Raw genomic sequence first — 262,966 nt, forward strand, 5'->3', positions numbered from 1 at the left:
AACAAAGGAAAACCATATGTGAAACTGTGCTCAAGACAGCTATGTTGGTAGTGTGCTAATAATGACCACTGGCACTTTGGCATTACCCTGTACTGTTTTCCTCTGGCTCATGCTTCTGTAGTTGCATATAACGTCTTGTGCAACATTGTCAAAAGCTTTTCTAGACAAACCCAATACATGTGGTTAGTGCTTTCCTTTGCTTAGGAGGCTATTAACCTGTATTAGGAAGAAAAGAGATTGTTTTGACATGATTTGGTTTTTGATGGTGTTTGCAATTTGGCTTGTTCTCATCTTGTTTTATTCAAAGAACCGATATTAATTTGTTTACTTACTCTTTCCCCTTGGCCCCATGGATGTTAAACCCGGGGAGGTATATGTGCCTTACAGAATCACAGAATGGTTGATGTTGGAAGGCACTTCTAGTGCTCATCTGGTCCAACTCCCTGCTCCAGCAAGGCCACCCACAGTCAGTTGCCAAGGACCGTGTCTAGACAGTTTTTGAATATCTCTAGGGAGGAAAACTCCACAACATCCCTGGGCACTATTCCAGTGCTCAGGCAACTTATTCCAGTGGTCCTTCCCCTATTCCTGTTCTTTTATAGATGACCATCACTCTTGCTTTCTTCCAGTTCTTATCTGTCATTGCCACTAAACAGGTGAATGTCCCTGATCTTTTCAACTTGAAATCTGAGGCACTGAAGTTGAATTACCTTGAAGTTGACTGTAGGCTAACCTGGTTGCACAGAAATGGACTAACAGTGCTCTGTAGTAGCTGTTATGTTAGCAAAAGGTAGTAACAAATAGCTGTTGGGAAGGCAATGCATTAATTTCTTCTTGCCCCAGATAGATCACGTGGTTGTGTTCAGTTGCAAACCTTGTATTTACCTACTTCAGAGCCTTGACATTTACCTTCTCCTTTGCAATGATTAAGCCTGTTGTAGGAAATATTCACTTGGTAATAATAAATTGAATGAGAATGATCTATTCTTCACCTTGCAAACAAGGACTGTAAGAGATATCACATCTACCTGTTCTCCTTCTCAGTCTTTTTTTTTCTTTTCTGATTTAGTTTGCAATTGGAATTTGACAGATGTGAAAAGCTGAGTTAAATTCATGAAGCCAAGTTAAAGTCAGTACATAATTCTAGCTGGAAGAAAGCATGTTGGGACCAGAACTAGAATCCCCAAATTGGTGCTACTGCTGCTGCCCACATCCCCACTGTTTTATCTAATGGTTGACTGAGTGTATGGAGGACAACATTCATAGCTTTCCCTCTCTTTTATGTAGAAAATAGGCCTTACCATATGTCCTCAGGAAAAATGTTCTGATCATCAGGCTATAGGATGTTTTGAAATAGTATGTTTTCTGTCTAATTCAATGTTCATTAGATCAATTTTAGATAACCCGTCATGAATGAATGCCCTAAACTACTTCCATTCTGAACTCTTTACTCAGCTATTATTTATATTAAACATCTGATAAAATATTCAGTATCATAAAACTAACTGAAAGAGTGTCATAATACCCTATAGCCCACAAGTTAAGTTCCCTGGGAGGAAAGGCATCCCAAGCTGCTCTTTCCCCTCTCTGTCTCTGCTGGAGAGCACAGATTTGTGCTCAGGGCTCCCTGACCCCAGGGAAGATGATCACTTAAAGATCAGGTGTTTTGTGCCATGAGAGGAAAGCACTGGACTTAGTAAAGGTCACAAGATACTAGTTTAAAATAAAAGTAACTTGCCCTCTGAAGTTTTGTGGTGTGGCATTTAAGGCTTACTCCTTTAAGTATAACATTATGAAAAGTAAGTTTAGAACCAAGAGAGTGCTATGAAAACATATTTCTTTGAAAAAAGATATGAATTGTCCCAACATTTTTGCTCACTGAAGTCTACTTAGGCAGTTTAAGTGTATGAAATATGCAACATACATATTAGGAGCATATAATTTAGGATGCTGTCATCTGTGTCTAAATGTCTAGACCAGGTATCCTGTTTAGTTCAGCAGTAGGCCAGCTGTTAGAGTTTACCAACTACTGTATAAACACTTGGAGCTTGGATAGATTTCAAAAATACTAATGCCATTTGCTTTTCTAGTCTGGAAAATGACCCATTAGCTCTTCACCTACTGTATGTAAACTACAAATTAGACTATTTCAGCTATAAACTTGAAGACATTTAGTTATTTCTGTAAATTGATTTATTTCAGTATAAAAGCATAACTTTTGGACTTCTTATAAATAGTAATGCACTTTTTTTCCATTAGAAAGCAGCATTACCTTGGTAGACTACAGAATTAACAATCAGGATTGTTAACTTCTACCCCTGGTTCTTTCAATGGTTTGTCGTATTATTCCATGTAAATCACTTTCTCATCTTTTCAAATGCATTCCACATCTTTAACTACTTTTCAGGTTGTAATACTGACATTTGTAAAACCACCTGATATCTTTGAATAAGCAGTATTGTAAGTAACAAAAGGTCTTTCTAGATACAAGAAAGTTCAGATGCAAATCTGAATATAACTGTATTGCATCCACCTGTCCTGTATTAATAATATTGTATTCTTCCATTTTCCTACATCTGGCACAACATTAAAAAAAATCATTAATTACTTTACTTTAAGTAGACAGTCTCGATGACTACTTCTCTTTGTCTTCAGTTTGGAACTTTTATTGGTGTCAGTGGGAATTCCATATGTAAATCCAAGATTAAGGAGCAAAAGTTGCCTTTTAAAGTACATTACCTGGCAAAGGTGTATATTATTTGGAGTGTTGGGTATCCCTCCCTGCTCCTCTCACTAGTTCTGGACTTGCTGATATTTGCCTTCCATTTATAGGAGTTCAAAATCATGCCAGTTGGAAAAACTAAGAAACACTTAGCATTGTTTAAGTATCAGTTCTGTCAGGAAGTGTCAGGTGACACTTTGCTTATATGCTTTGCAATATAGGAATATAGGAATATAGCACAATATCTTGCTTTTTCTATGATATTAGGTCTTACATATAGTGTTACAGAAGGACAGATTCTACTCAGCTTCTATTAAAGAATAGCATGTGCAAATATTAAGAAAAAAGCATAATAAATAAATTGGAAATAGTATCAATAAGTAACTTCATAGTGGATAAGACAGACATAATGTCAATGTCAAATTTTTAATATCTGCTTTCAGATAAATATAGTCTGATTTACTTGAACTCTGAGAATAATTGCCCCTATAAAGTTCCTTTATATGCTTGCAGAAATAAGTTTTTCCAAAGATAATAAGGTTAACAGCTCTTGTCTTTGAATTACTTCGAAGGGAATTTAGTGCTATCAGTCTTCAAAGTGCTGAGACAAAAACATTCAGTCTCCGATGCAGCCCTGGAGGCCACACAGCTCTGCACTGCCTGAAGAGATAATTTTCCTGAAATATAGCAGTTTAAATGAGGGAAAGAAGTTTGTGACATAATTTTTAAGACTCATCAGAGTGATCACTGTGCTGAAGTAACAGGCCCATTTGATAACACGTGTTGCAAAGCTGCAGGGCTTAAATATATTGTCTTTCGAGCTATGAGGCTGGGCCTCATAGATTCTAGATGAAGGTGACACAATTTATACAAGCAGTAATTTGGTTTATTTTACCTAACCCAGAGTAGGAATCTTACTATAGAGGTGATGGACTTCTAATCTCAAACTCTCTATAAAGTCCCAGCATCCTTCAACCTTCTTCTTATCAGATGAGATCAACACCTCAGATGTTCCTGTGGCTCTGTGTCTTCTCCTCAGAGGCGTGTGGAAAGCACAGCTGGTCAAATTTGACATGTTGATGAAAAACAGAAACTAACATTCTGAACTGTTTTCATTTTTGTTTTTCATCATAAATTTCACTTTTAGCCAGGAAGAAGGCCTGGCAGAACTGGAAAACAGAAGTAGATGATTAATCTGAATGGTCCCACCAGGAAATCTTGGCAAAACGCAATTAGGTTACAAGGAATGATCAACTCCTTATGTGATTAATTTTAAAACTTCAAAATTGGCCTATGCAGGAGATGCTATCACAGTCTTTGGAGCTGGTAGGAGCTGAAGTTGTTTATGTAAGGAAAGCTAAATAAATGCTAGGAAAACTGGAAGAAATGATCCACAGAAATAATTTTTAATATTTTCATTATAGGAGATAGTAAGCATAACACTAAAGCTGTCATAAGGAGTTCTATGTTCTATGAAAAGACACTGTGTGTTTAGCAAAGATCTAGTCTCCAATCTAGGCAGCAGGACTCTTTTTCTGCCTTACCTGCAAATTTCAGCAGAGACTTAAAAGATGGAGCTGTTAGTAAAAGAATCATTACCATGTAATTATCTCAGAACATTAACTGAAATGCAGGACAAATGAATTACTGATATTTGAAAGGTGAAAATATTATAATGTCATTTTTTGTATTAACAGATTACTTTATTTGTTAATTAAAAGGTCAAAAATGTTTAATTTTTTTTGCACTAACTGATTACTTCCATGTGACACCTAAATATATTTTAATGATAAAAATAATAACATAATATTTAATTTGTTAATTAATCATAAATGAATTATTGAATTTGTGTTGCTGTAATTAAATATGGATATGTAAGAGGTGTTCTAACAGTGACATCCTATACTAAAGCAAAATTCATTCTAGCTATAGTGTCATTTCAGGCTGACCATAATAATACTTGCTTGCTATAGTGTCAAAGTAGTTATTTACCTCGAATGAAATTAAATCTCAGTGCAAAAGGGACCAACTTCAGTGATTTCAAGGGAATTATTCCTGCATATCTTGGGTCAACTTCTACTACCCTTTACTCATTATGCAATATCTGTAATCCCTGTAACACCCTGTAATACCTGTAATTAAATCCATGTAACACCCCTCTTGCTTCCTTCCCTGTTTTTTGCTGAAAGCACTTTGGCCTGGTATATTGAATTATGAGACTAAAAGTATTTTGGTATTTAAAATGCTTTATTGAATTGGTTTGACAGATGTGAAAGCTCACTTCACCAATCTGTTGGATAGATATAAGAAATATTATTACCCTGTATTCTTCATTGGTATCTATCCTCCGTGATGTTCCCACCTCCTATCAAAATATCTGAATGTTGTATACTGAAACTGAGTCTTGCAATGCCTTGACAATAGATACCCATAGATAATTGCATATTAAATATAGGAGAATTTAGATAAACGGATAGTGATACCTCTGAAACTGTAGTCTCTCTGGCTGTGTAGTACTTCCATTTTATTTTCTGCATTTGATTCTTTATTTGTTATCTGTAGGTATTATAAAAGAATTAAGACAGAAGATAGCCTTCTGGGCTTCTAGAGTTAAGGTTCTTTGACTATAAAAATATGGGAGAACTACCTTCATTGATTACTTTGTGCCATAAAAACATCAAAACAAACTACAATACTACATAAAAGCCTTTATTTTGGAAAATAATCAAAGAAGTCTTTTCCAAATACTTGTCTCAGCCTAAGGAAGTAAATATAAGGCAAAAAAAAAAAGGATTTGGCCCAAGATTTACACCTGCCAGACAGCTTTCTGAGAATGTGAACCACTCATGGTATCACATAAAGACTTATGTTAGAGAGAGGTTTCAGGAGGCTCAGTCCTGCATGTGAATTTGCTCTGTTGGACCCGTGCAGGATCCCACTGATACCATCAGGACTCAGGGAGGCATAAAGCCAAGCAGCTCCGCGTAGATTTATTTGCAAGGATCAGAGTCTTAGGTGGTGAACATGTGAATTTTGTCAAATCGTTCATTAATTTTTAACAGCTTTGGGGGAAACACAATGAATGACAACACTATTAGTTTCACAGATCATAGATCATAACTCACAGAGAAGGAGAGAGCGAGCAGACCGGGGTACTGTAATTCCCCACTAAGGTCTCCCATCATCAGGAGCACAAACTTCCTCTTATATGGTGGGGAGGCATCCGGCTCCCTTTGGCAGCTGACATCAATTATTTCAGAAGTATAGTTTGCTACAGTGCAAGGGTGTATGTTTTTAAAGAATAATTCATAGGAATGCTAATGGTTTCTTTTGCCAGTATTTCATCAATGTTGGCATATATCCTTAGACTATTGAAAACATATCCATAGATTTAAGCGGATTTGAGCCTTTAACAGGGAATGACGTTGAGAGCAGGTGATCTTTTCCTCTAACTACATCGGTTTTGAATTGGAAAGTGCAGTATTGATCCATGTATTTTTCAATTATTGGGCTCATTTAAAATGCTTCAAGTTTCAATTTTTTCTCCTAACAGTGCCAAAATAAAGGCAGAGGTAACCAAGACTATGAAAGTAGAATACTCTTTCCTTCTACGCCCAGGAAAATTGTCATTGCCAACTGATGGGCTTCCTCAATAGCTGGAGGAAAAAACAGCAAATCCCAATTTTTCCCTAGGAGAGATTTCCAGCAGTAGCACACCTAGAAATGTCTGACCTACACTGCAACCCTGCTAGGCAGGGCAAGACTTCCACAACCGTGGCAGAGAGGGCAATGGATAAAATGGTTGTTCAGAAAGGAGATCCAATAAATGGGATTATCTTTAATGGGATCACTCAGTAGGGGACCAAACTGTGAATGAATACTCTTATAAGAAAGAAAAAGACAACTCCAAATTAACAACAGGTTGATGTGACAGGGCTAAGGGGAGTGGGAATTAAGTTCATAATTGGTCTGAGATATTTGCCTTTCTAGACGTAAAAGTTCAATGGAAACAACTGACCAAAGTTTGCGTTTAACTCTTTATATATTATACATAATGAAGAAGTATGTTTCTTTAAGCTTAAAGAATAATTTTTACTAAATATGCTTAATATGCAAGACTGGGTAAAATGCATATTCTTACTGGCTTGCCCAAACCTAGAACTGGCATAAAACTTGGAATTTTTGTTTCACTTGGAATTTCCGAAGTACCAAGGTTTGTTCTCATGCTGAGCAAATTTGAAAAATTGAACTTTCAGAATGCTAATTCTGGAAAAAATGTCAGAAGCTTTCAGTTCATTAAAGGATTATACATTTCCTGATGGACTTCCTATCTAAATAAAAATGTGTAACATCTCCAAATGTTTTTGTCTGGCTTGCTGAACTGCCTTTCCTCTTTTATAAAGATTTAATGGAGAAACCTTTCTTGACTCTGCAGGTACCAGGCAGATGATACCTCCTAGATGAGGCCCATGATAAGGCTTGGTAGGAGGGAAGGATGCACTGCACTGCACTGCAGGAAAGGAAATCTTCCATGGATCTGGGCTCAGAAAAAAGAATGGTACCTTGAATTACATGTTTTATGGGGCAGGGAGCTGCTAAGAAAATGTTGAACTGATTAAGTTCAACAAACAAAACAATTCTGATAGATGAAATATTTTATATCAGGTCCATTGATAAAGAAGAATTTTTAAGCCTAAACAATGTATCTTTCCAAATAAGACTGTGATCAGGTGGAAAATGTTAACCAGTTACATTTTAATTTTTTAATAAATCTTCATATTAAACTATCTGTTGCTGGATACTGATGTTACATTTGACGTCATTTCCTTCGACAAGCAGTAGAAACTCTTGAGTGGGAATTAGGCTCATTGACAGAATGTGTTTAGAAACTGCTGTCCCTAAAACACTAATTTTAACACATCCAACATCTGCATTACATTAGCTTTAATTCATACAGAATAATTCCAGTCATTTACAGTAAGTATTGAAAGCAATTTAAAACATATGTCTCATAAACTGTCTGCCATAATCTATGTAGATTCATTGCTACAGCACAGATGCTTATGCCCAGGATGCGAAAGAACGGGTTTAAGCGTATTTTTGCAATCTTTAAAATTTTCTTTCAGTTCTTGATTTCTGTGTATCATATACAGCTAACAGCCAGAGCCTTTCTTTTTACAGTCCCTAAATAGCTTTTGTGTCATTCTGAGAGTAGGCATGAACCGATTTTTCTTGGATAAGCTACCACGATGACACACCACTGGTGGATCCGGACACATGCACTCAGCTAAATTTAGGAGAACTGGTAACATTTGTTTATGGGTGAACCCATCCTTTCATGGGTGTGTCATGCATTCCAACAGCCATGACAGATACTTTATAGTTCTGTATACATACGTCTATTCCTATGACATTTATCCATGATAATTCTACAGAATGTGTCGTATAAAATATAATGACTGTCTCTGATTGCATCTTAGAATATTGACCTTGTGTCTTTGCTAGCACATAGGACACGCTATCTGCCCTCACCTGGTATAATTTTTAATCTAATAAAACTCATTAAAAACTCTGTTTTAATTGTGAGAAACAGGGTGTTTCCCATGTTTGTAGTAAAAGCTACTGTCACAAAGTATTCACTGTGACTGTGACTCTCCCTTTTTTTTTTTTTTAATAGGAAAAAGAAATCTGAGGAAAGACACTGGATATAAACTAATTTAAAAAGTAGAAGTAGAGGGATGATGCATGGGATACAATGACCTTTATTCACATTCTGAGTACTAAGTTGTTGTAATCCTCTACTTAAATGGGCAAAGGAAAACCTGATCTCAGTACTCGAGTCTGTAAAAGAGCACAACACAATTATGTTCTTGAAGACTTTGACCTAGAAATGCAAGAAAAAGAGCTGAATTATTGAAAAGAGCAATTTAATTTCTAAGGACTTCAGGGAGCACACACACCCACACATAGAGGTACATACATACATGTATATACATACACATACACATATATTTTTATACATATTTTATACAGACTTGAAGAGTGGGCCAGCTCCCACTGAGGTGTTTTGACTTCCAGTTGCATCAAATAGGCATTTCCAACTACATCTGGGTAACCATCATGGGACTTAATTTTATTTCCACAAAGGGGTGATAAGGTTCATGTGCAGCAGTTTTAGAGGTACAAGGGAACTTACGATGTGACAAACCTCACACTGTTTTAATCAGTAAGTCTACTTCTTTTCCAAAGCTATTACAGGACATCTACTCTGAGATCTCCAGACCTTCTCTTTCATGTTTATACTTGCTTACTTCTCATGAGGTGGTTTTAAATGTATGAGGTAAACAAAATAACTGCGTGGAAATAATATTTTTTTATACTTGTATTTACATTCAACATAGATTAGTGTTCCAATGTATTAGCCAACCTTAAGTAAAGTAAAAGTAAACTTTGTCCAATAGCATTTTCTTATGAAATGTTACAAGGAGTCTATATATCCAGCAATCCCTGTCCCTCTGATTGAACTTCTTGGGTAAAATTCTGGCACCACTGCAATCAGCTGAGGTTTTGCCATTCTATCCACTGGGACAGGATACCTCTTCCTGTTTCTCACCACCTAGTAATATTAAAATAGAGGAAACCTTAGCTCTATGACTTTCGTAATGTTAATGTCAGAAACATGTTTTGTTTTCTATCACTTTCAGTTGCAAATAAGATGTTATTTCTTAGATGCCACTGACAGACCATTAATAATAAGTTAATTGATAGCTAATTTGCTAATTAGTTGTATTCCTGAAAAAAAAAATTGTTTCCTTTCATTACAGTGAAAAGAGGATAGGAGTCACAGACCTTTCATGCCCACATCTCTGAAAAAGCCACATGCAAATTAATGACCATCCTCCTGACCTTTCAGAAAATCTATCCAAAATCTACAAGAAACCTACCAGGAAACAGGAATCTTAGAGAGTAGTCCCTAAGGTAGTTAAGCATTGGTTGCTAAAGAGCTCTTTGTCGCCCAAACACTTCCTTTGATTTAACTTGGAAAGCTTGCTGGAAAATTGTTTGAGTTGGCCTTTTCCCATCCAGTGATTTCTGTATAGTCCACATCTAAGTAAATACGTAATCACAACAACATAGAATTATGTTAAAATCTGACTCTACAATAGTGAAGGAATTAGTGGCTTTGTCAAAGTGACCAGAAATATTTTTTGTCGTAATGTTAACTAGCACTTTAATTTTGAAATGTGTGTTATTATGTAGTTTAGCTTGTTAAAGCTGGATGAAGGTAAAAGAGAAAACAAAAGGAAAATTGGCTTTCTTCTTCCTTTCCTAGTCAGAAAAATATAAAGAATTTCAATTGATTAATCATTGACTTCGTGGCTTATGTGGCCATCACACATATTTGGAGGTTAGTATCATAAACCAGACTTTTTTTCTTCTATGAAAGGTCTTTATTATTCAGCATTGTTTGATCTGGAAAAAAATAATTTCATTTTTCTCTGCCTTACTATCACAATATTCTACAGTAGAACTATTGAACTCAGAATGAGGAAAAATTTTCTGTAGGCAATAACTTCTCTGTGAGCTTGGAGATCAGATCGGACAACCTGAGCTAGAAATATCACTGTCAAGAATTGCCTTCAGTAACGCTAAACACAAGAATTTCTGAGGATTCCTGCTCAATAGCCTTGCCTTTTCACGGTTGAGAGATATTTGAGGGGGGCAAAGAAGAGAAGAGAAGCCATTTATGGTCCATTAGAAGGAGTGCTGGTTCATTCAGGTTCTCAGAACCCTAAAAAATATTGCCTAGACAGAATCTGATTCTCGCGAAAAAAAAAAAACAAATCAGAGAACACTGTGTTGAATGATTTGTGGGACAAACGACTATGAAGTATACAGTAAAACAAAACTTCAAAGGAAATTGGAATTGGTGTAATTTGTGGTGTACTGCTGTACTGGTGAATACAGAAAATCTAATTCTTCATGAAACTCTGACATTCACCATTCAATCTAATCAGTATATTATGAAGTAACCTACAAAATCACTTTCCATTAAGTAAGTTGAAACAAATGAGTTTATTTCAACCTTGGTGATGATTCATTACATTCTACTTAGAATAAGAGCTCCTCTTCCCAACTGTTTTCTCTCACTGCCAGCCAGATTATATATTAAATTCTATAGAAATCCGACTTTTTTTATTAGCTTGCTTTTGGCCACACTTGCAGTGGGAGTGATATGCAGTATGTTACCTGATTGAATTCCTGTTACACATCATAAAAGATACTTAGATGGCAGTTCGTTGTGTCTCCTCTCCTCTCATCTCCGCTCTTCTCCTCTCCCCCTTCATTTTTCTGCCTCTCTTTCTTTTCTCTCTTTTGCTTTCTATCAAATCTTGCAATGATTTTCTGAAGTACTAGAAAGCTGATAATGAATGCACAGAGATTTGAATTGTCAGTCAGTTCCAAGAAAAATACTGGAACAAGTAATCATTGTACTGTGACAGCGCGTTATCTAAATTCTCCTTTCCAATTTCTAAGAACAGATTTTGTCTTTTAAAATAAACATGTTTAAATACTCTAATGGACTATAGAGACCATGTAAGTCTATATAAATTTGTCTTTTGCACATATATTTTCACAAATATACAGTGTTATATCACAAATACATAGATGCAGTTGTTCAGCTGAGCAGGGAATACATGAAGGTCAGGATATCTCGTATTTCTCTTTAATCCTTTTCACTGAAAATTATTTCCAGTCTTCAGTTTCCATCTTTATTTTCCAGTGTAAAAGACCTTATGGCTTGGAGAAATAACCAAGGTGACCTATTTATGGAAGAATAATATGCAAATATAAAAAGTCAGAATAACAGGGAGTGTGAGCAGAATTTGATGCAGAATACTTGAATTCTGAGACTTCACATAATAACATTTCTATCTTTACTTGGGAATGAAAATGAAATTTCTTATCTACATATTTTAATTCTCAAATGCAAAAATATTTCTGAATCCACTCCCATTTACTGCCGTGAGAGGTTTCCTTTGCCATTGATTTCCATGATCTTGAGTTGAGAACAAGATGAATAGTACTTCGAAGCATTTGTCAATTGAAAAAAAAAAGTATCTGATGATTTTTTGTTTGCTCATCTCCTTAAGAGGTTAATAAGGGCCTTACTGTAGACAATATATAGGGGTTTGAGTGTCTCTGATTTTTGCAACTTTCGCCTTGCAATGTTCAGGTAAGCTTTTCTGCAGTCTTTGTGTCAAGAAACATGTGACTGACACTGATACAGCAGCCCACTCGTATCTACAGCTAACTGAGAAGGTGACAGCCTGTTGAGCAGAAGATTTCTTACAAAGAAGCTGTGTAAACGTCTTAATCCTGCTTCCTACAGAGGTCAGTGAGAGTTTTGCATTGGACTTTGAGGAAGCCAAACTGGTCCCCGGTTGAACAGAAAACAATCACTCACTGTATAGAGAGAATTTATATCCTGCAAAAAAGAGTGTCTATTATTAAAAGGGACTGACATAGGGGTCACTGGGCAATTTAGTAGCCTACAGATCATTACATTTAGTACTCAATTTTTTTTCCTTTTATGCAAGAAAAACTCACAGTGACTTCAGTAAGAGTTTTTCTTACTTAAGGAGTACAGGATTGGGTACTTAGTTGAGAACTAAAGCGGTATTAATGACTTCCATATGTCATTGCATAAACCTCATTCATGTGTTTTTGATTTAATGGATTATAAAACAGAAAACAAAAATATTCTGTGTAACTTTTTGCGAGAAGCAGAAATGCTTTAAAGATCACGGATGAGAACAATGGGATTTTAGTTGGATGTGCAGTAATTGTTTGAACCCTGGAAATCACTTCTACAAAACAGTCTCTTGTTCTTTTTGTTCAGTCTATCTGTCTTACATACTGTTTCCATTCTCTTGTCTTCACCTTTTTTATTTCCAAAAGCCCTGTGGGGATATTATGTCAGCACTTCTTGACCTCATGTGGTGAAGTTGTCAATGTTGAATTAAGTATTTTTTTAATATAACCATATCAATCCCATGCACAGATCTTCCATGCAATGTCGTTGATGGTATAGTGAGGTGAAAAGGCATAGGGTAACGCTATAACTGAATAAAAGTGAGAATGTGGAAGCCAGAAAAAGAATACGAACTTGCTATATAGTAATTGACTCAAGTGTTCACCTCTTATTTTTATGCAGAAATCCTTAAGCACAGACACAATCCCCTGCCCTAGGATATGGGAGAGCAAGACTGAAAAAGAAAATAGAAATAAAACCCTTTGCCACTGAATCTGTAAATAATATTAGCAGCATCCTTAGGTACTGAAAATAATTAACCTTTTTTTTTTTTGTTCTAAAGATCATACCAAAATATCATATAAACCCGTCCTGTAAGGACAGCTGTCCAACATGGACTTCTACTTTGAGGTCAGGATCTGGGATTTGCAATTATTTGTATTCTCTAACTCAGGTTTCCCCCCATGGCCGTTATTTGGGTTCCTCTGCCAGATAGCTGTAGGCAGAGAGCATGAAAACAGCTGTTATTTTCGCATTTACTGTATTCAGAATTTAGCTTGTAATTTACCTGGATGTGAACCATGGAAAATAGTGTAAGTCTTAGATAGTGATACAAGGAGTTGATATTTTTCTTCATATTTATTTAATGAACTGTGCTGTGTTATTCTCTTACAGATGAAGTGTGGAAGAAAACATGAATATGGTAGTCTTTTAATGAGCTGTGGTCATACCAGACTAGCAGTTTTCAGGCAAACTTGCTGTGGCTGGAGATTTAGATCAGTAGGTCAGGAATTACTCATTTAGAGAAAAACGGCTGACACTGACCAACAAGGCTGTAAAATTTAGCAGCACATGTTGAAACAGGCATATGTAAATACAGTAAATAACACAAGCTGAAATGAAATAAAAGGATCAAGGCACTGGAAACATCTCCAGGTCTCTTCCTGTGGATTACTACATTTTTAAGGGCTTTACCGAGGCCATTGTCAACTCTTGAGGAAGGAAGAAGAGTCAGTAGAAAGAAATGAATAAGCAGTCATCATTTCATACATGCAAAATATTATTTTCCCGCTGTCTACAACCTAAGTATTTTCCCCAGCAGTTCGTATACCTCTTTCCCTGCAAAGTAAAGTTAGAGCTTCCTCCATGGTACACTTCCAGGCCTCTAACCCCCTCCATTGTTCGAAGCGGTTTCTGTTTCGTCTCTGCCTGGTGTCTCCCTCAGTGTGGTCGTTCTCTGCAGTATCGCCTGCATGGGGCACTCTGGAGCACTGTCTTTTGAAGCCAGCAGAAAGAAATGGGAGAATTCATGGAAAACAGGTTGTGGAGAAGGAATGAGTAGGTGGTTATTCTCTCAGAGCATTTCCCATCTCTCATCATTCCTCTGAAATCCTGATGGAGCTTTCCAGCTGAATGATATGACCACTGAAGTATTACTCATCTAATCCTAAACTGTTTATGTGCCATTGGTGAGAAATGCTGCTTCTCCACTTTGATTTTAAATAAATTATTTGATCAATGTAAGCAAACAACTCAACAATCCCCCACTTCTTTTACTCTCAGAGGTTGCGAAAAAGTTCTATCTCCTCTGTTTTGGATTGCTGACACAGGAGCCGATTGCTAATACAGGTAAGAGATTGTTTATCAGGACATAGGCGATGCCTCCTGGGTGGTAGCCACGTTAATGGTTATGTTTTAGCTATGTAAGCAGTAGTTTGAATTGTATTTAGCTTGATTTTAGGCAGATAGGACCTCACAGAATAAATTAGAAACAGCAAACTGTTATATAAACTTGATAGAAGAAAGAATCTTTTTACAGTGAGAACAATCAATCACTGGAACAACCTCTCCAGGGACGTGGTGGAGTTCCCACCACTGGAGACTTTCAAGATGTGATTGGACAAAATGCTAGATAATCTCATCTAGGCTCCTTTTCCCACGAAAGGTTGGACCAGATGACCTTTTGAGGTCCCTTCCAACCTGAGCTGTTCTACAATTCTAGCATTCTATGATTAAATTGAAAATAGCAAAAAAGCCACACAAAAGATGTAACTCAGTAAAAAGAATCTCTGTCCTTAAAAAGGTTTTGTCTTAATGTTGACAGTAAGTTTTCAAGGCATTCAAAATTAGAAGTGGGGGGTCATCTTGGACATCTCTTTTCATTGCCCTGCACACTTGATCCGTCTAAAGTTGTCAGCAAAACCGACCAGGAGCTTGTGTCCCAGCCAGCAGCAGGAAGTCCTTGCAGTCTCTAGAGGTACACTATTCTTGGTGGCTTTCTAGACCAGTTTTTGATATCTAGGTAAGCATCCAAATTCAATGCAAACCCTCTGATTCTTCTTATTGGAATTTTGTACTGTTTTCTCCACCTAAAAGTAGTAGTAGTTGCCCACTATACAAATAGTTGAAAAAATGTGTATACCCGTCCTTCTACAATGACGTAATTAGAAAATTAAAGGGAAACATTGTATACAATTCATTTCCTGGGGTACACTGCAGGACAGTTTTTAGATATATAGTGTGTTACTGTATTATTAGTCACAAATTACTGTGAGGTTTTTTGAGTATGTAGGTAAAATGATAACACAAGATCAAAAACGGATAACTTGGATCAACATTAAAAAAAAAATTACTCTCCAGCCACCATCCCCCAAACCCTCAGCATTTGTTTTTCATTTATAAACTTTAGTGGCAGAACATTGATCACATTGTGTTAAAGACTTAAAGAAATATCACTTTGAGAAGAAGGATTTAGTTAAAGAATGTACTTTGTTAACAGAGATGGTAGTAATAACGTACGAAGTGTAACATATACACATGGCATGGCTTCCAGCTGTTTGGCTTCAAGGTTATTATGTGCACTGTGAAAGAATAAACGAATCTTTCGATAATGCAGCAAAACATTTTTGAGTCTGCCAGTTACTCTTTCTGAAGATGTAAGGAAAGTTTCCTTTCACTATTAATTCTGAGTTACATCATAACCTCTGCTGGGTAGATCCTAAAAAATTAGAACGACTAGTGAATTTTGAGAATTAACTTAAAAGTTAGTTCAAGAAAATCCATTACCTTTTCCTAGATACAAACATATTCTCTTAAAATCGTTAGCTTTCCAGAAAGAAATACAATTTCAAGTCAGTAGTACAGTTAGTATTATTTCAGAACCTTCTATTCTGATACTGATTTCAATCTAGGCAAGTATAAGTGAAATTTTTGGCAAATTCAGCTTTTAGGGGAAATATATATTTGGGAGAATTGTCTCAGGTCAGTGTGTACTAAAAAGATGGCTGTATTTTTCCAGTTTCTGCCTTTTTGATTTTTTTTCCTTTTTTATGCCAGATATTCTCCAAACCGCATTTGAGGGAAGTTCTTAAAGGCAACTTTATCGTTTTCACAATACTTTTGAGGAATCACATTTTCAATGGGAAAGTATTTCTGCTTCTTGAGCTATTTCTTGTATATATGTATAAACTCTTGACAATATAACCTGAATCCATATTTATGCTTAGGAAGAAACGTACATGTGCAGAAAAAGAACAGAAATTGAAAATGGGAGTAAATGCAACATGACATTTGACTTCTAAGTCTTGGGTTGAAGGAGACCTTGTGCTGGTGTCGCCACATCCACTGGCTACAATAATCTCCTTAATGAGAAACCAGAAAGTTTAGTTTTAAATTAAATATAGGGACCTTCTGAATTCGGTAATTCCTTAAGATACAACATTTAATGAACAACACTGAGATTTAAATATGAAATGTACAAATCGTGCAACGTGTTGAAAGGGCTTGGAATTGACTGAATGAGGCCTGATGTGCTCAGGCAGATGGGAATCCTGTTTGTGAACCTGCATTTAAAGGTTTTATTTTGGCCATAAACACAAGTACAATTTACAAACAAGAACTTCTCTTGTTAACCTCCTGATACTTTTGCCAAGAAATTTCAGAATTGTAAGATAACGGAAAATAAGAGACATGATTTAAGAGGTTAAGTATCTCTTCAGTCTGCTCTGTGGGCTCCAGCCTGAGATATGAAGGTGGCTGCCAACCCACCAAAATATAACAAAAGTTAAGCAATGAAATGAATTACAGTCTTTCTCCTAGGTGTTTCATTTCAGCAAATGGCCTGTATGTTGGAACAAGATACAATTGTTGTAATTATGTCTGTATATAATGCAGGGCTGTATGTGTGTGTGTGTATATATCCCTTATTATACAGTAAAGTGAACTTTTTGTTAAGCCATTATTTTTTCCATCTTTGCATCCAGATTTCACTTAGAGGAAAAATGACAGGATTTAGCTCTCTTACTGTCATTTCAGGAAAACATTCATGTTGGGAGAATGGCCACTGGGGAATTTGGGCTTACCCAGTGAGCCAGAGCATAGACAATAACCGTTTTCTTTGTGTTATTCCGTCCAGCTCACTGGTATTTCTGCATTCATCTTACAGCACTACACTTGACCCCATCCTCCTATCTGAGGTGAAGCTATTCACCACTACTATCTTCTTTTCATCACTAGCACCATTTTTTTGTCCTGTCTTGCTGTTAATAGCGTCCTTGGCTGGCCTTCTGCATTAGTCTTCACTGTTACACTATCAAAAGTTATTTTCTCAGTTCATGTAATTTAGTCCATGATTTAGCTGCTTATTTGCATTGCTATTGTAAGAAAAAACAGTGCGTTGATTATCCTGATTCTGAGTCTGGAACAGCATGAGCGGAGCCCCAAGCTTCTAGGTAGCTGCTTTAAAGACAAATAACAAAAAAAGAGAAGACAATAGAACTCCATAAAGGCTCACAGGTTTGTTCACATGGGTCTAGTTATGGGATTGGTGTCCAAAAATTATGTCACTTTTGCATGTCCTTACAGATCGTCTGTAAATAACTTCTCTTTGGCCAAGTGCTCCTTTTTTATTTTGGTTACTTGTGTAAGTCACATCACTACCACAACACATGTGGGGGCTCCAAAAGCATAATTATATTTCAGAACTGGACACACTTGTACAAAGTGCTAAAGTGACCTCTCAAGGATCACAGAAGATGTTTGGGGCAGAAAAAGAATGGAATTTGCATTTCCCACAACCTTGCCCAAACCTTGAACCACTGGTACATCCTTCTGTTTCACTGTTACTGTTAACACTGTGACTCATAAGTTATCCAATCTGCAGTCAAGCTTGAAAGCTTTAGTTAGTAGAGCTGGGTAATTTGTAAAGGAAGAGAAACTTGGAATATTCAAATAAAATTGCAAAAAAAGTGGCTTTGGTCAACCGTGAACACCATTTGTATTCACTGTGCATTGCTAATTATGCAACTGAACCTCCTTAGAATGAATTTCGTCCGAGAAAGAAAGGTAAGTGGTGGATATTTTTCATGCATAACTTTTCCATACATACAATATCCTGCTATGTGTGCTCAGTTACAGACAACTGGGCTCAGAAAAATAGAAAAATTCCACATCTAGGATAAAACATAAAATCAGTGGGGAAAAAACATCTCTGATATTAGGAAGGGTATGATTTCACTTTCAAATTTTTAACTCTGAGTGGACCATTTCATCCATTTTTCATGGGCAAAAATAGATAAACAGTTTTAGATATTAAGAAGTTGAAATGATTGTATTCCTCTGTAAGGAATGCTGAGAAAAAACCAAAACGACAGTGTTTAATAAATAATCACTTAAAGACTGATTTGCCCCTCTCAAGGAATTAACTTCTTTCTTGTCCTTTTAGCTAGATCAATACAAATTAAAGCATTAAATTTAGTTTATGCGGAAGAAACTCTCCTGATCTTCATGAGTTAAGAGCTTCTGCTGTGAACAGAAGGAAGTTTGTCATATATTTCAAAGGTATTTAACATTGTGTTCTTAAAAGAATAATTTTCTTTAAAAGTATTTTGTATGTCTTAAAGTCACTGTATTTTAATTGATTTTTTTGCTCATCACTAAAGCTTACCTCACTTGTTGGCACTTTTCTTCTCCCTGGAAAACTTTGACATACAATTTATTTATTGTAGTTTCACAGTTGTTTCTCCTTCATCTGTCACTAAGTTCTCCTTACACAAGTGCAGAAGTATGCAACAATGAGAAATAATGGCAGGAAAACACTTAAACAAACATTTCCAAGGCTGCAAGAGAGTTTGGTCTGGCATGAGTGATAAGAATGAAGGTTCAGGTCATGGGGGTAAAATGGGTTCCTTATTTTTTCTAAACTGTTTTCCCCTCCTCTCAGTGATACCATAGAAAAAAAGGTACTAGTAACATAAAATATTAAGCCACTATTTCAGTGAATTTATGTAGACCTGTATTCCAGGAACTGCTGCAACTAACTAAGAGAGAAGCCACTCTTACTTTGCGAGACCAAACTTCATCAAATTTTTAAGGAATGATGCAACTAAGGTAACTAGTAATAAAAATCATTTTGCAATTTTCAGTTTACTAAAATGCACTTTGGGCCTCTGGCCAAGACAGATCTGTTAGATTTTGCTTTTAAAGTGTCTAGAAACGATAGTAATTTATCACATCCCCACTGAAAGCTCTCAGGTCTAAGAAGAAAAAAGTTGCCACTCACTTCACTCAGTGTGAAGACAGATGAGACTGCCTTAGCAGTCCTCATTTGGGTGCTTTGGGGGAAAAATCAAGGTCACTCACTTTAATCGGCTGTAGCAAGTAGAGTTTGGGCATCGATTTCGGCTGCAGGTTGCCTGCTTGCATCTAGTGCAAGGATTACCTGGCATGCAGGTGAAATGAGTTTTTGTCTGCACTTATCTCCTCTTCCACTTCTTTCTAGTACAAAGCCAAACAAAGTATCTTACAAGTGTTTAACCTCATCTGCTTGACTGGAAAGAAACAGAAGTATTAAAAGGTAGAAAGATTTGAAAAACTGTTTTAGAAGCCACCTTCTCATGCTTATCCTTTACTGTCTTTCATTTCAGCCCAGAAACTAACTGTACTTCTGTGAATGGCCTTAGGTACATGTTACCAAGTCAAAAATGGATGAACAATTTATGAACAAATCTGGACTGAAAATTTGCAGGCACACCTCTGTTGCAGTATCTCCTGAGAAAGCACTTCAGCAGTGCATGGATCCTCTTAATCCTGAGAGGCGGTTCTGCACAGTGCTCTGCTGCCTTCCACGCTCTCCTGACTCACCAGAAACCTCCCTGTTATTGCTTTCCTCTCTTTCCTCTTCAAGAGGAAGATAATGAACTTCCCATGGTAAGATATGCAAATGTGGAGGACCAGGCAAAATGGTATGTGGATGAGTGAGGAGCTGCAAACCAAGGTGAAATAGCCTTTTAATATTTTAAACAATATATATATAAAGATTCATGTGGCATTAGCCAAAAGCAAACTATATTGATTTTTTGTGACTTTACGGCTATATTATACATGCTTCCTCTTTTGTGCAAAAGCCTGTTTTAAAAAGAAATTTAGGTCCAAGCATCGACACAAATATCTAGGCAGCTAGATACCCAGAGAGGTACAGCACTGACTCCAGTGGGACTTGCGTGCATGAATGCTGTTGTAAAGCTGAGCTGTAGTACTTAGTAGTGGAATGGTTAAGGCCATATTGGGGATGTCTTGCAGTGGAAGCTGCCTAAATATGTTTGAATTATTAGTGAGTTAGCACAGAAAGCAGGAGAGGCTACTTAAGCATTTCTTACCCTGTTCAAGTTTATCAAGTTCAGCCAAAGTTAAATGTTATGTTCAATGCACTTCAAGTTTTATAGGTGGTATGGGGATAGATACATGAAGGGCTGTGCTACTTCTGCTTGTGGTCAGCAATTGCTAACCTTCTTTTGCTTATTATCTAAAGCTGGTCTCCATGGTCTCAACTATTTGGGACACATACATTTAGCAACACCCCTATGTTAATATGGCTCTCCTGAGATCACAGCTGGGACACAGAGTTTCTGTAGCTGCTTATGATTAGACTAAGACTTTTCTCTGTCCAGCTTTTACTTCTTATGTCACTGTAGAATCACACAGCCTGGTTTTACAACTTTTGCCCACTTAAATTGTAGAGACATCTCAGGGAGATGGTGGTTTCTTGATTTTATTTATTTAATTTTAATTAGTCCTGCTGGCATTGAAAGGGTTTTTACTGTGAAGACACTTAAATCACTGTTATTCCTAAGGAATAACAAAGCAATATGTTCACATCCACCTTCTCTTGTTCCCTTATTGTGAAAAAGAGAAGTATGTTCATCACTGCATTCAGACCAGAAGGTACCATTTGCAAAGCTGCCATCCAAGTTGCTCATACAACAGCTGCTTAACTTGCTTCAGTTGAAATCTGCTGTGCTACTGTAAACTAAGTGCTGGATGTGCCCTGAATCCACTTATTTTAACTGAAAAAAAGGATAAGGCATACCAGATGAGTATCTCTACCACAAGATCCAAAGGGATGTGCTGCCCGAGGGAGTCTGAAATGGGAGACTGTAATTTCCTGCATTGACATGGCTGGATTTCAAAAAGGACACCCAATGCCTGAAAGTGGGCTCCTAGGCCAGTACAGATACAATTGGGAGTCCTGAAAACCTCAGATGCTTTTCACAGGAGAGAGTCTTCCAGCAGTTTTGGTTCTTGACTTGCTATGTGTAGGTTTGACCTTCCTGCGTCCAAAATGCATAGCTGTACATATATGCACGGTCTTTCAAACCGATCTGCTGCTGTAAGTGGTGCACTGTTTTCTCTCTTCCATATGACGGGAAACTGTTTTACTGTTCTTTGATTCCTTTTGCAGTATTTGTCTTGGCTGCTCCAAAAAGGCAAAGCCCTTATCTTGTGACTGCTTTAGTGCAGCCAGTTTTCTGTCTCCCTGTTAGACAGGGAATACACCTATACATTTGAAAAGGTGTACAGATGTTGTGTACCGAGTGAAGAGACATACTGAGTATTTTCACATGGGGGTCATCTGTACGTCCTGGCAGAGGACAAATCAGGAGGGGTCTAAGGCTATCAGGAAGTTGCCTGGTACTAAGTGTATTGATGATGTTTCCCATTTAGTAAAGAAAAAAATCTGCAATAAGATTGTTTAAACGCATTTATTGCTTGCCAGAATTTTTCTTAGGTGAAGCTTTTAGTTTCTTTCTGTTTAGTGCTGTCCTTGCTAAGATCCTGCAAAAAGTAGTTGATCCACATTCTTCCTGTTTTGCTTTTCTGGAAAAATCTCGAGATATGCAGTGAAGTTTTGCGATCTGTCATATCGTGAAAGACTATCAGAACATCACATGTGAAATATGAAGGAAATTAACTACACGTCCATAACATCTGTTTCATTACCTTTTCAAATTTACATGTGTATTGGAAGAACAAACAATTCAGATACTGCCTATTTCTGTAGTGTCCCTGACTTCCAAGGCCGTGAGTGGGGGGATAGCACTGATGTTATCAACCTCCAACAATATTATGAAATAATATTTACCAAAATACATAAATAATGAGGCAGTGGTTTTTTGTCTCCACTCTCCTTTCACTATAAACTTTAGAACTAGTTAGACCATCTGTGGTTTGACAACCAGACATTTATTTATTAATTATCTCACAAAAGTGCTGTGGTCATATCTTCTGTCCCTGAAATTCAGCTCAGTGGGAGGGAGAAAGACACTGAAATGGCGTCAATGAAGCACACGACTGTGAGAGTAAAACCAGCTGTTCGGGGTGCAGCGCTCTTTGCATGAAGAGCAGCCTGACATACTGCAGCCATACGGTACATACCAGATCGATTGCCCCAGTTGTTGCATTAGATGCATAAACAACTGAAGAAAGGCTGAGGTCCTCTCCAGCTTCTCTCCTCCTTCCCTTTTTATCACCCAGCTGTGAGAATTCATGCAGACAGTTTTATTGATGGAGGGTTAGTCCTGTTTTGCAGTTGAAGTTCTTAGCATGTCACAGTCTCTTAAGAGGTGATACTTGGCAGTTAGGGAACATGGTCAAATTCCTTTCTGTCTCCCGCCCTCCTTCTTTCCTTCACCCCTTGTCTGTCTTTAACTTTATAATAGACATATTTGAAAAAAACTATGAAATAATTGCTGAAAACTTGCTTACTCTTAAGGTTTAGTATAGTCATTGCAAGAACGTGTGTGTAATGTAGATATGGATTTAGTTTTTAACATATTGCATATATTTTATAACTTTTGCATGATGTTGATATTTCCTATACGGCCACATGTGGTGCATATGCACTATGATGGCACTATGCTGAGGGCTTGTCGACACTCAGATATATAGCCGGTAGCTGATACTTCAAGAAATAAACAAAGATACTCTTCATCCTATTTACTGGCACAGCAAATGTGCAAATTGTTATAAGTATTAAATCACTAAATTGGTGTAGTATGTATTTCTCTGCAGAAGTACATGATTTTCAAAATTCACTGCAAAAATTATTGTTAAAAAGGAATGGCAATTTAATCTGATGTAAGACAGGACTAGTCTCACAGCTGAACTTTGTAGGTGTTGAATTTATTAATGATTTTTATTGATTTTGCATTGGGCTGCTTTTTTTTTTTTAATTTTAGTTTTATTTTTATTTCCTTCTGTCTTCAGTACCGGTGAGCACTTTTTCAGCTGGCTTATTGCTGAGCAGGGCTCTAAGGAGGGCCCTTGGCACAGCGACAGCAGCCAGAGCTGAGAGTTGCTCCTGCCACTTCATATGGCAGTCACAGCCTGCGATGTAGGATTCAAGGAGATGCAGTGAAAGCTCTCTATCTGTAACAGATTAAAAGACAAATCTTGAACACATAGCAGTGCTACCAGTTCGTATGATTCTTATTGTTAATGTTGCAGCATTTGTTTGTTTGTTTGTTTTTCCTAAAATCCTAACTACTGAATACTGGTGATTGAATGAAAATGTTAACTCAGAACATAAATTTCTAACCCTCATTTTATCACTACCTCTCCATATCTTCTCCCCAATCTCCTAAAATTCACTCCTAGATTTGAAACTCTATAGGGTGTAAAAAAGAAATAATTTAAACACAATTTTTCAAATCCATGTATTAGCTGATAGTAAAATATTAACTATATTGAAGGTCATATCTTTAGACCTTTCTCATGAATATTTTTTGTTACAGAGGTCTTAGATTTTAAATATGTTATAGCACTCAAAAATTATTCACATGTGTGGGTAATCTAGTTGATGGTTAGACCATGAAAGAATGAAGGACACAAATCAGTGAAGGGTGTAAATGATATTTGTATGTCAGTACTGTTAGTTCAGCTTTTTAAAACTGGTAGAAGAGTAGGTGAACAATCTATCATGATGACATTTTCTATCATTAACTGAGAGAGCTGAGAATTTCAACAGGTGCAAGTTTACTCAATTTAATTTATTAAGTTTAATAGATTCCTTTAAAATTGTCATAAGCATTGATTTGATACAGATTGAGAAAACAATTGAAGTTCCTCCAGTCTCAGAGTTTGCATAATTGTTGTACTCCATACAGAGTTTCATTAAAATCACAGGCTTTAGAGGAATTTTTTCCTACCAATCTCTTAATTTCTTCACTGTTGAAGCTGCAGATGCAGAACTTCAGAACTCCAAAGGGTATAATGCCTGTGAACTTGCAAAAAAAGGTAGGGGCTTCAGTACAACCTAAAGCATCAAGTCAATCTTTGATAACTGAAATACATTGACTTGAGTTTTGTTTTAGAGTGTGCAAATTTCAAAGGAATCTATTTCTATTAGACATGAATTCTTTTTGTTTACTTTCTGTTCAATCTCTTTTTTAATTTGTGCATAGTTCCTTTGTGGTTCTGTATCAGTTCAGAAAAGCTCTCTAACCTCTAGGATTTACAGATTGTGCACCTGGTCTTTGCAGAGCAAGTCTTGAAAGTGGTAAAAAACTGCAAAACATAAGGCTTGGTTTTGTTTCTGTAACTTTTTTTTTTGGGGGGGGGGGGGGAGGAACAAAGGTCTTCTGCCAAGTTCAGAACAATTGGTTAAATTTGACTGTTGAATGCTAAATTACTGTAGGACTTGACTTAATTGCCACATCCTGGAATAACTCTTGAGTATACAGTGGAATAAAGATTTTCAATCTTATGGTTTGTTAGTTGAGGGTTTTTTTGGTTGCTTTTTTTCCTTCTTTTTTAAATTTCTCTTTGGCAGAGTTCACCTTGATAAATTCTCTTCCCTCCTTACAACTAAGAACAAAAATATTTTAGAAGTGAACACTGAACTCCTTTGCCTAGCCAAAGTCTTGCAAAGGAGCTAACAAAGAAGTCCACTATTTCCTTCCCGTCCTTCAGCTGGTGTCTGGCAAGTCTGTAATCCTGTAATAACTTAAAAATCCCAGTGAAATGAGAGGTCAGTACCTACAAAAGTATAGAACTCGGCTACCACTCCAGAACATCTGGGAAATGCCAAAATAAAGGGTTCTGCCATCCCCCAAAATACTCATTAAGTGTGGGGCTGGGAAGATTAAAAGAGTAAAAAGCCATGGAACATAGAAAGAATACACCTGATTTCTTTTCTTTTTCTTCCTTTCTTTGTTTGCATGTCTTCCTTTCTGTCTGTCTGTCTGTCCTTTTTTCTAAAGTAGAGAAATGTAGTAATGTGATCAAAAAACTTAAGTAAATAGTACTTCAAAAAGATTTTGGTTGTAGGGTTGAGTGAAGATTTAGTAAAGAGGCTATGATATTTTGTGTTATGAGTTCACTCCATTAGCATCATGTAACGCTGTGGAATCTGCTATAAACCAGCATTGTAATCCATAAGATAAATATTTTTTAGTTCTGTAAGCAATATTGTGAATGAGAACATGTGGCTGAAACAAATGGTGATAAAACTCTTTTTTCACCAGGTCATATCAGCATGAAATATTTGTTCTGTCATTTATAACAATGAAAGGATTTATTATTAGAGAGTTGTTTATTCACACACATTACAATTTTATATAAAAATCACAAAAATTTGGCTTAAAAGAACTAATAACATTTGCAAACACTATGCAGCTGTTAATGTCAGTTTATCATTTTGTTTTGTTCGTTACATGGCAGCTGGATATTTGCTCTCCATGGGCTTTGCAGAGGTCAACAAAAGTCTTTCTTGTGATTTCAAAGGCTCTATTCTTGTCCTTAAAAAGAGCCTGACATCTTTCAGGACATAGTCCAATTTGCTAATACCAAACTATTTTGTACAGATATATATTTCAGATACGTTTTCAGATGAGGTATTATATGAATGTCTATATGTAATGCTAAAGATGCAGATTCTTATCCATTTGCGGTGCTGACTTTCTTGTGGACTCTTAAAAATCTGTCTCCCATATTAAACACCATTTTAGAGTTTGAGCTTTATTTTAATGATTTATTAGAATGGTATAGTAAAGCAGTGGGCTCAATTGATTATATTCATAATTGCTAAGCAACTTCATTTGTATTTCATACTTCATTCTTCCTTACAGGTTTGAATTGTAACTGACTGAAACTCATAAAAAATTTAAACATTTCTATTTCTTTCAGAAAAGATCTAGTATTGTGGAATGACTATGTGTGATCTCGTTATGGAGAAATAATAATGTGGTGAAGGATTTATCTAGCTATAATAGGAAATGACAATGAAACAACTGATTTTATTTTCCAGATTTCTTTGTCAAGAGTCTGTGAATGTGCTTGTGTGTATATGCAAAGTAAACACTATTTTTTTTAGAGGTTACTTGCAAATAAGAAAGACTTTGGGGTTTTGTTTAGGAAGCAGATAGAACTCCTATAATTTTTTTTTTTTTTTTCTCCTTGCATTTAGGAATGTCAGGTTAAATTAAAATTTTTCTTTCTTATTTTGCCTTGAGGGCAGGAAGAACCGGAGTGAGATGTTTCACAGTTTTGTTTATAATAATGATTATAATATCAAAACCAGTTAGTTTTCCAAGATGTATTTCTTTCTAATTATCATTGTTACTGGAAATCTAGGGAATAAAATAACAGATATGATATTTTATATGAGAGTGAAAATAGACCTAAAATATTAATGTCCTTCAACTTTCAAGAGTACAGAGTAAAAGCTTGATTTCTTAGATTTAATTCATTTTTTTAAAAAACATAATTAAACAGTTCAATTTTAATTTGTCTTCCAGCTTTAACAGTGTGAGAAAACTAGCTTATCTTTTTCTCTGATTGTTATTCTTCTTTTTTAAGAAATAATCTACTTTTCTACTTGAGACATAAAGTTTGTATGAGGACAAACATAACATTTGTTCCAGATCAACTTTTATTCCAAGTATGTGACTACAATGATGTAAAGCACATAGGAATACATAACTTGGATTAACATTTACAGATCCTTTTTAACAATACACATATCTTATATTTCCATACTCCACATTTTTTAGATTTTTACATGCATTATTCAGTATTCCTTCAATAAGGCAATGGAGGGAACAATCAGTTTCTTCACTGAACACCATTTCATCTGGAATTCCTAGCATACATTTTTTTAACATTGTGTTAGAGTGTGTTGTAACAGAAGGCTTTAAAAATACTTGAAGAACATATATTTAGACTAAAACTATACTTCAAAGAATACACAAATACTATATTTTGCTGGGCAAAGCAAATTAATTTACTATTTTAAAAATATGTACATACTAACATTTATGACAATGATTAATCAAGTTTACATAAGAGTTTTAGTGTAACTGTAGAAGATCAGTCATGTTTATCAATCTCGTGCTAATAGCATTCCTTAGTATTCCAGTTCTTTTATGTCCCTGTCTTGAACTCTTTATTCTCGTAAACTTCTCACTCATGCTGTTTTGTACTCATGAGCGAAAGATTAGCAATGAGCCAGAATAAATACACTCAACTTCTGTCCCCCTTTTGCTGATTTTTTTTTTTAAATTGCTGTTCAGTTTTAGTTATTCTTGAGACTCTGATGAACTGCAAAAGTTTTGAGATTATTTTTCTGGTTTCTTTTTGAAAGAGAAGGGACTTAATGTCTTATCCTACTGTTTATGAAATACCACTATATTCTGAAATGAGGTATCTCACATTACGTATGTGTTTACATATTATATTTTGGCTTTATGGTCAAGAGGTCTCCTACTATCTTGTCAGATGTCTGTGTGCTCTGCAAAGTCCAAGTGTTGTACGCGTTTGACTCTGCATCCATAATGATGTTCTTAGTGACATAATAGTGTATGTGCACATATTAAAAGTTTGTAACACTGAAATATAACGCTGAAAAAATGATCTTACTTTATTATTCTACTTGCTTGTTGATAGGTTCACAGAAACTGGACAGATGAAAAAGCCAATAAGCTGTTTTCACTGTTTCTTTCATGATGTATCTAATCAATCTCGAACTATTCATCAGTGTAAACAGTAATTTTAAAATCAGTCTTTTAACAGATCTGTGAAAAACTTCATCAGATGTATACAGCCTTCCTTGAATTTAATAGGATGACGTTAAAAGAAATTATGATGCTGTCAAAGACACTGTACCCATAATAATAGAGGATTTCAAAGGAACACTGCTGCTTCTATCTGTAATTCAGTGGAGTACATTATATAGTATTTCAGATTTATACCTAACAGTTCTTTGATCTTTTAACTAGGTTCATTGTAACTTGAGTAATTTCCAGTATTGCTGAAATACAGCAAACAGTATTCAGTAAGTGCTCAGTACCAATCTTACAAAATGATCTCAGAAAATGACCTTAGAAAGTGACTATTAATAATATTTTTGATGTTACAACCCTGAGATATTAGTATGTGGTATCAAATAATTTCCTATGAATTGAAAGTTTTAAATGTAAATGCACTTGCCTGTTACCTGGCTCCTACTGTTAGTATCTTGCAATTTACATTAGAAAAATTCCCCTTTTGTTGTGAAAAGAACTGTAAATTGTGGTATCATTAACACATATACAAATTATGTCAAATTCACTGTCTTCAGACATATTTCTTTATCAAGGAAAAATGACTTTGTAAGTAACTAGGTAAACCCTTCACTGGTAGTCACAACAAATAGATGGAAATAAAAATATATTTCTAATAACCATGTCTTCACAGTGCAATTGAAGCAAGACACAAAACATTGTAAACAACTTTTTTATCTGCCAAAACATGAGTTTGGAGTGATGCTTTTCTTTTATAACAGATGACCCCACAAACATCCAAAGCAGCAATACAAATTTGCTCCTCATATTTTCTTTGCATATTAGAGATGCCATCAACTACAACAGGAAAGAAAAAAAAAACAACACAACAACCAACAAAATAGAGAGAGAACAGAGAACCACAAATAGCTTTCATTACCCCAGATTTTGGTATTTAAATGAAGAAAGCATTAATTTTAAACAGGTTGGTTTTAAAATGTATTTTAAAAGCATTTATTAGCGATTCTAAATTTACCTAAAACTTGAAGATCCTTTGCAATTTAGGACAAAAATATTTTAGTTTACCTTGAAATTAAATTTAATGGTATTTTTTGCCTGAAGATCCAAAACCACTTTAAAAGCATAGGAATATAAACCATCATGCACCTTTCCAGACAGATAAGGCAGCAGATGTCCCTGGCAATACTAGCGCAGGGTGGGGAACTCAAGCAGATGTGCCCTGCCTTCAACCAGATCCAGTCCCCTGTTGTACATCCCCTACACCAGGAGCTCAGTATGGAAACAACCCCAGGCACTTGGGCCAGAGGCAATGGGCCCAGTTCAATTTATTAGTGCACTCTCTGCACCAGCTGCACTGTATCACTGATGAGGATGAGAAAGAGATGATGGCCACAGCAAGAAGAAGGGAAGAGAACAAACAAGAAGTGGCAGACGCCCATGAGCAGCTATAGAACATCGCTTATTTCCTCAGGTTACAAAAATGGATGGAAAGCAGTGCTGTGAGGCTGCTTGCATTTACCCTTGTTTTGCATATAAGGGAGGTCTGAATACCATCACTTGGGAAGTACTGAGTGTGCAAGCTATTTGATTCGATAGATAAGCAGACTGCTGTTTCAAAGGATCGGTAATCACAAGCGTATTCTCTGAAGGTGTAATTACTGAGTACATTAAGAAATTTGCATATTTCTTTTTAATTTCAGTTATTCAGAGTGTAATAACAAATAAACAGGCTATATGGACGTTGGACATTGAATATTAGCATATAGTTTAAAGATATTTAAAAGTTATGAATTTAAACATTGATTGTGGTCTATTTATGCTGCCAAATGCAATAAAAACTTTCAGCAGTGCTTTATACAAGACAAAAATCACAGTAGGAAGTTCATAGTTACTTCTGTCTGAAAATTATTTATTATTTCTTATTCTTCATTTTTACTCCTGGTTTTCAAAATCTGCAGTTACAAATATAAATCAGTTGCTCACGGTAGGAAAGTGTTGCTTGCCAATGTTTTCTGAGTTCCTTTTAATAGCATATTTCTGCACATATGTATTTTCAAATGATTGGGATTTCAGCTGTGTGAAAATCGGCACACTTGTGGAAAAAAATTAAAAAAAAAAATTTCAGTGTTTTGTTTTGGCATATAGAATGAATGTAAAAGAACTGCTGAAATGGTGCGTTAAGAATCTAGTCTCCCAGTAATCTAGAGGCAATATGTATGTTAAAATCACATGGGAAATGGACTATGGAGATCCAATATAAAGTAACAGGTAAAAAATACACAGGAGAGAGCTTAAATGTACCTCATTTGTACCCACAAAAGGCACAGTGGAGCCTCAGAGAAATCCATGGTCTATATCTTAGCAGACCAGCTAACTAAATAATTTGAGGTATTTTCACCTCTTTGCTTATGCATTCTCCTGCATATGCATGAGAATTCGTGTCAAAGAACATACATCAAAGTAAATGCATTTCAAAGTAAAATGAAATGACTCATGAAAGTGAATCTTCTCATCAAATGTAAATACTGTAACATAATAAAGGAAAGCAAAATGTCCATGAATTTCTTTACAGGCTACCTGGGATGGGACACAATTTCCAAAGAGTTCTACCACCTTTCCTTGTAATACAATACAATACAGTGTTCACTGCAAATTTGAGTGAACTCTTGTCTGCTTTGCTCAAGCAGAGTTGTGAAATAGCCAAAGGCACAGCTACTAGCTCCAAAATAAGGTGACCAGTTTTTACCCTGCGGGCTGAATCTACTTGTTGTTGTGATCTATCCATGGAGCCTGTGGACCAGGGCAGGACATTTACCGGGGCCAGGGGAACTGCTGGGTTGTTCTGCAAGCTCTTATCCACTCCTGCAAATTCTTCTGAGCTATGTGATTATATTTCTATGTGTCCTTATTTCCTTTATATTTGAAATTATCTCTTTTTGAAGGAAAAGTGCTTTTTGCTATGCCAGCTTGTCCGCAGCAGGCTTGAGTACTACCATGCGCTATTAAGTGCCCAAGTGTAGACACCGAGGCTTTGTCTGTATTGCTGAAGAAAATAAACCAGGGCCCATGTTCTGGCTCCAAAGCCAAGTAGCAAAGCCTGGGTTGAGTCCACACATCTCGACTTTCCTTTTCCTGTCCGCAGCTAGATCTCCTAAAATAGGACAGTCACACTGGAGTCTTCCTAATTGGAATAGTTCCTGCAGTTTGCTATCCCCCAAATTATGCTTGGGAAAGCACAAGCTGGCCGCAACCAAAAGAGCACCAGGGAGCATCCTAACAACAAAGCAGAGCAGGCAGGCACAGGAGAGAATTCATGCTATCTCTATGTTAGCACACAGATCCATTTTTTGCCTTTGGGGTCCTTACAAGCTTGCAAGATCCTGGTACAGGAGTCACTCAAAGCTGGCCTCTGCTGACATCGAAGCCTTGTGGAAAAGGCACAATTGACTCCTCCCTTGCAGTGAGTGCTGTAGGGCTGTTTAGACCTTATTCTGAATGATCATCTTCTTAGAAGCAAAAGTAATTTGTGCCTACTGAAATGCAAATATATAATGGAAGAGAACAAATTCTTTTCCAGTGGTAATGCAGATATTGACTAATTTCTACTTCAATTCTAGAAGGAGTTACTAGTTCATGGTAGGAATGGTTTCCCAGGTAAGGCTGATCAAACAGGCCTCCATTCTATTCCTTTATCAAGTCAGTAACTTTAAATTTGTAAATTATTTCATTAACGTCAATGGGACTCTTCACATTTTCAGAGTTATGGAGATATAAGGCAGTATCTTCAGTATATACTTAACGTCTACCCCCTCCCCATCTTTTGACAGTTTTCAGTCATACTTTGGTAACAGCTGCATATTTGCATCAATGCTTCTTGAGACAGTATGTCTAGACAGTCACTCATTCAAAAAAGGATATTCTTCCCTCCATGCTTGCTAATTTTTATTTCATATTCAAGATACATTAGCCTTCTCTTCAATTAAAAACATAGCATGTGATCTGGAAGTCATGAACAAAACCCACAAAATATCAAACAGACTATAGAGCGAGTACTGTACAGATACTCTTGTAGAAACGGGAGGCATCTGTAACTATTTCTGGAAGAGAACGAAAACACAACATGTGACAGAGAATTTATATGGGACGACATTCTGAGCGGGTCTAATAAGAATAACCTCTCTTCAACAAGAGACATGCTATTGCCATGAGCCGGTTTATAAGCATTTATAATTAATAGCCGTTTATAATTGTTGTAGTTATTGGGGCTGATTTCATTCAAGTGTAAGTTGTGGAAACACTGGCATTCCTTTTCAATCCAAAATGATTGGTTTAGATAGCACTGAATGGATTTTTACTTTTCTTCTCATTTCACACATTGAAATCTTCCTCCAAACAATATGTAGTATAGGTATTTCTTTTCCTCATCTTGAGGACTGCTTAACAGCTTGGGACATTAAAAATATCTCTAGGCACATTTTTAGCCTGGTTTCCTGAGGAAACAAGGCTTAGGCAGTCATGCTGTCTGTGTGTCTGTGTCTCTCTCACTACTACCCTGAAGTCCCTTGGTCAGTTTCAACAAAATTTGACAAAGACGTCGAGTTTTCAAAGATATTAAGCTCTTTTAACCGGCCTGCACAAAATATTGCCCAGGGGCCTCATTCAGGCTCCAGAGCTGTTTGTTTGATCCATCAAAGTTGAGTTGTTCTGTTCAGGCTCACCCAGCAGCCAAGAAACAGCAACCAGCTGGGCAGCCAGCTCACGGAGAGCTGCCGGTCAGCCGGCACGGCAGTGATTTTCACCAAGCCACAGTGCGTGCTGTTTCTTGCCGGGCTGTCAGGCCACGAAAAGATAGATAGGGACCTGATGGATTGTGGGCAGGCTCATGCAGGAGTAAGGATGTGGCTGTGTAGGACTGCAGGGCACTGCAATTCAACCATTCTATAAAATAGATATTAAAGAAAAAAATCAAGAACAAAACCTCTATAGCTTTATTTGTCTCCTGTCACAGAACTGCTTAAACAAAAACACAGGGTTCAACACTCACTTGCTAGCATCCAAATAACAGTTCTCAAAACTATGTGCACAATACATTTGTTAGAAAGCAAACAATATCTAAAAGCTACAGGAACAGGCACTCATATCCAAAACACGTGTGAGCGTGCGTGTAGATATATATGCATACTTGCATATGAATGCACTAATCCTGGAACCTTCATAATCTGATGTACATAGTCCATATACAGCGGACTTTATGCTCTTGTTATTTCTAGTGGATTTGGCAACAGGACACTTATTTGTTAATTCACTCCTAGATGGGGGAGCAGAGTATTTGACCACTAAGATTAGGGTCAAGCCCACCAATTTTACTGTAAAGCTTACTGATTTGGTTTATATAAATAAGACTTTTGGATAAACTATATTGTTTGTCACCAGCAGGGCTCATATTACATAATTAGAATGTGAGCTGCAAATAAGCTTCACGAGGGCAATGGTGTCACAGAAACATTCTAGTAGTTCTAGTGAGCAGCTTTGTTTCAGAAAAAAAGTCAGAAACTATTTCACAAATTTCTTTCTTTGCCAAAAACCTATCTTAAAATGTGTTAACCATTTGCCTTTACTCTTTACCGTGAACTGCTGTCTGTCTTTGGTTAAGAACTAAGTGATTGGAGCCAAATGTTGAAGGCAACAATTTAATATTTTTGTTTCATTTCATGAAAAGTCGATATTAAAAATTAAGAAAAAATTGAAGGGAAGGAAAAAAAAAAAGCATTCGGAGGGCACAGCAGAGTGGACAGCAAATGTCTCTGCCAGCAGACAGGAAATAACATATATTACATTCAAAGCAGCCATTCGTGTCTTCAGTCTCTCCAAGAATGCTAGTACAAATCCAGCTGGCACCTCAGGTAGGTTCTCCAGCCACATCTGCCTGACGCATTTGGCTGTGTCTGATACTTTTTTTTTTTTCTTAAGGAAAGGTCTAAATGCTAAGAAAAGTATAATTCATTTATTTCAGGATTTCAAGGAACAGATAATCCACCACGTGGCAACATTTCTCCTCATCAGCTTTTTCCTGCTGTTGTAATGCTGAGCAGGAACAACTGAACAGCTATGACTGTCATGCTTCATATTATTTAGAGAGGCATGGCTATATTTCCATCATGTGTTTGCACTGTGGTTTTCCTTATCCAGCAAGATGCCCCGTTATTAGCTTGAAGAAATGCTAACTTCTTGCTGTTGCACCTAGAAAGCCCTGAAGCAAAGTTCATAGTACGTCAGCAAGCAAATAGGTGTTCGTTCTGACCATATAAAGCACTAGCTGGTTAGCACCGAGTTGGTCCAAAGTGGTTTTATAAGATCTTAGAAATCATTTCACATCACAAATTATTTGGCCAGATCCCTCCTTCATTTAATTCTGTTGACTTTTGGCTTAAAATCAGGAAGGATTTGGATAACTCTGGCTAGAAATGGGCTGTAGCCTCAAAATGTGAATCTAAATTTTCAGATGCCTCTAACTTGGAAGTGCGATTTTGTTACAAGCTGTCTGTCTTTTTAACAGCATGACAACATGGGATTATGGAATTTAAATGCTTTGTATTTTGGTTATATGTTTTTCACCTCGTGAAAGTACAAGCTAGTTGTCTACTTGAAATAAATGTCTTTTGTGTATCTGCCTGCAGGCAGTCACCCTGGAAAATTGTATATAAATTCCCAGTTCAGTTTGAGTTACAAGTGCCTATGTGAAACCTCACAATGACAATACTCTATTGCACAAAAAAGGAACATTAGAAATAAAGAAGTGCATTATTCAATCTATTTCTTTATGCCTGCACAGCATCAGGCAAACAACCAGCTCTCAATAAACCATAATAAATAACAAATAAGCACAAGAGAGTACAACTGAAATAATCCCAGAGAATTAAGGCCAAGTAATTACAGCTTTTTAGATATATTGACTATAAAGAAGTGTTTTTCTTGAGGGAACTTGAAGTTAACCATATGGCACACTGACCTAATCTTTAAAAGTAAAAAGAATGAGAGGCGTTTGATGAAGCATGGCATTTCTATCTACATCTGTGACACAGGAGAACAAATGATGTAGCTCTGTAGATAATTTGGTAGTCTTTATTAATAATTGTAGTTATGCAAGTTAATATTACAGCAAACATTCAAGTGTAATGTTTTAGGATATAAACTGAGCAGTGATGGAGCCAGGAAATCAAGTCCCCTATGTAGAACAGTGACTCATTGCAGTATGAATCATTTATGTCTAAAAGCAGAACCGGTCCTATTGTGTTTTGCATTGTGTCACTATTTCCATGGTAAATCATTGTTTTCAGGGCTTCTATCCATGGAAAATGTATTTTTTATTAAAACCGGTACACAAAACAGCAGGCCAACAGCATAAATGTTAATTACTGTAAGTAATAGGTGTTTTCCCACGCAAATGCAATTTGGATCATTTGTAGAGACATTAAAGACAAATTTGATTTTCAAATTAATATTTGAACCATATTTAGATTTTGTTAACTTGAGAGGAAAAAATGTGTGTATTTGAATGTATCTCATTATTTAGCTTTTATATTTTTGTTCATTCTTTCCACTATCTTTTCTCCCAATCCTTTCTACTTTGTACCACAGACATGTTTGCTTGAGGATTTGTTTAGCTACAAGTGTAAACCCAGGGGACTTCTGAGGGCCTGATTCTTTAGTCAAAACCAGCAGAATTTTAGCTTCCTGTGTGTTCCTTGTAATTGGTTGATTTCCTAAACGTTTCATAACAGGTATAACGAAAATCTGGGCTACAAGTATAAATGTTTTCAGTCCACAGATTTTAATCAAATCGTCATGATGAGAGCAAATTCTTTCTCAGTAATGACAGTACATGAATAGTCCTAGATTTGCCAGACAGACAGTTGGAACCCTGGTTTCACTGGTTTCAGGTTGGCATGTGACTGGGATAACTAAAAATTCAGGTTTGACAAACACCCACTCCTTAGCAAAATTATAGAGATGAAGGTGGAGGAGATTTTTCTGTTTCCGGGTTCAGAGATGGATAAACTGGACATTTCTATGTAAGCCAGTTACCCTTGTATTAAACATCAGTAATACATCTGTATAATTTGAAGATTTTCCACCATGAAAATGATTTTTTTTCTTAATTCTTTTTCTCCAGACTTCAGTGTTTTGGGCTCTTGTATGCATGCATTTCACTACCAGGCACCTACCCTGAAATAAGTAGGGGCTGCCTGACACAGTTTTGTGAAGGTAGGGGGAATTTAATAAATGTTGGAAAAGATTAATAGTAGTAGGGCACCATTATGCATTCTGAGTCCTGTGAAACTTCTTTATTATAGTACAGTTTATCCTGTGTATATTTGAAATGTTCTGGTCTAATTCAATGGGGTTTTGTCTCTGGGGTTCTATTTTGATTCTTTTTCTTTTTGGCACAACGCAAAACAACTAGGTCAATTTTATGCAAAAAAAAAAAAATCTACCTTATACAAATTTTTGCTAAGATGAACTTTTACCTCTGAAGATACTACGGGATTCAGGCACTTTTTGCTTTCTCAGATATGCTGTTTTATTCTTACACAGTCTGCTTGTTGTAGCCTTCACCTGTCCCAAAACTTTAGAAGCAGTATTGTTTTGCCAAAATGAAGAATTATCTTTTCATTCTATGACTATATCTATTGCTAAGGTAAATAAAATTACCACCTCACAAGTATGACAATAACTATTGAAATAAATAACACCACTCAAATTATCATTAAAATATATTTGGGACAGCGAATCTAAACTCTAGTAAGTATTAAATAAAGCATCAAATAAGAAACGTGATGCTGCTTAATAAATACTGAGTTCAAAAATTAATAATAATAATAATTAATAATAATAATAACAATAACAACAACAACAACAACAAAAAAACCCTAGTATTCTACCACTTCCTGTACAGTATGAGAAAGTCAGCTCCAGAGTTAGAATGAAAGTACAGAAATCGAAGAGCATTTAGCAGGGTTTAATTTTGCAGTCCTCAGATAACACCCACGCAGAAAAGAGAAAATGAACTTGCTTGGGACTAAAGGTTTCACTGTTTCCAAGTAATTAAAATAACACTGAAAAGAATCCAAGAAGTATGATCTGTAACCTGACATTTTTGCTCTGACTCTAATGTCACCTTGGAGCTCTGAGAATGGGGACAATTATTCTTTTCCTATGATTATCTGATTTCTCAGCATGAAATGATGCGACTTTTTTTTCTTTTTTTTTTAACATGGTCATTTGTAGTTGAGGTTTGCCTAGATCCTCTTCTTTGTGCCATCTGGCATACCTTGACTTTCTTTTCAAGCTCTTCTTATCCCTTCTTTCAAGAATTCTTACACATTTCTTCCATTAAGGTCAATATTAAAACACTCACTGTCTTCAATATTAAGAGCTTTTAAAAAAACATTTTAAGTTTTGGTAAATTAAAAGAATAACTCAGAATGACTACATAACAGTGGTGACTTCACCTTTGTCATCATCTGTTACCCCTGCAGTCATCTTCTATCACTTGTCTCATGACAGTTCCTTCTTTTGCAAACGGATGTGCAAAATCCCATGGAAAATAATGAGGTTTAAAGATCTGTGATACAGCTTTTTTACGGCTGTTCCTGGTTTGTAATCTTCAGTGCAGATTGGGAAATGATGACAATTACGGCTCCTTTCAGCTAAGAATCGGATCCAATGTGGATGACCAGATATTTTCCTTGTACATCCATACTTGTGTAAAGAACAGGATAAGAATTCCATAATGGCAAATTAGGAATTATATATATGTACTGTACTTAATACTTAAAAATAATCTGATTATTTATTTGCTAAACGAATACATTACTGAGTGGCTCTTTGAATGAGGGATGGGAAAGATTACTAACGTCAGTTTGACACTAACCTAAAGTTTGACAATTTCATAGGACACATGTCACTTACAGGTATTCACAGGGAGGTTGGATGGCCCTCAATTCAGAACCAGAAATTTACTAGTAAAACTTCCTTCTAGAAATTGCTGGTGCAATTTTGGTCACTCGGGTAATTAAGACCAAGAATTGTAAAGGACTTCGATTCAGATATTCAGAATCACCTGCATCCCACATGAATTGGCAGACAATTATTAAAACTTTTATGCATCCAGCTACAATTGGGAGCAATTAGCAGTTAAGGTGCAAACAGTTTGTGGGCAAATACATACTCAGTTAGTTTTCCACACAAAATTGAATGCACATTTTTAAAAACTATTTCTGTTCCTTAAAAGAGAATTGCATTACCTCTGGAACCAACACGTATGATAGTAGGATAGTCTAAAATTTACCATACTTTATTAATTTGAAGTTGTAGATTTTTCCAAACTTTCCTTTTCCCCTGTACTTTTCCAAAAGTTATTATGAAATAAACAAGCTTCAGAAACAAAAAAAAAGGAAAATATAGAAAGAAAACAAATACCAACTAATGACCACTGAATAATTGTTTTTAAAGTGTCAAGAAAAATATTATTTTTACTACTATGAGGTATTCAGGTCTAAAATTAAGAAAGAAGATGAAGGATTTTTTCTAAAATTGCCTTTTTCTGCAAAAAGCTAACATGCTGAAGTCCTACTGCTACTTCTTATTTTTGTAGAAGAAATCTTGTCTTTCTGGATTTTTGTTTTTCTTTTTCTATTCTGGCCTAAATATAATAGTATGAGTTCATGTTTTAACCTGAAAGTACTCAGGGGAGAAGATGGGAGAAATCATCATCCTTACACTTCTTGGAGTGGAAGATTACCAACAACAGTGCACCAGCCTACATAAAACATGCGGGAGAAACAGATGGGAGCAAAGATCATAATCTTGGTTTCTTCTCCATATGAGTCAGAAGGCCAATTCCTTGCGTGGGTGATATGTACTTCATTCGAAAGGATGTGACATTTCCATTTTGCAGCCCAGGAGACGAGAGAGGTACATATGTCACAAATCTTCTGACTCCAAGCAAGGAGGAGGTGGTCAGGATGATGGGGAACAGTTAAAGGTCTTCTTGGGTTTCCTGTGATATACTCACTGTGGATATTATGAGAAAATATTTCACACCTGCTATAGTCTTTCCTTTTCCAAAAGGAGAAAATTTTCTCTGAAGTATTAGTCAGTGTCCCATGGATACGTTATCTCTGGCAAAGATTATCTGAGTGGATCTGCAGGAGGATGTTGCTCTGTAACCTTTTAGCAGAGGTCTCACAAGAGACACTGGGAGCTCCCTCCAACACTTTACTGTCTCATTCGATTATTTCATCCTTGAAGCTGCTCAGTGGAACTTTAGCTAATGCCTACAGATTATTTAGCTATAATACTTTGCCCATTGCACTCCATGGCAAGGCAAGCCTGCATAAGCTCTCAGTATGCTTGCAACGTAGTAGGATTTCTTTGGAATAATTGTTTCTTTTGGAAGCTTGTTGCCATTAATAGGAAACACTTTCCTACCCTCAAAGGTATGCATGATTCTTGCCATCCCTAGGTGTTGCATTCAGAACTCTGTCTGGAGTTTGCAAGTGACTCCTTAGTCAAAATTAGAAGTGTTTTATACTGTATTCATAAAGACCTGAGTTTTTGTAAGTGAAGATTAACCAAGCTATTATGGATGCCAAAGAGCGGCAGTTGTCTGCTCAGGTGGAAACCAGGTATTCCGTAACAGGAGTCCCTATGATGCAGCTTGCTGTGCATAAAAGGATGTAGGTGAAAAAGGATTTATAATGTCAGCCTAACAGGTTCTTGAATCAGGTGAGAGAAATGAAAGAGTAAGTACTTACTGCTTATATGCCTCAATATAAATGTATAAATGTGCATGTATTAAAGTATTTAATAATATCTCCAACCTTGGAGATATCCAAAGCCTGACTGGCCACAGCCCTGAGCAAGCTGCTCCAGCTGCCTCTATTTGGACGACCAGGGTTGGACTAGTTGATCTCCACAGGTCCCTTCCAGCCTCAACCACTCTGTGATTCTGTGTAATAATATCTATGTGATAATCTGCAAAGCCCAGTGGACTATTAGTTTACTTGGATGCCTTTTCTTCCTCACCCATATTCCAACCGTTAATTAGTCTCATGTGGCATGCTTGCAAAAGAAAACAAATAAAACTTTGTTTAATTCTAGAATTTACCATTTTTTGAAGTTCTAACTCCAGATGAAAACAAGTTGGAAACTGTTGTTCTCCCAAATAAGTTAAAATGTTTTCTTTTTTTTTTCTTTTTACCTTTTTGTGTAATTTTCTTTCCTTTCAATAAAATGATAATTTTATTAGTTATAATTCGCATATCTCCTCTGTATGCCATGTCTTTACATATAGAATTCGGTAGCAGAATTAGCTGATTTGTGGTTCATAGTAAGCAATATTTGCCCTTGAGCAAATACTTATATCCTTGTCAATCTAGAAATAGGGATGAAAAATGACAACTCTTTTTCATCTTTGAAGCGTCAGTAGTAAAAGCCCGACACTAAAAGTTCCTGAGACATGAGATTTTATAGTTGTGGTTTTTCTGGATGAAAAACATAGTGAAAGTCATTCTGGCTTTTTAATAACTATCTAATTTTAAGCCCAGTGGAGCTGGTTTCATAGTAATTAAAGTACTGGGGGTGACAAATTCAATACAGAAACTGTACACCAAATTAAATTGAACTTCACACTCAATTGCAGCAGGTAGTTGGTATATTGTTCTTCCAGAAATTTGTTTTTTCGTGTTTGTTCTGATCCAAATAGCATGCAGGCTCCTCTTTTAAAGATTATTGTTTTAAATTATGGGTTTGGGAGTTTGCATGTTTGTATTTAGCTTATTAAGAGCATTGCACTGTGGAAAGATACTGATATAAATATTGTAGGCAGTGGGGCTGGGTAAGCTGTCCTAAAAAAGGAGCCAAATGGCCCGTTTCATATGTGTATCTGGGGTATTTTTTACAGTTTAGTTGTTGTTTTGGTGGTTTTTTTAGAATTACTTTATTTTATTTTATTTAGTTTGTGCAGATCTTTTGCCTTTCAAGGGTTAAATCAGATACCACACAGACTTTTATTGACTAAGGATCTCCCCCACTCTGCTTCCATTAGAAGCCTTTGAACTCAATTCATGTCTGCAATCCTCCTTCCATTACGAAGTAATGTCAAGATCTCTGCAAAGACTGTGGCCTGTTCAATGTCTTATTTGTCACCTAGTTAAATCCTACTGTTTGACATTTAGAATTATCTCTAATAGCTTTACCACTTTGCTAGGATCTTCGTCCGCATTCAGCATAGGCTTTGTATAATCTTTGCTAAAATACTATACCTAAAAACAAATAACGTGTATGTTACATAGATTTTAAAATTGTAAAAGGCTATATAAACATCAAGTCCATGGAGACTCAATTATGTAATTTCAACTGTAAAGAAAAGAAAACAGACGCTATACATTAAACTTAAACTACCATAATCATAAACATAAAAGATTAAAAAAAGGGAGAAACTAGTTGTTGCTGTTACTATTACTACAATCAACTTCAAGATCACTTTCCCCAGTTGTCCTCTTTTTAAAATGGAGTTTTAAAAAGAGCTGGGCAGATTACTTCTAAGAAAGAATTTATGCAGTTACTTTTCTTAAGATATGCATTCTTTAGTAAAAATACTTTACCCTAATATTTCGTTATCAATATGAATTAAATGAGTATTTCCCACTACACCGCAGACTTGATTGTGGAGTAGTTGCATTAATCTGATATTCAGACTAAACTTCTATCTTTGAGATTAGTCATTTAAATTACATGCTGTTTTACTCTGCAATCTAGATCATTATATTTCTTAGGCTTAGACTTCACTATTTAGATGGAAAGTCAACTTTTTTGTCAGAGTTTATTTTTCACAATTTTTCAGAAGCATTTAGCACACAAATCCATGACTGCTTTCTTCAGGGAGAAAAGCTGAATGAAGATGTACCCTTCCCCTCCCCTAACCTCCAAATGGTGCTTCTGTTTCTGTGCACCAGCATACCAAGTCCTTGGTTGTTCCTCTGCAATTCTTTGTGGGATAATGTTGAAAATAAAGTCAATGAAATTATATGTGTTTAAAGGGCAAAGATATAAACTTGAAAGACTCATCCTTTAGCAAGTATAACTATAGTGATGGTGAGGGACTCGGCACCAGGGATGTTCTGGCTTCTTGGTGTTGTTTTGACTAGGAAAAGCTCTCTACCTAGGTGTTGCATCTAGGGACAATGCAACGTACAGAGATGGTGGTAAAGCATTCAGTGTGATACAATGAGGCAGTCTAAAATGGAGAAGTACTTTTTCCTGTGTTTACAGAAAAAGGAGTGGCCAGAGAAGAGAACAAAAGTATACATCATATACATCCAATCAATTGTTCTGATATCGGTAAGGAAACCCATGTCAGTAAAGCTTGTTGTGACCTTCTGTGGGTGCACCATCTGCAGTTAGCATGACAAAAATGCCTTCTGAATGACACATATTACCCCCTGAATCATAGTGAGATGCTGACTTACACCAAAATAACTAGAACCTGCACAATACAAGTCTGTGGCTGGCTGCTTTCAAATAATCTTGGCATTCCTTTGCCTAGCAGAAATCTCCTCTTGGCTAGCTTCCTTACCAAGGTAGAGTGTAAACACTGAATGTCCATGGAAACAAGTTTCCTCAACTTGACATTTTCCTCAAACTCCAAGATTTGTGGCACAGTCCTCTGTCACCCATCCTGGTACAGAGGTTTGTGATTTTATTCAAGCTTTTACTGACAGCAGTGTCTGACCTTAAAAACAAACTCATTCCTAGAATAGCCATGAGGAACTAAGCCCAATCATCAAGTCATGAGAGTAACCACACTGATGGTGATAGACTCAGCAACACAGACATGTATGGGGTAAGAAAGACCCCACCACCACTATTCAAGAAGAGAACAAACACAACCAATCAGGGCCATAGGTCACGATCTTGTAGCAAATACTACATATACACCTAGTTATATGCTCCAGCTAATTAATTCATCCAGTTTATATTACCCAGTGATAAAGCAGTGCAAATATCTGATATCAGAGATCATCAGACCTTGCCATGGGTGGGAGGGAGGAGGCTATAAGGAGCAACTTTGCTTGCACAGGGGGGATGAATTGTGCTTAAGTAATGCATTTTCCAAATCTTAGCCTCAATGTTTAAACCAATTTTCAGCAAACTTTTGAAAATTTATGAAGAATATAAATGAAGAAAATTACCTTAAATGGCCAGCTAAACTGTGGCTGGCTTCAGCATTGTAGAAGTCTGAGTATGACTGCAAATACTCTGGAGAATCTATTTTTGGTGGTTCTGTGGTGTGGAAGCTGGACATATTTCTTTGCTTTGAATCAAACACTATATATGGAGCTTAAGAGCAGTAAAAGAATAGAAACGGAAATCTTCAAAGTGCCTGAGAACTGATGAAAAAGCTAAAGGAGAAAAGAGCATTCTAAACTGAGAAACAAAAGATGAATTAACACATTCTCTTCATTAGAGCTAAGAATGCTGCAATTGTGTTGGGGTTCAATCCAGGACATGTGGTGTTAGTTACAGAGAAGTATCTATAGTATGTAGCAAAGAAGCAAATGTAGCTGCTGCTGCTGCTCAGCATTTATCAAAATGTGCTTTGTATTCCTGGTCACTATGCAACACAGTATGAAAAGTACCATGAAAATTTTAGAGAAGTTGTTCCTAGGGAACTGCCTTTGGGCTAGGTGACACAACTGATTGTACAAGCACATAAATTTATTACTGGAAAGGTGTTGAAGGAGACATTTACTACTCAGAACTCATGTTAACTCTGACAAACACATACCCAGTGCAGTCAAATTAACATTATATTTTATATAAAATACCAGAAACTGCATGGAAATACGTTATTTCCTATATAGACAATTGCAAAACACAACTTGTAAAACATCAAAGCCATGCAACATAATCTACTCAATTGCCTTCACTGCCTCTGTCTTAAAAGATGAGTTTGAGAGACTTAACAAACTCTGCATTACATTGTGTTTGGCTCAGAAAAGGGAAGTGCATTTTAAAGTTGAGATTTTTTTTTTTTAAAAGAAAAACTCCCTGCTGAAGTTCCGCTGTGAAAGAAATGAAATTCCAACCTGAGACCACTACATGATTGCAGCTGTGGCAGTACGAGCTAGGTGGCAAGGCAGCCTGAGGCAAACTTGGGCTCTGTGTGACCCATACCTTCAGCTCCATCCAAATGGACAGCAGAGCCAGGCCATGTCCTGGGAACTGCAGTCCCTAAAGCTTCCAATGGGAAATGCAACCTACCAGCGAGTCCTGAAAGCCTTTGCGTTCTGGTGTGTTGGAGTAAAACTACAGTAACCTTCTAGTGACTCATATGTGGCTACCTCACTGTCACAGAACTAGGAAATCTGCCTAAAATTTCCCAGTGTTGGGAATTCTTTGATGGAAGGTACACCCACCATATATCAAATGCAGAGTAGTCAAACCCAAGCAATGCTTTATGTAGCCTTTATCTTAAACAGGTGATAAACTGCCGTTTCTGAAGTGGTGCTGACCACTTTGGTCCAGCAGTTTAGCATTACAGTTAGCATGAGTCCAAACCAAACTGAGCAAAAGCGGACTAACAGCAGCTCTCCTCAACGTGGTGGGAACATGTGACTTCATCAGATTCACTCACTCTTGAGTTAATCCAAGCCCTGCTCTGTTATCAAGGGTGTTCAGCCACCCTCTTGACTTCATCTCTAGTTGCCTTCTTCCCATTAGCTCAGCAACTGCAGTAATGAGATACCTTTGATTTACAGCGTATGGGTAGGTATTAGGACTCCCCTCTGGGGCCTTCTGTTGATTCCTGTTGTCTTGCTGGAAGCAACTTGGTTCATCATTTGCTGTGACAGCCTGCCAGAAGACGGCAGCAGACTTATGCTTCTAATTACTCTTCCAGCCCTCGGGAGGGCTGGCATTTTGGTTGCAAGAGGAATTTTTTGAATCGCAAAAGGAATCTGCCATCTGTAATACCAGCTAAGCACAACTGCTTTGTTCAGTAGTGGGCAATGTTAGGTATAATGTAAGAGCAAGCAATTACGTGTAGATAGAAATGGAGACCTTATTGCAGAGCTCTGGCCCTGCATGTTAGATTTGCTCATTTAGAAAGCGTATGTCAAATCATCACAAGTATTTTCCTTTCCCCTGTTCAGACCATCTGCATGTAGTGTATGTATATAAAAATTCAGTTTTCTGAAAACTTATGAATCAACTATATGTATAAAATATCAGTAAAATTATGATAGTTTTTAAAAATCATTTTTAAAGCACATGCTCTTGTCCATTTCTGGCATATATTTTACCCAACTCTAACCTTTAATCTCTTTAATATCTCAGTCTTTCCTACTAAAAATGCCCTACAAGTCTCATACAATTCAGTCTTTCCCTACTTTTAAGTCCTTCTTCTACTCCCCCCTGTTCCAAGGCAATGTGAGATCTCAGATTTTCTTCCCTTTCTACATCACCCTCTTTTAAACGGACACTATTGCTAAATAGCAACCCTCAGTCTGCTTTCAAAATCCATTTCTGCTTTCCTGTTAAAGACAGTTTTGTTGACTGTAGAGACAAGCCAAGCCATGAACAAGCTTCCCCTGAAGCACTGTACTTATGTCTAATACTTTTAAGGCTATTATGCATGTCCAACACAAGGCCACTCTGCTATCTATAACTTCAGAAGGAGTGACTTGGAGCATAGGTCCCAGGCTTATTTCTGCTTGAAAAAAGCTCTAAAATATTTGTGTGTTATCATAAACATAAACTGCCCAGTATAATTATTTGCAAAACTACGAATATGTCAATTCTGCGCAATTATCTGGCTCACCAACTTTGCATACCTTCAGACGAATTATTCACTTTCCACTGAAATCTTCCCCTTCTTCAGCTGTCACTGTAAAGTGCTTAGAAAATCATTTCAATAAAGGTTGTCTGATGTTCCACATGAGTCAATTCTTAGTTCTTTTCATACAAAGTATTTCAGTCAAACAAATATTAGAAAAAGCTGCACTAATTTTAAACTTTTGCAGATGGAGAAGGGAATGGCTGATTGTTTTTTGTTCCTTTAAAAGTGCCTTAATTAATTTCCATAGAAGCAGGACACAGAATCATGTTTTCATTCAAATTCATGACCTGAACAAGCAGTATTCTTGTAAGATTTTTTTTTCAACATCTACTGTCTGACAATATTAATTACAATCAATGAAATCATTAAGTGATAAGACTTCTTTTGCAAATAATTTTTAAAAGTTCTGTGATGAAGAGAGAAATTTGCTCTGAACAGCCTGGTCTGTTTCTTTTTCCCCAGTCTTGGTGAGACTGTGAGATGCACATGTGACCGTGATGATTCTTGAAACACTTTTAGTTCAGATAGAATTGACATGGCATGACCATATCATATATCACTGACAGAACGGATTGGGGGGGGGGGGTTGGAAAGGCTTTCATATGAAAAAAAACATAATTCAAATTTTCTCTAGCTCTGTGCTCCCAGGATTTAGAAAATAGGAAGGGCAATGCATTCTGAGATTTTCTGTAGACCTGGGATTTTTCTCTAGAGACTTGTTGGAAGCCATTCATTCAGCCAACCACTGACTGAAACAAAAAAAAAACCAACATTATATTTTTAAGTTGATATAGGATAAAACTCTGGTTTTGCAAAAAGAGAAAAGTAAGATTCTAATGTATTCGTAGTCTCAGAGTACAAATTAAGTATTGTAATTAAATGAAAACAGTAAAGGAGCTATGGGAGGTATTCTGGATGTGTACAGAAAAGAGAGCAGAATCCAGAAAACACACATATTTGTAGACAAGAGGTTAATGAAGAAGTAACTCAATGAAGACAAATCTGCTCCAAATCACAGAATCTAGCGATAACTAGATAAATAAAATAACCAGAAATGACAACTCATTGAAAATCTTTGAAAAACTTGCCCTTTTGAATTTCTTAAATTAAAAGGATTAATCAGAATGATCTACTCAGTGATTCCGCAGAGGAATCTCACCTTTTTTTGTCTGTGCTTGCAAACTGATGTTGATTCTAATTAGGTAAGGTTCATAAAGCTGAAACTAAAGTAGTTTGCAGAGCTTCAGTATCTGCAATAGCTGGCCTTTAAACATCTTTCTAAAGTTTAACATCGTTCTAAAGATGTTTCTAAAACATCTTTCACACATCCAATGTGACTTAAAAAACCCAGCTATTGACCTCTATCAATATATCAGGAAGACTGATGAGGGGAAGTGAATCATGCAGGAAAACCAAATGAGTGCAAATTTGTTATGAGTAAACACAGACTAGAAATTCGATTTCTAAGAATTCAAGCAATAACATTTTGGAGGAACTTTCCTAGAGGGATAAAAATGGACAAGTTAATTTTAAGCGGAATTTTACATGTTTATGGAAGGAGGACATAAGAAGATTATTTGTAGTAAAAAGGGACTAGACTTAATAGAGGATCTTTCCAGTTTTATGTTCTTACAACACATTAGAGAAAACTGCAAGTGAATGGGGTGCATGATTTTTATTATGCTGTTGCTGAAGCTCCACACATGAAAAAGTGTTAAGTATTTAACCCAAGAGAGTCTGAGTTTGTTTTTGAAAAGGATAGTACTCAGCACATTACACAGTTGGAACTACTGTCTGAAATATTGAAAAGTGTCAAAATGAAATGCCCATTTTCAAAAAATCATGACTTAGGAACTTATATCCCACTCTCCTAGATAAACAAGTCGTTACTAGAAATAGGATTTATTTTCTAAATCATCTGGTTGCTTTTGAAATCTGTACTCATTAGTTCCTGTAAGTGCATGATCAGAGAAACACTCTTTTTAAAAAAATTGCTTTATGAAAAGCTCAACAGAAAATGATAGATCTGTTCTTGAAGTATTTCTAGGATTTACTTTCTGGGTTTTATGATTCAGCATACGACTTGATGTGATGTATCAGCTTCCTTTTATGCATGTAAGAAATTGGGTAATTCTGAAATCTCATAGTTATCTATCTTGCCACAGTATAAAGTCGGTACCTTCGAATGAGAAGCACTACAGATCTGTAAAATATTAAGCAATTTTACTATTTCTATATTTATTCAATTCATCAAAATAACTTACGAAAGTTTGTTACTGCTTTAATGTTGCCAGTAACTATCTGTTATTTTTTAGGCTATTTTTGAATTGACAGTTTAAGCAAATTATTGTTTTTGCTGACAATACTGTGTAAGTTGCAGCTCAGCAGACATTCACCACATTTATATGCTTAAATAGCACAGCTTGTGATTCTTAATTGAATTTAGGTGAGGCAAGGTATGCTTTCTAGAAGGAAGCTGTCGAAAAACACGGGCAATTAAGCCAGATTGCAACTTTGCATAAACCCTTAATTGAGAATAGCCACGATGAGGGAGCAAATAAACAGTGTACCAACATTGGGCTCTTTTTTCCTGTGAAAAGATCTATTTCGGCTTGTGAGTTTCACTGTGCTCCTTCCTGCCCCAGTACATCTGAAGGCGAGTAGTGGAGGCCCCAGGGAACACTTTCTCCTGGTTTCACAGCATAGTTCTATCTCCTACGGACAACAGCTGGCAATTAATCACAAAAATCCTGGTCCTATCCAGACACATTTATATTCCAGGTGTCCTTCTGCAAATTTAGGCTGTGAATGAGATTATGTCTGCCTTTTTTATGTTGCTTGCTCTGTTGGCTTTACAGCACAGTACCCCCAAGTGGCCTGTTTAAGTCAGAATTCAAACACAATAGTTCACTGATGGTTTTTTAATGAACAAAGCTGAAACTGAACTAAGATTAAAAAAAAAAAGAGAGTAGCAGGGAGCACTTCAAAGAATCCTATGTAAACAAAACTACAGCTCAGCGACCACGTCAAAGGAAATGAATGTTTTACTTAAAATCATGCAGAAGACAATCACACAAATTTTCACTTTGCAATGCCTTTCAGTGGCCTGTGGGTCCTGGCTCGTGGTTTTGCTTAGAGGGTCTGTAAAGTGGTAACGCTAATCTTTGGAAGTCATTTTTCCCCTCTTCATGGAGGTTTTCTATGATCATGAGCCAAGAAGGACTGGGTAGAGCTCGAACTTGTTATCACGGTTATCACATGGCATATAAAACAGCAGGGCAAACGGTAGACTGATGGCAGTGACACTGAGAGGATGGCAGAAAGGAGAGGAAAGGGGAGAGGGAGGTTCACCAGGCCTTTTTTTTTAATTGGCAGTTCTCCCTAATATTTATTCATGAACTAAAACGTAGTACGTTTTGTACTGGCAACTTCTGCTTCAGGTAGTCAGTCAGCCTGCTGAAATAAAAATTCTTTGGACCGTTGTCATCAAGTGTTTTGATTGAAATCATGTTGTTTTAAACAGCTGGAGGGCCATATTCTGCAAGGAGCTGAGTGCTTAATAGCTTCACTGAATTTACTAGGAAGTGAAGTCATGCTGGTATCACTCAGCGTGCAGTACCTTCTTCAACATGTAGCGAAAGTCAGAGGTACTGGCTCCATAATCGGCAGGGGACCGCCAAGGATGCTGAAAACACCTCTTGCTGTAGCCTTTACTCACGGCCCAGTGAGAGTTATTCTGGAGCTGAATGCTGAGGCAGACAGCAAGGAAACTTTTGTTATGAGGTCTGCCTGGCTTACATATGACAATAAGGATGTTTGCATCTGGTTTGTTCGTACCATTGTCATAATCATTACATAAAAGCTACTAGATACTGCAGTCACTCTGTCTTTCACTGCAGCATGGTAGGATACCATGCCTTGAACTGAGGTTTCTGGGTTGTAACCCTCTCTGAACAGTGTCTGTCAATTCAGCTGACAGAAGGGCAAGATGACAATGTGACAATAAGCAAAGGGTTTCATGTAATATGACACCTTCAGGATTTTTCCTCTTGTTTTAAAATATGAAATATATAGTACTGTGTGTGATTAGGATTTAGTGTCAAAGGCAAATTTTATCTCATTGAACACAATGGTTGAATAATACTGCCAATTAAAATAACCAAGTTAAAGTAAACCACACAGAATCATAGAATCATAAAGGTTGGAAAAGACCTCTAAGATCATTCAGTCCAACCATCAACCCAACACCACCATGCCCACTAAACCACATCCTTAAGTGCCACATCCACATGTCTTTTAAATACCTCCAGGAATGGTGACTCAACCACTTCCCTGGGCAACCTGGTCCAATATTTAACCACTCTTTCAGTAAAGAAGTTTTTCCTAATGTCCAGCCTAAACCTCCCTTGGCACAACTTGAAGCCATTTCCTCTCGTCCTATCGCTAGTTATTTGGCAGAAAAGACCAACACCCACCTCACTACAACGTCCCTTCAGGTAGCTGTAGAGCGCTACAGCTCCTCTTCTCCAGATTAAACAGTCCCAGTTTCCTCAGCTGCTTACTTGGGAGAAGAGATCAACACCCACCTCATTGTCAGAGTCCACGTGGTGGTTTATACAAGAACAGATATGCTGGGTTAATATTGCTGTTTCAAAGGTGATGCCAAAAATGGCTAGATGAAATTATAGTAGCAGTAGTTACGAGTTACCAGCAACTTACATTTTAGATTTTGTTTCTGTTTCACCATGTAATTATTTCATTAAATAAACAGAAAAGAAATAGTGGGCTGAAAATAAAATGGAAGACTTAGGATTTGATACACTACCACACACAACCCTGAGTGCTCAAAGGTCTTCCATTAAAGGCCGCATTCAGGAAACTCTGTCCAGCTTCCCTGCCATGGCAGCTCACCCACAGTCAAGGCAGCGTGGTTTGCATGGGCTCCCACTGGCAGAACTGGTCAATCTGCGTCTTCATTTTTAGGAAGGTGCAGTAGTCCAGAAATCTCATTACTCTCTAACAATGATCATGATAATGATAATGAAATGTCATATGGTAGATTAAAGAGCAAATTATTGAAAACTGCATGGGAAAGCTATAATCTACTCTCTCCATTTCTTTTATTATTAATGGCGTTATGGGTTAGATGCTGCCAACATGCACAGGAAAAGACCCAAAGGACTTACAGTCCAAGGACCTGATCTTGCATACTGTTGTATGTGACTGCACACAGGCATATATGTGGTAGCATATATTTACTATTTGCGTGTTGACTAAGATGCTTAAAATTGAAGTTTATTCAAGAAAAGCTCCCACCTATACCAAAGGTAATTCTGATAGACTAATTGAGGTATGCATTTTTTGAGTACTAGCTAGTACTAATATGTATTTAAAAAATCCATATAAACTGACTGGCAAGTGTATTGACGTACATCAGATTATAGGTTTGTACATCTGTCTAATAAAACAAACATTTCCAAGTACTCCTACGACTACTTATTGCAACTATTTAGGTAATGTGGTTTTTCTTTTCTAAATCACTTGGTTTTGGTGGTTGGTTAACGTCCTGAATTTAGATTTCATTATATGATTTCTACATTTTCCTAATATTACCTCCCTGCCACTGGATACTTTTCCCTCTAGAGTCCTATCATTTTATCAAAAAAAGGGATTAACCTTATAGCCAGTCAATTGTTGGCTATTCATCTTTACCTTGTTATTCCAAACTGTGAAGATTACACAACTTTGATTATGTTATTCATTTGGGGTTATTTTCTTATTGCTGTATGGCTTATCTGAGCCTGTGTCGTGGTTTAATCTGGCAGGCAGCCAAATATATTTATTCATCGGAACTGAAAAAGTATAGCATTTCAGTATTTTTAAATCATTCCTGTCATTTTTGTACAATTTAAGAGAAGGCCAGTGTAGTTCTCTAAGTGGAATTTGGCCTAAATAATGTTATTTCTTCTTCAATACTCTGTTACACAGGTATGTATGAGGCTGGCAGAATATTTTCTTGCATTTTGTAAAGAAAATCTAAACCTAAACGTTATTTAGTTGATACAGTAGTCAAACATTATATTTCTGAATAAGGGTTTTGAGGTTGAAGATTCAGAGTTTCTGCCAACCATAACACCTTACCTATCACAATTTGAGAGTGAATGCTGCATATTCTGTCCTTTAAACAAAAACTCATTAAGAGAATTGTAGTTGTGTAGAAGCAATTATTTTCCTACTTTGTAGTCTGTGTTCATTGACAATCAGACATGGTGGTGTTCTTTAAGGAAAACTTAATAAGCATTTCATATGAGGTAAGAGTGTAAAACCAGAGAAAAGTAGCTCTGTCATACAAGAAACTGAGTATTCCATAATGATTTTCTTTCAAGCTGTTCTGCTTAAACACATAGTCCTAAAAATACATAACTGTTTTCATTCTTCTTAGTTTTCATATTTAGATCAAAAAAAGCCCTGTGAATAATCTTGGTCTTTCAAGAAACTTTTTTATCTTTTTTTTTCCTGTAAATTTTCCACCTATGGAACATTGTCTGCATTTGGTCTTACAATGACCTTTCATTTGCTGAAATCCTCAGTCACGCATTAATCACTTCTTATCTGGCTATTGCTATTCCCTTTTCATAGTCTTTATAAATCCTTATTATCTCAACTTCAGGGGGACTGAAGTATCATAGCCAGACAGTTCTGTCTATCCAGTAAATATTACTATATCAGCTTCATCTTCCAGACCATTCCCTAGCTTTCTACTTAGACTGACCTTCTAACCCACCTCAGAATGGTGTTTTTCAAAATGTTTCATAAATTATTCTAATTCACTATACTAACGTGTCGTCCAACTGTACCTAACTTTGCCTCTTCCACCTTGGTATCCTCTCTGTCTCTGCTCCATAATTTGAGCTGACTACTAAGGTGTCATTTGAGCCAAATGAGATTCCCCATATTTGCAGTGTCTCTGTGACCAAGTAATTTTAAATCTCACATTAATTTTTTTAGCATAGGTTGGTTGATTTTGTGCAAATCCTTGTATGATACAAAATTGTACAAAGTTTATACAACATTGCATTACAGAATTTGCCAGTATGAGGCTGCAGAATAAAATAAGAAGATAATCGTGTGTAATTGAGTAGTTTCTTTCATTTCATACTAGATGACTTAAGCTGACATAAGTGGTTTCAGTATAGCTTTTGTTTACATGAGTCTCCCCAAAATGGTCCATAATATTTATTCTTTTTAATTCCCAAAATTGAAAAGGGAATGTGCATTAAAAATAGATATATAAAAATATAAAATCTAAAGTTGCACGATGAATTTAAAGGTTTTCAATTTTATAAACCAATGCATTTCACATGTATTTACTGCATTTATTTTCTGAGCCTTAGGCACAAAAATAAAAGAAGATTTGAGCAAGCAATATTTTTTTTAAAAAAAATCTTCAGCGCAAGATATGAAACAAATTTGATGAAAATCCTCTGGAATGAAGCATGGTATAAATTGTGAGAAATGCTTTCTAGAAGGAGAAACAAATTCACAGAAAGAAATTAAATAATAATTCTTAATCTGCATTAGCTTGTTCTAATACAGAGGGTTTTGTGACTAATACCCTTTCAAGCTGAATAAATGACCACTTCTCTGTTCATAAAAGCAATAAAACTTTGTAAGGCTATGAGAATGTGACATTTTAGCACAGCCTGAAAGAACAGACTTACAATTGTCAAAACCACCTCATACTGATGACAAGCCTTAAATTTATCCCAGCACCCACTTTTAGGCAAACTTACACTGGGAAGGTCCCTTTCTAATAAATGGAAAGGGATATCCGTGTTTTGAATCATCCCTTGGAGGATTTTGTTTCATTCTTTCTACTGGCCACATTTTGAATACTATATAAAAAAATACAAAAAATTCAAGTATAGATATTTTGTTTGATGAATTCTTATCTGTGTCACAAAGAGGCTAATTTATAACGTGTGAACTCTGTTTTCTTTCATTTTGTAAAATGTTGACTTGCAAACTGAAGCCGGAAGTAATTGCACTACTGCAGGCACTTTCCACAGTTTTACTGCCCTGGTTATACATAGTTTTACAGGAGAATCCTTCCTTTTACCAGACTAATTGAAGGGATTTTTTTTTTTAAACTTGGGTTATGAATTACTGTATGATTTAACTTGAAGAGCTGCTCTATAAGGTCTAATCTAAAGTAATAAGGATGCTACAATCCAGGAAACTGTACTTATGAAACACCCTGACTTTTCAATGAGGTACAAAACGTCACGTGGTAATGAAAGCTGCCAGTAGAAAAGTAATAGAGAGAAACAGAAACAGAAAACAGGGACAAGGTCAAGTCTGGAATATTTCAGAGACTTAGCAAATGACAGGTAAGTGTGATAGAGGCATGAAGGAATACATTCCTGGAAACTTATTTTATAATTAGAATATAAGTCCTGAGTATCTGGTGGACACTCTTCAACTACAGCTGGGTTGACAGCTTAAATAACTTTGTGTGTTCTTTTCATATAATGGCAAGGTCACCACAACTTCTCATGTTCAAATCACAATAAGGCACACCGAGAGTAGCTGGCTGTTCACCATTTCTTTTGTAATTTGAACTCTCCTGACTAGAAGGCAGAAAATCGGACACAAAGTATCTCAACAAAAGGAAAAAAATATTAGAAATCAGAATTGTGTAATTTCCCTGGAGGTTGCACTGTATACATTTAAATTAAATGCCAGTGCAGAGGCTTGGGTGATTTTGCATCATTTAAGCACATCTTCTTTCAGATTTAGAAAGGATTTAAATAAGGTTCTGTGAATGCAGGTGAATTTAATCTGTAATTACCACTTCATAGTTTTAGAACCACGTGGAAACATGCCAGTCTTTTCCATAAAACAACCTGATTTAGAAACTTACTATTTTTTCCCTCTCTTTCGGTATAAAACTACCATGATTTCCAGATAAAGCCATGTGATGTGAAGAAACATACTCAAACATGGAAAAAAAGAGAATTTTTTAATAATGAAGACAGAGAAAAAAGATAAATTGGAAAATTAATGAACAGAAAGGATAGGATTTTCTGATATAGCTAAAAAACCGCTTGAAAGAGACTTGTGAATGTGATGACAGTACAACTCAGGGGAAGGATCAAGAACCATTAGCTTAATGAAGTTTATTGACTATTGCTTAAGCAGTTGCTGAACTACGTCTGTAGGTTTTCCACCTACCATGAAATAATCAATTCAATGAGTGCTCCTTCAGTGCAGAGTTAAACAGATTGGTTTCCTTGGATGATTTCAGCTTGGACCCCCAAGGAAACCAATCTGAGAGGCAGCAACGGTGAGGAGCTCCAGGGCAACAACTGCAATTGCAAAGCTACGCACAGCAGTTAGAGTGAGGATTTTGGAACAGAAAAGAATTATTGTGCAGACACCAACAAAAGACATGAATATTAGTTTAAACATGAACAAAAGTCAGGATCTGCAATTATCTTAAAAAATTATTGAAAGTCCAGGTTACTCAGAATTCAGGCTAAAGAACAGGCAAAATACTCTGCTACCTGTCATTCCACTCTGTTTTTCATCTCAAAACTAAAATTAAAAAAAGACCACCCATGCAGTCAGTTACATTAATTAATACGTTTACTACATGAAGTATTACTAAATGGTATGCTACAACAGACATGAGCAAGCTCTTCCCAGAGCCTGAGCCAACAAGAGCCATTTAACTGCTATTAGAATATCACAGAGCCCAAGCTAAGAAGCCCTGCTGTGAAGCACTGTATGTTGTTTTAGGAATGATGCCATGCTAATGTCGCATGGCTTGTATTGGTTGAGAGTGCAAAAGAACAAGATTATTTGCTAGCTAAAACCCATGTAAACACAGTCATAATTACAGCAAAGAGTTTAGGTTGCTCAGACAGCTTAGATATTTATCTCTAACATGAATATTTGCTACAAGTATGGCCAGAGGCCCATCTAAGAACAAGATCAGTTACTGGCTTGTTTCCATACAGAAGTCACAATATCTGCTACCTAAGTGAGTTAGAATTAACCTAATTAAATCCTTTTTTTTTTCCAATGGTAGGCAACAAAATTCCATTGCTTTTTAACTATCATTAGACATGATGTTGGAAATTTGGGGCAAGTGAGATTACAAAAAAGTTTATCTGCTATTTCTCTCTCTTCTGAAATAATTGAGATCCCCCTGAAAATTACCATAAACACTACTTTGCTAAAATTACATGTTTTAAATTAAGACTGATTTGCAAATAATGAATATCTATTCTTAGAAAATATACTCTATGCTCAGAGACATTGCTACGATCTTTTAAAAACTTTTTACTTTGGAGGATAGTGTTACTTGCTGTGGAGGCTTCTCATATGTAGATGCAAGGCCACTGGAACCGAGATACTGGAGGATGCAGATCTGCAAAATCAGATTGCTGAGGAGTACCTCATTCTGTACTTCCAAATAAATGGGTACCAGTACAAACTAAGATCTTCAGCCAGTGGCTTTGTTTTTTTAAACTGTCTCATACTAAAACATTTATTGTGTTCAGTAGTTCTCCGGTGCAACAGGAAGATGTAGGTAGGTATTTACATTATGTGCTAACACTGACTTCTATAGGAAAAGAAGATGTGTGTATAAATACAAAAGACAAATAATATTATGGAAGAATCTGATTCTTCACCTGCAATTCAGTTACAGACTGTAATTTTGGCCTGGCCCAGGCCTTTGTAAGGCAAAGATAGACTGGTCAAAAACAGGAACAGAGAGAGATTTCTAGAACATCCATAAATAATATTCGGCAAAATATTTGGAAGAAACTATCATCGTTTCCTGCATATGCCATAAATGAAGGGAAAATCAAACAAAATAATCTGGTTTTGCAGTCTGAGCAAAAACTGACAAGCCCCAATGCTAAGCAGACAAAAACTGGTACATTGACTGGAGGTAGGTGGGAACCATACCCAAAGCAAATCTACAGTCCACACCCACAGTAAACCTACAGTCCCTAGAGCTTCCCAAAAGCCCATAAAATCTTATTTTCCAAAGGTAAGTTTGATAAAAAAAAGAGATGATTTTGCACTCTATTTTTCAAGACATGGTATATCTAACATAGCAGTAATGTGTAATGCACAGACCAATGAGAGTGACTTCAAGTACTGAAGTTTGGGGTTAGGTATAAAATCACTCATCCCAATCCAACAGGAGAACTATCTCAGAGTAGCAAAGTACCTTTAGAAAAATCATGTGGAGTTATTCATACTTTGCACTATCAAATTATATTTGATATAATTGGCACCAACCAAGTACAGCTGTCATATTTAGTAGAAAACTGGATGCAGTGAGCCTGTAATATTTAAAAATGATGCCAGAGGAAATGAGGAATTGCAGAAGCACAAAGAAACAAAAAAGACCAAACAGAATAGTCAATATGGTGCAGTATCTGAAGGTCTTTCCCATACAGAAAAAGATACTATATATCTTACAGGGGAAAACAACAGTAAGAGCTTGTAGCGGGGTCCCCAAAATTTGGCAGACAGAAACTAAGGAGAGGTAGGTCCTATCATCCCAGCATCCTGCAAAAGCAAAGACAAGGGGCAATGGGAACCTGCCAATTTGTACAAGAACGTCTTAAATAACAGTGACAGCAGATTAGGACTACTGCCTCTACCAAAGCAAAGAGATCCCTTAAAGATCTGCAGCAAAAGTAGTGTCTGTGCCTGAGGGGGAATCCACAGATCCAAGCCACCGAGACACATCACAGATACATCAAAAGTATCTGATATGCTTTATTCAGTCCTCTGCATTCAAACCCCTTGCCTTAACTACACATAATATGCCATATTATTTGTGTTTAGCAGAGTCTGAAAGTCTATTACATTAGTACAATACCACCAACAGAGCTGTGTCCATAATACTACTCATAAACTATTGGTAAATGCTGCTCCTCAGAGTAGCTTTCCTGCAACTATCAGCAATGTTGTGCCTCATAAAAATTTGACTTAAAAAATTCAATTGTGCTACTACTGCATTTTGGTATTGCCCTGTCTTGGATTGTCTGGACTGAATTGGTTTGTTCTGCTTCTGCACTCATCTTCCCTGACAGCTGGGGAACCACAATATGTGTTCATGTCTTCTCCTCATGAGATGTGACTATTCCCAGAATGTAAGCTTCTTTATTAAGAAATTTTGTCTTGCTTCCCAGTTACAGTTGCCTTCTCAGTTGTTTCTACTCTGTGTGGCTCTTTTATGAAATGTAACCAGCTTATAAATACGGCAGTAACGACATTTCACTTGTTGCATTCATAATAAGCACCTATGCTGTATGTTCCCCTTGACAATAGTGTGGAAGCTTTTACTTAAAAAAAAAAAAAAAAAAACTTCACCAAATGCTTAGCGGACAAATAGATCACTATTAAAGACCAAGTAAACTTTTTCAGGCATAACATAGCAAATGAATGTATTTTTATATAAGGTGTTTATTAGATCTATAAACACAAAGATTTCTTTAATATACTGATCACACTGTCACTTTTCCAGATTATGTTTAAGTTTGTGAAACAGGTTTACTTCATTTCCTCAGGAGTAACTGAATAGGTGAGAACATGAGCTTTAACTTTTGAGTGTTCTTGCTTTTCATATGTCACTTGACCTTGTTGCTGCTCTGCAGCTGGGTGAACATCAATCCTGCAAAAGTGGGAAAAAAAATCTGAAGACCTATCACAGAGGTTGAATTTCTTAGGAAAATAAAATTCAGGAATTTTAAAAAGAGGGAACAGATAATCATGATCAGATTGTTTTTTGTTCAGGATTGTGCAGGCTTTATGTAAAGCACCACATCTAAAAATAAAATACAGCTACTGTCACATTTAATTCAATTTGAAGATAATTTCTCTAGCCAGACTTGCACAAAAGGGAAACGTGTATATACTGTCCAGCTCAAAAACAGTATGGCCACCTCTTTGTCTGGTTTATTTAACTGCTTTCCTGCCAGGGATTGTGGGAAATCTCTCTCTTTCCTGAATGAGCGTCCCATGCCGTTTAAAATATACCAAATGTTTTGAATTTACTGATCTGTAAATTTCTGTCCAACCCACAGCTATTGACACTAAAGAGTTACATGTGCCGTCTCCTCCATGGCAGGCTCGCGCTGCAGTCTGTTTAAAGTTTGTGTTCCGTGAGCGTCCGCTGAGGGCTGTTTGTAATAGCCTCCTCAGGCATGTTCATGCTGCTAGACACCAGGCTATTCTTCACATCGAACTGAAGTAAAGGACCGTTAAGTGCAGTTAGCGCTAATTTGTTTTTAAGCCTATACATTTCACAGAAAGTCCCAGATCTGGTTTTGTCCCTAAAGCATGGAGAGGGTAAGCGTTCTTCTTAACAGCTGAGATGGGGTATAATCCAGGTCAGGATTTTTAGATGACTCTGAAAAGCTGACAAAGGACCAGATAATAGGAGCATGATACAGCATTGTGAAGCAGGCTGATGCACAGAAAGACAACAGAAGATGATGAGAGAGACACAAAGATGGAGGATGGCAGGTGAAGGACCATGTGCCAGGTTCCTCACCTACCCCAGCACAGGGATGGGGCTCAGCATTCTCCAGTTCCTTCTTGTGGTGGCACTCTACAACAGTTAGCTGGCAAATACGTAAGGCTTGCCATCCTGCTGGGAAGGTCACTGAAGTCACCTTTCTCAAGGATTTTTAGTAGCTTGAACTTGGCTTGGGTTCATCCTGCTTGCAAGGGAAATGAGACTGCAAGGTGGCTGGGCTGGGAGCTTTGGGATCTTCAGGGGCACTCTGGGACCTGAAGACCCAAATGCAATGTAAGTGTAAACAGCTTCAATCTGGTGCTTCTGAAAGAAAGATGTCCATGGAGGAATGCACCTCCTGCAGATAAGGTGAAGCTTAATCAGTCAGTATTTGTACAATTGAAAATGTACAAAGCAATAAAATTATCATGAAGACAGAGCACAAGTAAACTAAAAGATTCCTGTTACCTTCACTGGACATGGGACTAGTCCAACAAATAAACCCATTTGCTGTTGTTGCAAGCTAGCCCTTTTTGAATTTTAGGCTGACAGATACCTACTGGCTTACATGGGCTTGAAAGTCTTGAGGCTTATTACAGAGCTGCGTACTCTTTACATTTCCCTATCATGCTCTGTGCTCTGTTGCAGCTCAAAACAATTAAAGAGTTTACAGTTTCTTTACCCCAAGCATATGCCAAATCCCATTCTTATGTATGACATGGTGAGATTCAGCACGATGAAATCAGCTGATAGACCAGGATGTATCCTATGAATTTTCTAGGAGAAGCATCAGCAAAAAGTGAAGATTTATTAAGAAGGGAAATTGTTTGTGGTTTAGCATGGTGTCTAGAATTGTAAATGATAATTCTATTTCATTTTGAGTAGAGCAGAAATAAAATGTTTAGCATATAGTAAATGCTCAAACGGACACATTATGCTATGCTGGTGTTTATTTCGTTCATGTCAGAAAAAAATAGATTAGCTTGTCTGGTAAATCTTACTTAACAATAAAGCTACACAATGACTGTCATTAATCATTTCCATGTTACACACACATCTTGTAAAAAGTTTATATATGCTTGAAATTAACCTTGCATGTATTGTTTTGGTTTCATAGCAGCATGTTTTACGTGTTTTTTTCATTTCCAAATGGAGAAAAAACCAAAAAGTTGTTTTGCAGCAGGGCTTTTCTTTCTTTTTTTTTTTTTTTTAACATTTCTTCATACTCTTAGGGTTTGCTTGGCTGCTAAGAATGACAAACCTCTGGTTTTTGGCAGGTATGAAAGAGAGCACAACCCTGTTGAACAACTTCATACAAGTACCTATACTGTACATATAAGGATCTTTTCAATACAGATATCAAGAGGGTTTACTATTCATGCTATCTCTTCACCACAGCCTCACTTTTCCTCACTGTGCCATACATACAACAATTTTCCTTCCTATTCCAACCCCCTTACAGCTGAGTATGAATAATAAGGACAAGAATGCTGAGGAAGACATAGGGGTAAGAACAGGACAGGGACAGGACTTGAAATGGGTGGGGAAAATGACTGTGAGGGAATGATTTCTTGGTTAAAAGAAGCTTTGGGAGATAAACAAGTCCTGCAGGGCAATGATGTGGAGGAGGGGAAGGGCTGCTCTTATGGCAAGAGCCAGAAGGAAGCTGGAAGAACTCAGGAGCTGACAAGAGCGGTGACATCTGTTTAGGCAGTGCTTAAAAGGTTAAAATTTCAGTAATTGGCTGCATGTTAACCATTCTGCGAGACGCTTGTGTTTTCTGAGACAGTGGTCAGAAGAACCCGAAGATGAAGAAGAAAAGATGACAACGTTACAACAGGGACAGTACTTGTGGTAGCATCTTCAAAGATCAGTAAATATTTCACCAAAGTAACTATGCGGCAAATGATCCTCCTAGGAAGCGTGACATTGCTACAACTGGAGAATCAATTCAGGAGGTAAAGTCTGCAACAGGGAGGCAGCCCTACTTTTAGAGTTACATCCCAGTGCAGTCTGAAGGCAGAATAGTGACCTTTCTTAGTTTCAGGACAGAAAAATGCACTTCTGTCTATATCTTGGTACAAGAAAAACGGAAGGCAAGTCAGTAGAAGAACCATAACTAACTGCTACTATCAGAGCTGCAAGCTTTGAACAGATAAGATCCAAAGCAAACGTTCAAATCATTAAGGCTTTAGGATGGGCTTCACTGTTGCCGGTGTGTTTCTGTGTCAGTAAGAATACCCAGTGCGCCAATGTGTACTTAAGAGGAAGATGAGGTATGGGGTGAAGCAGTGCTCGTGAGGTTGAGTTCTGCAGCACGCAGGTGCTGAGGCCAGCTTAGCAAACGTTGAAAGTAAAGGCTGTCCCCTGCACAGCCATGCTTGCCATGAGCTCAGCCTCCCCCGCAGCGTGCTCCCTGGGGTGAAAAAAGGGGTGGCATCAGCGTGGCTCTGGCTAGGGTGAAAGAAGTAGATGTTGGGCTGCTCAGCCTTGCGGAGAGCGGCTGTGTTTTGGGTTACGACTATTTGCTGACCAGGGTAGAGGAAGTCAGCAGCCTTGCAATGTGTGAAGGAACAGTTTGTCTAACATGTAGCTTGTTTTTCATGGATGTGATGTAGTGGGAGCATTTTCCTTATTCCCTATGGAAGTGAAGGAGGCCATCAGTGGACTAGCAGCTGCAGAGCATAATTATTATTAGACTCAATCTCAAATGAGGTCATAATAATAAATATCATAAACATTGTAAAGTACATTTGATAGTCTCCTTCAACATCTGTAGTTTGCTTAGTATTTGTGGCAGCCATCACTTTATGGAACAGAAAAAGATAAATATTTTTGCTAATAAAAATTGGTCCAGATTTTCTCTGTTTCCATCTTTCCCCTTCTCTATTCCTACACTAACTCTCTTAATCTTTTTTGAAGTAATCTGCTATTCAGATCCTTTTTGCTAAGGCCTAGTTTCCTGCTAAGAAAATCTTATAGAGGGAGAGGGAGTAAGAGACCACGATACAAGGCAGATACTGTTTTGCAGTAGAATTTCTTAGATTCTGGCATAACTATTTCTCTGCAGTAAATGTATGTTTTCCATCAGACTTTGCTCTACCATGTGGCCTAATCTTCTTGATATTTTGCCCAACATATTATGAGCTCAAGCTACTATTTCTTTCCTTTGTACAAGCCAGTAATATAAATGCTAGAGCAAATGGTATAAATCCCAATGGAAAACACATATCTATTTCATTGGGGTTATTAGTTGCCAATGGGAATAAACAGATTTTTGTCTTTGAAGAGCTCATTAGCTTCTAAGAAAAAAAAGCAATACAAAAAACCTTTCTAACCTTGTAAATCTATTGGGACCCAAAAACAAAATTTCATTTAGTATTTTTGGGAGCGTCTGCTGACCTTGGCTTCGACAAACCTTCTGAGCTGTACTTTAGCCCACACAGCTTTAGATGCTCACAGTTAACTTAGAAGATATCCATTACTGCTTGTGTCCAAACTGAAAAAGGGTGTTGGTTTAGAAAACAACGGCCTGAGCTTCCACAATGAAGTCCTCTTTTAGATCATCCCTACTGCTAGCTTTTACCTACTATTTGAACACTTACCTTTTCTTCAAGGTTGGCCAAGGGAGTATCTTTCTTGGATGGTGTAAGGCACCCATCAATATTCCCTGAAAATCCTGTCCCCATACAGAAGCGCAGTGTATGCAGGAGGTGCAAATCCCCACCTACCTGTCTCACTCTGTTTCCATTAAAAAAAAAAAAAAAAAAAAAAGGAAACTAGCAAGATATATTGGGTCAAATATCGTGATTCTTACTTGATCTAAATCGCTACCAATGTTGGAAGTAGGATTGTTCAAGAAAATACTGGGAAGTCTACTGGTTTTGTTTTCCCAGAAGGCAGTGACATCCTGCTGGTGGTCTTGTCTCCAGACTGAATCTCTAGAGGGAATTCTAAAGAACCACTTTTAATCATATGTACTTCAAAATACAAATCACTTTACAAACTGGAAAAAGAGCCTGTAGATAAACAGCACATATCAGAAAAAGGCGGGAAAATTATTTTTTATTGGGGATCAATTTTATTGGTTAAAGTAATGCTTGTATGATGAAGAATAGTACATAGAAAGAATCAAGTACTTAAACTTAAATGGAATAATTTTCATCCAAAATGTATGCATGTGTGCTTGGAAATGCTGGCAAACTAACTAAAATTTCCAGACTTGTAAATAAAAATTCCTGAATAAATTTTGTAAAATTTAATAAATAAATTTAATTGTACTACTAAATCTAATAAATCACATTTTCAAATTGATTTTAAAAGCCATTAAGGGTGATTGACAATGTACTTGAATCTAAATTCAACTTTCATAGTCTAGCTAAGTAGTAATTACATTACCTGAGTTGTTCACAGTTATATATACGAATGCCTTATTTGGTCTAAGGGAATAGTACCAAAATATTCATAACGAGTTGTAAGCTCTTAAAGAATATTTTTTTCTGTATCGGTAGAACTGATCAGTGAGTATTCAGGTTTTATTGAGATATGAAACGGCCATAGGTAGCATGACTATTAGTGCTCCAGGAACAAAGCCATGGTAACCTCAGGATTCAGATTTCTATCACTACCGTCTCTACATCGTCTGTCTTGTGGCTCCCACACACTTGACTCTCTGCTTAAAAATAACTAAAATTAAAATTTCTATTACTGAAGATCATGAACAGGGTCTTTCTTTCACTTCACCTACTATTCATGAGTTTGTCTGAATTTCATGCCCAGCCCTTCTCCTAGCACAAGCATTGGATGTTTTTTATATATGTAGTCTCATCCTCACTGTGAAAATGACCTGTAGCTGTCAACATGTTAGCAGCTGTTTCTTTTTTAAAGTAATGACATTGTCTGTTACTAAGAGACCTCAGTAGTGAGCACTAAAGCAATAAGATCACTTTCATCAATTGTAGAGAAAAAAAAAGAGGGAGAATTTGCCTACCGTGTTTAAACTGCATTTTTTTCAGCAGTGCTGATATTTTTTCCTGTACCTTTCAGGATAGTGACAGGATTGTGTTCGGATTTAGTGACCCAGCTCACTGTCACCATGAAGCAGAACCTTTGGCTCTTTTTTGTGTTTGCACAATGAATAGTAATAGACCAAGATATTGTTTGTAGCAACTTTATCTCTCAATTTCTGCCTACGTTAAAGAAAGCAGAAGAATATTCAGCATTTTGCAGCATGCCTCTCTATGTAAATAAAGTAACTACAACATTCTAAACATCTTAATAAAATACAACAAATATAATCATAAATGAGTATTCACACACAACCCCTGATCAAGGCTATTTGCTTCTGAACAAGTACAGTTTGTGTATTTGTTTCATGTGTACTATAGTCCCTGAATTTACATCCTTGTATGGAGCCAAAAACAGAATCGGAAGGTCTTGCACAGAAATTTGAATCCAACGATAAAGTTTCTTTAGTCATGTAAACAAAAAGAGCATCAAGGAGGTGGCGCTATGCAGTGAAGATGGAAATGAAAGGTAAGCCAAAATTAAATTAGTATTTTACCTTTACAGAACGATGCTAAAGTTGAATTCAAGGGCCAAGGCAGGATGGCTAGATGGCATGAGAGTATGGAACTAGAAATTATTATGTTAAAGATGGAAACAGAATTTCACTAATTTACTGCCCCCCAAGTCGGGGGAACTTTATAATCTTCACTGCAGAATCCTGCAAAGCCCTCCCCTATGGTATACTAAGGTTCAGGAAGGTCTTTAATATAGAGTGAAAATGTAACCTGATTTTTTGTGTGCATGTGATTCATGTGCTACATGTTTGTGAATTATAAAACAAATTTTCCTTTCTAAACTGGAGGCTAACCTTTCGGAAGTAGGAAAAAGGAAAGATGTAAAGGTCATTGGATTATTAATCATAGGAATGCGATGGGATACTGTTGTGATTGCAGCAGATGCTATCCCAAGGTTTACAAAGTAAAGGTGTTTCCAGCAGAGATCGAGAAATATTGTTGCTTTTCTATTATGCAGAGCAAGATCCCACCTGTAAGAAAGATGGATGCAAAGTGAAATAGGTGATGAAAAGGGATTTTTTGACAAATTAAATAGAAAGTGTTTCACAAGAGAATAATGAATGGGTTTTATTGTTTTGTCAGAATTCTTCCAAATGAGAAGACCTTATAGTCTGGTAATGACACAAAAGTAAATACATATAAATCATCAGTATTTATAAGCTAAATAATTCTATAGCATCAGTGGTGCTATAGAACAACTTTCCAACAGGAACAGTGATGCGAAAATAGACTACTGAAATAAGTGATGGTTCTTAATCCATTTGTGGATGCTGAGCAGACAGCAAGATTCAATGCTGCATTAGGACCCTTCTAGTCCTGTGCTTTTTAGGGTGTAGAGACTTGTTCTTGTCTGGTATAAACAGTGTAGTCAGTGAATTTGTATTTCCTCCTTGCAAATAATCTTGTAATATTTCTTCCTCAAAGTAAGAGATACTTTAAAAAAACGAGAAATAATTTCTAGTCTAAAAGTCTCAGTGTAAAAATACCGAATCTAAAAGAGAAAAATCAGTAAGATTGAGTGAGGAATTTTCACCAGGATCTTGCTGAGTCGATGTTATCTTAGTGTCTGAAGGAAGACCCACAGGTAGACTTCCAGGGACGTGGGATGACACCTGTAATCAGCTGAGTTTTTTGAAAGTGGGCGTTAAAGGACAAAATGTGAAAGGTAACAGTTTTGGAGGTATAGCAAACTCAATCAGGGGACTTGTATAGCATATGCCTAAAAACTCTGTATTTAAGGATACCTTAAAGTGCTTGCATCTTTTCTGGGCCTGTGTCACGGTTTAACCCCCGTGGGCAGTATGGGACATCCCTTTGGTCAGTTGGGGTCAGTCATCCCAGCTGTGTCCCCCGCAAAATTCTTGTGCACCCCCAGCCTACTTGCTGACAGGGCAGTGTGAGGAGCAGAAAAGGCCTTGACACTGCAAAAGCATTGTTCAGCAATAAAGCATTGGTGTGTTATCAACACTGTTTTCATCACAAATCCAAAACATAGCGCCATATAAGGTACTATGAAGAAAATTAACTCTATCCCAGCCAAAACCAGTACAGTCTGTCCACAATTTCTGTCACACTTGCAGTGTTTATTAAAAATGTTTTCCTTTTAAGACATAGCTGTCAAAGAGCATAGCAAACAAAGGCAGGTGCTGCTGTTTTGGGCATAGAAACTCAGTGTGGGATGGTTTCCATCTTTAAAAAAAAAAAAATAGAAGCAGCAGATGCTTCAGCATTTCTCTGTCACATTCTGAAGCTCCAATCCTGCAGGTAGACCCCACGGGCAATTCCTGTTGAAGTCTGAAGTACTTTTATAATCCATGTGTGAATTGCTTGTATGTAAGCCTAATCAACTTCTATAGTATGGTAAGAAATTCTCACTTTCTTTGTGGAATGAAGAGTTCATTTCTTGAGTCATGTGCATTTTCATTGAGTTTATGTAAGATTGAAAACATGATCCAACAGAAGGTTGTAGATTCTGGAGGTATTCTGTAGGATCTGTGATTATTGCACTGTGACATCTCTTTTGCACATGCTAGAAGTAACACTCCTTGGTTGTACTCTTACAACAACAAAATTAAAATTTGAACACATTAATGTCCAATTGGATCACTTTCTCCTGCTTATTTTGTTAATCAGTGGTACATTGTAAGTACACTAACTTCACTACCCCAGTTGCATACTTTACCCACATTATTAACCATGAGATATCCTCTTTCTGAATTGCCATCAAATATTCATAGCACTTTGCTGTTAATTTATGGTGCCATTTTTAGAACTACTTACAACTCTGGTTGCATGGCATATATAATGGGTGAAATCCTGGCCAAATTAAATGACTGATGAACTTCCCTTGCTCCAGTAGGTTACTGAAGGTATTTATTTTAGAGATTTTCAATTTCCTATTTAAATAAATAGCAAGATTTTATTTTTAAGTAAATATCTGAATGAACTCATTTAGCTGAGCAAAATACTTCTACTTGAGCTGATCATCCATGAAGAAACTTACTCCCCTGGGCAACTGTAGTACCCATGTGAACACGAAATCCTCAAAACAACTTCAAAAATTCACAGTTTCTGTAAGCACCAATAAAAGGAATAATTACGGTCATTACGGACCTTTCATTTTAGTGTGTCTTTCTCTGGATCTTGCTTTTGATACAGGACTGGAGATAGCAACCGTGCGGTATTCAGAGTCCATATTCTATATAAACTCCAGTTAGAAATCACCCTAATACATGACGATCAAGGATTTGCTCGTTATAATCTGGACCATTTGCTGATCCAGACTGGCTATAAATAGCTCTGAAGAAGATCTATTTTGCTGCCTATTAAGTCATTGTTAAACTGATGTGCTCACAGCTATAGGTGCAATGCTGCCTCATAATCATTTTCAAGACTTAACATAGCAATGTCCTAAAGTATAACAGGAGATAACTAAAGCGTCAGTGACAAAGATGCTGGTAAAGACTGTGTTTTATATCATGACTATTCAAGGGAAAAAAATGAGCTTTCTTTTCCATGACATCTGTAACATCTCAGTCAGTGACTAGTTCCAAGTAATTGTCTACTCTGGGGGTTGGTTGAGTGTTTCATGATGAGAAATTTTTGTTATACTTGGATAAACTCACTAAAACTCAGACTTGACTTTTGGCTTGCAAAGAAAAAGGCTGGCTTCAGAAAGGACAAATGTTTTTTTGGCTTGAGTTTTGGTCAACAGTATCTCTTGGTGAGACTCTAGAAGCACTGGGGGAGTTTCAAACTGATAAATAAGCCAAACACACAAGTTGTTTTTGATCAATGAAATTACTGGGAGAAAGCAAGATACCCCTTCATTTGTAGTTAAAATTGGTGAAAACTTGCTTTAGTTCTCATTTCTTTGTGCACTAACAAATTCTCTAATTACTAGCTTGCTATCAAACATTCCTTCTATGAGAGCACATGTAGTCAGAGCAAAAAACTCTAAATCCTTGTTTTTCCCATGTTTGATGTTTCACGGCACAATACTGTGCTAATCTTTAATGCTTGTTTACCACCTAACAATAAATGAGAATAAGGAGTGTAAACTCTAGATGCTGATGTTAATTGAACAAACGGGGTTACAACCATAGTCCAACATGAGAGAGATAAATCCAACTTGGAGTAATTTTTTATTTATTTAATTAATTATTTAATTTATTTATAGGCTAAGAACAATCTTCTGGGTCCTCTACTCCTGTTTTCAAGACAGTTCGTGATGGTGACAAAATAGTGGTGTTTGTATCTATTACTCAGCTTTACACTGTAATTTACTAGGTACAATACCAGTAGTCATCTTGTCTCTTTTGTTCAAGGCATGTGTGCAGGTAAGTTCCCAGGGAATGAAAATAAGCAGAATTACCCTTGTAAAAACTCATCAAAAGAGCTAGTGGCATTGTCCTACCTTCTAGCGGGGAGGGGTGTAACTGGGGACTTTGTCCCACAGCTTTCAGCTGAGAGGAACACAGGGACTGTTATCAAGAGTTTCTCAGAAAGCAAACTCCTGCAATCTTGGGTTTGTGTTTTGGTTTTGTTTTTAAACTTCTATCCCCTCAATTTCATTGGTTCCTATGTGACTCAAAGACAGCTACTCTCAGAAGTGGGCTACCACAGTAGATGAGAATGTCTTCAGTAGTCAAGCTAAGATTGACTGTTTATTCATGAAAATGGGAAGCAGTGTCCTTTTGAATGAAGAGTTTTTCATAGTTAAAAATCCCAGATGGGGTTATTGTAGTCTTTTGTGAAGATGCTAATCAGTGTATGTAAAATCCTTAAAAAATTTTTCACAAAAGGAACTCCAATTCAACTATGCTAAATTGTAATCATTACTAGTATAAGCCTGGCAGAACTGACAAAGATAACTGATATGTTTCTTGCCCTCTGATCCCTGATGTGCCTTTTGTTTGGGTTACAAATGATCAATGTCCTGTCTTTGCTGTGCCTATAGTGCGACCAAAGCTCCTAGTCCTTTGACATAAATTTTCAAGCATAGTACTCAGGGACTCTCCAGTCCTTTCCATATGGGATTAGACAGGGCTGCCTGCATGCAGTCCTATTGCTGCATGAACAGGTTTGCCACTAAGCATACTTTCCAGTGTCTGCCTTTGTTGTTGTATGTATGCCCTTTTGGAGCAAACCCTGTTGTTCCAGTGCGCTTTGCTTGACTTTCATTTATTTGACATCTTCTAGTATTAGGTCTGCTTGCCTCAGTTGTTATTACAATTTTTCTCTTTTTTACTATAATGACTGTTTCTTTGTTTTTCTTCCTGCTCCCTTATTTGCTCCTCAAATTGTCCAGGGAGACCTCTTCTCTTTGCCAAAGAAGATAAATCTCCATCTGACTCTTCTTCCTTACTGTTCCTTCTGTTTCAATTTCTTGCATATATTCCTCTGATTTTTCCTTCCTGGGAATCTCAAGTCATTCTCATTAATTTTAATTATCCAACACATTCATCAGTTGAGGAAGGGGAACCCAGACACTGTTTGTGTACAGGTTTATCCACACGCAGTATGGACACTCCTTTTACTGCCAGGCTTTGTCCATATGTTTGAGCAGTGTTCCCCAATTCCTGGGTGAACCAGAGGAACACAGAGCAGGACCCTTTGCTCTTCATAATCTCCCAGGAGCTGCATCTCAAGTCTATGACCTAGGTTGTCTTTGGTGTCAGTCCATTAATGCATGGATCCTCTCAATCTATTAAAAATTCCCCTACACACCCAAAGGTAAAGATCCCATTCCTTCCTCTCGACTGAATAGTAGGATGCTACTTTTCTTTGTGTGTGTGTGTATCTGTCTGGTCCAGATGCCTTTCACAATCACTTACTAAAACCCACTGAATGTATTGTATTTGGGGGTGTGCCTAGGGGAAAATATTCATGATCTCAGTGGATTTTAAATTGTTCCTAGTATCCTTGTTTTTGTTGAACACAATCTAAGGCAAGCTTCAAATATATGTCCAGAACAAAACTGGACATTGAATTCCCTCTAATTTTCATGGCACAAATTCAAAAACTTGTTATGATCGAAGGGGAAAGATGGCAATTCACACAAATATCTTTCTGTGCAATTAAGCCATACTTCTAAATTGTTGCTGGCACCCCACAGCTGGAATCCTCAGTTCGGCCTCAGAAAAATACAAACTTCTTGGTATGCCTCTCCTCAGACTGTGAACAAACACATTATGTTCACTGCTGATTCTATACTGTTGTTGATTAAATGAAAACTGGGTCTTTCTAACCAGTTCACACCACCTAAAGTTGAAAAATGTCAGGATTTATTGTCACCAAACAAAAAGCAAAACCACTGCATAAAGCAAAACAACTTTGGTATGGGAAATTGAGATAATAAATCTCCAAGGTAAAATAACTTCATTTCTGATTTAAGAACTAATTTGAAACAAATAATGTGTTTAAAAAAAAAAAAAAAGCAAAAGCCCAAACCCATGTTTCTCCCACATAAATGGGTTTTGAAAGACACCAGCAAGTGCCAGAATTCACATATATGTTGACATATGAAAGTGGCTGATCTGGGAGCGTATTACAACCCATCCTAGTCACTTGATGTTGTAAGACTGAGAGCTAAGATTTTAACTTAAGACAACTGTGGTGAAATATAATGCAATATTAGTTCCCAGCTGGTAACTAGATGTCCAAGTACGTAGAACTATGGAACTGCGATCTCAGCTTTTTTTTTTTGTTCGTTTCGTTTAGTAAAACAATTTTGTCTCTTTCCTTCAGTATTATTTTCATAATTTTTGTCCCGTGGATTGCCTAGGCTTTTGGATAGTGAAGATTAGTGCTTGGTCCCACAGCTGTTGAAGCTAATGAAAAATTCTACCATCTGCATGGCTATATAGGAGCAGAACAATCTTTACTGCTACAGGGCTAGCAACCGTTTTCCATAGTATTCGTTCTACCTGCCATTTTATTTCTAGCTATTACTACCAATCGAATTTTCTATTTTAGTTCTCTGGCTTCCTGACTCTTACATTAGTTTTTTTTTTTGCTTTAAGTAATCTTTTAAAATTGTCTTAGACTTGATAGCTTCCATAAATTCAGTCTTGTATTGTCCCTGACAGAACATATATTCTGTTGCTTTTTCTTGATAGGGTTGAATTTCCATGGTTTTTTAAGATACCCTTTGGCTATTTTTTTTTTATGCTTAAGGTTATGCATTCCCCCTCTGATATTTTTAAGAAGCTCCCATGCTGAGCTAAGTCACTCTAATTAATGATTTTTTGGTGTCACATTGTAGGGTTTTTAGCTATCTTTTAAATACCCTATCTTTAGCACAAAGATTTTTTGTTTCATTTTGTGTTATTTCTTTCCTCCAGACTGTTGTACTTGTCTGTATTGTGGAGAGTAAGAGATAGTAATTGTGATCTTACTGTGTTGTCATTCAGTGCCATGATCCGATTCAACTAATTCAGACATATCTCTACCGCAAAAAAAAGTGAATCCTCTCTGACTGCCATGTGCTCCAGCATTTTAGTTTCACATACAGTGGTAAGTTTGTATCTGCTCCTACATTTCCACAGGTTCTACACAATTTCTGTTTGCTATTGAATACATGCTCACATTGTATCCATGTGTGTGGTAGTCAGAGATGAATCTTTACCTCATGGTAAAGGCTACTAAACAGGTTAAAGGATAGCATTATCAGATGCCATATTAAATGCTTATTTTAATTACTCTTGTGCTGGATACTGCAATGGAGAGCAAGAAGGTTGTTCTGACTAGTTTCTAGGGAGTGCAAAGGAGAAAAGTCTCAGCAGCCTTACTCAGCCACGGCTGAGGCTCCCCCTTTTAGCAGGAGGGGAACAGGGACAGAAGGTTAGAAGGACACAGAGGGAAACGTAAATGCACAAGAAAACAAAAGGATGATGAGGAGGAAAAAGTTTATAACTACCCTTACAGAGCTTGAGAACCTGACCTCCCCAGCAAATGTCTCACTTGCCTCCAAAGGATGGCTCATGAAAATATGCTTGCACTGTGTTAGCACATTTATTTTCTGTTCTTGATTGCATAACCTTGAGATTGGGAAGACCAGAATAATAGTTGCCAATGAAATTCAGTTTGGGTTCCTTTCACATAAGCATCATGTAGTATTTCCAAAAAAGGTAATGCTAATAGTAACCATGGTGTTTTTGGAGGCAGACATTTGGTGAGATCATTATATTTGCTTTCAGTTAGATTAGATTAGGTGAGATCATTATAGAAACAGGTGAATATTTTTTTTGGTAGTATATTTTGTGCTGTCTGTGGAACTACTACACTGATTATTTAAAAATTGTAGTCTACAGTCTCATATTTTTAGAAGTTTTCTGTTTGTTTGTTGGCTATTAAGTTGAGAGAGAGGTTTACTAAGAAGATTGCACCTACCATTTCTATGAGCAATTAAAATTGAAGGCCATTTGGAAGAACCAGGTCTTACAGCTGTCACAGGTTAATAAAATGCCCATGTGGATAGGCATAACTCTTTGGCTTATGACTACAGAATCTGCTAAGGAGAATAACAAATCACCATAATGTTTCCTAATGCTGAATCTGAAAGATATGAAAAATCATGGGGAGGCAGGGAACATCCTATCAAATACACCTTGAGGAAGTTTATATACAGTTTATTCCGGCTAATACCTGGAATATACCTTGCTCAGAGATACTAAGAATCCCTCATTATCATTCTTAATTTCACTCTGACAGCAAAATAGGGGAGATCAAAGAGTGCTCCATGTGCTAAATTTCTCCTCCCCACCTCCCTTTGTTTTCACTGGTCTTTTGAATATAGCAAAATCTATCATATTTTTATGTGCCTTTTCTTTTGCATAACATTTATTCTAGAAGAAGAAATGGTATATTGTCCTGGAATACAATGTACCGATACTGACTTACATCACTTAGTCATTTTGGAATGCATTTCCTATGAAATAACACAAGATAAGTATGTTACACAGTTAGCTCTTATGCTTACAAAAGATTTGAAGTCATGAGCGTTTTCTTGTCTGGGATCAGGACCAAACTCTATGTCAACAAATTTCCATAAGGGTTGCTGGATGCCTTCTTGTAAGTCCTAAATAGTTGTGCTTTTTTAAAGCCAAGGAAACAAAATATTTTTAAGCACTTTTTCTTCAAATGCTGTTGATGAAGAAAACCATGAGGAAACACTGAAAAGAAACTAAACTGTGGTGAAAGAGCCTCCTGTTGAACAGAATCATTCATCAAGTCCACAGTAGCAGAAAGTAAATGAAAACGTGACCTGAATCAGCAGCTGAAAAAAAGAGTAAAAGTTAAGCCTGTTAGAAATACTTCTGTCAGATTTTTGGCATAGTTTTGCCCTTATATTATATGTCTAAAATACTGTAGGTATGTTCTCAAAATAATAATAATAATAAAACTGTAGTAGACATTAAAGCAATTCTTCTTGAAGAAGCAATGGAAGTTTAATAGAAACCATCTGTTAAGATGCTTGGACTTGAGGCCATTGTTTTAGCTGGTTATTTTGATCCTTTTCTGTGATATTTTTAACAAAAATTTCTTCACAAAAATACCCTATTTAAGTAATTTCTAAATTAGAATGTCTGTATTTTCCCATTTTAAGGGGGAAAAAATTCAATCACGCTGTACTTTTATTTACGTTATAACTGCTTATATGCTCTCTTATTCAAGGCAATAAGCTCCTCCTGGAATCATTTGCTGCCTTGTATTTAATGAAGTCTTACGCTAAAGCTTTCTTGTAAGCATAGCACAGGAAGCTGAAGCATGTCACTAATACCTTGTAATAGTCAGCTTTTCTTCCCTGTTTTTTAACACTGAGCTCTGTCTTCTGCTCAGTAAGATGTATACGGGAGGGAGATACAACCAGAAGTCAGTAATGAGATAAAGTCTGTCTCTGCAATGCTTAGTAAATAAAATGTTTTTATTAAAGCAAAAGCACTAATAAAGAAACTCGTTTGTTCTCTCACCACACATTTCTTAACTTTGTACTTTCCTTCATTCAGAGGCCATCTCTCTGCATAGCACTGCAGTGTAGTGTACAGACCTCTGAAATAGGCCTTAACTAGCAGGTTTCAGTTCTGCTAGCAACACAGCTCTAGTGGCTAGCACATTTAGGTAAAATGTCAGAATATTTTCTTGCTCCACACAGGTTTTGCACTGGGGCCGTTTCACACAAGGGAGTTTCGTGCTGCCTTGACTACTAGCAATGCCAGGACACGCTAACGCAAAGCAGACACTGAGAGGTCGTGGCAGCACAGCTGTATGGGGGTAACAAATTGAGTAGTGGGTAAGAAGGTAGACTTACCTACTGAGGAATGAGCAGATGAAGTGAACCGAGATAATGCGACTGTAATTTATGGGCCTAATTGAGGAAAGGAGTTGAATTCTTGATCAGCTTAAAGAACATGAGTAGAAATTGTAACTTTTTCAGAGCTCATATGTTTTGTCTGGTTGTACCCTAAAACCAATGGATGTTTTGCCTAACACAAGATCAGGCTTTTCACTGCATTTCTTGTACAATAGCATTGTTCTCTGTCTACCTTTAGGTTTGAAAATAAGAAAGAAAATTTATTCCTTATCATATAACATTATTCATGTTCTTGCATCCATAACAGAACTACCATTTGAAGATACTTTTGTTAAAAGCAGACTCTAATTTGATAACAAAAATAATGTTCAAAGAAAAAACTAATGTTTTACAGATCATCAGTAACCTAGATGTTGTGCTTGGAATGACATACAATATAAGTATGTCATTTCAAGTTCACATTAATTTATCATAATTCTGTGTAGTGTTATGGAAATTACGCATGCCAGCCACCATAACAGGGTTCAACTCTAGGTTTCCGCTGAATCAATAAGCTGAAAAGAGATTAAAGTCCTTTTTATTAATAGCGCTAACAGCTTGAGCTGGGTGTCTCCGAAGAGGGACCCCAAACAAAGAAATCCCTGGGCAATTATACCCTTACAATCTAAGTTCCCAACCCCTCACGCGATAGTTCGGAACAATAGTAATATTAAGGTCTGGGGTGTTCTTGCTTTTTTATTGGTTTGATTTGTTTGCTGTTTCATTACTAAGCGGTTGCTAAGTGGACATCTTCTTATACAATATCACATCCTCTTAGGTTGGTTCCGGACAATTCTGTAGTTAGCTATTTGGCATGTTGTAATATAGTTGTTACAGTTCATATGCCATGATCTATAGGCTTTGCCTACTCTAGCTATTAATGTTTAAGCTGCTAGCTTTGTCTACTCTAGCTATTATTAATGTTTAAGCTGCTAGCTCCAAGTTTCGGCTAGCTTTGTCTACAACAGTAGGTAGATTGCAAATTCTTGTGAAATTCACTTGTTTGAGTAAATATGTAGCTGCAGAGCTCCCTCTAGCAGAGTTTAGTTATTCCCAATCATTTTATCCAGCATGTCCTCTGAAGTGGTTCTACAATTGCTTTTCTCTGTTTTCTTAAAGTAAATTGCTTCATATAGATGCTTTTTCAGAAGCTAAGGCTAGATATTCTGGAAATCAAACTTATGTTGAAAGAGATCTATACCATGCAGGAATATTATTTTCATCACAGACCTAAAAGAGGGGGAAAAAACACTTTTATCTTGAAAAAATGTGAAAAGATACCTGAAAAGAGCTTTGAAATTTGCAGTCACCTGTACCCTCTTGTGAACATGTAAAATGTGCTTTAAAAAGATTATGACAACTACATTACCACCAAAAAAGACAGATCTTTCTTTTTTCACTGTGTCTAAAATTGGGAGTGGTTCTTAAGAAGTTTGTAATTGGTAAATTGGGAAGGTACATTAACTAAAGAAAAGCGAGTTCAAGCTTTCTGTAAAAGTTGTTTTTATAGAAAGTAGATTTAAATGAACTTTCATTTCTTACTAAGTTGAAAATGCATTAATCTCACCATGAAACTTGACTGCAATGCTCTTTAGTTGATAGCGTTTGCTTTCTTAATAAGTTTTTTTTTCCTTATCATCATTATACATATCCCCTTTATGATTTGTATTGATTAAAATACATTTGATATAATACAGCAGATTTTCTTACAATTACCATTTGCTTGCTGCTTTACTTTGTGTACTACAGAAATATATTTATTTTTCTTAACTAAATAAATTAAATTTCATTTTCATAAATTACATTTCTAACAAAATCTTCTATTGAAGGTGTAGGAAGAAATCAAGCAAAAAAAAAAAGGGTAATAAAAGGTATCATGCCCACTTTCGACCAATGTCACCCTGGAGATTTGAGGAAGAGAAACTGAGCAGTCTCATTAATATATGACTGTCTCCACTGAACTATTAAAACACATAACTTAAATTTGAATACTCAGTAAAACAGAAAGGAGTTTTCTTTCAATGTCAAGCCCCAAGAACTTTAATATCTACTGCTAATCTACTATGACCAGCATATTCATTTGTCTAAAAACAATGACAGCGTTTGTTTTTCTTAAATGACATAAACTATTGATGGATATTAGGAAAACAAACAATGTAACCTACTGATAGATGCCAGGGATTTTAAATTAATAATTTGGAAGATGGAAGTGGGATTCATTTTGTTTGGATGGGTGTTTCTCTTTTAACAGAAACTCTGCTTTAGAAGAGAGAGTGCAGAATTTTGACATAATGCCTTAAATGCCTTAAAATATTATGCCTTTTGTAAAGCTCTGTAAGTTACTAAAGCAGGAGCAAAACTTCAGCAGGCTTCAAGCTGAGAGCTGGTATGTCAGAGAGCCACCACAGGAACCTTGCAGTATTCATGACCATTAAAGGGAAAAGGACGATCTCTTTCTTTTTTTCTTTTTTTTCACCTTTTTTAGTTGTCTCCTCGTTCATTCATCAGTTTTGCTGGTATTTATGAATCACACTTCTTAACAGAACAGACACTTGATTTTGTGTACTGCCAAGTATTTAAGAAAGGAAGAAAAGTAAGCAGTGTTAATATGGGCAAGATGACACTCCACTGCCAGCCAGATCTGAGCTGCACATTCGCGCTGGTTCAACAAATGCAGATGATCTCCTGTGTACTAGGACTGAACAGTTTACCACAGTATGTTTTGCAGTGCCTAAAAGGGGCACAAACTTGCCTTCTAAGTACCTTTTTTTGAATGAGGCAGTGGTCCTTCTCACTAGCTTTTTCTTAGTCCAAAAGGGAGAAGAGGAGGAACAACTTGCTCATTTGGTGCATTTCCACTACTGAGATGGACATTTCATAGGTCAGGAGGGACAGTTAGAGGAAAAGCTTGCTTATTTGGCCAATTTCCACATAATTTCCTGCAATCAAACCATATCCCTGTTTGCTTTTGCTGTGCCTTCATCTCTTTTTTCTCTATAAGTCATACTAAAGGAGAATATAAACGATATCATCCTCCTAGCGTGTAAAAACACGTATGTTTCTTAAAGGACTCTAACCTTCATGACTTAGGTCAAAAAGGAATCAAAATACATCTACCTTTATATAAATATCAAGTGGAAAACAAATAATATCAATTATGCTTTTACATAGACTGTGAAAAATCAGTGATAGCTACCATGGTGCACATATACTATAAACAACCATATTCACCTTCCTTGCCTGCACTAAGGTAAGCCTGAATGCAGGTTTCTGGACTCACATTTCTTCTGAGCAACCAGTGGTTTAAAGCTGAATTTAAGATTGTGATTAAATGGTAAGAGTCCTACCTGTGTAAGTTTTTGCCTTCACAACCCCCATGGCTGTAGCTGAAGTCATAAGAGGCTATTTGTGCTGGAACACCTGGCTACAAAGAAGGAAGCTATTTAACCAGGCAAGGTACCCCACTCTTCCCTTTAATCCGTAATAACTTGAATTTGATAACTTGCAGGTTGTATTATAAAGCCTCCATCTCCCCACCCCCACCCAGGTGTTTCTTCATTGCTTTGCAAAAATTATTTCTTTGTCTCCTTTTAACATTTGAGAAACTTTTCCAGAAGAGATGTCTCTATTTCCAGAGATCAAAGGAAGTCTTTCTCCCAATATCTGCAGACTGATGAATGAGGGGATAAGTAAAGTACAAAGAAATCTTGCTACGTTATGAAGGAAACTGGAGGTGCTGCTTTGGCACCAACGTGCAGATACCTAACACAGGTTTCCTGAGGCAAAAAACCCCCAACATTCTCTGATCTGTATTCTGCAAATACTTACCTTTCCTAGGTAACTGCAAGGTGAAAAAGTATATTCCATTTTTTAAAAAAGAGCACAGGCCAGACAGGCATAATACTTACATTTAAAATACAATATTCTCCTCTTAAAGCCATCTTCTGAGTATATTTATGAACAAATTAATTTGTACAACAGGTTAAGCCAGTTTCAAGTCACATTTAATTCACACTTACACAAAGGTCCTGCATTCTCTGCTCAGCAGCTATAATTCTGTCTGATTTTATTACTAAATATCTCTGCTTTACAGCAGAGGTGTCCTATTGCACCATTATTTTGGTGTGAGAAGCTTGAAAAGTCTAACTGGGATGTTTAAGAAACACTGTTTTATCTGTAATCCCAAGACCTGACTAGTTCTTACTCTATAAACAGAAAACCCTTAATCTGATTTCAAACACAAAGGAAAGTCCAAAACATCCTTAGAGGCATTACAGATGGGACTAAGGCTTTCAGAACCCAGAGAGTTAATTTTTGCTCTTACTTACTGAGAAATGGCTTCAGCAAGAACCTGTTTCAAGTAACTGCATTTCCAGAAAGGTGTGGGCCAGTTTGAGAGTCCAGGGGAGAGCAACAGGGCCCATCAGAGGTCTAGAAAACATGAATCTGAAAACATGACCAGTGGGAAAATACTGAAAAAATGTGTTGGGTCTAGAGCACAAAGACCCCAAAGATAGATGTTTGGTAGGCTGCTGTTAGAAAGACAAAGTGAAACAAATTTTCTTCCTATCTACAGCCAGCAAAGTAACAGGTTGAAAGTAGAACAAAAAAAATTAGATCAGACCTAAGGAAAAACAGGCTTTCTAACAGTTATGACAGTATAACACTGGAATTGATATCAACTGCAGAACAGCGATTTTATATCACTGAGGTTTTAAATCTCCTGATTGATTTGATGAACAACTGTCAGACCGGACACTGGCATTATGACTGTTTCTTGGGCAGGAAGGTGTATAAATGGCCAGTCCAACCATATTTTTCAGAATTATATGATGTGGAGAGGTGAGGGAGAGGGAAGCTCTCTAGTGTGCTTACCCTATCTCTCCCTACCATCATGATGAATAGCTATGTAACTGGGTTTACTTAAGGTCAGCTTCCTTAGGAAAGAAAAAGGGAAACAAATCTAAGCCTTTCTTTGAGCATCTTCCCACATTTTTCCACTTCCTTGAATGTGTGAGCTACTAGAAAATAAGCTAAAAGTCAGAATTGACTGTATTGGTTGCAAGGCTTCATTCTTCTTGCAGGTGTGTTCAAAAGCTCTGGCTGGTAGGAAGACTTATGGAAAGAAAACAGAGTGAGGAAATGCTGTATAGAAATCAGGTCTCTGGAGTCAGAATTATGATCGCTATATGGGTGACCTTATTTCCACTTCATGGGTGCAACCCTCAGAAAAATTCTTCCATGGATGAAGAGCTGGACATCTTCATGGAGAAACACCCCTCATGAAGGGAAAGTGGGACTCTAAATTTTGGGATAATAGTATTTCACTGAAAAAATGTGCAGCTGGATAGCTTAAAAAGTTGTTGGTGATATGCAACTGGGAATCCAAATCAAGGCCTAAATCAGTACTGATCAAAGTGAGCAGCAGTGAAATGAACACCAGAAACATATGGGAGTACCTTCTGTCATTAGATGTTATCTCTGAAAAACTGTCACAGTGACACCGGCCTTGTCAAGTCAGCCATACTGATATGCTTCTAGAACCTGGTCCTTTCCTTTTGTTCACATCAAAATTAAGGTAAAAGATGGGAGGGGAAAAGTGCAGGTAATCTTACTTATTTAGGAAATGACTGAATGTATAACAACTTGGATTAACATTATCTTCTTTACAGTAACATTATCTTCTTAAATACCAAAATAACTGGGTCTGGTATCTAGGACACCAGCTTGGGAAGTGAGAGATCACAGAATCATAGAATCAGACGTGACACTAAATTCAGCTTTTACTACTTTCTCCTCGTGTAGCTTTCAACAGATCACTGGATAGTGTCTAGGTTCTTTGTTTCACCAAAAATGAAGATAAAAATATGCTTTCCTATCTTCCAGGCATGTGAGTAGATTAAAAGTACTGAAAACTGTAAAAGGCTATGATAGTAGAACTTTTAAAAGTTAGGGTTAGGTACCACATAACTGGATTTGTAATGAGCCATTACTTTGATGTCCTACGGGAAATAATTCTATTGATAGGAAAATTCCTCCAAGTATTTCTTATTATCAGAACAACTGCTAGCCTTTTCTTGGTAGGATAGCCATTCCTTCTGGTTTTTTAGTGATATTTTTATACTACCTGTCCCAGGTGTCATACAGCATAGTACTTACTTTGAATACATAGAACTCTGTTTCCTTCATATTGGCCATGAAACAGGCCGATACTACTATCTAGGCATGGAGGTAAAATCCTTGGTCTACAAGCCCTTACACTGGCAGTAAAAGCAGGCGCAATCATGGACACCAGATTCACATCAGCTGGTTTAGAAAAATTATTTATAAATAATCCAAAGGTTTTCTGACAATACATCATAGTTTGCGTTTTACTGGACAACAGAGCTTTTTGGATAGTAATGATATACAGCACTTTTAATCTTCAGGGTGCTCTGCAAACAGGAACTAATGTCTCCTCTACAATGGAGATCTTTGAGCACTCTGTTGATTGACACTTCCTGGCTTTGATCGCCATTGTGCGGCTTGTCAATTGGTTTATTTCTACTGCCTGACCTCACTTAAGTACACCAACTTTTGTGCTTTTATTCTTATCTGTCTCAGCACAATGGGAGGGAGAGGGAAGTGGAGATTAAGAATTGAGGAGCAAAACTGAGAACATCTCGTATGATGCCAGTATTTTTTTTTCCACCTCAATTCAAGCAAAAGACTACTAGAGAGTAGCTTGGAAACCCTTTAGCCATGTGTCCTTGGCTTTTTGCCTGTTTAACAGAGGTCTTGCACAACGTGTGTTTTATGTGCTGTCACCCTGATTTCTCTATATTTTAGCTGGTCTCCTGGTGCCACTGTTTGCCATTGGCCTGCCTTCAAAGCGAGTGCCTGTGGACAGTACTCATACGGTATGTAACATACCGTATGCTTTGACAACTCATGTGGTCTTAATGGGTTTCCCAGTTACAGAGGCTAAAAGAGCAAGGCAGACTGTTCTGCAGGCTACCACACAGCAGTTCTTATGAATAAATCCTTCAGATAGGAAAAAATAAATCATTTCTACAATGTTTGTTTTTTATCTGGTAGATATAATAAAGTCTTTCTCTCCTGTGGCAGGGGAAAGTGCAAATAGGATATCCGCAATGTCATTTAAATGAATAATGACTTGGAGACTAGTTAACTTCATTTCTATAAGGCTTCATGATACCTTCAGTGCTTGCAGCTAAGTGACATGTTGAAGAAGTATATCTAGAGATCAGTGATTATCTTTGTTCAGCTATCCTATTGCATTCTTTCTTTAAATCTATACGGAAAGGAAGATGTGTTTCAGAAAGCAAGGTTATTTACATGCCTCACCTTACAAAACAGCAAGGAAATGAACCTTGCTGCATGGACCACTTTCTTTGATTTACTTAAAGCTTTTGAAGTGGTATCTCATTATCTTCTTTTTATCCCCTCTTGTTTTCCTTGCCTTTGTTATCTTGATCAGCTTTCAATCACCTCTACACCGGCTTTTCCTGATCCTGGATCCATTCTTCTGCCTCTTGTCTTCTTTTTCTCTCCGTGAGTTAACAGTGTGATATACATATTGTTATATAACGAAAATAGTAATGCATCTGTACTGATAAACTGAAGACCATACACCAATTTAACTGCCAGAATCTCTAAAACTCATTCAGTTTTTTAAACCTCTCTTGGAGCCATATTTCATGTTATACAAGATTTGCCTGCATTGCCTTTCATATTTCTCACTCATGTATTATCATTCCCATTCCTGTATTCTTCATTTTTATCTTCAAGTTTGTATGCTTTCAAGTTATGCTGATTCCTTTGCAAAAAAAAAAAAAAAAGGTTTTTTTGGCTTTTTTTATGAAGGTAAAATGTTGTAAATACATTACGATGGTAATACCACTCAGCCATTTAAACTGTGGTTTTAAGTAACAGAAAGGTATTTTTAACTCACTGTATAATTCTTAATATGATTGCTCCATTTCTCTGCATAAAATCAGAATTCTGAAACAGACTGGTTGCCTAGTAGGGTTGGGATAACTATGGCTTATAGAATCTTTTAAACTTACCAGCTTAAACATAGCAGACATCTACCTAGTGTTCATTAATAATCTAATGTAGTTGTCAATTATTCTGGTTTGATCATAAATGCCATAGCAATTTGTACCCAGCCCCAGATGTTTGTAGTCCCTACCAAATGCTTCCCTTTGTTGTACAGCTTGTATTCCTGCCTCCTGTCCCCACCGCCTTTTAAGCGGGGACCTGCGGGTAGGGAGAGGATGAAGCAGCCTAGTCAGGTTCCCTGAATTTGTTTCTGAGATACATTGGAAGAGGTTAGAATTTTTTAAAATACAAATGGGATAATTTTCCAACAGGAAGCAGAACTCTACTTTTCCACCATTTTGATGATGCAAAATTTCTTTGATCTTCTAACTTGCTCTTACAGTTTGACAGAGGAGGCAGTTTCATTACCCTTATTTCAGAGAGAGAGACAGACTTCCCTCCACTATGAGAATTCATGTCCATCAAGCTATTTTAAGGATATTTTCCATTATTGCTTTTTTCCCAGTAATTAGTGTTTCCATGTTCTCATACACATTTACAAATCGCAATACAGTTGTAAAGAGTATTTTTATTTTGAAGACATGACTATTTTAAGACACACTTACTGTATAATTTTAAAATGTAATTGTCAAGAAGAACCATGCAGTGTTAATTAATAATGTGAACGTATTCTCCATAAGTAGTCCGTGCTAGAGCATCTCTTCTACACCCTATGATAGCAATAGTGATATACTGGTTTCAATGGTAAATTGTACATGCTGTTGAGTACAGGCAGACTTTTATAAAGATTGGAACAAGATTTCAATAGCACCTATAAAACAAAAACTGTAAGCTTACACACATTGACCTCAAAAAGATTACTCTTCTAAATTCAGGCATGCATGTAAACCATGGAAGCGTTAGAACCTTAATTCTTACTGATTATGTGATTCAAAAGACAAACTCAAAAATTCTTAGAAACTAGTGCTTTATATGCTTTAACTTTTGAATAATAAAGTTTTGAAATTACAAAGGACAAAAGTCTAAAGGATAGACTAATTAAGCTGTTACTATTTCCAAATATTTTTTATTATGCACATGTAATTTTTCCTATCATTCTTCCGCCTAATTCTTTAAACCAAGTAACTTCTTTCAGAATCAAAGCAAGTATGTTTTTACTGTCAATGGAAATAACTGTTATTGAGATTCCCAATGCCACACAAGGTCCTGAATTGTTATTTTTGCCTTTTCTCTGGTTAGAGATAGAAGTTTTTGGTTAGAACTCTGCATTTGTTTGAATGTTTACGTGTTGGCAAATCTCAGCTACCTCCTGAAATGCAAATTAAGCTGTCCTTTGCCATCTTCTTAATTAGGAAGAGGCTCAGAAGGGTGTTCTTTTCATGCCCTTGAAAATTCAGCAAATACACTTTCTTCTTAAGTTGTTTGAATTTGAAGAGAAGCTCAGAATTTTGATGGTTGCTTTTGTACTGGAAGAAATCAAGCAGAGCTTTGAAATCTTTAATGTACAAAAGAAACCTTGCTAACTGGGTCACTACCCACAGGCACAGTTTAAAGTTGGGGGAGAGAACCTGTGTTCAAGGTTTTTTTCAAGACCTATTATGTTGTTTCTTGTGCTGGTTTAGCTTTCTTTTTATGTTCAAAAGCGACGGATCCGATTTCTGCCTCAGAGAAGCTTTCTCGCAAATTAGCAATTTTTTTTCTCCAACAAGTGACTTGCAGGTTTCAAATTTGAGGTCTTGTTCTTTGAACAAAATGGGAACTATTTGTTGATCATTCTGGATTCGCCTTTTCCCCATAACTGATCAAGTGATATATTTGCTTGATAAACCATTTCCAGTTTAGAAATTTGAGGAAGCTCCTCTTTGTGGGAAACTTTAACTTGACAAGTTGTGTGGGACTCAGCTTCACAGAGAGGGCCTGGCTGTCTTTTAAGTGGCTTCAACTTGAGTAGAGCACTCTGGTACCATCCATTGTAGAGTGAGCTTTCTGTCAAATTTTCAACAATTGCCAAGCATCAATTTTTCTGAGGAAAAAAGTCACCAAATGAAAAAGATATAACGAAAGAGTTGTGAAAGTCTATTCTGGTTAAATGGTGACTCTGCCAAACATTCTACATAAATAGGGTGTTGAAAGTGTATTTTTACCTATATGTACCATCCACAAAGATCTCGAACAATTTCACAATATGACTTTGTGAAGTAACTCACAGGGTAACTGTGACTTGGGAGTAAATTTCACTAAATTACCTAAACACAATAGGATCGTAAGAATTGGTGGCGTAGCATAATAGCATTGAGCTGCTATGAGCTTAGCTTTGCACTTTTAAAGTTTTTGGACTTTAAACCAGTAGAGGTATCAAGCTCACAATAGTTTGACACACATCTTACTCCACAGGTCATCTGATTGTACTACTGAATTTAGATGTAACTGTGAGATTTGCTCTGAAGCAAGATCTGCTAAAGAGAAGTTGTTTGAAGTGGTCTTAAAAACATACATTTTAAATAAACCCTTCATTTTGAGCATGTAAATAACAGTATAGAATTACAGACTAAACATTCAGAGTCCGCGAGCTAACAGGCAGTGGAAATTCACTCTTCAGTTCAAGGGACGGGGAACACAACGTTTTCTAAAATGGAAAAAACCTCATTTCATTCATGCTTAAGTGGAGAAAATTTGCATCGGTTCACATGTATCTTGCAGGTAAAAAAAATAATTTAGTTCAATCTGTTTTTAAACAAGTTTATTTATACTGAGATAACATTTGCAAAGCACCCTAGAAACAGGAAGATGTGAGTTTCTGTTTCTAATCTCAACGGTCATACGATAAGGTATGTGGCCTTAAGGTAGTAGGCACCGTTCAAAACAGAATAGTTTTTTTCCATTCATCTAGCATATTTTGTTAAGTTGTAAAAATTTGAAACAAATGTACTCAAAGATTTTAAAAAAAATCAATTATATCATCAATCAGATATATATAAAGCATATGCACAAATAATTAACAACTATTTCCCTGTGAAGAAGATTAAAGGTTTGGGTTTTTTTGGTAACAATTATTTGAGGCAATCTTGTATATATTGTAAAGCTGAGATAATTTTAAATCACTTTTGTATGTATCAACTTGATAGCTTTTACAGTTAGATGATTAAGTAAAGAGAAAAAATAAACCAAGGGAAGTCCCTGACTGATGGTGGTATCTGTATTGCTGGAAGCTGACATTTTGAATTCAACAGTATGATTTGCCCGTACTTATCTTAATCCCCAGAATTGATCAGTGAAACAGATTCACTATGAGATGGGGGGAAAATTCTGCCCTTGCTCACATAAGGTAAGACAGTAACTGCAGCACAGATTTAAATAAAACCATAGTGATGAAGGGTGTGGAGGTTGAACAATATCCATGTCTTCAAAATATGGCTTGAGATGTCTATGGTATGTCACCAGTGATTGGGGCACTATCATGAACGATCTTGGCACACTGAAGAAATGAGAAGTCAGCCTGTGGTAGAGCCTGAGAGAGCCCTTGCCCCGCCAGCCCCTAAGGGACTGATGGCACAATTCCGTAAATTTAACATCAGGGAGGACTAAAAGAGAGGAAATTGCCAAATCTCTATTGATTTCAACAAAATTAGGCTGATTTATCTCAATCAGGAAGGACTGATGAGGACACATTCTTTACCTCATTTTCTGTAATTTTTTTCTCATGTCAGTGAGATGGTCTGGATCATTGTTACACTTTACAAATCAACACATTCTTTACTTAATACATCTGTGATTCCGCACGAGTCCCTTAGAATGCCAAAAGACTTAGACCTTTCAGATAGAAAGCACGGTTTTAAGAATCTACTGCAGCAAACTAAATGTTTCTTTTCATTTTGCTCTATATTGAGTTTGAAGATACTATTTCTTCCAATTTTACAAAGGCATAGTTAATACTAGCCACCGTGCAATATGTTATGTAAAATAAAAACTATTTTGCAAAGAGTTTTGGTGGCTTTGTGATTAAGAAAATAAAGTCTTTTGTACAGTACATGTGGATACAATATTATTCTCTCTGCAAAATAATTGCAGCATGAAAGCATTGTTTTGTTCTTTTAATTCTTATTCTTTTAGACATAGACTTCTCTGCACTGGTTTCACAGTGACGACAGTTAGCATGTGGTGGGCTACAATACCGTCTACCAGTATTAACCTATGACCAGACTCTTTGTTAAAACTAATGAACACCAGTAGGGGCTCTATTTTATAGTGCACTTTCCCCAAAGTTAAACATAGAGAACTTCCCCCTATATTTTTACTTTAACTATTGAAACAATAAAAAGAAAACATAAAATGAGCTAAAGAAATTTGTTGCAGCTCCACGTTGACTTTAGCGTGCCTTGTATTCATATGTGGAGACTTATTTGAAATGTTCCTCTTTTTTTGGCTGGTGATAAAGTCAAACATATTAAAGTCTTTCTCAATTGGCTTCTTACAGTCTCTTTACCCCCTGCAGCTTGCGTTGAAAAGGCCAAATTCTGCTTACCTTACTGACGAAAGCAGTTCTTTTGTCTTTTTAGAAAGACTATACATGTGAATAAGAGAAGCAGCATTTGGTCCAAAGGGACTAACTTAACTTCAGCAGATTGAAAACAGTTACAGCAATTCACAGTTTTAAAATGAGCAAATGCACATGCCATGTCTTTTTTATTTATTCCTGCTGGTTGTCCATTTATATCTTTTGGGATGTAACCGTATGCAGTGTAACTAAAGATTTTCTCTGTGTATTTTTGCATCTTGTCTATATATTCTGATTTGTTTTTAAAAAATACAATCAGAAATTGTATCTAGTATTTGCACAGGAGCTTATAAACCACATCTTACAGCATTTCCTAATCAGTTGTAAGGAGAGTTTTGGCTGTGGAAAAGCAGCAGTATTGGGCCTATTAACTAATTCTACTGTAAATTAGTACGTATGTTGTTACTTACTTGGGAAACAAAGCTTCACTTTCAATGGATTTTTAAGGTAACCTAATTATCAGGCAAATAGTAGTTTGCAGCCTCTGGAAAACTCCCCTCTTCCTAAACTGTTAGATGTAAATCTGTCATCTTGTTTTTACTAAGTCCCTCTGATTTTGCTTAGTGTAAGTTAGCTCAGACGCCAAAAAAAAAAGGACCACTGTATGGCAACTTTTTTCCTATAAAACCAAACGACTAATCAAAAATACTGTTTGGAGGTAGTTGAGAATACATACCCATTCAGCTTAGGTTTCAAGCAGCTATTGAACACAGCAGAGAGCACACCCCAGCTGCATTTGGCTTCTGTGGAGTCTAAACGTGTTTTTTATGTGGATCCCTAACGTGACTTTTGTTTGTTTGTTTTGCTTCTCATTTTATACAACTAACTTTTAGAAAGACTCCTTGGAACTTCGTAGCTTACCCTTAACGGCACAGCTGGCTTTCCTCTCCACACTAGATTGCTGCGCTTTCCCCTGAGGCACAGTAGTCACCTTTGACACCGCCAACAGTAGGTAAAGCAGCAGAAGTTACGATAAGAAATCAGGCTTTTAGAGGGAGGTGTTTACCTGTTGCTTCTGCAGTTTATGCTGATGGTAGATATGCATTTAAAGCTTTTGCTCGACTCCTCATTTAATCATTCCTCTGCTGACAAAGGCTGGGGTGGAAAGTGATGGGTTTGCACGGAGAGCTGAGTAGTGGGGGCAAAAGGAGTTTAGAATCAAATTACACAAAACCAGGCAGAAACGCTCAATCTCTGCGGCTCCCTGAATTTGAGGCAAAGGCTGTGCAGAACGCGCCGTTGGCGACGGAGATGAGAGGAGCCCTTCCTGCTGCCGGGACGCACCCGGCGTGTGCCCCTGCACGGGCCGTGGGGGCGGGCGGAGTTCGAAGCGCGCTCTCCCGGGGGCCGCGCCCGCGCAAGGTGCCCGCGGGGCGCAGCGAGGACTCGCCTGCCCGCGGAGCCGCCCGGGCGCCGGCCCGCAGCGCGGCGGCGGGATTGGGGGGCGGGGGGGAGGAAGGGGGGCCGCGCCGGGTGCCCGCCCGGGCGGGGCCGGGGCGGGGCCGGACGGGACGGGGCCCGGCGCGTCCCGCCCCGTGGGGGCGAGCGGCGGGCGGGGGCAGCGCGGTCGCCGCCGCCGGGGCGCAGCTGCCCGCCCGCCGCCGGGCGCTGTGTGCGCGCACGGGCCGCGCTCCTGCCTGCCTGCGCCCACACACACGCACCCCCGCCGCCCCGCCGTGCGCTGCACGTCCAGCGCTGCCGGTGCTGCCCGCCGGGACCCGCGCTTCGCGCTCGCCTGCAGTTTCTTCGCAGGCGCCCAGGTGGCTGCGCGCCGCGGCGCTCCCCGCCTGGCCCGGCCCGGCGCGGCCCGGCCCGGCCCGGCTCGGCGCGGCCCTCCCTGTCCTGCCGGCCGGCGTCCCGCGAGCGCGGAGCCGATGGGGATGGGCGGGAGGATGCGCCTGAGCCGCGTCTGCTGCGTTTTCTACCAGCTGTGCGTGCTGTCAAGCGGGCTCGCCGCAGGTAAGTGCGCGCCTTCCGCGGGACGGGGCCGAGCCTCGGGGCGGGCTCCGTGCCCCGCCGGCTGCCGGCAGCCGGTACCTGCCCATTGTTAAGCGCCTTAACAGCTGTGCCCGTCCCCTGTAGCTGATGGGTGATCAGGTAACGCGTGCCTCCCATGTGAGGGTGCATTGCAGTGCGCTCGTCTGTATGTGATACTAATTTTCATAGGCAGCCCTGTCATCTCAGCAGTGCTATTCCTAGCGTGCGTAGGATGAATGTGTAAATAAAACTTTATTTACAGAAGGAAGACCTCCACTTTCTGTCTCAGGCTGGTGGAGATTGTATGTACTCATACATTTATAAGCATAATGCTGGTATGCTGGGAATTTTGGTTAAACTGTGATACGGTGTGTGTAATATGCAGACAGCGCTAATTAGTGGTTATAATTCAGTTGGTTATAATGATGATACAGCATGTGCATGCATCTGCCACTTGTACGTGCACTCGCAAACGTGCAGCCATGCGGGGTGTTTGCGTTTGGCAGCACTTTTGAATCATAGTGGGTCTTGCAAAACATCCTGAGAACAAGGTTGAAATTTTCAAATTTTTTTGTTCAGGTTTTCCCTGCCAAAATAACAATTTTTTTCTAGCTGTATGAAAAAGTTGCCACTTTGTCTAAATGATGAAAGGTTTGTGCAACTCTCCTTGCGCGGAGGTGGTGGTCATGAAGAAGAATATCCCCAGCTACTGGTACAAACACAGCTTCTGCCCAGCTTGAGCTCCAGCTCTCTCTCAGTGTTTACCAGGACCATGGTGTGTCCCAGACCCCTGAGCAGGCACACAGACATCTAGTGCCTGGCCTGTCTGCCGTGTGTAAGGAAAGGATGAAAGGACCAAATGGAGCCCGCTCTATTTTGGGTGGCATGCTTGGTGGGCTGGGAGCCAGAATGAGCATGTTGGAGGGGGGCATAGGGTAGGTTTCTGGCAGGGGCAGTGTGCTGCTGGGTGCTGCACTCAATTAAAGCATGTGCTGGCCTTCCCGCAGGTCTCCATGCTTCAGAAGAAACCGAGGAGTGGGAGATCGTCTTCCCTGCGCTGTGGAGCAGGGGCCAGCAGGAGCCGGCGGGTGGCAGCGGTGGTGGTGGGGGCTGCAGTGCAGACCCCAGCTGTGGGAACCGGAGCAGCACCCTCAGTGCCCCCATCACACCTAGCTCTGTGGCTGGCAATTCCCGGGAGGTGCGTTCAGTCTCCTCCTCGGTGGAGGGGCAGGCGCAGGCTGTGGGGGAGGCGGCAGAGGAAGAGGACACTGAGGATGAGTATGAGTCTCAGGAGTTTTACCACTGGTCTCCCCTGCCCCAGGGGTCTGGTGCTGCCTCTCAGTTGCCACCACTATCCCCCCCGCCACCACCTCCAGCAGAGGACGGAGATGAGGTACTGCTGAGGATTCCCGCTTTTGCTCGGGAGCTCTACCTGCTGCTCAAGAGGGACAGCCGCTTCCTGGCTCCTGGCTTTGCCGTGGAGGAGCGCCTCGGGCGTGAGGGCAAAAGCCCACCCGGTGCTGCACAGTCGCAACCTGAGAGAGCTTGTTACTACAGTGGTGCTGTCCTCCGCTACCCGGGCTCCCTCGCCTCCTTCAGTACCTGTGGCGGATTGGTAAGATGACCTTGCATGCGGGGGTAGCACCAAGGTCTCCACGCAAGTGTCAGCTTCATCTGCTGTTTTTCACTCCCACCCCTTTCCTGAGGTCTTCTTTCTTTCATATTCTCTTGGGTCATACCTCTGTACTTCTCCTTATTTTTAACCATTTTGTCATTTATACTTTTATTATCCCACTCATAATTTTTCTCAAATCCTACTTCTGCCTTTCTCCTGTAAAGTTTTGATGCTCTTTGTCCCATTTCCAGATACACTTTTGTCTCTCACTCCCATACCTTTCTTTTCTGGATCTGCTTTTTATTATTTATTAGGCCATTCTTTCTTCAACTTTTCTCATCTCCGTCCCTAATTTTATCGTGGTCTTCAGGGTGTGCCTGTAATTAGTTACCTCCATGCTCACTTTCCTTCCTTTTCCCTCTATCATCATCTCTCCTCCAGTCCATCTGTAATGCATTTGTTCTTCATTCCCATCCTATATTCTAAAGTTATCTTTCTCATCTGTGTTGTCTTCCGTATCTTCTGCATCCCAGTTTTCAGACTGTTCTGTCTTTCCTACTTCTACCAATATTTTATGTCTGATTTCTCATCTTCATTATTCCTTTTCTTTCATTCCTCTCATCCCTTTGGCCTTTTTTCTCTACCTCACCACTTCCCACATGTGGTACCTGTAGTTACTTGGATTTGGGACTCCATACCCTTCTTTCCTTTCAGTTCTTCCATAGAAGTACACAATGAGTGTCTTCTCAGCAGAAATGTTAATACAGTCAGACCTTTTGAATAGTTATTACTTCCGTGGCATACCTCCCTTATTCGAAACAAATTTCACCTGCTATAATTTCTGTCGTGATTTTTACCAGATAAAGACCAGAATTGGGCACATTGACAACAGCCATGGTGATCCAGTGAGCTACAATCCCAAGATACTTGGGGGTGGATGGAAAGAGTAGAAAGCAGCTGGGATGATGTAAAATGCTGGCAGGATTTAAAACAAAAACAATTATTACTACTATTATTCTCATTTTGGGCCTTTATATAGCATCATAAATGCACACGCCTGCAGCACTTTACAGAATATAGAATACAAATAGTAATGGCGCTAGGGAAAGTTAACATCATCATGACCCTGGGTTTTTGGGGTGGCTAGATAGGTGTAAATCACCACTGTCACATGATAGATGTTTTCTTGTATTTCTTTCTGAATTTGAACGTCTAACTTGTTCCATTGTTGATTTATGAAGATATGCCTGCCTGTTTTTTATTTGCATGGTCATGAAGTGAAACCAGGTAAAATGTGGAAATTTTGACTGCTTATTCATTTGCCTGATTGGGCTTATTCAAAAGTCAAAACTCAAACTGAAAGTGGTGGAGAGGGAACATAGGTGGATTGACCCCAAATAAAATATTTGCTTGCATTCCTGCAAAGTGAAACCGCCAAGTTTCACACAACTCTTAAGTGGTTGGCATCTGATTATTGACATTTTGTCAGATTTTCCAAAGCATGGTAGCAGAATTAATTGTGGAGAAAAATATTGAAAGTCAACTGAAGGTGGTTTGAAAGCAATCAGGTAAAGAATTTTTATGTTCTGGAAAAGCATTTGACTTCTGTACTCCTTGTTAGAGTTTTACTTCCTTTTACATTGCATATGGGTAAAATTAGGTTACAGAAAATCTTGCAAAGAAATTGGTAGAGATAATTATCACAAATGTCTGCTCAAAAGTGATCTACATCATTGCATATCTGTAATTCCTTTGACTTGATTTATAAATTGAAATTCACTGTTTAAATAGACCACAGTTCCCTAGGAGCCCCCTTAGTAATTTTTGATTCAGTCAGTCAGACTTTTCCTAGAAGTACCAGCTTACTCCCAGTTTACCGGCTGTCTAAGCATGCATGTGCCCAGATTATGTTCCCCATAAGAAAGCTGCAGCTGAAATATAAACTATTCTATGTATCTCAAATAAAATTGGAAACTTACTGATGTTGACTGATGGTGTCGTGATCCTCAACTGCATAGTCTTGTTTGCAGTGAAATAGTTAAGCAGCTTTTCTTCCTGAGAGTGTTGCTGCGTCAGGCGCATAGTTAAAAAAAATTGCACAGTGCTATTATGTCAAAGTTGTCATAACAAATCTTAAGTTATTTGTCATTCTTTATTCAGTCATTGCCTGGGCTCTATTACATATGTAAGTTGCTCTGTTTCCAAGAGTCTTGAAAAAACATCATACATACATTGCATATTCCACCCTGTTTCCTCTAGGCCTTGCCCTGCAGAAAGAGCCAAGCAATATTTCAAACTACATTTTCTCTTTTATGATGTAAAAATCCATTGAAACTTGAACCTACAAATATTTTATTGTACTTACCTCAATTATAATTTGATTTTTTCATTTTAAATATAAGGAAATTTCAGAGAAAATGTGGTATGAATGTCTTCGATATACTCTTATTTCAAAGCCTTGCAGACTAGGCTGCATACACTTCGGAAAGCCAAACAAGTGGGCTGTAAGTCCCTTAATAGGCAGCTTAGATTCCACTCAGCAGTTTTTCTTTTCAGTGTGAAATACAGCATCTCTGCTTAACAACAAAACTTCCACCATTCTGGTCTTTAGATAGTAGCCTTTTAATGAATCTCTTTATGCACCGAGGAAAGTAACTGTAGTCTGACAGACAATAGTGATTTTGCCACACAGGAGGAAGGGTGAAGAAGTGTTAAAGGCCAATAGAAGAGGTTTGGCCATCACGTGCAGGGGAGGGTCATACATGGTAGTACAGGATGTGTGGCTGATGCTGTAGGGCTAGTTTTGTGAAGAGACACCGGATCTTCAATGAAATGAAAAAAAGCCTTGCATGAAATTGTTGTGCCACCCAAGTTAGGATGTTGGTGTTGGTTCCAGCTTCTCAAGGCATGGAGAGACCTGACGTGCCAGTGACATTCAGGAAATTGAAAAAATGTCTATGTAGAAGTCTTAACTGCTCCTCCTATAGGCAGAAAGACAGAAGAATATTGTTGCAGATTTTGGGCATCTTATCCCCTTGAAGTGGGATTTAGGTGCTTTTTGAATAGTTCACTGGTTGCAGTTGGGTAAAGCATGTAATGTACAGCACAACATTAAAGCTTCCCCATATTTGTTATTTCACAGTTCTTGAGAGCTTCAGTAATGTGTTTTTTCTTGAGCTGTTCATCAAAAGCCACTATGGAGGGATGATAATAATGGGGTTCATAACATACCATGTTAATCATGTGAATATACAAGTGAAAAATGAGACCTGTACTGCCAGATAATTACTAACCAAATTCTGAATGCCAGCATTTGTTTGGCAACCTATCTTGACAAATGAAGGAAGCATAACTCAGTGGATATTTTGTAATCAAACTAAGGACTAGAGATACGCATGGACCGTCTAGAAACTTCACCACCGTGACGTTGGTGTCATCTCAGAGCTCACATGATCGATGGTGACAGCCCTATCCAACTACTTGTTAAAACACTTGTGGATTCTTACATCCTTTTGTAGCTCAATGGGATTTGCTCCGAGTACGTTTTGGGATTCTGCACTGGTGCTGTGGGAAGATTAATAAGGAGAGGTTTCCAAGAATTCTCCATCTGTATGCTGACTGCCTACTTGTTCATCATTAGCCAAATACCAGAATGTAAGCAGTTCTGCTGATGCCAGTGAGACTGCTGCTCTGAAAGTGATGAATTTCCAAGCTGGATCATTAATTATTTAAATGGTCGTTTCTACTGCTTGCTTGTGTTTTGCCATAATATTTGAAATAAGAAAAAAAAGCATGTCAAATGGTGTTGAACAGTTTTATTTGTGACTGGTAATACACATCACTTACAACTAGTAGTTCTTTCGGAGCATGCTGTAGGAGAAACTTACAGTGGACTTAGAATTAACAAATCTGGCTACTGGTTCTTTACCACGGATCTGTTCTGCTGCTAGCATGGAAGTTGAAGTAGTCTCACTGCATTCCCCAGAGAGAGCTGTAAACACAGCAAATGTGTGCTTTATCCCCTACTCCTTTCATTTCAGAAAGAGAGGCATTTAATGTCATTTTTTCTCAGCACTGAATTGCTTAGGTAGTACTCTATGGCTACGTGGTGGCAGGCAGGGGTTTTCCCAATGTTTTTTCTTTTTAACCGAAGCAGTCTGCAATAAATAGAGAACAGCTAAGTAGAGAAAGGATTTGAATGTCGTCTTATACCTAAAGCAATGGGATATGTTTAGACTGTTAGGAAGTGCAAACAGGAGCAAATGTAGACACAGAGGATGGGCAGGAGAGTGCAGCTCCATACAGCTACGCTGTTCATCGCAGCACTTAGCAGGTTGTCTAGCAGAACATGGGTGGAGACCTGCCTAAACAGACAGCATTGCCATTTACTGGAGAAAAGCTTTGAAATTTGTCTGTCTGGTTCTGTATTTTCACTGGATCTTAAGACTGTGAAATGGTCAATAGCATATTTATAGTTCTCTAAATCCCTGACGAGTCAACATCAAATGAAATTTAACGTCTATTTTCCCAGTGACTTGAGGGGGAACGAGTCTTAACACACCTCCAATCCAATCCAGGGAAGAGCTCTCTGTAGAGAAGTGTATGGTGCTTTTATTAGGCCTCATTGCCGTTAACAAGCAGGTGTTTTAAAATCTTGTCAATAGTTTATAGACAAGTAGTCACAGATTTACTCCAGCTGTTATACATACATTTAAAGAGCACTATCCAAAGCAATGCTGCCAGCATCAGCAAAAGAATTCATGTCAGTAGTTCTGTGTCCTGCAGAGATGTGCCAGATATCATTGGACAACAACATTTTAACAAATACTTCCGATGGTAATGTCCTACTTTTACAATAAAACTGAAATAAATCAGGATGTGAAAAAAACAGTTTGCCTTCTTTGGCTAATGGGATGCCTGTATGGTACTTCAGTAAGATTTGAAAAAAAACTGAAGCACCTTTACAATAAATGTGTGGGGTTTTTATTTCTGACACAAACTGTGTTTTGAAGATTAGTGCTATTAACTAATAGTAAAGGAATGACAAATGATGGATTCAAAATATTTTAGATTTTTTAGGATATTCTAAATTCACATGACCCTTAAATTCAGGACACATAATAAAGCATCTACAAAACTGGAATTTTTTATTTTGTATCTATCCATTGAGGATAGTCTGACTTTACAGATCGTCTCAGAACAAGCAGAATGAAATTGTAATAGAACAATAGTAATAAAATAAAAAAATATTTTCTGTATTCCTAAAATTCTGCAGTCACTTTTGTTTTAACATCTTTTTTCCTGGAGAAGGATTTTAACCACACTTCAACATTTTTATATGGGAAAACTCCCAATGAATATAGTTCTTAGTTACACTTCCTAGTGATTCCTGCAGTGAGAATAGTGTCTGACATGGCAAGTGTACTTGAATTTTTGGACAGCCTGGACAGTTTTGGAGAGCTGTACTGAACTTCTGCCTTTTGGCTGTACAGCTTCTTTCAGTGGCAGTGCAATACTTAACCTGCTGCAACTCCTTTCCTGGCATAGGGTCAGACTGATTGGGAATGCAGAGATTGTTTGCATTGGGTGTGAGTAGTGAACCTGCCATTTGCTGTGCAGCGCTTTTGTGAGCATCCCTGCGTTTGTGGGGCTCTTGGAGCACGTGGTTAGGAGCAACTCATGGGCTTCATAAATTGCCCTGGGAAGCTGTGCTATTACAGGTTGTGAGCTCCTGGTGTAAGGCTCTGAAACTTCTTAATAGACTTCTTGCTTCGATCAAGCTGGAGTGTGACCACCCCATTACACATCCTGGACCATACAGTACCAACATACAAGCCTGAAATGGGTTAAATACCAAGCCTCTTGTCCACCAAAAATAGTGCCCCTGCCTTCCCATTTCAGTGATGTTGCAGTTACACATAGGTATTGAGTAATTTCCACACCAGATGCTTTTCGAAAAGAAATTGGAGACAATTGCAGCTTCTTTGGTACTGAGGGTAAGCATTAGAAAACAGAGATCACCAACAATTTTTCATAAAAGGGGGGGGGGGGAAAGATTGTTAGCAATATTCATGGTCCATTTGATACATACAGGCTAAAGTTTGACACTGCAGAAGGAGGATTATAAAATTAAATAGGATTATCCTTAAAGGCTGCCAGGATGAAATTAAGTACACACTCCCTCCTTCTATACACACAGCTTCCTGGGATTCTTAAATGAAAGAGAGGACAAATACAAGCAGTAAAATATGTGTTTAGATCCCCTCTTTTTAAAAACTAGGGCTAACTCAGGACGGAAGGACGTGGGAAATCACAGGTGGGGTTTTTTGAGGCTTTTTCAGTTACCTATTTAGAATGCTAAACTTTTTATGTCTTAGCAGACAATCTGCCACTGTTGCATTGTGAGTTTGTTAAAGAAATGAAACTTTGCCGAGAGGGACAGAAATAAATATGTGAATGAGGGAACTCTGTGAGTTTCCGTTACTGAGGGTTCACAGGTTCACCAAGTTTTACTCTGTTGACTTTAACTTATGCCTTATTTGTGTTTTAAACATCTTTAAATGAGCAATATAAAATTTGTCATCAGTAGAAATAGGTGGGTGAGGTAGGGCATGAGTGGAAATGTCAGCCCTGAACAGAAAGCATCTTTGCTCTGTTATGAAAGTGGGTTTCTTTGCAGAAAAAACAGAAGCACCCCTGGGAAAATAAAGGGTTGGACTAAAATTTGGGCTTCCCACCTCTGCATAAGGTAGAACTGATGAAATGCAGTGATGCTCCTGGGAGAATACCCATACTGTCAATGTATGTGTTGAATCTGAGCCGGGCTGTTCCTCCTGGATTTACATGGCAGTGGAACGTGGGAGAGAGACAGGCAGCCAGGCTTCTAGGGAGTCTGGTCTCCAACAGGACAAAGTAAGTTGTTTACATGAGGTTATTTTGGCATGCTTAGGCACAGACGCATCTTCCTCCAGCATAGGCTTAGCTGCTATTTTTCTTAATTTCTCTGTTACATTAAAATCTCTTCATTATAATCTTACCTTGAACATCTGATGAAGCACAACTGAAAGCACAGTAGAGAAGACAGAGAAAATTAAAATCAAGAAAGTGATTGTGGCCAGCTGGAATAACCAGCATATATGTACAAGCAAAGCACTATTAACAAACATTGCTTTATCCTGTCCGAACAGCAAATTAATTACAAACAGAACTACTAAATATGGTTCATTTTTATTTTTTCATGAAGAAAAGGAGTACTGTGGATGGTATCTCTTTAAATATTTGATTCGTGTCATTAAGAACCATAAACCAACAAAGATCTATGTCAAGATAAAGGACTAAAAACTCTTGGTTTCTATTTTCCTTCTTGAGCTCTGATGCTGCCGTCTGTTGCTATTCATTTTTGCCTTTCTGGATGAAACATCATTTGGTTGGATTTTTGTTTTGTGTATCTGAGAAATCTTGCTAACTGGTAAGAAGGAGAAGTCTTTTAAACATCGGAACAGCAGTGTTAATGTAAAGCTGAAAGGTTTAGAAAATCGGTTTTGATTTAGGCCGAGACTACATTTGAACTATAACGATCGCTGTTTCCTTTAATATTAAACACTGCGGCATGGTATGCAAGATGTTGGGCCAAGATGCCTCAGACCATGTGGTAATGATTCCTTTCTCCGAAGATCTATCCTATAATCATGTAATCACTCCATCCTGAGGCAGGTTTGATTTGTGACTCTCAATCCTGCTTATAATAGCCTGCTGTTCTCCTGAAGTGCTTAGTTTCAGTACAAATACTTCCTTTGCAATATATTTTCAAGCCATAATTAGAAATGAGAAATATGCTATCTCCAGAGTAGCTTTATTTAAAAAAATTGAGACTGTTGTGAATCGCTTGAGATCTCTACCCATTGCAATAAGTAAGTATAAAATTATCAAACTTATTTTGCAAGATAAGAAGTGAGGAGGTAAATCAGAAAAACTAGGTAAGTACATTAATGAATAAAGTTTTTGCATTAATTAAATTAGCAAAGTTTTGACCCCCCAATTTGAAGGTAACTTCTTTAAAAAGAAAACACAGAGCACTGAGCCTCTTCCAGCTACAACTGTTAAGGTTAGTGAAATTAGCATTTTCTCCAAGTCTTGTATCCCTGACTTTGATTCATATCTCATTGTACGTGCCAATTGTTTCTTCTATAGCAAATGAACAAGGATTTTTGAAAGAAGCAAATATTCTCCGTGTTGCAACCCGTGTAATTTTATTTTAAAAGCACTGTTCTTTGTTTTTCTTTTTTAAAAAGATTTCTTGGGCCTGCAGGAATGGAGATTCTTTTTGGTAGTTAATGACGGATTGTGACAGGGAAAAAAATAGGAACATCCATGATTTGCAAGATGCAATACCAGAAAAACAGGGGAGCTGGGAAATAGGGAGGAAACAATAGAAAGCATCAGGTGTGAGAGTCATTGTGGGGTTGATGGTATGTGGCGATATTCAGGGAGGAGTCTGTGAAAATTAATAGTCATGTAGAGGTAGCATGCAAATGATGCACATCTTTCTTTGGTATGTGATAAAGAGAGCTACCAGGGTAGAAAGGGATGAGTCAAAGCCATTTGCATTTGGGGGAGAATGAGATGTTCGCGGAAGTTCTTCTATAGACCGTGTGCCTTTCCTTGGTTTACTCAGGTCTCTCACTGATGACTTTAGGGACATAGCATGGGGGCTGGTTGGTTAAGCTCCTTGTTTAGCAGAAGCAGCAATGTAATGGAAATAGTGTGAAATATGCTGTGCACGTGCATGTGTGTGTTATATTGCATATCCAGATGGTAGTTGGTCAAACTTTTATAAACCAATAGCCCAAAATATCCATGTTAGATTTAAAATCAGATGTACATCTGTTGTGCATTAGCAGTTCAGTTAACTTTTTGTTTGTGATTTCTATTTCTTCTAATAACAGCATAAATAAGCAAAGTAGTATTATTTGGAAGGGAAAGAATGAAGAACATTTCTAGTGTTAATTGTAGAACAGTGTATTTAGAATGATAAATCAATATCATAACATTAGTTGCTAATAATACATGCATCTGCACATAAGTGTATAGAAGTAAAATTTTTTGGAAGCCTGTGCTGTGAATGTTTTTCTTGGGCCTACCAGTACTTCTGTCAGAATTATTTTCTGAATGAGTTTTGCATCCAAAAATGTAGAAATGTGCCCAAAACTGACTTGTGAAGTGATTTAGTTTCTGTGTGATTATCCTCCAACAATTGCATATGCTTGTTTTATGATCTCAGCTGTGCTACCTTAAGTTCTCATTAGATGTCAGAAGTTTAACTGGGTCAAGTCAGGTCAAGCTTATTTAGATAGCAGAATGTTATGAAAAATACAGATATTTCTGCACGTGATGTTAATTCAGCTGGGGACAACTTTTTAGGATTCAGTACAGAGTAAATGTCCTGTTATATCCCTCTGGGCTTAAGGGGATGCTGGCTGGGAGAAGTGCTCAAGTAATGGCTAGAGCCATTATAGTAATGCCATCTTTTATACAAAATGTTAAACTGTGCTTCAGATATGCTTAAACTTCTCAGTGCTCTTTTTGTCAGTGAGAACACTGATTAGCCTGGTGATTGGATTATAACCTTGAAAACTCATGTGTAACTCTGTTTCAAGGCTTCTTGTATGAAGTGCTTTGCTTTTCTTCTGAAGATGGGAGACGGGAGAAAAAGGGACAGGATAAGGGACAAAAAAAAGCTGAATGCCTGTTATTCTGACATACAGCAGTGGGTGAAGGGTGAGTTTTTATTGGTATGTGCATACATAAAGGGAACATGAAGCCGGGTTTGTACACGTATTCTCAGGACTTAATATTTAATTGTGGTCTTGCTTAATTTGCTTTTTAAAATACTCTCTAAGCATAAAGCTGTCTGGATCTATGCTTCTGTCGTGAGCTTTGTGTGAAACTCTTCTAACTTAGCCAATTTTTTAAATCTTCTGAGAATTTACAAGCTTGTTGCAATTTAGGGGATGGGAAGTTGCCTAGGTGATTTTATGCCTAGATAGATCCCCAGTCTCTTTTGTCCCTCTATGACATAAATGGACCTCACTCCAAATATTTATTAAGTAACATATGAAGGGTGTGAGGGAGTTAAAAATAGAAGAGGGCTTATAGACTAAAATGGATGTAATTATTTTTGTTTTCCAATTTCTGGCTGATAGTTCTAGCATGTTTCCCTTTTTCTGTTTCTTCTGTAGTAACCTATCTAAGCAAGCATAATAACAGAGATTTCTTCTGTGTCCGTTTGTTTTTTTGTTTTTCTTCTAACACTAAGTTATTTGCATTGGAAATAATGGAAGGAAATAATTCCTTCTTTTCTTACTTCATTTTGGATGATAAATCTTTTGCTTGTTTCATATAAACGAATTTGCTAAGAAGTGACCCGTCACACTGATGCTACTTGGTTCAAAACTCCATTCTGCTCACTATTTGTATTGTAACGCACATAAAATCAAGCTCTCCAGCTTTTAAAAAAAGGAAAAAAGCCTTCTTCCAAAATCTATTTTTTTCCTTTTAGTTAAAGTAATAGTTCTTGAAAAATAATTAGATGCTGTTTCTTCTTTCATGAGGGTAGCAGAACTTTAGCTTCTATGTGCTACAGAAGATAAATCAATATTTTTTTTCCCCAAAAAGGGGAAGGAGAATCTAGCCTTAGAAGTTAAAAGCAAAAAACTATGCATAGTTTGGAAAAAAAAATAGACGTGAATTTCAGTTAGGTGTGGAGTCATAGAAGTATACAACTTCTATGTATTTTTAACTTTTTTAAGCAATGTGAATCTAAAATGATAATACATTGTGAGAGTCGTATTTATTTCTCTTAAAGCCACCAGTTCTGGATTCATGTAATTTTAGATAGAGATATAAAAAACCTAAGCATAACTTTATTTTATAGATGGACTAACTTGATTTGTTGAATTACAGTTCTATGCCATAAATGTAATTTATTTTCTTTTCTTTAATTACTGTTTTCCACAGTTAGTAGTTTTGGCAAATTGTAGATTTGAACGAAACTGAGTTTCATGGAGTGTTGCCTTGAAGTAAATAGTCTTTGAATGCAGTTCAGCCCCTCTCTCAGTAGAAAACCAAAATAATGGAGTCGTGGATAGATACTTCAATAAGGATTAGCAGAGATTAAATTTCTCTATGGGCAATCATGGGCGGGTTTTGGAGCTGTGCCACATCCCTCCGTGGCTACAATGAAAGCACAATGGTAGCTCATTGGTATGCACTATTTGAGTGTTTTACATGGATGAATCAATTTAAACTTGGATCCCTTGTATTGATCTTTTTGCTACTAGTCTAGGCATTCTATCTAATGTAGGTTACATACACAGTTGCTGATATTTTCTGCTTAACTCTCTTGCATGGGACTCAGCGTAGAATGCTTTGTGCTCTTCCTTTGTGTACTATTACATTTTTGCCTGCATAAAATAGCATTTCAGATTCTGATGGGATTAAATCCAGGCTTGCACTAAAGAAATGGGGTTAATGCAGTTTCATTAGCTAAAGGTACAGCAGTTTGATTCATACTCCAAAAGAGTGGTTTTTAGTCTTACCACAAGTTACTCTATTACACCAAAACGCTCTAAAGAAACACACCTTTACAAGCACTGAGTCCTTAATTGCAAGGATTTTTTCCATAGGTGATATATTTCCGTAGATGTTGCTTTTTTTATGACTAGTCATGTTTAGCTATGCAAAGAAACTTTCTTATACGATATTAATAATTACTGAAATTTTGTTGTATAATAAATGATCTGGAATTATCACTAAACCATTCATTGTAAAGAATTTTTACCTTATGGAATAGAGTTTTTTAAATCCCAGCTTACTTTAAAGAAGCTGTTGTATTTATTCTGGAAAGGGGATAGGGTTGTGGTTGTGAATTTTTTTTTTAATAGTAAATCGGTGGTGATGTTTAATTTAATACAGCATGTACTTGATGAGCAAAATCAAGTGATTGTTAACATCATGCATCACTCAGTTACGACAACATGATAGACATAATTTACAGGTTAGGTTGCTGTTTTAAAAATGGATTTTTATGCCAGTTCTGTTTCGAATTGTGCAAGTAAAGGGCTGTATCATGCTTGTTCAAGTATAAGTGTATCTTGGTTTTCAGTTTGATTGTAGTTTATTTTATTAGTCTATAATAGTCATCTGTGGTTGGTTGAGCATATTGCTCCAGTATACTTTTTGAAGCAAAATAAAATAAGGCTTTCCAGAACATTTTAGGCAGCAGACGAGAAGCCTCTTTATTCATTAGTCAGTTGGCACATGCACCAACAATGAAGTTGAAGTCATGCAACCACATAAAACATCTGTTTAATGTATGATTGTGTGGGGGACAAAATGAAGATCTTTGTCCATAGGACTCAAGTGTTTGATCTCTTTGATTTTTTTCCTTTGATATCATCCTTGGTAGTTGGTTAATGCTTCCTTTTGTAATGGTAGTTACTTCCTTTAGTTCATCTGGAAACTGTGCTTGAATCACAATCAGTTCTGATCATTGTGGTTTTGATGAACCAAACTGAAGGCATGGCCCTTGTGAGTTGCTGTACTATTGCTGTGTCTTCCAGCTTCTTGAAACATAGGCCTACATGAAAATGAGAGCTCATAAAAATAAAAAAGTAATTCTCTAGCCCACACAAGGACAGATCAAAATATGAAACCTGAAGGCCAAAATGCTGGGAGACCACTGGAAGAACTTCTTTAAAAAAAAAAAGTTCTGATTGTAGTTGACCATTTAGAGCTGCAACTACAGAAAGTTTATGTGTACTCTTAGTAGAATAATAAATTCCATTTTAATTAAATTTCTTTCTTATTAATAGAATTTTTTCATGCAAATGAAGAGGAATAAGCTGGTGACCAATTAATTACTTTTGCACAGACATTGCCTTCTAGTTTCCTTCTCTTTACTAGCTCTAGCTCCATTTATTACTTATTATTTTTAAAATAAATTAATTTGTTAACATAAAGATATAGGCAGTGAATTTTTCTACACACCATAAAATCAGAATCTTGATTATATAACATAACTTCATATTTACTATCACAGTACTACCATTGATCTAAATTGATACGAAATCAGATCTGGATCTGCTTACGGTTTAGACAGAGAGGGTGGAATACTGTATCTTGCTTAATTGAGCATATATTGACAACAGCAGGTTGAGAGCTTTGAGGGTTGCATCCATAAAATGATTTTTCCATAATAACAACCTCATTTGTCTTCCTTTTAACATTCTAAAATTGAGAAAGTCTCTTCTGATCTTAACTGTAATGGAGTTACCCTCTTACCATAATACCAGGGCTTGATCATAGTTGACATAAACACAGTGGTTTTGAATGAGACCTCAGATGGTCTTTTGTGTCATTATTCTTAAAAAATAATAAATACTTCATGTTAGGCAAGGTTTCTGAGCAAAAGATACCTATTTTATTAATTCAGCTTATGTCATTGGAATAAATAGACAACCTTTAAGGCTTTCTAGATGTTCCTCAGAGCTTCTGTTTCTTTTGTAATAGAAGCAAAACTGTTTGAGAGATAAGAATAATTCCAGAATCTAACTAGTTTTACTAATCAATTCAACCTTCTGAGATAAAGAGTAGGCACTACTGAGTGAAGCGAGAAACTATCAGAGAGAGACCAGTAATTTATTACATGGCGGGCTGACAGAATAGGTGATGTTTTCTTCTGTGACATAGTCATGGTTGCCATAAAATCTGTATTGTTTTAGGCACCTAAAGTTGAAAATATCATATTTGTTTTCTTAAGGATTGCAGAGTGTGCCTTGTGTGCATTTACGGATATTCTGCACGTTTAATAGCTGCACCACTGATGAAGTCTGGCTTGCCAATAGCTGTCTCTGTTCTTAGTGATATTAGTCAATCCTTGCATAGTTACCTGGAGCAAATGCATACAATAGTTTTTTAATTTAAGTTAGTTTAAAAATCAAGTTTTTTAACCCGATGTGTCTTGAAAATAGATTTTAAATTGACTGTCACATACGTAATGTGAAATTTGACTTCCCATTTCAACAATGGCTTGTAGCACTTGGATCAGAAATGCTAATTTGATTTTAAAATTTTATAAAATAAAGTAACCTGTGCTAAGAGTAGCAGGCTTTCCGTACCTCATAAACTTCCAGAGTGCTGCATAAGGAAAAGAAATAAGAACATGCCTGTGGTAAGTCTGCATTTCTTAGTCTGTAGTTCCTAAGTGTAAATCTTTAGGTGTTAATAATTTTGGATTTATGATTTTAAAGATATATCTTTGGAATACTTTTCTTGAGTGAACATGAAACTGTGTATGTGAAAGAAAATGGAATTTCATGTACTGCAAACTCAAAGTCCAGATCATCTCTATATTGTCTCTCTCTCCCCTCTCCTTTTCCCCCCCTTTCTTTAAACGATGTAGAGCCTAAACACTTCATATAGTAATAGATGTATAGCTATGGAGAAGGTGTATTTGGAATCTGAGTAGCTGCAATGTAGTAAAAAAAAAAGTTTATTTACACAGTAATTTTAGCTGAGTAACAAGTTAACAGGAAAAAAAGAGGCATTTAGAGTATTTATGCTTCTGTCAAACATTTTTCATGTATGTATGTTTGCATGCAACTGCAATTGTTTATTTTGTAGATGTTGCAATTGAAGGCTTTAAATTGTGGTTTATGTCAAAATTTTAAAATATACCCACTAGTTCTGAATGTCTTGCATTATTAGTATTCAGCATATACATATACATTCCCCAAACTGAATGCTAGTTAAGAATACATAAGCATAAGTATCTTCGCCAAATTTATATTGCAAGTCAGTGACAGAACAAAATTAGAATTCAAAACTTAAAACAAAGACAGAGAAAAAGTAAATAATAGAATTGGACTAGAATTTAGAGATCAGGACATTATCAACTTAGTACACCATCACAGCCAAGTACATGTCCCCTCCATGAGAGGTGATGATGTTGATATAGGCAGTGGCATAGATCAGCTGTTATTACCAGAAGAAAAAACCAAATTCCATCAGAACAGAGCTGTGGGGATTATTCAGCCTAAATTGAGGAAGTACTGAATGAGCTGTTATATCTTTTAGAAATTGTATACACAGAAATGTTCTATTATCCATGCAGGATTGCAGGACTGCTGATTTTTTTAATACCTTGGACAAAGATATTTGAATAAATTTTCTTTCTTTCTGAATGTATGTTACACTTCAGTAGGATTAGATAAATTTTTCAATATGCTTTTTCTCTTTATTTGCATATGTCCCTTTGTTGTATTCCATGCTCTACCTACTGCCCACAAGCACCACCAGGTCCATTTTAGCAGATCTGCTCACTATCTATCCATCTGTCTGTCCATCCATCCATCCATCCACCCAATGGGAAGTCCGTACCAGTGCAGGGGGTGACTCTGTCCCAGGGGCTGGACTTGGCATTCATCCTTGCTGAATTTCATGAGGTTCCTGCTCATAATTGTTCATAAACATATATTTATACATATATTTCATATGTATAGATTGGATGGCACTAAAATGAGGGCACATGAATGATTGGTATCTCCATGAGACCCACACTTCCATTGTTCTGTGGCTTCAGTAAAGATGCTGGGGCTCTTGTTGGTTATCCCTGTTCTTAATGTTTTTCTGTGGCTCATAGATGACATTCTTTGTCCGGTCATACCTCTTCAACCCCCAAAATTTTAAATTATCTGAGGGTTCCTAGTGTCTATAGTGCAAATCATTAGGTATATCTTCATGTGACACATTGGGAATAAGTTATCTACAGTTAGACACAGTTGGTTTTGTTGCCATCTATTTTTTTAGAAAAATAGACTATAAACCAGGAATGGTACATTTAGCTTTAGGAGTTTGTAATTCATATTTGTTACATTTCTGTTTGAAGCGTTTGAAAATAGCACTTAGAATTGCCTTATGATAGTAGTTTTCAATGAATTATTATTAAAGATACTTCAGTTACCTCAAACTGGAACAGATTAGACTTGTCTCTATGGAGAGAAAGAACAGCATACGCACATCTACTTCATGGGACAGTCTGTGTAGGGTAGTGATTGTTTATAAAGGTTTCTGTAGTTGTTGCAGAAAGAGTCATTTTAAGAACTGTAGGGTTTCGCTCAACACCAGTGTCCTATTTACCTCCTTTTAATATTTAATATTTTGAAATTTGAGTTATGGTGCACTAATGATTTTGAAATTTTTTGTGTATGTTTAAATTATGCTGTGCCTTCTGAGTGCAAGACTTAAAAGGGTTTGGGATGAGTTCTGCATTTTAAAGCATTAAGCCTCTTCCAGTGTTTTGACGCAACTAATTTGACTAAAGCAAACTACAATTAAACTATACTTCTGGGTAACCACTGCCAAAAAAAGAGTGTACAGTGGAGTCCATTTACAATGTGCTGTTGAAGCAATAAATCTGTGAAAAGAATAACATATGTTTAATTTTAGTAAACTACTTCTTAACATTTGGGTTTTTTTTAAAAAAGGAGAATCTATGGAAGCTTATACATGATGTTGTAATGAACCTGCTGGCACATTACTTAGGAGAAACAATTTTCACCACCATATCTAGCTAGTAACATGTCGTATGCCTTACAATACAGGAAAAGTAAGCAGCGTCAAAGATTAACAGACAAAACTAGTTAGATCTAGGAAATGGAGACGTATTTTTGTAAAAATAGAATGTCAGATGTAATGATGACCTTAAAATAACAAATTGGAAAAAACAAATGGTAGGAATTCTGTTATCCCTAAGGACCCTATTATGTGTTGGACTGTGGTTCTGTGCTTTCCCACTTCTTAAAGACTTCATTCTCCATGTGAAGCTGGCTGCCTTTCAATGGAAGATGTATCTTTGGTGTAACTTGATATGATTGTTCTGAAGTCCCACTCTCACAAATTTAGCTGGCAGAGTAGAGATAGGGTTCCAGTAAATTTTGCCTGGTTTTCAGTGTGGCTTTTGTTCATATTAATGTGGAGAGAAGGCAGTGTTTTAGGTGATAAAGAGCATATTCTTTTTGATGATTCGGTATTTTTGAAGGAAAAAACCCTCTTTTGCTGGAAAGCTCCTGGCCAGTTCTAGTCATGAAGAACCTAGCTTGGATGCTTTATATGAACAGGAGGTAAGATCGGAAGCAACATCTGGGAACTTGACTTTGCTTTAGTGGTAAATTCAGAGCTGGGAGGCACAAGAGAATTAAACAGACCAAAGGCTCGTGTAAGTGGCTTCTAGTGTGACTTACTACTTTTATACTACATTTATGGATTTGCTTTATAGACTGATGACTTAGCTGGCAGTGACAGGAGGAGGAAAAGATTGTGTATTTGCTGATCACAGGATCATTATGAGCCATCAGGCAAGATGTGGGTGTGAAAGATGCATCTGACTGGTGAAGGACATTTAGTGGGGATACAGAAACTTTATTCTCATTTCACAAAGTTGCAGTGAAATGATAGCTGAAATATGGCTTGCAGTTCTGTTTGCCGATGTTCAGAAAGAGGAATTCAGTTGTGGCTACAATGATAATTATAGTAGTAAAGCCTATTTCATCAAGCAACAGCCAAAGGCTGGTGTGTTTATCATCACACAGCAGAAACTGTATTACAGTATGATTTACCTTTTACAAAAACACTGGAGCGAGTATCAAGGAGCCTGGAAAGCTGGCCAAGGACGAAAACAATGTAGACCCAGGATCAGATGGATCTAAAATAATGACCATGAATAAAGTAAGGTTAGAAAATGGGAAAGATATCCAACTACTAGAAGAGAAAAATCTGAAACAAATTTCAAATAGGAGTAGTAAAACAATAGAGCAGCAGTTCTATTGAAACTACTTTAATTAACAGTAACAGCAAGGAAATACATTAAAAAGAAATCTAGGCTGATAAAGGATCTGTGTTACAAAGGTAAGTGTAAGAAAGACTATTTTACAAAGTCTTGAATGCATAGAGGGCTGGACTTGATCTGTGGATCTAACATATCTAAAATACAAAGGCAATTTGCATTCTCTGTTCTAGACCGTTTCTTATCCTTTACTAATTTTTCAATACTACAGGTCTTAAGCAGTGAGAATTAAGGTAGTATAATGAGAATAATGAAATAATGCATGCTGCACATGACATAAAGGGAAAATTGGATTTGATTTAGCAAGTTGAGCTTAGCTGAGTCTGTTCTTAATATTCAAGTGAAATTTATAAGCAAACCTACAATTTCACGAGTGATGCATAATTCTCTTTGATTGATTTCCTGGCTAAAGTACAAAGATGAAATGGCTTTTTATGACTCTGAGACAGTAATAAAAAACCTGAAAATCCATTGTGCTAGGTAGGTCACCAGAGGAATCAGCCAATTGTTCTCTCTGCTGGTGCAGAGAGTCCACAAGTCCAGACGATTCACTTGGTAGCAAATGGTCTTTTCCTGCTGGGGTTTTCTTTCTTTCACAGAATACACGGCTTTTTCATGTATTGTGGTGTGTTTTCCTTTGTCACAGTTGCTTCTTAAGTTTGGGGTTTTTTTGATCCTTTAAGCCACAACTTAACCAACCAGAACTTGGGCAAGAGCTTCTTGGGCAGGGGAAAGGAAAGGGAGTTTGAACACAATTTCAGCATTTGACAATTGGTTTATCAGTTCTACTGAATTTTTCTGGAGATCAAAGGGCAAGTGTACAGTAGCTGAAAATGCACTGACTTTTCTGGAAACAGTGGCACAAGCTGAACAAGTGGACTCCATGAGTGATGTGACAGTGTTGTTGCAAGAGTGTATAGACAGTTGATATTTCTAATAAGGAGAACAGAGAGTAGTTGGCATGTGAGGAGGTGGTCACTTGAACCTCATGACCAGCCTGTTAGATTGCACAGAAAACTGTGGCAGTTGGAGGGACTTGTGTCAGCCTCATGAGTTTCACTGCTGATGGCAGTGACTGAACATCTGATTTTAGAACACTACCACGAGTTTAGGAAGCACATTTTGTGCTTTTGTCTAAAAAAAGCACTTAAAAGAAATGAGAGAGATTAGAATTGATAAATGTATTTTATTTGCAATTTCATTTTGTGTGTAGTGAATGCCTGTTTACAAGTGAGTAGCATAGTGAGTGCTGTTGAGTAATAACATAATTATTTTTCTGCATCTATGTGGATTTTTCAGAGAGTGAGGAGCGTGTATTTCTGTGTGTGTATAGTCATTGTAAAACACTCTAAACTGGCAAGAGCAGCACGGGTAATAACTACTTCAGCATTTGAATGTTGTTATTCAAAAATTACAGACTTTTAAACAGTATCTCCTTAAGATGGTCATCATGAAAGATGGATATACTGTGCTGGAAACTAGGGAATTTGTACTTGCTCTGAAATTTGTGTTAGTCTTTAGCAAAAAAGGGTTTTGTACCCTTGTGTTCACCCTTGTGAATTGTGTACCAATTCATAACACACCCTTTCAGGTAACATCTTGATTAAAAAGAATCTTAACCATACATCATGTCGGCTAAAGCCCATTTGGTATAAAGTTCATGAAATATAAATATCATATCATCATTACACATTTATTATGACGATCATGTATTGTATCATGGGGAATATTTCAGCTTGTCATCTTTGGCATGAATTGTTGTGGATTTAGAAAACTTCATGACACAGAAGAAAGCAAAAGAGATGAGAACTTTTATGGTAAACCCAGATACCGTAGGACCTATATAAAAGTGACAACGCTGAAACAAAAACCAGATGTGAAACATGGATAAGGAGATTATAGCGTTGTAGTGACACAGGTTTTTGACATAGACCCTTGTTGATATATGTGCTTTTACAGCTTTTTCCTTCCTTTCTTTAAAGCTGGAGTTAGTTGAAAAACTTTAAAGCTTAGTGTTATTAATGAGAAGTTTACTTGTAAGTGTTAAAAAGCTTTCTTGAAATGCTTGGAAAATCACAGTTTGAACTATCTATGCTTATGTTAATTTTATAATATCTTTTTTTGTTGTTTTATCACCTTACGATAGTTGCGCAAACTGCATCCTCTACCTTTAAAGACATTGTATTGCAGCTGTGCAGACAGGTTACAGCTTGAGTGTTAATTATCTTGGATGTGACATAAGAATTTCCCAAAGTGCCCTACAAAAATTCTGCCTTTTGAGACTTTATCTTGAAGGTGTGAGTCCTGATCATTATAAGCTGTGGACTTCATAGCCTAATGATACAAATTATACTGAAGCATTTTTGTCTAACTTCCAATAAAATCTAAATCCATCACAAAGAATACATTAAACAGAAATGAGACATTTCTGCAGATGCCTTTCGCATAAATTAAAATACATTCCAAATGTGAAAAGGTAGCCATGTAACGTAGGATATTTGTACTCTGTAAATGGCAATGTGTAAATAAGCCTACGTAGAATTTTTTGTGTCTTTTATATCTTAGAAGTACACTCTGCAGTTTAGAGATAAACGTTCTAATCTTAGAAGTTTACCTTCTAATCTCAGATTTTTATCTTGGTAAAAGAAATGTGAGCTTCTCATTCAACAATGGGCTCTATTTGGGACCATTTGGATGAGTAGGTTTTTGCAGAGCTGTAGGATTCTTGCAGAGAATATAGCCTGTCACCAACTTCCCAGTTGGGGAATACCTTTTCTTAGCCAAGCTGTATTTCTGCAAAATGCCATTGGAAGAACCCAAGCCTTTCAACAAGATAGATTGCATGTCACTGAGAACTGGCTAACTAAAATTCAGAACCTGAAACTATCATGGGAAGCTTGTAGGTAGTGAGTTTGGAGCATGGCTATGAAACAATATGTTGCTGGTGAGATATTCCCATCACCAAGTAAATTTGCCGCTTCTCCACCGCTCTTCAGTAAGTAGGAAACTGAGAGGTATGGAACCCTGTACAGGCCAGATAAAAGGTTTTCTTTTCTAGGTCTGGCAGGAAGAGCTTTCTCCACAATGAGATGCATTTGTTTTTACTTGAAAAACTATTCTAAGTGAATTTTTTTAAAAAAAGTTAATGTAGCATTCATGTTGCAGAGTTAAAAAAATAGAATGTCAGTTTGAGCAAAAGTTAATGTTGCTGTTGGAACTTTGTTTTGGCAGTGCTGCAGTATTTGCTATCCTGGATTTTTTTTTTTGAAGTTATAACTTAACTGCACATGTAATAAAATATACCTGGTTTCTAATGAAGCTGATTTAACTTTGAGTTGGAACTTTTAATTTATAAGCATAATTCAGAAAGAACAGGTAAAAGTTGAAGGAGGATTAATAGATTTCCAAAGGTTTTTTATGAAAAAAGAAAAGGGGTTGAGGGATTAATTCTGTATCTTGTTGCAATTCACCATATATATATAATGTGATATGTTTTTAAATGGTGTTATTGAATGTTCCCTAGTAATCTTCAGAGTGTACAGCTATACTGAACTGATTTTAAAATCAACTGATAGTTCATGTGCTTCCAGTTGGCTTTCATAAATATGAAATGCTTTATGTATGTAACCACTAATAAATATTCTTAAGGTATTAAAAAAAAAAAGTTACAGAAGTGGCTACTAAATTGCTAACGTTACCATTTTAGAGACTGTCTGATAAAAGTACGGTGATGTACTTTACATCCTCCAGACTAAAATGTACCTTGAATATCTGTTGTCTTATAATGGCAGTTGAAGCATTAGGAAAGTCTACCTTGCACAGAGGCAAGATGCCAACAAGTAGCTGAATGGCAGCGCCTTATGTAAAGAAATGATTTCTTGTGCTTCACATCATCTGCAAGAAATATGGGCAGTCCAGCTGGCCATAAGGGGAGAGGTGGAGGCAGGCAAGAAGAAGTATTGCTGGTAAGAATGTAGGAGGTTTTAGGGGTGGAAGTTTTATTTTGAGTGGGTCTCAAAAGGCATTTGTGGAGTGAGACGGAAGAACTGAGATGTGCAAAGGAACTTCAGACTGCAAGATACACGTTAATGTTCAGTTTAATGGGGAAATGTAGCTGTATCAAAGCAGCCTTTTTTGAGGTCCTAATGAATGTTTGCAAACTTGAATAAAAATCAGTAGGTATTTCACAATCCTATCAATTTCACAGTTGTGACCATATATCATGTTGCCTCAATTGCCTTGTTTCCAAGGTATGCTAAATTTGTCACAGCTCTCTAGTGATATTTAGGAGGCTGTCAACCTTTTACAGATTGTGAGATTACTAGTAAATATTTGACAACATCGAATTATTTCCAAAGCTACGAATCTGTTGGCTTCTCTGAGTTCTGGTCTGCTGAAGGACAGCATTGGACTTAACCAACAATGCCAGTAAGCACTTGCAGTGCAGGGATCACAAGAACAGTGTTTGTATGTTACTCATTAGAAAGTGGGAAAAAAAGGATGCTTTTTAAAATAATGTCAAAGAAAGTGGAGTCTTTAAGTCATGGAAAGTTAAATAACCCCCCCATCCACCCTTTAATACGTTAGGATCTTAATAGATCCTTTTCCATATTTTTCTTATCATAATTTTTATTAATGGTCTCAATATGTTTTTGAGATCTCGTTCACTGTGGTTGGAAAAAGAAAGCTAACTAGTTTTATTTTTGTATCTTGTCAGCCTTTTTCATACTCTAGAACTTGAATCCTTCCTGCATGGCAAATAATTCTTTAATAGTCCTTTTTGACTTGTAATCTTGTAAATAAGCAAATGAGAGGACGAAGGATTGTTCTGTTTTTTTCCACTGTGGTTAAAGTTTATGCATCCCGTAAAGCTACTGGTACCAGTTCCCTACTGGCTTTTGCTGTAGGCTGTGAGCATACAAACTACATGTGTTCTTATGTTCTGTCTTGTCATCTGTTATGCACTGTCAGAAGGAGGATGATGTACAGAACCTTTGTTCTGACCCAGACCAGTTGTTCACATGTACTTAACGTAGATGTGATTCTGTTCTTAATATCGTCAATCGGCAATTTTATCAGTGGTGCAGGTGATCTGCCAGCCTGGCAAAACAGGGTGAGGACAACTTTGCTAGATGGAAAATTTCCTTGATGTCAAGAATGTCAAGATCTGAGAAGGGGAGATTCTGAAAAAATGATGCAATTTATGTATTTTTGTTGAAATATTTCCCTGTAAAAATCTCTTGAGAAATGAAAATATTTCAAACGCGGTCTCCAAATGGTGAAGGCACAAATGCTAATATCTATTTTAGGTACTTACATTCAGTAAAGCTAACATCTGAAATAACTGGTAACATCTTGTGCTAGATCTCAAACTTGTGTTACAAAATATTTTATTGCACGCACAGCTGTATTAAAATATTGTTATTGTGGAGGTAGTCAATATTTGTTTGTGGTCACTCCTTAAGTAGACTGCTTTCTTTAGATACCATACTGCACTGTGAAGACAGTTTTAAAAATCATAGCAAATATTAGAATATTGGCAATTTAAGCAGCACTTGTACGAAATACAGCAGTAATTTCTAATAATGTGTTTACAGAGGGAGACTTAGGTCTCCAAAAGGAAATATTTTATTTCTGGCTAGGAAACATGAAATTTGGAATCTGGAGGAAATTCCAAACATCTTAGGGTTTGGCCGGCAATGAATTAATGGGCTAATGGAAGTTTGAGGGGTAACAACCACAGACCTCTGGGCGGACTTGATGTGTATAGTTTCTTTATCCATTGGTCTCCTTTACTTCATTTTCTTTTCAACAAATCAGATTTCTTTGGATTTGTGTCCTTTCTGTGATCAGCTTACACTTCACTCTCCACTGTCAGCTTGACAGATTCTTGCTCAGTTGAGTAAGATTATGTGAATAATATCATCTGTTGAAATGCGTCAGAATATGCAAACCCATCTCAATTTTGCAGGCTTCACTATTCTACTTCATTCGTACCTATCAAAAATGAAGAAATCCTTTTGCATGTGCAACACCAGCTTGTTTTGATAAAAGTAGTCATCATCTTAAACATCATGAGAGCATCATCCTATAGAGAATGATTTTCCTGAAGATTCAGGGAAGTGTGTACCTCAAACCAGACTGGAAGCAGAGGAGTTTGGAAGAGTTTAAAAGCCATGGAAAAATTGTTTCTACACATCTTAAATTTGGGGGCCAGTAGCTGAATGCATGCTTTTAACTCAGTAGTCTCTGCATAACAGTCTGAACGTTTTTCCCCTATCAGAGCTATAAGGTACAGTGTTGTGGATACATGTGTACTTCCTTAGGGCGCAGTCCTACCATTAAAAAAAAAATCCCAGAAAGGATTGGATTGAATGCTATGTTGGCAGCTGAAAGCCAGTCAACAGAGATAATACTGACTCTCTCCCCGCCATGACTGTTCCTAACTATGCAGTAGAGTGGAGTGAGCAGGTAGAGAAAATCTCTAGGAGAAGCACAATGCCTATGCTGTGCAAGCCCGGAAATGCAGTTAATTGAAGACAGAAGTTGCTGGCACTCATGAACTGTTTCTTCAGCCTTCAGCAGTGAAGGTACTTAAAGATGGAAAGGTGTAGTGTGTTTGAGTAACAAGAACATGTGAAGTTCTTACCCTGTTATTTACGCAGTTTGAAAAGTTGTTTGAGCTTGCTTTATTATATGCATTAGTAAGAGCTGGAGAATTTTGTTGTGTTTCAGCTGAAGTCAGGTCCTGATAGCATTTTTAGAATCATGATACTAAATTTAATCTGGACTTTTAAAATCATGGAGGAAAACCTTCTTTAGAGTGGGATACCGATATGCAGATTAAAGATTTTGCCTCTTTAGCCAAGAATAAATCTTCAGTTCCGGGACATTTTACAAATAGTACAAAGTCTAAGATTACCAGAATGTATTTCAAAACACTTAGTAAGTGTTGAACTATTAAACAAGGATTGTCTTTTGCACTGTACATTGAAGAAAACCTTTCATTTTTATACTGCAGATGACATGGATATTTTGGTGCTGGTGGTTGTAATATGCTTATTAAACTATACGTACATTTTCTACATCTGATAGGGATGCATTTTTCCTATGACAGTATTGCCACTTGCCTTGGGCAGTATGGTGGGAGCATGAAGGACCGTTTCGAACAGCCTGTCCTTGCACACGGTGTGCGTCTGCTTCACAAGCCAGTGGAGGGTGGACTGCAGGGAAAATTTTTATTGGGGTCAGGACATGGCAACTCTATGTCCTTTTATTACTGAAATCTGGTTTAAGATGCCTGTTGAACGGATGAAGAGACAAGAGAGTAATGAGAAAACAGGAAAGGTGTCACACGGTGGGAGCTTACTTCAGGTGAGAATTAGGAAATTTTGATTCTACCGCTTGTTTAGGGGAACACACCGTTATTAGGCACGCCTGTGCCCATGCAAGCACGCAGCTGGTAGTAATAACCTGCGGGAGGGGGAGAGGTATGTAGCTCTGTACGGATGGCCTCTGTGGGGCACTGCCCTGTGCCGGCCACAGCTGGTTCTGGCAGGCTGCAACGGACCCGCCGCTGCCGGGCGCAGCCGAGCCCCTCAGCCAAGATGGCAACACCCCTGGGAAAAGGAAAGGCTAAACTGCTGTGTGAGGAGTGAGGGGAAAAAAGTGACAGAAACATCCCTGCAGACACCACAGGTAGAGGAGGAGGAGGAGGAGGAGGAGGAGGTGGTGCTCCAGACACCAGAGCAGATATCCCCGCTGCAGGTCCTCCCTGGGGCCCTCCCCGTGGAGGACCTCAGGCCAGAGCAGGTAGGCATGCCCTGAAGAACACTGCAGGCCGTGGAGAGCCTACGCTGGAGCAGGCTTATCCTGAAGGGCTGCAGCCTGGGGCGAGGGAGGAAGGGTAAAGTGGGAGGGTGAGGGAGCAGCAGAGGCAAACTGTTTTGTGCTGATCATACCCCCCGTTCCCCACCTGCCCTGTGCCGCTTAGGGTGCAGGGGGAAGGTGGTGTTTTCATTTGTCTTTGTTTCTCACTATCCAAATGTGTTTTAATTGGCAATAAATTAAATTAATTTTCTGCAAGTCAAGTTTTATTTGCCCATGATGGTAATAGCTACATGATTTCCCTGTCCTTATCTTGACTCATGAGCTTTTTTTTTTTTAAATCTTATTTTCTCCCCTGTCCTGTAGGGGAGGGGGAGTAGGAGAGCAGCTGGGTGGGTGTCTGGCAGCTGGCCAAGATCAACCCACCACAGCGGTGAATTGTTTAGTGAATGAAATGTTTTGCTTTGACATGTCAAGCTACAGGATTAGAAACTGCTACTACATAAGTGACTAATAATAAATTGTAGACCAGTGAGACTCACCCTTTGGAGCTGGTGAACTACTTTGTTTAAAAAAGTAAAAAAAGCCTTAATGTTCTAACATTTCTTTGAAGTCTGTGTTATGTTGTCTGCATTTATTATTACATTTCAGTGAACCTCTGTGATGAAAACAACACAACGTATTGGCAAAATTCTATTTTATAACTGTCTTGCGGGATATAAAGTCTCCTTTTTGACACAATGTTATCTGTGCCCCATCTCTTCTCTGCGATATTAAAATGGGAATGACTTAATCTCTCACTGTAGTACATGCTTGTGGATATTCTTCTGTCATGCTGTTTTTTTTGTGATAATGATAGCAAGGTAAATGTATTTTTTTTCTTTTCTTACTTCTCAATTCCTGTTCTTAGGAAAGCGTATTCATTTTTCTTAGATTCCTTTGCTACCTTATTTGTATAAATTCTGCAAGAAACAATATTATGTTCAAAATGTGCATTGTTTCAACTTTGAATGATAACAAGCTGCCACTCTGAATTGGTATGCACGGAAGAGTATATGAGAGTTTAAAGAAATCTTTGTCAATCTTGACATTTCCTGGCTTATACCCTGTACCTGGTAACTGTATGCATAGGCGGTCCTCACAAATTTACTTCACTTTTATGTTTGTATAACTTCTCATGGTAATACAACTTTATTAGAAACAGTAGACTTACTTCAGCTTTTCATAGGATACATGACAGAATGTCAAATCCTTATATATGCTCCAAATAGGGAAAAAAAAATTGCTGTCCTCTTAGGAAAAATGCTGGGCAGAAAAGATTAGCATGAGTGTTCTGACACAGATGTTAGAAATAAGATGGCAAAGCAGTTTTTGTTATAATGTCTTTTATCAGGTGCAATTGCCCAGAATATTCAGATATTTTTCATTCTTCATCTCTCCTCCGTTTCCAACTGGATATAAGAAAAAAAAAAACAGCAAGCAGCTTTCATATTTCAGAAGAATTCTGATCTACCTACTTTTTGTGATTATTGGCATATTTCAGATGTGAACTATTTCTATTTTAGATAAGACAAAAAGTTAGTTTTCATTCAGGGCTAGTGTTTCCACATGGCTTTTTTGTGTTTGTTTCTTTTAAGAAAGTGAAAAATCTTGATATGATGTGAATGTATGTTGTGGAGAGCTTTCATTTATGAGGGCAAGTGTCCACTTTAAAATACATGTGGTGGATGTGAGTCCATTTCAGAGTGTCTGTACTTAGTCCCATGTCATGCTTTACATGCTCATTTGATGAAGTCTGCCCTGTATTTATGGTCTCACTCTACTGCATAAAGTAAATAAAATGCAGAGCAAGCACCCAGTTCATCCTTACTTAGGACGTCTGAGGAATTTTTTGCCAAATGAGGTTGTCCTGGGCTTGAACTCTACTGAGATGTATGTGTGCTACATTTAAGTTTTGTTTTATTTCAGGTAAGAAACTTGAAAATGCAGGGATACATGAATGCAGGGGAAAGAATGGCATGTTATGTTACCTTTGCATGAGATAAGTCCACTATCCTGGTAGCCTTTTCAATTGCAGCTGTCAGCTGTAGCTTTTCAGATGAAACTGGTGGGAGATGGATCAGTTCCTCAGAACTCACTCACAGTTCTACCCCAGATGCATATTATTTTTTTACATTTTTTTAATATTTGTTTTGCTGTGCATATTCATGATATGGACGTTTTGCCATTTGAACTGTCTCAAGCCTGTATTTGGCCCTGGCATCCAATATCTGAAAACACATTGAAACTGCAGTGCTTTAATGCATGGTTGTGATTTTCTCTGGTTTCTGTGTTTAGTTTTATGGCAGAAGATCTTCTTAACTCTACTTCTAATGGTTATGAAAAAATAAGGGCATGGTTGGCAAGGTTACGGCTTCATCTTCCCTTTACTGTGAAATTGTCCAAGAGATAGAGAAATAATCACGTCAAAATGATTATTTGGTTACCCAGATTTGTCTGAAAATTACCCATTTGAATTTATGTAACTGAGGTTGATTTTATTGAATAAACTTTACGTTAGTGTTCAGTTCTTTAACTTGTGACTCAGCAGACTGGCAATAATTTTTGGAGTTCTCTACCAATGGATTAATCTTCAGCTTGTGCAGGGAGCTGAAAGAAAACACAAAATGTCAGTGGTCCTAGCACAGCTTTTCAGTATGTCTGCTGTTCTTCAGTATGATGCTGAAGAACAGCATTTTAAAGCCCTGGTTTCGTTTTGCAAAGAGAATGAAGACAGAAGAAATATGGCAAATGGCTATGATTGAGTCTGTGTTCAAGATTGGACTAAAGCCTTGTATTTTGTAGGTGGACAGGAGAAACCTTTAGCACCACCTGATGGGCTGCTTATTCCTGTTCTATATCCAGAGTTTATCAGCATCTTTCATAGGCTAAATAATGATTTAAAAAAAAAAAAATCTATGCTTGAGTGAAATTCAGCATTACACATAAAAATTGAAAGAAAAAGAGTTTATGCATTTTACTAGTATTTGAGAACTATGCTTTTAAATAAAATTTCATTTAACATCACTTATAGTTTATATTAGAAAAGTTAATTGTTATGTAAAGGTAACATTATTCAAGATATATAGAAGTGGCGTCTGCTAGGTGTACGGAAAGTACCTAGCAATACATAAGTAGCTAATCTTCTAAATGTAGCATTTAAAACTCATAATGAAGATAAACTGACCTAAAAAGTAAGTGCAAAGAGGAAACGGAACAGCCAAACAAACCCAGCTACTCTTATGTTTCTGTGCATTGTTAATGATGACCTTTCAACATCTGTTCAGCATTCTGCAGCTAGTGTAGCTGATTGAAAAATTAAATGTATTCACATTTATTTAACGTGATTGTGCAGAGAGATTGTGTTGGGTTTTTTCTTTTTAAAGTAATGCCCACTTGTGTTTGAAGGAAATTGTATTTTGTACCACCTATAAAATTTAATTTTGTTTTCTTGCTTGGATCAGAATTTCTTTTTGATGATTTATCCATATGTCAGGCAGGATATCCAATGTGATAATGGCATCTACATAATTCCAGAAGAAACAAAATTCTTTTCTATTTCTCTCCATTCATATTACATGGAAACATAGAGAAGAGCTCTTTGCTTCTTTTAGTCAGATGTACCACATTGTTTTCTTTCTGTAGCAAAACTTTAATAGGTTTTTAAGTTTAGAAAATGAGAAAGTTAACTGTCAGTCTTGCTGATGACATTTTCTAGGAGGAAAAAAAACCACAAAACCTTACTGTCTCCAACTTTCCTCTTGATAGGAACTTGCATGTGTTGGCAGCTTAACAATTTGAGCTGAGTTAGATTTGTATGGTATTTATATAAATACATTTTATACTAGTTTTTTTAACTTTGGCCACACTCTTGTAATATTAGATATGCATCTGGTGTGTTAGCTTTTTATGTGTGTTTGTGTGTATAAATATGTTGGGGCGGGGGGGAAGCTAACCAACTAAATGGCTGTATTAGAATGTTTTTCTGTTTTAGCTGCTGACAACCAAGGAGGGATTGCTGCCTTTTTTGACACTTTTTTTTTTAATTTGAAAAAGTGTAAAAGGAGTGTCACAAGACACTTCTTTTTTTTTTTTTAATTTGAAAAAGTGTAAAAGAAGTGTCACAAGATGTCTTTTCCAGCTTCATAGTTGTTCAGGATGTATTCTTATGCTCTAAATTACTCCTCTTATTTCATTAAATATGGTTATCTAAAAATGTGACAATACACTGAGTAATAAAACTAGTGTATAGACTTTTCTGTACATGCTGTACATATTTAAATGACCCCGTGGGTCTCCCAAAGCAAACTTTTAACATTCCAGATCTTTTACTGTGCATCTGCTACTGGCATGTAGCCACCCACCCACACGGATTTAGTTGAAATAAATGAAATTTATGCTAGTTCACTTAAGTAGAAAGGCTTGTAAAATCTAAAGGTAGTCACCTTGCTGGGAAGGTTACTAAAACAAAGGGTTTTCTTAAATGGGGTTTTGTGGGTTTTTTTCTTCTGCAGGACTGTGCACAATTTCATACTTTCTTAAATTCTTATCTTATGTGTTCCTTTTGTTTTCCTTTGCAGATGGGGTTTATACAGATTAATGAGGACTTCATATTTATTGAGCCACTCAATCGCACTTTGGCTGTGACAGGTCATGCACACAGGGTGTACAGACGAAAAAGGTCCATAGAGGAGAAAATTACTGAAAAGCCAGCTTCTCAGAATCAGTACTGTGGTGTTGTTACAGGTAATATACAAATCTCACTGCAAAGATCTAATGTAGAAGATATATTTTTAAGATACATAGATAGTAATTAGAAACAACCCCCAACAAAAGCATATCTGATTATTCTTGTAGCAGTAACTTATGGTGGACTTTGAGGTGGCATGCTGAGGCTACCATTTCACTTGTCGGAAGAGGGAGGAATAGAGGAATAGAATAGACACTGTCCACTGAGGAATAGACACTGCTTCTTAATGTCCCATTATATTTGAAAGTAGAAATCTTCGGGTCATTTTTTTACTTCAGCTTAATAATTACAACCTTTTTCTTATCCCTCTCTGTCTTCGTAGTTGCTTAATTACTGCCTTGAAATGATTTTTATAACAGTGTTCTTGTTCTATGATTGACACTTAGAAGAACTGTATGAAACAATCCTAATGCATCTTCCTCAATGGCAGGTAGAAGAAGTTGTTGAAGTAGAAGGGTTTCAACAAAAATGTGGCACATAGTGATGACTTAATAGTTTTCAATGAGGAGGGGAAAAATGGCTTTTGTGAAAGATGACATTCTGTTGTTCCTGCTTCATCATCAGCTCCTCCTCTTCAAAGGATAGTCTTTTGACCTCAGCATGAGCTGAGGATGTTTTTAATGTTGTTGTGAGAAATCATTTTTTTCACAGGAAATAAACCAGAATGAGTGCATATATATACGCATTTTTTTCATGTCTCCTAATCTAGTATTAGTGAGATACTGACAAAGTGGAAAGAAATAGCAGAGGTGCATGGACATGGCTAGGGAGCTAGATTATATGACATTTGGGGTGAGGCAGAAGGAACTGGGTTGTTTCAAACAGGTAAAGAAAGGTAAAGGAAGGGTGCAGCTGCAGTCTTCCGGTGCCTAAGGGACTGCAGAGAGAAGATGAAGCCAGATTTTCCTTACAGGTATGCTGTTTCAGGATGAAAGACAACAGTTGTAACTCAGATTCAAGGAAATTTCAATTGGACATAAAGGAAAAAAATCTCAGCAAGAATGCTTAGCACTGGAAGAGGCTGTGGAGGTTGCCTAGAGAGACTGTGGAGTCTTCATCCTCAGACATTTATAAAACATAGCTGAAGAGAGCTGATCTTACTTCAACACTTGCCCTGACTGGAGCAGGAGGCCTAGCTGACGCCTGGAGATCCCTTTCAGCCTAAACTTTTCTGTGGCTGTGTGGTGCTTCCTGAACATTTATACTGCTCTGTCCGTTTTATATGGTTACAGAATAGGGTTTTTTCCATTTTGGAAGTACTGTTTTTATAAATAGGCATCCATCCACAGGTTGAAATCAAAGATGAATTAGCAAAGCAAAGCTCTTTTTATAGTTATTAAGAAGGACTAAGTAAATTACATGTAATTTCCTCCAGCAGGCTCTATATTGCTCTTCTAGACCTTGTATTACATTGCCCCTGCTTGTCTAATTTTCTGTATTAGAAAAAGTTGTTCACAGAAGGTAAGGCTGCTTGTTCTTCCTTAGTGATAAGTGAGGCAGAGCACGCCTGCCTGCATGTGTTGGGAGTGAGAAAAAGAGAGAAAATGAAAAGTATGCATGATGTGTGCACTGGGAAAGGGGAGAGGGGCATCTGAGAAATAGCAAATCATGATGTGTATGAAAACGAGTAAAGATGCAAACTCTTCTGTAAGGACATTATTTTTCTGTCATGTTCATTACCAGTCATCCTTTCACTTTCTCTTATGGTCTAAAATGGGAAAGTCAGCTTATTCTGTTCTAATTCTTATGCCCAAGCCTCTGACTTGGTGCAAATAGTCTGTCAACAGAGATTCAAATATTTGCTTGAAATAAGTTTCGTTATCTCTACTACCAGCCTGAAATTTCAAAATAACTCAAGCTGTGCATAACTGATTTGCATCTGCTAGCATAACCTTATTGGCAGGGAGGTATAAATACCTGCCGTTTCTAACTGACGCTGTTATACTAGCAAGGCCAATCCCTCACTCTGCTGTTACAGGTTATTTTACTAAGCGGGGCTGCAGTAAGTTATATGCATAAAAGCTCTGTCTATGCTAGGAGCAATTTGCTGATGTGACATGCAGTTAACTAGTATCACCAAAACATTCATGGTACGGGCACAGCCTTAAAGGTGGGTTGAAGCAACAAAAATAAGCCTTTACAGCAATATTTGAAAATTTAAGTCAAATCCTAAACTAAGTAGATCAATTAAACAAAGATAAAACAGATGAGTGTATGGGGCGCTCTGATACTTTCAGGTTATGCGCAGGTGCTCTTGGTGGAGTTTCAGCTGTGTGACCCAGAGAAACTATTATCTCGGCAATATGGCAACTTCTTAGCCACATGGACCTATCTTACAACAGGATCTCTTGCTTCCAGAGTGCTTGTGTGTCAGACTAGGTGCTTTAGGACAGGTATTTATGCTGCTGGTTTTGAGCCAAATTGATCTCAAAGACTGGCCAGTGATGAATGGTAATTACTAGAAGGAATGAATGTCTGTGCTGGAGGTGTTGAAGGATCACTATTGGAAATAATAGCTTTTCATGCAGAACTAGAAGAGGCAATCAAAGAAGGTATTGTTTGTTGTCCATTACTGTTGTGGGCTGGATTGAAAGATGCTACACAGCCAAACTTGTTTGGAGAGTACAAAGAACTTGTTTTTGTGAATGGGGTGGATTTTTCTTATTAATTAGGGGAAGGAGCGAATTGTACCAACAGAAGCAGATGCTTTCTGGATTTGTGAGAGTATGCGTTTATATCCTTTTGTTGAATGTGTGTGTGATTTTTTTACATATGTGAGCCAATTGCACATACACAGACCTCACACTCCACACCTTTCTTTAGCGCGTGGCCCATGAAACCTTTCAAAGCAACCAGTTCACAAGTGTGTTACAGAAAAAATGTGAGAGAAGCAGTTGCTATTAGAGCAAAGGGCCACATTGGAAAGCTAAGCTCTTTTCCTTCTGCCTAATCTGAAGCACTCGTTCCAGGCTGAAGTTGTTTGTACAGTGAACCTGTACTCATGGTAAGGGCATGGGGCACTTGGGGGGGGGGGGGAGAAAAAGTCTTCTCAAATGGTCATTCCTTTTCACACAGACTAATGAGCTCTTATCCAGCATACAGTAGATCTGAATTTTGAATCCCTTGTGTATTTGGGAGACTGGAAGCCTTCTCTTTTACTTCTCACTTTGCTGATAAACAATATACTGTTCTGAGTTGTGCATGGTGAGCAGATTGTGCTTCTCCTCTTAGAGTGATGCCATTTTGCAGGAAAAAGCCTGCTAGTTTCACTGGATCAAAAGCAGAAGTTTGACTTTATGGGATGTAGACAGGGCAATCAGCTGAGAGCGCTGTGTTGATTCTTGCTCTACAGCCTGTTTCCATGTGATAATCATGAAATAATATGCATAAACAGTCTTGGTCATAGGTTTAGATCTATGAGATTGCACTAGATGGAGACTGGTGCTGCTTGAGCTATTGGTTTCCATTCCTTGGGTCAGAAACAAGTTGTCACTCTGCATTAAGACATTTAAATTCCTATCCAAACTATAGTGGAGGTATACCTCGTGGCTTCCTAAGCTCCTGAATGTTCCCTAGCTAGCCAGAATACTGCAATTTCCATATGGCTAAGGTACTCATTTTCTTTTCCCTGTGGAAAGAAAGCCTGGAGAGTGATGGTGATTGCTCTGTAGTCTGGGCCTTATATGGATGTACTTAGGGAATGCTCTTGTTCCTGAGGACTTGTAAGTGTCCAGGAGTCCTGTAGTCGTAGCCTGTTCTTAATGTTGGCTCAGATACTTTATGCAGGTGGTTTTAGTAGCTGGATTTTCACCTCTTTTTGTTTTTTGGGGGGGATTTTTATTGTTTTGTTAATACTTCTTGTTATTTTTTCTTAATTGCCTACTGAATGTCAAATGTAGTTGCTGCAGTATTTCTAGCCTTCTTGCTGGACTACTGGAGTATTTATCACTTTCCTTTCAGTCAGCTGAGTTTAAGTAATAAATTGATATGGAATCTTTGTATTTTCTATAGTTGCAAAAAACATAGAAGTCTTATTGCCCTCCTGTAGCATTTATTTATTATCTTGGCAATGTAATTCAATTTTTAAGATGAATTTATGCATCTTTAATCCCAAGAAGCAATTTTTTCAGTTAATCTGACTTTTATCTTGTTAGCACATGCATTATTGATGTAGGTATGGTTTTTTTGCAGGAGTTATTCTCCCTTACATACTGTACCTTCAATAATGAGCAATTCTTTGTAATTTTTACTTATTTATGAGTATGTAAAGAAACAAGTGTTTTTGCCTAAAGCCTGTTTTGCCTGGCAGTAATCACGGTAGTTGTTTGAATACCACTTGATATCATTTATTTAAAGGTCTTAGGGAAGAGCTAAAATTTTCAGATCAATGAGATCTCATGTGATGGGGAATTCGGCCAGCAATTTGGAAAAGGTTGGCTGGCCAAGAACAGATTGTGCTTTGGTTTGTTAACCCAGCAGATATCTGAGGCAAATGATGGGCAATGCCACTTGTAGCCAGCTTGTCTACAGAGCTGTGCAGTCTTCTCATCCACTACAATCCCTAAAGACAGAGGTTTCAACAGTTTATGGGACTGTGGTGACCTTAGTGTTTAGCACAATGCTGTATTTTATTGTGGGCTGCTTGCTGTCAATTCTGAATAACAATGCACCGCTAAAGCTAAAACTTTGAGAGAGGTGTGTTAGCAGACTTCTCTGAACAGCAATGCTAATATTAAATTTAAAGTTTTCAACCACTAGCTGCTGTTTTTTTACAAAGAAGTGAACAATGAATAAACTGTGTTGCTGGAAACTGCACTGGAATCAATCACTGCTCCTAGGAGGAAGGTGGATTGACCAGATGGCTCATGAGCGATCTTTTTTAACCCAAATTAGTTTACTATTTAAACTCAGATCTATAGCCTACTCTTGCAGCATTAGATACTTGTATGGTAAGTCATAGTTATATAGCTTATAGGGTGTGGGGTTTTTGGCACAAACCCTGACACTGAAGTTTCATTAAAAGTTATTCTCAAAAGAGTGAAAAAAACACACATAATGTTTTATAAACTAGGCTGTAGATCCAGTTAGCAAACACAAGTAAACCTAGAGGCTAGCTGTATGTATAAGGCTAAGCAAGTGTCTGAAGGATCAAAATGAGAGACATTAAAATTAATTTTAGATAGCTTATGAATTTATAAGTTGTTTCTACTTCTAGGCAATCAAACTCCAAATATTTCTTTCTGGAGAATATATACTTTTTTCTTCTAGTAAATTTGTATGCTTATCAGTGTTAGTAGGTCTTACATTGCCACCAGTTGTATAGGAATCACTAAGCCCTTCTAAAATGTAGCGGAATGGACTAAATCACTCACATACATAATAATACAAATGACTACAGAAAAAAATAGACAACCTTTTTTAAGCATGGATACTTTATACTTTTTACATTGAAAAGTATACATCTACTTTGTATTTATGTTAAATCTATATTACACATACATTTATATTAAATCATGGATCCTTCTTCCACTGGTATCTTATATTTTAAAGATGATTTGTGAGTTCAGTGGCTTTTAAGGCATATTTTTAGCACTTTCCTGAAGAGTGACTTATTTTTTGGAGAGTAGTCATGTATTATAAAATGAACTGCAGGAACTTTCCTATTAGAGATGAGACTGATTAATTGCAAAACATTTCCTCAAAATTTCTAAATATTCGATTGTTTCCAGAACATGTGTTTATAATTGTCATCTCAAGCATCACTTTTGTTGTAAACAGAGAGCCCAATATTCCATTGTGGAAGCTGGAAAAAATTTCACTTGATTTCAGTGACTTCAATGAGATCAGTCCCAGAAGTTTTATGTCCTCTCAAGGGGATCTAACAGAATTTGGCTATTACAACAAGGAGTTTCATTTTATATGTTGTTTTAAATTAAATTATTTTAAATATCGTTGCTAACTGCTGTATGCATATCTGACCACCTTCTGGCTTGAACTGTTTCTGTGTAATTAGTTTTTCTTTTTCCATATGTACTGTAGTAGTAATGGGTATTTTGTCGTGTTTTTGGAGGGGGAACTTAAAATTAACAGAGCAGTAACCTCTAGCTTACCATAAATGTAACATGTTTTCAATTTGGAGCTTTCTGTAGGTTTAGAAGCCTGTTTCCAGGGTTTGGTTTTGTTGTTTTACGTTAGCTGGTTATAATGACATCAGCGCTGACTTTGAAGTCATGCTTATAAAACTTCACTTTTTTGTTTCCAACAAACCTATATCCTACATACCATTCTCTGTCATTCATCTGAAATATTCTTTCATCTTTGCAAATCACTGAATTTTGCCATGTATTTTCTTAATATTGAATTTGTGGCAAATCTATATTTGTTGTCTTTTATGCTAAGATACAGTTACATCAAGATGTTTTCTCTGTGATTTATGAAGATGGACAGATAACAATTCTGCAATCTCAGTGAGACTATTTTTCTGTCAAACCTAACATGAATTTCATTTTCTCCCACAAACCAAAGTAGGAGGCACATACTCTTTTATAAATATGTTAGGTGAAAGGATATAAAGAATCTGACTGACTTTATTTGAGCAGCTGGATAAGATTCCTGTTTTCTTGGTGTGAACTAACATTTATATGTAGTACAGGCCTTCAGCCTGAGCTTAGCATTGGCAGTGCTAAATAAGCATGTATTAGAGTTCATAGCTATTACATTCCACATAATCAGAGTTATACCATAATCACAGGTAGCAAATCCTAAAAGTACTGTAGGGGTAGTTTGAAGGATGAGTTTGTCAAGCAATGTTTTATGTTACAGATAAAAGAAAATCCAAGAATCAAAAAGTATCAGAAAGTGGAAGAGGAAAACGATACTCTTACAAGTTACCTCAGGAGTATAATATAGAAACTGTTGTGGTGGCAGATCCAGCTATGGTTTCGTATCATGGAACAGATGCTGCCAGAAGATTTATTCTAACCATCTTAAACATGGTAGGAAATTTAAAATTAATTTTGGTGTTTTGCCAGCAATGCATGCACCGTGGGCTGAGTTCATTGCTCCTTCTAGTTATTCTGACTAAGCACCTGTAAGGGAGGGTCAATACATGACCATCAGCAGGCTGTCAAGACTTACTCCATACGTTTTGCAGCATAAAACCATGGTGCTGCAGACTCGTCTGTACTGTCTGGTCTTATATCTTTAGCAATGAAGCCAGAAAGTAAGAGCTGAACATGATTTTTTGGTTAAAAGCCCATGGCGTTGTTGGGAAGGCTGGGGTATTGGATGTTTTCTCATGATCTATCCTTGTTATGAAGAGATGACAGTGTTGTTGAGAAGGACTGTGTGATCATTAGTGGCTGAAAAAAACGAAAGGATAATGCAGTCGGACAATTACATGCCCTCCCAGCTCTATCTGGAGCTGTAGCGCACTCATTTGGTGTATAAAGCAGTGAAAACTAGCATCTGTAATGTACAAGGAAAGATTGTTCTAAAGAAGGCGCATAAGCTGAACAATAAATAAAAATTTTAACTATTCTGAATGATAGGAAGACTTATTGCCATGTCCTGGCTCAGACCACTTGGGCCACGATCTTGGATTTAACTGAATAGAAATTTTCATGTGAATAGTATTACATGCATGTGTAAGTATTTTGAGAAACAGGCTACAGTTTATGAAGTGGTCATGGCCATTGAGGGGAAAAGGTCTTTTTTGTCCTCCCAGAATGAATGCCTAAGCTCTGTTTTCCCTTCAGAAGACCAACACAATACATTAGCTTAATATTCTGTTCAAATTATGGAAAATTAAAACAGTCATAGTAGAATATGAGAAATTCTTGAGGTACTTTGAGGTTCTGTTATTTTTAGTCTACAGTGTGTTGTGTGCAATACAAGCACGTATTTTTATTTACTGTTTTTTATCTTAGGTTTTTAACCTTTTCCAGCACAAGAGCCTTGGACTACAAGTAAATCTTCGGGTGACTAAGCTTGTCCTCCTTCATGAGACTCCAGTAAGTATATATTGTCTTTGTCTTAGCCTGTAGAGGGTAATGCTACTTAGCTTGTTGCTCCACGAAGGGTTGCAATATTCACTGACTTTAATGGCTGACAAATTTTCTCAGTTAGCTTTTGTGCATTTTTTATTTAGTTATTTACACTGTTGGGCAGCCCCAGTAAAGATTAAGCTTTTCCTACTTTATGTGCTGCACATACTGAGATTTTTCTGTGCTTGCAGTTGGAAGTCAATCAAACAAAGCTTCCTTGTGGAAATCAGCTAGTTCTTAACAAAATCTGCTTGTGCTCTGCTTTTTGTGCCTTTGTATAGCTCAATACAAAAATCATCTCCTTTAAACCCAGTGGACAGTAGAAGTAGAACTGATGTTCTTTGTCAGGCAATCTCTAGATGAACAGAAGGTGCCACGATATAGCACTATTCTTTCATTGCACATTTTAGGCATCATCTCAAATCCTGTTCTTCTTTCTTTCTGAAGAAAGATGAGTCGACTGATATCTTTGTCGATTGATACTTTCTATTAAGCTTTGGTTTGTATATTATATTTCAGGACAATGTCAACTTGATTTCTTGTTTTTTTCTACAAAATACTATAGAAATCATTCCATACTTTAGTTGGTTCCTGAGAAAAAGGGATTCCCTTATCCATGTTTCTGATTTTAAAATATTATATTTCTCCAGTGAATAAGAAATTATTTCTTTCTTCAGTGTCCTCTCAGAAGGTGGAGAAGTCTCATTTCATGTTCAAAGTCTGTTATTCACATCATTAATCTTTTCTTCACTATGGATAGTGAAAAATCAGCTAATAAATGAGACAAGAGTTCAGGTGAACAGATCCACTGTACTCCTGTCAGTACACTGTCTTCACTTATATCTTTAACAGGAGAAAAAGATGGTCTCTGCTCCTGAAGTTCAAGTCATTCTGCTGTGAATATATTATGCCATAAAAAGGAGAATATTTTTGCTAACTCAGTCAAAAAATGTTCTTAATTCTATTTTCAGAATCATAATTTTAATAAAATGAATTGTTTTTTATTTCCAGGCAGATATGTATATTGGACATCATGGGGAAAAAATGCTGGAAAGCTTTTGTAAATGGCAACATGAAGAATTTGGCAAGAAGAATGATATACACTTAGAAATGTCAACAAGCTGGGGAGAAGACATGTCTTCAGTTGATGCAGCTATACTGATCACAAGGTAAAATACTGAAAGATGAGCATTAAAAAATAAGCAGTGGCCTAATATGAACATAGATCAAAGGAATTGATAGATGACCAACACAGTTAGGATTTAATTTTGCAATGAGGAAGAGTGCAACTTGAGGCTTCGTTCCAGAACTCAAAGCAGGTGGTAAATTGGTGATAAAGATGGTTCAGAAAGCAACAGTTCCCAGATGGTAAACATGTGAAATGACAAACAGGTCACGCTCTTGTTTCTTCTTTGGCTGTATAGCTAAGGCCATAGGTTGGATGCCTCTCTCCACATGCCTTCATTTAAAGAGGCAGCACACACAGACCTTAGGAGCTTTCATTCAAAACACAAAAGTATATTTAGACCATTCAGAGCTGGATGACACTAGGCACATTACTGAGTTATGCTTTCCTCTGATGGATCTAGAACTAGTATGTTTCATTGTGTGCTGAAGGTACATCATGTACACAGTATGTGCTCTGCAGCCACAGGGGTGTGATCCCAGATCTGCAGTTCCATATAACTCTTAAGTATCAGGTGTTTCACACATTCAGAAGGAAATAATGCGTCCAGCTCACCTCTTTCCTCCCAGGTAGGTGCTGTCATGGTTTAGGCTGTAAGTGGTGCCCAGGGGGGTGCATCTTGATATTCAGACAATGTACAGCCATTATCCAAAGAAAAGGACAGAATCATGTTTCAACTGGTCTGGGGTGGTGCTTAGTCCCATTTTTGAGGTGGACCTTGGACTGCATGACCTTCAGAGTTTCCTCCCAAAGAAAATGCCTGTGATTGGATATATTAGAATACTATTGTGCCATCCCATGCTATCCTAAAACCATGTGTAATCTTTAAATTTATGTGTAGCCTTATATAATTTATTCAGGGTAATCTCACTAGGAGCTTTATGCATTTTTTTTTTAAATTAGTTTACATTCTGATTACTCCAATATCTATAAGGTATTTCAATTTTCTGAACCAGAAAAATGCTTCCCTAAATTTCCCTCTTTTGGAGAGCTAATCACATACTGGAAGCAGGAAATTTTGAAGTCCAAATTGTCTGTGGTGACAGCTTTGTTGCTACTTTTGCTGTTTAATCCCTTACCTTTTCTTAGAAAAGCCTACACCCATCTCTTCTTAGCCTGTGCCATCCTCCTCTATTTGTTGTGTTTGTCTGTTTTATGGATTGTTGGGGCTCTGAGGGGGCAGATTAGTTTGTGTTACACATTTATACATTAGCTAAACAGGCTCCTCTGAACTACTGCGGAAGACATGAGAAATAATGTTCTCTGTAAGAAATTTCCATTAGCTCATCAGAAAACGTACTTGGGATGACAGACCAGAAAGAATTTTTTCAGATTAAGACCCAAGACTGATTTTAATAGCAGTGAGTGTGTTGGTGGGGGAAGAGTCTAGATGGAGAAGGAAAGGTGTGAGTAGTAGGAAAGAGTGAACTTGAGCCAAGGCATAAAGGATGGTCGAGTATCACACATGGCATTGGGTTTGATGAGTATAGCTAAAGGGGAATAGACCTTCTTACATCTAGATGTACTTTGTGACTGTCCAAGGATAATTGAGCAATTGCATACTGCTTGGTTGCTAGAAACGGGTTGTTGAGTGAACTCTCGCCTATCCCCTGGCTCTCTTATTTGAGACAGCAGAGGCAGCAGTATCTGCAGCAGCAGCAGCAGCAGCTTGAGGGTGCATCGAACCCTTCAAGCCTGGCACTGCCAGGAGAGTGAGTCTAGGGCTGCATTCCTCAGTTTGTGAGGTGTATCTCACAAGTAGTAAGATACTCTGAAATAAAGCATGTAACACCTCTTTCCTCTCACTCTTCCGTCTTCACCTTAACCAGCCTTTATAGGAAGAGCAGAAGAGTTCTGAACTGATGCAAGTGAGGCGTTAGTTAAGCAGCCGAGAGACAGTAGTCTGGAGATGTCTTTAGCAGCCAGTACGTTTGGCCAGAGAGCTTTTTGAATTTCATGCAGCATATCTAAATGGTAAAAAAGCTTTTGGAAAGTCTAATCATATGTTAAGACATGCTTTTCTGATGTGCTTTGTAATTATGGTATTCTGATTTGTGTTGCCTACAATTTTTACCTGTCAATTTTAATACATGTTTTAGAGTAAATCTCTGATCAGTGTTAAGGAAATTGAAGTAGAGAGCAGGGAAGTGATTGGTTGGATGTCAGATAGTCAATGCTGGAGCCAGAAATTAAAGATCTGTTCTTCTGACATTTTTTTTTTTTTCAGTGGTATGATTCTCTGGACTATACTGCCTCCCATCTCAGAGCTGCTTTAGCTGTTAATAAATCATACCAGTGCGGTTTGCTGACTGTGGGAATGTTTTGCTAATCCAGGCTCCCCTGCACATCATCAGGTTTATGGTATAGCTAACCCCATGTGTGGCTCCACTTGTGTGTTTTGTAATTCAGAGTCTCATTCTGTTTTGCAAACACAGAACAAGCTCCTTTGTCACAAATTCCAAACAGCTTTGGACAGCAGGCCTGCTTTATTGAGAGAAATAATTTTGTTTAGACAGATGAATACCAACTGCTTGGTATTTTTCAAGTAAAAATGTAACGTTTTGGTTATCTAACACATTCTGTGGCAGACCTCCTAAAACTTGCCCACACCTTCTTTTTTGTCTCGCGTGATAATAGAATAGCAAGAGTGCTATGAAAAAGCTTTCCTGTGCTTTCATATGCGAGTTCTGTCTAGTAACCAAAGGAGTGAGAAATTAAGTATTGAGTATTCTGCAGAGCTAATTTTTAATGCCTAACTACAAAGAGCATAATGTGTATGTAATAGAGACTGTTATTCAACAGTCAAAGAGCCATCATAGCCTTTTCATGAAAAAGATACTTTTCAAGTCTTATTTTTACATTTGTTATATAAAGCGGAAAGCAAAACCGGCTTCTCCCCATAACTTTCTCTGCTGTCCAAATAGGCTGTGATGATACATATGAATCTGCTACCAATTTGTTCATTTCACTTTAGTGTAGTCCTATTTCAGCCTGTGAGTTTTTGTTTAGTTTCCCTTTAAATTGGTTTATTCTGATGAACTAATGTCATGTTTAAAATATGGTGTCATAAAGTAAAAGGAAGACAGAAAGAAAAAGTTTGAATAGTGTATTTAGAAAAGATCTCCAGGGAGTTTAGGTATAAGGAGAATGTGAGAATTAAGACAGAAATTGTTTTAAGGACTCGCTTGATAAAACTATCTGATTCACAATTATAAATTAGCACTATTACTTTAGAGATATACATATCAGGAATTACTTTTCTCTGAGGAAAAAATATACCATGGCACATCAACATCCTCTTTGCCTTTTAAGTTACAGAGTGTAAGTGCACAGAGATAAGCCCTGATTTTCCTGGCCACTGAGATGATATTACCAGTTGCTATCTGCGTGGGTTGTCTAACCTGAATGAGGTAACTGAAAGTAAGGCAGGAAAAGGCCCATGGCATCCATAGTTGCTCTATGATGATACTTAAGTTCTTATATTGCCCCTATTGCAAACAAGGTAATGAAAGCTTCAAAGTGTATTAAAGAAAAGAAAAAAGGGATACAAGAATGAGGCAGAATCTACTTCACTTAAAAATTATGCATCATGCTGCTTTTCCAGTGCATAGGTCGGTCTGTGTCACAGTGTTTTTTAGAAAAACATGTAAATATGAAAATAATAATAATAAAAAAATCAAGTTCTGTATTCTCCTTCTCAGAATTGCCATTTTCACATGTGTTTGTGATGGAAAGCAGATCTCTAATTCTCCTAATATTCATCAGATAGACAGTGATATTCCACGTTCACAGTGTACATCAGCTGTTTATTCGTATTGATCTGCAGTATCAGAAATCTTTTTGCTCTGGGTGATGTATAATTGAAACACTGCTGCAAGGCATTTTCACTGTAAATAAGTGACTCGTTCTATAAAAGTAGACAATGGCATAAACAGCACTTAGATTTGCTAAATATTGTTTCATTTTCAATTGTTCCAACCCTCCAGAACTCTCCCCAAAGCTTGGACAAGAGTTTCTTACGCGTTGCTATTACCTTCTAAAGCACACAAGAAGTACAGTTCTTTTCCTGACTTTGCTTTTTACTTCCTTTCTGATGATAATGGTTTGAACCAAAAATACCTCCTCAAGAAAGTCAGAGGTGGAAGACTGTGAATGACCCCTGCATGGAAACTAACATTACAAGGTCACCCAGAAAGGTTGCCGTGTTTGGTGGTTCAAAATTGTTGAAATGTAAAGGGATAGAAATTAGGTTATTAAGCTGCTACTGCTGTCCTTAAACTTCTAATGAAATTCAGCTCTGGAAAAATGAGTTCTTGCAAGTGCATGGTGAGAGATGAAATTGTTCTTAATTTTGTCTTCATAGTGGCATTTTTTTATCACTGTGGTTTCAATACTGCCAACTCTCTTGATATTTTTGCAAAGTTTTACATGTTCACTGTTTTTCTTTTGACATCAACAGCAGACATCAAGGGAGTTCATGAGAATCTCACATCTCCTTACTATTAATTATTTACTAATAGGATTGTAGATGCAGAACGAAGCAAGGAAATGTGAAAAGAGCATACTTTAGAATCAAAGGTGTCTTTTTTTAAAAAACCACAATCTGTATTTATCACTTTAATTTTAAGACGTGTTATTGTCTTGTCTATTTTAAAAACTCCACTAATTTTAAGCCGTCACATGCTGTGTGTTTTGGTTTTAATTTTTTCTTCTCCAGGTTCAATGCGTTTGAGTCTGTGAAGTGGTAATGCTTGTAGTAATACATGTGAGAAAAATTTGCATGAATTTACCTGTTTCTGTCAGCTTGTTCTTTTGAGCTTTAGTGCTCAGACTACATATGTTCCGTTCACTTTTACAGATCTGTTACGTAGCATTACATGGACCTAAACTGAATTTTAAATCTCTGATTATCTGGTGCAAGTCCCTAACATTAAATTTGGTCAGATATTTTTACTTTTTTTTTTTTTTCTGGTGAGTAAGAAAGCTAGACAGTCATGAGGCAAAGATTTTAGAAAAAGGAAGATTAACCATTGCCACAGTTATTTACTTTCAGAATGGACAGTTGTGTCTTACTTCTGGTTTTTGTTACTTCAGCTTTCAACCATGGCTCTCTTTGTACCCTTTGCTACTCAAGAGCTGTTAGAAAGCTCCTCCCTCTGTAAATACTTGTAGGCTGTGATCAAGTCACAACTCATCTTTCTCTTGGATTAACTTAGAGATGTTTTTAAGCCTGTTTCTCAGACATGTAATCATTCTTTTAGATCCTTCCAGACCGTTTCCTATTTTCCAAACTGTTTTCTGAACCATAAGTGCCAATATTGGACACAGTAGTGTGTGAAGGGCTGTACTGATGCCATGTCTGATATTTTCCTGCATCTTTATCCAAGGATACTGTTCACTCCTACTGCCTGTTTTCAAATGCTCACCTCTTGTTGTTGTTTTCATGCTGTTGCCATACGTGATCAAGTTTGGGGGTCCAGTTTTGGCTACATTAAAATGAAAGTTACTCAGATGAGTCATCTTTCAAATCAATCCAAATTGATTTGCCTTCATTCCTGTTTGTATTCTACCAGAACTCATGCAATTTTCAAACTTTACCAGTAGTGCTCTCTTATTTTCTTCGAGATCATTGTTTAATGCTAACACTGAGTCTAGATTCTGTTGGACTCCACCGAAAAACACCTTCCTTGGCTTCCTAACATTTCTATATCTGTTTTGAGATATTAGCTACACATTCGATTCAGTTGTTAGTTCACTTATCACACTTCTGAGCTGTTATTTTTTAGTTTGGCTGAAGAATTCTAATGAACTTTAGAAGAAGGCCTATTTTGTATTAGCCTTTTTAATCTCAGTTCAACTTTACAGAGGCTAAGTGATTTGTTAACTATTTAAAATATTACAACATAGTATTTCATGATTTGCTAAAATACACTGTCCAGTGCATACCAGTGCATTTGAGGTTTACCCTCAAAATACTAAACAGTTTCTGAAATAGCATTTACGATAGTAACATTGTCCATTTGTTTGAATTCCCAGCTGGATAGTAAATGTGTAATTTATCTTGCGGTTCATTAACTCCAAAATTGATTTTCATTTAATTTTTTTTTAAAGCGCATTTATTAGTTAGTATGTATGTGCTTAGCTTATATGTGGGAATCATTTCAGAATGTCCTATTACATTAGAGACATTTTACAAGAGACAAGAACATCTGCAGTGTTGTCATTATTCACTTAGCACGATGCAAACGAAGGCATTTGCAATGTGATGATAATGTTATTTGCTGGGGGCCATTAGTTGCCACTATTCTTTATAAAAACCATATGATTTGAGAAAACTTGTTGCTTGGACAATACACCTCAAATATGTCTTAAAAAGTTGTAAGTCCTAGAATCAATGACAACAGCAGGAGTTAGATTGCAGTTTCAAGCCTACACTGCTTTTTTCAAAGTTATGAACATTAGAGAAGTTAAGAAATTGAAAGTAGGGTGAAAGCCAGAATGAAGACTTGGTAGACTGGTAAAATCCATTATCTGTCCCCTTCTGTTTCTTCTTTTCTCCAATCTAGCATACGGAAGGAAATGATAAACCAGCTTGGACAAGAAATAGATCTTTCTGGCTAGTGTGCTTAAAACAAGTGTTAAATTTATCTAAAATGACAAATTGGTGCAAACTATTCACGAAAAATAAGTCTGGATTCTTCTTTAGTCTTCCTCTGCTGTTCTTGATGTCTTCTGTTGTACCTCCCATCTACACATCAGGATTTATTTTAAGAAAGAGAATGTAATGAGATACTTTATATTTGGAAATTGGATAGTTAGTCTTTGTTTGCTGTGAAAGCCCTTCATAATGCTTTATGTAGTCGATTAAAAATGCACTAACTAAATGTAATTTTCTGAAACAATGGATTAGTAGTTACCCATTTCTGCATAGAATTCTTTTCTAGGGTTAGCCAACTCGTTCAAGCTCGGAAATCAGTCCTAAATCTCATGAAAGCTCCTCTTTTCTCTCACTTGAATAAGGACCTGTTTTCCCATCCATGTGCATGCGAAGTAACCATTTAGAGTAATGTAAGTTGTGTGCTGAATAGTGGTTGAAGGGGACTTCAGTGTGCTTTAACCAGTTTCTTGCTTTCAGTGTTAGACGCGGTTACTAACGTGCACCACAAAAGCTTTTATATGCATTAATGGTAATGCTAATATCTTTGCCCTATTTTGCTAAGAGAAGGAAGGAAAAGAACAAAGGCAAATAATCTCTGTGGCTTTCCTGAGGGCTTTGTAGTGTGCTTTATTGCTCTATTTTATACCTCCTCTTACTTGGAAGAGTCGTATCCTCTCTTTTGTTTTGTGTAGTTTCAGTATGCCAATTCCATATAGATATAAAGTGTAGAGGTGTGTATATATATATGTGTGTATGTTATATACACACATAGGAACGTCGTTATAATATGATGGAATATTTAACTTACCGTGTGGGAATTACAGAACAATTTCTGTGATAGTCATTGGTAGGTCTAGGTAGAGCTGTAAATCTTTACTAAGCAGCCTAGTCTCAAATGTATGTAATGCATTCATATTCTTGGAAATTAAAGGAGGTATTACATTCTTTCAATGTAAATCAGGAACTGAGAATGGTTTATTATACTTCCCTCTTGCCAAATCATAGCAGTACCGTTTCCCCCAAGTCCCATAATGAAACTCTGCATGCATAGCATAACCATAGTCAGCGTCAGCCAAGAAGGAAAAACAAAACAAAAACAGCTCAGTAAGTGTATGAGAACAAAGCTATTACATAAGCAGAAATCTCTTGGATATTGGCATGGTATTCTTGTACATTTGAAGGTATGCTCTCTTTTTTTTTTTTTTAAACTTGTTGTTACATCAGTTAATATTTATGGTAGTTGTATGAGTGTGCGTGGAAGACAATCTATGTCCTTAGATTGTCTTTACACATGTTCTCTTGCTTCACCATGAGTCCCATATTTCTAATCGTTCTGTCATGTTGCTTAACAGGACAATAAGTCCCTTGTGTCACATAGCACAAAACAAAGAATTTTGTTACAACCCAGTGCATTAATGCAATTTGTTGCAGGTTTGAAAAAATAAAAGAACTTCCTTCTGTATCTGATTATAGTTTCTTGTTCACCACCTTTGGCTCAATTTCCAGGGCGCTTCTAAGTGGATTCCCAGAGTTTCGTTATCAGTTTATTCACAAGATTTGCTTCTAGCATTGTTGTTTTGCTTTTCTACTCTGTAATTATCTGGCAATGGTGACTGGAGAATCAAAAGCTATATAACCCCATGTCTCTGGCTGTGTGGCCTTTAACAAGTGTCAGAAATTTGCCAGCCTCTTGAGATTGCTTTTGGGTCTGAATCACTCTTTGGGAATAGTCTGTGGGAAACAAACAAACAAAAAGCTCTTGGAGTAGTTACATTTGTAAAAATCGTAAGTATCACTAGTCTACTCTCTCATCCCAAGCACCAAACAATTCCTGCATTTTGTTCCTGAGTGTTTATATGTGTATGTATCTTTATCTGTTTCAAACTATGTGTGTATCTATGTACTTCATAGACAGAATATGAAAACGAAATCTCTCTGGCCCATATGGTCCCTCTTTAAAAACGGAGACCATTACTCTGTGGTACAACTAAAGAACAGAAACTTCTTTATTTGACTACATGTCAGAGTGAAGTTCAGGTAACGAGGTTGTATTTCGCTTAGATGCTATATGTGGGGTTTTTTTGTTGTTTGTTCCCCGTTGGTTCCCTCCCTCAATCCACAGTTCATGCAGACCTCAGCAGCCCTATTTTTACTTAAAATAAAAAATTAGTGTGAGTTATAAACACTCCAAGAAAAAACAGCTTTTCCTTTGCTCTTTTGATAACTTTATCTGTCTCTGAGAACAGATAATATAGGTATGAAATTAAAATGAATCCCAAGCAGATGTTTAACACAGAGATGAACTATTTATTCCACTTCATGCAATTGAGCAGCCTTATTTATAGAGCTATGGCTGGACTAAAATCTATGTTGGATATAGAATAGTCTTCTCCCAGTGAGTTAATTTGTAAGTCTTCCACTACTAGAATAGGATGCCCTAGCAGAAATGCTTCTCCAAGATGTGTTCCTATTAGTCATTTTAACCATTGATATTTTAGCACAAAAACTTTCTGACTCTATCTCTGATTACCATGCTGCTTTTGGACCCGATATTAAGTACTGAAGGTATTTTCATTTCAAATGAAAGAAGGACTAACTTTAGACTTGTTACATTTCAAGGTACTTACATGAGGAAAAAACAGAAATTAGCTACAATGCAATTTAAATATATGGTACATGTTTTGTCACCTGACTACTCCTAAATCTGTTCTGAGAATAAACTGAATTTTAAGTGTTCTGGGTAATCCCAGCCTTTGCTTCCCCATGCTCTTTGTTGAGATAATGGTGTTCTGTATTTATTCATTGAGCCATACAAAATACTTGTAAATAGGTCATACAGGCGTTAACAATCTGACAGCTTGGCTTGCATAACATTTTTCTTTTCCCCCCAATTCTAGGAAGGATTTCTGTGTACATAAAGACGAACCATGTGATACTGTTGGTAAGTAAACAAACGTAAAAGACTCTGTGTATTAACCACTTCATAAAATAAGTGTTACATAAATAGAGATGTGAAGCTAAAAGGTGATAACAGCATTCGTGATGGATAGCTGTAACTAGGTAAAATGCAAAATACATCTCCAATGCCAATAATACTTTGTTAGATTTGTGTATGCTTCTAGCAAATTAATATGTTTAAGTACAATATTTCCATCTCAGTCATAGAGCAAACTTCTAAAACTTTTTTCTTTTTAACCTCACTGACAGTTTAATACCAAATTGTTTTAATATTCTTAGTTCAGAATATGAAGCTAAACAAACGTGTTTATGATTCTTTTTTTATGCAGTGGATTTATCTTTGCTGAGAATATGTCTATGATATTTGAAAGAAGTTTCCATAAGAATAAAACGTAATATAGTAGAGTGATACAGTGTTTATGAACTATGTAACTTCAGAAGAATACAGGATGTGAACTATTTTGCAAGGCATCTTCTGACATCTTCAATTAAAGTGAGTGCTAGCTGCACCAAGTTTTTCTATCAACAGTCATTAATTTCGTTCACACCCTTTTGGGAAGACAGTTTTTCAGTGTAAAGGTCTGGTGGAAAACATAGCAAAAGGTAGCAATTGTTCTGTTCAGTCATAATTCTGTGTTAAAAACATGCCATAACACTAAATGAAGTGTCATGGCTTGTTTTTACCCTAGAATTTCTTTTGGCTAATAGAAGTCTTTAACAGTTCTATATGTAAATACAAGTGTGTTCAGAACCTGAATTGTTTCAGTAAGATTAGGGTGATAGTAATGGACTATTAACTTTTGTCATGCTTGTGCTCCTTTTTAGGTAGTGGAGAAGTAGAATATTATTTTTTTTTCCTGTTTAATATCCATGGCAAAGGTTTGAGGAGAATTCTCGTGTAAAGTGTACTACCTCACTTCTTGCTCGTCTTTTTCTTTTACTGCTGTATCAATCCCAAGTCTATGTGAGTGTGTCTGTGGGGTGGATATCAATAAAGAATCCTTCTAAATGAAGAATGGAAGGTTTCTCACAGCAGTTAGTGGTTAAGAATTCATAGTGTTCTTCCATTAATATCTGTCTTGGTCTTAGGTGAATTTTGTATGTTTGGTGCTCAGAGGTGTTTATTTTTGTCTTGTAAGTGAAAAAATATTTCCTTCCAGCTGAAAGAGGAAGCGATGTGGCAAGAAGTCTTCAGCGTCTTATGCTGATCTAAGCTGAAGATCAAATCTGGAGTATTTCCAGTATATCTAAATCAGGATAGGCTGCTGTCTGGATTTCACAGATGAAGTGAATCTATTCAATGATTTTCCTTGAAAAATGTTTCCTCTTTGGTTGAACCTTGGAGGTAATAGAATGACTATTTATCTCTGAATTTGTCCATGGGATTGTAAATGAGATAAGATAGGACTGACTCAAGTATCAGTCATTCACATTTCTATGATGAAGAAGCTTGGATGAAACTTGAAAATGAGCCAGTTCATTAATCGTAAGTGCACAGGAAGTTAAGAGTTTGCAGTCTTAATATAGTGACAAGCAAAATGAAGTAGAGACCTTGGCTGTTGAATTTGGCATTTTGTGGAATGGCTGTTGTGGACTTTCCCACTCTGGGTATTGTTCAGAGTTTTCTTTTGGAATTGAAACATAGTTCATATGTGTAGTTCTTTCCATATAGCTACAATTGTGCAGCAAAAGCTAAGGTCATTCAGTTCCTGTTGTTCCATCAGTTGTTATATGAATTTAATCATTAAGTTTCCAGATTATAGTGCCTTTCCATAAATTCAGTGTATCATCTCTTCCATGCACGTTTATGGTACTGTGGGTCCATGCTCACTCTTAAGAAGATAATGGCTTTCTGAAGCTCTTGTCCACCATCATCCATGAGCTGATCTAAGGAAGAGTGTTCAAAAACTAGGGAGAACTTAGTGCACTTCTCTGGAAGAGAATTTTTAAATTGTCTTACTAGCATGGATGTATTACATCGATATTTTTAGGATTGCAGGTTTATATGCAAAATTATTGAAAGTACATGTAGCTAAATGGTGGTTTCATTTTGGCATCTTTTCTTTTACTTTTGATTTCCCTAGGAAAACCCAAATGCTGATTTGTAGTCTTAGATTAGATGATGAGTAGAAGTTCGTTGAAAGGTAAGGAAGAGCAGCTTGATCTTACTATAGATCTTCATGCAACATGTTTATAGGCAAAAGGAGACAGCACTTTCCAGGGATGTTTAACATGCTGTAAACTATAGAATTTGCCAAAGAAAGTAGATGAGAAATGCTAATGTAGTATCAACTGTACAATTCCCAGCTGTCCAGAGCTTGCCCCTTCTTCCTCCAGAAAAACCCCGGAAGAATACATCACAATATAGACTTTCGTCTACCATAAAGAGTGGAATAAGGCAATTCTCTGTGAAATGTTAACATAACTGTATATGTACGTGAGGCGTACATCAATATGTACATCATTGAAGGTGATCTTCGTAGCACATTACACAATCCAGAAATGAAAGTAATGAGAAAGGAACATTTACAGGTCGGACCTCATTATTGGAGAGGGTTGTCATGTTGGATCATAGTTCTTCCCAGTGATGGATACTAAACAAATACTGGATTTATTGTTTATTCATTAAATGCCAAGACTCACAGTTTTCAGACTGGATGTGAGTACCCACTTAAGCCAGATGGAGTAAGTGTCAGTATTCTGTTATATAGACAAAATTTTCATGTATTTAGGTGGCAAATAATACATTTCTCTGTGTTTCTGGTCTTGTTCTACTCAAAGTACAGAGCTTATTCACTCTTCAATAGGTAATTTTTCATTGTCTCTTAAATAAGAGTGATTTATATGAAGATTTAATGGTTTAAAGGTAACCAAGAACTCTGTTAACCAGCAAAAAATGTTTACTCAAAATCAAAAACATGTGTCAAAACTCCCTAGAAATGTATAATTTCATTCTTGATTTTGAAACAAAATACATGGTGCCAATCTTTCAAATATTCCTGCACAAAAAGCATCTAAGGTGGACAAATACAAGATTTTTTTTTTTTTTGCATAATGATAGAAAACATGTTTTGGAATGTTTGTCAGATTTTTACATTTTCAATCAGGAAGAAAATTCTGGCTCTCTTGGTGATCAAGCACAAAACGTACTAACACTTCATATTTGATAGTTTTGAAAAGCAGGCAGAAATACAAGAATTAGTTCTGGAATTTTATTTGATTTCCCAAAGTGTGTTGAAGTTTAGAAAGTAGAATGTCTTTATTTTATGCTTTTCAGAGTTATATTAAGTATTATACTATTGCTAGAAGTGTTTGGAAAGCTCTACTGTAGCCAGGGGAGTTGTGGGGCTACTTTCTTACTTCACAATGTAAATCCAGAGTAACTCAAATTAATGCCTTCCTTGACTAATCTCAGGTTTCTGTAGAACAATAAGCTAGACTCTCATGTGGTATCAGTCAGCCCAGGTCAACTGATTTCAGCTAAGCAGTTCTGATTTCAGCATTGTCAAGTGTCACAACCCCTGTCAAATTCCTTCTGGGTGGAGAACCACAAGGCAATTGCTTTAGGCTCAAAATCGACCAGACCCAAGTGTTCTGGAGCTTCCTCTGGTTGGTTGGCTGCAGCACTCTTTTATTTTTATTTTTTTTCCCCTACTGTTCTGCTCATGTGTATGCTCTCTGTCTCCTATTCCTGCACACAAGTGAGACCCTGTTGCTCCACCACTGATTCTCACAGCTCTTCTGTAGCCCAAAGAGAGGTTTCAGACCTTGCTTTACTGTATGATCATTAGAGACATACTATGATTAAAACAAATAGAGGGCTTGTCTGGGGGTGGAAGATGTTTATAGACAAATTAAATTTACTTTAGCTAATGAAAAAATTAGTTTAGATCTGTAATTGTCCAAGATTCTTTTCCCCCAGAAGACAACTGGTTTTTTGGGATCACGGCATTTCTGTCCTCCAAATAGGTTTTGTTGGCTTAATCAGAGGGAACTATCTTTTAAATCTGTGGTGATTTGGAGTGTTGTTCTTTTTCTTGAAGATGGGTAAAATTATGAGTGTAGATGTCTCAATGAATTTCTGAAAAATCTAAGGAATAATTCAGTTGTCAATTTTCAGAAAGTTAAGTCTGTACTAAAAGAATCAGCATGAAGTGTAAACTGGGGGCTAGACATTCTGTACTCCTCTTGTGCATCCATCTTCTGGTATATTTAAGTAACTGAAAGGAGCAATGATTCATAGGGCAACTTCTTAGTGGATTATTGCCCAAACCTTAGTACCAGCAGACGGAAATCAACAGATATTTTCTCACTCCCTTGAAGGATTAGGCTAACAAATAAACACAGGAAGACTATTTCTTGAAGCAAGTGTATGCACATTTGAATTTCCTGTCCTTTTTCTACCTTTCCACTGCAGCAATTAAGATTTTGAGTCTCTGAGACATATTTCTTTTGGATTACATTTGGTTTTTGCTGCTAGCTAATGTCTTCTGTGGAAACACTATAATAGCGTGTTCTTAATGTGAAAAGTTATAGGCACAGGCAGATTGTAAAATGGTGCTTGTCTTGTGTTGGCACCAGTTTGGAGCTGCAAATTAATCATTAATCTGCAGGAACTGAGGGAATGACTGTTTCTAAGGGAGGCTGTGTCCTTTCTGGGACTGCCCCGCTTGGAGGCTGCTCACTGCCTTGGTTTAGCATCCTTCTGCCTCCTTTTCCAGTCTTTCCTTGTGCCGGCAAAATGACTCAGCAAATCTTAGCACAAACATGCTGTTGTCTTTAGTGGAAATTGTGATTGTTTACTTATCTAAATGTAAAATTTTGTTTGTAGCTTCCATGCAGTTCACTATTTGCATCAAAGCTGTAAGTTAGATTGATGGGTAGGTTCTAGCAGGGTGCCTGAGAACTTCTGGTGCCCTGGAAGTATTCAGGGATGCATAGCGGTGTTCTCGCAGCAGTATCATCTCAAAATGGTTTTCAAAAGGCGTAGGAATAAGCATAATTGCTACAGCTGGAAATACTGGCAGGCTGAATGACCCACACAAGATCAATGAATTAGCAAGTGAGAAAACCAAGAAGGGAACCCAACATGTTTTTCCTCTCCATTCAGCCTATTACATTGTCTGCATTTCTAGTGCCTATGACGTGGCTTTTAAGAAAATCTAAAATGTTGTTATGCTGTCATATCACTGTAAGTTGTAAAGCTCCAAGTAAATTTATCCTTAAAGAACATGTAGAATTTGAAAATAATTTGCAGACAAAAAATCTTCTATTCTACTATTTGAAAGCTGTTGCTTTAGCAATACTATCCTACAGTGAATATTAATAGAATAATAATTAGTTTTTTCCAACTCTTTATTGAAGATAGACCATTCCAGATACCAGACACTAAGGACCTGAATCCTTGTATTATCCCTTGTCTTATGCTATATGATTCCTCAGATAGTATCTCCTCTCATCCCTTGTCAAAAGTCTGCAGGTGTACAACACATGTGCTCTGTAAAATGTTGTGACCATAGTTAATGTTTTGAAAGATTTATGATAGATAGTAAAATGTTCTAGTAACACTGATTGCAACAAAATGGAAAACAAAAAAGTAGTATTTCCAGATTCAGTTACTGTAAGCCTTTTATGCACTCAGTTAAAAAAATATGCCTCTGTCAAAGGAAGGTCAGGAATTTTCTCGGCATGTATAAATTGAGTTCCATTTGACCTAATATGTCAGAATTATGAGTCATTTCAAAGATAGCTTTGTTTTATTTTGCCATAAATAGAGTGACCTCAGCTGATTGTTTCAATACTATCTTTTTACTGCAGCAGGGTGAAGCTTCTTTTTTTTAAATACATCTCCAGCTGACACATCTATATTGTTCTGCACAAACACATTTCCTTCAAAGCTGATCCCATTTGCTTATACTCTTAGTTCTGGTTGAGATTCCCAAGTAATAGGAAACTACTAGTTTCAAGACTAGTAAATGGAACTTTTCTGATGCTTTATTAAAGACAGAGTTTCCAGCATTTCATTGATCTCAGAGGAGTGTAAGTGCAATGTTCTGATTGTGGTCTCCTGGAGGGAAGGTAATTAAATGCTGTTTTCAAACAATATTTTGTATCTTATGATATCTCAAAAGAGCAGGGTTTCCTTTTTTTTAAAAAAAAAAAAACAAAAACAACAACAAAAAAATTTTTTTTAAACCTGATATTGTACTGTTTGATCCTGTGCTTTCAGATACCATTTTCAGTTAAAACATCAGCTATAAGAACATTGTTTCCCAAAAACATGCTTCCATCTAAACTGTTTACTAGAAAGCATTTTCCAATAAAATGCTGACACTGCAATCTGTAAACAGAACCTGAAAAACTCTTGTTAGATTGTTTTAGGGGGATGGTACAAATATGGTATATTATAAATTTCTAACTCTGTTAACAGCTAGTATTGCAGAAAGAAAAACAATAGTTTTTGAGGCGCCATCAGGTCTTCGTTCTGTTGCAAAGGATCTAAATAGCGTGGATACAAATAATGACCAGTAAGGAATCAGACAAACATCTACACAATAAAGACCACAAAACAAAATGAAGTGAAAGAACACGTCTTCCATCCAACTTAGCAAAATGCCAAAGATAGATTTATTTACTTTTCTTTTGTAACGTGAAAGCTGTAGATCTTTAATACAAAGGACTTGGCCTTTTCCTCCAAAACTTGTCCCCAGGGACAAAGGTTTAGCCCAGCCCTATGCATTAGGAGATATGACAGAAATAGGGAATTGGGCAGGCTATCATTGTCCAGTGAAGGTTAGTGCTGGAGATACTGAAGCTGAATGCTTAGGGCCTGTTACCAATGAACAAGCAGCCAAAGAAGTTGCACAGAACACGGGCAGCAGCACTGCAGAAGTAAACTTAAGAAGTCTGTTTCCCTGTGCTTCCTCATCTGTATCCATCTGGTGTCCCTCCTCTTATCCTGAAAATCGCTCTGTTGTAGTCTTGCGTAGCTGCCCTTAGCCTAGCTAGCTAGGGGAGTGGTAACAGTTTGCTGAGAAGCAGGGCGAACTCTCTCACGCTGAGCGGTATGCCACTGTGGCTAACTCCTGCGGGCACTTAATGTTGCTAATTTAAAGCTAGCTCAAGGTACCTGTGTGCTGCAGAACAAGAGCCCTTGCGACGTAAGCCCTGTAGGCAGGGTTAGTCTTTCTGCTGCTTTAACACTTCATGTGGTTGGGTTCTGGTCTGCAGCTAGACAAGTCGGGATTACTGGACCCTGCACAGTGTTTCTCAGAGGAAGGGAAAGGAGGGAAGAGGTGCTGCCACTGTGTTTTCAATGGGCATATTTGGTTTAACTGGGATAAAGAAGCAAGGGGAAGTCTGAACCCCCTCTTCCAGACCCTCTCCACCATCAGAACTAGATCCTGCAGCATGTGTCTGTTTTTCTAGAAGATACTAACAAGGGCCTCTGTTGTTTGTGTTCACTAGAAAGGTTTTTTTGTTTGTTTGTTTCTTCTCTTTTGTTGAGGCACAAATGTGGAAGAAATGCACTTAAGGCAGTTACAGATCAATATTGTAGATTGTTCAGTTGCTGACACTTGCAGGGGGCAAGGAGGATTTCTGATTCGATTACAGGTAAGCCCTGAGGCCTGTCAATTACGGTATGTCCTACCATTGACTTGTATTTTTGGGAACAGGTTCCTCCACAAGACAGATAAGGCTGAAATTAGGGGGTGGCCAGAACTACTTCTACAAAGTATGGTGTATAGAACCTATGTATAGATCCTGCCCTATATATAGCAGGCGGTGTGGGGGTTGAGAGATGGTAATCCTGACAGTCTTGCGGAGGGAAATGTAGGAGGCATGCTTGGAGAATGAAATCAGTGGAGGTTAGAAAGATGAGTTTTGTAAGGTGTGTGGAACATTTTAGCATTGCACACAGTTGGGTTGGATATTGGTGAAAAGTGTTATGTTTTAAGTAAAGAAATACTATTTGTGGCTGTCATTTTAAAATTCTGTTGACTGAAGTCGCCCGTACCTGGAGATATACACCTAGCCCTCCAGCTGACCACTGTGACCAGCATTTTTTTCTGATATTCATCACTAGTTAATTAAATTTGTTTCTTTTGTTGTGAATGTTACTCTCCTGGGTGCCATGAGGAATTCAGAGTGGGAGCACGAGCAGTTGGACGGACAGACTGGATGAGGAGAAGCAACCACAGCAAGTTTCTCCCAGTGAAGGCATAAGTGCAATCTGTTAAACTTTCTGGGTCAAAAATGTTCTCTGACCTATGTCCAAGCTTGCTGCTATGCAAAATTTGCAAAAACGACAGGAGCCTTGTAAGCTTTGAGTTTTTGCCTTGTGAGTTGGTTTACCCCAAAATACAAAAACTGTCCTGAACAGAAGATACTCTAAACATATCCTGTGTAAAGGAAAGATAATTTTTGTCGGTATAATTGCTGACAAGTGGTTCACCATTTAATCTGCAAAAGACTTCCTATGAGATTTCCAATGTGTAACCTAATCTAAGCCATTCATATAACTTTTACAATACATACAATTTTGCATTCATGCAACATTCGCTTTTACAGCAAGATCATGATAATAAGTTCACTGACCTGTATATAAAGGAACACCTCATACAGTGAGAGCAGGAGCATTTTTAAAGTGCTTTTGTGGAAAAGCTAGCCATAGACATCTCACTCAATTTCACCTTTTGTTTTGTTTGTTCACTTCATGCCTTTGTTACTGTAGCTCAGATGTGTATCCAGTAGCTGCAACTGCCTGAGTAACTACAATGTTCAGAAGCCGCATGTGAACATCGATTTCTCCTGTGTCATTGTTAGGATGTTTTATTCAGTATAATTTGAACTATGTAGAAGCATAGAAATGCAAAAGTTCCCTAGGAAGTGATGTCCATATGATACTACAGTATGTCTGGTATACAAATACCTTTAATACACAAGATTTTTTTAAATCATCAGGGAAGTTTTGACTTCTACAGTCTACAGAATGAAACTTGCTTTTGTTGGCGAGTTACATGTCCATAAGTACAGCAAGGCAGAACCTAATTAGATGTGAATTCCAATAAATGTAAAAAACCAAAACAAAATAATAGAATTTAGTCTACCTCATATGTCATAAAATGTCAAGTGAATTGTGGATGCTCCGTGCAGTTTCTCAGGAAAGCAGAAGAATGTAGGACTACAATACACGTGCTCAGTCATCAAATCCAGACGTCTGCTATTGCAAGCCTCAACTTTATCCCTCTTCTAGATATATTAAATTCAGTTTTAAAAAATATTAAGATTCTTGATGTAGTCCCATCTTACCTTGCCTCTTGTTTTACTGAGTTGGACTAAATGGCAACACTCCAGTGAGACCAGCGAGCTAGGTTTTCACACCAAGACAGCCAAACCTTTGTTTTCAAGCTGTGTTGTAACGCAGACATGAAATAACTAGGTTACAACACATTAGATTGTTTTATTTTCCAGTGTTTTAAGTGTTTAAAGCTTAATTAATTTCAACAGTAGTAGGGTAACACAGAATAAATCTCTCTGAATGGACTCTTGATGGCAATTTCATAATCACTGAGCTTACTTTTAATTACTAACCACTTACCATACTTAAAAAACAAGTCTTTTCTTCCTTAAACAATTGATCAAGGACTTACTGCAATTCCTTCCTTTTCTTTATTTTATTTTATTTTATTTTTTACTTTATTTTACTTTGAAGTAGTTAGCCAATGTGTTTAGAGAGCTAAAAGTGAAGGAAAAAAAAATCTTTTCTGTTTTGTGTTTTATATTATACTACAGAAGTCACTTACTGCTTTCTTACTAAGTAGGTGTTAACAATCTGCCTTAGGAAACAGTAGGGCCTTTGAACGTGTTTAGGAAGAGTGGAATGTTAATTTTCATGTTTCCATCCAGTTTCAAAAGTTTACAATGAAATCTGTAAGTAAATTTTAGATAGAGCTGAGAAAATCTATGATACCTGTATTGAATTTCCGTTAGCCTGTGGATATTCTGGTTCAAGGAATAATAATTTTTGAGAATGAAACAGTGTAACACGTTACTCATTTGATGTGCAGGATAATTTTGTGTATTTGTTGATAGTGTTGGTATTTATGGTTGTCTTTAATAGTATTTATTTGTATAATATTTATAAATTAAAAATAAATACATTATAGTTAAGATAGTATTAAAGGTGCCATCATTCCTCAGTTACTAAAGAAATCAACTTTTTCAGATATTGTGGTCATCTTGAAATATCTCTGAGGTTAGCAATTATTTTTTCTCACATTATAATAATAACTCTTACATCCATCCAGACCCACGTCCAATTCTTGTTGCACATTCCAGTTCAGATACATTCAGTTGTGCTCTTTCTCATTTAGGCGACACGCTATGATTGTTCTTAACATATGTTTAAATCCCAGCAGAGTCAACTACATGCTCAATTGCTGAATTTGCTCTTGACCTCAGTAAGTGGTCCTGTAATGTGCCGCAATACCATCCATAGTTCTTCATAATTTCATGTATAACCATATCCCTTCTGTAAAAATGTAATATGTAATATAACTGTCATTTTCTACACATTATACTACTTCATCTCTAGGTAAATTTTTATATTTATTTTGTATTGTTTTCTGTATTTAGTCTCACCTGAGGTGTTTAAAAATCTGTCTTAAGGGATTTAAAATATAGAGAGACTTACTATACGTAAAGAATTTTAACATTACACTGAATAGCATTTAGAATATTTGTGCTTGGAGCTGGAACTTCAGTTTCTTTCACAAGCAAAACTCCCGTGTCCACCGAAAAAGGCATTCCTAAGTAAGGACAAAAGAACCTGTAATATTTTACAGTGCGTATTGGCTTTGTTTTAAAGAAAACAGAAGGAAATCGCAAGCTAATTATCACAATAATTTGTGTTTGTCTTGAGCATAGTGTATACTTTCTAACTTCATGTATGAATCCTTCAGCTATGCATGCCAGATTCGGAAGTGAAAAATCAGTGAAACATCAGAGCAATACTGCCATGGTATGCAAGAGATGCTCACGTCAGGGCTAGGTAAGGGTGGTGAGACAGAAAGCAGAGGACAGAAGTAGGCATGGCTTAACTAAGCTCAGGTCTCTGCTGGCAAAAATTCTTTCTCCAGGAGAAAATTTACAGGTTTAGGTAATCAGACTGCAATAGATAAACAAATGAGTGATTTAGTGACCCTCTCACTGCATTGAACGGTGAATTATGTCCTGTGTCATTTTATTCATCGAAAGTGTTGAAAAACTGAATCAGGCCCAAGCAGCTGTGAGCTCTTAAAAATATCTTTCATTGTCTCCTGGATTTTACAACTTCAGTACTTATCTTTTACAGCTTGTTTTTATGTGAAAAACATTTAGGTGATACCTTGTGTACATTCATAATAAAATTGTGTGGATTGGCAACTGCAAACAATCGTGCATTGATAATCAGTTACTCTCTATATATGCTATAATACTGATATATACTCTGTATTAGTTTGTATAAAGAATTGATCTTCATTTCATGTATTGTGCATACAATTAAAATCTAAAAATGAAAAAAAAAAATTGATGTCAAACATTACAAATTAAAGACATGCAAAATATATGGCTGTAAAGTAAGGTATACCTGTTATCTAGCTAGCCAGCCATTTCTCTAATATTAATCTTGTGTTTAGCTCTTGGGAGATATGTTTGCATGTTTGACATGCAAAATATATGGCTGTAAAGTAAGGTATACCTGTTATCTGGCTAGCCAGCCATTTCTCTAATATTAGTCTTGTGTTTAGCTCTTGGTAGTATTTTCATCCCTTCAAAATAAAGGTTTGCAAAGTTATATTTGAATAGAGTAGTCAACCTTGTATAGTATTTTGCACTGAAAAATTCCACTGCTTTTTATTGGAAGTTTTTTCAAAATAAGAGAGACCAGGTAGCTCCTTGTGACTAATGCATCAGTTTCTGTGTCCCATAGTTATATAATGGAAAAAACCCATCAGCGTAATGGAATTAGATAGACCATGTAATGAATGCATATTTTTCGCTGGATTTTGAAGAATGGGGTGGGTAGGTAGTGATACATGGGTCCTTTAACCGAGGAGGAAACAAAAGGAGCTCCATATTTGTAGAGAGAACTGCGGATGATCCATACAACTGCACGTAACTGTTGTCAAAATACAAGGAAAAGCGCTGTGCAAATACAAGCAGGAAGGAACAGAGGGACAGGGCCAAGGTTCACCCTTCATTTAAATCCCTTTGGGCAGATTTTCTGTTTGAATCCATCTCATAGCTCCCTTTTACAACACTTAAATGGCAACAAGTTCTTTTTTATTTCTGTTTTGAGTCTGTACTGAAGGCTCAGGATGTTCTCAGGATGATGGTACCCTACCCTGAATAAAACATGAGTTTCTCATCAGGTAAGTCATCCTTTACTCAGCTTGCTCAAGCAGGGACTAGTCAGGGTCTAGTGCTGCACATGTGAGATACAGGAGCCTGCTCTACTTCTTGACTACCTAGCATCTTGCAGACTTTGCAAAGGTAGTTTGGATAATGGATTCCAGACTTTGCAAAGGTAGTTTGGATAATGGATTCCCTGGAAGAAGAAAGACCTAATGCTCTCAGCCTTTTCAGCTTGCTTTCACAGAGTTCAATCTTCTTGAGGACCATCCCAAGAAACTCAAAGAATTTTTGAAACCATTTGCAAGAACATTGAGATATGGTCTTGAAGAAACTCATCAGTTGGTACAAGTTGGGCCACTGATCAGTTAGCGCTGACTCTTACTTAGGCAGCGTAACCACTTTCATCACATGTGCTAATACAGCACAAAACAATATATGCTTAGTTACACTAATGGAGATGGAATACGGGATGGATATCTGGAGATAACAGTAGTAATTTTCAATCAAGTAATTTTAGCTGAAAAGAGGTGTGGTAGAAGACCCCTCTCAAGATAGCGCTGCCTTTGTTCTCATTTATCAGAAAGATACTAGCTAAGCTAGCCATCCAGATCTAGACAGTGTTTTCCGTATAAAGGAACAGTTAGCTATTTAATTCACTTTTCCTAGAAGGTGTGCTACTGCTGTCTGCTGTAAGTAGTCCTAAGATCAGTCTTTTTCTTATAGTGCATCTCTCTCATAATGACACAAAGTATAATTTCTTCACATGAAAAACTTAAAGGTCACAAACTTCAAAACTTTGGCCATAGAGTAATAGATTATTCTAAAAACCAACCAAACAAACAAAAAGCTGATTAATACCTCTTTCAATCCCCTTAGCTGCCCCTTGTCTCACACAAAAGAGAATGCAGATTACACCATGCTTTAAGAAAAGGAAAAAAAATCCTAACTATTTTCTTTTAGTGGAGTCTCAACAACAGTAAAATAATCACTTTCATATCACTTTTAGCTTGATTATCTCATGAAAACATGAGAAATATTTTACAGGAATCACCCAGATTGTAGAAAATGAGGAAACGTATGACTGTGCTGAAGCACTGTTTGTCAAGGAACAATTTTATGTTTCTACCGCACATGTCATTTCCATAGCATGGGTATAATAAAATAAATCACAAAAGAAAGCAGGACAGTCTTGTTTTCCTCATATTTTTTTGTAGAAATAAAAACAGGTCTAAAGAAGGTGTGTTAGAGTGAAAATGATATGGTCTCAAGTGATTTCACATCGGTTTGTTGCACAGAGGATGGTACCAAGACAAGGGAAAGAAGGCACCAGAAATTAAATTATAGGAAGATCAGCTTAATAGGGTATCAAGGCTGGAATCTTTGTAAGACCATAAAAAGCATCAGTGACATATTATGAGTAGATCAAATCGGTAAGGGGAGTTGTTGTTACACAAGGCTTGGAAGCATACTCCGAAAAAAATGATTTGATGGAATTAGACAAGAGGTGAATTCAAAGGCATTGCAATGCGCATATATGTACAGAACATGGGGGCGACTTCAGCAGCTGCACATTTTATGAATGTGAGAATTGAAACCCAGATATCAGGAAGGCAGGAAGAGAGATAAGCACCTGGGTGAATATTTTTTCATTATTCAGATGGAGTGACAGAATTCTTAATTAACTCTAGTATATATTTTACTCTGTGATGCTGTGATATATTTTGACCCAAGTGTTCAGAGTTGTAGGCTTATAGTGTTTTAAAACATCTTAAAGTGAAGTCACACTTCACAGCAGTGGAAGCAGTTCTGACAAATAATTGGACCATCTTATGTTGCAGGATAACATCTATTCATCCCATTTCTTATCAGGAGAGTCAGATTTTCTCAGAAGCAGAATAAGAGACAAGAGACAGTTTTAAAAATACAGCATTTGCATTAAAATAGGAGTGCAATAAGTATTTTCTGCTTTTTTTTGACAAATTACAGAAAATATTTAATCATTTTGAAATGACATATACACTCAAGTTTTAAGGTCAGCACAATTTTTTTAAGGTTACAGAAGTTATATAAAATTTTCAGTTAGAAAATAGAGACTACCTCAAAACTGATCTTGAAAATTGGGGGAACTTTTAAAGTACCTATACTGTATGTAGCTCCCCTGGAAGTCTAAAGCCTACCCTTACATCAGCATTTTCATAAACATGCTGTTCCGTGCACTGTGCTTCCTGTTTCCTTGACATTAAATGATGAAGCTTTTTTATAATACACTTTAAAATAAAATGTTGGGGTTTTTTAAGGTATTCCAGAATTTAAAGTATTTTCAAATTGACCAAGCCTTTGTGTACATTATTTTTATAAAAGTATATTTAAAATAGTGCTTACATTAAAAAAAAAAAAGTAATTTGAACAATTGGCAGTGGCAAGAAAGTATACACTAGCAAAGCTGTAACAAATTATTAGAAAAAGTCATCTTCGTAAAATGAGGTCAATTGTGTTTCTTAATGCTAGCAAGTATTCAAATTGCGATTTCTTTTACTACTCCGGTATTCTTGGCAAACTAAAATTTCACTTTCCTTTTTGGTAAAGGTACCTCCCTTTGAATTCAGTCTAGAGTCTGTGATTCCTACTTTTCCTTTTAAAGTCATGTTGTAGCAGAAGCCTCAGTTTGCAAGCCTCTAAAAAGTTTTGCACAAAGTATTTATACTGAGGTAGAAAATTAACTTGTTCCTCTCTTTCTGTGAAAGATAACTGGTTTTAAATACTTGTCACAGTAAATCTATGCCATCTACTCCTTACAGATTTTTGAATGGACAAATACCAGATGTGAGTATCCAATATTCATCAGGCTGTTTAATCATCTAATATATTTGTTCCCATATATCAGGTGTTTTATTTCTCAAAAAATGTTCCAGAAGAAAATATGTAGGCCTGATAATCATTTTCCCCCGTTATCCGCTTTTACAATGAAATATTTATTTTAAACGCATCTGAAGAATAATTTTTCTCTTTGAAGAACTTCACAGACAATTTCCCACTTTCAAGAATGCCTCCATCTCTCAAGCTTTTTGTGACACTATTAAACACAGATAGCCACTTCATATCCTAGATGTTCATAGTGGTTCTACTTGCTTCCTGACAGGTTCAAGAGCTACCATATGCTCTGACATGAGGTTGGTTTCCAGCAACTGAACAGAACTTGGCTTAGACTGAAAACAATAGGGCAGAAAATGTATTTTAGAAAAGGCTAATTCTGTATGGATGCTGTATAGATCAGTATTACTTTTGCTTCCATCCTTTGAAAGAATATCCTCTGTGTGGATCAGAATCCAATACTCTCTGACCAGGCTCTTATTAGATATTCCACATGAGGAGGGTTTAATGTTTAAAACAAAATTTACTTACCTGAAGATATTTGATGTTACATGGGATTTTGATTTAGCACAGTGATATGGCAATGTACTGAAATCACAGTGCAAACACACTATAGCCATTGCAATATACAGTTGGATCGCAGTACAAATCTGATTCCCATTACTGGCCTTTATACACTCACCATCACGATGTTGGGCATCCCCAGGTGCCGGGAAGGAATATGTGAGTTAAAGTCAGCCCAAGCCCATTGCTCTGTTCAAAGTTCATGTTGTCAGTTGTTCAGTTTTTATACTCTCTGTTGGGCTGAGCCACATATTCACTTACTCCTTGCTGGGCTGGCTAACTCAAGAAGCTATTCACACTCTTTTGATTAACTCAGTGAGAAACATTTACACAAGCAGTTAATCCACTGAACTGATACAGGCATTTATCTAAAACAAACTGTTCAGTCCCTTTTCTGTTCAGATAAGTTTGGCTTTCTTTGCAACAGTTGTGGTCAGTCACTCCCTACATTCTTCCCTCAGCTTCATAAGCACATTGCCCTTGCCTATCTCATCTGACCCTTCTTCTGTTTTAGGGGTTTATTGACCAGACATAAAAAGGGAAACTTTTTTTTCTTTTAAATATACAAGTTTATTTAAGTAAAGCAGGCATGGAAAAGAAAAACGAAAGATGGGCTAAATAGGGATCAAAAGAGAGGAAAAAAAAGAAATGTATATATGTGTACACAGAAATGTAAAGACAATTAGTCAAGGGAATAGACACAGCCTTCATACCATGTGCACACATACCACTTTCTAACACTTTATACAACTGTAGGTGCCAATAGGGAGTACTGGTGTATCTGGTCACAAAGGTAAATAAGTAAAAGGAAAATGTATGATTGGGTTTACATATTTTCTAGTCATTGTGATGATCCATTAATAGCAGTCTTTCCTTAGCTTCTAGGTTAGGGTTTGTTATATCAAAGAAAAACAGAATTCAAGCTGTGCTTCTTTCCATCTAGCATAATGTTTTAAAAGATGTTTCTTCCTAATGGTCTTTTTTATGCTGTATATGTATATAACAAAGTAATGGACAATAATAAAAGCTTTTCTTTGTAAAGAGTAAATTCTTGTTCCTGTTTCGCTACAGCTAATCCCAAAATCAGAAGTGCCATATGCTTAGATATCATGAGGACTGGAAATGGCTAGTTCACACAAATAGCTTCCCCTGTTCATTTTTGCCCCAGGAAAAAACTGATCCCCAGAAGGGGTTAATAGAAAAAGCTACAAATAAAGCCTGAAAGACTGCAAAACAACATTGTCACTTTGCCCACCTGTAAAGCAAATGTAATTGTAGAAGAAGTTGGAAAACACAGAAAGCAAGTTTGAGTTGTTAAAAAACTTCCTGTGGGGTACCGCAGTGTTCACTGTCATCATCTCTCCATCTTGTCTGTAGAGTAGTAAGGGTTTTGTCAAAGTACAGAAAGAGACTTTTATGTTAGGAAACAGACATCAACTCTTAATCTGAGGCACGCGATACTCATTTGAAGTAAACTGTGTATCTGTTATGTCTGTCCAATGCATCAGTGAAGAGCATGTCCTCAAGATTAATTTATTTATGCATGTATTTGGCGAGAGCTGTTCTGAAATGGCTGGCGCTCAGCTTGAAACCTGTTCCTGGCTTTTTAAGTAACAAGCTTCTGCTTTACTTTGGAAAACCCCATTCAGTTTCGTTGCTAAAGAAGGGAGGTGTCTCCTTTTCAAAGTCACATCTTACTTGATTGTATACAGCAGAGTTCCATGAAGCTTTCATAAGGCACTCCTATAATTTACCCACATAATTTAAGGACTGAAAGTCTTTATTGTGTAAGTGCTAAAAATACTTTTCTACTTCTGTTGAAAAGTTAAACTTGTAAATGTAGATCAAGATTATTAATAATTTTCTCTGCCATGTAAAACAAACATCTAGAAGAATTGTTTATACAAATCATGCCATGAGGAAGTTAGAGTAATGGATCAAACTAGTTCAATTTCTTAGAAGAAGATTGAGTTATTGCTTAGAAAGATCACATTTCATTCTTCTTTCATGTTACTAGTATGAGAAAATATGAAGCAAAGAAAATATTGCATGTTACTCCATACACTGTGATTTTTCACATTTTCTTCTGAACAGAATGACTTAGGACCTCTTCAATGTCAATTATATACAATCTAACCAAGTTTTTTTCTGTTTCTAGATTACAGGTGCAAAAGAAAGTCAAATGTGGAGGAAAGGAAGTTGTGACACTTTTCTTTTTCAATTTATGGCTTTTTTCTTTTCATTTTCCAGTATGCAGTTTTCTTTTGCATCTTTGTCTTTTCCTGTTCACGCATATTGTTATGGACAAGTTTTCCACTTGGTGATGTTGTCTTAACCAAAAAAAAAAAAAAAAAAAGGGCAATTAAAAGAGTTTAAAAGTATACTGGCTGTACTCAGTGGCCATGTTACAGTGTATTGTTGCTTTAAATTTTTTCCTTTAAATTTTTAACAATTTTTTTTCATATGTTGCTTAAAAGTTAAAAAATAAGACATGGGAATTATTTATCAGCTTTTATATTAGAAGGAGGTGTCCTTGAGTTCAGAGCTGCCTCGCTTCATAAAGTATTTGGAATAGTGGTGACCTGAGTATGCTTTCATATGGTTTGAAGCATTCTAGAGAGTTCAGTATAGAACTGACAAGAAGAATTGTAGATTAACATCATGATACTGAAAAGGCAGTGAAAGAGCAGATGAAGTTAAGTATTGCCAAATACAAAGTAATACATATTAAGAAAAAAAATCAGTCGTTAGCTTATGTGTGTGAAACCACGGGCTTTGCTACCACTCAGGAAAGAGATCAGAGAACGATAGTGGACAGTTCTCTGAAAATGTCAGCTCACTGATCAGCTGAGTAAAGTGACTGTTAGGACTGGCTAGGAAAGAATAGAGAACCATCGAAAAATCATAATGCTGGTCTTTTTTTAACCCATGGTACACCTGACCTTTTGACTATAACCACTTTTGTCAGAAAGACTGTAGTAGAACAAGAGAAGGTAAGGTATGATGCAGAGGGCTATAAGATATCAAAAACGTGTGGTTGACTTCTGCTTGAGGAGTCACTAAATGTGCTAGAGCTTCTCAGTTTATCATTGAGATAGCTGACAGAGATCTGGGAAGGCATAGACAGCTTTGAAAAGATGAATAAGACTTTCTATTTGAGTTAGAATACCCCCTATGCAGTCTTCCTAAAAAGAGAAAAATTGTACACAATTACATTCTGGAGTTATTTGCCATCACATGCTATGGACCCATGAAGCATGTTAAGAAGGAATACCCAAATTTGGGGAATAAATGCTTTGGTGGCTGACGGTATGGATGCAGCCTTTAGCTCAGGGGATCCATACAATGCTTGTCAGCAAAGGCCAGGAGCGGACAGTGGATTCACTTACTGTCTCATCTGTGTATTCATCTTGAGAGAAGTGTTTTCCATGTGGACTGTATTTTAGAAGAAAATTAGTATCTTCCAGAAGTTCTGCCAACCCATCCCTATAATAATATATTAGACATCTGTGGGCTGCTCATAAGGTGCAAGAACTAAGGACCTAAAACTGTACCATCACACATTCAGAATTTGTTCATGCATGTATGCATACATTGATATGCCCTCCCCATTTTAGACTTTTTCCCCACTCTAAGGATTAAAGTGCAGCATTTTGTTTAAAGGGAGAAGAGTAAGCTTAATAGCCTATTCTGAAAGATAAAATCACATACTTATTAGATATTGTTAAAGTATTTTTCTGGAAGCGGTAGTTTTTCTAAGATATACATAAATCATAAACTAACAAAACAAGTAAATAAAATTTGAGTTACGTTTGCATAAAATGCAGCAGAAGTTGATTTGGTTTTATATCCCATTATTTTTTCTAATGTCTTGCATCGGTGTGCATGTGCATTTGTATACTTATACATACACACATATAGGTATAGTTGTCATCACTGTCGATATCTCTCACTTTAAAAAGAAAAAAATAATATTTGTAGGCTTTGCTCTTTGTATATGAGATTCCTGTTTGTTAACTGTGTTGTTTTGATTGCTGCCGTGTTTAGGGGCTGCTGATTCACTGACGACTGACAAGACTTTTTTTTCCTGGAAATTGTCAGTGTCTGGGATTCTCTTCAGAGCAGCTTGTGCTAATTAGACTTTCAAGTGTCAGCTCTGTGGAAAGCCTTTTTCTCCTGCTTCTTAAAAAAAGCATCTGGGCTACTAAAAAAAATCATTTGTTAGATTAGTAATCAAGTCCAGTTAAGCACTATCATTTATGCTCACAGGCCCCTTGATTTGCCACTTCAAATTTAAAATACTTATGTTTGAATCAAAAGGAGATGTACTTGGACATTAAATTATGTTTCTGTTGCAGTGGCTTGCTAGGTTTGTGCATCACCAATAATTCAAACTAAAGTCATGCTATCAGGAGTGTATTGCTGCATGGCACCTACTGAAGGCTAAAGATTTTTTTTTTAAAGTTTGTAATTCAAATCATCCTGAGTTTTTCTGCACGTTTTCTATCCATTTTAGGCTTAGCTCTATTTCATCAGCTTCTTATACTGTTGTTTATGAAGCTTGGTGTAGAAACTTTAGAAGAAAATTCCATATATAAATATTACTTTTATTCATAGTATGAGCTTAAGCAATATCAGTTGTATGTATACTAATTTAATAAAAACAGATCCATCATTCGTGAAGTTCATGAACAGTTTCAGTATTCTTGAAATTACATCTAATGTGCATTCAATAGTAATAGCGTGCTTCATTATTTTACCTAGATGACAGGGAATGCAGTAGGCACTGGGAATCTGTTCGTTTTACTGTTTTTCATCTTGGTCAAATTTGACAATTTTTACTGATAGCACAACAAGGAGCATACTATCCCTATATTCCTGAGAATATAACATACTCCTTCATTAAAAAATGCTTTAAAATGGAAGTGCATTTTTTTTTCCTGGACTGTGCTATACAAACATATGCTCTTTTCAGTCTTTCAGCTTGTGTTTTCAAGTGTTGGAAACGGAACGTATGTGTCTGGGTTTTATGGAATTTTGATTTCATATGGACTGGAAATTCAGATAGACTCTGCTCTTGATCAGTAGAAGGGATAGCCTATCCCTCTTCATCACAGAATATGTTACAGGAACTTTGTTCTGTATTTTTTGTGGTCTTTATTGCCTTATAATCTAGGAAAAAAAAATAAAACAAACTGGTGGGGAGAACATTACTGTTCCCAGAACAGAAGAGCTGTGAAATAGCTCAGGAATGGGTAGAGGTGATATCCAGGTGGTATCAATGAATTAAACTGGTGGTATGTGGAAGGGTCTCTTTTTCTTTTAACAGCATCTAAAATTAACAAGTAGATTTTGGAGCAAGTATGAGGGAAAGAATTCAGAATAAGCACATAGTTAATGACGTGACAAACCAAGTTTCAACGTGTTGTGAAACAAAGGAAGTTCAGAGGAAAAGAAATTCAAATGTGTTAAGTAAGTAATCTGTATGATTAAGACTTCCAGAATATTAACTGTATTTCATTGGATCACTATAAAGGGAAAAATAATAACCATTCTCTAGCCTTTTAGAATGCAGTATTACAAATGCAGACATAATCAAGTCATACTTGCATGTTGTATGGTCACTGTAAGAAAGAGTAATGTTTGTATGTTTGACTACATATTTCTTAACGTGATTTTGTTTTTTTTACTGTGGAGTTTTTGTTCCTGCAGGCAATACTGACAGTAGCCTTTTAATATAGGCAGTGGATTTATGTTACGGGCAGCAGGCCATGAATGAGTAGGTAAAGCTGACAGATTTGTTTGGATACTTTAGTTGGTAACATGTTTTGTGTAACATCCCTGTGAGCTGAACCACGGCTTTTCAATGGAAAAGTTGTAAAAATGTGCCTACTTTGAAAGAATAAATAGTTTGATGATTTGATGAGGATGTTCATTAAGAAACCAGAAAATTTTTAAGAAAATTTATGTGGAAGGAAATACTCAGCTCTATAGGTAGCAGTAATGGTAGTAGTAATAAAGCACTGCTATGACTTTGGCAAAAGTTTTAGTTTTAGTTTTCTGAAGCAGCATTTCATTTGGATATCTACATGTTTGATAAAAAATGTAGTCCCTTGTGTGGTTCTTCTAGGGCACGATGGTAAAGCTTTACTCTCTTAATTGATATTGCATGTATTTTCTTCTGCATTAACTTAAGAAATAGTTATCTACAGAGTGAGGTAATTTTAATATTTTACATTTGGCATGTATTCATTCAGTGCTTTTTTTGTTTCAAAGCACAGCTTTCTTTATAGATAAATAACAGGATCCTTCCTTAAATTGTCAGTGAGATGATGTTACTGCTTTCTAGCCAACACTTTTCAGATACTAAGTGTTTTAATTTGAAGCTGTGAGTTGAGACTGTGGGGTTCACTAGGAATACCTTAATCATAACAAGGGACCAATTGTTCATTGTTTGTTGTGGGTTTTTTTTTGTGGATTTAACCTTGGAGCAGTTCCAGCTGTGTTAATAAGCCACAGGAAGCTGCAGTGAACATACATAAGAAAAAATCCATTCTCTTACCTAATGCAGAGACAACTAAGCAAGAGCAGCTGCTTACTGAAGTCAGTTTCTTTTTCTCTACATGTGAAATTAATTACCAAGGACAAGACATGAAACAAGTTCACGGCTAGTAGTTGTCTGATTTACATCCAGTAGCTGCTGTTGGGTATGGCTTCCACATATGAGGTTGACTTTTGTCTAATAGGGGAAAAGTCATAAAGCATTAATTGCATTTGATGCTTTTGGACATTTCTAGAATCAGAAATCTAATTTAATCTAAATGAAATGCAGGTCTTATGTTTCGTACATTACACTTCAAAAAGGTCAAACGTAATCAATTCCCTTCAAGGACTGCCAAGTATTATTGGTGATCTATATTGAGGACTGTTGAAAATGACTACTACTGCTGATTGCTTCTTCTGCAGAATGGGTATGAAACTTGCCATGTGCATAATTCTTTGGGAATAAACTGGGGGGCAGGCAGGATAGTAGACAGCAACTGATAGTACTTATGTTGTTGTATGGAAAGATATTGCTAATGCACTTGCACCTGCCATTTTAGAGGTTAAAAGAAGGTTAGGGGACTTCTTTTCCCTACAAAAAACTAGAGAGCATCAGGCAGTTTTCAGTTAGTACTCAGCATCAACAGGCAGAGGGAGGTTTGGGAATTCTCTTTCTGTAGATCCCAGCAAGTAAGTTTTATCCAACTGAGGATGGCATCATCAGTAAGTGTCGTGGTTTAACCCCAGCCAGCATCTAAGCACCACACAGCTGCTCGCTTCTTCTCCCCCAGCGGAATGGGGGGAGGTAATCGGAAGGGTAAAAGTGAGAAAACTTGTGGGTTGAGGTAAAAACAGTTTACTAATTGAAATAAAATAATAATAATAATAATAATAGTAATAATCATCATCATCATCATCATCATCATCATCATCATCATAAATAATTGTGATGAAAAGGAAAATAACAAAGAGAGAGAAATAAAACCCAAGAAAGACAAGTGATGCAAATGAAAACAGTTGCTCACCGCCAACTGACTGATGCCCAGACAGTCCCTGAGCAGCGGCCCTCCTGCCAACGTCACCCCTGGTTTTATTGCTGATCATGACGTCATATGGTCAGTTGGGGTCAGCTGTCCTGGCTGTGTCCTCTCCCTACTTCTTGTGCACCCCCAGCTTACTCGCTGGTGGGGTGGTGGCTATGTGTAAGCACTGCTCAGCAATAACTAAAACATCCCTGTATTATCAACACTGTTTTCAGCACAAATCCAAAACATAGCCCCTTACCAGCTACTGTGAAGAAAATTAACTTTATCCCAGTCCAAACCAGCACATTAAGGAAGGTATTTCTGAACGTTTTGCATTATAGTAATAGGAATGCCCACAACACTTCAAAATGCAGCACTGGATTTTCTCTATGGCAAGAGTAATTTTTCTATGTTGTTTTAGAACTTTGTAAATTCATTAGTGCCGGCTGAAGTCAGGGTGCTGATGTCTGCTTCTTCTGGTATTGTTACCAGCTCTACTACTTAGAGCTACAGTATTAAAAGCAGCTCTATCTTCTTCAGTTTGCTCATCAAAATTTGAAAGAAGATGCATGTAATTGTGGAACTACAAGGCACAAAATGGTTTTAAAAATATTTTTTTTATTTCAGCCACTGGAGCATAACATTTGAAATAAAACATCACATTTCAGAACATTTCTTACTTCTCTTATTTTCAATACAGTTAGTATAAACGATACCTACATTTAGCATGAGGTGTAATTTGAAGGACTTCAGGTTTTTTGCTTTGAACATTTTTTGCGTTTTCTTGTGTCCCAAATTAGTTTTATCCCTGCTTCATTTTTTCCCCCTTCTTTGGAAAGAAATAGTAGAAGTTGAAATATACTGCCTTGCTCAAATCTAATTTGTGATTGTTTTGTTCAGTCCTGAACAACGTTTTTTGTCACGTGAGTTCTATGTCCAAAAACTTTCATCCAGCTCTGTTGAGAGCAACTCTGCCAGACTAGTGATGGGGTTACTACTTGAATTTCATGTTGTGGATGAGGCATTGTGCTCACAGACTGACAAATACTTGGATTGTAAGAAGAATTACTTTTATCTTGTTAATTTAGAATGCTAATTATGACTAAATTTCAAACACTGTCAAACATTTCAAACTTGACCTTTACATGCAAACATTCAGCAAACATGTTGATCCAGAGGGCACCATTCCATTGAAAGGATGTTCCTGGGAAGAAGGCCAAACATTTGAAACAGCATTTTGATTGCTTCAAAATTTCAAGCAACGAGTGACGACAATAGGTCCCCGCTAAACGTATTTGTGGTCTGAAATAAATTAAGCTGCATGTTACTAAAGCTTTTACAATTACAGACATTCTACTTTTTAGAAGCTGAACTTGAACTCAAAAGCCCACCATTCAGGCTTCTGTCTTTGGAAAACTTAGGTATTATATAGTAGAGGCATTATAGCCTCTACAATGAATGTGTTTGCGAGGCTGCAGTCACCTAGAATTCTTCTAGTTCTGTGACACCTGACTCTTTTACACATTTTTAAAATCATTAACATGCTGAACATTGTATCAGTAATTATCAGTGATAATGTAGGGGCATGGCTCCATGCTTTGCATTCTATTCTTCTGAGTCTGTCAGAGGAAATACCTGTTCAGATTTGTGCCCTATTGTTGTAGACATCTATTTTCATTTACAGTAGTATCAATATTCATGTGTGTGTTCTATCACATCTCATAAAGATACCTAGCAACACTTTTAAAGAATACATTTTTTGCACATTGCAGTCTATGTAATCAGGTAATATTACCACTGCTTGCCATTTCTTTGCTATCTTTTATCCAATTTTTGCTAAAATCAGTCATTCTGGGTTATGAGTACATAAACCTTTATGAGATACCTGTTTATATATTTGGATGGCTCTGACCACAATAAGGTTTCAGACCTGTTTGGGGTCAATAATGCCATAATACATACAGTTAGTAATAACAAAAAATAATTGAATGTGGTGGTTATGTTTCCTAGGTATAGCATATCTGAGTGGAATGTGCAGTGAAAAACGAAAATGTATAATTGCAGAGGACAATGGTCTGAATCTCGCTTTTACCATTGCCCATGAAATGGGTCACAAGTAAGTATGTGGATAACAAACCCTAGTATTTGTTTGCGTGTAATATTACTATGATTTGATTAACTTGATTGTGTACTTCAGTTTTTCCTTTTTTCTTTTAGGAAGGCTTTTAAATTTGATGAAAAATTTAGAAAACAATGTTTTTGTTATTAATAATAATAATGACATATATTGTTATACAGTATGTACATTAAGAAAATGTTTACAACTTGGAGTAATGCAGAGATCTTTACAACTACACAATAACTAGGTTAGGTGGAAGGACTGACATTGTCCAGAGGAAAAGCAGGTGCCCCAAGATGTTTTTTCTTTTGGGTCTGTGGTATTGTGTATCAGATCCAGCTCTGACTATTCTTGCCAACAAACATTTTAATGAGATTGTGAGTTGGAAGAGCCCCTATTTGATTTGACTTTCTCAGGATAGATCTCATTAAAGTGTATAATGGCCATCGGTCATCACAACATTAATATTGTTTTTTCTCCCCTTGATAGAAAAGGGTGACAAAGTGATGGTGAAGGTAACTATCCTTCACAATTGGATTGGATGTTTTTACTCATTACATGAGGAATACTTTGAAGCAAAGTGAAAAATTCTCATGTTGCAATAAACAAATTTGTTAGTGAAAGTTGTATTTGATTGTTGGCTTCAGTACTTGTTAAAGAAAAATAAATAGGAGAGTTCTTAATTTAAAAAAAAAAAAAAGGGAGGTGTGTATTAATCTGCCGTTTTTACCTGCAGTGTCTGTTCCAGGTATCAGTGTATGCATTTTTAGAATAGCAGCTTCAGAGTGACAACAGAGAGGGATGCTTTGTTAAATCCTTTGAACCTCTGAACATTGAGGTTAGGTATCTTAGGACAAACACTTTGAATTAAAAGTGATTAGGCTTCAATTTGGTCAAAGCTCTCTGTGAATGGAGGTCATAGCATCTAATATTGAAACATGCGGTTTATTACAAGAAAGAATTGGAACTTAAAATATTTCTATTTAAAATTTGTCCTGGATGCAAAATAAGCAAATTCAGAGAAATTTTGTAACTTGGAGGAAAAGAGTGACATGAGAATGAGATGCAGCATGAAATTTCTCTTTTCTGTTTTTTCTTTTTTTTGAGTTTTCATAACTGCAGAAAGCAACTCCAGGTTAATATAAGCCAGTCTGCTTGAGTGATAGTTATGATAAAGGAAAGACTTCAAAAGAAAAATCTGTTCGTATTTTGTAGCCACATGCTGTACTTTTTCTTTTTTTCACTGCAGTGTTTGCTAATATTGGAAGGGGGTTGGGTAGAGGGGAAGCCTCATTTTCTGTACACTGGTTCTTATGACAGTAAACCAAGGATAAGGGGAAAGAAACAAAACTGAATATGATCTGCAGATAAGTTCACTGATGGAGTAAATAAGAAAATTGTTTGAGACGGGTATGATAATGCCAGATAATTTAGAGAAATATAAGTACTGCTGTATGCCCTGCACAGTAAAATATGTTTAGAGAATAAAAAGCTTGGCAGTGGAATTAGTAGATTTGAAGAAAGAGGCATCTTGATCAACAAGAAATGTAACACCTTATGCTTCCTGAGAAATGGTGATGTACATAATCCTAGATGTGGAAAACAGGTAGCAGGTATAAAATTTTTGCAAAGTTATAGGTGATGTGTTGGTTCTGCACTAGCAAATTTGAGAATGTGGGATACTGATCTTGTAAAGAAGGTTTTATCTTGCAGTAGACAAGTCAGACCTATCTTTGTCTTTCTAAGGGCTGCTGGATGCCAAAGAGTATCCGGAACAAGTTAGACAGGGAAGCTCGCTGTTGCTGCCTAGCAGTTCTTCCAAGACTGCTCCACAGACCAGGCTTTATAACCAGGCTGTTGCATTCAGTCCTCAACTTGAAATATTTTCATGGCTTTGCACTGCTGTGGGACTGAGGAAGAGAAAGGATTTAGTATGATCTTCCTACAAGGACATAAAAACTAAATTGCTGATACATGAATACTGGGAAAAAATGTTAAAGGCTACACTATGGAATTTCAGAACTTTCAAATCCCTCCCTATTAATTCAAATAAATTTGGAAAAACAAATCATGATGATACCCCAGCCATCATAGTCTCACAGTAATAATGGCATTTGGATGTCTTTAGAGACATTCTCACGTTTCTCTGCAGGTACTGTAATAGGCATCTAAAAACAATGGAAACAAAGAATAAACCAAGTCTGGTTTCATAGTAAAGGACAGGATGTTATTTGAACCACACATTTCTTCAACACATGTTTTCTAGAAAATTTTCACAAACTTTTTCTGAGTTACCTTCTTTTTTTGTCTAATATCTTTAACCATTCTAGTTGCTCTTCTTGTTGTGGAGTCCTGTTCAGCAGCATAGAAAAAGCAAAAACTTTCTCAAAAACTTTGCCTCTCAAAGTATGAAGAAAAAACCCTTAATTTTTTTGTCTTCTGTACAACAAATAATATACTTGCCCATAAATTATTATTCAAATAGACTCAAAATGTATGCAGTATAGACTCTGTTGATTTTCGTTGATCATCCTGAGAACGTAAAGAAACAAATACATTTACAATTGCCAATGTTCTGAGCAGCATAAAAGTACCTTTGAAAAAGATAACAGTTTGCTTTTGGAAGGCTTGTTTTTATACACCAAACTCCGTGCTGTTACCTATATATTTGAAATTCATTTGTCTCTGGTAAAATCTCATGATCATTTGCAAACTCAGAACAATTTGGCAGATCTCTAATGTCACTGACATCATTTGCATAATTACAGGTTTTGGGGACTTTGGAGGGGATGGGGTATACCCTCTGTGCTGAAATCTAGGTTTGCTTGCACAGGAACACAGTTGAAGAATTACGGTTAATTATACTGAATTCTTCTGATACATGGTTGTTTATTAAGTGTTGTGTTGTGGTTTTCTTAGTTTTTCAATTAAAACAGAAATACTCTCAATGAAATACAATGGCAAACTAAACCTTACTTTGCAATAGGAAGTATCTTTGTTCTAGCCATGTATATCTGAAAACAGATGATCTTTTAATGACATTGAGAATTAATGTTGTAAGTCAACAATTGATTTTTGAGCTCCATCTTGAAATATTAGGAACCAGTCTGTGTAATCAGAGATTAAAAACTATAACACATTAATGGATTTGGTTTTAATAATCAAATCCTATTTATTAAAATAAATTTAATGAGCAACTAGGTAATTATATAATGAAGTCATATTACAGAATAAAAACTAACAAGAATTAATTAAAAGACATTGTCTCCACGTGGAGAATAGAGAGAAGAGAGAGAATGCTATTATTTCGGTTATCAAGTAACACTTATATCTTCATTTTACTTACATTATTCCTGTCTGTGGAGAAATAAAGGATAGATGTAAACTGTAGTATCTCAAAATACAGTAATTAACAATTATTATGTGCTCTAAGTGTACTTTAAAAGTTGTTTTAAATAGTTGAAAGAGATACTGGTGGAATTTCTCAAAATCAATTTTACACACATCTGCATTCTTTTTCTGGTAAGCATTTTGTGAAATATGAAATGTGTCTATTTTTAAAATTCAGGGTATTCTACCAGGTATTTCAAAATACTTCCAAACAGGAAGTCGGTGGGATTTTTCAATCACCTACTTAATAACTCGTGAGCAAACAACATATATTTTTTTGTGACGATATTAAACAATTGTATGAAATCCAGTGGAACTTGAAGAGAGTTTTAAATGGGAGCTTAGGAAATGCTAATGGAGCATCAATTACTCCATGCATTTTTGTTATCACAGTCTGAAATATGATAACAGAACATAATAATATCAACAGGAATAATAAAAGCAACTGTCTACCAATCTTTGTGAATGACTTACTAATGTGGAGTAGGGAATCTCATTAAAGTAACTGAAAAAAGAGCTATCTTGATATTTATAAGGTTAAAGTAGAATTTTACAATTGAATTTGTCTTTAACAAGGAACAAGATTAGCACATGGAAAGAAAAGGTATTAATTAGGTTTGACAGAAGACCTCCTTACATCTTGAAATCATGTAATCACAAGTATTATGAGAAACTTCAGGAGCAGTAGTGGTCACTCCCACTGATAAAACTGTGCACAGTAGGATTCAAATTAGTAAGGATCACTAAATTAAGGCATTTGACACGTGGCATTTTGTCTCAGATGTTAAGTCAAACGATTTGTTTAGCATTTATTTTATCGTTCAGCTGTGAGAGAAAGAATGAAGCCTTACTTGATACGTGGCTGGATATGCATACAGAGTGCCCATTGTTTACATTTTAATGACTTTTCTATCTTGAGAAAGAAGTGCAGAGGGGTTTACAGGATAGTGGCACTGTTTTTCTCTTTCCAAAATACCTATCTGTTGGGTATACCAAGAATTTTGAGTCTCCTATCTGTTAATCCAGTAACTTTCTCAAAGCTTAACTTCACCAGGAGGGGGTTTTGGGGATTCATTTGGAAAAAAATAGAAGAAGAAAACTCTCTGTCTGCTTGGTCAGTGACAACAGCCTTTCTTATGAATGATGAAAGAGTCCCTCCCCTTCATGTGCCTTCCCCTTTTCTGGGACAGACTACGAAGGCAGAGTTTGTAATTCCTACTAACTCATGACAAGCATAGGTTTCTCTTGTTTCCCCAAACAAGGAAACGTATCTATATTAGCACTGTATTTGTCGGTATCTGTATTAACAGAATACACTTTTAATTCCTGAAAATAGAATTTAGATCAACAATCCATGATTTGAATCACACTGCTGAAATTACCTGCATCCATAGGACCTTTCTTTTCTTACATGACATAGTTGACCTCTAGCCATGCAACAGATTGTACTGTTCTTATTTGGATAATTATTTAATTACATTTATTTTACATTCCAGAATGTGGGATAAATATTTTTTTAGAATAAATTAGAAAGCAAAAAAGTGACACTTTAATGCTGTTTTACCACAAAGGAAGAAAAATACTTTCTACCTGTAGTGCAATTTTCTGCTCTGAGAAGGCAGCCAAATTAATTTTTCAGAATGCTCAGAACATTTTAGTTGATTAAGAAATGAACCATAAATGAAATAATATATGATCTCAGGACGGTGGACCACAGTATGAAATCATGAGGTAGGCAATTGTGGAAGTTGAAAACCTGTTTCCTGCAGAAATAAATGCAGGTGTGGTAAGTTGAAGAATAGTTTTGAAACAAAAACTGGTGAAAGTACTAAGGAGCTCATTCTGTAGGAGGTGGTCTTTTGAGGTTCCTCGATTACAGGAATGTTTCAGTACAAGTACAGTTCCTTTGCAACTGCCTTCATTAGTGGAGTATGTTTCCCAAGTTCGTCCTGCAATCTGTTACTCAGGCTTTTGATTTGAGTGAAAGAGTAAAAATATGAAACTACTAGGTTCAATGTGACTATGTTTTATTAATGCTTCAATGATGCTTTTTTTCCCAGCTTCAGCCCTTCCTTTCTAAAATACTAGAACTTTTAAGCCTCTGCTTTCATTTTTTTTATTTTTTTCACTAATGCTGACTTATAAATTGTTTCTTTGTAATTAGTAAGTTAAGAGCCAATATGATTTCTAAATTTATTGATCTCGGAGGCTGAAAAATTAATTTCTTGGCACCCACAAAGGCTATTTCTTTATTTTGGCGTTAAAATACCAACTTTACTGTTGGTCGGGACCTCCTTATTTCAGGTTTTGCTTTTCTGTCTCCCCTTTCCTTGATGTGAAGCTGTTCTTCTATTTCTGCCTGTAATTCCTATACATCCTCTTAAAATTTTGGATGTTTTTTGTCATTGTTTGTATACTAGCATATACATAAGGAGACAGGCTAGCAAAATTTTGAGCCCTATCATTCCAAGCACTGGAACACTCAAATGTGAGAAAATCCCCAAATATACCTACCTTTTATATGCTGTGCATAGCATTTCTCTTAAAGTAGATCTGTGTGAGAGAGGTACTGTGATGTCGTATATTTAGCCAACTCTGATTTGTTGATAAATTATTGACTTAAAAGATGTTTGCAAAGCATAGGTTATTTAACCAAGGATATATTGAGCTGACATGTTAGGATAGTTACTCCATTTACTGATAATTAAGCTAAGCCTTTATTCAGTAATGGCCATAATATCACTCTGGGGTCCCTTTCTCTCAGAGCTCTTGCTTCCGAGCATCCTGACTCAGGTTATCTTGGGGTCCTACAATGTCGGGCGTTCCCATGGCAGTGACTACTGAGTAAGAAAGAAGCTGCTGCAGAACTGTTGTGTCATTGGGGACCGTGCCAGTAATCTGTCCCCAAATAATCTACTTGCTTCCTTTTCTCTCCCATAAATCCCTGATCCTATGGGGTACAGGGACAGTGGATAGAAGGTGCAGGGGAAGCGCCTGTCATTGTGGCCTTCTCCCAGCTGCCAAGACTCTCTCATTTTCCCCCCATTGCTTCTTTCCGTAATTTTTCTGTCCTTTTTGGCTAACGGTCCAAAGCTGGGTTTCTCAGTCCGAGTTTAGATACATAGATACAGATATTAATCTATCTGTAGATATAGAAATGAACATAGATTCAGGTAGTTGCATACAGAAGCAGCCTGACTGTCAGACATGTTGAGCTTTTGACTGATTTTCATCATTACTGAGTTTTTTGTTCAAAATAAAGTTATTGTTGACTGTCACCTGAAGTGCAGACATGTGAACCTAACTTTGAGCAATAGAATTTGAAAAGCACAGCTGCAAGTTTGCAAAATGGAGCTTTATAATGATTTTAAAAATACATACACAACAAACTATAAGAAATTATCTTTCCCATATGCATATTTGTGTCATTGGCAGATTTACAAAGAAATGGCTATACTTCTCTGCAGTTTGTGGATAGCTGCATAAGACATGGACATATTTTTGTATTATTTTTGGTATTGTTTTACTATCTGTGGTAACATTTTCTGTCCTGTTTGTTCAAAAATGTTCACTTTACAGGAAATTTTATCTATAAAGCATAGTACTTGTTTAATAAGAAACCAGTTTTATTAAATTTACTCTTAACAAGAAAGATATAATGCTTCCCCTTTTCTTCATTACTTAGTTTATTGTTTTGATAAAAGGTAATAGGGGGGTTTCAATTTGTATTGTATTTCAGCATTACATATTCTTTATTTCAAACATCATTTATACAAGAATCACCCCAGTAGTTTCATCACAAATGCTGCCTTTTTTTCTATTAGATTAGGAAAATAATCCATAAGATAAATGTTCAAAACTATTGCAATAAAAAACCCACAGTGCACTAACTGATCTTTAAAGCCTCTTTAAAAATCTCTCTCTCTTTTTTTTTTTAACTTATTTTAATGATGTTCAAACTATTTATTAGATGTTCAACCATACAAGTAGAACATTTAATACCCCTCCAATAGAGGGGTAATAGAAATAGAAAGTATTGGCAAAAAATAGCATTGTCCCAAAAAAGCAGTGAAAAGGTCGTTGAGATCACCTTAAATTCTGTCATTCAGTTTTCATGCTTTAGTAGGTAAGTTCTTTAAAAATCAATAGTCTCTGGTCTTCCTACGTGCATATCAAAGTAGGCATCTGTGTTCCACAGTACTGAAGTTATGCTGACTTAAATCAGCCTAGGATCTTATTGGGCAGATGGGTATATGATACCAAACTTCCCAGTGGTCTGGAAATTGTCCAACAAAATACACTTGCAATTAGAGGTGACAGAAGAGGATGCAGCTTATTACATACTTTGCATTTCCATTTACTCTTACTCTCAAAATTTATATGGTGATTCAAAACCATGAAAAAAAATAGTTTTGCTTAGTCCAATTCTAAGAACAGACAGAGGCTCAAGAAAGATCTTATTTTATGCAAACATATCACAACAATGGCTAGCAGAAATCAAGCCTCACGAGCCTTTTGCTGGTAGCTGGACAGCTGAAGAAAGAAACACCTCAGGAAGAAATGAAGCACTGAGACAGTGAAGTAGCACTGCATCAGCATTTTTAGTAAGTTAAAAAGATATGTTAATTTTGTACTTGAAATTTAGAAGATTAGTCAATTCCTTCTCGAGCAAAGTATCAAGGCTTCCATTTCTGCCAGACTACAATGTTCCAGGATGGATTTATAGTTAATTTTCCTTAGAATAGCATTTGTAAACGGAACAGTTAGTAACTGAACAACAGCCTACAGGATGCATAGGCTTAATTGATAGTCCAATACATTTAAAATAGATGTGAAAAAGTTGGCAAAAGGTCGTAATAGTGTCAACGGGTTTTGTTAATAAGGAAACTTACTTTTTTTTATTCATTTATTTATTTTATTTTTAATTTTATTCATTGATTACGTGATAGCTCAAAGTCTTTTTCCTGATTACATATTTTCTTCAATTTGAAGAAATGTTGTGTGTCAATGTTTTTCCTTGGCATAAGATTAAAGTCAGAAACGGTAGACATAATTATTTATCTTGAAATACAGCAGTTTGCAGGACGTGGCATGGGTATCGTATTTGCCAGAGGTGAATACTTTTCCTGTATTATATACTCTCTGTAAAAACCTTCAGGGACAATGTGTATCTTCATGTTATGATGCTAAATACATCTGTCACATCAAAGCTTTAAATTATTTACATACTTAAGTCAAAGGACCATGACATGGTGCTATGTCTAGTTCCAGCTTCTTGAAACATGGTGGTAGAAGTGTTGGAGTGATAGAGAAGAAGCTGTTTAGCAAAAGTTACAAACTCAGCTGGACATTAGCATGTAGTATATGTTAATGTCAGAATATTAATATCCATGTTGTATTTTTTACCCAACCGTTTTAAGATTGAAAATGTAGTGTGAGTTGCCAACATCCTAGAAAACGAGCAATGATTCACAAAAGATAAATATTCATTGCTTAAACATATTTCTTTTATTTTTTTCTTTTAATCATCAGATTATTAAGAAGAAGATTGAAGTTTCCTTGTCCAGTAGATTCTTCCTTTGAAGACAAAGTTTTTGCAAAATAAATCATTATCTGCCTTTTACCATCATAGTTGTAGCTGGGTTACTTGCCTTTCAATTCACTTTAGGCTAAATAATTCATTTACAATTAGAACCATGTGTCTTATCCCATTTATGCAATGATCTGTGAAACCCTCATATGTTTGAAAACCCTTATAGAAAAATCATACAAGCGATATAAGCTTTTAAACCTTGTCGTTTCTAATCTGTAGTTTAAGAAGTTTTGATCATTCTAACATAGTATTGCACATAATGATAACAAAAAAGAAAACATTGGAAATAATAGGGAGGATAACACTTTGTAATTAATAATGATTTTTAATTAATTCCTATTTTTATTTTTTTGAAGTAATACAATCCATTATATGTTTGTGATTTTTTTGCTAGAATGGAAAAAAATCTGTGGGATGATTACCTGTAGGATAATAAGTGCAGTAAATTTACAAATGCTATGTAGTGATCGTTTATAAAAATACGAATTTTGAAAGAAATTAGATGGCACCCTGTTCCCATCACACATCAGAGGTGTGTGCAGCATTTGGAGGTTTACTGTATCCTTCACAAAGGAAAAGTTTTTTCAATAATTTTCGTTCTGTCATGAGCTTAAACTAGTGCTATTATCCTGGATCTGGAGTTTACACTCATCATTCCTCTGCTGCTTATATCTCTTGCACTGAACTGTTATCTTTTAGGATTTGGGGATCTATTTATTATACTGAATATTCAGTAACCTACCTCTGGTTCCTTGGGTGCTTGCTCTTGTGGTTTTCCTAATCCATCCCTTATTTCCTAGCCTGTCTCATTGTTAGTGACTGTAAAACTCTAAACAGTAGTAGTTCTCTTTAATCTTTTTAATTCTAGCTTTTTTTTATTTTACAGATAGACCTAAAGTAATTCTCCACATCTATCTGAACTCACCAATTAATTGCTCCTATATTAAGTTTTTGATACTATTTAGTCTTTGTGCCTGCATTGCCTGTCTCTAATTTAATAGCATCATTCTTGTTCAGCTGCACTACCATTTATTTAAGTGGAATGTGATGGTGATAACCAGGTCATCATCTGCCATTTGGAAAGCACAATGAAAATAATGAATAAATAATAAAAAGCTTTCCACCTGGAAGAGTGTGGGGTCACTGAGCAAATTCATGATGCTATGAATATAGCACATGTAGGAGAATTTTGAGTCCCAGACTGTTATAAAGTTATCCTCTTTCCCCAGACTCCCTTGTCTTCCTCCCACATGCACATGGTGTTGCTTTACTCTTGCATGAGGTTGAATGATCACAGCTGTGGGAGAGAGGAGCAATGTGCCTAATACTAGCATAATAAATTCTATAGGAAGGGCACAGAACAGCACCTTACACAGACACAGTTTCTGCAGTGCCTTTGTTTTAGTGAAAGGATGTAGTTGTCTCTTTCATGTAGACAGTACAGCAAGGAAAGCTAGAAAATACCATGATCCCCAGTGTGAGCATTGACTATTGTTATATCCTTGATTGTTAATGAAGAAGTAGATATACATGCTTACATTACTTACTCCCTTGCTGGATAGGAAGGTAGCAATGACTGTTCAGCTTCTTTCTTTCACCACACGTGATGTGGTGAAATAAATCAGAAGTCAATACTACTGCATATCTACTTTTACGTGGTCTTTTAATTGATACTAGGTCAGATAAAGGTATGAAGTCATTAGCATGCTATAGAAGAGATCAACAGCACATATTGAGGAAAAGATTTCTGAGAATGTTTAAAAGCAGGTTCTGTTGCTACTTTAGCATACTCCTCACATATTGTCTTGTGATTTAATTAGTTGATGTTAACATAATGACCTGTACTTCCCTTTTGAAGTAGCTATTCATTCTGATAGTCAAAGGCTTCAATGCTGGTCTTCACTGCTTGCTGCGTATTTTGTTACATGTACTTAATTTGGAGGTGGAACCACAGGGAGGAATGAATCCTATTGGATTAATGCAGATACTTTGAACTACATTTGAATGTCAAAGCAGAATAGAAGAAGTGTTGCAAAAGTATAGCAGCTGATGTATTGGAAGACGGTTGGAATTAGATCTTTTTATTAGGGCGTAATGTTGCCAATATACACAGTTTTTATAAGTACAACAGTTTTTACCACTTCTTATCTTAAAAGACAATGTTGTCCTCAGAATGTATGTACTGATAGGCTATACAGAACGCTTCTGTGGCAGTAAATTGGAAAAAAGGGTTAAACTGATGTTTGTCTGTAATGGTGGCTAGTGGAATTGTTTTTTAAAACAGTGAAGATCTTGGTTCAGCTCAACTGAGCTGGGTGATTTTACAGACTAGTTTGTGAAAAGTGTGACTTCAAGAATTGCTCTTCAGAGTGGATGGGAAATAATAGTAATCAGAAATTATTTTTATTTTTTTTTAATTTTAAAAAATGTTTTAAATAACATATAAATGTGTTAATTCCCATTCTGCATAAATGGGAACCATCAATTCTATAATAAATTGTTTCAACAAGATTTTGTGTACTTGTATGTTGTAAATGCTTTATTTCAAATCGTAGTGTATGTATGATGCTGATACATGAATACTTTTGCAGTAAGGAAGTATATAACTTGAAGAGCCGTAAGCAAAACCTATTTCATGTGCAGTCAGCAAAGTAAGCAAAGTGTCATTAGATTTTCTGTGTCTTCTTCCATAATTCTTCTGGATAGAACTCTGGAGATAAGGAATTCTCAAATTCTGCATGTGAGGCATGTAAGAAGAATGTAAGGAAAGTGCAAAGGCACTTTCATGTAGTTGTTTTATCCCATTCAGGCAGTTCAGGAAAAGACGGAAGCTAAATGGGAGTCAGAAACATTTGTTTACCTCGGTTACACTGTTTACAACTAACAAAATTATCCGATTCATGCAGAGGCAGCTGTTCCAGTGCTCTAGATTGTGGGGTGTATCCATCACTGTAAGAGACTGAGCACTCTGATAGGCAAGATAAAGCCCTACACGGCATTTAAGTTCATTGCATTAGTAAACCCAAGGTAATGCAGCTTGCAAAACAGTATAAAATTTGATCTAGTCGTGAGGGGTTTTTGCGATACAGTGGAGAAGAAAAGTGAGCTGGTGTTTTCAGCGATGGGTGGCAGGCCTTTTTTGCCCCTTGGCACTGCAGTGTGGTGAAATATGGAGAAGCATGATGTACTCTAGTTTTTCTACAGAAGCAGCAAATTTCTCCCATCTTTGCAGTCTCTAAGCGATTTGACTGCTCTCTGGCTGAAGGTATACAAGGTATACAAGGTATAAAGCTTTATTCACTCCAAAATTTTGCTTTTCTTCAGGGCTGCAAAATTGCAGCACACTTTGAATCCAATGCCCTGGAGACTAGTCCCATGCTCATTTACAAATCTTCAAATACTCTCAAAGCTGAGAGTATTTCATTTATTTCTCTTAATGCCAGTCAAGCATTTATCCACTTTGCTAATTTTGAAAACTTTATTTTTATTTAAGTCTATCGTCTTCCTCTCTGTTTGCTGGTTGTGAATGACAGTGACAGTGAGTCTTCAGTTAAAACTAGCAGCTTTAAGCAGATTTTTAGTAGAATTTTTCATTGCAGTGCCCTATGTGAGAACTCACTGGGATGCATGTGGATGCTGAGTCTTTAAAATCAAAATCCATTGAATTGCTTCATCAGTGTTATTTCTAACAGTAGACATTGAAAACACATTTAGGTGATTTTTCTTTAGATACGATAATCATGCATTAAACTAGTAAGAATTCTATACAATTTCAACAAACCAGTTCCATATGGAATTAAGATAGAATCACTGCCAAAATATCGAACAATTCGCGGATCTCAAAAAGTAAATTTCCAGTATTTTTGTTGCCCATTAGTGAGAGAAGTACAGTTCATTAAACCTGCAATAGTTGTGCAGTTTTGAACATTCTAAAAGTTGTCCAAAGTATGTATTGAAAGTATATAAAATGTAATATTTCTCATCAAATGAATGAGACTTCACTTTTTCCTTTCAGTATAGAATTGTCCTCCACACAAGGTTCCATGTACTTCTGTGAAAGGTATCATGGAAAAAAATCAAAAGAGATTTCCTACATGAGTTTTTCATAGCCTCTTGCAAGAGTTTTAACTTACGAACATTTTGAAAACAACTTGTTATTTTGTTGTGCTTTGGTTTACTTTTAATAACTTCAAAATTCAGCATGGGGATAAACCACGACAATGACCACCCATCCTGTGCAGATGGTCTCCATATCATGTCTGGGGAGTGGATTAAAGGACAGAATCTTGGGGATGTTTCATGGTCTCGGTGCAGCAGGGAAGATCTGGAAAGATTTCTCAGGTAAATAATTCAAGAAAAAGAACTCTTACTGTATGTCATTTATAAATAGTTGCAATAAATATCCTGAAGTAACAAGTTTCCAGTATTTTTTACCACTTCTGTGGGAGATTTGTGTTTGCATAATCCATCAAAATTATTTAAATCATCATGAACTACATAATATTTGACAGACTGATTAAAATCTAACTGTTTTCAGCAATTATTTGTATTTTTATACTTTCATTTGTTAATGAATATGATTATACTTATATATTTATATATACATTTTATATATATTTGAATATGCTTAAAATGTATTAATATGCTATGTATTGAAGAATGTTGGACAGTGAATGACCTATAAACATTATGTAGATTCTTTGATCTATGTTGTGCCATGCAATATACCATGCAGTATAATTACATTACGTTCATTTTTTAAATAGAAATTTACTAAGATATATTTAATAGAGAATAGTATACCTAGAAACCAAATTAAAACATTTAGTTTCACTCTATATCTCTTAAATAGGATCTGTTCCCTTTATTAAGCTCTGTTCCTTTATTAAGTTTATAGATATATCTGTTGAGAATTTACTTGCAAGTTAAGCAGTCCTCAAAGGTCTGCTTTATGACGCTGTAAAGTTAGTTTAAGTTGGATGTGTCAGTCTGGCACATTTGTACTGATTCTAGACAGAAATCAAAACCATGACTTGGTGCTTTAACAGGTTTAAGTATTTTTAAATATTTTTTCTTCAGTTTTTGAGAAAAGTTAAATTTCTGGCTACCAGCTCAGAAATGTATGTATTTTTAAATGTGTGTGTATATATATATATAGTCTGAAATCATTAATTTGAGATCCTGCTAGGTATGAAAACTAAGCTATACAACTGCCTATGCATTATAAATTGTCTACTTTTAAATAATTGTTTAAATCTCTATCCAAACCTTAATGAGTTAAGTAAATTTTACAGTAAAATGTTGTCCAGCGCTTTCTTGAAATTCCTATTATAGCTGATGAATTATATTGTCTTTCTGCAAATGTGCAACATCAGAACATACTGTTAACTTAGATCAAGTAAGCCATATTAATTTATACGGAGTAATTTCTCTGAATTACAGCCCAATGCTGATGAATAAAAAAATCTTAAGAGTCCACACTTTTCTAATGTCAAATGCATGTTTAAGTCGGCATGACAATCAGACTCTTTAGGATTGCTCAGCGTATGAATCTCTGCATATTGCCAGGTCAAAGGCCAGTAACTGTCTGCTACAGACGAATCCTCAGAGCCTCAATTCTGTGATTATTCCCTCCAAGCTCCCAGGAATAAAGTACACTGCAGATGAACAGTGTCAGATTCTTTTTGGACCAACTGCTTCCTTTTGCCAAGAAATGCAGGTAAGGATGGGTATATACTTCAGAAAATACACCTACCAACTCATTTTTCTGTGAAAGATATTTTTGTGCATGTATTTGAGAGAAAGAGAACATAGCACCTTTGAAACAAGAAGTTTACACTTTGCTTTCCAAAGTCAATATGAGTGTTTTCATTTTTTTATCTTGTAAGGCTTGCTTTGGATCTCCAAACATCCTGAATCATGTTGTATCATATCATACCACTGACATGTTCCTGGTACTTTAGAAATAGAAAATGTCATAGTGTGAAGTCACCTCGTTGCTGCGAATGCAATATTTGCAATGGGACTAGATTTCACGTGTAGATTCTGTTTCATTATGCTTTGGGTATTGAACCTCCATATCTGACCTTCAGTAGAGTATGCTGTGCCTATGCATGCTCAGAGGGAGCAGAGGGTGTTAGCTGGACTCCCTGTACCGCTGAATATACCCTGCCTCCCAGCAGGTCCCCTGTGAGCCGTGGCAGAGCTTTGCAAGTGCCATGGCAATAGGAGTTCCAGTACTTAAGTGAGTTTGCTGACATTGCTTCATGCCATTGCGTTAAACAATGTCACTGTATATTAAGCTTGAAAAGACAGATTAACAAAATTGAAAAGGTCTTCATAATTTTATGGCCTAATACTAGTAGATGTCTGATTGAAGAAGCATTTTAAGACTGGTTTTAACAGAGAAAAATCATTCTTCTTTGGAGAGGTACTAAACATGTTGGATGCCCTTGAGAAGGTAACCAAGACAAAATGGGTAGATGATAATACAAATGAATAAAGAGCATGGAGTATGGGTTGATAGAATGGGGCCTATCAGGAGGAACTGTGAAATAAAATTTCATCAGAGTCAGAGCGGACAGACAGCCTGGAAAGGTCAGGAATATTTAATATGAAAGCATAATTCCTTACTCCTTTAGTTCTTCAGTTCTCTTCATCTTTTCAACTTGGACATAGTACTCTTTCTTTAGCGAGTTGCAGTGAGAGTGATCTTTATCCTAAAGATTCTCAAAGGAAACATTGCAATACATGTATGACTACTGCATGCTAAGAGTGGCATAGCTGCAAAACCAAGGAGCTCTAGGTTACTGGTTATTATTTTAACTGTCTTATTGAAAACATTTTCACTCTGAGAGATGAGCAGTAGAACTCAATGTAACGATTCTACAGATGTTCTCAATTACTTCCAAGTGCTTTTTTCATGAATTGCAATCTGTTTCTTGTTTTTTAGTACTTTGTTTTCAATTAAAAGATGTGATTTTCGTTTCTCATTCTCTAGAAACCCATTTTGAACAAGAAAATGGTATAGCGTTAGCCCATTATTTCTTCTAGGTCTTCTTTAACAGGTAAAAGAATTTCAAAAGTAATTGAGGAGATAGTCAAACCTGGAGACTTGCTGTTGCATAATACCTTTATATGCTTTTCATTTCTCTGGGCACTTTCCCTCCTTTAATACCCTTCTGTTTAGTTCTAATTCAGGCATTTAAATTCAGGTAGCCAAGTGGTCTCGTGCCTGTTGTGTTTCATTCACAGATGCAGTGAATATTCTTCTCTTGGGGTCCTGACTCCAAGGTTTCTTTGGCTTTCATTATTATTTTAGAAATGTTAGGAAGATAAATCCAGTTAACACTATCCTGGTAGTGTTCAACTGTTTGCACAGAGACTACTTAGGCTCTGGGTGCTGGTACCTAATTGTCCATTTCTTCAATCATTTTCTCCTCTTATGGTATTTTGTATGTAAGAGGACACATTTCAGCTAAATCACTTGTACCATTCTTCTTTTTTTCCCACTTACTGGATCATTACTTTATATTAAAATGGTTAGCTTAGGAGAATTCCTATTAAATATTAGTATTAAGATACCTTTGTAACTTAAATCCAAAGATATGCAGACTTGCTTTGAAGAAAGAACCTAGTAATGATGCAAGACAATACAAAAGGCCGGTGGCCTTTCCAACTATTCTTTTTTTCTGACAAACTGCAATTTAATTTTCAGTCTTCTTTGTAAACCAAGTCTCTTCCTTGATAACCTTATGGTCTTAACAGTAAGAAAAAGAGAACTTGATAACAGTTTCTGAGAAGAGAACAATGGGAAGAACCTTCTGCAATTTCACAAAAGCCCTCTGCAAAACTGGTAACCCTGAACTGGAAATCATATAAGCAAATACTGAACCACAAAATTATTGTAATGCATCTTTAAGAGCTTTGGACCTATTAGAAATTACATAAAAATGAATAAAAAACACTAAGGACAGAATTGAGAAAATCTGGTTAGGGCACTGAGGCAGAAAAGGTGATCTCCAAAGCTCCACTGCCAACCTCCGTGAAGTCACCTTGTTGGTTTTCCTCTGCATTCTTTTGTCCGGAAGCAAAATTTACACTCCCACGTTCTCCCCGACAAAAAAATCCAAGCAATTTGATCCTGAGACTGTAGACCTGAAAAGCTAACTACAGCACGCTTAGGCACTATATTCAGATCTCCTTCTTTTGTTCCTTGCTCTGGGTCTTAAATTTAGTTCTTCTTTAGGGAAGTTTACAGTATCCTAGTCCAATTAAATAAGATTTCTACGGTGAAGAGGAAACTCAGAGCAATGGATAAAAGCACAGCCCAAAGGATAAGAAAGCCATCCTGTTCTTACATATGTTTCTCCTATGTATGAAGAGAAAGAAAAAAAAAGATGTTGCAATTTAAATTGGGCTAGAACCAAGCTATATAAACTTTCCAGAAAGCCTTCATGAGTTCTAGTACATGGACTGTGCAACACCAATATTGTTTAATTGCGAAGTGCTGTTGGTCAGCAGCTAATTTTATCATCTCCCTCTGAAATACGAGGATGTTAGATGGAAATAACAAATATGTTGAATTTAACCTACCAAATAATTGCATTTTACATATTATGAAAGTGATTCAAAGTTCACTGTGTTGATTGTACAGATTATTGTGGCTGCCATTAGAGAAGTAAACATTTAGAAGACTTTTCTAAATTGAATACAATATTTCATTAGTTGCAGTATTAATTTATTTAAATAATTATTTTATTATATATTGGCAACCACTGTTTTTTCCATGAAATCCAAACTACTTTCTTTTATCTCTGTATACTCTCTTCTACTCTGCCTGGCAGCTTACTGTGGTTACAGTTGTCCACAAGCCAGGAAATGAGAGAGAAACATACTCCTTGACAGTTCATTTAAACTTCAGTAAATCCAACAATTTATAGCCCAGGATTTCTTGGATACATTCTACTTGCTTGTACAGTTCATGCACTTCGGTGTAACTATGTAAAAGATAAATTATGAACTATGTTAGAGTCTTACATTTTTTGTGACTGGAAGATAATTTGATGACCAGACTTCCATGCAGTCTTTTACATTAAGCAAGTATGTTTCATATATAACAGCTATTCAACTAAGAAAACAATTGAGTAATGATAGAAAATAATTTTCTTAATGATCTAAAAATAATCTACAAATATCAGTGGTACAATCAATAATGCATTTCTGCTGAGATGTAATTTTCTACAAACATTATTACTGAGCAGCGCTTTAGGATAATTTACAGTCACATTACATGGCAATCTCTGTGAAACACTGCAGATGCCAATGATTTTCCCTTGCTATCAGGAATTCCTCTTTATAATTTAATGGCTAAAGCAATGGACTGAAGGGACCATTGAGAGCCTACTCCCGTATTTTCCTAAGTGAGCCCCTCCAACTCTTCTTTCATGAATGGTGTCCAGACTTTATTTTTTCCTTTTCATCTTTATTTCAAAGACTTTTTTTTAATACCCCAAGCAAAATTTATAGAGCCTGAGAAAAGTGTGAGTGGATCTCAGAGTACAAGATTTATACCATGTTTCCATGCTTACCTTGTAAGGGAGCCAAGTTTGCTTTTATGCCCAGGCTGTCTCACACAAGAATCAATTAGAGCCTAACATTGTTTCACATAACAGATAGTGAGATCATGGCCCAGAAGTAGTTCTTGATGATTAAATGTGATTGTAGAACTTGACAATTGAATATAATTGTTGAACTATTAAATATTGGCTTTTAAGATTAAAGTTCAGGATGCAAATGCTATCTAGTCAGTTCCACTAAAACAATTCTTGTCATAACACAGCTGTGATCTTTGCAAATAAGTAGGAGACTGGTTATATTTCATGGTGATTTTTAAGGTATTTCAGGGAAATATGACAATGAAAAGAACGAAAGTCATGGAAATATTAAAGCCCTGGTGAAATCTGTCCTTATATCCACCACCACACTTCAATCTTGGCTTTGCACAAATACAGTTCTGAAACGCTCTTTTTGTCTCTGTTTTTTCCTCTCAACTTGACCTTCTTTCCAAATGCTTATATGATTGGAAAAGCATCCCTGTGATGCACACACACCTGCCTCACTCTTTTCATTCAAAAAACCCCCCAAAAGCTAGAATGACCTCTGCTGTTCCATGGACAACTTTCATGTTGTATTTGACAATCTTTTGCTGTTAAAAACTCACAATTAACACATTCTTTCAGAAAAAATAATTTGTGTGTGCTTGGCAATATTTTGTTTTCCAGTGTACATGCAATGAAATATTTTACAGATTGAGAATAGCCTAATATCACAAGTATAAGTTTATAATCTCCAATAACTCTTACTTCCCTTGGCTAGTCTAAAAAACTGTAATGGCTGTTGAACTGTGCTTATCATACGTAACTAGTAAACCTCTGTGAATGTTAACTTAGCTATCCTGATTTTGGCTGAATGAAGCTTTCTCCCCAGCAGGGTAAATTTCTCGTTTAGAAGTTTGTGCTCGGATTTTGGAGTGACTGTAATATTGACACTGGCCTCCAGATTTCTGTTAGTTTTCAAATCAGTCCTGATCTGCAGCATTGCAGGTTGCTAATGAACAAAACAAGTTACGCATCATGGTTTTTCCCCAGCCACATGCAGAAATACCCAAATGTCAAAAGTTAAATGGTACAGTAAACTCCATTTCTCTTATTTATGCAGCAGAAGAGTAACTAACCTGAAGAGTAACTAAAAAGTCTATTTGTGATTTGACTGAAATGGAAAGCCCAGAAAAAAACTTACAAGTCATTCTCCAATTTTAGTAATTCCATATCTCCATTTGTTGGGTTTAGGGAATCTCAAAGTCTAGGATGAAGTGTTATAGTAATACTGAATGCTTATTTTAAAAATTGGTGAAGTGAGTGTTTTTAGAATACAGTTCAGTTAAAGCTCAAAGTTGTTTCTAGCTGGGGAAGTTAGATTCATGTTTCATAAGGAGGTGGTATACAAGTATTTGCAGACACATGCAGATGTATATAAAGCACATTAGCAAGTCAAGTGTCTTGATTTGATTTACTTGATTTACTTTACACAGCTCAAGTGCATCTGTGTGTTCAGGCACCCAAATCCTTGTAAATCTGACTTCATATCTTCCTAAGTTTAGAAGCATTGTTTCCGGATTTGTAAGGAACTGTAGGTTTGTTGTCAGCCATTCCACAGTCATATGCAAGTGAAATTGAGCACAAGATCAAAGTGTTCAGGGGAAAAAAAAAGAATAACATACTGTAAAATGTGATGAAAGGAAAATTTTACTTTATTTTTTGAAAACCTGGATGGCTTTTCCTCAAATGTAGTCATTGACAAATCAAGATTTAGGGATATGAAAAAAATTATTTGAATTAGGAACATTAAATTAGTATGTATTTTTGTGGAGTTGTTCCAACAGTATAGTCTGACATTTCATAGTTGGTATGGAAGCACTTTATCATGAACATCTGATACTCTGTCTCATCTATATTGTCTTCCAAAACTGGCCCAGAAATCTTCTTACTAAGTTTAGTTCTCGGCTCTGAAGTTATATCTTAAAGTGCATGTTTAAAAAAAAATTAACAGAATAAGTTCTCTTTTCCCTTGAACAAGAACAGAAATGACAGTTTGATATTTGAAAAATGCACGTTAAAATTATCCAGGAACAGGATAGCACTTCTGGAGCTATATTTTAGGATATGCATAGGCTAACTGTTGTCTTGTTAGTTCAACTTCAGCACAAAACTGTTGCACGATGAATCAGGAGTGAGTCTGACTGCTGCCATCCTGTCTCTTGTTTCTGTGCAATGCTTCAGACCTCTACAATCTTTGACTTTTTTTGAAAGCTGATGTTACAGACATTTTTACATGCAAGACTCCCACTGGAACTGTCCTGTTCCTTGTTCAGACACAATCTTCTGTTGAATTATGTTTCCTGTGCCGTAAGACTTTTTTCAAGGTAGCATGAGATTTATCACACATTTTTCATGCATAGTGTAAAAGGCACAGAGACTCTTACTGGTTTTACCAATGTAACAAATCATTTCAGTCAGAAAAACCACGTCTTCTGGTTTCAAAAAAATAGCTGATGTTTATATTTTATCCTCCTTGCAACCCGTCTCCCTCTCCTGATCCTTCTTTCCCCTCTTTGGGGGTACTATACATATTTGGGGGGAATCAGTCTGCACATGCAATAACATTCAGGCCACAACTGAGCCCCATGTGCCCTCTGTTCACTTCCACCCAGTTTACCAGTAAGGGGGGAACAAGACAGTGAGGAGAATGAAGTAATGACTAAAAACCATGGAAGAAGGAGGACTTTTTAGAGGAAAATAGGGAAAGCTGCCAAGGAAATTTGGGGAAATGTGAGCCAGCATACTTCAAGGCTGTACTTTCTTTTGAAGAAGGTAAAACTATCTTGTTCTGATGCTTAAGAGGGACAGAATAAGCAGCTTTTCTTTCCATCTCTAAAATTCACTACTGACAAGTACCCCTCTCATCTCCCTTTTCTTCTTCCCAGCAAAAATATTTCATCCTGGTTTGTCAGTTTACTTTGTGTCTTATTTGTGGATATTGGGTTTGATTGCTTTTTTGAGATATTTCTAGAGGAATAAATGAATTCTAGAGGAATTATGAATCATTGGAAGAGCATAAGATAGCAGCAATTATTGGGACGGTATGAACAAGTGGGATTTGGAAGTCCTAGAGAAGCCTCAAACTTTCTTACAAACACATTTTTACAAAACTCCCATGAACATAGTTCCATGAAGCTGCACAAAGACTCATTAGTCCCTGTATGTAGAAATGGACTAATTTTAAAACTTTGGTTTTTGTTGCTAGTGACAGTGCTATTTTTCTCCCTTTCACGTAAAATGAATGAACACTAAATAAAAGGAGTAAAAATATGAACTAGTTTTAAAAATAATTCCCAGAAAGCTCACACCTCTACCAGTCTCTGGTGGCCGCTTCACATCATGGGGCAAAGTTGTTCCAATGTGCTTTGTCAGATCTGCCGTATGCAAAGACTGTGACCGCTAGGGTTAGACTTGGAGGGTTCTTCCCCCTCTCTATCAACACACCAGCTTGACTTGTTCCATGTGTTTGTGATTAGCAAAAGTCTAAGCAGAATCTGCCCACTTTGGGTTTTTGTGCATGTTTAACCTGTCTTTAAACATACTTCAGGACCATTAAACTGGTAACTTTACAACAACATTAGTAGATTGCATGCAGAAAGTAATTTTGCATAAGAGATTTTGTGCTACCTGTGTGTTTCATTTTCAGCATGTCATTTGCACTGGGTTGTGGTGTAAGGTGGAAAGTGAGAAGGAATGCAAAACTAAACTGGATCCACCAATGGACGGAACAGACTGTGACACTGGAAAGGTATGTTTCTGGTGGAAAAGCAATATAAATTATATTGAACACCTAACAGTTAAGGAAATAAGCTGAATAGGTCTTTGCTCTTGTTTAAGTTCCTGCTTACCTCAATTATCATAAAAATCACACATATATAGTTGAATGTATTATATGTTATGCATTATATAATATAGATATGATAAAAAGTACATTTCCCTAAAAAAACTGAATTTAAAAAAAAGTTAGCCAAAGCCACAAATGTTTTAATGCTTGAAATGTTTTATTTCAAATGTGTTCTGGTTTTGTATCCTGTTCATGAATGGAATGCCATTGTTGCACTGCTTACTGTAAACAGAAACATAAGCTTTCAAAGATACAAAGTTCTCAGCTATGATTTAAGATTTAGAAATAGTCTTATCGAAGGAATTGATACAGGTTTGTGGTAAAACTTTTCAGGATAAGCTTTGTAAAGAAATATTTATAGTGTAGTGAATGTAGAAGAGTGATTAATGTCATTAAAAGTATGCCATCAAAGACAAATTAAATGGTCACCTGAAGTCAGACTTACATTAAATGTCCTTCAAGAGCTTTCCTGCTTGAATAATTTCTGTCATCTCTGTATATAACTGTAAATGAAGATAAATAACCTCAAATATATAACAGAGCAGGAGCATGCATATATCTTGGGATTTTCATGATATTGTGCTGACAGCAGTCTCCCACAGGAGTGATTTGCTCTTTGAATCATATTACATTCACCAGGACTGTCATCATCTCCCTAAAAAAGTAAACAAATCAATCAACTGAGTAAGATAAAATGTTCAGATAATATCATTTTACATACTAAAGGAAAAACAGGCTTTATTCATTTTTGTATCTTGAAAATAATGATATTTGCTGTGATCTTTTTATTCTGGTGAATGTGTTGATATTCTGCTTAAGTCAATACCTGGAAAGTCAGGGACAGGCCTTTTGTTGCATTCTTTATGTTAAGACTTTATGTTATTCCATGGTATGGAATAAGAAAGCAGCACCTCTTATTAAGACTACCCAGAATTTTTCATTGTGAAACCATGGCCATCGTGAACTGGGCACCTGAAATTAGTGTGCGTTTTGCATATTAATGTCTGACTTGCAAAAGGTAATAATAGCAACTTGTTGCAGAGGACTCATTCTAACTTTATGCTTGTGGGAGCATTATGATATAGTAGTGACATGGGTCCTGGGAAAGTCCAATGAGGAAGGTAACACCGTTCTCTTTATTGTAGGGCTTAGCTAGTAAGGAGTAAATAATTAGTAAGGGTAAAACAAAGTACTGATTCTAATTACAACGGCTCATTGAGCCTTGTGCCAAGCTACAGAGATCTCTTATTTGTGTTTAGCAGTAAAAAACTAAGCAGACATTACTGAAACATTTCAGAGGATTAGAAGGGATTATTCTTCTTGTTTACTTTATCATCTGTCCAAGATGAGCTTCAGATTACACAAACCACTGGCTTTGTTTTGTTTTCCTTATATTGTAGAAATGGAGTATTGCTGTCTTGTGCTCCTCTTAAGATCTTAGGAAGTGATGGAAATGTCGTTTGCTTAGCCTGCCCAACTTGGTTGTTTTTTAATCAAGGATTCATAAGCATCCTTCAGACTCTGCATAAGGCAGATGCTATCTCTAGAGAAAGATTCATTTTGCCTGTTATATCTGAAGGAGTATCTTTAAATAAATATGAGCGGCTTTGGTCTGAAACATCCAAGAGCATTACAAAATTTGTAGTTTCTGATTGCAAATCCAATATAATGTTGGAACCATCCTATGTGAAGACTTTTCAAAGGTGGTATAATTATGCCATCATTGTAATGCCATGATTTAAGAGAGAAAATTAAGATCAATTGATCAGTGAAGACCAGTTTGAAACTGCAGGTAACGTTTAGTATCACCAGACAAGAATTTAGCACAGACACTGCAAGTAATGGAAGCGTATTCTAAAAGTGACAAAGGCCTTTATTGACTGCATTAGTGACATACTTTGTTTTCCTCAAAACATGAGACTTCTTCATGAACTTTATCCATTGATAACAGTAATTCACCAATAAGTCAGAGTGCAAAGAGAAATTACTGATGTTAATGACATTAAGTGTTCATTGTCTACTTGTAGCCTTATTGCTTTGCAATTGCTGAAATTTCATAATACATGGGACAGATATTCAGCTGGTATAAGTTGATAAAGTACTAGTTTCTGCAGTTATGGTGATTTATACCAGATATGGACATAGGTTACCAAGTATAACAATAATGATTGGGTAGTTTTTGAGTGAGAAATTGAAGTTGTCCTGGGAAATGATGTATGCATAAAAGATTATTGAGGTGATTATTGTTATTTAAATAAATGCCAGAAATTCTCTTGACTTTCTCAACACTAGCTTATTGAGGCTTCCATTCTCACTTTGAATAGAAGATGTGAATAAAATCTCATTTTCTCTATTACGTGTAATATATCCTTCTATTGAGATTGTCACTGGATAATCAGTGACAATGCAGTTCCTGTTAGTTATGTGGGAACTGTAATAGTGATCCAAACAAGTCCTGAGAACAGCTCTGAACACTGTGCTGTGATCATCCATACAGTTCAGATGGAGGATAATCCTTGCAATGGGTTTGCGCTGGACCCAAAAGCACTTTCCTAGGCAGTGCCCAGGCTCAAATAAAGGGGACAGCATGGTCTGGGGACCATTTCCAGCAGGCTATTGCAGGAGGCATCCTTTATTGGGAATGAACTTGTGCTTGAGCTTGTGGACAAGAGTTGCACCTGCTTCTTGGCCAGTGAGCAGAGAAAGGTCTCTGGCTGTTGTATTTACTAGGATAGAAAAAAAAGCTATGGAGAACAATAGGAAAAACTATATCTGACTCATATGAAAACTATGTATTGAAAAAAATGTTTGTGTTGTGCTTCCCATGTGCTTGTGGAGCAGTGAATTGTTTTGCATATGCTTTGATTTATTTACCTAAGAGCTGAATTTTCACCTAGTGGTGTAAGGCTGGAGAGTGTATCAATCGGACCTCTTTTGCGGAGCATATGGAGGGGGAGTGGAGCGCGTGGAGCACTTGTAGCCGTACTTGCAACACTGGAATCAGCAGTCGACAACGCAAATGCCCTGGGTAAAACCAAGTTCAGGTTTCCATTGCTGTTCATCAGAATTTCTGAACAGAATTTCAATCTTATGAGTACAGAAAACCATTAAGATATAGTTGTCTTATACATAAGCGATCATTTTTTATGAATACTGAAAAACACTTAGGAGAATAGGTATTTCAGGGCTTTTTATTGCATGCTAACACTATTCTTCTTTTTTTCTGCTTCTGTTAAAAGCTTAGATAATATTAATGGACGAATACAACTTTCTTTTTAAGCTTCACCTGAAGAAGCAACAGAAAATTAAATTTGTAATTTTTGACTTGCAGAGCGTCAGTGTGTAATTCTAGTCTCAATTTTTTGCTGGAGAAAATTGACTTCTGTCTCATTTGGAGAGACAAGGAATCGCAACTTTTACAAAGAGATCTATCTACCAGTTTCACAGACATTTAAATAGAATATCTGGAAACAACATTTAGATTCCATCTTGTGAAAATGAAAACCTTGTCCCATTGGGGATAAAGGGAGTTTTACCATTGACTTGAATAGAGTCTGTTTCACCATATGTCAGTGGTCAGCTAAAAGATGCTTTCCTTTTAATTACTCATTACCATGTCTCTCTTTTGGTGGTCATTCATACATCAAGAGAAAAAGAATAAATAGGCAGAGAATGGGAACAGACTAGAGCTGGATAATGAAGACAAGTGTAGAGAAGAGTAGACTAGACTAGACTAGACCAGACCAGACTACAGTAGGGTAGAATAGAGTAGGGTGGGGTAGGGTAGGATTGGGCAGAGCAGGGCAGGGCAGGGCAGAGTACAGTAGAGTAGATGATTTAGGAAAATAATAGAACAAAAGGGGAAATGAAGAAAGATGAAAGATAATATAACAGATTAGGGGCAAAAAATGATGACAGGAAAGACAGAGGGATTAAAAAAGAGAAGTTTGCATAAAGAAATGTGAGGAAAACTTGGATATGGCTATACAAAAGCATTTTAGTTTAACAGAAGCCTTAGATATGTAGAATGTTTTCATATTTCCTGCCATCTAAATGCCACTTCCAGCTGTATGCCTAAAAGCTATTTCTAGTATTTAGGGATGTCTTAATTTCGCTTTCATTCATTCATTTTTCCAGGCAAGGTTCCAAATAATTAGCTCCAGTTTCTGCAGTTCACTGTTCTTTTGCATTTGTTCATTAGGACCTGCAAGCACAACTGGAGCGACCAAAAAGGAACAAAGCATATTGTCTGAACTTCACAACACTACACTTGTAGAAAAGGAGAGGTAGCAAATCTGCAGGTGTTACTTCCTTTCAGTGGCACCTTTGGCTCGTCGAGCTAGAGAAAAATCACCTGAACTACATCAAAACTGCAGTTGAGGTTCTTCTTACTGAACCCTCCTGCTAGTCCTAGTGCTTCTTTGGGGCCAAGTGTAATTTGTGGTTTAGCACCCATGACTCTTTATATGTAACGTAAGCAGTACAAACAGAAGGCAAACATGTTTTGTTCTGTGACTTTGATTTTTTGTGTGTGATTTCTTAATGTTATGTGTCAACAAAAAATCTGCTATTTAGATTGAATTTGTGTATGGCATAAATAAACTGCTGTAAGTTTGGCAAAACATTACCAACAATAAAGCATGATATTTATGCCATCTTTTCTAGTTCAGGCTTTGAAGGAGAGTGTCACGGTCCCACGATGCAGTACAGAGTATGTGAAAATCCTTCTTGTCCTGCTGGCGTGCCTGCCTTCAGGGACTGGCAGTGCCAGGCTTTCAGTGTCAGGTCATCTTATCAGAAGCATGTGCACCAGTGGCAGGCTGTCATTGATGATGGTAAGTATAAACCATCTCCCACATTCTTACCATCTGCTCATATGGCTTATAGCTTGTTGGTATTGTTGTTGGTTAAGAAAGAGATGGTAAAAACTAAAGCAAACAAACAAACAAACCCCAAGCCCAAGATTTTTAGTAAGTCATTTTTATTTCATAGGCAAGATCTGGTGATATTTTCACACGGTCTGGAAACTTTTGTGTTATATTTCTATTGAATTTGTCCTTCTTGATATGTAATGACTACATTTGAACTGAAATTCAGTATCAGTTTGTTCCTGTTTAATCAGAAATATAGTATGAAGTGACTGAAAAATACACCTTTCTAGAGGAATGCTGCATCATTAAGCATGCATATATCACTTATACTTCTACCAACAAAGCCAAAAAGACAGCATGGATATTGTGAGCTTCTATTTTTGAGGAAGGAGAAAACACTTCTAGCTTAACACTTAAGTGTTTCACATACCGCTGCTTGATTTTGGTAGAAATCCATATGTAATGCATACTGCAAACTTAAATAAGATTTCTATAAATCCTAACAGCTACTGCATGCAAAGTTCTGGCATACTCCATGCATGCTTCAGTGTAACAAACTTGCTTAGATGCCATATCATTAGAAGAGCGCTGAAGTAGGAGTATAGTAATGTCGAACTTACAGTATCTGCAAAGATAATGTTGGTGTAAAATATCAGCAACTAGAAAACAAAACATTCTACTCAAGTTCTTGCTAGAAATGTGAACAATAGCTGCCATTCCACTGAATTTTCTCTAAATTGTTATGATGTAATTTATTTATTAAAAATAAAAAAGAAAACAAGAAAACAACAGAAAGACTTCAGTTATGAAAAAAACAATTAATTTGAGAAATTAACAAAATCAATAGCAACTGGTGATAAAGAAGAGCCTGGAATGACGCAGGAGTACTGTAAGTATTTGTTACCACATTTTAAGTAGTTCATTATTGCCATTTAAATTTAACTCTTGAAACAAATTATCAGACACCATTATAAAGCATAGATTTTAAGAGAACTATTTTGCTGAATCCCAAAAATGTGCATTTATTATCAAGAACTTATTTTAATATATGCCTAGCTAAACAAGGGTTTTTTTTTCTTCTAAGCCTTTTCTCAAGCTGCCAAAGTGAAAACTTGTGAGACTATTTTCATTAGGCTTGTATATTAGCTCATTTCATAGTAAGGAGAACTCTCTCCAGTTATTTTATAGGTGCTTATCTAGTGAATTAGTTTTGGTTTGTTTTACAAAATTTCATTTTAGCACAGGAACACATGGTTTATATCCTAAGGGATCAAAAGGTTTCAGCCTGACTTTGAATAATTCAGTCATCTGATGAAAAATCTTGATGACGCTCTCCTGTCCCTTGTTAAGGAGTATGAATGGTTGCTTTTATCTAACCTTGTTCTGAGAGATCCTGTTGTCTTGAGTTGTCCCTCAGGAGACATAAAAGTGGACACCAGCTAAAGAGTTTCAGTACTACAGAAATACATTGTTCCCAAATCTTTAATTATTTGCACTCTTAGCCTTTCATAGACACTAATTGTGCACCATGTCCAAAATAGTTGCTGTATTTGAATGAGGTCTCCTATAGTCTGTTGAAGTTGTCCGGTGTTGTTGAATTACTGTCTCTTTGAGTTCAGTGTCCTTAAAATAATGTTTAGGTTGTTAATCTTTTATTCCTTTAAAAAATGCTGATACATGCTTAAAGCTCCCAGGGGATTTTGGGATTACTATTCAAGGAGTATAACAGGAATGCAGAGGGCACAAACTCAGGCAGAGACTCACGCTTCTCAGCTGGAGATGGCTTGTGTCTGGCTGGCTTCACATGTTGGCAAAAGAGATCACATCTGTTTGCACCAGTCCCCTAGAGATACCCAGAGGCTTTGTCAATTTTAGTAAATTAAATGTGCCCAAACCACTCTCTGATGCATAAGTCAGCTGGCACAGAAGTCTTGTGTCCGTACTTGTCAACTCTCTTGCACTCTAAAAAGGATGGTGACATCCAAACTGCTTTTTGGAAATGGTCCTTTGCAGGTGGCAATTTCCAGTCTAGACCGAGCTAGTGCTAGTTAGCACAGGCAAAAAAATGTGGCATAGACTGTTTTACAGTTCAGCTGTATAGACAGTAGAATTCCAGTGCCCATGAACGTTTCCTGGAACTGTTTAATTTACTAATAAAAACGCACTCCAGGAGTCTAGAAGTCAGTATGAAGTCAGAATGGCGTAGATTGTATCCAAGTGAAATCAGTTTCAAGTTCAGGATTGACTTTATCCTTTCAAAAATCTGCAACAGATTTAGGAAGAAGTTCTGAGTCAGTACACTTGCAAATAAAGATATAAAAAATCATGTCATTTTGTACTCAATTTACCACTGAGAGGAGACTTAGTTTATTTTATTTGGTATTACTTTGGCAGTGGTGAAGCAAACTTCATTATTTATAAATTATGATAATTAGGAATACATGGATACATAGGATATTATTTTTTTATCCTCTTTCAAAATTAGAAATGATTTGCAGAATGTTTTAGAAATGTAGTAAAAAATTGCCTGACCTTGGTAAAGATGTTAGAAAGAATGTGTTCAGTTTTTTGTCTTTTTTTTTTAACGTGGACTTTGTAAAGCTGTATATTTTTCTTCCCAGGGTGTCTCCATTACTTAATTTTTTTCTCTTTGACCTGCATAGTTAGAAAATCTGGAAAGTGTTAAGTTTCTTTTTTCACCAATATTTGTGATCTGCCAAAAATATAGTAGAATGAAAGTATAGATTACAACCAAAATATTCCGACAGCTGTAATGTGCATATTCTTAATTGCAACAATGAACATGACATGAGTACTATGTAGGCCAAGTTTATAGCGCTAGTATGCTCTAGCAGGAAAAAGAACTTGAGTTTTTCAAACAGCTGAGAAAAGGTTCAAAATATTTTTGTTTTCACTGTATCTAAGATAACTCCTTATGCTAATGTAGATTCATGCCACACAAGTAAGCAAGTATCAGTTTTAAAAATAATGATGATGATAATTCTGTATTCGCTACGTGACCTTTTACCAATCTGGTGGTTTTTTCCATCAATTGCTACTACAGAAAAGCCATGTGCCTTATTCTGTTCACCGGCTGGAAAGGATCAACCCATTCTTCTAACAGAAAAGGTGATGGATGGGACTTCTTGTGGCCAGCATGGGTTAGATGTCTGTGCAGATGGTAGATGCCAGGTATGAATTACTTGTTTCGAACCTGGATACACAGGCACACGTATGCGAGCGCATACATTTGTTATGCATGTGTGTTATTTCTTTGATAGCGTGTTGCAATATGCGTGACCAAGACTGAATGGCTCTTTTGGCATCATATTATTTCACTCAGTGCAATACAGTATGTGAAGCAGCTGAAGGTTAGCTTGGGGAATGTGTATCTGTGATGATAAGGATGCTTATACTACTGCAGAGTGGAAAATGAGTATAATTTATTTCATTTTCTAAGGGAAGCCTCAGCTTTCAACAGTTTGGGAAATTTTGCCATGATATGTACGTATGTATGTCTAATTCTGCCTTTTTTGACAGTACAAAAGTTTACATCTAAACAAACCAAAGGAGCTGAATTCAAAGGAGCTGAGTAACAGTTAATTAAAGCTGAGTGCTTATATTATTCATGATCCTCAGAATTCATTTTGTTCATAGAAGTTCTTTTGTTGCTTTTATAGTGCCTCATATGGAAACTCTTCTATATAAAAATCCCACAGAGCTGATTTTTTTCTTTGTCCGCTTCTCATTGCACACATTGAATTCAGTACAAAAACCAACCTTTAACACAAAAACAGCATTGCTAGATACTGTAATAGCTTCAACAAATTAACTTATAGATGCATGCATGCATGTATATATGCATACAAATGCATATATGTACATACATAGTTATCCTTTCTTGAGTGACTGAGTGCCTGCAACAAGAATACTCTTAAATACTTTGCTGAACTGAGGCTTTAATTCACCATGTAACAATTACAGGTTTAATCACAGATACAATACATAGCCCATTCTTCCTGAAGAAATGTTGTTTGTTTTATAATTCACTTTTAATAACTGACTAATAAAGACCAAAAAAAAGCCTTAAACAAAACCCACCTGACTAAGACTGAGTTGGCTTTTTGGCATATGAAGAGTCAGAGAGATAGGTGCTAATCAGATCTGAAAGTCTAATTTGTAAGATCTTCCACATTTTATCCTGTCTTTTTAGATGACCCATTAGGAAGAACTTTGGGGACTACAGCTGTAAAGTTAGGTTTTATATCTTGTATATGTGCCATTTTGGATACACAGCTCTTTGAATGCTTATGCTGTAATCAGTATTTTGAAATGTATATTACTTTTTTTAGGTAGAAGAACTCTAATAAAAATTCTGTGCATAAAGTGAAGTAACATTCTTAATGTACTTGGAAATAAGTGGCTCCTTGACAGACCATGGTTTCTGTTCTTACAGGAATCCATTATTTTCTCTTTAACCTAGCTTTTATCTCATTATTTATCAAATAGTCTTGAAGTTTAATTGGTTTTATCAGGTGCATTTAAACAATGCACAGGATTACCCTGTGATGACTTGTCTAGACTTTAAAAGGCTTTTATTTCATATCAGGCCAGCATATGATACTAACTGTATTCCTATTGCCAAGCTACCACTGATATTTATTGATAGAAATGTGTCTAACATAGTAGTGTGGAGGTGCTTGAGTAAACTTAATTTGTTTTAAACTGAATGCTTTTTAGCAAAACACAAATATAATTTATATTTACATATTCCAGACATGTTCACATCCTATTCAGAATAAGACGTTAGGTTGACATTAGACAGCGCTTTACCACTGTGGGTGTGGCAAAGAACCTCCCATATTTTGAGTAGAAAGCAGTATAGTTGCACATGTTGTAGTTGCTAAGCAGGAAGACCTGTGGGGTGTGTGTTGCGCAGTGGCTCAGAAGTCCCAGAGGGAGGTGGGAACGCAGTTGTGTTCCTCTTGGAGAGCAGCTGGTAGAGTTAGCCAACCATATAGGAAAAGTGAATGCAACAATCTACATAAAATCATAGAAAAAATGATAGACCTCTGCACATGAGCTAGTGCAACCTCATTCTGAGCAGGGCTAAATCATGTTGGTTAGGGCATCTTGCAGAAAGGTGAGATGGCCTCTACTAAAGGCAGCTTTATGAAAGACACGGCCTGTATCTCAATAGCTTTATTTTCTTCTCCCACAGAAATTTGGCTGTGATGGCATATTAGGATCTCTGGCTCGTGAAGATCATTGCGGTGTATGCAATGGTAATGGAAAGTCATGCAAAGTTATTAAAGGTGATTTTAACCATACCAGAGGAGCAGGTGAGTCTGTTTATTTCAAATACTCAGGAAACCAGTAGCTGTTTGATTACTTTGAGCATTGGGAACTTTAAAAAGCTATACTTCTTAAAAAGATGCAGTTCCTCACAAGAACTTCAGATCTACTGTTTTTAAGATAATAAGACATTTAAGTCAAGAATGCATGAGTATTTTTAGATTTAATTGTTGCAAAATTATTGCAAATTGTTTCAATTATAAAATTAAGGAATTATCTAATTTATCTTCCATTAAGACATACATTATTTCATAGAAGAGCCTGATTTTTTAAAAATTGTGAAATAAAATTTATATTTTTAGTAAATAAATGAACTGTAAATTCTTATAGTGTATAGATTCATTTAGTGTTCTTCAAAATAAATATCCAAATTATGATCTGTTACTTAGAGTAAGCGTCATTCAACTAAGCCAGGCAGTGGGAGAACATAAAGCCGAATGTGTGAAGAAGTCTTTTATCTTTTCATTATTCATTAGTTTTTACTAATAATAACATATTATGAAAAGCAAATAGATTTTCTGATGCAGAATGAACATGAGACTTTCAAACACTGCTGTGATCTGTTCTTTGAAAGAGAATAATTGACTGGCTCCAGCACAATAGTGTTGACAGAGTAGAGGATTGAAATCCTAATAATGTGCTCTATGCACCATGTATACCTTCTCTCCAAGAAAAGTCTTTTCTTTGAAACAGTGTTTGGCCAACTGTTCTAAGCATTTGTTTGCCATTAAACTTTCGGTTTCTTGAGTAGAAAATGTGCGGAATTTCAAGACAGTAAGTAAATCACATCCAAAAATACTGTAATTAGAAGCAGACAGTATATCTTTGAAAAATCAAGGACTTCAATGCATTATAGACCAAAGTATAGTACTTTAAAAAAAAAAAAAAAGGCATAGTCTTCAGACGTTTATGTCTGGCCCTCTCTTAAGCTGAAGGTAATGCAGAGCAGGGATCCCAAACCACGGATGAGTCGGGAGGTCTACAAGATCAAAAACTGCAAAGAAGGTGGCTGCTAATTACAGTGTGTCAGCTCTCTTTTATAGCTAATGTGAATATCCACACACTTTCAAGTTTATTCAGGGTTCTGTGTCAATCCACAATATTGTCATATTGCCCTCTAAACAATTGTGTAAGTTATTTTCCTTCTCAAGAAGCTGGACTGTCAGCAATACTTAGAAAGTGTTACTAACTCTTAAGGAAATTAAAGATAAATAATGCTGCTTTGCAGCAATTTGATTTTCTTGTTTCAGGATTATTGAACAACAAAACCAAAAACCTAACAGTGGGATGATGTTTGGTTTTTAGTGCCATATCATTTGTCTCTACATGCTGAGTGAAGTTGGAATTCTTTTATGGTTGTCTGGTGGTGATGATGACACTAAACTACTTGGCCAGAGACAACTTCATCTGCTCCAGTCCCAGTCTGCCCAGCCTCACTAGTTCTTGTTATGTTTTCCTTTGCTATACTCTTTTAATTGTGTATCATGGTATATATATTACACATAATGCACAATTTCATAGCTTGTTTCAACATTTTGCAAGAACCCTCAAACCATTGCTATATAAATTATAACTTGTTACATTTAAAAAGCAAAATAGGGGAGAAGAAATGAAAACACATACAAGATGTACTTTTCTACACTTTTGTATTTAACTCGGGACATCTGGCCTCTTGTCTAGGTTATGTGGAAGCTTTGGTGATACCTGCAGGAGCAAGGAGAATCAAAGTTGTGGAAGAAAAACCAGCTCACAGTTACTTAGGTAAAAGTCATATGTTTTAGTGTTCATGTCCCGTTTGGGTCAGCACTGAAGAGTGCTAGCTAAATATGCTTTTGTGATTAAACAAAACTCTGAGTGGAAAAAAAAAATCTGTGAAAACGACTTCTAAAGAAATTTTGTAGAAATAACAAAATAAAAGAATGGTTATAGCACCATTCTTCAAATAGGTTTTATTTTGAACTTTTGTCTCATCTCATGTTGTTTAGAGAATATTTCAAAGAATGCATTTACATGATTTAAGAAAAATTATGCTTACTTTATCTTCAACATTTTCAATGTTTCATATGGAAAGCGCTAAAGAAAATACTTCACGTTAAAACTAATGAAAAGAGTTTTATGCTGAAACATGGAATAATTTATGCTCAGACAACAAAAAACCCACACTGACCAACATATAGCCAATCACCAACAAAGACAAACAAAAGTTCTAAAACTAAGAAAGCAGAAAAGTATTTCTTGGCATTATTTTGAATTGTCTGAATGTTTTAATGGACAAATTTAATCACAATGAATTTTTTTTTTTTTTAGTTTTTTCATTTCTATGCAATTGTCTTTCATTGAAAAGAAAATTTTTCTCTTTTAATGAGTTCTAAAGCTGTTCTGTAGGAGAGTATAATTTTTTACTATTATTGTTACAGGGTTTAAGTGAATATATGAAATATCATAATTGGTGCTGTTCCGTGCACTGCTTAAGTTTAAATTGAGAGAGACTTACTATGAGAAATAGGACAATGAAATGAAAAATTCCCTGGTTTGATCACTGTCCTTAGTTCTGCTCATAAGTAATATCTGCATTTTAAGAAACTTTTTACCTGAGTGTTCTCAGACTTCAACTGAGAGAATGTTAAAGATGGTGAACTTTAATTATGACAGCTTAAGTTATCAATGGGTGACTTGGTTTATCATGCGGTCTGCACCTGCCCTGTTAAGATATCACAGGAGATTTAGAGATCTGGATTATTTCATTGTTCCCCAATGGTCTATAGAGATGGTATGTAAGAGTGTCAAATCAATAACTGATGTTTCATTGACATATTTTCTAAATTTCCCAAGTGTTTTTTTTCCCTCTGTGTCTAGTGTGTTAACATATGTGGACAACAGAAATACTATTATTTTTTATTTTTAAAATAATGCAAAAATAAATAAATGTTGGAATTGTATTTAGAGATATTAATTTATTTTTCATGAGTGGCAAACTGATTCATCCGTTACCCTTACAAAACGCAAAAAGACTGTAAGGTTTTTTATGCCAATGAAATAATGTCGTTCATGCTGCTTATTTTTGAAAGATAATAGTTAGCACATAATCAGCTCTTAATTCTTTGTCACTTTAATTTTACTTCTCTTAATTTCACTGATGTCAGTGTGAATGGGGATCAGCCAGTATTTCATTGCAATATATTTTTGTTAAGCCTTTATGGGGAAGCAGGAACAGGTCTGCTACGGTATTTTAAATTAAAACTTGTGCTGTTGCAGCTTTTTACTAGCAGAAGGTATTTAAACTTTCTTCACTTCTAGGAGATTTATTCTGAAAGCATAAAAATCTGAATTGAAAAGGAGTAACATCTTGAATAGGAACATCTTTTAATAGGAGTAACATATTGAAAGTTTTGGGGAAAAGGCATAAATCTTTCATTTTAGAAACAATATTCTTCAAAATAGCGTGATTAAAAATATAAAATGTAATACAGATTAACTTGTCCCATGTTTCTGATTTGTTTTCCATCTTTATAGTTCTGTATGCTAATTTTATGTTGCATAGTACTTTGCTCTCTGCATTTCTGTACTTGAAATGAGGCAATACAGGCCAACACTATTTCTATTTTGCTAATTGTCATATACACATTTTAGGATAAAGTTTTTAAAATAATATAGCTCTTCATATAATTAATAATTGTATAATTAGACATATAGCTGTAAACACAATTTAATCAAGTGTACACTAAGAGCTGTGGCTTACAAAGTAGAATCTAATTTAAACTGAGCGAAGATTTGATCCCTGTTTGTACAGCACAGGTCAAATACAGAGGCAGAATGAAACGCCCTTCTCTGGATTTACTTGGTGGTCAGAAAACAGTATCACTATGATCTGGAAGCTGCAATGATGTTGCTGAAGTGATTAGTAGAAATACAGCCCACATCAGTAGCATCATTGGGTGACTGTGCTGTTGAAGCAAATCTTCAGAGGAGTGCTTCCTGAACACCTCAGATATCCTCTTTATCTGAGGTGTATCAACATACACCACAGTAACAGGAGCTCTGGCATCCTAGGAGAAAAGATAAGGTATAACTTGCAACTGCATTTACTGAACTGATGGATCTGTCGAGGTCTGTCCTGTCTCTTCTCCTCTATGGGGAGATAGGAGCAGTGATATAGCCAAACATTAGGTATTCCTCCCTACTGAAGTTATATGAGAAAATGCGTAAGAGATTGTGATTCTTCTTTCATTATTAGAGCATTCAGGAATAGGAATTATTTGTAGCAGTATGGAGGGGGAAAAAGTGTTTATTTAATTAGAGAATATTTCCTAAAGCATATAATTATTAATTTTGGAATTTGAATTCATTATTTTAAAAAAGAATTTTGAGATTTATTTTTAAGGAATGAACTAGCAGTGATAACCTTGTCTGCTTATAACCATGTTGACATGACACTTGGTTCATTGTCAGTTACGTCAAAAAATTATTATAAGAATAGCTATAAAAAACTTGTTTCAAGCATTATCTAGATTGCTGTGGTCAAAGATAATGCCTTTTCTGCTGCTAAATATTAATTTATATTTGGCAGATGTTAAAAGTTTTTTCAAAAAAAGTTCTTAATGTAGGATACAAAAAGGAAGTTTACAGTATTTTTGTGTGAGAGATACACTAGGCTTTGAAATTAGAGAGCTCATTCATGTGACACCTGTATAATGGCATGACAGATCCAGGCCCCATAATGAATTAATAAGATTGGTTAATGGTATATAACTATACAAATGACTAACAATCTAAAACCTGAAATTTTGGTGCTAATTGGAAATGAGAGAAATTATTTGTTTTCAGCTGAACTAAAGAAGCATATTAACTGTATCATTATTCTCAAATATGTGATCAAGCTGCTTCAGGGATATACACACTCTGGACCTGCAATTTAACACTGCATGACATTGTAATTGCCAATTCTCTTACAGGTATCAAGTCTATAGGCGTGCTGTGTTCTTGTCTGATTTTCTTTATGAAATATGTTTCCTAGTAAAAAAAAAAGCATGTTGTACCATATTTTGGGGGAGAAGGGCGTGTGAAAGCAGATGGGGTCTGACAAATAATACAAAATTTTGCATCCTTCATTTCTGACAATGCTAATAGTTTTAAAATACCTTGGATCAAATCCTTAGACTGTGTAATTTCTAATTTCAGGGGAAGCCAGTTGTGGACGTGGTCCCATAGCAGAGACCAGAGTCCACTGAGACGAAACATGTTTTATTTCATATATAGAGGGCCATAGAAAATGGTTAATAAGTAACACCTTTGAAACCACTTTACATCAAGATGAAAAAAATGCCCTCTATATAAAAAAAGGGATTGACTTCACAGACTTGTCTTTGAAAAGCAGCAGTGAACAGATTGAGAGCTTATGGGTAAAAATTAGGGGCCAGCCCAACAAAGGAAGCTTTGTGGTTAGTATTTACTACAGGGTGCCCGACCAAGGGGAGCCTGTTGATGAAGCATTCTTACTTCAACTACAGGAAGCATCGCGCTTGCAGGCTCTAATCCTGCTTGGGGACTTCAATAACCCGACATCTTCTGGAAAAACAGCACAGCAAGCTGGAAGCAGTCCAGGAGACTCTTGGAGTGCATCGAGGATAATTTCTTAATCCAGGTGATAGACAGCCCAACCAGAGACACAGGGTTACTGGACCTTGGTTGCATACCAACACAGATGAACCATTTAGCGAGGTCAAGATTGGTGACAGCCTGAGCTGCAGTGATCATGCTCTGGTGGAACTCACGATCTTGAGGGAAGATCAAAGACTAAAGCCAGGACCCTGAATGTTAGGAGAGCAAACTTTCAGTTGCTTAAGGAATTAGTGGATGGGACACCCTGGGAAACTGCCCTCAGGGATAAAGGAGCAGAACAGAACTGACAGCTCTTTAAGGACATTTTTCCTAGAGCACAAGAGCTCTCAATTCCCACATGTAAGAAAACAGGCAAGGAAGACAGGAGACTGGCATTGCTGAGTAAGGACCTCCTGGTCAAACTAAAATGTAAGAAGGAAATGCATAGGCAGTGGAACCAGGGACACATCCTGGGGAGAATATAGGGACACTGCCCAGATGTGTCGGGATGGGATCAGGAAAGCTAGGGCACAATGGAAGCTGAATTTGGCAAGGAATGGGAAGAATAAGAGGGGCTTCTACAGGTACGTTAGTCAGAAAAGGAAGATTAAAGAAAATGTACACACAAACACACACAGACCCCAATAAATAAGAGAAGAACTAATGACAATGAATATGGAGAAAGCTGAGGTACTCAACCATTTTTTGCCCCAGCTTCAATGGTAGATACTCTTCCTACATCTCATATGTCCCTGAACGTCAAGGCAGGGACTGATGGAATGAAGTCCCTCCCATCATAGATCAGGTTTGAGACCACCTGAGGAACCTGGACATACACAAGTCCATGGGACTCGATGAGATGCATCCAAGGGTCCTGAGGGAAATGGCTGATGTAGTTGCCAAGCCACTCCCAAGCATATTTGAAAAGTCATGGCAGTCAGGTGAAGTCCCCAGTGACTGGAGAAAAGGGAGTATTTCACCATTTTTAAAAAGGGTAATAAGGAGGACCCTGGGAACCACCGACCAGTCAGCCTTACCTCAGTGCCCGGTAAGATCATGCAACAAATCCTCCTGGAAGTTATGTTGAAACATATGAAAGACAGAGGGGTGGTTAGAAACAGCCAACACGGCTTCACCAAGGGCAAATCATGTCTAACTAATCTAGTGACCTTCTACAATGTAGTGACTGCATCATTGGACAAAGGAGGAGCAACGGATATCATCTACTTTGACTTCTGTAAGGCCTTTGACACGGTCCCCCAAAACATTCTTGCTGCTAAATTGGAGAGAGATGGGTTTGATGGACTGTTAGATGGATATCGAATTGGCTGGATGGCCGCATGCAAAGAGTCCAAGTGGAAACTGTAATGAGTGGTATCCCTCAAGGGTCCATACTGGGACCAATACTATTTAGTATCTTCATCAACAACGTAGTGGGATTGAGTGCATCCTCAGCAATTTTGCGGATGGCATCAAGCTGAGTAGTGCGGTTGATTCGATTCGCTTGAGGGAAGGGATGCCAACCAGAGGGTCCTTGACAGGCTCAAGGAGTGGGCCCATGTGAACCTCAAGAAGTTGAACAAGGACAAGTGCAAAGTCCTGCACTTGGGCCGGGGCAATCCTCAATATCAATACAGACTGGGTGGTGAGTTGATTGAGAGCAGCCCTGTGGAGAAAGATTTCAGGATACTGTTGGATGAAAAATTGTACATGAGGCAGCAATGTGTGCTTGCAGCCCAGAAAGCCAATCATATCGTGGACTGCATCAAAAGAAGCATGGCTATCAGGTCAAGGGAGGTGATTCTTCCCCTTTACTCCACTCTCCTGAGACCCCACCTGGAGTAGTGCAGCCAGCTCTGGGGTCCCCAGCACGAGAAAGACATGGACCTGTTGGAGCGGGTCTAGAGGAGGGCCACAAAAATGATCAGAGGGCTGGAACACCTCTCTTATGAAGAAAGGCTGAAAGAGTTGGAGTTGTTCAGCCTGGAGAAGAGAAGGCTCTGGGAAGACCTTACTGTGGCTTTTCAGTATGTAAAGGGAGCTTATAAGAAAGATGCAGAGAGACTTTTTACCATGGTCTGTAGTGACAGGACAAGGGGCAATGGTTTCAAATGGAAAGAGGGTAAATTTAGATTGGATATAAGAAAGAAATTTTTTACGATGAGAGCAGTGAGACACTGGAACAGGTTGCCCAAGAAATTGTGGATGCATCGTCCCTGGAAGTGTCCAGGGTCAGGTTGGATGGTGCTTTGAGTAACATGATCTAGTGAAAGATGTCTGCTCACAGCAGGGGGTTTGAACTAGACGATCTTTAAATGTCCCTTCCAACCCAAACCATTGTATGATTCTATAAAATATGCATTCTTTAGCATTTGTGATTAAGTTCATATCTTTGAAAGCTGTCAGCAATGCATTTGGCAATATGCAGTTTGTAACAATATAAATTAAACAGACAAGTTCCAGAAAGTCTTGTGTGAGTTTGAGTTATTTTCCAGAGAGATAAGATTGTATTTTTGCGTGTACACATTTTAACGTATGTCAGGTTTCTTTCTAGAAAAAAATGTTCCTTGTCTATGTAGAATGTCAGAACAGACATAGATATGTATATATGTACATACCTGTACATATATGTACACCCTTAATTAAATATTCCCGTGCAATTGTATTTGATTGTATCTGATTGTATCTGAGAACTTGTGTTGTAGTTCTGTGAAATAAAAGTGATAAAGGAAGTGCAAATAGGTAATCAAAAGTATGATTGAAAACATGTAATTAAGAAAATAGGCAGATAAATCAGGAATCAATTTCTGAGTTAAAATTAATTTTATGTGTGAGCATCGCAGCACAGCAAGCAAAAGTAATGCTAACTAATTTTAAGCATAGTCTAGCACTTACTTTTAAGCATAGTCTTAGAAGTCCTTGATTTTCATGAGATTACATATATGCCTTTAGGTGAGGTACTTGTAAATTGGTGTCTTTATTACTGTTTAGCATGGAATGATTGGTATAACAGAAGAATTAAGTTGGACAGCCTTTCTATTATCAAGAAAATTATTCCTTTCTATTGTCAAGAAAATACAAGCAGTCTCTTTTTATATGAATTACATGTGTTGTCCCATCATGTCAAAATATGCATGTTGCTTTCCCTGTTATCAGTTTCTCATTATAATAGCAGTAATGACCTTAACACAAGGATTTTTCGGATGCTAATGACCAGTTGGGGTTAATTAGCTGAGGTGATGCTGAAATGCTATCAACAGCTTCTAGGAATATGTAGACCTCTGAATGTGGCACATAATTTGATAGTTACTGCTTATAAAACAGAATAGCACTTGTGAGCTTGTGTTGCTTATTCATTGGTGTTATTCACATGTGAATGCAAGAGAGATGTTTATAATCACATCTGTTATTTCAAAAAACCCACTTCCCAGTTAGTAAATATTGATCATGCATAATAATACTTATAAGTGAATGGTGGAAATATGATTTTCTAAATACAACAAAAATGTGTATGCAAAAAAAGTTGAGCAAGAACAGTGAAATTCGTATCTCTGAGTTTCTCCATATTAGATTTTTCCACTCTAATCTGGGCTTTTTAGTAATAGCTGTTAAGTGCCTTAACTATAGCCCTGATTGATTGTTTTTAAAATAAATATTTAATTGCTGGAATATGTCATAAACATTTTTCTGGAATTTAGGAAGAAGATATTCTGTTGCTGACATTTGACAATCTGCTGCATGCTACTTGATAGCATTTCATTTTGCTTTCTCTTCTCTTACTTTAGTTTCCTTGACATCAAAACAGTGATTATGAAAAGACTGAAGAAGCAGCAACTAAAGGAAAGTTTGCTGCAGATGATAATATCAAGGCTCATCTTTAGTTACTTTGGAGAAAACAGCAAGGAATTATCAACCTTAAAATGTGACCTTGTAGAAGAAAGGCAATGTTCAATAGAAGTTTCTTCTTATAATAAGAGATACTATGTACAGGACATTGATAATATGTCCTGTAGGGTACTACAAACTGAAAACTTAGTTGCTTTCAGCATCTTTAAGTATTTTCCTGTTTAATAAAAAGTTGGAAAAAATACTTTAAATAGAAAGCTAAAATAATTTAGTTTAAATAGAAACAATAACACATTATGCCAAATTATATATGACTCTAGATGATTTGTAGTGGCACCATATATATAAGCTCAAGACAGAACTGTGTCCCTTGTGGGATGATAAGTTGAAGTTTTCAAAAAGTTACTCAAATCTCAAGTCTTAATGTTCTTAAGATGGCTTGAAGGGAACACATGATAACCTGAACTGAAGTGAAACAATGACTTCCTTGACAAAAGGTATCATTGAAGGTACTTTCATTTAGAATTTAATTTCAGATATTTTTTGTATTTGTCAATTTTCTTGAGAAAAATAGGAGTCCATCAAAATTACATTGTTTTGGTACTTTTCTGGAGAGTATGACTAAATTTTGTACAGAACAAAAGGCAAAATTCACAATTCACAAAGGTGTCAATTTCCCTCTTATTTTGGTACAAATGCCTTTTTTCTTAAACTCTAGATAAAGTGTGGCAATTTCAACTTTAGCAAAAATTTCAAAGTTAATACAGCAGTGCTGTTTTACAGTAGTATTTTACAGTTTTCCAGAGAAAACAATGAAAGGATTAGTAAGCATAGATTTACCAAGTGGAGGATCAGGACCAGGGCACTGCTGCTCCCCACTGAGCACTGGGAGCACAATGCCATAGCTGAACTGTGAAATGTTGCATCTCTATGGCTGTGTAGCCTCTCACACCTCATTAAAATTGGAAGAGTGTCTATCCCTGGTACAGTAATTAAAAAATACATTGCAGTCATCACCATCATTTAATTGTCATTGTGATGATGGCTATCTTATGCTCTGCAGAGATGCGCTTGTAATTAGCTCCCTTGTTTTAGCACTGAAATTTGGGTCTTGGCTACAGTAGGTTTTCCCAGTCTGAGTTTTCTTTGTTTGTCTTTTTAGTTGTAGATGTTCGATTTGTTTTATAGCCTGAGAAAGGATACACTTGTGTGCTGAATTTTCTTCCTGTATTGCATTACTTTGTACAGGAAATCCTCCATGATCGAAAGCTAAGCAGAGTAGAAGTACATGTGGTGTAGAGTAAAACTCAGTGAACTTGCTTACAATGTGGGGTGTGACAGAGTCAAGAACAGAAGCTGGACTGCCTGAATCCAAGCCTAAATTTTACCCTTTCTTACTTTGTCTAACCCCAGTGGCTCAAGTGAGGAATCTGAAAGCAGAAAATGCAATATCTGGCATATTTCTGTATTCTGGGCCTGGGATTCCAGTCCCCTGCACATGTCTGCGTGCTGTAGCACACATGTTCATTTTAAAGACAACTCAAAATGATGCAAAGCCCACTGCTCTCCAGGGACAGGATGCTGCTCCATCTGAGCAGCATGACCCGACTGGACCTCGGCATTTTCGAGTACATTTGTTTGTTTCTTCACTGGGAAGAGGATTGACCCCTACAGTTTAAACACTAAATAGAACTTAATAACCATTAATAATAGAATATTTAAAGCTAAAATACCAATTTTTACTTGTGTAAAATCACTGGTTATTTTTAGTACAGTGTTAATGGATTTTATAGTCTCAACATTTATTACACAGTGCTGCAGTGGTACACATCAGTGGTGTCTTACGCAATTGTATTTCTGCCAGTCGATAGACCTGTTGCCATTGTTTCCCATAGAAACAAAACATAACAGTATAAATATGAATAGGAGAGAAGATGATTACAGGAGTGACTCACATTAACTTACAACTTTAAAAAAGAAATTTTGGACAAGGCTTAAACTGTTGAGGTTCTCCTACAACAGTCGGATGCCAAACATGCAATTTCAATGCAGAGGAATGTGTAAAACTTCTTGTCCAGAAGGTGAGTTCAAGTATATTCTACTTCACATGATTTTTCAGACCTGATCTGAACAAAATAAAATAAAATAAAGTAAAATAAAATAAAATTGCAAGTCCTTCACAGAAGCACCTATTCAATTTACTATAGAAAACTAATGTAAACTCCTGTGTTCTCAAGGTATGAAATATATCTTACCTGACTTGATGATGCTTTTGAATATAAATTAGGCCAACAAGAGGAATGATTCAGCCATAAAGAACAAGCTTTTCCTATTTGTTAGAAGCATCAAATAATGTGGTGAAAGTGTATAAAATAAGTGTTTAGGTAGGATGACAGTAGTATTGTCACATTCTAAGGTGGAGAAAAAGGCAAATGTAGTTATTAGAGGAGAAAGAATTCTGAACTGAAATTTTTTTGAAGTTTTAGCCTAATTCCACAAATCTTGAAGAGTATCTTGTGAAAATTTTGTTTCCCATGCATTTATGGATTATAGAAATGACCACCCTAGGAATAGAGAATGGTTGTCTTTGCCTTAAATTAATTCAGTGATCAAACTGTGAATTATGCTGGAGCCTGTCAGTCTCTTTAGGCATTAAAACAACTGATGTTAACTTCAAGTAATGTTAAACACACATGGTTTTGCCAAGCATTCCTTCCAGAAAGTGCTTCTGAAGCATGTTCCAATTGAAGTTCATGTATAGTAGGATCCATAAATATCTTTGCAAACAGAGTTATGTGATTTCATCTACTTGCTAAATTATCCAAACAGGAAGTGAAAGGAGGCCCAAATCGCTACTGAACAGACACCTTTTATATTGGTCTGTTTTCATATATTTTGCAGCTCTTCGAGATGCTGGAAAACAGTCAATCAATAGTGACTGGAAGATAGAGCATTCAGGAACATTCAATATTGCCGGGACCACTGTCCATTACGTTCGGAGAGGTCTCTGGGAGAAAATATCAGCCAAAGGTCCCACAACATCACCTTTACATTTACTGGTATGACAATATGGATTAGGGGTTTTTACCTGATTCCTGTCATGTAGCGTGGTAACTAATATTTTTTTCCAGGCTCCTGAAGATAATGAGATCTATGTAAGATATACCTGCTTTTATATATATATATACACCTGCTTATATATATAGATCTGTCAGCCCACTTCTAAAAAAATGCATTTAAATCCAAGAATAATCTTTACATTGTTGAGGCAGGATGGAAAGTTTCAGCATTCCTACAAATGTCATTAAAAGTTGATGTGCCGCTTAAGAAGAGAGATTCAAATTAATATCAGATGTTTTTTATCCTGGCTGACTATAGCACAGCATCGCCATTTCAGGATTGCAATCACCAATTTCTCCATGAAGAAGTAGAGTTTTGATGCATTTCTGTGTAGAGGAGGAAATGTTGATAGCCACCAGAAAGAAAGAGGGAAAGATGATGAGGGAGTACTTCAAGTGCAAGAAATTGGCTGGTATGGCTAGAATAGTTTTAAATCTGATGCATCTAGGAAAGATTTCCTCTATTTAAGAGCACTGAAATCATAGGACACAATCATCCTTCAGATTTCTGGTGAATTTTGTTTGCTTACTTCACATGGAGGGCTTTTCAACATTTATATTAATTAAAATAATTTTTCCCATTGATTTGGATACTGTCATTAATTTCTTCTACAAAATCCATCAGGAGGGTTGAATGGTTATAAGCATTAAGTCATTCTGTCGTGCTTTTCAAGATGATCTCACAGTTTGGAGTTTGTCTTCCACAGTGCCTGTGTACATAGGTAAGTTTTCTTTCTCTGTATCTTGCAGGTGCTGCTCTTCCATGACCAGAGCTATGGTCTACACTATGAATACACAATCCCACTGGATCCTCTTCCTGAGAATCAGAGCTCTAAAGTACCAGAGCCTCTTTTCATGTGGACTCATTCTGGCTGGGAGGACTGTGATGCTGTATGTGGAGGAGGTAAAATAAAAGAAAAATGTACAAACACACCCATACATGTATATATTAAAATATTGTGTACCTACACAATACATATATATGGGTGTATACAATATGCATACATATGTATGTACACTGTGTCTGTATATATATCTTTCAATTAAAACACATGGTGTATTAATATTTAAGAGTCTGATAGTCGGTGTTGTAGATTTAATAGTAATATCCTCATTGCAGCTTGTATGATTCCATACAATGACGGACATACTTCAGTCTTGTGCTTCCTGATTATATTAAAAGAATAGTGATAACTCTAGGAAGAGATTCAAACTAATTAAATTAAGTAGAAAAAGATAGTGAAGTAGTGAAGGAACAAAATCTAGATTAAAAAAGCAAATTCAGGACACAGTTTCCAAGAAGAAATACAAGTGCAAGAGCTAGAACAAGAATAGAAAGTTCATATGCATTCCATTCTGTATTTGGAACTATTGAAGATAAATGATCTGTAAAAGACATTGCAAACTACAGAAAAGCTGAACCCCAATCTCAGATCAAATATGTACAGTTAGTAACATGAGTTGAGGATGATCCAGAAACATATGGAACAAATAATACAACAGCAGATATTAGCATGCTGATTTGATATTTTTTCTATGTTTATGTTTATAAACCTTAAAAAATGTGAATTTGGAAGAACAAAATACAGATATGAAAACAAATATTGGAACATGAACAGTATTGCTGTAACAAAATCCTTTAAAATTGCTGTTTAGGAGCTGGTTATTCAAATAGGTAATTACACTGAAGAAGCGCTTCAGAGATTTTTAATGAATGCAACCTATAGACATCTGTTCATACCTTGTGCAATTAGTCAGATCTACACTGGGAATACTATATTGATTTTTGATACCTGTCTTTCCTGCTTACAACCTTGACAGTCACGGTTGCTTTGATCAGCAGTTCTGAAAACTGCTATGCACCTTGTGATTGAAGAAGAAGGCCTGGAAACACTTTACTTTCTCATAACAGCAGCATAAGGAACACAGTGTTCTAGCTCCTTTGACTCTGTGAACAATCCTAGTGTCATGACAGATTACTGTAGTTTCCATAAACATGCTTTTTGTGGTTTGGTAAGAAAGCTTCTTCCCTGAAGGTATTTTGTACATGGTGCTAGTAGCATCCTCTGTTTCTTAGTAGTGCATTCCTATTCACTTGGAGTGTTCATGCTTTTTACAGTTTCCTGAAGTATTTTTAGAATAATTTTAATGCTACCACAATCTCTTATTATTGTCCCAAATATTTCTAAGGTTACCTATCATCTGGAGAAGTCTTAAAATGCAGTATGTCGGTAATTTATTCTACATTAATGCTTAAATAAATATTTTAAGTGTTTTACTATAATGTTTATTTATCATATTTTTCTGTTGTAACTGGCCTTCATTTTTTGTTATTTTCTAAAACAGTTGAGTTAATACAAAGTTCCATAGAAGGTATTTTTACTGCAAATATTCTGAAATACAAGTGAAAGATTTTTCTTACTTTAAACAAAACCATTTTAACTGTTCTTTTAGTTCTTGGCTTAAATATGAAGCAAAAATGAAATTAAAATGCTGCAGCTTGTACCCTGTGTAAATATTTGTGTTTCAAGTTTTAACATCAATATTTTGATGAATATAATATATATAGCAATTATCGATAGTTTTGCTTAAATGTGTAAAGTGTATGTCAGGATGAAACTATTGATGAAATCATGTGGTTTTGTGTATGTTTAGATATGTAACTGGTCTGTGACCTCCTGTGTTGCAGAAAATCTTTCTTTGTATGGGAGAGAATATGAATACACAGATGTATATGTAAATGCAGAAAGAATTGTCAAACATTTCAAATGCTGTATACGATAGATTAGTTGCATGTGCTCTCACGTACACAAGCGCCGTGTAAAATGTCAGCAGTGGTCACACACATAATGTGCATTTATAACTTAACTGCTCCATCCGCAAGCACATTTCTGACCGCTGGTGAACATTGCATGGTTAAGTCTGCCCCCCTCCTGCCCACACCCTCTTTGTTGGTAAACTTCCAGATAGAAACAGAGTGTTAAAATGCAACCATAGGAACAAATGGTTATGAACCTATTTTCTACTAATTGAAGTCTTTAATTCAAGGATTGCTAGTTTTCTAAAAATTAGGCTCCAGTCTAATTACAAGTTACTGCTTGTGGTAGGTATTATGTTAAATTCTGATTTCTAACGCTTTCAGCTTCGAGAGACACCAGGTTCCAACCCACCCATCAGGGCACGGTTTCTGAACAGAACAGGCACTAGGTTTCTGCAGGCAGTACCCAACTTCCTAAATGATTACCTTACAGATCAGGTCAGTTATGTAGCCTCTTCAGTTTATGGGGAACAGTGCAGGCTCCTTACTGAAGGTTGCATGTGCTGATTACCTTTAGCTGAGTGCCGGCCACTTGGCAGAACTACTAAGCTCAAGCAATACGGAGAAGCGGTACCTGTCATTCCTTTCTTTATTTTATGTATTAATGAACAAACATACTTTCTGTGTAATTTTTCCCAGCACTGGGATCTCAGTGGTTGAGAAGAAAACAATTATTCCAGTAAGACTAAGGTTTTGACCTATGACTAGTTACAGGAATAAAACAGCAAAACTGTGTTGACCGTGGTGTACAAACATTGGATTAGAAAATCACATGCTCACTATAAATTTTAATATCTGTCCTAGGCTCCCTGCTAACTTTGATTTTCGTTTGAGATTTTACACTTGTACAGGTTTTGCAGTTCTATTAGCCAAACTATACATGAAATAGCTGTATCTGATAAAGATACCTTTGTCCTTCCTTTTTTAACAAAGTTGCATATTCCTGGTTTCCCCACATACCTGCTTTTTTTTTTTTACTAGGTGAAAGAAAGACGACAGTCTCTTGCACAAAGATTATGAACAAGAATATCAGTCTTGTGGACAACAAGAAGTGCAAATATTTAACAAAACCTGAACCACAGATCCGCAAGTGCAACGAGCAGCCATGCCAGACCAGGTAATAGTGATTTGGTTAAATTAAACTGTAATATCGAGATGTAAAAATCTTAAGAGCTAAGAGAGATGACTGCCTCTGGCAATTAATGTGCAGTAAATACACACATCCAAAAGGTTATAATGCAAAATGTAGGGAAAACGGAAACACTGGCTGTTGTTTGTCCCAAGTTTTAATGAAAGGGAGCCCTTAAGCACATGCCCAAATCAATTCTTATTCAATAAAGCAGCTCATTACTTTCCTCAGGAAGAGTTCTCACAGACTGATGTGTACTATGAAATTAAAATTTAAATGCTGTTTATATAAAGATGGTTTTAATCCCATGCTTTTAATTAATGATATATTTTAGTGGTTTGTTCAACCAGGGCTTTGGTCCTGTAAAAGCTTTCAGTAAACTCATGGTGCACTAAGTAGTAAATAAACAAACAAACAAACAAACAAACAAACAAAATCTGTTAATCGGGTTTTCTACATTGGTGCAACTTGAAATATAAAGAGCCTTCCCCTCGCTCCTCTCCCCCCTCTCCCCTATGCCTTTGTATGTGGAGCAATAGGCAGAACTGGACTCTGATGGTGGAATGGTGGAAGAAGCAAGAGGACCTCTTTTTCTCTGAATTTCACCCCAGGAGGCAGCTGCAGCATGCAGCCTGTGCCCTGCAAAGCCCGCCCTATTTGGTGTCCCTGCAGCCGAGCTGGCAGCCTGCTCTTTGCACTGGCTGTCCAGGCTGGCACAATGACCCATTTCAGAGTTTGCCATCCTGCTTCCAAATGGCAGCTAATTATGACTAAGTCCCCAAGTATTGTGTGGACTTGGGTACAGTATCTGCCACCTTTCAAGGGAGGGGAGAGCAGCTAGCAATAGTTGGCTAGCATACCCAGGGGTAAGCACTGGGATAGATCTACTGCAGTCATCTGGAGGAGAGGTAGATGGTATTTTTAAAGAAAACAACGCAAAGTAAATAAAATGCAAATATTGTTGAACAAAGGATGTAAAATGAACCAGAAGACATCGCTTTCTTGGAAAGGATGAAATACTGAAACTGATAAAATGCAAGTTATGGTACATTTTAAGTAAGACCAAACCACTGAGGTTTGGACTTCCCCAGACCAGGGCATTACACTTTGGAGGGGTTATTTGTATTTCATTATATACATACTTGAGCAGATCTTTATTTTATTTTATTAACATCACTGTACCCTTAATGGATGGAAATGGAAGAGTCTGATCTTTCCCTGAGACATTGTCAATTATATATATTCAATATTCTGTACTTTTTATAGCTTATTAAATGAAATATTTTGAATGTTGCTAATTGCTACTCAGAGATGCTGTGCTGAGAGATGTAGAAGGATATCATGATCCTTAACCCATATATCCAGTTTTTAATACAGCGTTAGTGACTCTTACAAAACAAATATTGTTAGCTTTCAACAGAAATGTAACTAAAGCATAAGCTTGCATAACTAGTTGTTTGTTATTGGTGCTTGAATAAGTATCTTAAACCCTGTTGCATTATCTTGACAGGCTGTGATTTGTAAATTGAGTCTCTGGACTGATAATAAAAAACCTTAGTTAAATGTTTTATTTTCTTACAACAAATGCATTACAGAAGGTTGGAACAGATTTCTTAAATCTCAATTTCCTAAAAACTCTCCTTTGCAATCTAAATTTCCTGGGATACACTTGGGTACCGCATCAATGGCAGAGCTGTTTGATTTTTCAGGGCACATGGCCATAGTCTGGAGCTACAGAACATTTAGGGAGAATTGTGGTCTAGAACGATTGCTCACCAGATATGTGGACTCTGCCAAGCTGCATCAGCCTTCCTTGCTGCTGGGAGTTAAACCATGCAACTTGGTTAGGAGTTAGGCCTGACCCTGAAGAACACGAAGAAGTCTAAGCTTTTATACTTCCTCCAGAGCAACGAGCCTCTCACACAGGAGTGATTCCGTCTTGCAACTATGTATTTTCAAAGAATTCTGGACTTTACGTGCATGGCATGCACTTGACATATAGACAGTCATATAGATAGAGAATAATAGACAGGCTGATCAGTGATCTGTAGTCTTTCAAATGGACTATAATGAGAGGACAATACTCTGAAAACATAGGAACGGTGGGCTGGGAATGAAATGATATGAACATTAACACCTTATTTAATGTAAAATATGTTAGACTAATAAGTAGCCCATTAACAAAGTGAAGTTAAAAGGAGGCAGAAAATATGCAAGTGTGTCTTGGCTGTGTGTACTGGTAAGCAAGAGAGTAAGATGACGTGATGGTACTTTTCCCTTCCTGATTTCTTGCATTGCCTGTATTTCTTTGTAGATGGATGATGACAGAATGGACTCCATGTTCAAGGACATGTGGAAAAGGGACCCAGAACAGACAAGTCGCCTGCACACAGCAGCTCAGAAATGGGACCCTGATCAGAGCTAGGGAGAGGGATTGCCTTGGGCCAAAGCCTGCTTCTGCACAGCGCTGTGAAGGCCAGGACTGCATGACTGTGTGGGAGGCAGGAGTGTGGTCCGAGGTGCTGCATTTATTTATACAAATAGTCCATAGTGATTATTTAAGCCTTACTATTTTCTGGGAATATGATTTTTTCAGCGGCAAGTGGCACAGCTCAGCCTAATGATTTTCATGGTCCTCATGCAATGATTTGGCAAAGGGATCAGGGACTAGGAAAACCAGCCGTGTAGAACTACTACATTTTACCTAGTTAATGTCCTGGAACAGTTTCTTTTGGCCAATTTTCAAGCACATATAATCAAGTATGTCCTGACTCTAGTAGTGGATAACTAGGGGTAAATGGAATTAAAGCCATCATTTATCAGCTACCAGACCTTGGGTTCAGAATGGGAACATCTCTGACATACTTCTGTACCAAGGATGTTGATTAGCAGATGGTTGCTGCCATTCTTCTTCAGAGAGGGTATAAGGGGAGCCGCTTGACATTTCCTTCCCCTCCTCTCTCTTCTTACCTCTTTCTCCAAGAACAGCATAAGCAGTGGGCAAAGGGGCTTGTAAATAACACAATTTCGCATACGTTGCATCCTGAAGCATTGCTGTAGATGTCATTATTATTCAAAAAGCTTTATTAATTTAAGATATTTTAACGTGCATGTCCATTTGACTTTCTTCTTCTAAAAAGCTATACTACTTCTAAAAGTAATTGACTGTGGTGGAAGAAGGGGGTTTTTATCACTGCCATCTGGGCAAGCTGAAGGGGTTATTTGGAGCGTCTCTCTCTCCATTGGAAAAGCAAGGCAATTCTGATTGCCTCCCATACCAGAAGCTGTGCTATGGGTCCCTACAAAAAGCATCTTCTGAATGTGGGTGCAGTCCCTTCTTTGAGCTCCTTTGCTCAGCAGCATCCCTTGATGCCCAAGGGAGAAAGAGCTAAGACATAGGGAATGTTTTCAAAGATGAAAAGCAGATGCTAAGGTAGAGATAAGAGAAGTAAATAGCAGCAGTTCCTGGTTTGATACACAGAGGTTTATAATGCAAGGGCTGGCTGTGAGAAGAATGGCATTCACTTACAGAGGTGCGAGAAAGAAACCCAGATTGTTTAGTTGGTTTGTTTTACTTGAGAGATGAGAAATAAGTAGCATGTTTTTGTTGGAAGCAATAAATATATTTCGAAGAGTGGGGTGTTTCCCATGGCCATTCCTACTATCACCATTATATTGGAAGCTAGCCATTACTGCTTCCTGCAGTTATAATCGGTTTGGCAAGGGAGAGTTTTGACCTGCAAGCAGTGGGATGATCAAAAGCAATGATAATGTTTTGAAAAGGAAATGGCATAATTTTTGGCAGTGTAAGTGGGAATGGTGGAAAAAAACATAGATTAAGACCTTCTGTGCAACTCAAAGAGAGTTTTCACAAGCTGTATATGCAGTCACTTTGAATTTTCAAATTCAGTCTGGATTCTTGCATAGTTTTAGAATATTTACTTTTCCATTTTAACTTTTCTCCCTCCCAGAAAAGGTCTATTAGATACTAGTAGAATTTTTCTGAAGTTTCTCTTCATTCTTATGAACCTTATTTAGATTTTCTTTCATTATATTTCCTTTCATTCGTAGGACAAAGATTGCCTAATATTTTCATTTTGCATTCAATTCATCATAACTTTTCAGATATTATTTCCTTATCCAAAAGCCTAGTTTTTCCTTAAGCAAACAATTTTTGATCTAATTATATATTTTTAGCTGAAAATGCAACAATTATCATTCTGCCCTGTAAGGAACTTTTGTTCATTTGTTAGTTTTTAACAAATCCAGGGTCTATAAAATTAAAGATTGGAAGTCAGGAAATCACTGAAGTCTTGAAATATTTATGTTAGCCTGGCAGAGGTCATTAGAAGTGGATAACATGGGGTAACTATGACTTTTGTAGAAACCTGAAAAACATCTTTTTCCAACAGTGCTCTGTAAAGTGTGGTAAGGGAGTACGGCATCGGACTGTGAGGTGCACCAATCCCCGCAAGAAATGTGTTTTGTCCACAAGACCTAAAGAAGCAGAGGACTGTGAGGACTATTCCAAATGCTACGTCTGGAGAATGGGAGACTGGTCTAAGGTGAGGCATCCTTGATACTAGTGCCCCACAGCACAATACATTTTGCAAGCTGAGTTCTTTGTAAGAATTGCTTTTATCATCAGCAGTGCAGGAGTCTCCCAATTGAGGGAACAATAAGGCTACCAAAAAAAAAACCCAAACATGTAGCAACACTGAGACCGCAGTTTAAATAAAAATTAGAAATATGAAGAAAGCCTGACATGAATCTTCAGTATCATGCAAATCTGATATAAATTTACTGTTGTCAGTAGGCAGGCAAACAACTCCAGAAACTGAAGAGTACTGGACAGATTCAGGCATTTCTGTTTGCGAAGACACCTATCAGGATTATTCCATTTTCAGACCTGTTTGAAAATCGTAATGACACTTGATTAAGTGAAGTAGCATTTATTTTGTCTGTAGTATTTGCTCATTTTTAGTTTGACTTATTTTCTCACCTGCTTCTGGTTTGATATATTACTGAGACAAGGTGTCATATGCATTGTGTACTGTGTTTGGCTCATAGCAACAGCTTTCCAATTTCTGTCTCTGGATTGCAGAGTAGAGGCTACCAATTGACTATGCGTAATACACGCTTTGGTGAGATGCTCTGTTGTATTTCTTTGCCCCTTCCACCTCCATTATAGGCTGCCAGGGACCTAATGTTTGTTGTTCTCTGTTCTGATTCTGTCATGCATTTCTCATGGTGATATGGGATCTTTTTCAAGGATTGCTTAACAGAGTTGTTCTGAGAAGATAACTTAATTTCCATTACTAAACATTTAGAATACTTTGCTTTGGCCATCCTTCTGGATGTGCCCCCGCCCTTTTTCCCAATCAGGGCAACATATTGATTGCCACTTAGATGTTGTCCAATTGTAATCAATTATAATTCTTCTCCTCCACTGCAGCTCACTCGAAGCTCACAGTTTGCAAATTTCATTAATTTGTATTTGCACATTTTATTAATTTGTCTTTCCAATAAGTTACACCCTCCAGCCTTATAAGGAAGCATCTTTAATCTATTAAATTTCCACACAGACTATTTAATATCTGGGAAGCACTTATTACTGTCTATTCTGAACACCTGACTTAGCTGTCAGTACATTATTTCCTTGGCATATGGGTTTTGCTTTGAGTGAGGTACCTAAGCATAGGGCAAACTGTAACAGAAAACATTGATTAGATTTGTGATTGAGTATGTTATTGGACTGGGACCTTGAACATCTGATACACTTTAGAATATACAAAACGTGCTGAAATACTGAAATTGAATCTTTAAAAGTCAAGGTTTTCTCTTGCCATATCACAGGCCACACTTTAGCAGAGAGATTGTAATCTTTTTTTTTGCCTTGCTTCTGTTCATAACTTTGCACACAACACTTCTACTTTCAGTGCCTAACATTATTGCAGCAGTTTTTAACTTGCTTGTATGGAGAAGTATTTAATGTATTTTTAGTTGTCTTTCATGTGATGTAACAGCTGGAAACAAGGATTAAAGCCAGCACTGTATGACTAGCCAGCCTTCCAAGAATTAGCTGCAAGTACTCTGTGGGCAACTAGTGTTTCATAGAATTCTGCTTGGGAGCTCCCATTTTATGATGATGGGGTACAAATTGTCACTATCACATTACTACTTATTCAATTTTCTTTACGTTTTTCACATTTAAAGGATGAATGATAGTGTCAGATGATTTTTTTTATAGTGGTGATCATTTAAAATATTTGGAAATATTTTGGAACAGCCTCACAAAAGCTAGATGATAACCCCCCTGCCTTAGCTACTTCAAAAGCACAAAGTGGTATAACCATTAATTTTTTAAACAACAGAAGGAACTAACCTTCAGTAGCAGGGTTGCTTTTACAAGAAGATGTGTTTGGTAATAAAGTTTAGTATTTGCATTTCCATACCACAGAACTGCAGTAAAAACCTGCATCATTTAGCACTAGCACCAGCAGGGAGTAGACTATGGAGAAATGACCATCTGCTTTCTTAGTTGAAGCAGTCATTCAAATCAGGGTTGCTGAGGCTATGTGGAGATGCTCAGACAGTTACACTGTGTTCCCAATGCCCTCTGGAGAAAAGAAGAGGTTTATTCTCTAATTCAGTACTTTTCACAAACATCCATGTCATAGATGAATTTACAAGAACTTACTTCTTCCTGTTTAAAATGTAGTGACATCCTGTATGTTCTGCTTTCCTCCTACAGTCAAAGCTGTAACAGTCACCTAAATTGTACTTTAAACTGCAAAATTAGGAGATGAGGAAATATTTCATATGGAATTAACAAAACCTTTTGAACAGTTAACATACAGCCTGACTGTGACTTGTGCAGCTGAGATTTTCCAAGATTTATACCAAAAAAAAGATACTTTAATTTCTCTACAGAGACATGGGTTCAATTTAAAAAATACTTGGATTTCCTTTTTTTTTCCCTGTTACTATTCTGTTCCATTGCTAGAGTACATAGCAACATGAAGTCATGGCATACATGTTAATATGTCTGCAATGGGGGAAACAAATGGAAAGCTCAGATAAATGTTAATCTTTGCTCACTGTTTGTTTCTAACTCAGAGGTTCAGTGTAGCCTTCTGTGTTCACTGTTTTTACTCTGTAGGATTGTTCTTGACATTGACAGAAGGCTGTTCCTTTGAGCAGCGCCAAGTTCCCCCAAGCTAATGCCAAGACTTGGCTTGAAAAATTTAAATGACGCTTCTCACACATTGAAACAAGAGGCTTAATGTGATCCTTATTGGCTTTGCTGCTCCCCTTGAACTCCTAAGGCATAATTTTAAATGAAGCTTAAATTGCACTATTACTGAAAAGATAACAGTATTAATAATCATAGTAGTGCTGTAATGGAGTTAATTTGGTTTAGAGGTACAGTCACATAGATCAAATAATTCTTCTGCTCAATGTTTTAACAATAATACCAAGATCAAAGAAAATTTGACCTAAGTTGCAAGCTCCAATAGGTCAATAAACACATCAATCTTTCTAAAACTCTGACTTAATTTAAAAGTATGTTGTATAAACTGACCTCTATACAGCATTAAACTCCATAATAGCTCTTAAGTCAGCAAGGTGGCTCAATACGCTGAACATTGCTGTTGCTAACATCAATTGGGCTCTGTGCCTACCCTCGTGAGGAAAATGAGTATGATGAGAAAGTAAAGAATAAAGACTCGAACTGAGCTTCTGGACCCAGCACCTAGCAACATTATCAATTACATCATTGTCTTTTCCCAGTGAATGCCATCTTTGGAATACCGTATTTAACAATGCAAAAGTTACCTTCAGATGAGGAAAGCTCATAGCTCATAGCTACTATAGCGCCAGTTAGGGCGAGGAGTAGCTCGGTCTTATTAGCAGCAGTGTCCTTTACTAAACTGCCTATTGTGACCCATTTCAAGGCTATATGAGAACAGGGTCACACTCAGAGGAATTCATCATCTAAGGATAAAAAAGTAGGCAGGGCAGAGGTGAAATGAAATGCACATGAACTGCATGTTTACACATCTGCCTGGCTTACTAGAGACGTTCACATCATTGTAGAAGTCACTCTCCAAAAAAGACTTAAATGTCAACAGCATAGGGTGCTCAAAGGGCATGTCTAGGATACTTTACTTTATGTAGGAAGCTGTGTGTTTGGGCTTTTTTTTTTTTGGTGTTATCTAGAATCTTCAGAACATTGGTGGAATAAATGAAGCACGAGAGGCAGGATGAATTTTGGAAGGGAGAATAATCTGGAGAGTGGGTTTTGAAAATAATAATTAAAAGCTTAAGTTTGATATGGTATTATACAGAAACTTTTGGAGGGATTCAGCAGGGGATAATAGGATCACAACAGTGGGCAACGAAGTAGAATTTAGGAGCAGCCATTTTTAAGATGTGAGGAAATATAAAGTATGTGTGTATAGGAGATCAGAGAAGATAATACGGTGTAAGTTCTAAAAAGACAATTGGCTATGGAGGCTGGGAACAGGATGCATTCAGTAGAAACTAAAGAAGCAGTAGCAGCAGAACTTCTAAATAGTATCTATGTGTTAGACTAGAGATGAAGAGGAGTCAAATATGACATCTGGAATAACGGTCCCAATGGTTGGGATGGAGTTCACTTTGTCTATAGCCTGAAGAAGCGAAAATGGGGAACAAAGGTTAATCTGCTATATTTTTTCTGGAGAGTCTGAAAGGACATCTGAAGCAACTGCTTGACTTTTACACCAACAAGTCCCAGAATTCATGGCCTATTCCAAATTATTTATTTAAGAGAGTAAATGCAGTGCTCTCTAGAAAGTGTGTGTGTGTATCGGGGCGGAAGTCAAGTCTCCAGCTGTTGGGGAAGACAGAGTGAACCCAACAGGTCACAGAGAGACAAGTGGTACAAAAAGCAGCTGTCAGTGGTGAGGATTGCTTCTCTTCTGTCCCAATCAAAGAACATGTGAAAATGGAGAGAGGAAAAAAACCAAATTCTTTTTTTGCCAACTATTCAACAGCATGGGGCATTCAACGTTTAAACTGTGTGCTTAAACATTTAAATAACGCCTAAATTTCCATAGCAAATAGACTCAACTGATTTTGTCTCCTTCAATTAAAAAAAATAGAATTTGGATAATATTAATGTTACAGTTTTATTGACAAGCTAATTAGCCTTGGTTTTATTCTTTGGATCCCCATCCAAAATTGTTAGCTCTTTTAGATTCCAGGAACGGAACAGTGCTGGCTATGAGTCAAAATATGACACTATTAATAGATTTACGGACAAAGAAATTATGTGACTTTTGTGAATTAATAGAAGTCAAAATAATACTGGCATCACGTTAATAACTTTTATATTGAGTTAATTATACAGTTAGTTTCCAGCAAATGAGGTATGTCTTTGTTTCAGAAATGAAGTATGAGCAAATCTTATGGAAGATCTCAATATAATGAAATGAGAGTGGGGAGTTTTTTGTACATTTCTAACCAATCCTGTAATATTAACATCATTTGTTTCAGATAAAGTTTTTTTTAATAGATCAATGTACTATAGTATTTTGCCTGGAATAAATGTAATGTCATGTTATTTTCTAGAAAAACAGAACAAGCCACCCTTAATAATAGGCAAAAGCACTGATAAGACTGGAAAGGATTTTAAAAGTAGACATTACCCATTTTGCACACACACAAAAGCACACATAAATGGAAAATTCTGGTATCTGTATCACACTTGGATCTACTGGGACATCTTTGCTGGTTTTCTGCTACAAGCCTCTTTAGGGTAAGCAAAGTTTTTGGGAATGCCAAACTGGAATCAAAAGGTAATTATGGGTGGATGTTGTGTTGTCTCTTGAAATGCATTATCTGTAAGTGGGGTCATACTAGAAAAAAATTAAGTTGTGGTACATCAATAGTTCCCATCAGGATTGAGCCTTACTAGGCCCCATAGAAAAATGAAGCAAGAACAAGCAAGAACAAACAAGAACAAAAGAAGCTTACAGTTCCTGCTGAAAGATGCTTGCAGTCTTATCTCACAAGTGACATGGTAGGGGGAGACCTATATAATCAAATAGATAATGAAAAGGAAAATAAAGAAAAAAACATTTTAAATCTACCTGATAACAGCTACTCTTTTTTTTCCTATGTGTCCTAGGAGAGGGTCTCAAGCAGAAAGTACATTTGTTTTAAACATTCCCTTCAAGAAGTAAACAAGTGGATGCCCATAATGACCTTCTCTGGAGTACGAGACATGGTATAATGCAAAAAGAAGGGGAACGGATGAAAAAAAAACAACTCTTATAACTAGAAGTGGATGCCTGGAAGATGGCAGCATGTAGCAGAGGCAAATACAGCCCCATGCTCAAGCGGGTCTGTACAGCCTCGTTGCATGATGTACAGCATGCTGCAGGGTGCCATTTGAAAGAGTGGTGTGGGGAAAGAGGAGATTCACTTACACAGCCACTGTTGTTGTCTGTCTGAGAAAGAAAAGGGTAACATCGATGAGTTCAGCAATATATGAAATTGCTTTGGACTGTGCCGATTTTAAAGACTGGTTTTCAGGGAGGCATGCTGAAATGCATGCTAGGGACACAAATCAGTAGTGAAAAGGTTGACTTCTAAGTCACCTTCATAAACATTAACAGTTAGAGGAAGTCTAGGAAATTCCAAAAGAAAAGGGCATCTGAAATATACCTGAACAAGCTGGATTTTTCTTATTCCCTGGTAGTAGCAGTAAAATGATAAAAATGCTGCTAAAATAGATAATTGAGAACTTTATAAGTAAATAACATTTTCTTCCATGTATGCCCAGCAATATTTCAGAAGTAAATATTGTTAGGATTAACATGCAGTCATACTCTGAACCTTTGGGCAGTGTTACAAATTTTCTGCGCGCTCCTTCCAGCTCCTTCCAGCCGTACCTTCTGTGATTCTACCTACAGCCTGAAACCATAGCTATAAGCAAAGCAGTCTGGCTGCTATTTGCCTTACCAGTGTTTGGCACTCCTTAAAATTGAAGGGTATGATTGACTGGACCCTGGCTTACTGGTTGTTTCTATATCATCAAAGCAGACTTCTATTTCTAGTGAATTGGAAATTGCTGTGTCAGTTGGCATGAATTTTAAAAAACTTTTCACTACACAATGTAGCTCATTTTATCTTAAGTTGAATAGACTGTAGGTATCCATACTGTACATATGATATCTATTTTGCTGTTTTCTATTATTGACAACTAACTGTCCCTTTAGCTTCTGTAATTACCTTCTGTACTGGCAGCTTGTCTAGCTGTTTATTGAATTGCCAGATTTGGCAATCTGGTATTGCCCAAAAGGATAGATAGCGGCAATAGATATTTTAGTGGTATATTGGATTCAGAGATCCAGGGCATCCACTGAGCTTTGTGATCTGGCACCTTTCTTTCCATACAAATTACTGTGTTTGGAGAAATTACTCTTCCTACAGCCTTACTGAAAAGTGACAGTGTGGTGTTTGGAAAAGTGCTGATACTGTCTGTTGGCATTAATGGCTCTGTGATGAACAGAGTTGGTAATCTGGAGTCCAAAAACTGCATGTATCAGATTTCCAAAATGCTAATTTATAACAATTTCTTTGTCATTTTAAAAATTGTCTTTGACTATACACAATGAGGTAAAAAATTTGAATGTCTAGAATGGTAAGAATATTTTTCAAGCATTCTTTAAAATTAAAAATTAATTGCCTCAGCTCCCGAAAATTAAGCTGAAATGTTTGCATGAGAATTGGATTGGTCAAACAAGATTCTGTCAACTGGATAAGTTCTTGGAATATGGCTTTTTTTGGACCAACCAGGTGAAAAGGTCCTTGAAATTTTACAGAGTAATACAAAGGTATGGCTTCAGGGAGAAAGTTTGGTTGAACTGTTAAGCATCATGGCATCTACTGAACGTCTTCACAAACAGAAAATCATATATGTACATTTGTATTGCAACATTAAACTTTGATACTGGATCTTATTTTTTAAAAGGAGATGGGGATTACCTTCAAGGGAAAAAAAATGAATTAAAAACTAGAAAACTAGAATTAGGAAAAAAACCCCACCACCTTAGCTATAATTATTTGAGGTAGAAGTACAAGTGGGATGTCTTTGAATAACTGTTAAGTGTTTCTACTACAGAGAAGATAGCAGGAACCCACTTGCTTGTGCTGAGGCTTGCTCAGTGCTGTCTTTTAACATTTGGACGTTGTGATCTCTTGGAGCAAACAATGCCAGGCAAAGGAGACAAGTTCACACCTAGCAGGAGATGTGTCATGCGGCTACAAATGCAGAAGTCACAGAGGATAGCAGTAGCAGCTTCCCATCACCTCCTTTGCCACTGCCGCTGTCTTCCAAGCCATTCTAGTGCAGTCTAGATCAGGCCAAATACCAATTCCTAAACTTCTCTGGTTGTGAGCCTTATAGTGCCAGGCCAGGCACTGCAGGGGGCTTACATATGCACACATATGCATATAAACATAGATTTAAATAAAGAAAAACATTCTTGGGAATTGCTGAATAGAAGCAATGTCCTATATCTAGGACTTCCCAGAAATGCCTACCAATTCTTTTTGAGGGCTGCTGGGATCTTTGAACAATGAGTCTTCTGGAAGGCTGATGCATAATTCAGCAGGTAGATAAATGGTGCTTTACCAGTGAAATCTTCACACTAACACTCTACTACACAACCATTACAATGCAGAACTTTATAGCCCAACTAGCAGGATGCGTATCCCAGAGTACGCCTCTGAATGAGGAAGAGTAGTAATGCTGAGCATCCCTTCAGTGTCCTTGTGCTGACACTAATTCTTGCTCAATCAGGCTTGGTCTAAAAAGATTATTGTCAACAAAATTTTATAAGATAGAGACTACACTGACCATCAGAATTTCAGTGTCCCAAGGAGCTATGCTGAATTCATGTGCAAAAAATACCATCACATAACATCACAAGTAACTAAGAAAGGAGCTAATGGAATTAGAAGTAACATCAGAAGGCAAAGGCGGGGACAAGACAAACGAGCAACAATTTCTGTTTTATCTTCTCAGAATTTCACTTTACTGAAATGAATATGTTGTGTATGTACAGCCCAATCTACATAAGGATCTCCAGTCTCTTTACAATAACTGATTATGTACCTGAGTCTACATTGTAAGACTATCTCAGTATAACAAACTGGAAAACACTGCAGTTTGTCTGACTTTTCATGGCTGGTCCCACAGTTTGGAGGAGAGCACCAGTACCCTGACATTTTGAACCACATACCTTTTTTATTTTTTCAGCATAGGCTTTTGCTGCATGTTTATTACTCTAATTTCTATCGTAATGTTCTTTCTTGCTTTAGCTGAGTGATACACATTGGGCAAATCATTTCATCGGTCTGTTCATGGTAATGCCTAGATTTTTTCTCTGATAGCTGACAAGTCATTCCAAAGCTGTCAATGTGTGCAGGAAAATTCAATTACTCAGTCCAGTGCTGAGACTCAGTCCAGTAGGCGTTCTTTTGCCTGGTATATCTCCAGCTCTAAGATCATCTCTCTCTCTTTCCAAATGTTTTCCTCAGCATCTCTGACTGTATCATCTGCCAATGTGTAACACATTTAGCTGGTTCACTTGGGTTCTGCTAGAATTTATGTAATCCTTCTGCTCTTGTGGGATCTAATTGATTTTTGCGTGTTGGAAAACTTTTTTCTTTCATGCATTTTTTTATCTTATCTTTCATGCCATTAATGTAAATAATACTGCTTCAGGTGTTCATTCTTGCGATAAACTTGATCTCCGAAGTCCTCATTTGGCACAAAAGTATTTATTGTTGTTTATTTTTTGTTATTTTGTTTTAATCTCTGTGATTCTCTCTTTTTACTGTTTTCTAATAGCTTGTAACTAGTTACTAGCTGAAAATACTTTAAAAATATAATCAATAACTAATTCTTGAAAATTTCTTTTGAAATAATTGTTTCAAATTAAAGTTTGTGATTTCTGACTGGCAAGGCAGAATCAGAATAGCTACTTAACATTATTCATTTACCAGTTTTAAACAATTACATGCAATATTACATATTTTTAAATACTGTAAGAAAGATTTACTTTTCTGCTTTATCTGTGCTGTTTCAGGCTGTTGTTCATAGATTTATGTTTAATCTCCAGAGTTCCCTCATCTAATCTTGCCACAAATACTTCCAATAAAGTTGACCTAAAATAGAGTTCACCCAAAAGTAACGATCATTCTTTGGTAAGTTTATCGCAGGATCACAATTCAGGTCACATGGCCCTCTGATAGCTCCCTCAGGACAGTCATGCTTTTGAGTGACCTCATCATACTAATGAAAGTGTTACACTTCAGTATGGTTTTCCTACTAATAATTTTCTGGAAATCCATTTTCTTCCAATGAAGAATATGTTTAGGCATTTTGAAGATAAAATTAACCGGTGGAAGTTTTATTGATACTTGCAAGTTATTTTTCTACTTCATTTTCTCTGTTTCTCTTTTAATGTTTTTATTTCAAAAGTAATGACCCGTATGTGGGATCATGGTATTTCAGGTAAAAAAAAGTCCTTAGGGTTCACTTTCCTAATAAACTCTCAATATATTGGGGTTTTTTTAATATCTTTCATATGCATTTAGCTGAGTTACTTGCTATCACTTCAGATCTTCGTGATTTAAAATTTAATAGATACAGTGAATGGAAGTAAAGTCATTGTTAGGGAAGAGCTCTTTCTTTTACTTATAATACTCCTGGAAAAACTTGAGCGTGCTATATAGCGTGATGCCATTTAAAGGCAAATACTTAATTTTATGTGGTACAAACCAGCTTTTTGACACATATTTCTTTGATTTCTGAAAAGTAAATAGATAAAAGAGTAGAAATTTTGAAGAAAAAGGGGTTTCTTGGAGGTTTTTTTTTCCCCTCCTATGACATTTCCTTTATGTCCTTAATGGGTTCTTTGAATTGTCTTTTCATTAGAAATGCCATAATCCTTTAATTATATTTTTGTTCTGATGAGCTATGCTTTTCCTTGGAAGGTTTTCTACAGAGCAGCAGGCCAGCATCGTGATACATGCTAACATTAAATTATATACTGAAAGGCTAATATTTCAAATTCTTTTTAAGAGTTCATTTTCATCAGTCCAGAATGACATACTCCAACTACTTTCATTGGAAAGATAAAGGTAATTATGAGGTCGTCAAATCTAACTGCTTCCAGATTCTTGTTTGCGTATTTGATAGTTATAATCAATGGAAAGTCATCTTCTGCCAAAATACCATGCAGTGATATCTCAGATATGAAAGTGAGATATGATAATGTCTTATTCATCACTAAGCACTAATGGCAGTAATATATGCAGTATGCCATATAAAAGGTTTTTTACAAAGCGTTGACAGTATAATATTGAGTCTAATCCACTAAGTGTGAATCCTCTTACAGAGTTACGAGTTGCATCTGTACAACCAGTTCTATTACATGACTCTAATAAATAATTGTCTCCTCCTGGTTTCTTTGCTGACATACTTTAAAAGTAATATACAGCATTAGGCAAACCTTCGGTATCTTTAGAATTGATAAAATATCCATAAAGACATTGAAAACAAGCCATAGTTCTGTAACAGTGCTGTTGACTGGAGTTGTTTGTTTCTTTGGCTGGAGAGTAAAGATCCTAAAGAAATGGTGCTCATACAGTTTGCTTTGACTTCCCTCATCTCAGAATATCACAACCATCACAGATCTATTTTATCAAAAAAATTAAGTTGAATATTTGGTTTCAGCTTTGTATCTGTATTGCCCTTAGAAACTATGAATGATAAATACAATTTACAGAACTGGGAAAATAAAAGCTAAGGTTTCACATCACTGAGGAGCATAGAAATAATTTTATGATTGCCCTATAGATATATAAATTGAAATGGTCTTCAGTCAATTTAGAAAGTATATCATATTAAGCTTAATACACATTTTGCTGGGCACCTTCACCTGAAAAAAAAGTGATAGTAATGTGAAACTGTTGACTTGAGTTTTGGACCAACTGCCTAACTCTCTTTTTTTAATAGAAAAGTCAAGTTTGCCTTGCAATTTAAAAAATGTTCTCTGAGGATATGTTTGTATATTATCAATAAGTCTGAACATCTCTGCTTTTTACTGTAGAATACTGCAGCCATGTAGAATGCTGATGTGTAATTAATTAATCATTTGTCAGCATTCACCAGCTTATTTTTTGTAAAATCTACCAGTGTTCTGATGTCAAATACTATTTAACAATATGTCTAAGGTCCTAATTAAGAATAAAGAACTGATTTTTCAGGTGGAGGTATGCTTAAAATGACCTTAAAATTCGAGTGTGTTTTTGTATTAAATATAGAGCTATAGAAAGTATAAATACAAAATTGAAAATGATGTGAAAGTAAAGTACATCTGCAGCATACAGAGAAACATCGCTTCCTGTATCTGTTAAGGTATTACAGTTCTTGTCCCTGCTTTGACATAGATCATTAATGATGAGAGAAAAATGCTGATACCTTCCTTGATTTGGGGGGGGAAATGAGAGGCTGTAACACAGTCTGTTGTTTTTATGGATCAGGACTCCAGGCTGTCATACGTGGAATTTTTGCAGCTTAATGCTGAAGTTTAGTCTTCACTTTGAAGTTTTCAGAAATTTTTATCTTAGTGTTTTTTTGGAAAACAATACAATTATAACCACATTTCTGTTTGTGGAGGAAAGGAAAATCTTCATGATAAAGGCTTTTAGGTTGGTATAAAGCTGGTGGAAGAATCCACCAGAAAAAAGTACCCTTCCCTTTTGCTCTTTTTCTGGTTCCAGAGGGATCCAAATCTATCCTGAGTGCCACATAAGAAAACGCTTTAGTCTTGCAAGAAATTTTCCCTTCAAAATTCAAGAGTCTTCTACCCATTCCTTGCATAGTCTGGTAAGAAGTATATTGTGGCATCTGCCTTCCCTGACCTTGAGGAGATTCTTGACTCACCAGTACTTCTCTAAGCGGGCTTCCTAAGTGAACTAATAAGTCCAACTGTCCTAACAAAACAAACTAGTTTCATTGGGACGATCTAGATTTTTAAATCATGAAGTGGATGCCTGTGTTTCATTAGTTCATCCACGAAGGAAATTGGGGAACTGAACCTGGGTTTCAAATATAGACAAAGAATTTGCTACTTCCGAGCTGCGTCCAGCGAAATTAAGATTGAAGCCTATCAAACCCCACTATTGATGTAGAGTAAATGAGTAATGATATTCTCAAGTATAGCTTTTTATGTACTATCCTAGAAAAAATGATTTGGTTTTTGTTGTTTCATTAATAATCATATTACACCAAATTCTATATCGTTTTCCTCAACCAAATTTTACTTGTAAGCTTTCAGTTGCTTCTTGTCTTGTTACCAAAGGCAGTTTCGCATCGTCCACCAAACAACTGAATTGTTCTGCATGGGAAGCTAACAAGGATTTAAAAAAAAAAAAAAGAAATTGAAAAGAAAGGTCCAGGTTCTTGAGATGAGGGGATGAGGGTTTCCTCCATAGGAACCCCATCTCTAGCCCAACTTATCAAAGGTGAGCTGGGGCTCTGTCTATCTTACTTTAAAATCTTATCTCTTTTGAACCGTTATCCAGTACTAATTATTACTCCAGAAAGAAGGGGGGGGGGGGGGGGGGGGGGAGGGAGGAACAAAAAAAGGAGAAAAGAAAAATAAAATAAATAAGGACAACTCAAACTTGCTAAACTTAGGAGAGACCAACAGCAGAATTTTTTCAGCTAAACATAGCACAAGTTCTGAATTTTAAATTTGGCATTCATATACTGAGGTGTTGGGTGTGTCAGAAATGAGAGAGGCAGAAAGACCTTCCTGGAAATGATGCATGGGAGAACTCAGACTCCATCTTATGTTTGGATCCATTAGTCCCTCTTTTTGTATTAGTTACACTATTCACAAATGCCTTTATTAAAAAAAAAAAAAGAAGTTCTTAAATAAACTGCAGATTATTTGCTTTATTTAGTAACCTTTAAGAATATTGCTAAACTTGGTATAAAGTCTTAGTTGAAAACAAATGCACCACTTTATCTACTACCTGCCTTCAAAAGCAAACTTCATAAAAATACAAGATACACAAAAAGATTGCAAGCATGTCAGCAAAAATGAATCCTGTTACTAAAGTCTGATTACTTGCTATCCTTGTTTCACACTCACTTTATGAAAAGGTTGAAGCCGCTTAAATGCTGGAACTGATGAACCTATACATAAATGATTAGGAATGTTCTGCTAATAATTTCCAGTAGAACTCATCACTGAGTTTCCTTATGAGCACATCGCTCTCCACTTTGAATGCTACTTAGACTTGTAAAAACCTTTTATTGAACAATCCATTTATTCTTAAAAATAAATTGTCCAAGTCAATTCTGTTAATATTGTCACAGATTCGGTTTTTCATTGTGGATTGTATCAGCCTCTGCAGTGATTGCTCGTTGTCTTGGCAGAAGGATGCATTTTGACCGTTACTGTCTGCCAGTGACAATTTTTCCCTTAATTTAGGAATTCCTACTTCTCATGAAGGCCAGCTGGAAGCAGCTAAGGCATTACAGCACCTTCCTCAGCTGTTGGCCTTGGGAATATGTATTCTCTCCAGAATATATAACTTTGGCAGGGAACAGAAAGAAGGAATTTTGGGTAACGGGTGTGCATGCCAAGTGTAAGGATTGTTATATTTAACACCTAGGTTTCTGTCCTTGAAATTATGTCTAAAAGAAGTTCAAAAGTAGGACAAAATTCAAACAGGGTGGGTAAATTTTATTTGAAAGAAAGAAAAACTTTAAAAAAAAAATAGCTGTTAACTATATTTATCCAGGAATTTTTTGTAATCTTTAACATGTCTTGATGCTTGAGCGGTTTTACAGTACCTTTAGGACTGTGTCCAAAATGCACAGATTAACAGCCATAAAAAAAACTCTGGCTGCATATTAGAACATTTAGTCTAAACCTACAAACACAGTTGTCCTACGGGAATTTTTGCTAATCAGCTACATGGCCTTAAAGTGTAGGTCATCTGAACAGTGAGAAGTAAAATGTAATTAACCACCACAAAAATAAAGTGTAGCATGTGCAAGAGTGACATTTGGGAGGTGGAGGGGGTGGGAAGAAGAGCTAGAGAAAAGTATTCTTCATTCACTAGTAATAAAAGCTGTGGGTTGAAATTAACCTGAGATCTGCTGAATTGATGCAAGTTGCTACAGATTGGTTTGGAGTGGGCATTTTCTGAAAATTTTATATACAGAAACTTTATATTAATATATTAATATAAAATCATGGAAAGTACAAGCAGTTTTGATAGTTAGATTGCTTTCTGATTAAATTCACTGCTTAATGTAAATTCCCTGTAAAAGTGAAAGTATTTTTTGTTTCCTGTAAGTTGAAAGCTTTGTTACAGTTTTAAACATGGAAACTCCAGAAGTATACGGAAGCTTCAGCTACGTACCACAAGTGCTACCTAAAATGTGACAGCTGCACATCCAGTGAGAGATATTTGCCTCAGGTTGAATATTTTCAGTGGGAGAAATCCAAAAGTGAGGCAAGCTTGGGAGACAGTTTTGGAAGAGTCTGCTTCAGCTAGAATGTACACATCCATATGCAGTGAAATGAGTATCAAAATGAGGGTCAGAGCTGTTGCTCTGAGTTCCATCTAGCTGTTTTGCAGAAGTTGAGGTGTCTCCTAGTGAAATTGGACCAAGTCCATACCTTTGCAAAGTGAAAAACTAAAATATGGATGCCTTTTATCTTCCGATATTCAGTGGCTGCTCACAGTTATACCAGCAGTCGGCTGGTGTGTATACAGCACAAATTCAGGTTTAAGACCACTTCATGGAGACAAACAGAAATCTCACTGTTTGTGTAGCTAGCAAATGCACTGCTAAATGCCATACCTGTGGTGTTTTTTCCCTATTTCATATTATTTCATACTACTTTGAATGTGAGATAATACAGATATGGTAAAAAGATTTTTTTTTTCTGGTTTCCAATCAGTAGAATTCTTAATTCTGAAGTCAGACACCACTGATGATGATGATGTCTGAACAGGGAAGAGCGCAGCTTGACTATCAGATCCCTGGTTGATTTTAAAACACTAGTGGTTTGGAAAAACCTCTCTTTGCTTGTAAACTGATCAGGCTGGCCTTGAAAGTTTTGAGTTGCAAATCAGTGTGGTAGCCTGCCTCTTCACAATTTTCCCCAAACATCTTACAAGACTTAAGTTCTCAGTTTTATAAAATAAGAATAAATACAAAGTTAAAAATGAGTACATTTCTGTGAAAATAAAAAGAGGATAAAACAGAAGGCAAATTTCTTATTTTATTTCCTGCTTTGCCACGTATTTCTCATATGAACTGAGACATTTTATTTTATCATCCTTTAGTGTCAGTTTCTTCCTCTAAAGTTGGGATGTGAATAAGTAGGTCATGCAACACTAAAATTAATTGTTTGCAAGATTTATACATCTTTGGATAGAAAACTACATTGTAATGCTTCATAACGCTCTTTGAAGTATCTCACAAAGGCCAGTAGTGGCTCAGTCATTAAAGGGATGTTAATTACCAATTAAGATTTGAATGCCAAAATCTTGCCAAATGCTGCATAGAAATTCAGGGCCTAAACACTCATTAGCCGAGAGAGAGATCTGTCTGCCTGTTGCATATTGTCTCAGTTGCAGTCACGAGAAGCTTTCAGGCCAGAGCTCATTTGATAAAGAGAAGATATGACTGCTCTCCACAAAGGCACCTGCATACATGAACTGTTATGCATTATCAATTAGTAGATAAACCATTGGAGCCCATTTTGTCAGCAGAAGTCTAGTGTTTTCAAATCCTATTCTTCCCTCCAGTACTCCAGATGGCTAGGTTGCACCTACTCATTTTAGGATAACCAAAGGTTAAGGGCAGATAAATTATTTTTAAGAGATCTTATGTACCAGATTCACCTGTCCTGTCCTGTCCTGTCCTCCTCTATGGCTGATAAAAGAAGATACATACATACTACAAGCTCACACATACTCTAGCTTTGGCTAATAAACATGCAAGTGTTTTACTGAAGGGAAAAAATACAATCTGTGTGCAAAATTACTCTAAATTAAGATCACTGTGATAATCTTTAAAGATCATCTTCATCTTATTACCTTCACCGGATTATCTTCAACATATTACCTTCATCTTTCCTTCATTCTCAGGTTTTGTTTTTTTTTTTAATTTTGTTATTCCATTGTCTCACTTGCTATTGCATTAAAATATTCCAAAGAGAAACCTCTCAGAAATTATGGAGAGCAGAATCCAAGAAGTGGCTGGAATTTTGGCAAGATTAAGATCAATGTTCTGGCTGCTATTGGTGATTAAATTTGGGTATGTATATGTGTGATTATACATGTTTACCATGTGCATAATGTTGGCGATTATAGGAAGTAAGATCATTTTTAGCTGCACAGGGAAAAGGCAGAGAATTCAGGAAAAGGAATTCTGTTGAGAAGCTTTTTCTCATGCAATTTAAAAGCAGTATATTAAATTCAAAGTTGATGACAGACTTCTACTTTGAAAAGACTTCAGTACTAGCTAGATTCCCTCCTGTAAACAGCATATTTATTCATATGTTAAGCTATTATGTGGTTGCTATTGAATAGAAAATTATGCATCCATAATAGAATATCTTTGCATGCCTTGGCTCACGGAGGCTGTATCTGGTTAACTTTGCAAGAAATTACACAGCTCTGTATTGACTTTACGGAGTTACTCTTGATATACATCACTGAGAACAGAAGCAAAATCAAGTCCACTTGCTGCCTCTGTAGAATGCCATTGTCTGACTTCGTGTGGTTACAAGTTGAAGTGTGCTTTGGACCTTGTTCAGTCCTTTGTGAACACACCCTTCAAGTGTATATGCTAGTCTCTTGTACCTCTCTTGGAGTCTTATGAGTCCAAGAGACATGAGTCTCACTTCTCTTGAGGTACGTATTTGGGTGCAAGCCCTCCATTTCCCATTTGGCATGTGTAAATCTTTCCTCCAAGTAATAGTGTTTAAAATGTCACTCAAAAGCACATAGGTAATAAAACCAAAGGGTAAAAACCCCTTTAGTGTTTCCTACACTCAAAATTTATCTTTCTTTTCAGAAAACTATACTTGTCCATCTGTTGGTTTGGAATAGGTTTTGAATGCATCTGTACAGCACTGCCCAAGTTTTCATTCTAATATATTATGTTACTGTGATAGAAGTAGAATGTTACCATCATTACAGTGCTCAGCTGTTTTATTTTCTCACCTCATTCTCTGTGGCAACAAGATGGGAAGGTTGATTAAAGGCCAGGCAGCATGTCTCACATTGTGTGTTTCATCTGTGGGACACGAGTGAAAACATGAAGATGTGACGCAAGGACAGGAGGCACACACTCTGCTCAGAAGGAGCACTTTTGCACTGGCAGGAGTAATGGCTTAATTAAATATTCTTCTCTCTGTCAGTGTCTGTAAGCATTTTCTTTTGTTCCATCACTTTCACCTCTAATAAGAGTAAGTTAGGATACAGGTACAGAAGAACAGCCCCTGCTCCATTCAGGCACATTAATGCGTTTCAGTTTCGTCACAGGTTCTACAAAATGGACCTTGACAGCAACAGGATGCTGGAATCAGTCCGTCAATAAATACTGCCAATTTATTTGTGCTTTTTAAAATTTATTTTCATTTAGCTAATGGAATGGAAGGCAGAAATGTTGGAATACTGACAACTGAAGGAGCAGCCACTGACTTCACCTGGACTGGCATTTCACCTTCATGTTAACAGGCAAAAATACCTTTCGAATGAATGTGTGTCTTCTGTGTGTTCCAGTGCTCTGTCACCTGTGGCAAAGGGATGCAGTCCCGAGTCATCCAGTGCATGCACAAGATCACGGGAAGGCATGGCAATGAATGCTTTTCCTCAGAAAAGCCTGCAGCCTACAGACCCTGTCATCTCCACCCCTGCAATGAGAAAATTAATGTTAACACAATAACATCACCCAGGTTAGGTAAGCAGTCAAAATGACACATTCCCACCGGAAATCTCTTCTTCGTTCTTTTTCTCCATAGAGTAATGACGATCCTGGCTTAAAAACAGTGGGGTAGGACTCAGGAGATTTAAATTCCATGCAGAGACTCATCTCTCTGCCGCAGTTTTCCAGTGTGTACATCAGAGACTGTACTCAGAATAGTGAAGGGTTTTGTTATCCAAGGAGGGACCATCTTATGGAACTGTATGATATTATGGACACAAAATATCTGACATGAAAATATGTTTATATTAGAGACATCATAAACATATTATATAAGTTTATATATATTTGTCCACTCAATTTTATCGAACATTTCTAAAGTAAGAAAATACCTTGTTTTCTCTTTAAAAGCTCTGCAAACTATGTTCTCATGATATTTGTGAGATCAAGGAGGCCCTTATTTGCTCCTCAAATACAAATAGCTCTTTCCACTTGTCTTTAGTTCAAATGTCTACAATCTATGCCTGATGGATTAGGACGTGTGAAAGAAAATTACTAACATGAAGAGATTTGCTGTTCCTGGAGGAACTCAGGTCTCTGTTGGTCTTAAAGAAATTATGTTACTGCATAACTACAGAACTGTTAATTCTGGTAATTTTTATTTCCTAGTGGGTTGTTGATGATGGTCTTACCATTAGTTCCCAAATCGTTCATCTGCTTCTTGAGCATGACTGGGGAATATTCAAAGGCTTGCTCTAAGACAGCATACCCTTTCCAGATGATTTTCCAGAGCCATTGTTAAGATAAACCCTCCTGTCAAATAGATTACTCTGCATCTAAGCAAGTCTAACAATTCAGGCTGTATGTAATCCTTCCTTTAAGTCAGTGAAGGGTGTTTCTCTTTGAAGTTTTTAACCCTTAAACATTTCTGTGTAGTAGTCATTGTTCCAGTTTGCTGGATGAGATGGCAGCTGTTGCCTATGGCCCTCTTCTCTGCTATTTCACTTTTGTAAGGTTGCCCTTCGTATTTTATCTTTCTTTGTTCAACTGCTCTCTCAAAAGCAAAAGGCCATCCATCCATCACTGACGCTCTCGCTCTGGTGAGGTATACGCAGCTTTTTGTCACAGAGTGAAATGATTCACAAAATTTCACAGAAAAAATACAGCGTCAGATTCATTAAAATTTGACTTAATGTGAAGTGCACAAAAAAAGACTGAGCTATGTTGTCCTCGTAGAAAGGATTATGTAGCACTGATGTTAGTAATCTACAGGTCAACCTCATCCAGCAGGAGTCAGAATCCAGTCCAGCAGAAACATTATCATCTCCATAATACATAATGCAATGCTTCCCTTGAATATATTGACCATTTTGGCATCCAGTTCCATTCCTATTATGCAGTATAGATCCTCCGGATTTGGGGGTAGGGCTAATGGAAGCTGATGTGGATTGCAGCATCCCTACTCTTTCATAAATACACTCTCAGTTTCTCTTCTATTAAAAAAGGAGAGTAACTTAAATCTTCTGTGAGATTGACCTTTTTTTCAGTTCAGTGTTTATGATGATTTTTGGATGATGTCTGTTTCTTGTGCCCTGTTTTTCACTGTTTTCCCATATTGATTCCATGTATACGCTACAGCTTAAATAACTGAATGTGCAAAGACCCAAATTTGGTATCAGAGTCCTTCTATGATAAGCACTATAAGAGGCTTTTGTAAGTGAAACAGGTGGGTGAATTAACAGATGGCTTTACAAAAAAAAAGACAACACACATGAAAATATGCCTGTTTTGTACAAGAGGCGTACAACAGAAGTCAGGCTTTTGCATTTGAATGTTTATGACTGCTAGCGAGAACTGAACAGTTAACAACTGTGGGAGCAGGTAGAGTAAACCAAACAGTGGCTTTTCAGGCTAGTGTGATGGCCTTGTCGTTTTAGAAGGTTTCTGTGGAAGAATTTGGTAGTCGGGGATTCCTACAGTTAGAAAGCAGCAACAGACTACTAATAGAGCAACGTGAATAACTGGGTGAAGATAAGACATGAAAGATGTGAAGATAAGGATTAATAGCCTGACTTTGACATGGAGGAGGGAAGACCCATTGGAGTGATTAAAAAGAGGGTGATGCAGTCAGACCAAAGTATTGGAAGACAATTTAAAAAAAAAAAAAAACAAGCATTTTGAATGTACTTAGAGAGGGGAGAAAAAGGTCAGGAAGGTAAGAAATGCACAGTATTTGTGCATTTCAGAAGCACAAAATGCGATAATTGGGCCTGAACAGGTATATTTGCCAACATATCAACTGTCATTGATTCCATACTGTAAGTTTCATTTTTCTAGATAAAATGGATTTGCATTATGAAATGTCCCATGGGACTTGCTAACTGTCTTCAAACCTTACTGCCTCATAGTGTGGCATCTGTGGCCAGATGTAGTTTACTAAACTTAAACTGTAGTTTAAGCTAGCAAGAAAATATATTTCTGTTCCTTTGAACAAAGAAGCCACACAAAACTAAAGGCCTAGTAGATTATTCACTTAAAAGAAAGATGATGTAAGACATGTAGTTTTGTTCAATTTCCATTCATTGACAACATGGCACAAAGTCTTGATTTCTTGAGCAAAAGCTGATCAGAAAACTGGCAGCAGTCTCTATGCTTTAATTCCTACATTTCCCTACCTGCCTCTGATCAAAAAAAATCCCCTTATAGGTATCACTGAGAACCCCATTCTGGTATTATTCAAGCTGAGGCTCCCTGGTTTTCCAGTGGCAACTTCCATCTCAAACTGAGGGCAGCTGGAGCTGCTGCTTCGTGTGGCTCTGCTGGAGCTGGCTCTGCAGCCCCCTCGTAGCCCTGTCCCCAGCCCCAGCTTGCTTCTGTATGGGGCAGAAAGGTGGGCTTCACCCCCCCATGAGGAGACAGCTGCATGACATGAAACCAGTTAGTTTCAATGCAACTTAATCCAATTTATAAATTAAGCTGGCCTTAAAAAAATTTAATGTTGAAAATATTGACAGCAGGAAGATTTTTTTTTCTTTCTTTTGTTGAATACCTACATCTATTCTCCTTTCCCTTCCCCAGATACACTTCTGGTGTCCTTGTCACCTTTGCTACCTGATTCTTCACTAATAAATGTAACAGTACTGTATATTTGATTTTGTCGTTGTTGTTTCACAGCTGCTTTAACATTCAAGTGCCTGGGAGACCAGTGGCCTGTGTACTGCAGGGTGATAAGAGAGAAGAACCTCTGTCAAGACATGAGGTGGTATCAACGGTGCTGTGAGACGTGCAGGGACTTTTATGCGCAAAAAATGCAACAAAAGAGTTGACCTCTGTCAGGCTGGCTGGCTCTCAGCTCTTTGCAATCTTATTATTTATAAACACACACACACAGACACGTACACACACACACACACGCACGCTTCTTCAGACCAAATATTATCAGATTACATATAATTTAATCAAATTAATTTATTTTTGCCTGCCAGACATCCTTAATTGTTTTGGTTAGACAGCCAACTTGTTTTATTCACTGACGTTTTCGTAATTAATTTTTATATGAACAATTTTGGATACATTTATCAGAATTTTAAAAAATAGTAACTAGTATTTTAAATGTTTATTTTCAGTAGGGTCGTCTCTCTGTTGCCAAAAAAAGTCATGTTATCTTGAATTTATTTTAATTTAGCTGAATAGTTTTGTTGTATATGGAAATAAAGCCCTTTTTAATTTTATTATATTTTTGGCATTCAGAGTCAGAATGATCTTGTGTATTTTGCAACAGATGTTGAGGTGAGTAAGCTAACATTATTGAACAGGTTATTACAGAATGTATTGTGAAATCAGTTCATTTGATTTTGAAACATACTGAAGGGGATAATCTACTGTAACTTATATTATAAACAAGAAAATTAAAATAGCTAAGTAGGGATTTTGATCATTCTCATGGACACATACTTGAACACAAGTATTGAATCAATGAAACACTGTAGAGATTTACACTGAATCACTGTTGCACTGTTTGAGGTAGTGTAGAGAAATGCAGTCCTAGAACTTGTACCATCCTATGAATCCACGTCTGTACTGTTTTAACATGTCACTTGATTTTAAACTTTTTGAAACAAAAAATCCATGCCCCTCTATACCTTTGTGTGTCCTCTTGCAGATTTACAAATGGAAGAGTCCTTCCTCCTGCCACTTGTATGACTTAATCTGTTAAACATTTTCAGTTCTCTGTTGACGATTTAGAAAATAGCTTTGTAATACTACTTTGGTTTTATCTTTGTTTTATGAAAAAGTCTTTATAAAGATGAAATGTTTTACAGTTTTGTGAAACGTTATGAAACAGCTAAAATTTTCCTTATGAGAAAATATTGTACATGATTCACATGATTTTTACATTTTCAATAAAAACTAAAGCTTCTTTTGTTATTTGCATTTTTCCTCTTTCGGGCACCTGTGTCTGGTAGCCGCATCCATCGAGCCCTGCATCGCAGCAGGTACAGCTACCGTAGTCCTTACAACGCATGCCTCCTGCCTCTTGACTTAGGCACCTTTCTGCAGCTGCAGGCAGACATGCCACTCTGTGAGCCTTGATATATGGAAAGTTGGGTATAACAGAGTAATATTCAGTTACTCATCTCAGGTGAGTTCTATAACCACTATACTTGGCAAGAGGAGAGGGGTAGGTCCTTTGCATCCATTTTGTGATGCACGCCTTTAGGCATGCTCTGAAAATATGTAGGAGAACCAAACCAAACCCTGAAGGCAAGAAAAATGGAGAAATGAGTCTGAAAGGCATCATATTTTCTACTCAAAACAAAAAAGAATGCATCTTTATTTGAGTGATTGTTCCTTTTAAGTCTCTGTAAAGTCTCCTGTATAGATATGATGTAGATATGCACACAATTTAATAAACTGAGGCCCCCGATCAGGACTGTTTCTGTCCAGGAAGAATACTTAGCTGCAGTCTTAACTCCCGTTGAAAACAACATATGTGCTTTCAAATAGCTGTACTGTCAAAATCTTTGGTTTGGCATCTTACCGCTGTGCATTCAAAAACTGCAACTTTAATCATGTGCTAATGTAGGAGTTAAGTATTTTCTGGTTTTAAAAAGTAAAGAAGGAAAGAAAAATAAATCTGACATCATGGAATGTGATATTATATTTTGTATAATTAAAAAGTTTCAATGCACAGAAAATTCAGTTGCTGTTGGGCATAACTCCTCAATGTCACAGACACGCATTTGGAAGCCTAGTAGAATTATTGTGGTTAGCAGGCAAAAGGAACAATCATTATTTTAAATTTTCTTCATATTTACTTAGTACCCAGCCCTGCTAATACTCCTGCACTGGCTTGAATCACAACAATAAAAATCAAGCGAAAGGAAAGATGTCTCCAGACTAGGGGCCAGAGGACAGTGTTTTATCAGTCAGCAATATCATCCGCACAATTTTGCATGCTTATGCTCTGCTGTTTCTGAATATTCCACTAACAAGAATGTCAGCTTTATCTCAAAATGGGAAAGTCCATTTTAACTTTGCCTGTATCCATTGAAAACAGATGAGTGACTTGTGCTGGAATCATCCTCCCATCACCCTTATACAACATCATAAAAGACTAGACTTTTGGATGGGAACCAGAGATAGAAAGTTGCACAGTAAAATGATGTTCTTTTTAAATGTAACGCGTGAAAACAGGATGTAATAATGCTGATAGCTCTGGCTCTGATTCCTTTGGCATCTGTAGTACAAACTATTAATTAGACGTGTGTGAATCATTTTGAAGCAGTTTTTTGTCTGCTTAGCAAAAACCCCTCTTCCATCTCTGCATGAATTTGAAAGCAAGTTAATTTTACTGCTTCAATACCTCTATCATCATTCAGAGAAGCAGCACAGACCAAAATACCTGTTTTGTCAGAAAATGGTAGGAACATTTTGAGAACGTGCCCAGCCTGTGGCCCAAGTCCCAGTACGCTGGGGGGGGTGCGTGCGTGTGCCCGCCCTGCAGAGCTCTGCCACAGCCCAGGGTGACGGCAGGCAGCCCTCCCCAGCTGCGTTCAGGGAAGCAATAGCCTTCTGCACTCATAGGCATTCCCACCCGAGTTTACTCGCTGTTTGGATTTGGTCTTTCTTTTTCAGCAACAATCCCTCTGCATTAATACGTTTTCCTTCCAGCCTGACTGAATATAAAATTTCAACTAACGAATGTCAAATCAGTCAAGTTCAGCTGACAAGAAGAGGTGAAATTCACTCCAGCTCACAAGGGCTAGAGTAGGCCTCTCTGCTAATAAAATCCCATTTAGACTCTATTTTGTTGGATTAAGTGGGATTTAGGTGGTGCACAGGGCTTGTGCTAGGTTGGTGCGCAGTGGGCTTACTTCTTCCCAGATACATGCTGGCTAACTACAGCAGTGGCCGAAAGTTACAATAGTTACCACTCCTCATACCTTTCTTAAAGAAAGGAATACCTGAATTTTAATTGCATTGTCATTTATTCTGGAGGGAATTTGCTGCTTTGTTCTGGAGGATGTGGTTTAGGTTTGGGGTTGTTTGGGGTTTTTTTCATGCAGTTTTCCTTGTCATCTTCAGTGACAGAGAAGCAGCCATTTGCTTATTACAAAAATATATTGAAAATTGAAAGCTTGCCTGAATGAGGAGACCAATGGAGGCCCTAAAGCCTAGCAGGTCAATTGCAAACAAAAAATTAAGAGTGCTCAGAAAGAATTTGAAGAGCTCTGTAGAAAAGATGCTCAAACTAATAGTAAAAAGGACTTGAAATACATCAAAAGCAGGAAGCCAGCTAGGGATTCAGTGGGACCATCTGATAGCACAAGTGTGAAAGGGAGACTCAGGGATGATAGAGATATGAAAGGGAAGTTCAGTCAATCATTTACTTTGGCCTTTCCAGCTGAAATGTTGCAGGCGTTCTCATACCTTGAACGTTCCTTATAGCAGACATCTCAGAGAAGCTGGATCAAGGTGAAGGAAATACATGAGATTGTAAGACCAAACAGGTATATTAGATGCTAACAGGTATTTAGGGTGGCAGTCACGTGAAATTCCTGGAAGAATGCAATTGGGAAATTACAGAACTGCTTGCCATGGTGCATAAGCTGTTGTTTCAAACAGCCACTCTGCCAGAGGACTGGCAGATTGCAGTGTAATTCCTGCCTGTGGAAAAGGGGGTCTTTAGAGGAACCTTTGAACTACAGACAGAATCTTGAGTTCCTTTTCTGGTGCCGTAATAGCCAATAAAAAAAAAATAAGATCCCTGAGCACCTGGTTAAGCAGGGGCTGTTGGGAGAGAGTCAGCATGGCTTCAGTTGTGTCCTGAGCAAAGAGGATCTAGTGGACACAGAAGTCTCCGACAAGGTTCCACGTTACAGGATATTCAAGAAACTACATTCACATGGGACTACAGGAGCAATCTTTATGGCTTGAAAGCTGGTTAAAGGATTGGAAGCAAAACGGTCATCTTTCAGGATGGAGAGGACGCAGCAGTATGGTTCCCCAAGGAACGATGCTGGGTTAAGTTTTTCCAACATTTTCATCAATGGCATGAGGAAGAGAGTTTTAAAAACTGAGATCTCCAGCTCTGCAGGTGACATTAAGCTCTTCTGGTTAACCAACTGTTGCCTCACTTGGCAAGAACCTCACAAAACTGAGTGCTTAGGCAAGACGTTAGCCAATAAACTTTGATGTGGGTAAATGTAAGGTAGTATAGCTATGGAAAATAGCCTAAACTATTCCTAAGATACTGCACTTGCAACTGGCAGTCACAGAAGTGGAGAAAAATCATAGTGTCATGGGTTATTGTAGTCTGAAGTTACTAGCTCTATGAGAATAGCAGAGAAAAAAGCCAAAAATTGATGGATGTTGTCAGAAGAGAGGGCATCATTTTTCCCATTTTTGGAACTGTGGTGTACCCACAGCTTAGGCATTCATTTATGGTTGCTGTGTTCTTATGAACAATGCAGTGGAATTACACTGTAACACATTAAAAAAGGCAAATTAATAAATGAGCAAGGGGATAGACCAGGTAGCTTATGAGATGAAAGTGAAAAAGTTGATACTTCAGATTGGAGAGGAAGAGGCTGAAACGAGCATGTTCAAGCTTTAAAAAATCTTGAAGGTGATGGATAAGCTGCACATGGAGCTCTTGTTCTTAAAATCTTGCAGTAGAACAAAGAGGACATCCTTGATAAAACTAGTATGGAAATTAGTTTAAAACGCATAAAAGTAAGCACTTTATACAGATGGTCATAAGGTTCTGAAGCTTGTTTCTAGAGGAGCAGTATCAGAAGGATACCTCTCAAGGAGGTAGTATCAGAAGACTTGAAAAGCAGTTAGACAAATTCATGGACAACAAGTCCATAAATAGATAATAAAAGGCCTGGAAAGAGACACTTTAGCACAAAAAATTGTGTGGCTTCTGGGGAAGTAAAAGGAGAACGAACTGTAGAAAATGGCCAGGTGTAGACAGTCTCCCTAAACAGCATCTCTTCTTGCCTTTTTCAAACACAGCGATAGGTCCTGGGCTTGGGGAGTCCGACCCAATAAGACATTTTTTATGTTCTTGTGTTATGTCTAATGAAACGAAGTAGTTTAGGCAAGTAAATTCACACAGACGCACACCACATCGTATGCTGCAGTAGCACGGAAGAATCCTGTGTTCGGAGAGATGCTGGAAAGGGTATATATGTTTAAGAAAGAAGGCATGGTTGTATATACCCAGCTATTTTAGAACACAAATTATTAGTGTCTTACTTCTGCACAGGGAAAAAGGGGGACTACATGTCATGGTAAGTCCAAAACAGCGGCTTCACGGTAGTCCCTTATGGTACCCTGTAAAGGTGTGTTAGTGTTTCAGGGCTTCGTTACGCTGGGGAGAAACAGTTCTAAATGTAGCAGCAGGTTCCCCAGGAGCATGCGTGTCCACTCAGAAACACAGTCACTGCTGTCCCTTTTGTGGCTGCTCACAAATACTAACTACTTGAAAGGCAACAGATGAATAGTTTTTAACAGGTATGCTGTAAATTAATTGCTAATAAATACATGCAAGAAAAAATCATGAGCTTTCTAAGTAGATAAGGTTTTTAACTTGTATCTGTATCAAAGTATTCATTTACTACAGTAGGATCTCACATTAGTAACATTTTTTAAAAGTTTACTGGTTTTATTTTCTTTTTAAATTTTAGCAATCTTCTGGTCTAAGTACAAGGCTAAAATTTTTGTGATGCCCTAGTTCTCAGCACTAATTTGATCCAAAATAGATTTTCCTGGATTTCAACCAATGAACTTTCAAAAAACTATCCTCTGTGGCAGTGTCATCAAAAATGAAACATACCATGAAAAACAGAAAGGTTTGAAAAAAAATGTTAAAATAAAAATGAGGAGACTACTTTTGCTGATTGTAAGTAATGGCCATGATGAGAAGGGGAATTTCATTAGCTGCAAGTCAAAAGAAGTTAAGACCTATAAAATGATGATGAAAATATCAAATCTCAAAATAAAATAATAGAAGTGAAGGGACTGAGACCACGCTATTCAGATCAGTAAGAGTTTTTTCCGTTCACTTGAACAGGAGCAGAATCAATTCCCTGAAAACTTCTGTTATCAATTACTTGAAACAATCTAATATTTGCCAGGGTCAAGAAGAATTTGCTGTGAAAGAAAACCCTGAACCTAAAGAGGTGCATGTCATAGCCGTCGTGGTAAATGGTACCGACCCACACGGCACAATGGAGCCTCTTAGTACCGCCACAGAAAAGGAGGACTTGCTTTGCACTGGGAGCTGCTTCTAATTTTCTGGAAAAAAAGCTTGCTTTGAAGTATTGTAAGCTTGACATTTTTGGCAGGTCACTTGAGGAAGTGCTGGTATGCATTTAAGTGTCTCATGCATCTACTCACTGGTACTCTGTTAGCTTTAATGAGCACATATGTATCTATCAAAATAGACCTTGAACTTGAAAACTTAAGCTAGGCACTTACAGAAACATGTCCTGTCTGCTCTGCCGCTTCTAAACAATCTTTTATCATTGGTAGATGATATAAGTGAGCCTGACACCAAACAGGGGTCAGATACAGTTTCAGGAAACTGTCGTATCCTTCTTCACATCATTAATAATAGAAGGAGCGTGCACAGCCAGGAAGCAGAAGCTGGGGCTGTTTTCGTTATTACTCTACAGGACAGAAACATGGACTTCTCCATTTTGCCAAACAACAACCATCCCGATAAATTCCTGCAACTGGAGGTGAAGTCTCTAATGAAAAACTCTGCCTTTCTACAAGCCAGCCTGGCAAAATTCCCAGAAGCAGCTTTACCTGGCATGCAGCGGTGGCACAACAGGGTCTATTTACAGGTAAGGTCCAAAAGAGGCTGACATTTTTCCTGATTTTTCTACCTCGTTTTGGGGACCTGGAGACAAATGACATGAGGCTGAGACCTCAGCTGTGGATTCAGCTTCCTGCGCCTCTGAATCTGAATCACTAATATCCCCGTAAGTTTTCCCATTGACTTCAGTGAGGATCAGGCTCAAGAGAAGAGTCACCCTCTTCACAGCCATCCACTGACTTTATTTCAGTATGTTAGGCTTTCTACTGCTCGCTGCAACATTGTCATAGCATTTCCCAGAAAGTCTACTGATGTCAAATACCGATTAATTGCACTAAAGGGGCACAATAAGAAAAAAAGCCAGACTTAAATCTGAAAGCCAGGCCATATCCCTCAAACTTGATGAAAAGGCACATTAGAGAGAGCTTGCTAGTGGCATATGTCTGCATAGTTCACTGTAGCTTCCTCTTTATTTTGCCTTGTTTTCCTCATTCTACTTTGACTTTCTGTTATCCTGACAGGCAGCTGTTGAAAGCGTGAAACACACTAACTGTATTAATCCAGGTTATTATATAGAGGGAGCAGCAGTTTCTTGGTAAAAATGTAAATGTGCGCTGCTTAGTAGAGGCCCTGGAGCCGGCAGCGGAGAAGTTCACGTCGGGATCAGCAGCAGTACAGCTGCATCAGCTCACACCCCTCTGGGCCCCACTTGCTGCTCCACAGCGCTCCTTCCCTGCTGCCCGGGGAGCCCCTCACCTTCCCCACCCCTGAGCATGAGCAAAAGCTCCATGGTCTGGTTCTTGTCAAGGGATGGAGACGCACATAAGCAGTTGGGGGGCGGGGGATGGAGAAGGGTATGCATCCTGAGGATACTTAGGGTAGGGGTCCAATTCCCAGGGGAAATGAGGAGTGGGCGCCGAAAAAAAGTCAACCTGGGGGAGGGGAGGGGAAGAGCAAGATCCTTACAGCCTCCCACAGCTACTTCCAGTTGCACTTCTCCCCTCTCAGGCATTTCCCCCCATCGGCTCCCCAAACCCCTTCGCTCCCTCCCAGAGTCCATTCCCGTCCTCATCCACACGCAAAAGTCCTCCCCCTCCTGACACGGCTTCCATGACCCCCCCTTACCTTCCCTAGCCTCTTCCCCACGCCAGACACCCTTCCCTCTGCCTACCCCAATGCCTCCAGCTGCCTCTGCTCGCATTGTATAATCTTTGCTGGCGATTCCCCAAGGAGAGCTGGGAGGGGGGGACACACGGTCGCCCGTCGTCTCCCATGCAAAGAGCCCTAACCAAGGGAAGGAGCCTGCGGGATCCCAAACAATGGGGTATGGTGCAATGCTGGCCTCGCTCCCCACCCCACCTAAGCCCCTCTTTTGTGCAGGAGGGAGGCAGCCACACACAGAGCCTCCTCCGCAGCAGGGATCCTTCTCCCTATTGTCGTTTAACAGGACGCACTGTCACCGAGCCAGGGCTGCAGAGCTGCGGGAGGATTAAAAATGTGTGGGGAGCCCTGTGCTTTTTCGACTTGTGCTCTGCCCTTCGCCACCAGCGAGAGGGTTTTCCTGGAACTCTGTTCCCAGCCCTGGGATGGCCATTTCAAAGGAAATGTCTCTGCTCACCACGTCTCCAGAAATGCAGTTTGCAATGCGGTATGTTTTACAAATGTTAAACCTAGGGCACAACCTATACTTTCAAGTGTAGTTATTACTGAATTAAAGCTGTCCAGATAAAATTCATTGTGCCTTATTCTCGCTCCCTTATGAGCTCGCCTCCTTTTTTCCCTTTTGCTGACAATCAAATAAAGGAAAAAGAACTGATGACTTCCAGACATTAGAATAAACACGATGGCACAGTGGAGAACTAATGGAGCAGGAATAACATGTTTTGCTTTAAGATGAGAGAGCTAATGGGGTTAAGGGTTAGTTAATTCAGAAACGGAAATGGGGGGGGGGGGGCGAGGGAGGAGAATTCATTTCAGAAGATATGTGCGTGACCTACAGACTCCCAAAGTCATTAAACCTTGAGAGTAGCCTAAATTCCCTCTTCAGAAATTCATTTTTTTAAAAGAAACTATTGCTACTCAAGGCTCCCTGTGTAAAGTGACTTCTCAGTGCTGTGTTTGTAGTCTCTTCCAGACCTTTATTCTGAGATCACTTGAATTCAAGTGCACTTAAGCACCTATGTGTTTTCTCCACCTCTAAGTTTTTTAATTTATTTCCATTACAAAAAGCAGGTCGACATAACGACAATTCCTATTGCTGACCAAGAAGTTGCTGCTCTTTCTCTGTACTTTCCTCTTCTGTATAAGGCAAACTGAGCAGCTTCCCTGCTTTATGTGTATTTTCATCATCTACTTTGAATAAAACAAACCATAAAGCAGTCCAGGAATCTTGGCCCTTCCTTGTGAAAAACAGCATAAAAAGCACAGACCGTTTCTCCTGCAAATGGCTAGTTACTGACCGCTTACTGACTGCCCTGAAAATTTCCAGTCCTGCTGGACTCTCTGCCCCACAATATGTTTTAGTGCTCAGCATATACCAGATGATTAATCCCCTATATCTGCTTCTGATAGCTGGGGTGCTTGTCTCCCCTGCGGTCTACCTGGTCATTTTCTGCAGTTCTCGGACTTCTCTTTCCTGCTTGTATTTCCCTTTTTTCCCTATTTCTGGAAGCCAACAGAGAGCATTTCATCTTTGAACACCGTGCTACTTCTTGTCATGCTGCTCTTGCTTAGGAATTCCAAACAACTCCGAACAAATTTTGGCCTGCAGGTATTACAGTAATCATGCTAACTGCACTCCTAACCCCTCCTGGCCTCTCATCTGAGCTAATGCCTGTGTCCTGCCTTTGCTTGTTTCTCAGTGTACCAGGACAAGAGATTTTTTTTTTACCTATAAGTTAAGTGCTGGATGCAGTCACTTGTTTGTCCCCTGGCTCATATGAGCATTACATACTTCCACTCTTTCCCTTATTCTTCCCTAGACGTCTGCAACTGGCCACAATCAGAGCCAGCTGCAAGGTTGGCAGGAGCTTTGGTCTGACACCGTACAGAAGTTTTCATATAATGCACTCACAACCCTGCAGAACTCCATTACCAATGACAGACAAAACAACTTTCTTTAAGTAAACAATTCATTATGAGGACAGAAGTACTCTTATGGCTGCACAATTAAAATAGTTCGTATGAATTCCTGTTACTTCAGCTTGACTGTTTATAACCATCTACTGATCTCCTTCCTACCCATGTCAGATGGCTCCCCAGCCTGCTTTGTAGTACCTGATGCTGCCTTATGTCTCTGACAAGCAATTCTGATCCCCTTCAGCTCCTTTGATAAGAAAACTTACATTCTCAGGAACCCTTGATGTGAGCTGTCTGCCACATTGTCTTTCAGATCTGCTTAACTACCCTTGGTTACTCCTTGCCTTCCTGATTGCTTTTCCACAGCATCTCCTACGAGATCAGATTTGTTCAGGAAATTCTAAAGAGCTAATAATTATTCATCCTGATAAATGAGCTTTTTTTATTGACCAAATGCCTAGCAATACCTATAAAGTTGCTACAACTATCACAGGGATTCTTGGGTTACTACCTAGGAGCTTTTTGTCTGTTACGTCTCTTGTCTGTCTTAGAAACAGGTCTCACCATCAGAAGAAGGCCCTTCCACGTGCTGGGAGAGTCCTCCAGGGTGCATTACAAGGTTTTTTTCACAACAGAATTTTATGGTCTTAAACAAATTACGTGCAAATATAATAACCACCCTGCTACCCACCTTCATTAGGATTGAGGAGGTTGTTACAAAACAAATCCTGCAGTATCTGGTGGCCCTAAGTTTCTTAAAGACTCCCTTGGTTAAAACTTTTAGGCGTAGCTGCCCACCGACAGCATTTGTTACTTTCATTGAGTACCTCCCCCGGCCGCAGCTGGAGACGATGGCTGGCCATGGGGCAAGAACTCTCTTGGGGGGGGAGTAAAGAAAAATTTGACTTCCAGGAAGTAAATTCCCTGAATTTTTTAGGGGTCTCTTTGATCTCTGCTTGCAGGTAGATGGGCTTGAGACCAAGGCCTAGCCTTAGCTGTTGATGTTCTGTTTTTGATGGGTGATTAGCTTGATGTCTCATATCACAGGCTGAGGAAAGAATTGTGAGACTCTCGGGTTGTTTCAGTGCTAACAACAAGGACAACAGCAGGAACAAAAAGATGAAGTCAAGATAAAAATGAAATAAAAATGTTTCCTAGCAATATAGACTAATTTATAATTTTTAATTATATATATTTTAATGTACCTATATGCATAATTTGCATTATGAAATAATCAGCAAGAAAAACCTGTGGAGAAAGCACATTTTGACCCAGGGGTGGAACTAACATTGACTCTCCACAGTTCTTCAGGCTTTTTACAGAATCGTCTCTTTGTACATGCCAGCTCTCTGGGTCTGTCAAAGCGGGACAAACTGTTCTCAGTGAAACACGAGTTATAAACCATAACAGCTTTCTTGCTTATGAGCTATATGTAGATCAAACACAATTATGTGTTTGCAGAGTTGAGCATTTTTCATCTTGTTAAATGAGTATTTCGTCAACACATTTCAACTACACTGTCTCAGAGTTCTTCATAACTATTGCTGCTTGGAGTATTTGCTGTTCCCTCCTTCCATTCAGTGAATAGTAAGTTGCCTCTGATTTGATCTGTCCCACCCTCATTCACACTGGCTTCTTAGACACAATGTATATCATATAAATTCTGTACCGCATATGGATACCTAAGTTTACAATACTTTCCTCTTTCTTTGAACATTTGCTTCATGAATCAGAATCAAAACATAGAAGTCTGTGAAAACTGTTGGGAGATGGTTTGAATCTTAAAAGAAAAAATACGTAGTTTTTGCTAGAATTAATACTAGCAGGCATATTTTTATTATTTAATCTCCTTCTGTTTCTCTGCTTCTATAAATGCATATGTTTCATGCAATCATCTTCATATTTCTCTGTATCATTTCTTGGACCTAAACCTTTTTTTTTTTTGCATGTGCTTCAGGCTTCTGTCCTGCCTTTTCCCTAGCTAGTCTCCAGGACATATCTACTGCAGAAGTTTCACAACCAAGCGTTTGCCTGCACTCAAGTGTATTCTCCCAATTAGCTTGGCACTTCAGTGTCTGTTCTCTAAAACTTCTGCAAACTATCTCCTGCTCTAAATTCCAGTCCAGTTCCCACAGTAAACCCCTGTTGCCCCTCCCATCCTATTCCGTCTCTACCTCTGCTCCAGGCTACCACATTCTCCTGTTCTCATGCCCGTGAAAAGGAAGGTAGTCCAGATGGAAGGGGCTAAAAGTTATGCCACAAAGCACTCTCTTTATGAAAAAATCTTGCATCATGCCATCTATTCCAACTTTTGGAGCATTTTATTTAAAACAGCTTTAGAAATTACTGTCAAGTCACATTCTTTTCACAACATTTTAGCCTAGGGAGACCGAGCATCCCCTGGTGAGACAGTTCGCGTTCTTCAACAAAATGTTCTCCAAGTTCAACTATCTAGCAAGCCTGAGGGAAGTATCATTAAGGTCAATGACAAATTTTAAATAAGAAATAAAATTAAAAAAATAAAATAAAATGCAGTCAGAAAGAAACGACAGTTAAAAACACCAGCTCAGATGAAATCTGGCCAGTACAACCCAGAGGGCTTCAGTGCCAGCTGTAAATGCAATGCAAAGAGTAATATTGTCAGGGGATATGTCAAGGCTAAGGAATGACATATGGAAATTATGAACTAATAGAGAGACTGGGAGGGCACTGAGGATCCACCCACCTACTAATGGTAATTATTGATGGGAAACATGCTTAGTCACTTGTGCACGATTTAGTGATAAGAATGCCAGCATGATGCTTCCTCCTAGGGTTTCTTAGACAAAGGCTGTTGTTTATTCTTCTCCACCTTTCCTTTCGGAAGGAAACCAGTCCTCCCACCTCCTTCTACACCTGCCTGCCCCAGACCAACTCACACATGTCTACGCATCTGCACAGGCACAGAGGCATAAAGTAGGTGATGACATGTAGCAGCCAGCTTCCACTGAAAGTGGATTCACCAGCCCACAAAGGGGGCAGAAAATTACTCAAGCAGAAGAAGCCAACAGTTTGCCGTCAGCTTAGGCACCTGCACTGGCTGACGTGGGATCCGAGCAGCTCCCAGGGCCAGTGTGTGGGAGGAGGTGGGATCCCTTGGGCTCCCACCGGAAAGGTGGAAGGAGAAGCAGGATGTGCCCCTAGCAGCAGCAAGCCCCTCAGCTGCTGAAGTCCATCCAGCCCATGGCAACTTAACAGCTGGAGATCTCAATATAAGTGAAATATCCTGGGAAAGACGTCCTTTCATGGAAGGAATTTTCTCAGGTCCCAGTCTCTTCATCAGCTGTTTATGATGTGCACTCACTTTTTGGGGGTCTGGCAGCGGGTGCTGCCCACACCTTTGTGATTTCTAAGGGTGGGAGAGGGCTGGGGTGTGCCCCCCTCCCAGCACACCTGCCGCAGGGCCACCCCGTCAGGCCCAGGCTCCCCTCGTCTCAACGTAAAGCTCCTATGGAAAAGGTGCTAATGGGGAAGTGCTCTGTACTAACGAGGAACACTGAATTTGCACTGTGATGGTTCTGTAGAAGCAGTCCTGAGCCAGGGGACGGGTGTTAGTGTGAGGCAAGGGCCGTGCCAGAAGCAGGTCTCTCGGGAAGCTGACACACCGCCGGAATTGCAGGTCGGCGACAGATTAATTCAAAGTCTTGGGGACAGAAGGTTGTGGTGAACCAAAATGTTGAACAGCTTGAATTGGAAAGTCTGATTGCATTCCTCCATGCAGCTACAGATCGAAAAGTATGGTAACTACCATCTTACCAGCTCCTGAAGAGGCTCCTAGTGCTGTGTTAAGCAGCAGCTTGTGAGTTCTCCAAAAATGTGATCCTACCAGGTTTGTTTGTCCTCCTCTCTTGCCACCCCCCTTTTCTAAAAGGTCCGATTTAACGATTGTTGTTTCTGGGAGACCGCTTAGATATTTAATTAAAGTTATTTGAGTTCTGACAGTGGCTGAATTAAGGACTCAACTGAATGAAGGGCCTCTTTGACATCCTGACATGGGTCTAGCATTCAACAGCATGAACCGAACTGCAAATCACACCCCTGCTGTCAGAGGTGCAGTGCCAGCCAAGGCAGTCCCTTGCACACCATTACCCCTGTGCTTCATTCTGCTTTGTCCTTCCTGCTTCTGCATCATACGCTCATGGCTTTCATCAGAACTGCATGTTCTACCGCAGTGCTCCATAGCACTGTTTTGCTAAAGCAGAGGCTTTCTTTCAGCAGGCATTATAATGCCAGTTCACATTTGCAAAAGAGTTTAACGTTCAGATTGTACCCACGTGCTTTCCCCAGAAGGAAGAAATCTGCCCAGAGTGAATGGTCAGGCTCCCTTACTGCACTGTAGATGTTTGCCAGAACAAGAAAAATTGTTGCATGTGTAATTTTAAAAATGATTCTGCTGTATTACAAATGATAACTCTGGAAGGGAACCTCTGTCATAGGTAAATGAAGATGAAAGCCAACTTCTGTTCTAACTTGTGCCTTACAGAGAGAAAAGAGAAATGTCACTGAGCTGCCGGGCTCAGACTCGAACGAGGTCTGTCAAGAAATGATAGGCAAAGCCCTCGGGAAACACATTACACCCATCACCCTGAAATCCACAATCAAAAACAACCCCTTGTATAGTGATATCCAGGTGGATGACGACTGGGAGGAGAAAAAAAAGACCCCTTCCTGGACGGTGCAAGACTATGACAGGCACTCTCTGCACTCGAACTTGGCCAGCCACCTAAAGGTAACGCGCTGTTGCACTGCGTTTGAGCAAAGTGAATTGCTATGAGCTGTGCGGTGTGTGCACGAACCACTGCGCAGCCCCCTTGGTTCTGTTGGTTGGATTCCAGAAGTAAATATGGACGTATTTTCTGGTACAGACATGACACTAACATGAGTCTGACCAAGAAAAGAAGTCTACATACCTGGTTAGACTCCAGGAATTTCAGTTCTGCAGAACACAACCTCTGTGACTAGAGAAAGTCTTAACCGGCAACAACCTGCAACTCAGCTTCCCCGATTATATAGGGAAGAGCTATAAATGAGCTACTTAAATACTATACTCCCACTTTCATAACTGTTCATAACATCATTCTGTCATCAAATGACATACATTTTCTTAGCCTCATCCACACTATGAAGGATCCTGCCTGCCTGTGCGTTGGCAAAAATCACTTTTAGGGTTACTTTTGGGAGTTTTTTTCTGCTGTTTCGTTTTTTGGAAGGGGACTTAGATCTGTGTTTATAAATCAACATCTCTTCTAGAGAAGGCAACATGGTTTCTTCTGGGTTTTTTAATCACATTTCAATGGCTGGTGTCCTACATTTGGTTCCTGGCTGAAAAGTGTGGTTTTAATTTTCCCCAGTGGAACATTTGCAGCATCTGGCAAGTAGCGCAACCTATGCTCAAGTGAAAGTTTCTTGTGTTTCTGTTGTGATGCCTTAAATTCATTAATCATTATCTGATGATAGCCAAAATACTTCTGGCTATGTTCTAATGACTTTATGTGCAAGAGAGAGGAACTGAGTTCATATTCTGATTTTTCTTTTAGGAAAATCCTAATGATCTACAGTTCTGGATGGGGGATATTTATACTCCTGGGTATGATACCTTGTTAAAAAAGAAAGAGAGAGAAAAAAAGCATTCCAAATGTTGCCGAATCATCCTGCTCATGGTACTAGCGGTTTGCATCCTGATTACCATAGTCACGCTCAGTGTTTTACTTACTTAGTACAGCCAAATGATGTTGATGGGAATTTTTTTCAATAAATATTTTTATTAAGCTATTCCCCTCCCTTGTTTTATTTGAATTCCAATTTTTGTCACAAATACAATTTGTTTGACATCACTATTTTACAACGTTCCTGTGCAGCCTAAGGAATTGATCCTGAAAAGAGACAAATACTCTGGGCACGGCAGAATGTCTCCTTATGGGTATAATTAAAAAAGAAAACTATAAATATGCTACTTTTCTAAGTGCCTTCTTTGGACTAGTGATTTGGGTCAGTATGTGGTATGGTACATATAGTATGTACAGACAACCAGCTGACTATTCGTTCTAATAAACACCTACCATCCTGTTTGTCTTTTTATGATAGCTGTTATTGGAATATAGAAAAGTATGATAAAGCAGCATTCAAGATATTCCAAAGAACTCTAAAACAAAAATTTACACATTACTTAGTGACTGAATGCATTGCGGCAATAATGCAGCACTTAGTAAAAAGCTAGCCTAAACGCATAAATGTTTCCTCATACTTTTTCAGAGAAAAAAAAAAAAAAAAAAAGACTGCTGAGCTTCTATCAAAAGAATTCCCTGAGACCTGAGACAGGGCTTCTCCATCCCTGTATCCCTGTGTCACGTTCTTTGAACGTGTAGCATTCCTGTCACCCCAAAAGATGGAGTGCCAGTATTTCTTTAATCTGACATGTCAAAACCTGGAGCAAAATTGGTGGAGTACTAGAGTATAACCTGGAATTAGAATACACCTTAAAAAGATGAAAGTCATATAGCTATGCTGTGAAAAAGGGTCTTTGTAAATGAAAAGACCAAAATTAAATGTTAAGAGCATTCAGACAATTAAGTTAATACACCTCAGAATAATTCAGGAGAATGAAAACATGAGATAAAATGACAAAATAAAAAGTGAGTGAACAGAGAGAAAACTTAAATTATTTCTTTCCTTTCTGAAAAATACTCCGAGTGCTGCAAATGCTTTGTAACTCTATATTAGGGCAAGGGGCTATGAATACTATTGAGATGGGGATCTCCCTCACTCACACAAGAGAATCTCACAGATGCACAAAAGCTGGAAATCTGGGGTTATACCACATCTACCTCTCTTCACATAAAAAAATGCTTTGGAAGAGGTCCGGAATAGGACCAAGGTAGAGGGTGTGTACTGCCACCTCTGAATTCTAGCACGTGCCCTACTTACAGCAGCTTTGCAGTGCTTTAACTCAGGTCAAGTTGGATTCATCTTCAAGTACAGTGTGACAGTAAGATCAGTGTGTTTAATTCCTTCCTTCCTCACCTGGTCCATGTTTGAATTTTGTTTGTGTCATAACTACTTGGACCCTAGTCTAGCTTGTACCACTAACTGGTTCGAAGACCCAAGCTAAAACAGCTTACTGCTTTAATCTGGTGAGCAGCCAACAGCAAAAGTCTAGCAGCATTTTAATGCATTGGCATAAAATTAGTATCCCTGTTACAAAATTGAACATTGCTGTAAATATACAGGGGAACTCAGTCTCCTGGCTTGCTGCAGTGGGTGTTCTTGTCTGAAAGATCAGGTCCATTCAGCTTATGAAAGTAAGAACTTGGCAGCATTTTACAAGACTAATAGCTGACATTATGAAGTAATTATTCACATTAAAGCAACAATACTTAACTGTTTTTTCCAGCCCAAGTGCATTTGCTTTAAGTGCATTGCATACAATGCAGAGACGTATTTTTGTAAATTATTGAGGCCTGTAGGCGGGAAGCCTAAAAGCAAAAGGGCTCTGTAATTTCCAGGAAAACAGCCAATAATACGAGTTGCTTAACTGCATTGCTCTCAGAGGGTTTAGCAGTAGGGATAAAATCGTTTTCTCCACAAGCCTGTTACTGGCTGTGCCAGTCTGGTTTCGCTGCTGTCATCTAGCGGAGAGTCAGAAAAGAGGAAAAACGTTTCAGGCACGGAGGTACCGGTTTGCAGTAATTTGCCTTTTTTTTTCCTTTCCCTTTTTTTGGATTGATTTTTTTTTTCCGCTCGCGCCGTTGCGATGCGGGTGCCTCTGCTGACATCTCGTGGCAGAGCGCGCCGGGAGGGCGGAGAGGCGCCGCCCCGCGCCGCCCCGCGCCGCCCCGCGCCGCCCCGCGCCGCCCCGCGCCGCCCCGCGCCGCCCCGCGCCGCCCCGCGCCGCCCCGCGCCGGGAGCCCGCCCTCTGCGCTCACACGTGTTTACAGTTATGGACGTGTAGCACTGCTAAAAAGTGGAAGGGGAAAAAAAGGCCCATTCGTGCTCTGCGAGAGCCTCTGCCGGGCCTTTAAGGAAGGGGCCTGCTGCTGCTGCTGCTGCTGCTGCTGCTGCTGCTGCTGACGACCGGAGAGAGCGTTCACGGGAGGAGAGCCCATTGTCTGCCTAAATGGGAGCTGTGTTCTAGGATTTGAGAAAATAAATGACAATTGACTACTTTGCCGGGGCGGGGGGGGTGGGGTGAGGGAGGAACTCAACAGATTGAGAGACAAAAACTTCTCTTCAAGGGGGCGTGGTGGAGCCTCGGGATCCTTTGTGCAATGTGCTTAGTCTAAAAACAATTAAGGAGACACCCCTTCTTTAACCACTTGATGCAATATTAAGTTACGTGAGTTGTACAAAAACAACTTTAATTTTGGGTTGTTAAGTTTGCTTTTTGTTGCCTCTTTTACCGTGTAATTTCTTTCTTTTTTTTTTTTGTTTTGTAATTCATTAGTGGCAGGAACCGAAGAAGAAAAGTCACCACGTAACATTTATAAACTAGGATCAGTACTGGAGTTTGGAGAACAGAATGTTTAGTGTATTCCAAAAGTGCTTTTAAAACTGGATGAATAAAACAACTCTGCTAGGTAATGACATTAAAAGGGGACATACAACATTTTTTCCGTGGTAAGTAATCTCTGAGATCTACATTCATTGGTCTCTTCCTGGCCTGAGACAACACTTACACGTACACTTTGTTTGACTTCAGTAGGATTTAAGCAGGTGCTTAAAGCTAAGAAAGTAGTCAAATTTGGATCAGAACAGAAACAAATCTTGGCATGGGTTTAATTTTTTTATTCCAATGGTAATCAGCTCAAATGGCAGCAAAGTCTCCTACTCAATAGTCAGTAAAACTTAACAGACAACACCAGGTTGATATACACTGATATCTTACCAGCACCTACTCATAAGGTGTAGAACAAGGATATAACTGCGGTAGAATAGTACCTTTGACTAGGAAAACTGGCATTTGCAATGAGCTATAGCAGAAATTAGCTCTTATAAACCATACAGCTGCAACCTGGAAGCAAGTGAGAGCGCTCGTTCACGCAGATTCTGCCAACTTATAATTGCGCTGGCAGTTGCTGTCTTTCACAAGTGATTTTAGAAAAATTAACTTCCTTCTCTCCAGCTTTCAAAACTACCTAAGCGATTCACTTTATTTTTTATTGGCTTTTAGTACAACTCTCCCAAATCACTAGAGCATCTTGGAAAATTCTGATGAGGAAATTCCCAGCCTTCCTCTTCCTCTTCCTTTGCTATATTTTTCCCTTCCCAAAAGTGTCCATAAATACACAACTGAGTTCTCATGTTGTTTGCTCTTAGCCTGTGAAGATGCTGAACACAGGCTCCTGCGTGGCTCTGGCGCTCCAACAGGCACTATTTGGGGAAATTAGAGCTACCACTCTACTTCAGTGAAGTACAGAGCTGGCCCATGGAAAGAATCTTGCAGGGCTTGTTGCTTTGGCAGGGTACATGTTTTCACACTTCATTTTTTTTCTTCTGCCAATGCACTCATTAAACAAGACAAGGTCTAAAAGAGGAAAAGGAGAGGGAAAGGGACATTTTTGAATTTGCTATGGGTAAAGTTACCTTGGTCACATCAAGATTGGAAAATGCAATGTGAGTTGTGAGATGTCATATATTACAAATTTCTCTGGGCAGGGCAGAAGTTACTCCTTCAGTTATGATGTTCCGGTGTGTAAGTGATGAATTAATGTTTTTCTGAACAATAAAGAACCATAACGGCAGAACCTGTGTGGATGCTAAACATCTCTGCTATCTATCACTGAAAGATCAGGAAGGTCCCCACAAATTACCCTACCCAAGGACAGTGTCCCACTGGTTAGTTCAGAGATGTTTTGAAGCAGATCAGACTGCAGAATCCGCTCTAAGGACCTGGCTCTGCACGGTTACGCTCTTGTAAAGGGAATAATTCACTGAAATACAAATTTATGGAGATACTAGTTAGATGAACTAAGCATCAGACATGCACCAGATAAATGCTGGACACTGTCTCCTCTGATATATTACGTTCTATTAAGGCAACCCAGCAACAAAATTCCTGTACACAGTTACATTTTCAATGCATTACTGAAACAAGCTGGCAGATAGTTTTTGTGTTACATTGAGAGAGGGGAATAGTTCATTCATAGCAGTATGACATGCTGTATTTTCAGGAGAACTTGCAAATCCTGAGTTGGTGTGCATTGGTTTTTCCACCCACATAGTTAGCTTCACAGACAACCCGGCATATGAACCAGCCTTCCCAAAGAGGGCTTGTTTCCCTCTGGGGTTTCCTCCGTGCCGATTGTGCTCTTCCAGCACAACAAATATGATGTTCCTGTCAACTATTTTCTCATGTGATTTTACTGGTTAGAAGATGCTTCTAGATTTAAAAAGCTAGATCAGCAGTTACCCACTGTAACAAGCAACAGGTATAACATGAGGTATACCATCTTTTTTCGTTGCACAAGATAAATTTTAAAAGTTTTTAGCACACAGTATTTTAGGTCGATTACACTTTTTGGTTCAACAACAGCACTTTTCTCCTATATAGTTTCCTTTATAAAAAGTGCTTTTTGCACTACATAATTTTTTTTTTTTAAGGATTTCCCAGAAGCTTTACTTCGTGGACAAAGAAGGATACAAATCCAGAGCATTTCTATGGATTCACAGTTCTGCTGTGACCTTACCTGTATGGCCGTAACCTGATTATTTGCATTGCTTGGGAATGCATTAATAAATACAGGAGAGACTCTTGTGTCTGTCATCACTTCAGACTCAGGGTACCTGGATTCATGGGTAAGAACATGACATGTGCAATGGTTCAACTCATTTCTCAGCAGCCTGGCGGCACTGCAAATCCAGAATCGTGAGTCAAGTTTGACAGGCCTGTGCCCATTTCCAGTCTGTTGGCTGGAAGGAGAACAACAGAACAATGGCTTAGAGAAAAATAAATCTCTTCATGGAATACTTGTCTGTAAGTCCATGAATCTAAATCTGCAAAAGATTTAACTTGCAAGATTCAGGGTTTGGGGGACGTTCCCTCCCCTCCCCCTCCGCTTCCCTCCCCATTCCCCTTCCCCTTCTCCTCCCCCTCCCCTCCCCCTCCCCTCCCCCTCCTCTCTCCCTCCCCTTCCCCTCCCCCTCCCCTCCCCCTCCCCTCCCCTCCCCTTCTCCTCCCCTCCCCTCCC

The 262,966-nt window shown here is 37.2% G+C and overlaps 2 protein-coding genes across 2 annotated transcripts; both read left to right on the forward strand.

Moving 5' to 3' along the window:
• The first annotated feature begins 89,493 nt into the window (after window positions 1–89,493).
• ADAMTS19 (ADAM metallopeptidase with thrombospondin type 1 motif 19) lies at window positions 89,494–242,760 on the forward strand. Its single transcript, XM_075137023.1, has 23 exons — window positions 89,494–89,560; window positions 90,586–91,193; window positions 121,542–121,707; window positions 128,534–128,706; window positions 129,640–129,723; window positions 130,768–130,925; window positions 140,498–140,541; window positions 165,971–166,076; window positions 179,263–179,403; window positions 180,631–180,781; window positions 188,368–188,469; window positions 191,463–191,593; window positions 193,231–193,400; window positions 196,501–196,628; window positions 198,658–198,778; window positions 200,472–200,552; window positions 211,137–211,294; window positions 212,105–212,258; window positions 215,154–215,289; window positions 217,616–217,820; window positions 219,714–219,866; window positions 238,192–238,369; window positions 241,508–242,760. The coding sequence occupies exons 1-23, from the start codon at window positions 89,494–89,496 to the stop codon at window positions 241,657–241,659; spliced, it is 3,567 nt and encodes a 1,188-aa protein (XP_074993124.1). The 3' UTR covers window positions 241,660–242,760.
• A 5,754-nt stretch (window positions 242,761–248,514) lies between these two features.
• On the forward strand, window positions 248,515–257,513 carry MINAR2 (membrane integral NOTCH2 associated receptor 2). The gene is made up of 3 exons (XM_075137454.1): window positions 248,515–248,694; window positions 256,267–256,512; window positions 257,321–257,513. The coding sequence occupies exons 1-3, from the start codon at window positions 248,530–248,532 to the stop codon at window positions 257,498–257,500; spliced, it is 591 nt and encodes a 196-aa protein (XP_074993555.1). The 5' UTR covers window positions 248,515–248,529; the 3' UTR covers window positions 257,501–257,513.
• The last annotated feature ends 5,453 nt before the right edge of the window (window positions 257,514–262,966 follow it).

The sequence above is a fragment of the Calonectris borealis genome, chromosome Z (assembly GCF_964195595.1).
Source record: "Calonectris borealis chromosome Z, bCalBor7.hap1.2, whole genome shotgun sequence".
NCBI classification, from domain to species: Eukaryota; Metazoa; Chordata; class Aves; order Procellariiformes; family Procellariidae; genus Calonectris; species Calonectris borealis.

Coding starts and splice junctions, on each gene's coding strand:
- ADAMTS19 (XM_075137023.1), top strand. CDS start 89,494: ATGCGCCTGAGCCGCGTCTGCTGCGTTTTCTACCAGCTGTGCGTGCTG. Junction 89,561..90,585: donor GTCAAGCGGGCTCGCCGCAG/GTAAGTGCGCGC, acceptor GCCTTCCCGCAG/GTCTCCATGCTTCAGAAGAA. Junction 215,290..217,615: donor GAGCAGCCATGCCAGACCAG/GTAATAGTGATT, acceptor ATTTCTTTGTAG/ATGGATGATGACAGAATGGA.
- MINAR2 (XM_075137454.1), top strand. CDS start 248,530: ATGGACTTCTCCATTTTGCCAAACAACAACCATCCCGATAAATTCCTG. Junction 248,695..256,266: donor ACAACAGGGTCTATTTACAG/GTAAGGTCCAAA, acceptor TGTGCCTTACAG/AGAGAAAAGAGAAATGTCAC. Junction 256,513..257,320: donor ACTTGGCCAGCCACCTAAAG/GTAACGCGCTGT, acceptor TTTTTCTTTTAG/GAAAATCCTAATGATCTACA.